At 39.3% G+C, this 288,358-nt stretch overlaps 2 protein-coding genes and 1 long non-coding RNA gene across 7 annotated transcripts; 1 reads left to right on the forward strand and 2 right to left on the reverse strand.

Moving 5' to 3' along the window:
* Positions 1-4,081: 4,081 nt before the first annotated feature.
* On the reverse strand, positions 4,082-111,976 carry LOC124271454 (T-box transcription factor TBX2b-like). 4 transcript variants are annotated; one of them, XM_046706609.1, is made up of 7 exons: positions 111,845-111,976; positions 58,811-59,107; positions 24,916-25,183; positions 12,409-12,576; positions 9,236-9,312; positions 6,392-6,591; positions 4,082-6,158 (listed from the first exon to the last, which is right to left on the reverse strand). In XM_046706609.1, the coding sequence occupies exons 1-7, from the start codon at positions 111,895-111,897 to the stop codon at positions 5,014-5,016; spliced, it is 2,208 nt and encodes a 735-aa protein (XP_046562565.1). In that variant the 5' UTR covers positions 111,898-111,976; the 3' UTR covers positions 4,082-5,013. The 4 variants fall into 4 exon arrangements, with proteins under 4 accessions (XP_046562565.1, XP_046562567.1, XP_046562564.1 ...); XM_046706611.1 differs by lacking the exon at positions 111,845-111,976 and adding an exon at positions 59,524-59,731; XM_046706608.1 differs by lacking the exon at positions 111,845-111,976 and having other exon boundaries at positions 58,811-59,255.
* Positions 111,228-166,604, forward strand: LOC124271455. Of its 2 annotated transcripts, none has more exons than XR_006897041.1 (3): positions 111,228-111,640; positions 162,037-162,067; positions 165,853-166,604. It is a non-coding gene; the product is annotated as an uncharacterized LOC124271455 (long non-coding RNA). The 2 variants fall into 2 exon arrangements; XR_006897042.1 differs by lacking the exon at positions 111,228-111,640 and adding an exon at positions 154,632-154,901.
* Positions 166,605-208,215: 41,611 nt separating this feature from the next.
* On the reverse strand, positions 208,216-214,779 carry LOC124271456 (T-box transcription factor TBX3-like). The gene is made up of 6 exons (XM_046706613.1): positions 214,366-214,779; positions 212,703-212,970; positions 210,478-210,624; positions 209,989-210,065; positions 208,711-209,828; positions 208,216-208,572 (listed from the first exon to the last, which is right to left on the reverse strand). The coding sequence occupies exons 1-5, from the start codon at positions 214,719-214,721 to the stop codon at positions 209,297-209,299; spliced, it is 1,380 nt and encodes a 459-aa protein (XP_046562569.1). The 5' UTR covers positions 214,722-214,779; the 3' UTR covers positions 208,216-208,572; positions 208,711-209,296.
* Between the last annotated feature and the right edge of the window lie 73,579 nt (positions 214,780-288,358).

Below are 288,358 nucleotides of genomic sequence, written 5' to 3' on the forward strand. Positions count from 1 at the left end.
CGAACGCATTAACCACTAGGCTACAACACCATCACTCGTTAAAATGAATACACCCAGCGATTTGGAATTGGGTTATCATAAACTGCGTTATCTTTCTGCTTGGTCAGATCTATGATTTAAATCAATCTCACAATCAATCAGCACACGAGGTACACATAGAAACAATGCTTCAGTTCAACATCACGAGTTAATGACACTCGGCCAAGATCAGATAACGGCATCTGGTTGTAGCAGAGAGGATACGAGTGAATGGATATGGTTTTACGCCGCCTTTTGACATTATTCCATGAGTAGCATGATTGAGGAAACCTGAAATGGGTTTCGCAAAGAATATCCATGTTGGGAATGCAACCAGGACCTTGATGCGAGCGCTCTAACCACTAGGCTACCTAGCACAATACTGAAGTATTACGAAGATGTCGAAACTCGTATCTTATACCTTGTCTGCAGATGGGATTGCTAAAAATTAGGGTGGTTGGGTAGCCTAATGGTTAAAGCGTTCGCTCATCACGCCGAATGCCCGGGTTCGATTCCCCACATGGGTACAATGTGTAACGCCCATTTCTGGTGTCCCCCGCCGTGATATTGCTGGAACATCGCTAAAAGCGGCGTAAACCCATACTCACTCACTCAGTGATAAAATTCATAACTAATGTTCAGGTATCTCAGAGTGACCAACCTCAAAGCTCAAAATGGTCAAAGTCTCAGATGGATACTTCGCTGTGACTTACTTTTCCCTGCCATTATGACTCACATCCATCCGGACCCGTTTAACTGAAGAAGGTACGACTGCAGTATCTAAGAGCACAGTGTTACAGTTTGGCAAGGCCCCGTATAACAATGTCAAGACTTGGGATAGACAGACAAACAGACAATATGTATTCTCCCTTCCACGAACGGTACCATACCACTTTTTGTGGTAACGCAGCAATATCATAATTTAGCTAGACATGAGACTCGGTGATGTACTCGAGTATGGAAATAAATCACCATACATTGGCTATATAATGAATTGGAAGTGAAATCTATTGTGATCTTTGGGTTTTTGGATGTTTAGAAACATTAACTTTCAGCTACATAGCTGAGGCCCATTCATAATCTATTTTAGCCCAGACAATGCAGTGATTGATATCATGAAAACGTTCCACAGAGTTGGGTCGCGATGACGTACAATCAACCAAGCCATCGAGTCTGATCATGGAACCCATTGAGTTGCCCCTAAAGACAAGTTACCCGTGAAGATCCGGGTCTTCAGTAACCCATGCTTGTTGTAAGAGGCGACTAACGGGATCGGGTGGTCAGGCTCACTGACTTGGTTGACGCATGTCGTCGTATCCCAACTGCGTAGATCGATGCTCATGATGTTGATCACTGGATTGCTTGGTCCAGACGCGATTATTTACATACCACCGCCATATATAGCTGGAATATTGCTGAGTGCGGCGTAAAACTAAACTCACTCACTCACTCCTAAAGACAAGTATGGAATGCGCGGGACCACCTTTACCACAGCAGGAAACAGTATTTGACGGGCAGCTACGGGATAAGTGTTGATGTGTGAGTGAGTGAGTTGGGTATAGTGCCGTATTGAGAAGCATTTCAACTATATTGTGGTGTGTTAGTTTGATGTGGGAGAAAAGTCAAACATGGTGCTGAGTGTATTCATGATCAAGCTGTCAAGCATCTGGTTATCATCGGATCCTGGGAGATCCAGGGGACGCAACTTATAGTCGACTGAACAAACCGTGGTGGCATGCTACAAGCAAATACATTGAGTAGGAAAACTATGTCGAATATCAGTACTCCGTTTGTCTCAAAGTGTGGATAACTAGATGTTCCGGAGCAAAATTATATTGTCCCAATATATGTATGTTTTTTCAATCACACACCGTTGACCGGCGATACACGGTTAAAAGTAGACCCCTTTAAACCGGACTGTGAGATAACGAAGTCGTATGCACTGTATGTAATTCAACAAAATAAGTGCTCAAATAGATTTGCAAAGATAATGTCAAATGTCGTTTAGTAAGATAACCTTAGAAATGCCCTTTTCGTCGGTAGTTCGTCTTATAGTGACAGCTTTACGTCTTCATTATCTCAATCTTCTCTTCTGTGTGGAAAGGAATGTTTTTATAACCCTTTAAAACTGGTTGCGGGGACTGCCAGTTCAGCATGTCGGTAATATTACGCGACTGAGTTGTTGCAAGTAACAAGATCATTCTGTACATTGACACCCACAGTCTTTCGGACGCTTTTAGATATGGTACACACTTACAAGTTACCGTGTGTGTTTCGTGAAATTAACGATATTTCAGATCTTTGCTTTCTGAAAGTGAGAATATGTCTTGAATTATCTTACTGATAAAATGCATAACATTTTACATTACGTTGATGATAGTAGGGTATTAGGATTAAGGGTATAAGAATTTTCTTATTTATTTCGTGTTTTCCTTCATGACCATATTCTAGGTCATAAAACCATGTTCCACTTCAGGCCAATGTTAAACTAACGAAATCGTCATTCTAGTGACAAATGACGATGTCAAATCTTCAATTGCAATCGACATGGTTAATCAATTTCACCACGTGTAATGTACACGGGAAGTGTTTACACAGTTCATAGGAAAATATCCCACGGGAGTGAAATTGATCAGGTGTCGGAAAACAATGAATTACTGGCCAGAGCTAATGAAGGATTATGAAGCAAAATATCTGACACCCAATCATGCGAGATTTGACGAGAAAGCTGTTAAATATTGAATAAAAACAGAAAATATCGTATTTGGTTACTCGGTTCGTTTGACTTTAATCAAGATGTACTTTACATTCATTACGATATTTACACACATTCTGCAGTCGAACTACATCATAGAGTTCATTTTGCGGATCCCTTTCGCAGGTTAACCTCGTCCTTAATTTCTTAAGGATAGCACACGCCTTTGTAAATATTTTTCAAATTTGTTAATAGAACCTTTAATTGATTAACAACGCTCAGAACCTTTGTCTTGGCGGTCGGTTCATTAAAAATAATATCATTTACTCATCTGTATTAAAACTTTAGAATTGTCTTAAAAGACGTCATAGTCAAGGGTGTTGCTGTACTTAAGAAAGAGTGGCATTGAAAATAACGGGATCATAGCTATTGGAGATCTTTGAAAACATTATCCATCTTGGGGATCGTGTCATAATTATCATTTTGACAGCTGAAATAATTCCGTTGATACTATGTGCACTCGTAGCCCCGTTTATCTAATTGCTGATATTTCCTTTTGAATAAATACTATTTTAAATATACAGAATACTCTTATGTAGCCAAATCCAGCAAATACCGAAACCGAACATATACCTGATGCATATACCCACAATGAAGCATATACCTGAATAAAGGCAACATTGTTATTTTGTTTGAAATCAAATGTACGTCCATGCTACTGGTTTACGCATAGTTACAATGACAGCAAAGTCTTGCCATACTAGTCTAATATTCAGGGCAAGAGTGCAACGATCAGCCTATGTGGTCAAGTGGTCAGATATTATGACACGACCCCCTAGATTCGAGGGATAGTCATTTTATCAACACATATCTAACAAATAAATATTATCCTTTCATACATATACCTTCCGCCCAACTGGCGGCTCTGGATTCATCAAGTGATGCATCCAACACGGAATTTAGGAAACCAAATACTGCGGGTCATTTTATGGACATTGTAATGACGCTGTAATGACATTATATTGACACGTTTGGGCACCTGAAAACACAGTACTAGAAACATGAAGTATTCAAAATATTTCAACGCAGCTATCCCTAACATTTTCCCCAGTTCTGACCTAAGAAACTACAGTTTCAGATGACTGTGAATATTCGTAAAGAGGACATTTTGAATAAAATACACTCATCTCTTTTTTTTAAATAGGATGCAGAGCAGGAACAATGTTATTGATACGAAACGTTGAGAATATGAGAAGAATAACCAGCCTTACTTGGTCTTTGAGGAAGACACATAGGAATATTTCGGAAAAGACTTCCGCCCGCATCCCCCCGTAAATTTCATTTTGCATGGCTAACCTAACCCGATAATTTAATGTATGTAGGCACAATGTCAATTTTAAACTTATTTTATACCTTCTAGTCAAATCATATTACCTGAAATATATATATCATCATCGTTAAAATTTAGGTGGGATACGAGCAGAAGTCTTACCGTTATTTCTGCCACTGGGAATTTATTCTGGTAATGATGTTGAATAATTATCGCTAATAGCGTTAGATACAGGATGAACCCAACGTGTACTCAATAATTCCTTTTGAAAAAAAAAGATGAAAGTTGATAGAAGCACTTAATGGAACCGTAATAGAAGTACTGCCTTCATTTGATGCTCTCCCCTTTGTATCAGTGTCAAAGTACTTACACAGCACTATGTTTGAGAAAAAAATACGCCAAAGGTACTAACTAACACCATGGCATAGTCTGTTAATGACTATATGTCAACAGAATGGATTCCGTTGCTGCTGTTGGAAACAGTAGGATGTTCTAAACTAAACTACTTTCGGCCACAGAGATCAAAACATTTGTTTGTGATCTGTCCAATGAATTCGGCAATTTCCGTCAATGTCCGGTCATTTCCGCCGTGACCGAGTCGCAAGCATCACAGATTTGTCTTTTGCACATTTGCCCAATCACAAATTGTTCTACAACAGCAAAAACGATTTTCATGTCAAATTTTAAATTGAAGAAAAAAAGAACAGAGTCGTCCGTGTCATAGCGACAGTCCCAAGACGTCATTTCGACAAATCTAAATGTCGACATTCAGCACAATACTACACATGGCAGTGTCACTTTCACTTCACATATAATGATGACGTCATCAGTTCAGGTGCACATATACATACTTTTGGCCATTTCGAGTTTGAGAAGGTCAATCTCATATGTAGATAAACTGTTCACAATTCATGTTGTGTCTACGTTGGCATACCCGTCAATAAAAGTCGCTAGTGATGAACAGGCTGTGTTATTTGTCAAGCCGGAGGTCCGACTCGCGATGCGCCTGCCTTCTGTCGAGACCATTCAACATTTTCTCTATGCTTTTCAGTTCACTGTGAGGGTTGGCATGAGTCACAGCTATGCTTTGGAGTGGACTTTTCCTTGAGGGTGGACTTTGACACATTGATGATACTGAATGGGTGATGCCCCGAGAAGAAGGTTCCCCACCCCCAAGGGGAGCACAGGGTGAGGTGATGGGGGACCCTGCTGAAGCCATTGTGGTCTTGGTCAGGGGTATTGTGTAAGGGTTGAATCTGTGTCCCGCGCTTCGAGAAGCGAAAAGGGAACTGAGATGATGAGATCCTGCGAGGTGCGACAGCGAGGTGCCCGGGAGACCCAAGGAGGGGTACCCTTGGGGGAGGAGATTGGAGTTTTGGAGGAGGCCATGGGATCCCCCCATGTGGCTAGACGACCCCATCCCCGGCCCGTGGAGATGGGAGGATGGAATGGGGGACATATTGTGACCCGTGTGATGGAGAAGTGATACCGGAAGAGACCCGTGGGACAAGGATGATGTGTTGAATAGTACAGGGTTGAGTGGGTAATGCAGCCCTGCTGTCGATGAGGGGTAACCCGATGGGCAGAGATAAGGAAACATAGGATGAGACACAGATGGTTGAATCACTGTCACATTCGGGGGACTAGTGTGCTCTTTGAAGAAGGACTTCTCGCGTTCCACAACCATTTCTTTCACATGTTCACTGTCCGAGTCTGATCTCTCGCCATCTGAGCGCTTTTCTGTGTCAGATGATCGGTAAGCTGGCCTTGAACTCACTTCGTCCTTGACCTCATCATGACCCTCATCGTCCGTCACTGGTTCCGTGCGTAAATGGTCATGGTTTGACGACGTCTCGTCCTCTGAATGTAATACATTGTGATACTGAGCGGAATCTCTATCGTCACTGACATCAATCTCTTCCTCGCCATCGTCATCTGCACATTCGACCTTGACATCAGTGACTGATGTCTCACTATCGTGACGCTGACCTTCAACTCGACGTTCAACTTGAACGTCACCTTCAACTTCAGAATGATCTTTGTCGATGTTTGGGTCGGGTGGATCGTCAACGGATACTGGATTCTTAATGTCCGCTGACTCGGAAGTTTGGGATTCTGAAAATAGGAATGAAATCTTACAGTAACTTCAACAATGAGTTTCCATTATTGGTCTCCGTTGTATGCGAAATACCAACATCAGCATATGCTGACTTATGGTTTCCATACAAACATTTCACAACGATATAAGTCCCTGGCGGCGACTTCACATAAATATATTAAATAAGTTGGCTACGCCCACAACAATAACTCCAATTAACATCGTTAAGTAGACATTACGTCAGTATTACCTGGCAAAGTTTCCGGTGACACACGATCTTCTGTTCCCACCACGGGCGCTGCCACGTCGTCAGTCTCAACTACCACGATAACCTCGTTTTCGGCTTCATCGTCATCACTGCCATTGTGGCTTACTTCCGGTTTCTGCTCGCAGTGCATGCCGGACGTACTTTGTGAACTTCCCAGGAGCAGTCGTCTAGAAATAGAGAAACTGTACACCAACGTGTCAAAATACAAACTATCAAGGAACATCTGAACATCATGTGTCGTTCTTCCCATCGACTATGAGATTGTGGAACAATTTATCTACAGATGTAAGAAATTGTACTTCACTATCAAAGTTTAAATCGAGCATAATAACAACATATAACTCAGCTCCACTGTACTTTTCTTACGGTATTAGAAAATTTAACATATTACATACTCAACTACGTCATGAAGCTAGTAGCTTAAGTTACGATCTGTACAGAGTAGGGCTAATCACTGATCCATCCTGCGCATGTGGAAACCCATGCGAAAATGCTCATCACTATTTCTTAGAATGTTCTTTATACAATCAACATAGAAAGATCATGCTTAAAGCTATTCAAGATGTATGTGGTAGTAATTACTAATAAATTGTGATTACATTGTCTGTTAGTTTAAACGGCATTGCAGATCTGACAAATCATAAAAATGAAATTATATTCAAAAATGTACATCAATATATATGCAAATCTAAACGATTCCAGTAGTCTTCCCTCTATACACCTTTTGTATTATAACATTTCCCCCTGTTATCTTTCAGTCCTTCTCTGTCTCTGTTTCTAATAATTGCTTGTGACGTAATTAGTTATTGTAAATATCTTTGGAGAGGGGTTTAAAGAAAGAGTTGAAAGAGCTTGTCCCCGATCCTTTCCACATTGTGAATAAAATATGTTTAAACTAAACTAACATCTGAGAAAATACCTGATGTTAGCGATTGGCGGGGAGTTCAATCAATCGGTGGTGGGGCTGTTGCATAGCGAAGTTAAGTTGTGATGGTATGAAGGATTAAGGGATGGTTGTGTGGTGGGTTGGATATAAGGTATGCAGTGTGGTGATATTGTCGTATAAGATTTAGGAGTGATTTAAGCCTTGGAGTGAATCCGTGAAAAAAATTTTACGGCGCGTTGGCAATATCGGAGCAGCAAATCAGCATAAATGGGTTTTAAAAAATTGTGGAATCGAACCCAGAACTTCGGCTTGAAAAGATAACGCGTCTACCACCAGGCTATCCCATCACACTTAAGTGATGGAGCTATGGTGGGGTAAAGGTTTGTTGGTGACAATAGTTGGCGGTATGGTTTCATGGTGCTTTGGGGTTTTTGTCATTTGGCCAAGGGGTTTGTTGCCTTGTTAAAGTTTGCTCTTGGGTTGATGGGTTCAGAGGAGTGAAAGTGGCTTCTGTTGGGATGGGATACTCTAAAAGAGGTAACAAACACCATCAAACATAACAAATTGCCACAATCCTTAACGAAACGCCAATTATATTCATTTAACAAACCAGTAGTATCCATCAAAACAAATAATGTACGAAAATAAGTTAATCTTTCGACGATCGTGTTTTAACAGTTTCTTGATGCTTTACTTGAGTGAGTGAGTTTTTCGCCGCTTTTAACAATATTCAAGCAATATCACCGCGGGGCACACATTGTGCCTATGTGGCTAATCGAACCCGGGCCTTCAGCGTAACCAGCGAACGCATTAACCACTAGGCTACCCTACCGTCCCCGCTTAATTTGAACCTGTAAGAATTTAATCAACATCTATGTACTGCAGAAATCATATTTCCAATCACACGCTGACGCATACAGGAAGTAACAGGCTAGGTAATACAATAGTATATTCAGTCAAAACAGAGCAGTAAGAGATAGATGACACTAAAGAGATTTGCCTCCTGTCCGAGGTCGTGGACAATAGGCCTGATTGCAAACTTAATAAATTGCAGTCGGAAAGATCTTCGTTTCACTGTAACCACGAATCTTATTATCCTACTTCGGAACAAAACAGTTTTTGTAAAGCCAACAGAATTACATCCTCCTAACCAAATAGCTCTCCACTCCAGCAATATAGGGGTATTTCCGGACGGGGGTCAAGTCATTGTTAGAGAACAGGAGGAGTGCAATCATCCCACAGAAAATGATAACCTTATAAAATTGTTTAGACAGGTCGCGGCTCTTAGCTATCAACTTCATTTGAAACCTACTGGTGTTGAATTGTCTGCTTTCCCGTGAAGGTTATACTACTAAGGATGCAGTTTGCACGGCCATTCTCAATTTAGATAATTGTTTTAAAGCTCGGATCGTTTTGGTAACGGCCAGCAATTGATCCTTGAGTTTCTATAGTAATCGTCTTATGCTCCTGACACGTTGTAAGAAGATAGCTCGCAATTCATTACGCCTTTTCCGGGCCCCGTGCCCAGTCTGTTAGCAATGAATGGCGTTCATTTGCGCAAATATAACCCCTCTAACACGAACTATAGACGTTGTTGACAATTACGCATCGCGAACCATTCACCAACGATAGAAATTGGGAAATATTATTAGGATTACGGACTAGCTAAATTTTAGAACTTGTGTTTAAATTATCCCCCTCTAATGCGTAAGGTGACACACGCGAGACCTGCGGACCGATCGTAAAATCAAATTAGACTACAACCAGGAGCTAAATCAGAGCCAATTCATACGATGAACGTTTAAACTGAATGATCGCCTTTGCAAGAAAATTACCGCTAATACCAAACCACAAAGATCCACAAGTGAAATTGACAGAAGCAGACTTTTGATTGACAGGGTCACGACAGGGAGACATGCTATGTTCGTTTCATTTCTTACTTTTTTTCTCTTTTTCCTCCTCCTGTGTCTCGAAAGCCTTTAGCGAACGGATTGTGGTCGATCTTCAGCTGTGTTATCTGGAATATAATGTGATTTCTTTTAGTTTGAATCAACTTTGTAAGTGTACGATGACACAGAGGTTCTTTCACACATTGTAAAGTATATGATTAAAACTTTCGTTTGTTTAATTAGATTATCATCCATTTACCAAGGTACATGACATACAATAATATTTGCAATACATTTGCATCGTTTATGATCATATAAGATTACGAATACACGAATGTGACTTTCGTCCCTCGTCTCCAAACGTTGGCCTACTGCTCACAATAACAGGTGTTAAGTGCAGTATAATGTTTGGAAAACGTGGTCTTATTGTATTTCCTATCTCAACTCAGTGTTATCCCGACTGAACAAACGGAATTATAATTTCAGTTCTACATATCAACCTTACGTCCAGCAAATATGATTTCGATGTAATCTCGGCGCGTTCTCGGGAGAATCATTTTATCAACTTTTAAGCATGAGATATAAATATCTGGCTTCTTTTCACAATGTTGTGACATGTGCAGCGAAGTGGAACCCCATTTCTCCTTATTAGGGAGCCTCTTGGCTCCACCATGTGTCAGTAAGTCACTCATGTGTCATCGGAGTGCAGCATAATAATCAGAGCTTAAATGATGCTATCCTTTCATAGAAAGACGGCGTGTCAATAAAACGAGAACAGGATTAACAGCCCTTATAGTAGGAACCATCTTGACGAGTGATAACATTCTCCGAATATTTACGGGTCAAGGCTTCCATAGATCTGTACGGCGAAAGGGTAAAGTGTACGGAGTTCTGTTAAGTACACGGGCGCATTATGCGATTTGTTCAAGTCTTAAGTTATGTATATAAATGGCTTTTCCATTTGAGCCTGGGTAATCACTCAAATATGAATAGTTTTATGGGCATATTTACAAACTGGAAATTTTGAAGAAATTATGATTTACTGTTTTTTTCAGCTGAAAGTCTGTCATGTTGAATAAAGGGGCAGGCGGGTAGAGAATTTAACACCTTAATTTGTTTTTCTCAATAACACCATTATATAATTGGTTCTCACCTACTGTTGCATTATGGGTGTTGCGTAGAAAGATTTTCGAAAATTATGGCTTTTATTGTCTTCCTGGCTTTAGTACCTTAAAAATACCAGACGAGGCGTAGCGCTTTGACACGGTTTTATTACCAGATATTGTTTAGTTGGGGTAATTGAACAATGTCGGGAGGTAATTACCGCGTAGGTTTGGGGTACCTGGTCGTTAGAAAATGTATTTGCGCTAAATCAACCCGCGTTTAACGTTTCCCCTGATGAGTAAATAGAAAGGAGGAGACAGGAATCACGCTCCGAGGACTACGCATTATTATAAAACTTTCGTCAAATGATGACAAGTTGAAATATGTTTAGCTGCGGAGCCATCTGGTGCACATCCGAGCTGGTCATCGATAGAAACTTGGCAATGTCGTCGTTTACAACTGGCAGTAATATTCACGTTGGAAAACAAATACATAAATAGGCTACTTTAATATCGTTAATTACCCCCATCTAATCTAATCCCAACTCGACAACAGGTGGCGCTTTCCTTCGGATAACTTCGTTCATTTCCGATCATTTAAGAATAAACAATTTCGGTGTAATCACTTTTGGCTTTGCGCGAACGAAATGTTCGTAGAGGGTTTTCAAATATCTGATTGATCGCACTGAAGATACGGTTAATTACACGTTCATTTACAATGATGACATCGTCAATTGCATATTTCTTTGCACTGATGATCAATAGACAAAGGGTGATGCCAGTAACACCTGCAACTAGATAGCCGCGTTCCCATGATGAAGAGAATCACAGGTGATAAATTGCACATCAAGGCGAAATTAGCATGATTTGCATCGGAGGTGAGATTTCTGTTATTAACAGCCCCTATGTGTTTTTATGTTCACTAGCAAACTGTATTTGACAAGTAACTTATGACTGATGTCTGTTGCAATAACCGATGATTTCAATACCAATATCAATAAAGTAAAGATCCGTTTTTTTCTGGACATAGGTTAATTATCAACATTAAAAGACACATTCGCGCCAATCAATTGAAATGACACTAACCGAAGATCATAAATCCTCTTTGGACTGAGCGAGGTCAGAGCAAGGGAAAGTTGCACTGGAGAAGGAAGGTGCTACGGCTGTGTAATAGACGCCATATTGCACGTGAAAAGCAACATGACTACACTGTTTAAACTGCAGATTCTTGTGACTGTTGTTGTGTTAATGACATGTTTTTCTAACTAATTTTGGTGCCATGATCATCACCGTTGGCATATACGGCTACATCAACATATATTGTCAGGCCTTCTTCTGTTACGACTATTACATCACCATGTACGATATCCTATATTGCATTTTCTCCTGTTTCTCTGCTGCTGCTGCAACTACTACTACTACTACTACTACTACTACTACTACTACTACTACTACTACTACTACTACTACTACTACTACTGCCACTACTACCACAACAGCAACTAACACTACTACTACTGGTGCTTCTTCTTCTTCTGCTACTACTACTACTACTACTACTACTACTACTACTACTACTACTACTACTACTACTACTACTACTACTACTACTACTACTACTACTACTACTACTACTACTACTATTACTACTACTGCTACTACTTCTTCTGCTACTACTACTACTACTACTACTACTACTACTACCACTACCACTACTACTATTACTACTACTGCTTCTTCTGCTACGACAACGGCAACTACTACTACTTCCACTACTACTACTGCTTCTGCTACTACAACTACAACTACTACCACTACAGCTACTACAACAACAACTACTACAACAACTACTACTACTACTACTGCTGCTGCTGTTGCTGCTACTATAACAACTACTTACACCGCTCCCTTTGATCATGGGTGGAATGGGGTTGAAGTAGGTGGCGCTACGGTTTTTGATAATATACCCCAGACCACCGAGGATGGAAATACTTATCCCCTCATAATGCCAAGTATGATACAGTAAGAAATAATGAACATGCAACTCGGTGACACCAATACCACAATGTATCAGCATATCCCCATGCTCTCAACCATACATAATAACCCTGGTAGGTTTACCTTTTCGTTTTGATAGGCTGTTACGGCTATAAACTCCGTTTCCTTGAACACGTAAGTTCGGAAGGCGCTGTATGGGAGTTTGAGTATGTCGTTGGCTCGGACAAGGTGAAACCGAGGCTGATACTTGTGCATGGAGTTTAGGATCGTTTGGAAGTAGTCCAGCCCAGTCTGAAATGAGGGCAAAACCACATATTAAATCCAAGAATTAACGAATGTGTCTATCGATAATAAAACGTATATAAAGTGATGCATATTCAAGCATCGTGAATTACATTTATACACATGTTAAAGACCTGGTACAGTTTCAAACTATGAACAATATAATAAAACAATATACTAAAAAAGATCACAGATACAAAGTCATGCGCTTGTGAAATACCCATGGCACTGTACTGGGACTTTACACCAAGTATGACGCTGAGCTCACCCATTATACCCATGGCACTGTACTGGGACTTTATATCCAGTATGACGCTGAGCTCATCCTTTATACCTATGACACTGCACTGGGACTTTACACCAAGTATGACGCTGAGCTCACCCTTTATACTCATGGCACTGTACTGGGACTTTATATCCAGTATGACGCTGAGCACATCCTTTATACCTATGACACTGCACTGGGACTTTACACCAAGTATGACGCTGAGCTCACCCTTTATACCCATGGCACTGTACTGGGACTTTATATCCAGTATGTGGCTGAGCTCACCCTTTATACTCATGGCACTGTACTGGGACTTTATATCCAGTATGGGTCTGAGCACATCCTTTATACCCATGGCACTGCACTGGGACTTTATATCCAGTATGACGCTGAGCTCACCCTTTATACCTATGACACTGTACTGGGACTTTATATCCAGTATGTGGCTGAGCTCACCCTTTATACCTATGACACTGCACTGGGACTTTACACCAAGTATGACGCTGAGCTCACCCTTTATACCCATGACACTGTACTGGGACTTTACACCAAGTATGGGGCTGAGCTCACCCTTTATACTCATGGCACTGTACTGGGACTTTATACCAAGTATGGGGCTGAGCTCACCCTTTACACCTATGGCACTGTACTGGGACTTTATACCAAGTATGACGCTGAGCTCATCCTTTATACCTATGGCACTGTACTGGGACTTTATATCCAGTAAGTGGCTGAGCTCATCCTTTATACTCATGGCACTGTACTGGGACTTTATATCCAGTATGACGCTGAGCTCATCCTTTATACCTATGACACTGCACTGGGACTTTACACCAAGTATGACGCTGAGCTCACCCTTTATACTCATGGCACTGTACTGAGACTTTATATCCAGTATGACGCTGAGCTCATCCTTTATACCCATGGCACTGTACTGGGACTTTATATCCAGTATGACGCTGAGCTCATCCTTTATACTCATGGCACTGTACTGGGAGTTTATATCCAGTATGACGCTGAGCTCATCCTTTATACCTATGACACTGCACTGGGACTTTACACCAAGTATGACGCTGAGCTCACCCTTTATACTCATGGCACTGTACTGGGACTTTATATCCAGTATGACGCTGAGCTCATCCTTTATACCCATGGCACTGTACTGGGACTTTATATCCAGTATGACGCTGAGCTCACCCTTTATACCTATGACACTGCACTGGGACTTTACACCAAGTATGACGCTGAGCTCACCCTTTATACTCATGGCACTGTACTGGGACTTTATATCCAGTATGACGCTGAGCTCATCCTTTATACCTATGACACTGCACTGGGACTTTACACCAAGTATGACGCTGAGCTCACCCTTTATACTCATGGCACTGTACTGGGACTTTATATCCAGTATGACGCTGAGCTCATCCTTTATACCTATGGCACTGTACTGGGACTTTATATCCAGTATGTGGCTGAGCTCACCCTTTATACTCATGGCACTGTACTGGGACTTTACACCAAGTATGACGCTGAGCTCACCCTTTATACTCATGACACTGTACTGGGACTTTATATCCAGTATGACGCTGAGCTCGTCCTTTATACTCATGGCACTGTACTGGGACTTTATATCCAGTATGACGCTGAGCTCATCCTTTATACCTATGACACTGCACTGGGACTTTACACCAAGTATGACGCTGAGCTCACCCTTTATACTCATGGCACTGTACTGGGACTTTATATCCAGTATGACGCTGAGCTCATCCTTTATACCTATGACACTGCACTGGGACTTTACACCAAGTATGGGGCTGAGCTCACCCTTTATACCTCATGGCACTGTACTTTCCAGTATGGGGCTGAGCTCACCCTTTATACTCATGGCACTGTACTAGGACTTTATATCCAGTATGGGGCTGAGCACATCCTTTATACTCATGGCACTGTACTGGGACTTTATATCCAGTATGGGGCTGAGCACATCCTTTATACTCATGGCACTGTACTGGGACTTTACACCAAGTATGACGCTGAGCTCACCCTTTATACCCATGGCACTGTACTGGGACTTTATATCCAGTATGTGGCTGAGCTCACCCTTTATACTCATGGCACTGTACTGGGACTTTATATCCAGTATGGGGCTGAGCTCACCCTTTATACTCATGGCACTGTACTGGGACTTTATATCCAGTATGTGGCTGAGCACATCCTTTATACCCATGGCACTGTACTGGGACTTTATATCCAGTATGTGGCTGAGCTCACCCTTTATACTCATGGCACTGTACTAGGACTTTATATCCAGTATGACGCTGAGCTCACCCTTTATACCCATGGCACTGTACTGGGACTTTATATCCAGTATGGGGCTGAGCTCACCCTTTATACCCACAGCACTGTACTGGGACTTTATATCCAGTATGTGGCTGAGCACATCCTTTATACCCATGGCACTGTACTGGGACTTTATATCCAGTATGACGCTGAGCTCACCCTTTATACCCATGGCACTGTACTGGGACTTTATATCCAGTATGACGCTGAGCTCATCCTTTATACCCATGGCACTGTACTGGGACTTTATATCCAGTATGACGCTGAGCTCACCCTTTATACCCATGACACTGTACTGGGACTTTACACCATGTATGGGGCTGAGCTCACCCTTTATACTCATGGCACTGTACTGGGACTTTATATCCAGTATGACGCTGAGCTCACCCTTTATACTCATGGCACTGTACTGGGACTTTACACCAAGTATGGGGCTGAGCTCACCCTTTATACCCATGGCACTGTACTGGGACTTTACACCAAGTATGGGGCTGAGCTCACCCTTTATACTCATGGCACTGTACTGGGACTTTATATCCAGTATGACGCTGAGCTCACCCTTTATACCCATGACACTGTACTGGGACTTTACACCAAGTATGGGGCTGAGCTCACCCTTTATACTCATGGCACTGTACTGGGACTTTATATCCAGTATGACGCTGAGCTCACCCTTTATACTCATGGCACTGTACTGGGACTTTACACCAAGTATGACGCTGAGCTCACCCTTTATACCCATGACACTGTACTGGGACTTTACACCAAGTATGGGGCTGAGCTCACCCTTTATACTCATGGCACTGTACTGGGACTTTATATCCAGTATGGGGCTGAGCTCACCCTTTATACTCATGGCACTGTACTGGGACTTTATATCCAGTATGACGCTGAGCTCACCCTTTATACTCATGGCACTGTACTGGGACTTTATATCCAGTATGTGGCTGAGCTCACCCTTTATACTCATGGCACTGTACTGGGACTTTATATCCAGTATGACGCTTAGCTCACCCTTTATACCCATGACACTGTACTGGGACTTTATATCCAGTATGGGGTTTAGCTCACCCTTTATACCAATGACACCGTACTGGGACTTTATATCCAGTATGACGCCGAGATGAATATTTACACACAGTCAGACGCTATATTGAGCCCTTATATCCTGTATGTGGCTGAACTGAACCTTTACATCCAATTGATATCCAATAAGCCTTTCTACCTTATAGCAGGTTGTTGTGAGCCTTTATACCCAATGGTTCTGAGCTGAGCGTTTACACCCAAAAGGACGTTATGAGACGTGATGACCTATGCATGACGATAGTCTGTCTCACAGTCCCTGAACCACAATGTGTCCCCCCTCCCAACCCTTTCTGCAATACAAAATCTCAAGATGAAGTAAATCTAGATTTAATCAGGTTCTATATCTCTGAGCTCACTGGCACTCTTTTTCAATTTAAATGGAGTTATGCATGTATCAGAATTATCTGTTTAGTGATTAAGCGTGAGTCTATATGGCGCTAGGCCGGTCCTTTCACCCTGAGCCATACACAACAGTATATGAGGCAAATTATTCACATACCCATACACTTATTTCGTCGACAAAAAATACACGAAAGGTTCAAAGGAAGAATTCTGGCAACTGTGAGCTTCAAAATACAAGTAGGTGGATTTATATGAACTTATTAAATGACTTTGGACAAAAACATCCAACACGGGAAGATACGGCTTCCCTGAAGTCCGTGAGAAGATGACGTAAGTCTGATGCTAAATTACAGATGACAGGAGTGTAAACGTCAATAATGTGTTAGGACATTAACACCCCTCTCACACCTACGAGAACAATGCAATCCATTCTGTTTTCTAGCGTTGAGATAGTACCAGGCGAGGTGACATATTTATTTGTTCTAAAACACAAAGGAAATGCTTGGTTTGCTAAGTGCTGATGATAACGCGATTTCTTTAACACCCAGATCGCGTCAAAATCTTCATTCCTCACCTCAGACAGTAGAACAGTGTTCTAGTCTACCATGCAGCTGTTAACGGCACAGCTTCGTTGCGTAAACTTTCGCACATGACGTTGGCAACAGTAAACCAATACCCTGGCCACAAATGAAGTCAGAGTCTCTTAAAACCTCATACAGAGCGCCCTGGTCGGCGAGATACCATATCAAGCCATCATCTACATATTCTAATGTAAAACCATCGCGACATCAGCAATTTCGCGAATGAGGATTTCCGTAGCGATATTTTCAGCACGGTTGTCGATTCATGAGTGCCAAGTTAGCGCTTGACGATGCTATCGCTGCAATCGTAAATCTAGCCGTCCACTCACGTAATAATTCGCCACATAAGCGTAAAAACTCCGCCAAGCCCTTGCAATTACCCCCCTTGCATATCAGTTGTCTTTCTGCTCGTTTGGACAGACGGGCAAACAGATGATGACAGTTGCCAGCGAAAATGGCTGATAGGCGATTAGGGACTAATAAGGTCTTGTCCACCTAATTTGCATAATAAACGGCTGCGTGATTGCTGATTTGTTAAGGTCAACGTTTTGACGGGTGGCATGGCCGTTTGTACGAAACTACGGCAGATGTTGTCTCACCTCGACAAGCAGAGCTGACAAATATGTAACTAACCAATAGAACATAAATTGCGAGCAATCAATTTGTATGGTTGCTTGTCAACAATAAAGATTAAATTAACTTTAAAAATGTCATAACTGCTAAAAGGTTGGCGTAAATTTGGTGTGAACGATTACAAGTTTCTTCAACTTTGATTAATTCGTAATGATCCCGATTTTAACTTTATTGTCGCTGTTACTAATAATCACGCCCTACAGTTAAAACATTTGTCGATTGACTGGTTTAAAATAATCAGCGATACTTTACAAAAGATAACAGAACTCCCCAATAGGATGTTAGCTCACGTAAGCGTACTTCTTTCAACGCGAAAAGGAAAATAGTCCACGTGATATTTACCATATCATAAAGTAGTTCGGACTTTAAGTTTATTAAATACAGCCATCGCATTTGAAAATATACATCTACAAAACTCAAAATATATACATCCAAAATGGAGCTGAGAATAATCCTTAATTTCTGAGTAGTTTTGTTTATTAGTATCCATGACAACTCTGTAAATGACTAGTTTGGTGTTGTTAACCAAACCTCTCTAGATCGTAACAACGAAATAAAGGCTGAAAACCGATACAAATCAAAGAAGCAACATACCAAATAAAATAATTGTAAAGAAACCGACTAAGAAATGGCTCTGGAAAGGAGTTTATCATTTACTTTCACCAATATAAGAAATGGAAACAATGTTGTCTTGCGCTTTGCACATTTCAATATACAATCCAGAAAAATCTGAATATAATTTGACACCGACATTTTATTTGTAAATGACCAACAGCAACGTTTTTGTCCTCGATGACCAGTGGTCAGAGCGAGTAACTAGAAACGTCCATCGCGAATGATCAAACACAATCATATATTAATTACAGCAACCAAGCTTCTTCAACGCTACACAGTACACGTGCGTCAAACTCTCGAATGGAAGTCGCTCGGTTTGTTCTCAAACGCCGGGTACACTTGTTTAACTTAGGCGTCTGCGACTGCAAGTTCACCGCACGAGTTGTCGCCATTCTATCAATAGCTCTAATTATTGTCGACAATAAAGACACAGGCAAGAGCATGAAGAAGTAAGAACGCATTTGAGGGCATATCTTGCGATTCGTCTAGAGATGCTGAGAGAAGATAGCACCTTAAGAGGTGAACTTCTCTCTTTCAATGGCGCCAGCACTGACTATGTTAATTTCATAGAGGCACGATGGAGCTGCACCAAAGATTAAGAAATTTGGCGCCAATTAGCACGCTCACGTGGGTCCGTATTTAACTTGAAGGTGGCGTGGCGGCCATTTTCTGTCGCCATTTCAAACCGCCAAACTTATCGTTTTGGAATCGGTGATGGGTTTCCAGATGGAAAAGACTGCTAGTTCTGACAGTGAGATCTATCAACCGATACCTAGTGTATTCTAGTGCGCTCAATCTCCGAACGCGCAGTTCCCTCCATGAAATCCTAACACATGACTTGCGTGAAGTCCTGTGACAGCGGGTATTACTAAAACCTTCATCTGCCATAGGAATCTGGATACGGACCGAAACTACTGACATCGTGTGGTGGGCGATAAAGGATTGTCGCTGTTTATCAGAATCTGATAGCAAAAACGAAAAGCGAGCACGAGAGGCTTCAGCCACACAGAAAGCAAGGGATCGCTCAAGTACAGACGAAAACGCAAATAGCTAGAGATTTAGGATAACTGCTTGAAGTTAAGTAATGCTGATTGCCTACCCCGACAGACAGATACACACGCCGATTCCCGGCATATATTTCCTAACGTGTTCATTTCACACATAACATGCAATATTGTTACAAATTCGTAACCTCCGTTATCAGATAGCAACAGGTAAGCTTTCAGGCACGTCAACATAATTTCTCCGTACTTAGAAAACGAAAAGTGAGACTCTCCTTGGCGCAGGGTAAGAGAAGATATACACACATAATATGATAGATAGGAATTCGTACACGATGCAAAGAAACGCAGATATAACCTCGATTGCTTACATCTTGAATTTATGCGAACGAGCATTTTACGTAACTGACTACATCAACCCAACATTAAATATATTTATTTCACTGAGAACATTTAGAAACATTTATGGTGGAAGAATTGTTGGTTCTTTAATCCATATTATGTCCTTTTTGAATAAATTGGAATTTGACGAGCATGCATGTCAACCACACAGGTGCCAATGATGCTACTTAATTCCCCAATGGACTGACAGTCATATTTTTATGCCATACAGAGAAAAATTCACACATTGACTACGCTTTCGCCACATGTATGCTTGTATTCACGCGGATTATTTCAATTTGGATGTACTAATTAATTTGTATTGTCATTACAAATTTCACTATTAATAACACACAGAAGGTCAAGGTAAGATTGCTTAAAATTCGTTTCTGGTGAAAATGTAGTTAAATATTTCAGCAGTTTGGCATATAAAAATGCTTCAAAGAAGACCACCTGGTTTTCTCCTAAATAATTCCCATGCTCAGGGTTGGTGTTATCTGCGGAGTTAATGACAGTTACATGTCACATTCCCTTATATATTCAAAGACAGTTCATACATGAATTTCAACGTAGTCCAAAATGACTGACATATATCTGTGATAGACAGTGTGTTGCCCATGAACCAGGTGTTAGGTTAAAAATACAACTCAGGTGTCATATGTCAACAGTTTCACATCAAAGTAAACCGAATTACTTATAAAACCTACAATACGTCTTATTTATTTTTGTATTACTTACTTACTTACTTCAGATCTGTGAATACACAATGCCATTTAGAAAGTGGTCAAATGTAACATATGTCATATTCGGGATTACACTTTCTGCGTAAAGTACATTGTAGTACTTTTGTTGGGTTGACTTCCATCCGTCAGGCTTCCACAAGCCGCGGTGGCTGTGCGGGTTAGGCGTCTGACTTTGTGTGCAGGTATTAGGTGCCTGACTCTGAGGGTGTGTGTTCGAATCCCGAATGGGACTCAACCCAACAAAAGTACTAGAATCTGTACTTTACTAAGAAAGTGTAATCCCAAATATGACATATACTTCATATATGTGGGTTACATCACAAGAAAAAAGTTGAAATGTTTACCCATTGACAAATAATACTCTTAAGTTATAAGTTATACCTCCTGATATAAACTACAAAGCCAGTAACTTTAATCCAAATTTGCCCTTCTTTAAGCAATCCCTTCATGTTTAGAATCAGTCATATGCGTTCTTAGATGTTACTGGGACGCACTACTATCGGCAGTTTTGATTTACATGCACTTTCAAACTAACTTGTAATTTTCTACTGTGCCACACAATATCTTAACTCATTAATAATTCATAGCAAATTGCGTCGTATTGCCAAACACAGCCTATCTATAGTTCTAAAAATGGCAACGGTACCAGTTCTCCATATGAATCAGCCCCATGTTACGTTGACATACGGGCAAATTTCACGGTGTGAGCTCCCGACACGGTATCCCTCCCTGGAACGTCACAGTACGTGCGGTCCCCCCTCTCGCCTCCTCGCTGTCGTAATGCCGCCTATCACTCATGCAGACCTCGGCCTTTGAGGACAGCAAAGATACACAGCCTTAACTGTCTATCTTTCAAACACGATTACTTACTTCCGTCAAAACCACTTCTCCAATGCAGACTCCTGGCGACTCGTTGGATGAAAGTTAAGTGTACAAGCAGCCGTCAGTCGAGGAACACTGGCTCAGAGCCAAACATAGGCAGATTGGATAAGGTGATTTTTTCAGATTCATGAGGTTATATTTCAACGAAATTTGGATCATTTAACCATTTTAAATTAAATTTTAGAGCTATATTCACTTTTTAAATATTTGTGTTTGTTCATTTTCCTTAATTTCGTTTAGCGTTCTTTCTGCTAATGACATCATAAACATTTCGTGTGAAAAAGAAAGAACACTATACTACTGAAAAATACTGAATAATACTTTGAATATTTTGTCTTTGATCAGTAAAACAGAGAAACTCAATTCATAACTATTTCCAGGAAGTATGTTCAAAAGTTGTTTCTTAAAAGTAATCTGCCACCAACGTTTTTAAAGTCTATTGTTGTACTAAAACCTCGAACAAAATATACTTCATTTGCAATAGTTTTAATCTGATTTTAACGTTCACAGAATGTAAATATGAATCTGCATTTATCTGGTGCATTTTGCAAGCATAATTATCATCAATTAAATCAGAAATGACCTCGTCAAGATAATCAAAATCCACCTCATGTACAAATGTATGGAATTAATTTTGATAAAATGTGCACCATCAATCACAGCTCGGAAGACTATGATATGAAACCGCCCACCCAATCCTAAAAGATCCCCGTTCACCTACACAATCAATAAGTCCCCCAGAATTCGATCGGCCATGATCTCGTTGAGAACGAGATATCGCGAGACCCGACCTTCTCATTCAGCCATATTCCTCCATTTGTTGACGATATAATGGATAATAAGACACAAGTTCACGCTTGCGTTGATGTTATAAATATTTCACACTGTCTGGGTCTAGCATTATTTACAAGTGGCTAATTACCGCGAATTGACTTAGAAGGACATACACAGTCATTGTCTAGCTCGATGCGAGGAGCTCTTCGGGTTTAAAATGGTGGGCGTGGTCATTATCGAACGTTGTCGAGAATGCGAGTTGATGAGTACGCTATGTTCGATTTGGCGTCCATTATCAGCCGAGTATAAAATGGCTCATCTTACAACGAGTGTCAAACGGTGTTAAAATACGATGAGAATAAAGACTGGTGCCTTTAAGTAAAATGTCTCTAAAATGTCGAAATGTTGATCAAATTTATAAAGTATGTCCCTGTTTAAATATCACAACCAGGAGATTTGAAGGTGTGAAAACCGTACTTTCACTATCTACCCTTTCATGGAGGATGAGAAAGTGCAATCCCAAATATAACATATGTTGCATTCTAGACTTGAGTTAAGGCTCCTTTTTAATTAATTATCTGTGGTCGGGAAGACCGACTAGGCAGCGTAGACATATGGACATTCAAAGGTTAAAATCCCGATATAGCTCCTTAATGTAACATAACCTTTCTCACAAATTTCGACAGCAATCGACTGATTCGAATGCATCGACATACACTGTGATATATCAAATGCAACTGGAGTGTAACTGAAATCAATTTCAACATCTCTACGCAATCACTGCTGAAAGCAGTCTATTGTACAGTTCCAACTATATCACAAGCATATATTTATGAATTACTATCAAACAATGATGAAGCTAGGTGTCAGCTCCACCAAGTTCAGATGCACTCAGTGTCATGTTTGGTCAAACAGATCACCGTTACAACATGGCGTGTCATAGTCATTGTTGTTCAACGCCGCACCAAGCAATATACAAGCTATATGGCGGCGGCCTGTAAATAAACCAGTCTGGACCAGACAATCCAGTGATCATCAGTTCTACGCAACTGGGATACGGTGACGTGTGTCAACCAAGTCAGGGAGCCTGACCACCAGATCCTGTTAGTCGCCTCATACGACAAGCATCGGCTACTGAAGACCAATTGTAACCCGGATGTTCACGGGTCCATGCGAGAGGGAGGCCAAAACTGACGTCATTGACATTGGCCAGTTTGACGAAAGCAAGGATCTTGATCATGAGTTGAACCCAGAACAGCTAAGGGATTCGATCTCTACAGCAAATTGCGCCCCCTTGACTCTCGGTCCACTCAAACCATCTAATGAAAAACGCACTCCTCAAACAATGCATAATTCAAAGTATAGTAAACCTACGGCTCCTTTTGGTAGAGAAGGTTTCTACCAGCGAGGACTGCTTTCCAACGATTCGTTTGTAGCGTATTTTCACTCCATTCCCTTGGTTGATGGAATTTTCATATTTCATATTAAACAGGGGTACGAGTAAAGATATAGAGGGGGAGGTGAAACAGGGTTAACGTCCCGTACAAGATTACTGTACTTATATAGCGACGCGTGGGTGTGACTGGGTAGCAGCTTGTGCCGGTCCGAACTTGTGCCTGTTTTTGAATACCACCCCACTGAGATAAATGCGTCGTAGTTTCACATGGTTGACCCAGACAAATTATACTGCCTCCAAGCCAAGTCCTTGTTTAACCCCTTCCTGCCCAACACGAGGCAGGGTAACAGTAAATACTCATCTAACGTGTTTTGGTGTGCCACAACCAGAGATTCAAACAAAGAACTTCGGCTCGCCGGACGGATACTCTGTCCACTCGACCACGAAAGCGTCGTAAGATTTTAGATATGCCAATAACGTGAACTCTGCCTTCGATTTTGAATCCAAATTCATATTTCTAAGACTGTTACTTGCGAGACAAAAGCGTCATTAAACTCATTAGGCAAGGGTCGTTAGATGATATTGACACCGTTGGAATGTATCACAGTACAATACACCTGTGAAATCAATACACCTGTGGTCATGCTTCACCTGACATTGATGTTATTGTCGCACTGTGGTAAATCTGACGTTTTACATGTTCATATTTGAAAAGTTGAATACTTTTAATTGCGAAGTATTTATACTTTTTACCAAAATATATCGTATCGGTCATGGTACTTACGCGGTGCCCTGTTACCTTACCAGTCCGAACCACACAACGGTATAACTAGACTGTCATACAGGTCGTTATACAAATATATCCATGAAAGCCCAAGAAAGTCTAGAACATGCGACAAGTCTAGATTTCCACAGTTTCAGGCTGAACATGAAGATAGTCTATGGCCTCCTTTTCATTATATTTTATGATTATTTTTTATGAACAGTTTTTTTCTTTTCTTAAAAAATGTTCATTTCAGAGGCTGGGTCTTAGTCTAAGGTGTAACCAGAAGCTATGAACTTCAGCAGAACTTGACTCGATCGCCACTTTGACCATTGTCACAACGATCTCACGGTGTGCCCCTCAATGTGGGAGGTAGGGTGGGTTTTAAGGACTAGGAATATGGGCGAACGTCATGAGGTTTTGGTATGAAAAGCCACGAATCATTTAAGAGTCGAATCTGGGTTAGGAACACCATTCAGTAGAAGATACGTTTACGAACAACGAGACAAGCTAATTAACAAAAACAGAGAGTACAGTACTCACAAATCCGTGTTTATCGGAAATGTTGTTTGTGAGTTTCAGCTTGTGGAAGGAGACAACTTTCTGCATCCATTGTTCTCCGGTGCTGGGGGAGTCGGGGTGGATGTACATCCTCTTGGGCATCTCGGGGTCAGCTTTGCCGGCCACCATCCATTTGCTGTTGTGGAACTTGTAACGGCAGTCATCGACGGCAACGGTGTCCATTAGTAGTATGTATTTGGCCTTTTTGTCCAACCCGGAGACCTTCACCTTGAACGGTGGGAACATTCGTCTGGAAAAGAAATATCAAGGTCAAAGTCAAGGTTAAATAAATTCGTTGCAGTATACGTATGTACTGAATGCTTCCCACGCCCCTTTAGAAAACTATGAATAAAAAGGTTTATTTGAAGTACACTTCAAGAGAATTTAAATGTGGAGCATGTATATCCCAATTCGCACAAATACCGAATAAACTTTTACAGCGCATGACTATACCGAGTTAAAGTGAATGAACCTGACATTCCTTTCCTAAAACGCGCGATCTTTATTTCTTTCTTTTTTTACTGCTATACAGAGCCTCCGAAAGTCTAGCACGAAAAGCAATAAACCTGTACGAAGTTGTTCTATCAAACTGAAATAAAGTCAAAGTGTTATGCTAACATTGTGGATAATTCTCTGTGTGAGATGAACGACCCTTGTGTGTACCACAGGCAATGTTCTCCTACGGTGGTCCAAGCCACAGCATACAGTCCGTGCGCTGCTTTTTATGTGGTATGACGCTAAGATATGAAAATAATAAACCTTCCCTGAGTTTCAACACCTTTTAAAACAGCTTGAGCTGTATCCAAGGGAGGAATCCACATAAATCCCAATAGCTCTATCACCAAAAGGGTCTTTGTAGGTGCTTGGGGTACTACATTTACTGCACGATGTACCCTCCAGAGGCTAATATGCTATGGAAATCGTACCCCATAAACCAATACGTTCCATTGTCGGGGGGAGAGCTATGAAACATTATTCTACAAAGCAAAATTTACCCGTTACCACACTGAGACGTACAAGCTAAATCCGACTGTCTGGCAGCTTAACAATCCTTTGTAAAAACGCTGCTTTTATTGACTGGTTCATGCTAATAAGGCGAAATAGTAGACTGGTGAATACAAATCCAAGTCAGTGTGAGAGCTCAACAATCGTCAATTTCAAACCAATATGTTTTATGGCTTTGAGCAGTATTGATCAAACAGGTGGATAATTTGAGAAAATAAAACATCGTTTGTGGGGCTTTTGTTCAAAAGAGAGTAGAATTGGTCATATTCAAGCTAATTTCAAACCCAATCGGGTTTTATGGGCCCCAGACACACGGTGAGTGTAGGTATGATCAGACAGTGAAAATTAACATAAAAGAACAATGCAAGGGCAGAGGCTGGAACAACAGATTTCTGTCCACTCTAGCACAAAGCCGACCGAGTAGCCATTAACCGATTCAGTGTTTATGTCCGTGAATATTGTTGACTTGAAACTGTCCAAAAGTTCCGATGTTCAGGACATTTACAGCCTTTAAAAAACTAAAATCCTACATATAATGAGTACATGACTAACGTAATTCGACCGTATCTTTAAATGCTTCGTAAAGTGATAATATGCGTATGTACGTACTTTATTGCGTCGGCTCATCTTAAAGGATAAGCAGGGTGTCGGTGGAAGAGAGACAATTCTTTATTTATTTTTCGGTTAAATACAAAGATAAGTAATTCCACATATTGACTCAAATAGTTCAACATGTATTAGGCTTTAAAGCAGGTAAAGTAATGAATTTAAAAAGTGTTATATGTGTGATATTGTATGTGTAAAGCTTTATTATACAGTTACAACTATAGTTATTGAAGCAGGTTGTGTGATTTGTGTGTGTAAAGCTTTATTATACAGTTACAACTATAGTTATTGAAGCAGGTTGTGTGATTTGTGTGTGTAAAGCTTTATTATACAGTTACAACTATAGTTATTGAAGCAGGTTGTGTGATTTGTGTGTGTAAAGCTTTATTATACAGTTACAACTATAGTTATTGAAGCAGGTTGTGTGATTGTGTGTAAAGCTTTATTATACAGTTACAACTATAGTTATTGAAGCAGGTTGTGTGATTTGTGTGTGTAAAGCTTTATTATACAGTTACAACTATAGTTATTGAAGCAGGTTGTGTGATTTGTGTGTGTAAAGCTTTATTATACAGTTACAACTATAGTTATTGAAGCAGGTTGTGTGATTTGTGTGTGTAAAGCTTTATTATACAGTTACAACTATAGTTATTGAAGCAGGTTGTGTGATTTGTGTGTGTAAAGATTTACAAGCTATTATACAGTTACAATGTTAGTAATTAAAGCAAGTATTGTGATTTGTGTGTGTAAAACTTTCCAAGTTATTATATAGTTACAACTATAGTTATCAAAGTAAGTTGTGCGATTTGTGTGTGCTAAGATTTACAAGCTATTATATAGTTACAATTTTAGTTATTAAAGCAGGTTGTGTGATTTGTGTGTGCAAAACTTTCCAAGTTATCATATAGTTACAACTATAGTTATCAAAGCAAGTTGTGTGATTTTGTTTGTGAAACTTTCCAAGGTATTATAAAGCTACAACTATGGTTATTAAAGCAAGTTGTGTGATTTGTGTGTGTAAATATTTCCAAGTTATTACATAGTTACAACTATAGTTATGGAAGCAAGTTGTGTGATTTTGTGTGTGAAACTTTCCAAGGTATTATAAAGCTACAACTATGGTTATTAAAGCAAGTTGTGTGATATGTGTGTGTAAATATTTCCAAGTTATTACATAGTTACAACTATAGTTATTGACGCAAGTTGTGTGATTTTGTGTGTGAAACTTTCCAAGGTATTATAAAGCTACAACTATGGTTATTAAAGCAAGTTGTGTGATTTGTGTGTGTAAATATTTCCAAGTTATTACATAGTTACAACTATAGTTATTGAAGCAAGTTGTGTGATTTTGTGCGTGAAACTTTCCAAGGTATTATATAGTTACAACTGTAGTTATTAAAGGTAGTTGTTTGATTGTGTAAAGCTTTTCTAAGATATTGTAAGTTACTTTTCTAAGCTGTGTGACTTTGTGTGTAAAGTTTTTCCAAGGTTGTTATATAGTTACTAACTATAGCTGCAGGTTTTGAAGCAAGCTGTGTGACATATCCACGCACTAGTGCATGCTCAAAGTATTTCCAAGGTTGTTATATAGTTACTAACTATAGTTATGAAAGCAGGTTTTTGTGAAATGTGTGTACAAGATTCAGTTCAGTGTGTAAGGTTTTCCAATGTTGTTATATAGTAACTAACTATTGTTATGAAAGCATGTTTTTGTGAAATGTGTGTACAAGATTCAGTTCAGTGTGTGTAAAGGTTTCCAAGGTTGTTATATAGTTACTAACTATAGTTATGAAAACAAGTTTTTGTGAAATGTGTGTACAAGATTTAGTTCAGTGTGTGTAAAGTTTTCCAAGGTTGTTATATAGTTACTAACTATAGTTTTGAAAGCAGGTTTTTGTGAAATGTGTGTACAAGATTCAGTTCAATTCAGTGTGTGTAAAACTCTCCAAGGTTGTTATATAGTTACTAAGTATATTTATGAAATCATGTTTTTGTGAAATGTGTGTAGAAGATTCAGTTCAATTCAGTGTGTATAGGTTTACCAATGTGGTCACATAGGTACTAACAGTAGTTATCAAAGCAGGACTTTCTGAAATTTGTGTACAAGATTCAGTACGATTCAGTTATGGGCAGGCATAAGAAATAATAGCCTGATGTGACATCCCCTCGAACTGAATATATCCCGATGGAGGCTGACTTAAAACACACTGTGTCGTTGTCAATATAAACATGTTTTGCCAAGACAGCAGTGTCATGTATGTAACAATTTAACCTCAAACATTCCAAGAAGAGCATACTACAGCCTTTTTGCTATTTATATTATTTTTGTTACACATTCTCTTTCAACTTGAAAATAACATAGCATAAACATGTCGTAAACTTACATGCTTTGTCAGCGACACACTCAGTCTTGTGTGTGTCTGAATCTCTCTCTCTCTCTCTCTCTCTCTCTCTCTCTCTCCCTCCCTCCCTTTCTCTTTCTCTCTCTCTCTCTCTATCTCTCTCTCTCTCTCTCTCACTCTCTCTCTCCATCATTTAAACTATTAATAATACCTTAGAGATTTGAGCAAGTCTAAGACCATTCGTGAATGAGATTCCCTGTACATGTAGAGGAGTCCCATTGACTGCAGTGTAAAAACCTTCAAGTATTTTTTCTAGTCATGTTATTTTGCAACTCCAGTTATTACCGTCATTCGACCTAGTAAATGCTTCGTCGCCAATACCAGCAGCAAAATAAAGGCTATGTTTCGTGTGTACCAAACCACTCGTATCTTCAACTTGTCGGCAAAACCAACAAGACTTGAAAAAAATCACTTGCAAAATAATCATTGTAAATTTTAAATAAATACATTAAATTGTTTTAACAAGTTTAATTTATTTTCCTTTTTTTAAAAGAATATGCGTGTATATTCATAAAATCTTTGTATAAAGAAGTATTATTTTTTATGTATGATACATTTGTAACTTTTTTGTATTTTTTTGTGTTGTGTCGATGAGTACTGTATTAACTATATGTATAATAACCGATCCATGTATCAAGCCAGGCTAGGTATTCCACAAAACCAATGTACATACCAACTCAAAGTATTACGTATATTATCTCCATAATCAGTATAATTGATAAAGCTAATATTTTACGATAGTGGCTAAAGTTTTCAAAACATGTTCCAAATGTACATATTACAATTACATAATTTATGTAAGAAATTTCGCTCCTCACGCCGAAGACCCGGGTTCGATTACCCACATGGGTGCAATATGTGAATCTAGTGTCCACTGTCGTAATATTGCTGGAATATTGCTAAAAGCGGTGTAAAACCGTACTCACTCACTTATTCGAAGAACGGTAAATGTTAATGTAAATTTTCTGTTCAATAAACAGTATACTTAAAAAAGAATATCATCATACCTACAAACTCCAATTTGGAAATACGACACTTGTGAACACAATATAATCGATTGCAGCTCCTTGTGTCATAACACAATGTTACCTCCTTCAACACATTTACTGGCCAGGACACAAAACAAGGAGATGAAATCAATTAGAGGGTACCGTCAACACAACCGATAAAACGTATGTCAAGGTTTTATTGTGTCATCTTAAGCCTCTAAACATACCATTAGATATCCATTGTCATTTATTGTTTCATGGCATTGTCATTAAATAAGCAATCAATCATCACAGTGCGGCTGAGTGGCGCTTGTAGCCTGACTGTTGACGGAGTTAAAGACACAATACTACATGATATGAATATATCATGCAGCTAACTCGAGTGGTTTCTTGGTGAAACGGCCTGTGATTGGTTGTGTCTTCATGTTTGGAGAAGACGCTGAAGAACGTTATGAATGGGGTATTACTGTGATATACAGATCTGATGAGTTCCTGCTCAGTATAATACATGTATACCATTCAAAAAAGTAGGGGATATTCCATTTTGCGAGCATACCACTAGCCACTGTCGATGCATATGAGAATAAGTAATATATATCCATACAGATGAAACATTTCCAAAGGAATGGAATAAATTGTCACATTTTCACTTACGTTGTCTGTTTCCTCCTTGGCTTTATCATTTGCATTTTATCAATCTTGTAAATCCAATATCCCCTACTTTTTTTGAATGGTATACTACACAACTTTGCTACTTTTTCAAAATCTGTTGACGGTACGTAATACATTTTTATTAACATGATATACGTTACAATAAACTGATTTCTGTGAAATACGAATGTGATTTCTTTTCATTAAAATGTGAAATCATTCAATATTTCATTTCGGGTCTATACACCTAAAACACAAGCACATGTTTTGAAATTAGTCGAACATCTGTGAACTGTCAGTTTTACAGTATCGTATGTAACATATTGCTACATTTTGAGTTTCTAAAAAGAGAGAAAAAAATTCATCGCAACGAGGGAAATATGCTATTAAACATATATTCTTTGCTCTTACCAGTAAAACAAAACTCTCAAAACCTTTATCAATATTCCAATTGCAAGAGCTGCCTCTAAATAAATGCTATTTTGTTGCTAAAGTCGCTCTACATCGACACTATCACAAACGGGTCAACAAATAAGTTCTCAATTGTATAAACCAATTTGGAGACTAAAGACTAATTTTAATTGGACATTTTCTTCGTCTTTAGTTTCACAATGACGAAACATTCTTTGTACAAAACTTTGATCTGCTAAAAACATGTCTGATAATTCAGAAATTTTGGCTTTGCTTCATTGTCTTTTGTTTTCAATAAAACATTTTCCGTACACTAGAAAACGTTCATTCGATGCATCCATATTGTCAGACACCATTGTCAGTTACAGTAGTATAATATATGGCATAAACATGGCTGTCCATTGAACTATGCGAAAGTAATTGTACTTATACAAAATTGTTAAATTTGTGTAATGAATTGTCAGTGATTTATCAATTTCAAAATTATTTCAGGTTCTTCGGATAATATGTCGCGAATTCGATAACAAAACAAATTTTTCTTTTTAACACAATTAATAATCGCATTAGCTTGGTAATATTAGCTGGTTCAATTTTGACATATGCAGACTGCGAACATATATTTCATAGAATTTTAGAACAATTGAATTCTGTGGGAGAGCTAAATCTCTTTTATATAGAGAGATATGTATAGACAGATATATAAGAGTAGTAATGTCCCTACATCTTTATGTACTTTATCATTTGTGCAGGTGCAGTAAATTCCTAATTTTCGAATAAAATCTGTAATTTTCTAGTCCAGTCACCTGCTATCTGGGATAGTATGTTGTAATTAAAACCACCAATGAGTGGCATGTTTGTCTATAATGTTATCGTTACCTAAATATTACCTCGTCATATTCTGTACATGAGGGTTATTATAAACCCGTCCACCATACATAGCCTTCACATGACAAACATCAGCTGTAAACAATTCACCAAACGAAATCCAAATTCTTGACCGTTACATTTATCATACAACCCCATTTAAACACATACATATAATTTTTCGTTCGCTCCAGATCATTGTATTAGAAATTTTTAACATAAGATATGAACAAAACCTCATTTAAACAAATATATTCATTTCTTCGTTCGCTTGACATCATCGTGTGCAAGAAAACCTCAACACAAGATATGAACAAAATCACTTCCACTCATGTCTCGAGGAAAATACCACCTCATCGTATTAGAAAACTTTAACAAAATATATGAACAAAACCTCATTTAAACAAATATATTAATTTCTTCGTTCGCTCCACATCATCGTACTAGAAAGCCTATGTTATAAGATATGAACAAAATCACTCCATGAAAATACCATTTCCGTTATTTGGAAAAATGGGAGACTAAGAGAAGAATTTAATTCATATCAGACAAATTGGATTTGATCTTTTGAAGTCGCTGCCTATCGCCATAAGCCTAATCGCTCATATCACATTATATAATCAAATATCAGACAAAAAAGGACGCTGTCCTCCCTTCGTGCCACTTCTGAGACAATCCCCTCTTACAATTATTATGATATCTGCGAAAACTGACATTTCCTAATTGTAAAATGGATTAAATCCTTACCATTAGCAAATAGGCTCGCACTGAATACTTTTGATGTTTAATTCTAAACTCGTTGGCGGAAACACGGGCAAGTATTAGTGTGACAGGTTCTTCGAAATATGAAGTCAGATTTATATAGAGTCGCTGGGCAGTTGGAAAACACACTACGAAGAAATAAACGTGGTGTCACTTGGTCGAAGCTGATTCCAGGGATAGTAGAAATTAAATAATTTAAAACAAGAAATATAAGCAATGAAGAAATCAATCATTTGAAAGCTTACAGTGTAAGAGAATTTTGAAAACGTGCATAATACGTCTGTGCAAGATTAAACCAAAGCTGGTATTTCAGGGGTTTACTAAACTAAAATTCAATTGTCACATTCTTCGTAAGATTGACAAGCTCTATATAAAATTCATTACAGAGTGATCTGGAATTTATTACGTGAAAGATTCACTTAGAGACAAAAAACCTTCAAATGGCAAAATCCAGATAATTTTTACTAAACTTTTATAGTTTTCGATAGCTACAGATAAAGGAAGACAGAGTCCAGTTACGTTACAAAATTACTATAGTTATGTAAATGATGGTATCTCAGCTCGATGCCCAAAATTCTAATATTCTAATAAATAAGAATAAACTGCGAAAAATATACAAAACATTGTAGTTTTGGAGAAAATTTGTGCATGGACACGTTTTATGGAATATGGTTTCAGTTTAATACAAACGTGACCAGGCGAACAAAAAGTTCTACCTGCAACTATTCTGCGAATAATGGCGAAATTCTATCCATATTTATAAGTATATGAATAACAACCAATAAATTTACATCTGCGCACCACTTCAATATTAAAACAGTTCGCTGTCAGCATGGCAATGTAGTGGATGGGGTCTCTGAGGACATTTCCAGTTTGGATTTGTAACCTGTACGTTTCTGTGTTAGAATATATTCATTCATATCCAAAGAATGCGCCTCGTGTAGTTTCTTTGTTTCTACAATAGCACCGAATCGATAAATTCAAAAATTCTACTGACGAAAAATAACAATGGTTCTAATTACCCGAAACACATGCCATCAAGTCGCGGTGACGTTGGGTTCCAGATATTCGTTATAGTTATAATTAAAGCAGAATTTTCCTTATAGTTCTCATTTTTCAACTCAGTTAATACGAAATAGATTACCAGCAACCGAAAGTATACACCCATGTTTAATTATGCCTGAAGCCGAAACAAACAAGAAATCATTAATCGATGGGGATAGCACAGTTGTGTTTTTGATCTTTAGCCTGCAGTGATTTGGTTCAGTATTGTTTTCGTTTCATGACATATTTTGTTTACTGTTTATAATACTACAGGCAGTAAGTTTGCCGAAACGCTGTAAATTAAGGAGCGTGTGCGACAGGGTCTTGTACCTCTGTGCAATCTATTTCTACGCCTTGTGACGATTGTCACGCCTTGTGCAATGAGGACACTCATTAACTGGAATATTAAGCTGAATAATACATTGCGAGTTAAGTTTAAGTGGGTTTTAATTGATTTGGAAAAAAACAAAACTTGATATTATCACAAACTGGCCCGAGTAGAGACTTCATCAAGACCAGATCAGACACTTTAATCAGAGAATATCAGCAGAGATCTGAGCTGAGACTATAATCAGGCACCTCAACAGAGACCTCAGCAAAGACGATAAGAAGAGTCCTGAGCTGAGACTATAATCAGACACCTCAGCAAAGACGATAAGAAGAGCCCTGAGCTGAGACTATAATCAGACGCCTCAGCAAAGACGATAAGCAGATACATTGAGCTGAAACTATAAACGGAGACCTCAGCAAAGACGATAAGAAGAGCCCTGAGCTGAGACTATAATCAGACACCTCAGCAGAGACCTCAGCAAAGACTATAATCAGACACCTCAGCAAAGACTATAAGCAGAGACATTGAGCTGAGACTATAAACGAAGACCTCAGCAAAGACTACAAGCAGAGACCTGAGCTGAGATTACATTCAGAGACTACCAGCAGAGACCTCAGCAAAGAGTATAAGCGAGACCTGGGCTGAGACTACGAGCAGAGACCTTAGCAAAGACTATGAGCAGAGACATTAGCAGAGACGTGAACAGTCAATAGCAACGGAGACCACAGCGCCCAATAGACAAGCGTCAGCTCATCAAGCCGAAGACGCGGTCCATCCCACGTAGTTGTAATCCGTGAAGGCCGTTCACGGCGTCCCTGCCATACTGTTGTGACATCTTACCTACTCACATACACATACAGTTGTCATGGACGATTGTTTACCTTTTCCAAACCCCGTGGACCCGTGAAGATCTGGGCTAAAATTGGTCTTCAGAAACACATGCTTGTCGTAAGAGGCGACTAACTGTCCTGGGTGGTCAAAATGCTGACTTGGTTACTGAACTGTATCCCAACTAGATCGATGTTCATAACGTCAATCACTGGATTGTCTGGCCAAGACACGATTATTTACAGATCGCCTCATATACCTGGAAAACTGCTGAGTGTGGCGTTAACCAACCTAGGGACACAGGTAACATAATTCATGTTAACGCATCGTCATCATGATAAAACATGAGCATGTAAAGTACAAAATCAAAATCGTGATCCATAAATTAAGAAACAAATATTGACCGCTAACGTTTATGAAAGTTTAAAAGTTGAAAGGCGATAAAATCATCTGGTTGTCATACTAAGCCTTACAAGGTGTAGAGGGAGTAGTGAAAGTACAATACCGATGGCTTGTGACCGTAAGCCAGCACACGACAGTCACCAGCAATCTGACAAACAACAGCTGACACATCGTTTGATATGGAGCGGGTAACGAAACTATGTTTGGAGGACCGACTCCGTGCCCTTAGACTAACGCTGAGTCCCTGAATATATATAAGTTTGATAGTAACAACTACACCCATTTAAATTGAAAATTGAGATGGGCGATTCTGGGGAAATCTAGACTTGTTTCAGTTAGGGCTTTAGCATTGCAAGGAGGGCTAGGCTGTATGGAAAATAGCGTGGTTCAGGGACTGTGAGACAGATTAGGGTAATTAGAAGATATTGACTCCCTGAATATATATGATTATGATAGTAACAAATAAACCCATTCAAATTGAAAAGGAGTCCCAGTGAGTTGAGAGATTCAGGGGAAATCTAGACTTGCTTCATTTAGGGCTTTAGCATTGCAGGGAGGGCTAGGCATTAGGGACAATAATGTGGTTCAGTGACTGTGAGACAGCCTCGGCGTGTTGCGTTGTTGGATATAAAGGTAAGTATGCTTGTGTGAGTGAGTGAGTGAGTGATAATGTATGTTTCGAGTGAGTGGGATTTGTGAGTGTGAGTTAGCGTTGCCACTTGAACCACTTGTCTTCAACATTGCTGTAAGTTTATCGTCGTTTTCAGCTACAATCCAGCTGTATGTTTCGTATGAATGAGTGACAAGCAATTGCCTTAACCTCAAGGATACCCAAACGCCCCATGTGATGACGATGATGCAATATGTTCAATAGTACCGAAAGATATGCTTGCCCTTTTTGATGATCCGTCTTGCTGTAGGTAGACATAAAGTATGGTTTTACTCATTTTTACCAATATCGCAGCACATACACCCGAAAAGGCCTTCACAATATACCAATCTGGGGAATCGAACCCGGGCCTTCGGCACGACAAGCGAACGCTTTAACCATTAGGCCACCCCACCGCCTAAAGTTCAAATGAAGAAAATCTGGTCCCTACATAAAATGTATGACAATATACATATTATGCAATTTACGCAAGTTATATATCATACGTATATATCATAACAATCTATATTTAATAAGGCATTAAATATAAGTTATGATTTTTTACACCATCGTGAAATAATAGTCTCGCTGTCTACTAATATTTGCACGACCGTCAGAAGGGGAACACTTTGAATCCGCAATTTTCACGTGAGCTACGGTACCAACAAGTCGCCAATATGGCGTAACATTAAAACCTCGTCAAAGTCTCGTGACACGGTTTGTCGCCACTGTGGTGCCTCGCTTCCATATATGTTAGCCTCGCTTTGACACTGTCTTTGAAGTCGGGCTATTTTTGCTTAGTCGGATTGCCAACTAATCCGGACTTTACTATACTCTGACAGAGTTCAAGCCCCTTTCTTAGTTATATGTAAGATAGTAAGACTTGGTAAACTGAAGTTCTCATAGGACGTCGCGGCAAGGGTCGTAAAGATTCAAATAAATCACAACAACTTGAATGGACAAGTTTAACGGCTACTTCTAACCATATGGGTTGCTTTCTTAAGTGGAATAAAAGCGTTTTATTCCCTGTGATTATGATAAAAATACAAGAGAACAAATTATTAAGTTGAATGATGTTTATGTTGTAAATGTATCCGGCTACTTGAAACATGTAAATTCTGTTAATACAGATTCGTAATTGTCAAGACAGTCGGATGTACTATAAGATAAGACACTTTTAACCTGGAACATCTAATTTAGTGATGCTGTGTATTGTATATTTTTATTTACAGAGCAACACACTGTTGAAACCGCCAAAGCACATTGTCTATTATTGTAGACCCTTCAGAAAGATAAACCGTTATTTCATATCAATATATTATATACACGCTTTTCAGTTTCAACACATGGTAAACGTTGCCACGGTATTTACGGTATGCAGGGGTTTAGGAATTAGCTGCGACGAATCTCTGGAGTCACAACAAACCCTTGTCAAACAAATTCTAACACTTTTCGGTCAGTAAACTGAATACCGGCTTAAGGAAAATGAACAAAGGGACACAAAAACTCGTCGTTGTATTTCTCCTATCTACGGTACCATCAAAAGACGATGTTCCATCGTGAAAATCAGCCATTGCAACTTGTCGAGGGCCTTGACAAATGATGAACTTGTCAAAATTTAGATTTTAGTTTAATAGCAATAGAAAAGAACAATAAAACAAAGGTAAATTTTACTGTTCGTGTATTACTCATACCAGTCCAAACAGACAAACAAATCAGATATTTCACAATAAAATAATCTCCAGGGTGGCAATAGCTACACAATCCAGATTTCGGTCGGGTGGGTTTCTGTAGCCATTCTCCAAAGCTTTACTGATGTCTATGGAAGTAACGTAATTCTATCCTTACGTTAGGTAAGTCTGAATAAGCGGACAACACGGGGACCCCAGTCTTTTAGGGACAATGTGTTCTTATAAAACACCTAAATTAGAAGATATTATTTCAATTAATTATTACCTTAGAGACTAGTGCAAGTCTAGGTTTTATTAACAAAATACATGTATAACAAAGTCATGGTGCAGAACCACATCCTGTCTAATAAAAGCTGTTATTGCGACATTGTTTGTTTAATGTCTGCGTTGATAAAACAAAATAAGCTGTTCTCGGGTGAATATAATATTTTTTTTGACCTTATGTTCGTAATAATGCCAATAGAGTTTGATTATTGCACATATTTTATTCAAATTCTTTATAAAAAACACGCATGAAAAATTGATACATAACAAAACTGCCACATCTTCATAATCTTCGATTTTTTGTGGTTTTATTACTAATGATATTGGTCCAATAATTATATCTAATTTGAAATATAGTGTGCCTGAGTAAATTTAAATAATATTGCATTTTATGGTCACATATTATTGCAAATCATTGGAAGGTTTTTGTCGACAACGATTGACACATTCAGTTGTTCATATTACATAATGAAGGCATTACAATAAATAGAAAGTGTTATACAAAACATGTACAAACAGTTCATATCAGAACTAATAATAACCTTTCACTTACTTCAAACGAATATACACTTGATTAAACTAGTTATTCAGCATGTCGAATGTAAAAAAGGAATACAATGTACGTTTGAAACAGGAAGCATGGATACAATGTACATACGTCCGCTGCAATTGATATGACAATGATGTCGATTTAAACTGGTGGTGTTTATGTTGAGACATAACGTTTGTCTCGTTTTAACTTTTTTCACAATACTGCTGTTTTAGTACATCCCTTCTCACCATCTGTTGTGAATGATGTGTTTTCGTTTATCTATTGATTTTATTGTAGCCTAGGAGAAAAGGTACGACTACTTTGATGTCAGAATTGGGAGCGTTTCAAAGTATTATCCACCTTAGGCTACCTCAAGGCATTCTATCATAAACTATAATCGGAGCTACTTCAAAGGCGCTGAGACTTTTATGCACTTATATCGAAATTTCCAAATTTATATACATTTATGTGAAAAATGATAAAAAAATATATGAATAGGTATCGAATTGGTCTTGTTCTGATGACAAAATGTATCTGTCATATGTCATATGTTATTAAATTAATGTAAAATGAAAAAATGTTTCATAACAGTGTCAGTTGGAAACTTTACAATTAAAATGTCCCGTTGATATGTGTGTAAAAGAAATGTGTGCCAGTTTTGGAATAGAACGTTATATCCTAAGTTCGTTTTTATCGTGAACACTAAAATATTAGCACTAAGACACTAACACTTAAATTGCCGTTCCCGTGTGGTTGTAACTAGGTTTGTAGCAGACAACGAAGTTGGAGGCACATTATCTTGTCACGTGATATCATCAAGTCCATCGGTCAAGTGAATATGTCCTCGCTGGTCACGTGCTGGCATGACTTGATCTTATTTCGAGTCTGACTGTAACCGCCTGCTTCTACTACAGCTACAAAAACAACAACAACTACCACTACTACTACTACTACTACTACTACTACTGCTACTACTACTGCTACTACTACTACTGCTGCTGCTACTACTGCTACTGCTACTACTACTACGACGACTACTACTACTAATACTGCTACACTACTACTACTACTACTACGACGACTACTACCACTAATACTGCTACACTACTACTACTACTACTACGACGACAACTACTACTACGACGACGACGACGACAACTACTACTACTACAGCCAATGTCACATCTGCTAGCACTACTGCAGCAACTACGAACTACTTTTACTGATATCTACTGATCCCATCACCCCAGAGCCAATATTTAACAAGAGAGTCACCCCAATTCCAATCAAATCCCCTTCAAAACTATAGCAACCTGTAATCAGAACTTTATCAGCTCTGAAACATTGGGGGCGGTGGGGTAGCCTAATGGTTAAAGCGTTGGCTCGTCACGCCGAAGACCCGGGTTCGATTCCCCACATGGGCACAATGTGTTAAGCCCATTTCTGGTGTCCCCCGCCGTGATATTGCTGGAATATTGCTAAAAGCGGCGTAAAACTAAACTCAGTCAGTCAGTCAGTCTGAAACATTGAAATGTGAGCTTTAATTCTCAAAAGTTAAGTAGGTAGAGAACATTTGCACAGATGTACCAAGACCGCAAGTAAACCTTACCTCGAAACATACACTTCAACCAAACACTAATGTCTATATCCTTACCTCCATACATTCACTTCAACCAAACACTAATGTTTATATCCTTACCTCCATATATACACTTCAACCAAACACAGAGGTCTATATCCTTACCTCCATACATACATTTCAACCAAACACTAATGTCTATATCCTTACCTTCATACATACACTTCAACCAAACACTACTGTCTATATCCTTACCTCCATACATACACTTCAACCAAACACTACTGTCTATATCCTTACCTCCATACATACACTTCAACCAAACACTACTGTCTATATCCTTACCTCCATACATTCACTTCAACCAAACACTACTGTCTTTATCCTTACCTCCATACATACATACACTTCAACCAAACACAACTGTCTATATCCTTACCTCCATACAAACACTTCAACCAAACACTACTGTCTATATCCTTACCTCCATACATACACTTCAACCAAACACTACTGTCTATATCCTTACCTCCATACATACACTTCAACTAAACACTACTGTCTATATCCTTACCTCCATACATACACTTCAACCAAACACTACTGTCTATATCCCTACCTCCATACATACACTTCTTTCAACCAAACACTACTGTCTATATCCTTACCTCCATACATACACTTCAACCAAAACACTACTGTCTATATCCCTACCTCCATACATACACTTCAACCAAACACTACTGTCTATATCCTACTTCTTCATACATACACTTCAACCAAACACTATCCTTACTGTCTATATCCACTACCTCCATACATACACTTCAACCAAACACTACTGTCGCATATATCCTTACCTCCATACATACACTTCAATCAAACACTAATGTCTATATCCTTACCTCCATACATACACTTCAACCAAACACTACCGTCTATATCCCTACCTCCATACATACACTTCAACCAAACACTAATGTCTATATCCTTACCTCCATACATACACTTCAACCAAACATTACTGTCTATATCCTTACCTCCATACATACACTTCAACCAAACACTACTGTCTATATCCTTACCTCCATACATACACTTCAACCAAACACAGAGGTCTATATCCCTACCTCCATACATACACTTCAACCAAACACTAATGTCTATATCCTTACCTCCATACATATACTTCAACCAAACACTACTGCCTATATATATCCATACTTACCTCATACATACATATCCTTACTTCAACCAAACAAACACTACTGTCTATATCCCTACCTCCATACATTCATTTCAACCAAACACTACTGCCTTTATCCTTACCTCCATACATACACTTCACTTCAACCAAACACTAATGTCTTTATCCTTACCTCCATACATACCCTTCAACCAAACACAGAGGTCTTTATCCTTACCTCCATACATACACTTCAACCAAAGATAACTGTCTATATCCTTACCTCCATACATACACTTCAACCAAACACTACTGTCTATATCCTTACCTCCATACATTCACTTCAACTAAACACAACTGTCTATATCCTTACCTCCATACATACACTTCAACCAAACACTACTGTCTATATCCCTACCTCCATACATACACTTCAACCAAACACTACTGTCTATATCCTTACCTCCATACATTCACTTCAACTAAACACTAATGTCTATATCCTTACCTCCATATATACACTTTAACCAAACACTGCTGTCTATGTCCTTACCTCCATACATACACTTCAACCAAACAAAACTGTCTATATCATTACCTCCATACATACACTTCAACCAAACACTAATGTCTATATCCTTACCTCCATACATACACTTCAACCAAACACTAATGTCTATATCCTTACCTCCATACATACACTTCAACCAAACACTAATGTCTATATCCTTACCTCCATACATACACTTCAACCAAACACTAATGTCTATATCCTTACCTCCATACATACACTTCAACCAAACACTACTGTCTATGTCCTTACCTCCATACATACACTTCAACCAAACACTAATGTCTACAACCTTACCTCCATACATACACTTCAACCAAACACAACTGTCTATATCCTTACCTCCATACATACACTTCAACCAAACACTACTGTCTATATCCTACCTCCATACATATACACTTCAACCAAACACTACTGTCTATATCCTTACCTCCATACATACACTTCAACCAAACACTACTGTCTATATCCCTACCTCCATACATTCACTTCAACCAAACACTACTGCCTTTATCCTTACCTCCATACATATATTCACTTCAACCAAACACTAATGTCTTTATCCTTACCTCCATACATACACTTCAACCAAACACTACTGTCTATATCCTTACCTCCATACATACACTTCAACCAAACACTAATGTCTATATCCTTACCTCCATACATACACTTCAACCAAACACTAATGTCTATATCCTTACCTCCATACATACACTTCAACCAAACACTAATGTCTATATCCTTACCTCCATACATTCACTTCAACTAAACACAACTGTCTATATCCTTACCTCTATACATACACTTCAACCAAACACTACTGTCTATATCCCTACCTCCATACATACACTTCAACCAAACACTACTGTCTATATCCTTACCTCCATACATTCACTTCAACTAAACACAACTGTCTATATCCTTACCTCCATATATACACTTCAACCAAACACTACTGTCTATGTCCTTACCTCCATACTTACACTTCAACCAAACAAATCTGTCCATATCATTACCTCCATACATACACTTCAACCAAACACTACTGTCTATATCCTTACCTCCATACATACACTTCAACCAAACACTAATGTCTATATCCTTACCTCCATACATACACTTCAACCAAACACTACTGTCTATATCCTTACCTCCATACATACACTTCAACCAAACACTACTGTCTATATCCTTACCTCCATACATACACTTCAACCAAACACAACTGTCTATGTCCCTACCTCCATACATACACTTCAACCAAACACTACTGTCTATATCCTTACCTCCATACATACATACACTTCAACCAAACACTAACTGTCTATATCCTTACCTCCACCCATACACTTCAACCAAACACAACTGTCTATGTCCTTACACTCCATACATACACTTCCAACAACCAAACACTTCAAACTGTCTATATCCTTACCTCCATACATACACTTCAACCAAACACTACTGTCTATATCCTTACCTCCATACATACACTTCCAACCAAAAACATCCCTACCTCCAACTGTCTACCAAACACTACTGTCTATATCCTTACCTCCATACATACACTTCAACCAAACACTAACTGTCTATATCCCTACCTCCATACATACACTTCAACCAAACACTACTGTCTATATCCTTACCTCCATACATACACTTCAACCAAACACTACTGTCTATATCCCTACCTCCATACATACACTTCAACCAAACACTACTGTCTATATCCTTACCTCCATACATACACTTCAACCAAACACTACTGTCTATATCCCTACCTCCATACATACACTTCAACCAAACACTACTGTCTATATCCCTACCTCCATACATACACTTCAACCAAACACAACTGTCTATATCCTTACCTCCATACATACACTTCAACCAAACACTACTGTCTATATCCCTACCTCCATACATACACTTCAACCAAACACAACTGTCTATATCCTTACCTCCATACATACACTTCAACCAAACACAACCGTCTATATCCCTACCTCCATGCATACACTTCAACCAAACACTACTGTCTATATCCTTACCTCCATACATACACTTCAACCAAACACTACTGTCTATATCCCTACCTCCATACATACACTTCAACCAAACACTACTGTCTATATCCTTACCTCCATACATACACTTCAACCAAACACTACTGTCTATATCCCTACCTCCATACATACACTTCAACCAAACACAACTGTATATATCCTTACCTCCATACATACACTTCAACCAAACACAACTGTATATATCCTTACCTCCATACATACACTTCAACCAAACACAACTGTCTAGGTCCCTACCTCCATACATACACTTCAACCAAACACAACCGTCTATATCCTTACATCCATACATACACTTCAACCAAACATCACTACCTATCCGTACATCAGCCACTTGGTACAATGTGTGAAGCCCATTTCTGGTGTTCCCCGCCGTGGTATTGCTGGAATATTGCTAAAAGCGGCGTAAAACCATACTCACTCACTCACCCACTCACTCTAATCAGACAATTTAACCAAATCATCACTACCTACCCTTACCTGTATACAAACACTTCAACCAAACACTACAATCTGTTCCACACACATGACTACATCAACCCGTGAAGATCCGGGTTAGAATTGATCTTCAGCAACCCATGCTTGTCGTAAGAGGCGACTAACGGGATCGGGTGGTCAGGGTCGCTGACTGGATTGAAACATGTCATTGTATCCCAATTGTGTATATTGATGCTCATGCTGTTAATCCCTGTATTGTCTGGTGCAGACTCGATAATTTACAGACCGCCGCCATATAGCTGGAATATTGCTGAGTGCGGCGTAAAACTAAACTAACTCACTCACTTATGACTACGTCACTTTCAAATTACAATCAGGAGAAACGGCGTGTGTCTTTTGTAATTGAGCACATCAGTTCAACAAGGCAATGTCTGAAAACTGACTGACTCAAAGAGCAAGCAACATGTCAGATAGTAATCTCCTTCCACCAATAATGGTAGCAGGTCTCTTAGCATCATGACACAAGTGGAAACAAACACAACAGGTGTCCCCCATCCCACGAACACACAACCAGCAGTCTGCAATACAATCGTACTACTTGATAGTAATTGTCCCAATTCACGAAATATAAAAAAATTAACCTATTGCGGACAGGCAAAACGGAAACGGGAAAGACCAAAATACACCACGGGATTAATCAATACTAGTTTTCTCAAAGGGATTGTCTGTTCTGAACCTCCTCTACTCAGTACATCGTGACTGATGTGTACATTATATATATATACTCAGTAATGATTCACGTCCTGGGAAGTAGAACACAAAACACCGTCATCGCCCGTTTTGGAAATTGGTCATACTCCTGAAATATATTCATTTGGTCTGCAAATATAATTTTCGATGCATGTATGTTTAACAGTTTTAATTATTTTTGTCGTAACTGACTGTTGTACATTAAAGTCGACTAGCGAAGTGGTTAAAGCCCTCGCCTTTCACACAAAAGATCCGGGTTCGCTTCTTAAAATGGGTAGATGCGTCTGTTCTTTGTGCCCAATGAATCGATATTGAAGGAACATGGGTAAAAGCAGGTACACAGTTCATTGGTTCATGTGGGTAGGGAGATGTCCTTATTTGTCAAACGCATGTTAAGCACATTTTACTTATCAGGTTCAGAAATGTGAACTTGTTAATTTCACTGCAATATGCATCCTATGAAACACATCAACCGGACAAGCATCATTCGCAGTGAGTCACAGATCAATCAAACCTGTGGTTCCACCTGTAATATTATCGAGACATGTATTTGTATACGGTGTATTTATATTCCTAAAAAAACATCTGTCAGGGAACCTGGTTCCAGATTAACGTAAATTACTACAGATGTGGTTTTAGTTTGTACATCAGTACGATAATCCTTCTAATCATTTTATTAAAAAAATCAATGAAGATTTTATGAAAGCCTGACAGAAATAATTATCAGAGTTTGGGTTTGGTTGGTTATTGTTTAACGCCGCACTCAGCAATATTCCTGCTATATGGCAACAGTCTGTAAATAATCGAGTCCGGACCAAACAATCCAGTGATCGACAGCATGAGCATCGATCTACGCAAATGAGATACGATGACGTGTGTCAATCAAGTCAGTGAGCCTGACCACCCGATCCCTTTAGTCGCCTCTTACGAGCATGGGTTACTGAAAATCAATTCTAACCCGGATCTTTACGAGTCATTTTCAGTGTTATTTAATTACATGTTGATATCATTACATATAATATCCATATTTTAAGTATCGTCTATTACGAAGGGCCATTGCAACAGATATCACACAACAGTAGGAAGTAACACACTTTCAACTTTCACGTTTTCTTTAAGACTGTTGTAGAAGTACAACATTATGTCCTCCACCCTCCTAATACGTTGCAATGTTTTTACGGTGGATAATCGTCAAGCGTAACAAAAGATAACTATCCACCCTGGGGCTATGTAACGACACTGTGCGGCCCTGTACGAGTATATATGTCATTGTCTGCGGGCAACTTCCGTGTTCCACTTGACGTGGTAACTACGGTATTGAGCTCGTGGCTGACCTCCCACATCAGGCTCAAATGCCCTCGTTACCTAATCCCTTTTACCGGATCACGTGACATATGTCTACATACCTCACTGTCTGTCTGTCTGTTCGTCTGTCGTTACGTCACGGCTATGTTACGGCGTAATAAATAATTACTCGAGTAGCCCCGTTCCCGTCACGGCAAGCACGCGCTGATTAACTTAATAAGTGTCAAAGATTACTGATAACAGATCTTGTGGGGAGTGGGTAACATTATCATAACACCGATACCGATAATAGCTCAAAATGAGTACCAAATGGTGGAGGAGGCGGGATGTACATGTCTTGCTTGTTTATTGCGTGAAAGAAATTGACACTGCTTGTACATTTCACGTGGGTCATGTGGAGAAGCTTAGGGTGTATATGGTCTATTACACACTGGTGGGGTCGGATTTCACTGAGAGGTGATAACGGTTATAGTACACCCTGGCAGGTGCGGTTGTGTTACTGTAGTTACGATCTGTTTGATTGGCATTTAGAACTTGGTGACTAATAAGAAAGTAAGATTGTTTATGGATAACAACTTCTTGTCATCAGCCATGTATATTTTGTTTCTGCCTCTAGGACCATTGGCTTCATCCTATTGTCACTACATTATTACCACCGTGCCTTGTTGTTGTTGTTAATACCCTTGATTCATACCTACATGTTGTTATTACTTAATCCCTGTTCATGTATACAAGTCTGTTCTGTGCTGTAGTACTTCACTCGTGCTTGACAACGGTATAAGAATCCACACCAAAACGTCGCATCATATATAATAAAAGAACTTGTTATCCATAAACAATCTTACTTTCTTATTACTGTAGTGACACTTTCACTTTCAGCTGTACGAATATGCAGGTTTTGAATCGGTGTTTGTTGGAGCTGTAATCAATAGTGTCGATAAGGCAAGTGATACCTGGATGTGAAATGTTGTTGATATGTCAAAGGTCAGTGCAACAGCTATTTCATCGTCACAGTCGATACTATCATCATCAGCCAGGGATGCACTACTGTCATCATCCTGGACTAACGCTCAGTCTCTGAATATATTATAATTTTGATTGTAACAAATAAACCCATTTAAATTGCAAAGCAGTCCCAGGGAGACCAGAGATTCAGATCCTGAACCTGGGGAAATCTAGACTTGCTTCATTTAGAGCTTTAGCACTGCAGGGAGGGGTAGGCTAGGGAAAATAATTTGGTTCAAGGACTGTGAGACAGACTATCATCATCCATGAGTCAACGTTATAGTCAACGCTAAAACAAAGACTGCCATGAACCAAAATCTGTCACTAGGACAAGAACCAGTGCTGCCAACGCCATATGAATTAATACTGAAGCTGCCACTGTATGCATTAATACTGACATCGTCACATGGATTAAAACTGTCACCGCCACCACAAGAACAAACACAGCCATCACACAACATGAATTACTACTGCCACTGTTTGAATTAATACTGTCGCTGCCCGTACATGACTTAATACTGCCACCAAACCACATCAATTAATATGGCTGCATGAAGTAAAACTACCACCGTCACACAACATGAATTAATTCTGCCATTATCGCCTGATGAAACAGTAATATCGTAAATACAAATCATATCATTGTCAAATATATTCAAACTGACATTCTCTCCACACGAATCAATGTAATCAAAAACGCAGAAGTAATATCATTTTGTGAGGCGGAAATAACACATCTAACATACCTGTAACACTACTCTATCTGATATATGTCTGTGATATTGATAATACTGCGTGTGGTATATCAGCACCATCATTACTTGATTATTATCATGGATAATATCATCCTTAATAGTAGTAGTAGTAGTAGTAGTAGTAGTAGTAGTAGTAGTAGTAGTAGTAGTAGTAGTAGTAGTAGTAGTAGTAGTAGTAGTAGTAGTAGTAGTAGTAGTGTAGTAGTAATATTAGTAGTAGTAGTAGTAGTAGTAACAGTAGTACTGGTAGTAGTAGTAGTCGTAGTAGTGGTTGTTGTTGTAGCAGTAATACTGATATTATGTTTTTTACAATTCGTTGAAAATCTTTAGCACCGTTACTTTAGTAGTAGTAGTAGTAGCAGCAGCAGCAGCAGAAGTAGTAGTAGTAGTAGTAGTAGTAGTAGTAGTAGTAGTAGTAGTAGTAGTAGTAGTAGTAGTAGTAGTCATATTATGTTTTCACAATTCCACGAGTATGTTTTCACACAGGTATGCAACATTTACTATCAAGTACCACCACACCAAATATCCCATTCGTCACCCCCACCCCAATCCCCACATCTCCTCCACCCCTCGCCACACGACACATCTCTCACTGTTACAAAGTTTAGCCTTGGACGCAACTTGTCGCGCTAACCTGACATTCCAATGTTGTTGCATATTTGGCGTGGGTTATAGAGGACAATTTATCAGCCTGATTACAGTGGGCTCCTGAAGCGATGATGTCACGTGCGCGCCATCTTACATCGTTGTTTAGTCTGAGAGGGGTCTTGTCATAGCTGCACATGTGGTTATAATCGCTTATGAAAATATTATGACAGTATGTGCATGTAGTGTCTCCCACGCGAGACTTTTAGAGGCCTCCGCGAAAAAGACCCTCGAACAAATCACTCCTTCAAAGTGATATATCGGAAAAACGAATATCTGTTTACAGTTTTCCTGATATAATAATTACAATTTTGCTTGTGTGTCCGAATCACATTTAATTCATTATTTCACTGCATATACGAATTATAAACCTGCAATGCATTTACGGTATATATGTACTATATATAGATAGTTATTTTAGTCGAGCAAGATATATATAACGAGCTGTCACACGTCTTCCAGTAACTTGTCGTCAAACCATTGTTACGGTTAGGCTAGACTGACATATAGTCTCTGAAATGAACATATTTTACAGAAACAATAGTTCCCAAATTATAATAAAAAATATAATGAAAAGAAGACCGGAGCCTATCTTTATTTTCTACTGAAACTGTGGTAATATAGACTTGCCACAGATTCTAGACTTGCATGGGCGAGATTGGTCATATTTGTTTTAGGATCTGATTGGGATTGTAAGATTGTGACTAGTCTGTCTGACAGTCCCTGAACCACATTATTTTCCCTTCAACCCAGCCCTCCCTGCAATGCTAAAGCCCTAAATGAAGCAAGTCTCCCAACTCACAAGGGCTCCTTTTCAATTTACATAGGTCTATTTCTTATCTATATTGTATAGATTCAGGGACTAAGCGTTTGTCTAGATTCTGATGAGTGTGTTCGCTTGCTTTGCATCGGCAATGTACGCTTGTAGCACATGGTAGATAAATGCACTGGACAAAAATAGTTAGGGATATATGTAAATTTTGAAATTACGAACAATGATCTATTTATTCATTGACACACTGATAAAATATCAATCATAAAAATAACAATATTCCTAACTTATTTTGTCCAGTATAGTTCACAGTTTTAGGAGCGTGGCTATATTAAGATAATACACTGACGTAAATCTGCCCTGGTAGTAATAATAACAAGTCTGAGTGAGAGAAGGAAAATGAATTGTATGCTCTGAGTTGTAACGCAGTAACATCAAGGGGCAGGACAGGTGAAGGTAGGGTTAACACCTTATGCACATGTGGGGAGCAGAATCTGGGTCTTAGGCGTGATGCGCTGAAACCTAAACCACTGGGCTACCCCAAATGAAATAATTCTTAGATGTATATTGGCACTGGGACAAAAAACAGATGAGACAAGTCAGCATCAGTAATTGCCATTAAAAGTATCTTTGAAATTATCTAGAAACGATGATCATTTTGGAAAAATGCTCCCACCTTTAGGGGGAAAGATCTCAACTTTGTCTTGATAAATTTCATTGCATATTTATTGCTCTCTACAAAGTGTCTTGTCACATATTTCGAAAATTTGATATATCTGACACCAATTTTGTTATAAATCACAAAGTGGCTGTTGATGCTTCCGTTTTCCATGTCTTGGTGTCCGCCAATAGCTGTTCTCACAAGACTTCCTGGCCAAGGATTAAGTCATATATTGTACTAGACGTTTGACTGGCAGTCGCAGCTGTGACAGCGATGTTAATTGCAACTTGTTTCAATCAATCATAAGCTTATATTGCGACAGGGTAATGATAAAAATATATTCCCATAAACAGCTCCGAGTCAGTGCGAAGTCTCATCGATCAGCAGTAACTATGAAGTAGGACTAGCCTCTATGCCTGTGAGATGTCCCTGCGTGGAGTTTGCAGTCAGGTGTAATCCTGTTGAGAGTGACCTGACGATTACCGCAGTCATACACGCTCTCTCTTCCTCCTCATGCATTGTTTTAGTCATACGCCTATCCATGGTTTCATGCATATGTGCTCACAAAATCCCCTCGCGCTGTCCTTATGCATACGTTTTGTCATGCACTTTCGCATTGTCTGCAACCTTTTGTCCCCATATACTCTCTCCCTATTGTCAGGTACATACTTTTGTCTTACCCATATGGTCAGTATTATACAGACTGGAACATGCATGCGTGCAAATATTATCTTAACGGTCGTGATTGTTGAATACGGGGTTATTTACATATGTTATCATGTCGTAAACTTACGGGGCTTTTCTCTCTCTCTCTCTCTCTCTCTCTCTCTCTCTCTCTCTCTCTCTCTCTCTCTCTCTCTCTCTCTCTCTCTCTCTCTCTCTCTCTCTCTCCTAATTTGGCCCCAATACTTCATCCTCCAACGTCGTAATGCTTCTGTAAGCGGCGTCAAATCCAACTCACTCACTGCACTGCGACCTCATCAACTGAGACGTCAGTCTACTAATTAACCCCACTATGTCCCCGGGTCTCACGGTATTTATAAACACACTGCGTCGGTGATAGAAATGACACATCACTGTAGCGGGGTACATATGCTACAGTAAGTAAAATACGTGGTATTCCGTTTCCGGAATCAATACTTCAACACTCTGTGCACTTGAGTAACGATATAAGTGGGCCACCAGACACACCGAAACAGTGTCATCGACAGTTCGAACTGTGATGTCGTTGTACGCAGATCACATCGATCAGCCGCCCCAGAAACAATGGCGGAGGTTAATCAATAAATATCATCAAAAGAAAGATCACACAGTAGCTCATTAGCAACTTTGGTTGCATAACTCTGTCATCGGTGGCGATAAACTCAACACGTTGACCTGTCTAAACAAAGCACGTTTTGCACGCGTTGAACGTGCAATTAACAAGTATTCTGCCAATCAGATGTCTTGTGTCAGTCACTGGGCTTTCGATGGCTTCACCGATAATTATGACATCAGCTGTAGCAGATGTGTCAATCATAGTTAGCAATGTTGATTTCAGGACCGCGAACGGGTTGTATGAATAAATGCATTAAGTGCGTTTGCTTGTTTAGCCATGCGTTGGCGTTAACTCATACGAATAATTGGTTTTTTTAAAGATTCAAGAATATAAGCGTTTTTTTTATATCATATATGGTGTTGTGTTCATGGTGTGGTAAACAGACGACTGCTTGTTATTTAATTTGCATAATACATGAAGCTGTAAATGGTGAACGAGTATATATGGAGGTAACGAAGGAATGTTAGAGTTTTCAGTTAACAGTTAACCCGACATTATGTGTTTTTTTCTTAATGTCAAAGACTCACAAAATAAAGTTTTTTTTCAGTCTAAAGTTGTCCAACCACCAACTTCAACCATTGTAGTCGGAATCATACAACGGACTCTACCAGCAGAGATTTCGTACGCTTATCAAAATGACCTGTGACACTACTAAATCAACACAGGAACATTTTTTATTCCAATTGCCAACAGTATTTTGTTTTTTAATCCAGCATCTTTGTGTCCTAGACAAAAAAGGCGAGTAACTGATGGTACAACAATAATTTTAAAACTCATTCAATTAAACATTCGAGTTGATAATATCAAAACACCTTGGAAATTGGACGACGAGAAACAAGACAAAGACTACAACAGTTTAAAATATTGGATTTGATATTAAAATTAAGAGCTATCAGAGATATGAGTTAACTTCGTTAAAACCGTTTCCGAAATTATTTGAGAATGCTAGAAGATAAATGAATGTTTGTTGGCAGCATGCATGAATGAACGAAGGAAGTACTAACGAATAAATAAATTCATGAAAAGCTGGTAAGCAATGGAGGCCTGTTCAAACCAACGATATCATTCGACTGTATTTGTCAACCTGGATGTAATAGATATAGTGTCTGAATATCTCAAGCTTTCAGTCTTAATTGTAATTACATGGGGTTTCAAACGTGTGGATCGTACACCAGGATAGCATCAAGGAAAGTAGGATGATCAAAGCTCTGTAGTACCCGAAACCGTTGCTCTTAGATTATGTGACCACGTACTACCCACCATTACTATTCCAGACTTGAACTAATGCAATGTAAGTAACGCTCGGATCAGACAAGATCCTACACTCTTTACTACATGTACTTCTAGTACGATGACGTGTAGTTTTCTAACAACGTCAACAAATCATGGCTGGAAATATGAACAAAGAACCACCACTGCAATGATTATTAAATTAAAATTGAACGAAGTTCGTGGGAGGAACGGGATTAAAGTGTTTTGTATTCTAATGAGATCTCTGTTCACATGAAACTCTCTCTGATATTGTTTTGGCTTGTTTGAACTCAAGAATCAGTTATTCGTGGTGCTCGTCGTGGCCTAAAGTTGCTGAGTTGAACGTACTTTCAGGAAGAAAGTTTAATCTCTAGTTGACAACTTGAATACAGCAAAATCAGGCTAAACATTTAATTACAAATGCTATGCATAAATCTGATGGATCCTTAGTTGGCGTAACCATAGTGACTGTGGAGCGGATTACAGGAGATGTAGGTGGATTCATCCCACTGATGCTACGGAAGATGCCTACATTTCTCACAGCGTCCATGTACGTACTAAAGTATATGTCACGAATCAGTCTAAATACCTCACTTTCCAATCATAGTGTTAGCGCGATACTCTAGGGCCTACTTCTCAACTAGGTCTAGACATTGCAAATAGCTCTGTGCGTGAAACTGGAATTATTTTTTTTTCTAATTAATGCAACCATGTATTTGTAGATATAACTACATGTAGATTATACAAATGTTAACTGGTTCAATAGTTCAATCTTAAACGCTTACTGGAACCGCCGCCAAACCAGATCCAAGCATCAGTTTAAGAGAAGTGTTAAACTAGTCTCATCATAGTCTCCGAATAAACACAATTTTTATAATTAGGATTATAACAAATAAACTCATTTAAATTGAAAAGGAGCCCCAGGGTGAGCAGAGATTCAGAACCTTGGGAAATCTAGACTTGCTTCATTTAGGACTTTAGCATTGCAGGGAAGGCTAGGCTGTAGGGAAAATAATGTGGTTCAGGCACTGTGAGACCAACTGGAGACGTGTCTGTGAAACAGTTGTGGTGCACCAACAGAAACTGACATACAGCAGTAGTCCACTCCCCGCGATGTTACAGATGTACAACATGATGCATTGCAGGCCACTATTTTCGTCGGCTTACAAACGTTAGATCCACGAACAAATCGATTACAAAGACCCCAAAATATAAGTAACGTTTCTGGGATATTGTCAGAAGAAACGGAAATAACCTTTTTGTCAACAACAGAACATGGAAGATCGAAGGGGGGTTGGAAAGGGATGGTGGTGAGTTGGGAATTGGGAGGGACATGAAAAGGAATAATATTCTATGCTGAACGTTCTGACATGGATAGTTACATATTGAGCTTATCGGTGTCGCAGACATTCGTCTTGGAGAAATGGTTAAAGCAGTGTCAATGTGATACCTCCTATCAAGAAATCCTTTCCCATAACTACATCCAAGATAAAGATCTGCAGTTCGGAGAACTTACTGCTAATGTTCGGAGAACCGCCATACTATAGAGGAATTCCCACAACTCATTGTGTTATAGCAAATATTTGTTCTGAACCATATCTTGTACAGTCTTGTCCTGGACTGATAGCAACATATGCACATATAATATGACTGTAGGTGTATTTGCCATTAATAGTTCCATTGAATAGCGTCTCGTGGCACTATACTGCTGCTGAAACAGTGAACATAATGACCTCGTCATCTTTGTCGACTCTGAAGTTTAAGTTAAAGAACCACAAATATTATGCTATACAACGTAAAACAATATACCAGCTATCACTGACATTATGAGAACTGAAATGTTTCAAATTCCTGTCCGACATTATAAAACTGACCTGCCGTCATTATGATAAATTATTTCATTTTTAAATTGATTTTAGTTTTTATCTGGTGCTGATGACTCATCTGTTGTATAATTTGAACGGGAGGGACTGAGTGCGGAATGACTGACTACGAAATGCCTAGGGATACCTTCACGCTTCTGGCTATGTTCATTGTCATCAATAGCACCGGAGTTGTTTCACTAATACTTACATCAAACCGAACTCAAGTTCCGTTAAGTAAAAATTATCAAGCATTACAAGCCATATATTCAAATTTGTGTGGAATTAAACAAAGAAAAATCAATATACCAACGAATTGTGGCTTTATTGTTATGAATATATTTCCTGCTTCACAGATGGAACAGACATCAATTGGTAATATATTTCAAACTAGCGTGTGATGGTTGGAGAAGACTTTCGTTCAAGCATGTCGCCACACGCTTAACACAGGTGTTCATTTCTAACCAGTGCGGCTTTTTCATTTCATCATATTGATTTAAAAAAACCATGTTGTAACCAATTCGTATGAAAATTAATAGTTGGTGGATACAGCAAATCGTGCTAAATCATGAAACGAAGGTGCAATCCGCATTTTGTTTATGAAACTGTGATCCCGAGTTGATAGCTATATTAGGACACGTGTATCATAAGGGTTGTAATCTGCTGAAATATGTCACACGGCGTTGTCCATTTCAGGAAATAGGTGTCCACATATTTCAAATGGACTCCAGTATTATGATGGTATTGAAACATTGTAAATTGGAATTTGTTGTCGTAGGGTTACAAAAGGTTATATAAAAGGTTAACAACTCACTTCGATGTGCTTAAAGCACATGGTAGTTGACATATCGTAACAACTGCTTTAAATACCAGTGCTTCGATTAGAGAGAGAGGGGGGGGGGGAGATAGGGAGAGATACGGGGAGAGAGAGAAAGAACCAGGGAGAGAGAGAAAGTATATATGAACAAAAGAAAGAAGAGGAGAGAAAATGGACGAATTAACTACATAATGATATGCGAAACGAATACGGATTTGTTTAGAGGATTACTCTCGTTAAACCAATCATTGACAACCGGGAATATTGGTTGTTGGTGAATTTGTACTGCAATGGGATAACAATTCAATCGTGAAACAGCTAACAAAAGAAAATATTACAGTATTTGTGTGCCAGAAATTAAGCCGGTTCTGTTTCACCATCACCGTGTGTATTCACAAGTCGTGCACTTGACTTGTAAACGTAGCACCATATCATCTACCTGAGGTTTTATTTCAGTACACTGATTTCAATGTACAGTCTAAATGCACTGCACGGGGATCGGCAAAAAACAACCTATTTTCTTGTATAATACAATGACGTTCTTCATTAAAAATCAATGTAAGGGATGTGGCACATTAATACAAGTGCCAGCAGCTACTATGTACTTGAATCAAATTACTGTACGCTATTGTATACAAAAGGCATTGTGTAAGGTATTTCAGTGTTCTTTATCTGATACAAATATTGACATAAACAGCATTAAAACACTCCATTTCAAACTATTAAACTTAAAACATGTATTCAAGTTATTGTCTTCAAATACCAAATTTGAATTCCATTTTAAGGTATTTTTGTGAATAGTATTGTTAAGCTATTAGTTTTCGATAGTTTCAAGATTATGTATGATGATGATGATAAACATGTTTAAGCAGGTAGAATATTGTTTATGACAAACAATAACAGTCCTAGCGGATATCATACCATTATGATACACATCGATAGTTATCAGAACGCGTACTTCAATAAGAGACACGCTCAACAAGAAGTGTCTTCGATGTGAATGCATTATATTCGAACGTTGCTCCACGCGAGTCTCGTTTAAAACAAGATGCAAGTCTGTTAGACTTGTATAGATTGTTTACACTTATTGACCCGCTCAAAAACAACAACACAAAATAAACACGGGATCCTTTGTATATTTCTTTGTCAAAGTGCCCTTTGTATGAGGTTGTCAATGCCGTTTGTCACATGTAATTTACCGTTAATTATATGTACATATCAGTTCAATAATTTACAAGACAAATAAGCACTTTAAAAATGTTATGATGAGACTGGCGGGTGATTAAGACAGACATATGATGTACCAAGAACGATGAGAAAACAAGAACGCATCATACATGAACTTTTCTACAAAACCAAGGACCAAAAATTCTCAGATAAATGTAAACACGGTATTTGTTATGCTCATGTGGAAATAATTAATATTGTAAATTCACAAGAAAATAATGCTGGTCGACATGTTTCATAGAAACTAGGATGATTTCAGTAGTCAATGGCATGTTTCTGTCTACAACATATATAGAAAATGTTATACATAACACTTGATGAAATCACTAGAAAGTAAATCCAAGTCATTTCATAACCAGTTAAAAAAACCTTCATTGTTGGTTTATGTGATAACTAAATAGAACTTCACACTGTAAGTGTTGACGATTGTTTATCCAAGAAACGAAATGAATGATTAAATATACCAGCATCTCGGGATAGTCAAGACTTGTTTTCTTATTATACAAATCAGGTCAAAGCATTGTTTACACGTAAAGGGTATTTCGTTTGTATAGAATCAATAGCAAAATATTTGACAGGCTTTAATCTATTGCAGTCTGTGATTCCATCTCAGAAATACCTTGATTTGTTCCCTTATACATAGTCATTAATCGGGGATTATAATGTAGGAATGTGATATTGTTCATGCCCATAAATATCTTTGGAAGCATCATATTCGTAAAATATAATATTCGTGGCAACAAAATGGCAAAAGGTTTAAACTGGGACCATACACGGTTAACTGATACCAATGCAAGTCGTTGGATATAGAGCAAATGATATCGCTGCCTTTTAAACTAAACATCAGTTTGTACAAATGTACTTTGTACTATCTATCAAAATAAATGTGCTATTTAGAACAGACATTGATATCGTCCCGTTCACAATTTCAACATAAACCTGTTGAAGTGTTCTTTATAATGTGCTTAAATATTTTAGAAATGTTTAGGGTGCGTTACATTAATTATCCTACATTGAGCCTCAGTGGCTATAAATCATGCAGGCTCCATATCATAAAATTGACACTTGTTCATATCAACCATCAAGTGTGCACTTTTGGGTAAATGTGATGTTCATTTCATACTGATATTGTATAGAGCAAAACACGTCACGCGAAGCCATCCACACCAAATTACTATGTACGAGTTAGTATGCCTGTTTAATTTCAATCTAAACAGATATGTTCTTGTATGTCACTGGGTGACAGACTTCATGTCAATTACACAACAATGAACAAGACAGCGACAGTATGATCGGATATAAATGTTGTCATCCCGCAGAAATCAACACGGTTTGATGTATGTTTCAAGCATGTTAATTACAGTGTTTGTCCCTTTTGAGAGGTTAACTGCCGAAGCACCTGTTCAAATGACGAGCTGTGGAATATTCGTTTCATACAACAAGCATTGCCTGTACGGATGATGATGAAACTAAGAATACATTATCATGATTATACCATATAATGACAAGGGTTTAACATTTTAGGTTGATCACACCGACAGGTTAATTATTTCGTAAAGCGGAAGCTGCTCCACTGTCTCCAAACAATCTCTTTACAAAAAGTTCGCTGCTTTGAAAAGTGGTTCATTATAATGATACCACATTACAATGTAAGCATCAATACTATGTACTTCAAATAATGCACTACAACACTTATATCAGTTATAACCTTTAAAATATTTTTCAATGCAAGATCATCAAAATATATTGGGCGTTTTGCAAATGAACTGTGTCTATTCTGGAAACTATACTGTATTGAAAACTTAGGATAAATAACGGAATGGTACATTGGGGAAGTAATTTTTAATATCACAGCTACAAAGTGGGGTATTTATTTCCACATGTGATATTTCAATTGTTTACTTCCAGGTGAAGTGTTTCACTTAGTTGATATAACAGTGCGTTTTACATTTATCTCTTCCAGATAGTGTTGGACATAATACATCGACGGGGAATCGATATCGCACGTACCGCTGACGAAACACTATACTGAATGATATTATCCCATTTGTTCCATCGTAATTAGTCTTCCCATTGTAGTGTATCCAACGAGATGGAAAGGTATTCTTTATTGGTGTATATGTCAGCAAAATGTGTAAATGTCTTGTCGATTTCATCCTCTGTTCTGCGGGAAATGTGCAGATATGTTGTCAATAGCGGATTAATATCACCTACCTGCCAGATTTTGTTATCACCATCTCCGTGCCGAGTTTGTGGAAGCTCTCCCACAATTCTTTGCTTTCTAGTTCTACTTTGGGGTCATCGTTGACCTCCATGTCGGGGGGTTCCATCCCACGGAGGGGTCTGAAGGGGTCGTGGTGTGGCATCATGTCCGAGGGGGTCATGGGACCACGCCCAAGCCCGTGCTGGAGCTTTGGAAGCAGGGAGGCTGCCAGCCCAGGGTGTTGTATCGTCATTGTTGGGAGGAACGGCGACTGTGAGAGGAGAGAGCCCATCGCGTAATCCATGGGTCTGTGAATTAGAAAGGGATTGTACGCCATGATTGAGCTCTTTGCTGTGTCCGGCAAAATCATGAGCGAGATACTAAACCTACGGCTAAGGCTACATGTAGTGGGTTATGTGATCGTCCCTTGCCTGTGGCCCATCGCCGGTATTACACATGCATTATGCTCGGCATTGTTCCGCGACGAAAGGGCGCCGCCGATTGGCCGCGTTATCTGCCTCTCAACCAATCATTTAACGAGCGGGGCGTGGTTTTGACAAGTACACATGTTACTCGGCTCACAAAGAGGTGTCGCTGCACTCTCCGCTCTCATGTCAAATTGTGCTGTAGGGTGACATGCCAACAGCGGCGGGAACCTTCCCACGGAATAAACGCAGTCAGAAATTTCTGTTTTACAAAATATTGACGCAGAAACTAAGTTTACCGATTCCTTTTGACATACAACGAATGATCCGTCATTTTGAATTCAATGTGGCGTGTATACTGAGAAAAATCGACCGACTTCGTCGGAAGTCAATTTCTCGTGTCAAGCCCCGCCCCCGAGTTTGAGTGACAGGTGGAGGTGTGAATATCGTGGTTAACTGTCAGATATCGATTTCAGTGTATGTGTAGATCTCCTGTCGCCCGCTAATGTTTGGATGTCTCCAGCATAACGCGAATGTACACACAACCCCTTGTTCAGTAGGGTTTCGCTCAACCCGTGGATTCCCTTTCAACCCCCGCCATCAATCGCCGACCGAGGCAGTCGGGCGAGAGAGGGTCCGCGACTCGGTGTAGCATGATTTGCTGTTTTCAAATTCCAGCCTAACTTAGCCTCGTAAGTACGGCTGGCGCCAAGGCTGTGACGTCACGCCCTCCGGCACGCTGTCCCGAAGTTGTTTCGTGGTGTTTATACCGGGCCCGAGTCGCCACAGCGCAAACACGCCGTTCGCCGACATTCTGTTTCCTATATCGTAGGCCAGTCGGCGTTGTTTTAAGGGGGCAATATGTCAGATCTGTGACATATTCATTGAAATATTATATTTATTTGTCCAGTTGTTGACGATAAGAAACTGGGTGGTCATTTAGTCATTTATCAGTCCAATTAGGCTCAAAGCAGGATGTGTATTACGGGAGATTAGTCTTCTGACATGCTAACCGGCGTCGTACTTTATCTAAACTGACATTCCCATCAACGAAATCGACATCCTAAACTGTCATTCGATACCGTAGTCTAACATGCAATACCTGCCTGTCGATTTCACCGACTATAGTCTTCTACATTCACGTTGATCGCCCCCAGATGACTTTATACAGAGCCTGGACAGATTCTCCGATAACTTTGTTTATTTACGAGCGCCAGCTCACAGGCCTATAATAACACTTGAGTGACATTTAACTGAGCGAAACCTACCAAAGACCAATCAGCTATACACACGGCTTGCTCGACAAGTTGCAGTGTAAGAGAAGAGTAATTAATAAGTACCCTCTAAGCGTTCAAGGTGCTAGCCCCATGGTCGCCAGCTAACACGGACCGCTGTAGGCCCAGGTCGAATCTGTCCGGCGCCGCCCGTCTAGGCCTGAATGCACAATTGTCAAGGCCGAAATATGTAGTGGGAATGTAGTGGGATTTAGTGGTATAACGCTCTTTGGCAACTCCGCTACACATGACATCATTTGGAGATAAGCCGGAATGAGGGAGGGATGAGATATAGAGAGATATTTCGGGGAGAGAGTATGTGTAGCAGAAAATGTATTTATGAGAAAATGAAAGTTTCATGACGTAATTTGTACGTGACTAGACAGAGAACGCCAGTTTGAGAGAGGATGTATACGAGAAAAAATGAGTGATGTGATGCATGCATGGGACTAACTGGTGTTGAGATTGTAAGAAGAAATACATGCATAAAGAAAAATTAGGTGAATGAAAATTGCAAGTTTGGGATAAAATATGGAGAGAATGAGAGAAGATGTATCCATGAGGTAACCCAATATGTGAAATGGGGGGGGGTGGTACAAAGAGGGGGAAAAAATTATGACCAGCAGACGAACGTTGGGTGCATAATGGTGTCTAAGAATGAAGCCTACGAGTGTGTAGAGGGTTTATATGCATAAGAAATGGGAATATATATGCATTTGACTGTGCAGAGGGAAATATATATTAGAGACTGTGTAGAATAGGATATATGCATGGGATTGTGTAGATGGGAAAGTATGCATCTGACTGAAGAGGGGAATATGTGTAGGAGAAAATATGCCTGCCAGTGTGTCGAGTAGAATATGTGTAGTGTGTGTAGAATGGAATATATGCACGAGGCAGAACATGATTCTGTCTATACAGCAAGTGGGTGGTTGAGAAATACAACAGTACTTGTAAGTTATTTGTTTCTATGATATGGACTATATGGATATATGGATAAGATATAACGATCGACATTGTGTTAAGGAGAAAACAGTTATTTACAAACCATCATGGAATTCGTTAAAAAAACCAGCATTATGTCTGTACAATACACTGAAACACGTGCTATCAAACAGATGGACAACATCTACTCATTATCCCATTTTTAGTTATTAACAACCCCCGACACGAGTCAAAATAACATCCCACGTGTCTGTCTTATCAGGAATGGTCGTCGAAGGACGCAAAGTGTACATTATCAGGGTTCTGTCAATTTCATATGATAATGAGCGTGACCTAATCATTTGTCAAATCATTTGATATCAGACATAGACGTGTCTATTTCGTTACTTCTGAACATGAGAGCAGGATTCTGATGTGGTTAACAGTTAATGGATTCTTACAGGAAACACATTTTTACATATACACAACATTCATGCTGCCATGAATATATTTGTTAGAGATTTTAATCATAATAATGATATAAGCACGATTGTGGACATTGCGTAAACAATACTGAATCAGAGTTTTGTTCCTTTTTGTTTAAATCGACTTGAAAAGTTGCACCACACATTAGAACTATTAATTAAGGCTAGTAGAGTTCGAATCTTCGTGCACTCATACCGCATTGGACCCAAAGACAGCAGTATTGGTTAGATTAAGGCAAATGCTTAGCATGCAATCAAATATTACTCATAAATCTCTGTAATATCATTTCTTTATTCTTAAGCATTCTGAAGTAGCTGTAAATATCTTTCTCCGAAATGAAATAATACAGTAATCATCGGACTATTCATAAACATTGGCTACTATCTTTGTTAAATTTTATTTCGTTTCAGACAAAATTATACGTTTGGGTTATACTAATTTTTATAGAGCCTGTGAACAAGAAGGCGTTCCCTTTGAAAAGCCAATTCAAACAATGCCAGTAAAAACTGGAATGCTAGAAATGGTCATGATGCGTTTGGGCGGGTGCGACCAGCTTTCTCAAGCACCCTTGAAACAAAAACAAAACACCGTCCCGCACTAAAACGCACGACAATACACACTGAAAACGACTGCCTCTCCCCTCGAGAAGCCCAAACTCTGATCGTGGGGTCGTACAATCCGAGGGTCTCGCGACCACTTAACTGCAGTACTTGCTACTTACAGACAAGTTCGATGGGGGAGAATTTATTATTACTGACAATGTCACTGGCTAGGACCACTTTCACCCATTCCACCATAAATTACTTTGGCGTCAGGGTTTCTCAATGGGGAGGCAGCTCCACCAGGGTCTCACGAAAGTAAATAGCCCCCGTTTCGCTGTCGATTGTCGATGTAAGAAGTGGGATAAGGGCGATAGTGATCGCTAATGAGACGAGTAGGATCCGATGTTACGGGTACGGATATGTTGTTACGGATGTGGATCTGTTGTTGCGAATACAGGTCTCACGGGTAAATATACAGGCTATACATTGTCTTTTTGACTGCATTCTTTCAGCGTTTTGTTTTTATTCATAATATCACAGTAAACTAACATACGTATGAAACATTAAACACTTGTTTTACATCGCAATATTTATTTGTAAAACCGACTTTTGCATGAATATTTTCACAGATAATGATTATGAGTGGATCCGCTATGAATAAAGTCAAATCATTTGCGGAAATAACATTTTCCCGATTACTCAACAGAATGTACTCTCAACAACAAACGTTTAAGATATAGAAAAACAGTAATGATAATCCTCGATTTTTAAAAATGTCCATTACACAAAAAACAGAACAGTAACATCACAGCTTCACGCAGATTGAAGACACACTATAAAACAGAACACAATTCACGTGCACTTTTAAAAATCTACACTTAATCGACCTATGACAAAAAAAAAACAGATCATAATAGATTGTCCAGATAAACACATGCGTTGATTGGTAGACATTGTGGCTCTCATACTTATCAGCATGACTCGATGAAATTCACACTTTTACGGAGAGAAAGCGATTTTTGTTCGTGTCAAATGGTGATATGCACACGGCGCTGAAGGCAGAGAGGGCACAGACACATAGGCACCGATTCGGCATAAGACCTAAATTTCCGCCGCGTTACTAATTTACTTATCTTCAGACTTATTAACGATTATACGGATTATTGAGTACGTACAAGAGCCTGTGATAAACACTCGAGCGCCGCCCTTGTTTGACATCTTGCAAGCAAAATGCATGAATAACAGCGGGCAGAGAGCGTCGCCCTGTCGCACACCTATCGCTAATGATGTGGATGATTAACTCGTTTTAGGAGCTTACGGTGAACTCGTTTGATTTGAATCGATAATCCGCACACCTCGCCTATGTAATGGTTGGTGTGAACTACCGAAGGGATTACGTACTTTGAATATAGCACACTTTGGCAGAAAATTATGATTATTGTTGGTCTGATCATCGTCGCCAGTAGAACAATGATAATACGCCAGTGTTACGCTACGTAAAACAGTAACCGAATTAATCGTAGTGCTATGTACAATGAATAGCGATACTCTAAAAGAGTACCGCTTTCAAAGATGACCTCAAAGTGATAATTGTAAAAATAACTGCAATTAAAACAGAATGATCCATGGTTTGTTGATGTTTTGAAGTGAAAGTTCAAACCCGTAGGACTGTGGAAACATATTCCATTTTTCAACAATATATCGAAAGAATTGAAGAAGGAGAAGTCACTTGAATTAGTGAGTGAGAGTGAGTTTTACGCCGCTTGTGAGCAATGTTCCAGCAAATATCACGGCGGGGGACATCAGAAATGGGCTTCACACATTGTACCCACCCTAACTGCTGGAGTACTACACATGAAGACATCTATCTAAACAAGCAAACTGAGTTTTAATGACGTATATCAACCTGGGTCATCTGCCAACTGGTCCGAGTCCATTTCGTCTTTAAGTGTTACATTCAATAGGACATTTTCCATCTATATGTTTCAACACCTCATTGACAAGTATTTAAGATCGGATCTTGTTTTATTCATTCAGAACATGCACAAAGGGCATAACTGATAATTTCGTTTCGCTCGGATCATTCCAAGAATCGCCGGTTGTTACATTAAGCGCTTAGATGATATTCTACACACAGACAACGTTCCGGGGACATGATACATTGGGATGATAATCTAATATCAAACCCATTTCAACAAGTATGATCCCAGTACAAATACATTCTACACGGGGGTTATCGCTATACATCAAAATATCGCATCTGTTGAGGCTGTGGGAGAAGCAACAAAGAGAAATCTTGTTCATTTCACGCCCATACATTTCAGCATGTCAGTAATAATAGCCCAATCACCGGCATAATATTCTCCATAACATCCAACGAGGACGACAGCGCATGCGCGCGGACGCCCAAATAGCCATTTTTTTGCTTGATGAAATAAGGGAGTGGCGAAATGTCCCTCCGACACGAGATATCTCACCGATGCATGAGACATTTCATCGACCGGAGATTAACTCAACGGTGCTACATTACCGTATTTCCCTAAGGAAAATAACTGCATTGTAAGTGAGGGTTTAAACTGAAGGGCATGTCAATGAACTGGATTAATTAAAATTCTTGTGTTTACATATTAAATGTATTCATAATGTAATAAATAAACACTGAATCACCATTCTTGGGTATCACGGTAATTACTTTTAGCCATTATTTTCCATCTTGTTTTTAGAGTATCTATATTTTATGTCTACCGTTATTTGTTTGCTTCCCAAGTTTCAGTCAATACATCCGCTGGATCGTGTCTCGTATAGCTAATTAGATAAACAAAGTGAGTGAGTCTGAGTGATGCAATGGGTGAGTTGGGTTTTACGCCGCTGTTAGCAATATTCCAGCAATATCACAGCGGGGGACACCAGAAATGGGCGTGACACATTGTACCCATGTTGGGAATCGAACCTAGGCCTTTGGCGTGACGAGCGAACGCTTTAACCACAAGGCTACCCCACTGCCCCGAGTGATGTAATTAGACCCAGCAGCACGGGCATGGTGCTGGCAAACCTAGAAACATAATCGTGTCGAACAGAGATTCGAACTCACTAAACCATGCGTGTCAACCACTATCTATGCACGTCTAAGTGCGTGCATGCACTGGTGATACCAACATAGATCTCGGTACCAGGGCCTCGTTTCACAAAGCACTAAGGTGATCGTAAGTCAATAAAGTAACCTTAGTGCAATGTTACAGAATGGGGGTTAAGGTTAACCTTAGTACAGGTTGCTTCCTGAATGGAACCCCTGGTTATTTGTTATAGGGAGTGATGAGGTATGGTGAACAGGTTTCAGCAATACTTTGTGAATCGAACCCAAATTTTAACATGATCAGCAAATGCTTTAACCCCGATGCGTGAACGTATAATGTGTAGTATATCTCCAAGATACACAGCCTGAAAGCTCAATTCATTTTCATAATTATCATAACACAGTTTGTATAAAAGTAGTTACTCACATAGTGGAGTTATAAGCACTAAATCTATTCTGACAGGTCACACTAGAAACAAAGTACTGAAAGAATGGTCTGAAACGTAATTCTGACTCGTTCATTGAAAATCTCACTTCCTGTATGTATTTCCCCAATACCCTTGTAATCTTGATTATATGATCATATCCGAATTTATATTGTTTGTTTTTAAATTTAAACTAAGATGGCTCGTATTCATAGGCCGTACAACCAGAGACTCCTCCATCCCACCCCGAAGTAATGAATCAGTGTTCCATCTATAAGTGACTTACAGATTTAATACCTGATAATGTCAGAATTAACTGATAAATAAAACGTTCCATTAAGGCTGATCCTTAAAATTAGAAAGATGTAATGTAATTGAAAATATTATTGAAATTGAGTCAAACCCAGCAAATTGACTGTGTCCCCGTATTAGAATAAGTACTCGTACTCACACTATCAACCACTGGTTGTCTGGAGCTAGTTTGAACATTCTTGGTTTCCCCTCGTTTCATTTTACCTGTTAAGTTGTTTATTGTTTAAGTCCAGCTACTGCTTGGCTTTACTTGTTCCACACCCTGAAGGACCACACAACCATTTGTCTACTCCCATTGTTCTCAATAGTAAAGTCGCAAAAATGGTGGTTTAAACAAACCGTAAACATAAGAAACTCAGGTAAATTATAATTTAATGTAATTCCCAGTGATAAGGGTTACAATATTAAAGGGGATTATTATACATTAAAATATTATAAATGAATCACATATTAGTAACGCGAAGAAGAAATTTGTTTTCAAAAGTCAATGTTAATAGCTAAAAAAACTTACAAAACCTCTCATTCCGTTACATAGATAATGTTACATAGATGTTATGACGCAATGGTAAGGATTTAGTTGCTCTACACGCTGGGTTATTTACCAAACATACATGATTATAATATTGATTGACAGTCTTTATACATGGATTGAATGTTGGGATAATATACATATACATGTATACATGCTAACTAAATATTCAGGAAACACTAAATATTGGTTGAAAAGGATAGATGCAGTTGGAAAACAGTTAAAAATTTATGAAAAATATCCCTTTCCGTTGCTGATCTTGCAAACAAACAAAATGCCATCATTCATAAAATTTCACGTTACCAAGTGAAGTTTTACTTAGATACACCGACGGTGATTCAAAGACAGAATTGTAAATTCAAACCGTCTCATGTCCCTTGTAATTAGCAAGGTATGTCCCGAAATCCATCACCATTAGGAACCCATAGCTGTGTAACATAGACCATATACTAGTTAATTAACAGAGATAATAGACATGCAATATACAAGTCGCCGCACTATCTTGTCATATACACTGGCTAAGGTATCAAAGAAACTGACAAGCTTGTGAGTGAAATCGACAACAGCACTGACAATATAACACCTTTATTTGCTACTAACGCAAATGGCGTCAGGGAAATGATACAATGAGTATCAAAGGCGGCTGCCCTTATTGTCAATTTCATCTTCAAAGGGTTGATGGACACCTTGTAAATAAACCTGTCATGTTTGGTACGTGACCGCACATGGACATGAAATCCGCATCATTCCTGTGATTGAATAATACGTTAGTCTCTACACTTCACAGCGAAATCGACAAAGGTTGTAATTTAACATTTTCAGTTTCAAACGAAAAGAACTGACTGAGGAAGGATTATGGGGTACTTCGCGCTAAACAGCACACTTTGTTATTAACGTTGTCGGTTTGCGTTTTGATGTCTTTGAGTTCAATATTATTTTTTAAAAATATTAATGTCAAGCTGTGTTTTAACGTAATTGAGAATTAGATTAAAAAAAAAACCTATTATGGACAGGTTGATTGAAGTGACTTTTTCACTCTTCTTGGCACATATATCAACTATTTTGACACACCAGCCTGCCTTTTTTATTTCTATGTCTTTTAACTGTCCAAGTTTAAAACAAATGAACAGGTGGTTACACGGATTTTTATAAATAATTGGATAGATTTATAGAAAGATCAAAAGGAAACACTACCTTTAGAAAATGGAATCTCACAGTCACGGAAATTTATGTTTCATCTGAGCTGTGTTGTCGATTATACGGATAAATATTTCTAAATTTCTCGTGATTAGGGAATACGAGAAATCGACAATTAGCCCTTTAAATCCCAGGTGCACGGGCTAGCATGCAAACCTTACATAAACGCCTCTTAAATGCCGCATTAAAAAACATCCGGAACGCCAAGGCAACGTTTACGGATATGAACGACTCGTATTTTCGAGGTTATACAAGAAACAAAATAACAAACAGTCTCGCGACTTCCCCTAAACAGTACGCCTGAGTTACATGCTGACTGCGACGGGGAGGGGAGGTTGCAATAGCAAAGTATCAAACTGCCATCATTGAGAACAATTGTTTAGACAAAGGCGATCCGAGATAACAGACTGCGTAAGTATCTGTTAGATGCCCGTGGCTGATCTCTCCGGAAATGGCGGGAAAATGCGCGAGTTTCCCCTACTTGGCGTCATAGCCGATGCCCGGGACGATATAGAAAGGTCACGGGAACTTGGAGCCGGAAGTGGCGGTCACGTGATGAAAACTGATATAAGAGTAACCTCCCTTGAGCTGCATAGCCAGAACGTTCGATCGTTTCATTTCAACACTGACATTGCGCGAAATACCATTTCTATCGAGATTCTAGTTGGTTTTCTATGAAAGTATTCGCGAAATGATAATATGACACAGTTCAAATATACTGAATATAGACATTGATCTTTCCAAACATGTCAATGAAGTTGCAGTTGTGCTTCAACCTGTTAATTAGACTTACTGACGATGCAGTTAGATTTTCCAGCAATGCACCGTCTGTCGGGATTTGATAGAAGTTGGACCAGAGATAAACCGATGGTCAATAGCATGAGCAAACACCTACGTCACCAGGACACGACGAAGACACATGCTTGATGGATTCACAAACATGTCCAACCTTTACGAAATCTTGCATTCGTCCCATGTTAGCTGAATCGCTGTGTAACTGAAATACTTTTCAAAACGACGTTAGAGCAGCCTTATGGGTAAAGCGTTCACTTTCCACACCGAAGGGGTTGATTCCCAAATGTGTACATTTGGTTGGTTGGTTGTTTTTTTGACGGCAGTATTCCAGCTATATGGCGACGGTCTGTAAATGATCGAATCTTGACCAGATAATCCAGTGATCAACAGCATGAGCAAATCGATCTAAGCAATAGGGATACGATGGCATGTGTCAACCAAGTCAGCGAGCCTGACCACCCGATCCCGTTAGTCGCCTTACGACAAGCATGGGTTACTGAAGACCAATTCTAACGCGGACAAATGTGTACAGTGTTTGAATCCCATATATCCCCAACCCCCCACCCCTTCGTGATAATTCTAAAACATTGATAAAGGTAACTTTAAAACATACTACACATTCCTATGTAAGAGATATCTGTTCCACATAATTCACACTTTAATGGACAATATAGTCTGTCTCACAGTCCCTGAACCACATTATTTCCCCTACTGCCAATCCCTATCTGCAGTGCTAAAGCCCCAAATAAAGCAAGTCTAGATTTCCTCAGGTTCTGAATCTCTGGTCTCCCTGGGGCTCCTTTTCAATTTAAATGGGTTTGTTTGTTACTATCAACATGATATATCTTCAAGAGACTAAGCGTTAGTCTATGGACAGTGGTGTGTCGTCATTTGCGCCAGGTACACTACGTCAATCACTGCGCAGCCGGAGATGCGTGAGAAAGTCTCATTTATTACACAATTAATCACTTTAGCGAGATATTAATCCGCGGACACTCTCTGTCAAATTACCAGTCGCATATCTTGATGTATGTTGCGCATCCAACGAGCGCAATGTAAAGCTGCACGCTAATACTGATAACGTTACTACATTTAGTCCGTCTAATGGGACTCAGTATGCATTAATATCAACCGATTATTATCTTAAGGATGAAATATGTGGCCCAAACCCAGTCTGCGCATAGATACAACGAGAGCTTATAACTCGTGGAATCAGGGTGTCAATATCACATGATGTGCCTCGTCATGTTCCTGGCTGGAAACATACACGGTGGGGATGGAACATGGTTTAGCGCAGAAGGTGTATCACTAATGGGACAGTGGATGTGGTTTTGAAATCGATTTCATGTCACTTGACAAATTTTACATGCTTAAGTTTATTTTTTTGGTTTTGGGTTTGTGATGATAAGGGTGTTTAAATTTTAGACCATCTGATTATATGTGTGTAGTTTTAAGATTAAAACGTTTATGTTATGAAATACCATTTTATCTCGTTTATCCAGATGTAATGCCCTTACGATGATGGTGATGGTTATTGTGAAAATTGTGTTACCATCATCATCATCATCACCATTGTCTCCGACGTATATTATGTTTTAGCTGAACGTGTGAAGCCCATTTCTGGTGTCCCCTGCCGTGATATTGCTGGACTATTGTTAAAAGCGGCGTAAAACTAAACTCACTCACTCATTTAGCTGAATCATTAACCCTCAAGGAATGTCCACGGAAGGACATTTTCATCGTTACGACCAATTTATCAAGATGAATTAGAACACACCACATCATCATCATCATCAACATCACCATCATCATCATCGTCATTAAAGACGTCATCCTTCAGATTGAAAGCGACCTTGTACGTACAACCCTTTATAGTCATCATCGCCATTGTCAAGATTTATATAGGGGTACCACAGCACGCCGGGACCTGATGCTCTCCCATCATAGTTCGATAATTACAGCGAACACAAGAACGTTTTAACTTTCCTACACTACACGCGTCTATAAATCTTATTTATAATAGCCTCGTTTTGAACACTGAAGCAAGTGGCGATTTTCTAAAACCAACAATACAAGCAGCGGACATGAAAGAGTCAGCACGGGGAGACTTTCTCTGAGCCTATTTACAAAACGACGTGTAGTCCCCAGAGATCATTATCAGTCTCAAAGAAAATACGACTTCGTTTAGAACAAATAATACCATCATTTCATCGCCTTTTCCTATTTAACAAACTGACGCTATGATTCTGTCGCAAAAATGATGTACTTTGCAGATCCTTTTTATACGCCAAGATCGTATCATGTCTGTTATTGCAACTAATCGAAGTGGCGGACAGTTCGGCAATTTCAAAACGAGGCGCGCCAGGGTTCCATTACGTCTAGATGGACATATAACGATAAACGCCATTTCGTGGCACCTAAATTCAAATTTTCCGTGTTTCGTGTTTGCTGTGTGATGGAATAAGACTTCTTTTATGTCCTTAAGACTTTGTTCATGTCTTCTTGCGGTTCATCGTCTGTGCTCATCACGATCCCCGCATGTTGCTAATACGCTCACTGAGTTATTGTAGCCGAATGCGTCAATGTTCGATACACGAATAAAGTATTAAGGTAATTTGTCCATGACGCTATTTTCAAATCAGGATACATGCTGGTATATATTCTACTCTCCTGATTTATGACATAGACGAGGATAGATTTGTCAATATTCTTTCCTTGCAGCTTCGTCTTAGACTGTAGTAAACTATGGTACTATACACATTAAGTAAAAACTCATTTTGATTCAAATTGGATTATTTAATACTTTTCTGGATGGAGGACTGACTTTTAAATAATCTGAATTTCTTAGATTTAATTTTTTATTTCGAAAAAAGTTAAAACGACATTCCATTAGATTTAAATTTATACTATTACAAGGTTTGGAACGAACAGAACATCGTCTCAATTTAATAGAATACATGGTGGCACTCTGAAATATACCTTTATCAATTTCTGTTTAACAATCTTGGCTGCAGTTAAAGACGTAACGGTTGGACTCCGCGAAGTATGGAGTTAGAAGTGTTAACATTGAATTGCGTTTTTGAATTAAAATGAAAAATTAAATACACTAACAGTGTAACAATTGTTTACGCATTAACGTTTCCTTATTCAAGATGCAGTTCCCACGTCACCTGGCTTCAAAGGCAGTATAAACAAATATAAACAGCAACCATTTAACTGGGGCATATATAAAAGGAGTATATACAAGGAGTATATACAAAGGTAATGATTAATACATCAAACCAACAATCAAAGCCCATCACATGTTTTGTGGAGTGTGCTCGTAAAAGCAGAACTATGGCGATATCGAGGACCAGTGTTTACGTTCACTTGTGAAATTAGCTCGCAGATGCGTCTCATGTGATTAGCAATAGATCATTTTCGAGTGACGTTTATATGATACGCATAATAACGGATAGAGCGGCACGGACGGCCATCACTTGAAATGCCTTTCAGGGAAAGTGTAATTAAATATGGAGTCATAAACCTGTTCATTTTACTTTAGAGCAGAATTTTTCGCAATTGTTGTCGATGGCAGTCAAACAATTATGATGTTGTGAATGCAATCGACATCCGGATAAGTGAAATGAACGAATGATGTGTTACCGACGTTTATCTAATGTATGATTATGCTGTTTTAGGGCCTGTGGAGATATTCAGTAACACTGAACATGTATATTGCTTTGGTTATGCATGGGTTAATAACTGTATGAAAATTTAAGCTTGTTCAATGATAATTGAGCCTTTTCTCCTGACGTGTTGAGCACGAATGAATAAGTAGGTCGATGATTACAGGTGAAGGGGGCTTCATCGGCCAAACATATGGCCAGCAGGACTCGGTGCCGGTAGTAATTATATAACCGAGATTATCGTTTTCCTTTATCCATGGTCCGGGTATAAACGACATGTCAATTAGTCGGGAACATGGATAGTTAAACCGAAAGCCCTTGTGTACCTTACAATAGAACATGTCCAGTGTTACCGACACGGTGCATGAAACGGTTTGTTGATGCCCGGCTCCCGGATCCGGTTTATCTAGATTGTCCGGATTTTACAAATACCGGAAACGTACTCACCCAGCTACTACTGGAGTTGTTGTGTAATCGATGCACACAGATATATACCCTCTCAAGCATATGTGTCACGCTTCTCGACAAGGAAATGATACTGACACGGTCACTTAGGACCGGTTTACAAATCATATCAAACTGAACAAAACTGTTCTCACTTGGGATTGTTTGTTTGTTGTTTAACATCACACTTATTCCAAGAACGCGACGATGTCCTGTAAGTAACAAGGACTTGACAATCTAGTGATTGATATTATGTGTATCGATCCACACAAATCAACAACACGGTCCATGTGGAGAGTGAGTGAGTTTAGTGTCTCGGCGGGGAACACAGCAATTGGCTTCACACATTGTACCCATGTGGTGAATCGAACCCGGGTCTTCGGCGTGACGAGCGAACGCTTTAGCCACTAGGCTACCCAACCGTCCCCGATCCATTCAGTCGTCTATTAAATATTACTACAGAATGTTACTATTAGAAACAAATATACATGACACAGCCCATGACAAATCTATAATCTTTGGCAAGTTTAGATTGCCGCAGGTTCTAATATGAAAGGCAGTCTCTTGCCTCCTTTCTTTATTACTTCATTACGATAATTTAACAAATGGTTTTCCCCATAAATATTATAGTTTCAGAGACTACATGTTACTATAGCCCTGACTTTAGTATGTAAATTTTTACGACACTCTGCTTGTCCCGATCTACGGTTAATACGAATTTGTTTGCCGAGGAAATCCTCTTGATCTATTGACTGTGTGATATCTAACTGGGTCCCCGTATCAGTTATTCAGTTCGGTCCATACCATGTATGCATTAATTATACAGAACTAACACAACCACGATCAAACACCTAATTCCAAAACGACCAGAAATATCTGTCATGCTTAATTCGACTATTTTTTAATTCTGGAATACTTTTAATCTACATGTATTAAAAAGACAATTTAAAAGTGAATATTCTGTCTTGGTTTTTTCCAAACTTTGCTGAAAATGCGTGAATAAATGCTGAATAATTAAAAGGAAAAGTGATTTTTTTCTTCATATATACACACATATATATATATATATACACACACACACGCACACACACACACATATATATATATATATATATATATATATATATATATATATATTGCGTAATCTTTTTTACGGAAAACAAGCTTGTGTGTGGCTAAAATATCCTCAGCCCTTGTTTTCCCCCATCCTACTGAATAGTAAAAATATGTGTCTCTCACAAAAATTAAAAAAGGTAGAAAGGTTGTTTATGGCGATATTTAAACGCCGTTTCCGACGCTGCCTCGGTATATCTTGCCACTGGATGCAGCGCAGCGTCGTTGTACACGACCTCGTCATCTGCATGCACGCCTACAGAATAGGGTACACGACCATGACCAATGAATGAAGGAAATACGCAGTTCAACCCACACCCGTGTCGTGTGTGCCAGGCTAAACATACAAATACAATCTCTTATGTAAACCTTTGAAATATCGATTTCAAACACAGAGAGGCACGTGTCGGACTGCTGTGCTGGAAACAGAAGCTTGTTGTCTCACTCACACCATTCAATATTAAACATAGCTTACATTTGCAGTATTCTAATGTTTCTTTTGTTGACGTTAATCAGTTCCGTTTTAAAATGATACGATAGTGGATCACACTTTTTGAATAACCTCTGGTATAATGGACACACAACATGCATTGTTGTACATGGTAAATGGCTTTAATTAATGGGTTTAAACATAGGATATAGAGTAGGTTTAGTGATATCCCCGGCGAAAGAATATCGCCCAGGTCCTTAACACGCGTAACCTAATATATGTTCAGTCAAAGTGTGTTGAAAACGGACTTCACTTTGCTCGCTGCATTAGTATCAGGTGTCGACAAGGAAACGCGAATATTGAGAGATATTGTATTTTCCAGTAAAATGGTTTTAAATTGGCGTTATGTGTCATTTGTAACTGATAGATCCTAAATAATTTATTGGGTGTTTTCAGAATAATGGGTAGAAATAATAGCTCTACATTTTAGAAGCGAACAAAAAATCGACAACGATATCATTTGGTGAGTCTCAGCTGTTTAGAAAAGATGAATTGCTTTTAAAAATATTAATGTAAAAATTACTGTCGGGCTATGAAGAATGGGATTAGTAATGGAAATAGTTGGAAACTTTTAAGAACAAAGTTTAAATCTTTCGTGTAGTTGAAGTACTTCGTGGTGGCGAATTTACAGAAACTGGCAAAAAATTATAGCAATTTATACAACCGGGACATACGTGTGAAATCTGAAGAGGGTCATTTCAAGAAAAACCTTTTCCAATTATCTAGCGCACTATGTTTCGATACATGGAGCGGGAAGGTGGCAAAGCGAAGCGTTAATTCCGTGACCCTCGACCCCTGGAGACTCGGCAAATGCCGGCCAAGTTGTTTAGCCCCACCCCCTTGGGAAGGTGACGTGTGATGGTAATATTCGGAAAATAACCATCCTGTGCCCTGGGGCAGGCTTGAAAAGATTGCTTTAGCATATGTTTTGTCATTCGGCGATAAGGCTGACTTAATATGGAGCTGATGATGTTGTCAGTGCGATACAGCGGCCACCACCAACGTCAAAATGGCGTCGACTTGCAATCACGTTCAATTTCCGGACTTGTGAGAAAAAAAATTTAAAACGAATAATGCACCGACACTCGCACTTAACCATTTTCATTTGATTCCCAGCTCTCCGGTTTTGCTATACTTGTGAAAGCAGTCCTTTGAAGAGTGTTTATTTCTCCAGGCGAAGAAATGTGACAACTTTAGGGTTAGATGAACCGACAATAGAATAGATGACAGTTGAGCTGGCTTGTAATTTTGTTACCACGACCATCAAAACTACAACAACCAATATAACCACAGAGACTACGTTTATATTACTGACTACTTATATTAGTCTTTCTCTTACTACTGCAACCACTGCAACACTCTCCACAGCTAATGCAACAAAGGATATGTCTCTACTCCATGTATATACTACTGAAGGTCTTGGTATTCCCACCTCTACTACTCCAACTATATCTACCCTCACCTCTACCACTGCAACCATATCTACCCCCACCTCTACTACTGCAACTATATCTACCCTCACCTCTACCACTGCAACCATATCTACCCTCACCTCTACTACTGCAACCATATCTACCCTCACCTCTACCACTGCAACCATATTTAACCTCACCTCTACCACTGTAACCATATCTACCCTCACCTCTACTACTGCAACCATATCTACCCTCACCTCTACCACTGCAACCATATCTACCCTCACCTCTACTACTGCAATCATATCTACCCTCACCTCTACCACTGCAACCATATCTACCCTCACCTCTACTACTGTAACCATATCTACCCTCACCTCTACTACTGCAACTATATCTACCCTCACCTCTACCACTGCAACCATATCTACCCTCACCTCTACCACTGCAACCATATCTACCCTCACCTCTACCACTGCAATCATATCTACCCTCACCTCTACCACTGCAACCATATCTACCCTCACCTCTACTACTGTAACCATATCTACCCTCACCTCTACTACTGCAACTATATCTACCCTCACCTCTACCACTGCAACCATATCTAACCTCACCTCTACTACTGCAACCAGATCTACCCTCTCACCTCTACTACTGCAATCATATCTACACTCGCCTCTACTACTGCAACTATATCTACACCCACCTCTACCACTGCAGCCTAATCTGCCCTCACCTCTACCACTGCAACCATATCTACCCTCACCTCTACCACTGCAACCATATCTACCCTCACCTCTACTACTGTAACCATATCTACCCTCACCTCTACCACTGTAACCAGATCTACCCTCACCTCTACTACTGCAACCATATCTACCCCTCACCTATACCACTGCAACCATAGTTAACCTCACCTCTACTACTGTAAACCATATCTACCCTCACCTCTACTACTGTAAACCACATCTACCCTCACCTCTACTACTGCAATCAGATTCTACCCCTCACCTCTACCACTGCAATCATATCTACCCTCACCTCTACCACTGCAAACCATATCTACCCTCACCTCTACCACTGCAATCATATCTCACCCTCACCTCTACTACTGCAACCATATCTACCTACCCTCACCTCTACTACTGTAACCAGATCTTACCCCTCACCTCTACTACTGCAACCATATTCTACCCAACACCTCTACTACTGCAAACCATAGTTAACCCCACCCCTACTACTACTGCAACCATATCTACTCACCTCAGTGCCTACTACTGCAACCATATCTACCACCAACGCCTCTACTACTGCAACTATATTCTACCCCTCACCTCTACCACTGCAACCTAATCTACCCTCACTTCTACCACTGTAACTATATCTACCCTCACCCTCTACCACTGCAGCCATAGTTAACCTCACCTCTACTACTGTAACCATATCTACCCTCACCTCTACTACTGTAACCAGATTCTACCCCTCACCTCTACTACTGCAACCATAGTTAACCTCACCTCTACTACTGCAACCATATCTACCCCAACAGTGCTACTACTGCAACAACCATATCTACACTCGCCTCTACTAATGCAACTATATCTACCCTCACCTCTACCACTGCAAACCATAGTTAACTTCATCTCTACTACTGCCTATATCTACCCCCACCTCTACTACTGTAACATATATTCCTACCCTCACCTCAGTGCCTCTGCAACCATATATTCTACCCCTCACCTCTACCACTGTAACCATCTCTACCCTCACCTTTACTACTGCAATCATATCTCCTCACCTCTACCACTGCAACATATCTACCCCCACCTCTACTACTGTAACCACATCTATCACCTCTACCACTGCAACTATATCTACCTCACCTCTACCACTGCAACAATATCTACCCCTCACCTGTACTACGCCTATATCTCTACTCGTCTCTACAGTAACAACACCTCTCTCCGCCAACAGTGCCTCTTCGCAACAACTATTCCTACCGCCAACAGTGCCTCTACAGTAACAACTATTCCTACCGCCAACAGTGCCTCTACAGCAACAACTATTCCTACCGCCAACAGTGCCTCTACAGCAACAACTATTCCTACCGCCAACAGTGCCTCTACAGTAACAACTATTCCTACCGCCAACAGTGCCTCTACAGCAACAACTATTCCTACCGCCAACAGTGCCTCTTCAGCAACAACTATTCCTACCGCCAACAGTGCCTCTTCAGCAACAACTATTCCTACCGCCAACAGTGCCTCTTCAGTAACAAAACAACTATTCCTACCGCCAACAGTGCCTCTACAGCAACAACTATTCCTACCACCAACAGTGCCTCTACAGCAACAACTATTCCTACCGCCAACAGTGCCTCTACAGCAACAACTATTCCTACCACCAACAGTGCCTCTACAGTAACAACTATTCCTACCACCAACAGTGCCTCTACAGCAACAACTATTCCTACCACCAACAGTGCCTCTACAGCAACAACTATTCCTACCGCCAACAGTGCCTCTTCAGCAACAACTATTCCTACCACCAACAGTGCCTCTACAGCAACAACTATTCCTACCGCCAACAGTGCCTCTACAGCAACAACTATTCCTACCGCCAACAGTGCCTCTACAGTAACAACTATTCCTACCACCAACAGTGCCTCTACAGTAACAACTATTCCTACCGCCAACAGTGCCTCTACAGTAACAACTATTCCTACCACCAACAGTGCCTCTACAGCAACAACTATTCCTACCGCCAACAGTGCCTCTACAGTAACAACTATTCCTACCGCCAACAGTGCCTCTACAGTAACAACTATTCCTACCGCCAACAGTGCCTCTACAGTAACAACTATTCCTACCGCCAACAGTGCCTCTACAGTAACAACAACTATTCCCTACCGCCAACAGTGCCTCTTCAACAACAACTATTCCTACCGCCAACAGTGCCTCTACAGTAACAACTATTCCTACCGCCAACAGTGCCTCTACAGCAACAACTATTCCTACCACCAACAGTGCCTCTACAGTAACAACTATTCCTACCACCAACAGTGCCTCTACAGTAACAACTATTCCTACCACCAACAGTGCCTCTCTATTCCTACCACCAACAACTATTCCTACCACCAACAGTGCCTCTACAGTAACAACTATTCCTACCACCAACAGTGCCTCTACAGCAACAACTATTCCTACCACCAACAGTGCCTCTACAGCAACAACTATTCCTACCGCCAACAGTGCCTCTTCAGCAACAACTATTCCTACCATCACTACCGCCCCTTCAGCAACAACTATTCCTACCACTGTGAATCCTACTTCACTCGCAGGTAACACTCTCCATCAACTGCTTCGACTGCGACTACTGTATTTAATGACGCAGCCCACCAACACCGCTGCAACTATTCTAAACATGGAAATACATCTCCATTTGTCATGAAATGGGTATCGCACGGAAAACAAGCGCTAACAAGAAAATTATGATTGATGTGAAAAAGACGCGCTTTTTAGATCCACCATTATGGAGAGACGGGACGAGCCAATTATTGAATCATTCTTCATCCCACGCTCCTTAAACATAAAATCATCAACTAATTACCCACTTACTGCTACTGAAGGAAGATGCGTTAGCGATTTCGGGTACTTTACTTCTCGTGAAAAAGTACGGTTTTGAAAATATGCCCGCACAATCGGCGTAACAAATGACTAAATGGTGGAAACGTTATGAATTATGAATAGATGAAAGATACGGAGCCCAGTGTTCAGGAAGCATATAGATTTCAGCATCTTCAAAAAGATATATCTCGCGAGTAATCGACAGTTAACTGCTTTTCTAGAAATTGAGAGTGGAGGCTTTCTAGGTAAACGCGTTAATATCAGGAAAACTAAAATCATGGGAAACGTTATCTTGGCAAGAAAATGGCAATCATTAAACAAAAACAAATAATACTATAAAGATCTACTCAAAAATGGGGAATGGAAATGAAAGTCATCTTAGGAACAAAGTGATTAAAATGTGAATAGAATCACGTGAAACGTTATCTTGGCAAGAAAATTACATTCATTAAACAAAAACAAATAATGCCATAAAGATCTACTCAAAAAATGGGAAATGAAAATTAAAGTCATCTTATGAACATGGTGATTAAAATGTGAATAAATATGACAAACTTTGATATTTCACAAAATGGTGAGACTTAATGTTTTGGTATGCAGTCGATCTGAAATTATTGTAGTTCGGATTACCTGACTATAATTTGTTTAAGGTTATGTTTTATCATCCATTTGTAATGAGTTTGTTTGAAAATGTGTATAAATAATCTACCAAATTTTTTGATGGATTATGCTACATAAGCTTGTAATAATTTATTTTTACAAAGTGTACTGCAAAATGTTATCAGAAATCATTTCTACATTAATATCGACATGTACAGTTTTAATAACTTTCTGTATACTGACATAAGCATCCAAACACTTGGAATCAGACAAGGTGAATCAGGCACATATAGAACTACCTTTCGTATTTTAAGTTTCGTAATTTTGAAAATCGGGTGATCGTGTTTAAAACTATTACAGTTGGAAAATGAATGAAAAAGGTTAGGCAGCTTCACAAATCCACTATCAAATAACTTACAACAACTTCAAGAACTAATTCACAGTTTTTAAAAAAGGTTGACCCAAATTCTGAAGTATGCGTCGGTGTCTCCTTTAACTATGTTCAATTTCTCCCCCGACAGCAATCTACAAGACCCGTCATATGTCAATGTCGAGAGTGGCTACGAAACTGATAATTTGGAATAAAGGCTGGGCGCTGCATTTGCAGCAATGACAAGACCTTGTATTTTTCATGCATGCAAAATTACCAGCGTTGAGAAAAACATGGCTGAAAAAGAAACAATAATTTGTCAAAAATGTAATTGAGTCTACTCATGTCAGAACATCTAAGAAGGACTCTCAGCCTGAGATGCTCAATACACGTGGAATGCATGGACATATACAAAAGGAGAAATCACCGACAACGGACATGATCTTCAACCTGTCTTATATCTTTAATCACATTTGAAAAGACTTTAATTTTCAGAAACGATATTTATTTAATAATCAGCACATAGAGATGTCATATTGCCATGGTTTCCTCACGGTCAACTGTGTAAATGAACATCTTTAGAAATGCATATCATGTAGTCATACATAGACTAAACTAAACAGGCAATAACGCTATCGATTTCAGTCTAGTATTCCATGGAATTTAAATCAGCTAATTGACTTCCTTTGTAAGGTCAAAGGTGTTGATACTAACAACGCTTTTAAAAGGTCAGGTTTGTGCCATACGGGACGTCTGACTTGGGAATACCTCGAAGCGCCTTCTCTACGTTAAAGTGACCAATGTCCATCAAACCGAGACCCATCGTCTTGCCCAGGGGGGTAGGGGTGTTGTGCAAAACCCCATTCCCTACACCTTGGGTAATGCAGGATTCCTGTACCTTTAAACAAGATCCAACACCCACAGATCAGGAAAACAGACAAGCGTATCTCGCCGTCTTTGGTTTGGCCACTGATTGTCTGCCGAGGCGCTAAGCTGTCTGAGTCTACATAACTGGGTGCATTAGAGTCCACGCAATGACCACCCGAGTGACCAATCTGTCCAAAATGACCAGGCAAACAATGACCACAGTAAAGGACAATGACCATTATCAAGTATTTCACGCCCAACAATCATCGAACTGTCAATTGGGTTGTTTCGCGATGGCGCCGTACGATTCAAAATGGCCGCGGGGTGGCAAGGGGCCCGTCTGAAGCATATGATTATCACGATCAATCTGAATTCGTGGACATTCGTCCGTGTAATCGGTCACTTTGGGCTAACGGACTAGACGCTACACGATTTGTCCATTTATGAATGCTAGACATCATCACACCCGAGTCGAATAAAATCGGCGGTACAATGACTTTAGTTAATCTTGGGAATATCATATGAGTGGAAATTGACACCAATCTCTATTTCCACTAGGTCCGACTGTGCCAACTGCTGAAAGCAATTTGACATAGGCATTAACTTCTAATATGAATTTGACTGCGTGAACTTATTGTAATTGAATACTTGGCTATCCTGACAAGATGTCTGTAGTGTTATTGACAACAATGGCGTGTAATTAGCATCAATTTGTAGCCCGTGGTCAACTGAAATCGACAATAGTTGTAATGAAGCTGAAGGCGGTCACTGATGCTGATGGAGCAGATGATGATGGGGACACAGCAGGAGTATTATCAATAATATTTTAAGACACGCACGTGAGAAATAATGTATCTTTAAAAGAAATTACAGAAAAGTAATCAAGCAAATTATTTTCTAGCATGTTTCGATTCTGACCTTTAACGCAAAAATCATTAGGTCACACAAGGTCTGTACTTTTGATGTGACAACATGTATTCAAATACTAAGTGTTTAGCATATGTTCGTTAAGTTTTTACAGCTTCGATGCAGCGCGAATTTTAATATATTCTCTGTAACTTAACTGAAGATTGTTGTACGTGATGGGTAGCCGTGTGGGTGGTGCGTCAGCCCGACAAGCAGAATATTCGGTTCGATCTTTAGATAGCCAAACGAAATCTTTCACCAGCACTACTGTGCACTGTTCAAATCAACCTAACACCCTTATCTCTCTCCGTGAAATAAACTGTGGTGTGGTTCATTGTTTCACAAAGAACATGATAATGCAAGTTAAACCTAAAAGAAATATGTTTCATTTTGTTATGATTGTTCTATTTTGTATCAAGTAATATGAGACCACTTCTCAGTTATTCATCAGTGAAAATACTGTGCACAAGACGACGTTTCCTGTTCAGTTGCAGACAAATCTTTATCTAGCAAACTCAAGGAAATATATTTTTTTAATAGAAAAAGCTGTGGTTGTCCGTACGATTTAACGATCCTTGAGTCCAAGCAAAATGCTCTAATTTGAGGCCAAATCATCAAATATTAAAAATCGTCGTACACATTTTCTGTTATTAATGTGCTGAAATGTGCTTGCATCTTAAGATTTTCATACTAAACATACTATTCCCTTCCATGCAAAACATCCATAGTTCAAGCTGCCCATGTAATCCTACCTTTATTATTAACCACAACTCTTCCACTGTATACCCCTTATTACTTATCCACCCGTGAAGGTCCGGGTTAGAATGAACCCTCAGTAACCCATTCTTGTCGTAAGAGGCGACTAACGGGATCGGGTGGTCAGGCTTGCTGACTAGGTTGACACATGTCATCGGTTCCCAATTGCGCAGATCGATGCTCATGCTGTTGATCACTGGATTGTCTGGTCCAGATTCGATCATTTACAGACCGCCGCCATATAGCTGGAATATTGCTGTGTGCGGCGTAAAACTAAACTCGCTCACTCTCACTTACCCTTTAATCAACCAAACGTACGCCCGTCATCAGCAGCCACCTACATCATAACTACCTAGGACTTACGTTGTTGAACGATATTTAGATAGGCAATTCCCTCGTGTTGATTGTTGTTGTTTATTTGGTTTGTTGAAGACCAATTCTAACCCGGATAATCTCGGGTACCAGTTTTGTTCATCAGCCACCAGCTTTCCAACTTTATTATCCACAACCCATGTCCCACCCCATCATCATCAACCAACTGATCTGCAACACAACTGCAACATAAATCCACCCAACATCCACCATGTAACCATCACACACTCACAACCAATAAGGAGCGAGTAACGGGATCGGGCGGCCAGGCTCTCTGACTTTGACCTTTGACACATCTCATCGTTGCGTACATAGATGCTCATGATGTCAATCACGGGATTATGTGGTTTGGACACGATTATTTACATACAGTAGTCATATAGCTTGAAATTGCTGAGCGTGGTGCTTAACAAGAAGCACCCTCTTCACCCCTCTACCTTGTTACTTTCTCACCGTGCCTCTACCATGCTAGCTAGTAACGTACCGTTAGCAGGCACCTAGACCCCCCTATCAAACAGTCATTTGTAAACCCTATGGCTTCTTATCGGTACCTGATAACCCCAACGGGCACCTCGTCCTAACTTTCACGTCTACACACCCTTCCTTCATACTCTCTGTCGCCAAACATTTTATCCCGGTGACAAAACTAACAAATTAGTTTACCATTTTCCGTATAAGCTTCGTTCATCAAAGAAACGCCGGGCTAGACAAGCAGTTCAAAGCGGAACGACGGCGTTGTACAGCGCGGCTTCGTTTTCTTTTCTGGGAGTTATCTCCTGTGGTTCTGATGAAAGTTTCGTGTGTTTGTCATTTGAAAGGTGGTTTAGAAATCACCAAAGGGTAAGGTCTTTTTACAATACAAGGAATATACGCGATGATTTTATGCCAAAGGTGTTAACATGTTTCAACGTTTTGCACACCTTCTGAAGGTAGTAAGCACGAAGCGGCCTGATAGCAGGTGTCGGTCGAATCCCGATTTTGCCCCCGAGGATAATAGAAAATGCATCCCCACACACACACACACAAAAACAACCCAAAAGAAACAGAACAAAGACAAAACAAAACAAAATAATAAATAATAAAAACCCACAAACAACCCAGAAACAAAAGCACAAAAGCACAAAACAACAACAAACAAAACAAAACCGAACAAACAAACAAAAACAACAACAACCCCACCCCACCCCACCCCCACCCCCAACAAACAAACAAAAAAATAAAATAAATGAATACATTTTTTCATAAATATTGGTAAACGTAATCGAGTACTGTGACATTTAATTGTGCTAACACGTGCTATGAATTGCAAAGCTTGAAATACTCTTTAAAGCGTAGTTGACTTAACTTCAGTGATCTATTCATATATTGAATACTTCCAAATTTCATTATACGCTCGGTGGAATCGTCGGTCATTCTGACGTTTTTTTTCCTATCAAACACTACTTCCTGAAAGATGTATACACACATCGTCGTAATGATGTATATCTATTTGCTGAAGACTATACACATCTAATCTGCATAGGAGCTTTTGCATAAATATATGTTTATATGAAATATCAAATATAAAAGCTGTCAGATGAACATCTACGCACATTAAATCATCCTATATAATCTTAGGGCATTCGAATGTGATGTTTGAGTGCTAATGTCATATATGAGTGCTAATGCCATATTTGAGTGCTGGTGTCATATTTGAGTGCGAATGACTTATTTGAGTGTTAATGTCATATCTAAGTGTTAATGTCATATTTGAGTGCTAATGCCATATGTGAGTGCTGATGTCTTATTGGAGTGCAATTATCGTATCTAAGTGCGAATGCCATATTTGAGTGCTGATGTCATATCTAAGTGCTAATGTCATAATTTGAGTGCCAATGTCATATGTGAGTGCTGATGTCATATTTGAGTGCAAATATCGTATCTAAGTGCGAATGCCATATTTGAGTGCTGATGTCATATCTAAGTGCTAATGTCATAATTTGAGTGTTAATATGATATCTAAGTGCCAATGTCATATCTGAGTAGTGATGTCATATTTGAGTGTTAATGTCATATTTGAGTGTTCAATGTCATATCTAAGTGCGAATGTCATATCTGAGTGCAAATGTCATATCTGAGTGCAAATGTCATATCTGAGTGCTAATGTCATATCTGAGTGCAAATGTCATATCTGAGTGCTAATGTCATAGCTGAGTGCTAATGTCATGTCTGAGTGCTAATGTCATAGCTGAGTGCTAATGTCATATTTGAGTGCAAAGACAGTAGTGCACATTTTGCATCATGTCATGAAATGCATGAAATCATACTAAAGTTTATCAGATTGCAGCACATTATAATATCGTTAACGACCAAACCTTGACCCAAACCTTGACAGATTTGTGCAATTAAATCTCCCTACTACACCACCGTTGTAGCATGATGAGTAATAGGAAGTTTAAACAGCGACTGTCCTGTATCTAAACACATCATATCTTGTGTATTCTAAGAATGATTGCTATGCTAAACAGATCCACGAGGAATGCACGGTGATCAATAATAAATGAAACAGAATGTTAAACACCTTGTTTTCGGTCTACTAATCATTCTGCTATCCGCAGATCATTTCTAAATCTTTACAAAAACATTTGCGACATTGTTATTGTGTTTGGTGTCAGATGTTTTCGTAGCGAGGTATAGAATATGTTACCCCAGCAAAATACAAGCGCTTGAAAAAAAGTTAAAACTGCAAACGAGGTCGTTCTCCATAGACCGGCTTTTGATACTCTTGTCAACAAACATCTGCATTCTTTGTTTTCTTGTTTATTTTAATTAATACTTTAAATTTTCAAACGAAAATATCCAACCTCCTGTTACACAAAATACTTTCCGTTTTGGTTAAACTGATATTCCATGGCGCCATATGTCCATCATATCGAACCATTTAATTTTTTTATTCTTCAAAACTAATTCTCATAATAAATAAATAAAAAACTTACAATGAGACGAAAAAAAGAATTACAACCAATTTTAAAACGGATTATCGCATGGCGATTTCCGGAAAGCATCGTGACAGAAATTTCAGTGTTTTGGGAAATTTTTGTCTTGGAACAGCAGTGATTAAATTATAAACTTGTTGTATATCTCCAGATCTAACTAATAGGTGGTAAATTTTTCAAGAGAATGAGACCAACATGTGTGTTATTAGCAGGGGCCTTTTATACGGAAAGAACAGTAATTGTCCCCTAAAATCGCCAGGAAGACAATGGAGATATGCATGTAAGGACGCAGTTAAACGCAAAAGCGACGAAAATCAGCGCCAGATAATAACCGAGATAAAACGATTTAAATCAGTTCAGCTCCGGAGATCATGTTTTGTTAAACGTCATTTGCAATTCAACAGAATCCACAATTTCTTAATTACTTCGTGAACTGGGGAGAAAATGAAATTGACAAATCTAGATCGTTTGATGTTTGGCTGTAATGCTATTATGACGATTGTTGGTTTGGAAAAAACTACAAAACACATTTTTTGGTAACAAAGACAGTTATGAGAAGCAAAAAAAGACTAATCGCTCATAGAAATATATATCTCTGCGCACGCAGCTGTTGGTTGGACCAATTATACGGATTTGAAAATGAAACGGATAGAAATATTTCCTTCCAAATATTCCCCACGGAAGCCAAATGTTCCTGAATGTGTGTAAACGTTGATAACGAGAGTAGGGTGTAATTTAACACTTAAAGGAGTTAAGTGAAAACTTTAACCTGAGTCCTCAACCGAACTCGGAACAATTACGAGGTGCTAGGTTTTGAATGCGAAATACACACGCGCCACGAACTTGCGCAGAGCTCTTCCACGAACGATAATTTGTTGGTAGCCATTTTACCATGGTAAGCGTTAAAACTAAAGAGAAGAGGCAATATTCGCTTATTGAGCGGACCCTCTCGAGATTTCTTGGCAAAACGTGCCATTTTTCACGTTTAGATAATACCTAATGAGTTTTTCCTGAGGAGAAATGGTTGTTCGTGTTGTTAAGAAACCGCCATAAATGAAAATCTCAAGTTTCTCAACTCGGCCAAAAAAATGATAAGGAATACCCCTAAAGGACTCCTTGAGTGAAGAAATCAATTTGCGCCACAGCAGCAGGAGAAATTTGACTAAACATCGAAATTGCGGAATATGTTTTATCGCGGAACGAAATGTGTGACTGTCATGCGACAAGCCAATCTGTTTCACTCTGCGAGAATCCAGTCCGCTCAAAAACGAAACTCGCTCTCTAACAAGGGACGATTATCCGTGTAACTCAGAGCGTAAATATTCATTGAAAAAGTCACTTTTCTGGTGTGAAAACGATTATCAATAAGATTCTTGATTGCCACCGTCAGCAGAACGCAACGAAGGTTGCTTCGTTTCCGTAAGCTATTCATTGTCCGGAGGAACAGTGTGAAAGAACATATTCAGTTTCAATGTTTATACTCGGCACATTAACACGAGATTGTCTGCTGAAATGTGTTTCGTTAACGTGACGTTCAATTTGCATTACCTCGTCTAAGTCAACGAGGCCATGGACAATTGAATAATTTGCAAGTCCAAGACCGACAGAAAGTAAACAACAATTTGGAACGTATTTTCGAATGATATATGGCCATTTCTCACTAAATGATTGCTTTAAAGAAACACGAAACCACAATGGAGGCTTTTTTTACCCGCCTGCAGCACTCAGAACGATAGTGATTCCATTATAAGAATGACACCTTCTCTATTCTTCTGTATTTATTCCTAACGGTTATTAATGGAAAGCAACGATTCACAGTAGCAAACAGTTAAAAGCTTGCGAGAAACTTCACAAGGGAAATTTTAATCTAAATATATAGCTCCATTTTATCATACAATAAATATACACGCGAAATAGACACTATTAACTTCATTCAAATGCAGTTTCGTTGACCATTCTAGAAGATACCCGGTCTGGAAACCAATTGTCAGTGACGAGTTTCAACGAGCTATACTGATGAGCAAAAGAAACAAAACATCTGAGTTCATTTGGCGAATTTTATGTTGAAAATATCTTAAGTTTGGGATGTTCTATCCAATCAAAGAACTGTCCTGGTGCTTGGCCAGATCTTAAAGAATTTATATTATAAAATGTAATTTGATTTAACACTTTGAAAATTAAAAAACCGGCGCACATTACACAACTAATGATGCGTATATTTATTTTTATTTTTTATCGGCATATATTTCCAACATTTACAAATACAGTAAGTGCCTTGTAGTTGTATATCTACTTCTTACCCATGTATGTATTCAACTGGAATATATTTACATAAAATTACCAAGCTTCGATGCTTGTGATGTCACACTCTTCATTGTCTGGTCCAGAGTCGATTCTTTACAGACCGACGTCATATAGTAAGGATATTGCTGTGTGGCGTTAAACATCAAAGCATCAAACGGCAAACACATATTGTCGCTAGTATGAGTGATGGTTGAATAGACATAAATTAAACAGCAGTTCCCTCGTTTTGCCATTAGGTAAAGTCGGTATGCTTCTATTTGCCCCTCAGTTTCTATGTCATTGTGGTTTTCCCATTATAGTTGTTATGAATTATTTACAAGTGAAATACTTATTTAACCTCACCTCGCCTAAAAACAAGGCTCATCAAAATCGCATTATATATTGGAACGTGACCATAATACAACCCCTTCTCCATATAGTTGAATATCTCCGAATTATCTCCCTTGCCAAAAGACACTAAAGACTCGCGTGACGAGTGAGTATGGTTTTACGCCGCTTTGGCAATATTCCAGCAATGTCACGTCGGAGCACATCAATAATGGGCTTCACATATAGTACCCTGTGGCGAATCGAACCCATGTGTTCTGCGTAACGAGCGAACGCTTTATCCACTAGGCTACCCTGCCGTCCCACTAACAGTGTAATACAAAACAGACACAACTGATTTAAAACAAATTTAATTCCTCCATTTGAGTCAGTTTCATACGAATACAGTGTCATTATGAAAATATGTCAAATAAGTCATACGTTTCTTATCAAAAGTAGACTTTAGTATCTAAGTCACACAGAACTGTTCGCTGCATCCGATTTTATGACTCCCATGGTCATAGCAAATGGTCCAAAATCTTCCCATGATAAAAGGGTGAGTGAGTGAGTTTAATTTTACGCTGCTTTTAGCAATATCCCAGCAATATCACAGCTGGGGACACCAGAAATGGGCTTCACGCATTGTACCCATGTGGGGAATCGAACCCGTGTCTTCGGCGTGACGACTGCACGCTTTAACCACTAGGCTACCCAACAACCCCTTAAACGAAGATCCAGATTTTCAGTTTAAAAAATGATTTCGGGTAGAATGTAAATTTTCGTATTTGAGCTGAAGTGTTAAAATATATTTACTGCAGTTTCAGCCACAACCCAGCTAGAAATAACAACATCTTGATACGAGTGCCCCGAAATTTAATCGCAACGGTTGTAAGATTTATGAAACAAAATATATCTCCAGAATATAATTCTAGGTCATCCCAAACATTAAACGACAATCAATTTGAGTTAACCCAACAGATGTTAGATAGTAACAGAAACCACATACATCAGTGATCAATATATACAGCAGCAGTATCGCGTGAGTGTAACAAGGACAACTTGAGATGATGGAGAAAGACATTTAAATTTTCTTTGAAATCACAGCTTATTTTCTTCTTAAAGAAAAAATACATCGGCCGATAACACACACAGCCGCACACAGGGGCGTCAAACATTAAGCCCTCATAAGTGTTGAAGCTTCTATTATCCTTTCCAGGGGGGTCTGTAGGTCTAAACATTTGTCTCTCTGTGTGAAATATTTTATTACCAGTGAGGTGCTTGAATAGACAATGAAATAACTTAACATTTGCACTTAACACTCTCATTCTTATATCTGAATAAAAAGGAAAGTATTTTGATGATAAAATGTAGTTTAATAATTTCACACTGAGTAATTAAGAGTTTGTTTAGTATGTTTGCATAAAGATTTCTCATCATTTTCAAAAAAGGTGTTGCTTAATGTTCATCGTCTATTGTTGAAAACTGGTTGATGAAAGCGTTGTAGACTGTTGAGGATTCAAAACAATACACACAGTATACGAGTCACAAATATTGATACTTTTTATTGATTCCTTGTACAATGACATCTAAGTTCTGACAATGCCCAGTGGCATTGTTTCAAAAGAAAGGAAACAGCGATTTCATTACCGTAGCCCATGTGTTACACTTTCACAATATATTGCAATACATATTGCAATACGCTAACGCATATCACAATATTTTGCAATACGAAATTTTGGTAATACCCAACCCTATTAATAAATACTCATGATATTGTGGTGTGACTGAATTTTCTGAGCTTTCCCTTCCACGTTAAGTTGACATGCCGAGCCATAACTTGTATACCGTTAAAAGCGCCGTTAAACCCACGTCACTCACTCATCCTATGGCCATGGAAAGGGTTTTGATCTATATAGATTTCATGGTTTTATTGACAACAGGTGTAATGTTAATTCATTTTGTCAAAGTGTGACAAACGACATCTGCTGTAAACCCAGATGTAAAGCGAATGGAACGAATTGTGAAATTTCAAATTGAATTTCAATACAGTATTAATCGGTTTCAGTCACAATACAAGATACAAGAAATGGTTTTGCAAGAATTACAACCAGCGATTCCAAACACAATACCAGTCCAGCTCATTGTCAGGAATGTCCGTGTATGATCTGTTTGCAGTGAAAATGTACCGATGAATTTCACTTTAAACAAACAAGTAAATCGAATAAAGTAAATTAATTTTACCATGCCAATTGAACAATTAAATCTCAGAATTTTATTTAACTTAGGATAAAAGTTGCTTAACAAATGATCAAAGTTTCAAAACGCTATTATTGGTCTGAACATTAAATAAAAAACCGGGAACAAGTAGGGTTGGTCTAAGTTAACGTTCATCACGTACCGCACGTGCATTTGTTTCACTGTTCCAACTACTGCGCTTATCCCCCCTTGAAATACAAACCAATAATAGCGATTTGTTAAACAACTTTTATTCTAAGCTGAATACAATTCTGAGATTGAATGTTCAATTAGCAAGTTAAAATCTTAATTTCACTTTATTTGATTTACTTTATTGTTAAAAGTGAAATTCTTCGGTACGTTTTCACTGCAAAGACACAAAAGAATAAGAACATGTGTTACCTATTGAACGATCCTTGTGTGTAGATATGATGCCAGAGATTATAGACAGATGAAACGTGACTACAGAAATATCTGCTATCGGATACCCGCAGAGTGAAATATACAACAATTAGATGTTGCATATTTCAGGAAAGGAGCCATCGACAACAGTTTTGATAGAAGATTTACACGGCCGCTTGACACGCTGGTATTGTATATTTCACAGAAATATGCAGCCACCATTGAATTTTAACAAGCCTTTCTTCTCAGAAATGAAAGACATTGGCAGGATCGTATATGTGCTGACATTGTACAAGAAGAACTTGAAACCTTTGTTGCGAAACATGGCGCTTTCTGTTCAAGGAAAACACCTTTTGTTAAAGGTGACATTATCACGAGGGACTGGAATGTGACAGGCAGTAAATCTGACATGTTCAGAATCGTACTAACGCAGAACTATCTTAAAACTATATTTTACCCATTCCAGTTTTTGAAGAACGAAATTTAGGCTATAAATCTGATCTGTTAACTTCATTTAGCGCTTAAGATACGTAACGGTGACAATAAAGATATTAGGGTGGCAACAGACTCGAAATGGAATATTCCTATTTATCATTCACCACATTAAGACGATGTTCCTTAATACAGTTCACATATATTGTAAGTACAGTATGCACCGTGAAATATCTAACTTCGTAAAAAGTTATTAGTACAGTATGCACCGTGAAATATCTAACTTCGTAAAAAGTTATTAGTACAGTATGCACCATGAAATATCTAACTTCGTAAAAAGTTATTAGTACAGTATGCACCGTGAAATATCTAACTTCGTAAAAAGTGATCATGTGTTGCCAAATGCACCTATATGCCTTGTACCGAGATAGACAAAAATATGAGCGTTAAATGTCTACTTCTTAGACGAAACATAAATCAGCTTTATGTGGTGATGTCCGTTGCTCGTAACGTGTCAGCTATATAACGTAAAGCTACCTAAACCGCCATCTCCGATTAAAACTTACATGTGTCAATGATAAAACGAAAGCATATGAACAGAATGTACGTCTGATTGTCTTTGCATATACAGCAAAAATTGTCGGAGATGTCAATTCGAAACAAAGGGAGATAAGCGGACAAAAGAGGCCTTTTAAGTGCAAAGGCATTTTCCAAAGTTCATTGAGGTACGTCTTATTGATGGAACGTGGTCTTAAATCCTCCGCAATTACCATATTATTCCTCTAGTTCGTGCTTGTCACGTGGAACAAGCTGAGAACTATTTGTAAGGAAGATAGTACCTATTAAACTTGTCAAAAGAAAAATGGAAGGTTTTTGTCAACCGTTGAAGATTTTCCACCGCAAATGATGTGAGCGGGCGGCAAGCCACAATGGCTTCAAATTATGAAATCACTACGCGTGACTTGACGCTGTCTATTCAGAACGTACCACTACAGCCCATATCATTGCGTTTATTTGCCAGCAGCGTAATACTAGCCATAAAACAGCGGGACACGATCACGTCTTATATGCGGAGCGTCGATGGTGCCCAAACGGCGTGAAAGACAAATTATCATGTACGTAAGCGATAAAAGTTGTCAAGGGAGGCCACTCTGGCGTGAAAGGAGAAAGGAAGCACAGATAGAGAAATTAGGATGAAAGAAAACGACAGAATTTGCACTCAATATGGACAAACTCACAGTGGTTTATGGGTATAAGCGGTAGGAATGGCGTCTCAAGTTATCGTCCCTAAACAACAAATCAAATAAGCTTTTTCAGTTTTTATTACTTTTTTAATTCTTTGTTGTTTGCATTACATCGTTTTATAGTCGATAACTCGGCATAAACATCGCACTCAGTCATGACCTTTTGGATGTATTTGTTATAAATGCGTGCACCCAGTGCTATCAACATGTGGTTGTTATAGGATGTATGGTGAATTATAAGGTCCTTTGTTGAAATAAACATTATCAAGGTACATAGCAGTTAAAATATGTATCTAACCGGGGTGTATATACAAACTCATAAAAAGGAGGGGACAGATGATAGAAAGGAATGGATAGGCCCTGATTGGAACAATATTTCAGTGATATCACAGCGTGTCACATTAACGGTGACAATGTAATTGACATATGGCTGAACACGTGGCTGAAAAGTCACGTTATGTGATAACGTCATTGATTAATTGGAACAAAACAATCATGTATTGAACAGTGATAAAAATGAAATATGATATTTTTCATGTGGTCTCGGGATGCCCACAAAGATGTTTAAATGTATGTAGCAAAATCTTATACATGTAGATTCCGTTTTTAGGTTGGTTTGCTGGTTTGTTTTTAACGCCGCACTCAGCAATATTCCAGCTATATGGCGACCGTCTGTAAATAATCGAGTCTGGACCAGGTAATCCAGTGATCAACATCATGAGCATCGATCTACGTAATTGGGATATGATGACATGTGTCAACCATGTCAGAGTGCATGACCCTCGATCCTGTTTGTCCCCTCTTATGAAAAGCATGTACTGCTGAAGACCAATTCTAACCCGGATCTTCACGTGTACGTTTGTAGGAAGGTAGCTCTCACTTTGTATGTTTCTAGCTGTTGTAATGTAGTTTAATTTAGTTTAGTTTGTCTCTTTACATTATGTAGGTATTAAGAATGTCCCTTCCAACTTCTGTATTCTCTGGTTTAGTTGTTTCGTCATCCTTATTTCTTAATTCATTGCAGGGCGATGGGGTAGCCTAGTGGTTAAAGCGTTCGCTCGTCACGCCAAAGACCCGAGTTCGATTCCCCACATCGGTACAATGAGTGAAGCCCATTTCTGGTGTCCCCCGCCGTGATATTGCTGGAATATTGCTAAAAGCGGCGTAAAACCAAACTCACTCACTCACTAATTCATTGCCAAAGGACATTTATTGGATTGTACAAATATAACCAATGATATAATTCTAACATATGTTCTAACACAGATTCTAGTACTTCTATTAGGTTAGGTCCCATCTGGGATTCAAACCCACACCCTCAGAGCCAGGCCACAAGTGATAAAATCTGGATGGCTGAGTGGGTTAGATGGCTGACTGTATGTGCTGGCGACAAGGATCCTGACTCTGAGAGTGTGGGTTCGAATCCCGGATGGGACTCAACCTAATAAATATACACATGTTCTAAAATCTGTACTTTTCTGAAAGTGTAATCCCCAAATAACATATGTTACATTTGACCACTTTCGAAATGGCATTGTGTTTTCAGTGGTATAATTCAGATTTTTTTTTTCTTAAAAAATATTATTTATAAGTATGCTTCTTGCAGTGGAAACTATTTTAACAGCAACCGTGTCACCTGTGCCAACCTTTAGCTATTGATGGCCATGCACAACCCGTAAGCTATTCTCACATATAGGCTGAACCTCATGACACATGGCTTACATCCTTCTACCACCATTATCATAATGTATTGAAGGGTTAAATGTTAATGGTCTTTGCGTACGTATACACAAAAACTCGTACTCAATCACGTAACCCCGTGAAAACCCCACAGATTTAAGAGTATGTCAATAAGTGAGAAGTACATTCATTGTTCATAGAAAGCTAAATCAAACACATCGATTGCCGTGCAGTTTACGACACATTACAAACTACGTGGCCATAGCGTTGTATATTTCAATGAGATATTGGAACCTGTGACAGGAGTGTTTATGGGAGTTTAATTGTTTGTTTCCTAAAGGATGCGTTTGTTTCCGTCATGGTTGTGCGATTTAGGATTCAAGTGAGGACCCAGTAACGAGAATGAACTACTCGTCATGGGCGTCATTAAAAAGCTCTGGGTCCAGTCGTTAGTGATTCTTGCTTTGTCTGATCCCCGTTCCCCAAAGCGAACGTAGCGCTACGACAGTCGTAACTTCCATAGTTTAACATAGACTTACGACTGGCGTAGCGCTAAGATGATGGTAACTCCCACACTTTGACATAAGCTTACGACTGTCGTAGCGCTAAGAAGATGGTAACTCAGATACTTTAACATAGACTTACGACTGCCGCTTTGAGGAACGGGGCCCTGATAATTAATATACGATCATATTCACATGGACTTTATACATGATAACATGATGCTTTTGTTTGTGAGTGAGTTTAGTTTTACGTCGCACTCAGCAATATTCCAGCTTTATAGCGGACATGATGCTTTAATATCCCGAAGGAAGCTAGTGGTATAATTTGACCGCCCGATGCTTATTAACATCACGATCGAGTGATTAAGTAAGCGGGTATATCTTTAACATTAACTGTTTTAAAACGGCAAAAGGTATAGGAGAACCAGCAGTGTTATCAAGTCGACCACACAGGACACCTTGCTTGGATAGTGTAACGCAATACTCATTAACTCCCTCTCATGTTAGTATTGTAGAATGTTCATTATCTCAGCTTTACAGTATGTTAGTATCTCAGCTTTACAGTATGTTAGTATCTCAGCTTTACAGTATGTTAGTATCTCAGCTTTACAGTATGTTAGTATCTCAGTTTTACAGTATGTTAGTATCTCAGCTTTACAGTATGTTAGTATCTCAGCTTTACAGTATGTTAGTATCTCAGCTTTACAGTATGTTAGTATTTATCTCAGCAATGCAGTATATTAGTATTTATCTCAGCATTACATTATGTTAGAATCTAGCCCAGCATTACAGTCTATTAGCGTATATCTCAGCACTACAGTATATTAGTACATATCTCATCATTACAATATGTTAGTATATATCTCAGCATTACAATATATTTGTATATATCTCAGCATTACAGTCCATTAGAGTATATCTCAGCATTGCAATATATTAGCATATATCTCAGCACTACAGTATATTAGTAAGTATCTCAGCATTGCAATATATTAGCGTATATCTCAGCACTACAGTATATTAGTATATATCTCAGCATTACAATATATTAGTATATATCTCAGCATTACAGTATATTAGTATATATCTCAGCATTGCAATATATTAGCATATATCTCAGCACTACAGTATATTAGTAAGTATCTCAGCATTGCAATATATTAGCATATACCTCAGCACTACAGTATATTAGTATATATCTCAACATTGCAATATATTAGCATATATCTCAGTATTACAGTATATTAGTATATATCTCAGCATTGCAATATATTAGCATATATCTCAGTATTACAGTATATTAGCATATATCTCAGTATTACAGTATATTAGTATATATCTCAGCATTGCAATATATTAGCATATATCTCAGCATTACAGTATATTAGTATATATCTCAGCATTGCAATATATTAGCATATATCTCAGCATTACAGTATATTAGTAAGTATCTCAGCATTGCAATATATTAGCATATATCTCAGCATTACAGTATATTATATTAGTATTAGTATATATCTCAGCATTACAAGTATATTAGCATATATCTCAGCATTACAGTATATTAGTAAGTATCTCAGCATTACAGTATATTAGCATATATCTCAGCATTACAGTATATTAGTAAGTATCTCAGCATTACAGTATATTAGCATATATCTAAGCATTACAATAGTTATAGTACAATAGTAATAGTATTACTCGCCCGTGGAAGATACTGCAGTGTAATATTTTTACGACAATATTACACTAGTGTAATACCGCTAGACGTATGACGTCATAATGTTTTACAGTTATGACGTCACAATGCTAATAGCTCTGTCACAATTGTATTAGACCTTGCTTGACTCGTGGAAAGCTGAGAGTCATCACACTTCGTAGGCAGTTTCTATCAGTTTATGTTGGAGAGTAATAAACAGAATACTAAACTCGCTTCCGTGAAATACCATTTTTATTAATCTCGTGAAAGATTTAGCATCAAACTCGCTCTCGCTCGTTTGATACCAAATCATTAACTCGTTTAATAAAAATGTATTACACGGAAGGTCGTTTAGTATCCCCCATAAGGAGTATACTATGTTAGAATATATCTCATTATTACATTATGTTAATATATATCTCAACATTAAAGTATTTTAGTTTATATCTCAACATTAAAATATGTTAGTTTATATCTCAGCATTACAGTATATTAGTACATATCTCAACCTTAAAACATGTTAGAATCTATCTCAGCATTACAGTATATTAGTACATATCTCAACATTAAAATATGTTAGTTTATATCTCAGCATTACAGTATATTAGAATATATCTCAACATTAAAATATATGTTAGTTTATATCTCAACATTACAGTATATTAGTATATATCTCAACATTAAAATATGTTAGTTTATATCTCAGCATTACAGTATATTAGTATATATCTCAACATTAAAATATGTTAGTTTATATCTCAGCATTACAGTATATTAGTATTTATCTAAGCTTTACAAAATACATCTCAGGGTAGAGATTTATACAAACCGACAAGATATTGGATCTTAGAGTTTACTGCTGATAATGACAAACTGTAGGCTATTTTCCTGCATTAACGTATCCCCTGTTAGATTGTGCCATTAGAAAGATAAGCAATATCATGCACAACCTCGTTATTTCGGACTTTCGAAACTCTAGCAATTTATAACTTCTTCAAAGTGAAAATTAAAAGATCCCCTCTTTTAAAATATAATAAAATGGTATAGATATATTCGGTCACTTCAATGGCCGACACAGTCATGACCCATGCATAAGGTTACGTCATGCTGGAAAACATGTGACAGGAATAACACCAGGTGTTTAACAAATGACCACGACATTCGGATAAAATAATCAAAATAAATTTGGCTTGAAAATTTGATCCAGGTGAGCTAACAAAAAAGTGATGTGCAAACAGTTTTGCTGGTAGAAAGTATCAGCGTATGAACTCGTCACTTTGGCGTCACCCCACCCTTTTTAATTTTTTCCAATATGGATTTCTGTACGAAAAACATATCCGCGCTGTCATTAATGGATCTTTAGTCATATACCCCGCTGTTGATATGTCAAATTACACACAAAGATGCTCGTATTCAGCAGCTATGTGGCGATGCTTAATAAAGCTGGGACGGTCATGTAACACGCCTTGCAATAAGCGTCACGCCCTTGTGGAAGCCATTGATCTTCAGACCACGAACACCAAGATGAAGACGGCCACATTAGCTTGTTGAGGGAGTGTGTTGTCAAAAAAAATTGAGATGATCTAATTTGAAACAAATTTATAAAGACAAACCGAAACATCAATAAAGTCGGTTGACGTCAGGTTCCTAAATTGCACCTTACATATAGGAACTTATACTACAACCCGTTAACACTTATGTCTCGAAGATAACAGCATACAAGATAACATTCCTAGGTTACATCATACAAATTCATGTCAGTTCCTTGACGTCGAAATTCTCGATATCTCAAATTTAAGGCAGGTTTTCAGAGAACATATCACAAATATGTAGCAATTTCTAGATCTCAAAAGCCTCCGTATCTCGAAGCTAAGCCAGGTTTCTAGATATCATAATACATATATGTATCAGTTCCTCGATCTCAAAAGTCTCGAAATCTCGAAGTTGAGCCACGTTCAAATATTACATATCACAAAAACATCTTAACATTTTGTAACCAACGGCCCTGGATCCTACCTTAACATAATAATACCTTTGCGTGAATAAGGTCCTGCCTTAACATAATAATGCCTTTGCTTGAATAAAGTCTGCCTTAATATAATAATGCCTTTGCGTGAATAAGGTCCTGCCGTAACATAATAATGCCTTTGCCTGAATAAGGTCCTGCCATAACATAATAATGCCTTTGCGTGAATAAGGTCATGCCTTAACATAATAATGCCTTTGCGTGAATAAGGTCCTGCCTTAACATAATAATGCCTTTGCGTGAATAAGGTCCTGCCTTAACATAATAATGCCTTTGCGTGAATAAGGTCCTGCCTTAACATAATAATGCCTTTGCGTGAATAAGGTCCTGCCTTAACATAATAATGCCCTTGCGTGGATAGGGTCCTGCCTTAACATAATAATGCCTTTGCGTGGATAAGGTCCTGCCTTAACATAATAACGCCTTTGCGTGGATAGGGTCCTGCCTTAACATAATAATGCTTTTGCGTGGATAGGGTCCTGCCTTAACATAATAATCCCTTTGCGATTATGTGACTTTTCATAGAAGAATGATATCGGGTAAGGTGAGGTGAAATGGGGTTTAACGTCGTACTTTAGAATAGTTCGCTCATATGACGACGTGCATGCGTGTGTATATGTGGCTGCTTATACTAGCCCAGACTGAAGCTGGTTTTATAGTGCTAGCCCACTGAGATACCATGCCGCAGTTAACCATGAATACCCCACTCAGACACATCATACTGACTCCGAGCCGAGCAGTCCTTGTTTTACCCACTAATGCCGAGCACCAGGCAAGGACCAACAAGAACCACATTTTAACGTCTGAGGTCACCGATACACCACATTACTGATACAGTCCTATGAGGTCACACAACATATGTCCAGCATATGACACGCGGTTTGCCAAGTCGACGAAGGCGGTGCAATGACCTGTGCAGAGTTGCGTCCCTTAGGAGAGCCAGAAACCGATCATAGTGGGGTCGAAACAATTTCATCCCATTACGTTTCTAGCTGTGATTCTGTTATAGCTGTGATTGCGGGTTTCACTAAAGGGATACACGTCTCGAGAACATTTGGCTTTATTCACACATTAAGGTGCACAAGAACAGGCATTATTTCCCTGGTGATGTAGAACCTTGGTACATTTATTATCATCGTACATGTATTACCTTGGTACCTTTATTACCTTAGAACATACTTTACTCTAGAACATGTATTACACTGAAACATATATTACCTAGGTAGATGTATGACGCTGGAGTATTACAGCTATTATAACATCTATTACCCTGGAGCATATATTACCCTGGTTCATGTATTGCCCTGGTACATATATTACCCTAGTACATATATTAGCATGGTACCTGGCACATGTGTGATCCTAGTTTATACATAACCCTGTTCATACATTACCGTCCTACATGTATTACCCCGGTACATATATTACCCTGGTACATATATTACCCTGGAAGATGTATTATTACTCTGGAACATATATTACCCTGGAACATATATTACCCTGGTATTACTCTGGTATATATATTACCCTGAAACATATATTACCCTGAACATATATCACTCTGGAACATATATTACCCTGGAACATATATTACCCTGGTTCATGTATTACTCTGGTACATATATTACCCTGGAACATGTATTACCCTGGAACATGTATTAACCTGGAACATTTATTACCCTGGTTCATGTATTACTCTGGTTTATATATCATCCTGAAACATATATTACCCTGGAACATATATTACTCTGGAACATACTCATGCCAATAATGGTTGTCACCCCCTTCAATTTGTTTAATTGGAGAGGGGGGTGGGGTGGGGTGTGGGGGTGGGGTGTGGAGGGGGTGACAACCAGTATTGGCATGAGTATATTATTACTCTGGAACATATATTATCCTGGAACATATATTAGCCTGCTTCATGTATTACTCTGGTTTATATATTACCCTGGAACATGTATTAGCCTGGAACATATATTATCTGAAACATATACTGCCATGGAACATATATTACTCAGGCTGATGTATTACCCTGGAACATATATTACTCTGGAACATATATTACTCTGGAACACATTACCCTGGTTCTTGAGTTACTCTGGTTCATATATTACCCAGGAACATATATTACCCTAGTGCATGTATTACTCCGCCCGGAGAGCGGAAGGTCGCGGGTTCGATCTCCGGCCGCGTCATACCAAAAGACGTTAAAATATGGTACTTTTTGTTCCCTGCCTGACGTTCGGCATTAATGGGTACAAAAACGACTCGGAGTCAGTATATTCACTTAACTGCAGCATAGTATCTGAGTGAGCTAGCACAATAAAACCAGCTTAAGTCTGGGCTAGTACAAGCAGCCACACATACACACGCATGCACGTCGTCACATGAGCGGATTATAGTGCGACGTTACACCCCATTTCACCTCATATATTACACTGTTACATACATTACCTTGGTAAATGTATGACCCCGGGGTATTAGTTATTATTTCCCTTCCATCACTGTACAGTCTGCTCGGATTCCCCACTCCCTGGGGAAACACAACACAACCCAAGATATCAGGCGCAGGAAGGTTCTGCATTGTATACCCGTCGACTAGGACGTATCGCGCTTCATTGCAGTCTCCCGATTAAAACTAACCTACAATGTCAAAGGTTATGTACAATACATTTCGTTAAGTGCACTTTAAATTTTCTTTCAAACACGACAGAATTAAAGAAAAGACTTTCATCGATCCAGGGGTGATTATTACTATCTGTAGGGTTGTTCAGGGTATAAGCATTATGCTTTGGTACCATAATTATTACTTGACGGAAACTGCACTACTGATGCATAGGTCTGTCGCTGCGTTGTGTTCAAGAGAGCATGGGACCGCAATGACGCTGACGTTCCCATCGATGCAAGAAAACTGTTTGGTTTGAACGTAGACATAGCAGAAACAGTGATAATAAGATAAATACATGTTTCAAGCTCGGAAGTATTTCCGACGACATGATGAACAATTAATTCACATTGAAAGCTTGATAATAAATAATTTGTATTCATAGAATTAATTGCTGCCAAAATGTATTTCATATTGTTCCAGTAAAGCATGTAAATACAGCATTAATCATTGTTCCTGTTTTAAGCTTACAGATTATGCATGGGTTTCTACATGTATATGACTTTGCCTTGCAGAATGAGATTCTAATTCAGTAATAGTCACATTATCACCACGTCATGTATAATGCAGCCCGAAGGCCGAGATACGGAGATCAAATATGTCTCTGAAATAACGGCCGTCGCAGCAAGTTTGACTGGAGTCGGTCAGGCACTGTTTGTTTGCTTGCAAACTAAATTTTATTATGTGGAACAACCTGGAGGTTCAAGTTATCCGCACAACGACAATGCTACTATTTTCACCATTCATTGAGTATGCTTTTGGATCGCCTTTTGCAATATTCAAGCAATGTCTTGGCAGAGAAAGCAAGAAAACTTAACACAAGTCTAAACACAATTTATTCACGAACGAAATCGAACCTGGACCTGACTGACGAGCGGGCGCTATAAATTCTCTGCTGACCCACCGCCCTATCAACATCGAAATCTCGGCTTGAAATCACCAGACCCGTGGTTTTCCTTTGAGGCAATCTGTTGAGTGCTGATACAAACAAGCTTAATTCACATTTCAGCTTATTTGTTTATTGTGGATTAATAATTTCATCTCACACATCGTGGGAACAGTCCGGGGCCTCTGTGTCCGGAGTAACAATTTGGACAAGGGCAGAGAATAACAAGTCTCAATTATCCGACAATAGAGAAATAGTTTGCCCAAGTAAGTAACCAAGGTGTGAAAATTATATACTCATGGAAACAAATACGGGAACACGTGAAAGTAAAGTGTTCCTTTATTTATTTCCAGAATTTCACCCACAGTGCAATACATACCTTGTGAAGAAACCTGGAAAAGAATAAAGGAACACTTGTACTTTCATGTGTTCCCTTGTTCGCTTCCATGAGTGTATATGACTGGATAACTGGAAACGGCCTCTCAATAAGGAACTACAGAATGCTAACCAGAATAAAGTAACATGAAAGGGGTGTATTAAAAGTATCAACTGGTGATTCAAGATTTGGTTTTAGAAAATTCTGGAACATATTAAAATATATTAACTGCGTTATTCCTAGCAATGTTTGTAACATTTTAACAGTATGCGGAAATCTTTACATTGTTCGTCTCCCTGAGGCTGCAGAAGACGAGTGAACGTGATGCTAATTCACTATGACGCCAAATGACATTACTTAACGTCATAAAGATAATCTTCAAACGTCATAAGTGTGAAATATGTACACGCAAAACCAGACAGAAGGATTTGCAACCTTCGGTGGTCTTTATAAACATTATTTTAAATGCTAATCAAACCTAGGTTTGGATAGGTAGCCTTTCATATTTGCTCCTGAATGACAAATTTTGGTATTTTCAGTTCATGGTCTTTTTTCGTGTTTCTCACTAAGTGTAATAAATGAGCCGATCAAACTAAAGTAGAACCCGGTAGGCATTTTGTAATTTATGTATACGAACAAAATACATGTCGAGGGGATTTAACTTGTCAACAATGAATATGTACTGGCGGTCTGCGAGTTAAATGAGCCTGTTTGTTGACAGTGATACATTTCACACGCTTCACATACATACGTATACATACGTGTTGGTTAGTTCAAACTTTGCAATCTTGACGAAAGAACACAGGTATGTTTCTATTGGAATTCCCTTTTAATGTCAACATTACGAGGAATTCTAACAGATAAACTAATGACTACGCTGATCAAATCATGAATTCTGTGCTTGACACGTTCTTGTCTTCCATTGTCTGTTCCGTGTTCCGCTGATACATGTTTGACCGAAAACCATCGGAAATATATTTGTGTATTGTTTGTAATTCATGGGATGGATATTGAAATTATTTTAAAAAGCAAAATCAGCTGCATGCATATAAAAAAGGAAACAGAAGAAACGCCAACACTTGATACATCTAGGTAAACTCGGATGTGATGCGTTGTGTAACAATATGCGTACTTGATTCACCATATTGGCTAAGTCTTATCATAATATTATATGGCAGGTATTGTTTAAAATGTCTTTCAAAACGAATCAACATAATCTATTACGTCGTTCTTAAGTGTATATGGGAAAACACCAATTTCTTGAATTGTCTGGTGGAAATTTGGCATTATTCTACTATGTTTAGTGTTTAGCTAAGTAGGTTTGGTTAGTTTATTTTATAGCGCCATTTCGCCGAATTCAGAAGACGAGGAAATCTAAAATGGACTCCGTCATAACCATCTAGTTAGCGGCCACCCATGAGTCAATGTTTCTGGTAACTCTGTAACTCTGTAAGGAAATGCGTGTTGGTATATCAAGTAAGCCAATGTCTCTACTTCAAAATAATACGCACCAGTTTAAAATATCTAATCCGCTTTATCGAAACTAAACATTATTGAGTTCTGCGCATGCATTATTCTTAAGGTAGATGAACTTAATGTTCCCATGTCTCCTACATCCTGCTGGACAATATTGACTGATAAGGAGAACCAAACAAGGTATATCATTTGTTCCTGAGTGTCTTGCGGGTCGATACTTTTCAGCTGACGTGCAGATAACGTGTTACGATACTATATATACAATATCTAATACAACGATGTGTAGTGTGTTTCATCTTGTGACAAATGAAATGTACAAGTAAGTACCATGTGAAGACCAACTGTGTTGAACTTAAACGCTCCTCTTAGATATAGAGACACTTCCTTAAGTCAAAGAAGATTGAATCTATGTTGAGTATTCGGTTATTTCGATACAAGCTATGAACATTTTGCCGCGACAATATAAGATAGGATTTAAGGAAACATTACGTTTTAGGAGTTCGATCAACGTTGTTTCATAACTTTGTACATGTAAACAGTTTGTATCAAACGATATCAGTAACAGTTGTAATCATGGACATGTAAACAAATCCTGTTGTATTGTCAGTTACAATGAGCACAAGACAGTTCCTACAACGTACCTAACAATCACTGATGTTCACGTTAACATTAAATGTAGATTTCATGTACATGTACCAATGTCAACAGGTCACCACCTCCTTCATGTCAATTTCAGAATGACACAATTTACAAATGAACAAGTTAAGTTGCTACATACGAATTTGACTTGTACACTCCCTTTCTGGATAAATGTTAATTTCATATCAGCTCTTGATTGATAGCCGTTGTCTGAAACTAACACACTGACGCGGAAGAAGAATGTCCATTTCATGTTGAGGCCCACATCCTTTGCAAACCCTCTCAATTACGAGTGTCAACGAGGGGCACCTTGGGACTTAATTGCTATTGTAGGGACGCGTGCCTTCTATTACTGCAGTCAACCGGTAGGCCTGGGGGATCACCGGTACTTATCTACATTATTTACATACTTAGAGATCCCCCTATATTAGGGTGTCATTGGATTGCAGCTGTCAAAGTTTGATATACGACAAATTGGAAACAAAGTGGCGACACGCGCGTCAGTAATAGAGAGACTTAGCCTATTATATCGTCGACAATACAAGGTCGGTCACTAAATAATACACTATGTTTAAGATTTCTGTGGTGCTGATACCATGTATATACCCAGGACAATGGCTTCAATGATAAGTGGACAATCTATTTTTTTTCCAGTGATAGTATTTCTCTGTTGTGATGAAAGCAACTCAGGACAGGAAAAATTAACATAGATAGTTTACAATACATTACAGCTACAATATAATAAAGTTTATTTTGAAAGTATAGTCATCTGAATCTTACAACAGATTCTTGTCTGAACAAATCGAACGTGTATTTGCAAACATTTATTCTAAGTTCCTTATTTCAAGCAGTTTAAAGATGGTACTACTTGTTTGAGATGCATTTTAGAAGTTGTGAAGATGAAGGAAAAGCACCGTTATCAAGCAAGTGCTTGTACCTACACCGAAACGTCGCACTCATTGCAATAAAGAAGTTGACTATCCAGAAAACTTGATTTTCCTTAAACAATGGTATTGTATTAATATTTTGAAAGGAGAACGCAAGTTTATATTTCAGTATTAAAATATTTGTTAAAAATAATTAGATTTGCCTCGGTGGGGAAAATGTAAACTATCTCATAATCGAATATGAAATTTAAACCCTTGTCTAATCACCTTGACAGCAGTACGTTGAGCTGACACAGAACAAAAACATTATTTTTATCTCGAACTATGCTTTTTCAGAAATACAATACCAAGTCCATGAACTGACTATATTTAAATACTTCATGTAAAATCCTGAAATACAACTGAAAATGTATGAAAGTATCAGAAACTCAAGGACGTGTGAAATGTAGGTTTCACCACCTTAGTACTAAGATATCACCTATACTACGCATCATAGTCGTGTCGTATTTGGCAACAGAACATGTCACTTCACGTTGGTGCAACTTCACACGTTAAAACTAGCCTCGTCTTGCTGTGTTAACGCTTTGTATGGTACTGTTTCATGGACGTCTTTGTTGTAGGTTTAAAGATGAGGTTCATCTCCGTTCAAACAAATCGATCGATATCTTTAATACCGATATTGGTTACTTGGACCACACAGATGGCAGAGAAGCGTTGTTCAATAGCCTGTTTTTGCCGTTCGACAAAACATTTGAGTACGGTATCATAACAAATGAATAGATATCTTCTTACAGAACCTAATGTGTATTTCCAATTCAATAAAGCCATGTATAGTGGGTGCATAGTAGCATATTTTTGTTTTCAAATAGATGAAGCTATGTAGATAAATGTACAAATATGACAAAAACAAGATCTGAAAAACATTATAAAAATAAAAAGTCGCATCAACAAGTCTCACAGATTTCATATGAATAAACCATAACGTGCACACAGACACAACGGAACGCATTTATTTCAGTAACATAGATGCATCAAGTTGAAACTATTTCGGGCCGAGTGTCAACAAAAAGAATTATTTCACATAAAACTGTGAGTAATAATGGGTAGACGTGTATGATTAATCAAAATTAGAGTGGGGAACGTGATAGCAAAGTATAACAGAGACACGCATTTATACTATCCTTGTAACAAGGCACTGTGCAATGCGATTTTGGGATGGAATAAAACGGAGAAGTGCCACATATTATTTACATCGGAAACTTAAACAAGTGAATTGATTCCATTTAATGTTGAAACTGTAAACGATAGAATGTAACACCAATGTGTAGTTTATTAGCATTTGTTTCACTATTATTACCACATGTTCAAGTAGTTGTTTGTGACTCAATGGATCTACCAAAACTGAACCGAACTGAAACAGAACACGCCTCTCCCAGCGCATTACCAAAACATCCCTACAGTTTCCATGCAAAATGTTAGAAAAATAATGTGTTACATTTGATGAAAGGAACCTTATTCTGTTTATTCGATCACATGATAAATATGCATAAATGTGCGACCCATCACCCCACCACCACCCCCACCCCAATCTGTTGGTTGTATATTTTGCTTCTCCAATCAACATGTTACAATTCGACATGTAGCACGCTAAAACTAACTTGATAAATCTCATCGCACACAAATTATGAAAACTTCCAGGAATCACCAAATCCGTCTGATCCGACGAAACTAATTGCTAATTCTCTCACTGTGAATGATTCAGTAGTTTCCTTGATTAATCCGAAAATGCAATTATCACTTTATTGCCAAGTACTTGAAATGTTTCAGGGAAAACGAATAAAACTAAAACGTAGAGGCATTATGCTGCCACGCTTTTCTTAAATCTTTAACTATGACAAAAGCGTGATAGCTGTTTCACATTAAACAATTACAAGATTCCCTATCAGCGGAAACAATGCCGATTTGTATGACGACCATATTGCATTGTAAAGCAACTTTCATGTGCATGCAGAGAGAGCAAACTTTATCAGAAACCAATTCCCAGCCCAAGGTCTTCTTTTATTATTGTCTTAGTTTGATTTTAAATCTCAAATAACACATACACCTATTCTGAATCAACATTGCCATATTTTGTGTCGCGATAAAGGAAGACAACCGTTAATAGGTGAGGGATGAACAGTGGTTGTCAAGTGCATCACATTTATTTATCTCAGTATTTGACACACTGTAAGCATGGAGGTGATTACTTATTATATATCATTAGACGTGTTTTGTCTGTTTTGTAGGTATATATAATAGTTTATTTTCATATTTCAGTGGTTTGTATTGTGTAATTGTCTGTTTTGTAGGTGTGTGTAACGGTAATTTTCATATGTTAGTGTTTTGTATTCTGTAATTGTCTGTTTTGTAGGCATATATAAAGGTTATTTTCATATGCTAGAGTTTTGTATTGTGTAATTGTCTGTTTTGTAGGTATATATAACGGTTATTTTCATATGTTAGTGTTTTGTATTGTGTAATTGTCTGTTTTGTAGGTATATATAACGGTTATTTTCATATGTTAGTGTTTTGTATTGTGTAATTGTCTGTTTTGTAGGTTTGTGTAACAGTTATTTTCATATGTTAGTGTTTTGTATCATGTAATTGTCTGTTTTGTAGGTTTGTGTAACGGTTATTTTCATATGTTAGTGTTTTGTATTGTGTAATTGTCTGTTTTGTAGGTGTGTTACGGTTATTTTCATATGTTAGTGTTTTGTATCATGTAATTGTCTGTTTTGTAGGTTTGTGTAACAGTTTATTTTCATATGTTAGTGTTTTGTATTGTGTAATTGTCTGTTTTGTAGGTGTGTGTAACGGTTATTTTCATATGTTAGTGTTTTGTATTGTGTAACTGTCTGTTTTGTAGGTATATATAACGGTTATTTTCATATGTTAGTGTTTTGTATCATGTAATTGTCTGTTTTGTAGGTGTGTATAACAGTTTTCGTTCATAGTAATTGTTTTGCACTGTACTATCTATTCTGTTTCTTTCTACGTCGTCATAAGAGCGAAATATTCTCCAGCGCGACGTTAAACCCAATTTCACCTCACCTCACCTCTGTTTCTTTCTCAGGTATGTACCACAGTTGAGTTTCATAGTGTGGGTATTGCACTATCTGGTATTTTGGGAGTATGTATAACTGTTTACTTTCATAGCAGCTGTTTTGCACAATATTTTTGTTGTTTTGTAGGTTTACTTTCACTTCACGCGTTTCGCAGTATCTATTATTTTGTTGTGGAGGTATGAAAACACCGTACCTTCATATTATGTGTTTTAAGTGGTCCAATATTTTGTCACCTTCACTGGGCCTCCATCCCCCTCCCCGGGAATCTGTTTTGCCGGATTCTCGAGACGTTTTGCATCATATTGAACCGTTGAAGTGTTCTGCAACCCAGTAGCTGTATATAATTACAGATTATACATACTAATTGTTAAAATGCCTGACGATGTTAAAATGTACACAAACTTTAACTGTACACTTCAATAATCGGATATCTGAAGGAATGCCCACGACACTTCAATTGATTTTTTCATGCAGAAAATATTTTTCCTACCTGGAAATTTGTGTGTTGAATTAAAAAAAATATGCATAAATCAGAGAATGTCATTTGAAATACCACGACATTATGTAAAGGAGCTGTGTTTGTGTCCATAGCTAAGATGCACACATGGGTATTACATTTTGATGTCGCTATCTTAGTATTTCACGGTGATAGTAGATTTGGATTTGGGTCATAATGAACATCTTCGGGTTTCAAGCATAATTGTTTGTTGCGGTCATGTCCAAAGAAAAGGCCAAGATTTGCCGACATTTACAAAGGCAACATTGTTCCTGGCTGTAACATTGTGAACCCGTAGCGCCCACTGGTCAAGTATTCAGTCAGTGGTCATGTTTAGATAACCACGATTTGACCTGGCAGAATAAAGGAATATGACATAAAAGTATAATCCGGGCTTACTGAACTACTATTTTACCACGATAACAACGAAATGTGTCAATAGGGCATATTAAACTATCCAAGCAACTCGTAATGATATAGGATATATCTACGCCTCTAATAAAATAGTGGAATTGAGACGGTGAGGCATGATAAAATTATTTCCTCTGCAGAAAGACATAAGAAGGAGGTATATCGTTCAGGATGTCTGAATCTTAAATGTAATTTAATTATAAAAAAATATTATAATACAAAAATAATTATTATTATTTAACATAGGTCAGCACGTATAACTTTGAAAAATATATCACTTGGTTATGTTCCAAACAATATGATCAGCATAGCGTCACTGCAGGCGTGAAACACGTCTTCTTTAGAAAAGTATCCCTATTCATAACGAACAGCATCGTTATTCATAACAAACAGCATCCCTATTCACAACAAACAGCAACCAGCTGTGCTCATACAGATTATATCATTTGAAAATTTCAAATGGGAACTTCACCACAAATTGACGACTGCGTCATAGCATGAAGCGTTTAGTAGTGACTATTTTCACGAAAGATTCATTTTGAAAACAATTATAAACATTAAACATAAAATATTTTCGCAGTCCAGAGAAATATACCATCACCAATAAAACAAAGAGTTAAAACAATACGAGTCAATTTAACTGACCAAAATGCCACTAAAATAGTAATCAAAACATTATGAAAAAGAAAAAGTATTATTGAGAACAGAAATCTACTTTAAATGTTCATATTTTGAACAGTGCAGAATCCAATCACCTCGCATCAAACCAATGAAATTGACAACTATATAAAATATTTAGCTATTCAGGACGCATGATTAGCAAAGACATTATCACATATGACTGCACAGTAACAACATGTTGTGCTCATTTCAACACAAACATGCAAATTATGCACGAATGCTTGTCAAAACTACATCCTTTTTATAAACGCATTTCGTTATCTTTCAGAGCGATTATTTCGCAATTACTGTTCCACGAGGGAAATGTACTAGATCTACCTATAGGAACAGACAGTGGTATAATTGTGCACGGATTCTATCAAATTTATACCTATCTACTCGAGTGTGACTGGGGAACACAGTGCAGTCTATTTCAAATCAGTCTTACGTCAATTTCAAATCTACGACTCGTGGCATAGCTATATCAAAGTCGACGATGTCAATTTCACTGATATGTATCATGTATATTTCACATTAGTTTCACGAGCTAACATGCTCATTGTTTTTCTTTCATGATGTACATAGCAAAAAATATGACTTATTCCTTGTTGCAAATTCTTCCTTTGACTGAACACGATAATGGAAACATATGAATGTTTTCGACAGGTGCTGTCGCTTACCAGGACCTTTTTGTGTGTTTATAAAAACCATGAATTGCATTGTTATAGAAAACGAAGTTTGTTGTAAACATTTCGCCTCAGCGGATCGCTACAGTGATAGGACTTGCTATGGATTAACAAGACCCCCTTCCAGTTTGTTCGTGGTAAGTATGCATTTTATTGTATAAAACACCACATCTTTTAAATTGACATCAACGATAATTTTGTTACAACAAATCGACCAGGAACTGCGACATATTTCAAACATACTGTTGTAATGATTGCATAACTTCATCAATAAAGATACATCATTAAGTTGTTTGTATATTGTACTACATAAAAACACATTATTAACAAGATCTACTGACCGGTACCATGGAAGATTGCGGAGCCCATTCGGCCAGTCAAGCGACCAATCCATTCTCAGTTGTCGTCTGCTCGCAAAGATCTCGTCTGCTTCAGCGCGTGCGCTCGTGCCGCGTGATACCAGCGTCTAACCTCACGCGCTAACCTGTTCCATTGATGACGTAGAGGCATTGAATCGGGCCAATAAAAAGCAAGTTTTCTTGGATTACATTTGCCCGAAATTCGAAAGTGATTCCTCAAGACTGTAAAAGAGTCGCCACATGAGACTTTAAGGGGCGTAGGAGACAGACTTATTGAGAAAGGCAACAAAGAAAGGTTTACCGATAACAAGACAATATATCACAGAGCGGAGCTTTATTCGTGACGGAGAACATTCCATTCTGCTTTGAAGTTTGTATTGCCATCATTACAGGTATAATTCGACTCCCAATTATCGTAGTAGGTACACACTTGGGTCATTTTAATTAGAAATTTTCGACTCCGTTTGTTCCAATAATTACTCTTTTAAGCCTCGTAGTATGTGACTTGTCTAACACTTGATGTACAAGACAACGGAAGGATTTGTAACAGATGATAAACTGATCAGGTAGCTTTCATCTGAATGCATCGTTAAAATCGAAATTGATTCACTGTATCTTTAAAAGAAGGTATATCATCATTCAGTTTTTTAACCATTGGCATCACGAGCACACGAATTTTATTAACATAGTATGGTGCCGTGTCGTTTTTTGTGCTTTAAGTGATTTAAATACATGCTTTTAACATTAGTATAACAATAATAGTATATGTTAATTACAAAGTTGCAAGTTCAAATAAGAGTTATTTCCCTTGATGTAAGCTGTACTAAGTCGTCATCAGTTGCCTTCACTGAAGACATAGTTGTGCACATGTATTGGTCTACAAATGATGTCAATTTATGCAACAAAATTTAACATTAGATTGGATCGAAAATGAACATAGCTTATCTATGAAAAAAGAGTGAGTGAGTATGGTTTTCAGCCGCTTTTAGCAATATTCCAGCAATATGGGCTTCACACATTGTACCCGTGTGGGGAATCGAACCTGGGTCTTCGGCGTGACGAGCGAACGCTTTAACCACAAGGCTACCTACCCCACCGCCCCTATGAAACGAAGATCACTGTTAATCCGCACAATAGTTTTTCAATTCAACAGTCGGGATTAACAAAGTTCCGTTTAATTATTTGCAACTGTATTTCCCTAGGAAATCGTCGGAATTTCAAGATTTCCACTAAACGGAGTCCGTACAAATAGGGTGTTGTATTTGTATATTTCAGCTTACTGTGTGATTGTTTATACCTGAACTGATATGTCATCAATTTTATGACACATCATTGGCAGTGAATTACATGTCATTGAAAAAAAGACATATCTGTGGAGTCAGCATAAATGAGCAAGCGTATTGAACTTACCACACGGAGAGAGATTGACTGAAGCATGAAAGAAGGATTCTCTGAAGACAAGTTAAAGAGAGTGAAAAAAACAATTACATTATTAATTAAATGATAATACTGAAAATCACCGTGTCAGTAGTTCAATTAAAACACAAGGTTTTTATTTTGCCAATAGATATATTTCACACTGACATAGTACATCACTGAGAACTATAACTATCTGTAACCTAATCCAAACAAATATAACTAGAAGACAATCTAATCTATTACTGCCAAGTTACAGATTTAAATAGCCTTGACCTTGAAACCAGCAGGAGTCCTCGATATTGTTTCAGGATCTGCAGAATATACGTTGCTATTATTGTTATTATACTTCTTATATCTATAATAACATCAGCAACATGTATACATATGAAAGTGGAAACAATTGTTTCTTTCTGCCATTATAATTAAGTTTAATCTTAAGACATATATACTATTTTTAGAATGAACACATAAACAAGAAATGTGTAACTTTCGTAGTGTTCTAAGTTAACCACAATGAGCCCAATCGAACTTGGTCATTTTAATATCAATCACGGTCTTGAAATTGTAAATGCTACGAGAGCATTCATACATGCATTTGACGTTAATCTCTCGGCGTTGGCATTGTTGGTAATGTATTCAGTCTTCAGTGTACATCGCAACCCTATTTCCTTGTTAAGACCTTTGATAAAAGTAATTATCACCGGACATTAAAGGACAAGCAACAAAAAGTTGGCGTGGAGAAATAAGAACGAAACTGACCACCACCATCCTCCATATTTTGCCGGTTACATATTTAAACCTACAACACCCAGTCTCATCATTTCTATATCTTGTCAAGTCCCTGGTTTGAAGTGACCAGGTTGGACATTGACAAACTTGTGGTCAAGACCACTAATTCTACCTTTGACGAAGCCATATTCAAAGTGATGTCAGGTCGAGATGGGATCAAGTAGATTAATAGGTACAAAGTGCCAAAGTCTGTTATTTTCAGTGATGAAAATATTCAATAACTCCCCTAAGAGTGTGATCTTTCCATTGTTTCTAAATATTTTGCGAAAGGAACATCTATAGACTGATAATTTCTGTTGCCTTTGGGTATTTTGGGTGTTTTTTTTCCATACATTTGAGCTGATCTTAAATAACCATCTATGTTTATCCAAAGACTTCTTAGGTTTATCATGATACCACTATCATGGATCCATTTAACACGATCAGTATCCATTCCGTTTGTTGTTCAGTTTAATCCGTCTATACGTTTTTGTTGCTTGTTTTTTTACCAACCATCCCCCAGTTGTGAATTCACGGGAGCTTAATAACTTGTGTTGTGAGAGTTGCACGCAAGGTCTAAGAATGACTCGCCTCTGTGGGTCGCCCATCCGCCATGTTTATTGTTAATGGATTACAAAGTTCGCATACAAGTTATCTTAAAACAGACGTCGTATTGTGTTCAACCCAATTCCGAGCAACACTAATTGCTCAAGCTGGGGACAGGATAGAGACAAATGTTCTCAGTGCCGTCTGTTTCATCTGCGACGCACTCAAAGCGAGGCTGAGCCACCATCCGGGCAACCTTGCTCAACAGACGTGAGAACCGGCCACAGCAAGCCGCCATTTTGTCAACAGCCGGGGGCACTTATTGACAATGTTTCCTAAACATACTATCCAAATTGTTTCTTTTCTCAAGGTATTCGCCGATCCTTCACGTGTCTGAAGGGTACCAAAGCCAGTCGGTCGGTTGGCAATACCGCTCAGGCACCAAGATTACCTCGAACGTTGACGATTTATTGATTAACCGCCTTGAAGCCGTTATTGATGTTTATCCAATAGTGGACTCGAAGAACATTATCAATTATGTTGCACGCGCGCTGTTCGGGTGTGTGTAAAAGTGCAATGATAGCGGAAAATAAATGGTCGCAAATGAAAATCAGCGGCTGATCCCCTTTGACGCCGAAAGACTTCGGTGATATTGAAAAGCTGGATTAAGAATATAATGGAAAGGAATTTGATGACTTTCACAATTGTTCTGGTGATATTGGGTTTAAGTCAGTGCTTTGAAATCTGTTACTAGAAAGGTATGAGGGTTTCACTGAGTAACACTAATCTGAATGCGGATGTTCAGGTATATCATTTCAACGAAGATGATTTGAGGGAAAAGAGCTTTTGAGAAAAAATGAAATAACTTTTGAAAACAAGATTTAATCTCCTTGAAACATCATGACTAGGGCCTGACTACTTGCAATGGAAATGCAGTTAACTGTTCTCACTAAGTTTGTCGTGGTGAGGCCGATTTCGACCTTCTTTGAGCCATCAAGCATATGTAGATTTGTTGTTCATAGTTCGAGACAAAATAGTGTTAATTGTAGGTCCTGCTGATAACGGTTGAGACGGGGTGGTGCCTTAAAGGATTTCGTTACATAGCAATGTTTCACTGTGAAGATAAACTATACTTTGACTCCTTGGATCATGTTTTTTAAAGGGAACCATTGAGCGATATGCAAATGTTGACAGACCTACAGTATCACGTGATCTACATAATTGATCAGATATCTAATTCTGCACAGCATACTAATTCTGAATTAGGGAACAACCCCGATATTCCGTGAGGTGTATGAGGTGGGGTATTTTTTGTGTGTTTGTTTTTATTTGTTTTGTATTTGTATTATTGTTGTTTTGGTTTTAGGGGTGCTTTTGGGGGAGGGTGAAGGGTATTGGTGGAGCCCCGCCAGGTTCGGACTAACGCATGGAAATTCTCGATAGTCAGTACATATTCGTAGTCGGACCATACAATCAAGTGGATGGCAGCATGAGAAGTGAGCTAGTGAATCGAGCAGAACTAGAATGTTTAATTGGGAGCTATTGTATGATAGTTTGACATATACCATGAATCATATGTAGGACAAGCAATAAATTCTTGAAAAGCACTTAACAGAAGGTCATCCGAACGATTCCTTTTTCTGTATACATGTATGTTCGAAATTCTTCTTACATGAGACGTAGAAACGAAACGTAATGTCTTACATATTGACGGGTAAATTCCAATAACTGTGACACAATGACAACATTGGATGGCGCATACAGCGTGTACAGCACAAGCTGAAAACAAACCAACTACACGGAAAGGGCAACAGAGTTCCAAAATAATTTAATTAATACGTCCAGCTAGACAAACAGAAGACTGGACGCCTGGACGTTCGTGTTAGCGATGCTTGAAACATCCCTTTAATAGTTTAATGGACATAACTTAATTAAGGAAAACAGACAAATCTCAACGGAATTTAATGTGAGGATGTAAGGGTGTATGTGTGTTAACAACGCACGTTATGTCTGGGATTAGACTAACAACTCGTTCTGAAATGAACATATTTTACAGAAAAAAGGCTTAAAGTGAAAAAAAACCCAACCAAATATAATAAAATGGAGCCCTGAGACTTTCTTCATTTTCAGAAATCTTGCCACATTTTCTAGACTTGCGTGGGATTTCTTGAATATATTTGCTTCAGGGTCTGTATGACAGACTATGTCTGGGATGTGAGGGGGTACATAGATGTGTTGCTTACAAGCATCCCCATATAACACAGGCACGTATTTTCATCGCACCTATATTATGCTAAACAGAATGAGATTGTGAAAAACAGTGTTGTGATATATGACATACATTATTGTGTTCCTATTATTTCATTACGATGTAAAGCGTTAACCCTTGTTTTGTTTAGATCAATAATTCGTTACTAAACTTATACCATTGCTTTGTTTTCATCTATATTGCTGTATTGGATATAAAACTGTTGTTTTGTTTTCGTATATATTACGCTATTTAACATAAACTTTTGTTTTGTTTTGGTCTACAATAATCTATTGACCATAAACCTTTGTTTGGCTTCCATCTATATAACTATGTACATGTATAGCATAAACTCTTGCTTTGCTTGCAGCTGTATAACTATGTATAGCATAAACTCTTGCTTTGCTTGCAGCTTTATAACTATGTATAGCATAAACTCTTGTTTTGCTTGCATCTGTATAACTATGTATAGCATGAACTCTTGTTTTGCTTGCATCTGTATAACTATGTATAGCATGAACTCTTGTTTTGCTTGCATCTGTATAACTATGTATAGCATAAACTCTTGTTTTGCTTGCATCTGTATAACTATGTAACTATGTATAGCATGTAAACTCTTGTAAAATCTTGTTTTTGCATCTGTATAACTCTGTATAGCAAAGCCTCTTGCTTTACTTGCATCTATATAACAATGTATAGATTAAACTCTTGTTTTGCTTGCAGCAGTATAACTATGTATAGCATAAACTCTTGCTTTGCTTGCATCTGTATAACTATGTATAGTATGAACTCTTGTTTTGCTTGCAGCAGTATAACTATGTATAGCATAAACTCATGCTTTACTTGCATCTGTATAACTATGTGTAGCATAAACTCTTGCTTTGCTTGCATCTGTATAACTATGTGTAGCATAAACTCTTGTTTTGCTTGCATCTGTATAACTATGTATAGCATAAACTCATGCTTTGCTTGCAGCTGTATAACTACGTATAGCATACACTCTTGCTTTGCTTGCAGCTGTATAACTATGTATAGCATAAAATCTTGTTTTGCTTGCATCTGTATAACTCTGTATAGCAAAGCCTCTTGCTTTACTTGCATCTATATAACAATGTATAGATTAAACTCTTGTTTTGCTTGCAGCAGTATAACTATGTATAGCATAAACTCTTGCTTTGCTTGCATCTGTATAACTATGTATAGTATGAACTCTTGTTTTGCTTGCAGCAGTATAACTATGTATAGCATAAACTCATGCTTTACTTGCATCTGTATAACTATGTGTAGCATAAACTCTTGCTTTGCTTGCAGCTGTATAACTATGTGTAGCATAAACTCTTGTTTTGCTTGCATCTGTATAACACTATGTATAGCATACGCTCTTGCTTTGCTTGCAGCTGTATAACTACGTATAGCATAAACTCTTGCTTTGCTTGCAGCTGTATAACTATGTATAGCATAAACTCTTGCTTTGCTTGCAGCTGTATAACTATGTATAGCATAAACTCTTGCTTTACTTGCATCTGTATAACTATGTATAGCATACACTCTTGTTTTGCTTGCATCTGTATAACTATGTATAGCATACACTCTTGATTTGCTTGCAGCTGTATAACTATGTATGGCATAAACTCTTGCTTTGCTTGCAGCTGTATAACTCTGTATAGCAAAGCCTCTTGCTTTACTTGCATCTATATAACTATGTATAGCATACACTCTTGTTTTGCTTGCAGCTGTATAACTATGTATAGCATAAAGTCTTGTTTACTTGCAGCTTTATAACTATATATAGCATAAACTCTTGCTTTGATTGCAGCTGTATAAGTATGTATAGCATAAACTCTTGCTTTGCTTGCAGCTGTATAACTATGTATAACATACACTCTTGCTTTGCTTGCAGCTGTATAACTATGTATAGCATACACTCTTGCTTTGCTTGCAGCTGTATAACTATGTATAGCATAAACTCTTGCTTTGCTTGCAGCTGTATAACTATGTATAGCATAAACTCTTGCTTTACTTGCAGCTGTATAACTATGTATAGCATAAACCGTTGTTTCGGTTTCATCTCCATTACTATATATAACATTAACTATATACGATATATGACATAAACCTTCGTTTTGTTTTCAACTATATTAGTATGTTTAAACCACCACTTTGTCTTGTTCATTTATATTACGACATGTAACATAACTCCTTGTTTTGTTTGCATGAATACTTCAATATATAACAAAAAAAACCTCTAGCTTTGTCTCACTATATATTACGATATGTCACACATGAGCGTTCGTTTGTGAGAGATTCATCTACATGACGATATATGTAGCTTTAAATCTTCTTTTGTTTTCAATTACGATATGTAACTAAAACCTCTGTTTTGGTTTCAACTATATTATGCAGTTGAACATAAACCTTTGTTTTGTTTTCTCCTATATTAAGGTGTTTGTAGCTTAAACCTTTCTTTTCATTTCATTTATATTCCGATATGTAGCATAAACCTTTGGTTTGTTTTCACTGCATTATGATGTCTAACAAAAACATGTTTTGCTTTCGTTCATATTACCATGCATAAGAATAAATAGAAGTTATGTTGTTTATGTTGTCAAATAACATGTATTTTCATCGAGTGGTCTGACAAAGTTGATATGTTTACGAGTGTTCACGAGTGAACATATCAACTTTGTCAGACCACGAGTTTATAAATGATCGAGACATCGATTAAGTCTGCATAACTCTTTAATCAGAAAGTAGTTGAAGGCAAAAGTGATATTCTACTCAGTGAAAATACCATTTTTATTTTCACCAATATTTACAGTATTTTACCCTTAAGAGTATAATAAAACGTGTTTACTTTCATCTATATCAGGATATCAACGTAATCCCCTGTTATATTTTCTTTTCATTACGATTACATATGTTACAATGTATAACAAAACACCTTGTTTGGCTTTCACAAATATTACGATATGTAACACAAACCTTTGTTTGCTTACATCCTTTTTTCCATATGTAACATAAGCCGTCGTTCTGTTTTCATCTACATTACGACATATAACACGAACCGTTCTTTCCTTCACACCACTGTGACAAATTACAACACGTGATACTTAATATTTAAATTACGATATATAATATGAATTTATGTCTTTACTGCATCTATCTTGTTACGTGGTCTTGCATTCATATTTCGGTACATAATGTGAAGATGTGTTTCCCTTGTGTCGACAGTACCATATGTATGGCACAATGTTGTGTTTCCTTTATACTGTATTCATGAACAGGTGGTTCCTTGATATCTATATTACTAGATTTGCAATGAAAAGGTGGTTCCTTGATTCTAGGATCTATATTACCAGATTTGCCATGAACAGGTGTTTCTTTGATATCTGTATTACTAGATTTGCCGTGAACAGGTGGGTTTTTTATACTAGTATCTGTATTACTAGATTTGCCATGAACAGGTGTTTCTTTGATCTGTATTACTAGATTTGCAATGAACAGGTGGTTCCTTGATTCTAGTATCTATATTACCAGATTTGCCATGAACAGGTGTTTCTTTGATATCTGTATTACTAGATTTGCCGTGAACAGGTGGGTTTTTTATACTAGTATCTATATTACAAGATTTGCCATGAACAGGTGTTTCTTTGATCTGTATTACTAGATTTGCAATGAACAGGTGGTTCCTTGATTCTAGTATCTATATTACCAGATTTGCCATGAACAGGTGTTTCTTTGATATCTGTATTACTAGATTTGCCATGAACAGGTGGGTTTTTTATACTAGTATCTATATTACAAGATTTCCCATGAACAGGTGTTTCTTTGATATCTGTATTACTAGATTTGCCATGAACAAGTGTTTCTTTGATAGTAGTATCTATATTACTAGATTTGCCATGAACAGGAGTTTCTTTGATATCTGTATTACTAGATTTGCCATGAACAGGTGTTTCTTTGATAGTAGTATCTATATTACTAGATTTGCCATGAACAGGAGCTTCTTTGATATCTGTATTACTAGATTTGCCATGAACAGGTGTTTCCTTGATAGTAGTATCTATATTACTAGATTTGCCATGAACAGGTGTTTCCTTGATAGTAGTATCTATATTACTAGATTTGCCATGAACAGGTGTTTCCTTGATAGTAGTATCTATAGTACTAGATTTGCCATGAACAGGTGTTTCTTTGATATCTATATTACTAGATTTGCCATGACCAGGTGTTTCCTTGATATCTATATTTCAAGATTTGCCATGACCAGGTGTTTCCTTGATATCTGTATTTATTGCTAGATTTGCCATGAACAGGTGTTTCCTTGATATCTATATTTATTACTAGATTTGCCATGAACAGGTGTTTCCTTGATATCTGTATTACTAGATTTGCCATAAACAGGTGTTTCCTTGATATCTACATTACTAGATTTGCCATGATCAGATGTTTCCGGTGTGTCGTCAATACGACAGACTGGACGAAGAGGTGTTTCTTCACATCTTTGTTACGATGCTAGTGTATGACGTTTACAGGATGTCCTTTGTTACGACTTATAACATGAGCTCCTGTTTCCCTTGCAACTATACTATGATATATAACTTCAGTGTCAGTGAGCAAACCACTCTTGTACATCAGCAGAAACAGATAGCACAGAACGCAAAATATGAATGTATCACTGAAATCAGTGATGATACCAGGCGTTCGCATGCTTTCTTGTTATATCTGCGCCTATATTACGATATGACACACGCACTTTTATTTCCATTACACCTATATGAAACACGAACTCTAATTTCAGTTGCATCTTTATGCAAAAATATGAAACATAAAGTTTAATTTCAATTGCACTTATATGAAACACGAAGTCTAATTTCTATTGCACCTATATGAAACACGAACTCTTAATTTCTATTGCACCTATGTAAACAATATGAAACATGAACTCTTATTTCCATTGCAGCTATATCCAAAATATGAAACGCGATCTCTTATTTCCAACTCTTGTTTACATTTCATCTATATGCAAAATGTGAAACACGAACTTATTTCCACTATACCTGTATAAAAAAGTATGAAACATGCACTTTTATTTCCATTACAGCTATATGAAACACAAACTCTTATTTTCACGGCATCTATATTTAAATCATGAAATACGAACTCTTGTCTCCATTGCATCAATATGGAAAATAAGAAACAAGAACTCCATTGCACCTGTAAAATATATATATATATAAACCTATGAAACACGTACTCTTATGTTCATTGCACCTGTGCTATATGTACTCTTATTTACTTTGAATCTCTTTTATGTCATGAACGCTTTTTGTCAGTGGTAACGATACTTCCCCATGGTCTGCATATTAATACTCCTGCAAGGATATATACGTACGATCTGAGGCATACTTCTCGAGCGTCTTGTACAAATGCATGAATACTGCATTTGTACTGCTTGTTAGAGTTTTCAACATAGGAAAGAGATTCGGATCTACGTGCGTGACAGTGTCTATCAATGCTCAGTCAGTATGTCATTCCGATCTGAGCTATGAGTATTCCAAAAGACACAATACGTAAGTATTACATAATAATTATCAAAGCAGATTCGCCAGCGTGGAACACAGTGTCACTACGATCGAACATTCCCGGCATAGTTTCGCTTATGGACATCTTGGTGTTTAAATGATCACTATAGGGATACGCCTGAGCATATTAATGTCTTTAAATGATTAATCATTTCTTTGATATGAGATGCTTATAGCGTTTCACTGAACAGCCGTCATCCCTCGAAAACCAATCTTCGAGTGCTCACTTGTATAGCATTAGCTCTAAATGTGATACGTCGTGTTTTGAAAGTTACCCACACTGACTTTTGAGTGAACCTTAAATACGCCTTTACCTTGATTGTTTGCATGCAATATTCATATTTGTCTTTCAAATATTATTATTCAGTTGGGAAAGTGACTGAGCATTAGGTTAAACATATCTCAAATGAGACGATGAATATTTCATAACATTATTTAAAGAGGCATCAGAGATAATGTATTCGTGCAATTAGTGGCACAATAATATTCTTGACATATTTCGCATTTTCTCATTTGTCTTGTTAACAAAACGTACGTGAAACGCAATACTTCAGATGTTGCCAGCAGTCGCAAATGCGATGCAATTTCGGTCTGCCTGCTGAAAAGGATACACGTTAACTTGACAAATTGGAAACGTAATTAGCCGGGGTAGTCATCCGTCTTTGCAATAATTGCAAATCCCATCTCACCTGACTGTTTCCTCAGCCACCAAAACATCAAAATGCCAAATGTATCAGAGTTCAAAATTAATTATTTAAATCAGTTTTCCCTCAAATGTATGTGTACAGACTTTTTCTTTAAGGAGGATATTTCCGTATTTTTGTTTTTAATTATAACAAAGTTTTCCGCTTGGTTCGTATGATTTATATATCATGTCCTTTTTGTCCTGGAAACTTTCGTATGCATTCACGGCGAACACTTGATATCCCTGTTCAGTTGTTTTTCATCTAATTTCCTATCATTACAACATTATCATTACGCTATATCAATATTACAATTCTGCTGACATTCAAACAGTTTTCCTTTCTATGGAAACTCTCTATTGTTCAGTTTTATATATGTGTGGTTAAACATACGATTATTTATGCTGATCAATTTTGATTCCTTCTTCTGAGACAATTCTGAACTGCATTTGCGAAAAACCTTCTCGTGGCTTAATCCATATCACTTTGATAAATGAGCATCTAAACTAGGTGTTATTTGACAGATATTATTGTAAAACCATTATAAATCGAGTACATATTTGAGATAGACAGTACAAGAACTTGATATAATGTTGCGGTAATGTACCGTATTTCTCTCTTCTTTCAGAAATAAACACGCTTTCAGCACATCGCCCTGGCGAACGCCTGCGTTGCTCGCATTGATTGCTAACCACAACATCATGATTTACATTTATTAGGAAGATGATAAAAGGCATGTTTTATTTACTTTTAAAACAACAATTTTGTTAGGGGAATAACGATCGCCGTGAATGCATAATCAATTCATTATAATGTATCATTACTCAATGGCGATACTGGAGAGATAAGAGAATCACAATTTCCGCAGATTACGTTTTACAGTGTTTCTTCAACATGGGCACTTAGTAAACTTTTGTGTGGATGTATTTTATGAGCCAATAAATTGATCGTGTCTTCCAGGTCTTAATTTACAAGCCCAACTCTTATAGGCCAATCTGACAGCAAATTCAATTTATACTGGAAACTGACGTCGGAACCTTGTTGCGGAGTATCTTCGACGACGCAACAGAAACCGTAGATTAGTCCTGGATTAAAAGACAAGTCGAAGTAAATGAACTGTAATTGATAAAGTGCATGGACTTAGGATAGAAGGGGCCTGTATCGAAAAGGGTTTGAACATTTTCTAAAGCCCAATTTCAAGAACTGTCCAGTATCCAAAGCAACGACAGTGAAGCCTCCGCCATATTGAAAGGCTTGATCGCTTGACAAACAAGGGTTTGTGGAAGCCAGGGGACCGTTGGCGCGGGGACGGAGACGGCCTTTGAAACATCGGCAGTTCGTAGACGCCGTCGTGAAAAGGGAGGATAAGACGTGGCGTGAAAACTGGCGTTTACGGCGGGTCGGGTGCAATATGGACGACGTTTACGCGTCTCCAAGATTCCAAACGTGTGCAGATGGGGCTGGTCGTGAAAGGGGTATCTTTCGTTGCTGATCTTTACCATTATATGCAATAATCCCCCGCCAAGTATTTACCATACCCGACATCCCTCACGCGTCTTGTTGCCCAGTCCCCTCCCGAAAGCTCTCTTCCCCCACCCACAGGTGCAACAACAAAGGTTCTCATAACCGGGATTGTGAAAATATAAAGTCACACAGTTGATATAACCAAATGACATTATTTTTAATACGTTTTAAGGAATACTTAATTTTTAAACCTGATGATGAACTATTTGCGGACATGCATTCAAATATAAGTCAAGGAGTTAGGTGAGGATTGTTAACTTTTTCATTTTTGTTTTCAAAAAGTACACATTACATAGAATATCATAATTCCTGTCATGCTACCTGTCATTCAACTAAGCCGGAAATAGCAATCAGCTGTGCACAGATCGATGTTTTGGTCCAATGTACCGGTGATTAAGTTAAAAAACTATCCGAAAATATAACATCAAAGAATTTCTGTACCATTATCAGAATAATTTATATGTCAAGCAGTTATTCTAACTGAGATCTTATATATTGCTATCGTATAAGTATAATGCATCTTTCTAAACATATTTAGCATAATAATTAGCATTGCTAAGCACTTTGGGTTACCTGGCTGGATACATTTTACGTAGGAGACAGTTTGACAAGTCACCGCTGACTTCCCGCGGTACGTGCCACTTTGATTGTAAAAGCAAAATGTTGACAATTAATTGTAAAATATGACTTCAATGAGTCAATAACGCGGGTCTCGGGGTCAGTGGATGACAAGGCTGTAATCTGTTCGTGATTGCTGAGAAAAAATGTGAAATTGGTGCTATCGCGGTAGGCGCGAAAAACGGACCCTCACGAATGTGGTAAGCGGACGTTGTATGGAATGAGGTAATGCCATTTCACACACGGTTTCTCCGTTGTTATTGTAAACAGCTTTAATGAATGAAAATGGGATTGAATTTAATCAAATAAAATGTGTTTTCTGACATCATACATTCTCGGATGGCGGTGTTTATCCGCGCAATTACGCGGTGTGTTGCATCATAGCAAACGTTGTAAGTACTCGGCTGATGATCGACATGTCTTTATGATAAAGTTATAACGATGTTTCGCTGTTCATCTATTATTATTGAAGAAAACCCTGCATGTTTTAAACATCTGAAAAAACATGGATATGTACGATAAACACTGTTAATTGCAATCCGCACTGAATTTCACTCGTTTACAACGTGATTAACCAGATCTCAACAGCGGATTTTTTTATGTGCTATTTTCGATGACGTGAATATGTGTGATGACTGGACAACTCTTTTTATGGGAGCCACGGATTACCCCGCGGTTTAACCGAATCCGTGGTATCGCGAAGAGCGTTATTGCGAGGGATGACTGTTCATCAAAACCAAACTATTAGCTCGAAAACAGAAGCGTTCATCAAGTGCATTATATTTTTGTATTGGTGATTTTTACTTTAAAACTCTTTATTGTTTGTACATGATATTTGATGAAAAGTCAAATCGACTTTGTCCGAAAAGACTCTGGTAGACTAGATGTCGTCATTACTCGTCTCAAAAGGCTTATAAAACAAAATTTAGTATCATTTTGGTCGAAGGCAGTTATTATCCATCCCTTAATAATACCGATACCGAACATTCCTAAACGAATTTGTTTACATAGCATCGTTACACATCTATAAAAGCCATACATTTGTAAACTGAGTGTTCCTTCCCAGTCTTTGAAGTCACCGGATTCTTAATTTGTGAGGCCGCTCGAGATACATAGTGGCTTCATATCGGATAAATTAACCAAACCTGAAGCGTATGATCCACGCACAACAATCCTGCATCTAGTAAATAGCATAGTTAAATCCTGTAAGAACTGTTTCCCAGTCCAAAGGCACTTCAAAGTCTGTTTAATGCCCAATAATAGTTCTTTTGCTGTTTTAAGCTTCCGATAGTTTATTAAGTATGCTGGAGGTTAAGAACATATTAGCATAGTTAAATGGCGCAGGCTGGGCGTCTATTTCAAATTAGTCACATAAATCAATTTCAGTCAAATCAAATATTTTAAGATGACAGCTGAGGCATAGAATCCGTTGCAATGCTCGTCACGTTTATCTCATATTATTCCATTGACAACGAATTGCGTTTTGTTAACATGTCAAACAAAACATTAATTTTCATCACATAATTGTGGTTTTATTGTTGTCATTTCTTACAAGTCAAGGGTCTCTATATTTGTAATGTTTGACGTTTCAATACTGCTGAACCATAAATATGTTTATCATCTGGATATGTATAGTGTATATATATTTACATACAGTGTATATAGGAGGTTTACTAATATACTGTTACAAACGTACTGTCCTTGCCTTGAACTTTATATGCTGTTGTAAAGGATTGAAGTAAGTCAATACAGCCAATTATGCCTACTTACGTGGCGTGCTTGTCTGTGTGGAGATATGTATATTTCAATAAGTACGGATATCATTACAATGAACACATTCACGAAATGCATTCATTTCTGACCCCAAACTTCTTGGGACGCCGTATGTGAATATTTCTATGATTCCAATAATACTGAATTGCCCTCAAAGATAATCAACATATGCTGTAAAGTGTAGGCGTCCTTGCTGTCATCGGAATCCAGATAACACCTTTTGGTTTAATCAAACCCTTCTTTCTTTTGAGGCATCCAAAACAGTAATCCGCACAACTGCCACGTTGTTACAAACTTTCAAAATTAAAAGTTCTCAATATTGAGGCTTTCCGCGCTATTGAAGTTAGCCCCAACAGCTGCTCAGCAACACATCAAAGGAAGTTCGTCCAATTCAGCTTCACCAGGGACGTGCAAAAGACCGACTTCGGCCCAAAATTTGGTATTAGTGGCGTCTGCAGTAAGTCCTAGTATTCTTCCCAAATCCTTTGTCAGTGGCATTCAATTCTACCCCTCGGCAATCTACAAAAACATGACTCTAATATTTGAGGTTCTTGCTCTGCAAACAAAATGGCGGCATGTTACGGGTAGATTGTCGGATTTGGGCCCCGAACACTCACCGGTGTATCAACGTGAGTAAATGAAGAGATAAAGAGTTGCGACCAGTCGGCATGATGACTTGATGTGATGTTTGCAAGCATGTTTACCTTATTTGCCACACAACAAGTGACTTTTCAGATATCTGACATCGTTATGCTTTGATGGTGTTGCAGTTTTGGTAGGATTAAAATTCTAGCATGTATCTTACTTTGGTTTTCTTGGGTTAAAAATACCTTGGCTTCGTGGATTTGTTCCAGCTGTTTGTAAACTAAGATGTGTGTGTTTCGTTATGTGACCCTGTGTCATCATTAGTAGATTTATGCTGCCAATGATTGTCACTCCACTCTCTCGTCAACCATCCTTTAAAGATTGCCACAAAGACCTTTGATGTTCCGTGCATGACCCCATGTCGGATTCTGGTGGTAAATAAGAGTACAGAACACCTACATATACTAGTACATGTATTGGGCAAATATTCAAAAGGTCATGATGGCGTCATTCAATCCCTGCACTATTTCTATAAATATTTCAATGTCCAATACGGACGGAATGAAACTGTTGGGCAAACAAATGAACCATTGAGAACAGGATTTATTTCAAAATTACAATAGTTATCATAACGTTTCTTGGCTTCAAACAAATGCCGAAACACTACACCAGAAAACACAACCATACCCTATCAAATTTATCACCGTTAAAGGGCAATTTCGTGTTTGTTTTATTTTAGCCATGATTTGCACACAAGTTTGTTTACATTATAACCAGGTGGGATTATCTATTCTTTTCTGACATATGTAAAATGTTTTACCCCCTGCACTTCTTTTCTTGAAACAAAAACTATTCATGCTTTCATAAACGCTGTTTTTTTCTGCTCTATAAACCATGCCTCTTGTCATTACAAAAAGATAGTGAAGAGGTTAAAGGATATTATTGATATTTTTGGCAACATTTCACACATAAATGACGTCTAATACGACCAGTATATGTTCAGCTAGCAGCGTATATCTTTCAGTTCAGAAACTCATATGAAAATAATTCATCTTATACGCTTAATAATTGTAATGCATCTACCGTTGCAAACCAATTTCAAGATGACATATTCATGCCAAGCATCAAATCACCAACGGTGTATCCAATTCAATTAACATGCATGCTTATCCAAGCTATTTCTATACAGTATCCATTTTTCTTTGAACGCAATATTTTACCATCTTGGTTTATCTATTTAAGAATTCAGTCTTAGCACAATATGGTACACTGCTATTGGCTGCCACACCGTGCGCCCTATGCACACGTGTCCTTCGTTCTTAATGTAATGAGTTAGTATTAGTATGGAAAATAATTAACGAAGGTGCATTCGACACAACAAAATATCTTTTACAATAAAAGATTTCATATTAAATTTATTTGTTGCAATTAGTCATTATGAAATTTTATTCCTAGTTAAATTGGTTTGTGACAAATTAAATAACTAAAAATATTTTAATAGTTTTTCAACTCGATTTTTCGTTTTGGTCTTATTGAAAAGTGTGTGTGGTAAATGTATCCCTTATGTGTGGACATTATAACCCCCGAAAAAAAATAATCTGACAGCTAATTTCTTAATGTATGTACATGTAACGCAAGATGTAGAATGTAATGTGAATTATTAAATTCCATTTTAACTTCGTGGAAGAAGTGGATACAAATACAAGTCACGGCAGAGAAAGGCCGAAACCCGAACCAAGGAAAACTCTTTCACAAATCGTTACAAAATCACGAACATTCAGGACTTATAAAAACAACAAACAGCCTTCATGGCCAAAGCCCAAAATATGGCGCTTGCGGTCTGACGTCATCGCGGCTCCCCAAAGACGGCGTTCAGCACCGAACGCCAAAACTCGCCAACGATTTTCAGTGCCTGTTTTCACTTTGGCATGCACGGTACATTTTCGTGTGTAAAATCAAACATCCCTGTACCCCAGTTCCCCAAGAATTCACACATATGCCCAAGATAACTCCCAGGATCGATCACACCCGAACGGAACCTTAGGGGATAGGATCGTTGAGAACAGCGGCGCTGCTCTAAGGGACACTGCGATCAATTCAAGTCTGCCTCACCTAAACAGTGTTACCTTCGAGTGCAAATAAACCGTCGTGTGCCGGTCAATAATCGTCACTGTTCTCTACCAACTTTGGGTCACGTTTTAGCAAATATACGACAATGCCACAGCATCCGCTACAACGTGCTCAGAGATAAAGGACGCTGTCAGATTAGCGAGACTTTGCCATGTAACGAATTCCGACCTCTTCTATTGATACGTCTTTTGTTAGAGCAGTCTGTTTGACTTTACCCGTATGCATCCATTTCTTCATCAACGATACCTGCTTGACAGGTTGCTATAGACACATCACGCTCTTCCATTACACCCGTGTAATTCAGGGTGTTTAAGAAGCGCCCCACGAGACCCCTTGTATATGGGCTAGATCGGGGTAGCCTTTGAGTCTCCCTGCAAATCCAGCACCAAATCACTTTGGGTCAAAGTCTAAGACTCTTCTATTGTTGCGACCTGAAAAGTTTCCAAAACAGCGAGAGTTTTCAAGACTTTCTGGCGATGCTGGGACAATGGTGTAGATCCAGCCCCAACCTGGAGCAGTTTCACATGGGAACGACACATTTCAATATGTTTGCGAAGTGACGTGTAACGAACATATCAACATATACCTGAACAGACACAGATTACACGTTTGGTAGAGAGACAAGGAGAATATTCAGAAGGGATAGTTAATGTTGATATATATTGTCTTTGAATGGCATTTAAAGTGATAAACATAAAGAGAAGAGTTTTATGGATGTCAACTTCTTTATTATGAGGAACACAGCGTTTTCGGAGTATATCCTTACATCCTTCACCATTCACCTGATGAAGGAGTGAGGAAAAACTCAATTTCGTTTGGAAAGAAACATCCACATTTTGAACCTCCAAATAAATTTCAAAGACAGATCCTACCAAATGAATATCAACAGAGATTAAAACCGCCGCCAAATGCAAACCTGTTCACAATGTCCCTTCTACCACCTGATCATCACCTGATGAAGGAGTAAGGATATACTCCGAAACGTTGTGTTCCTCATAAAAAAGAAGTTGACATCCATAAAACTCTCTTCCTTATGTGTATCACTTCTAAATGCCATTCAAAGACAAGATATATCTCTTCCTTGATACATCTTACAGAATCACAACTTCGAAAGTTGGATCATTTAGAATTAGGAACTAAGAAACTCTTTTTCACTCGTATGACACTAAATATATTTCGAGCTATCAATGGTTCCAGACAAGATGAGAACAGATAATCACCGACCGACAAGATTCTGCTCTGCCTTAATTTTACTTAAATCTACCACGAGCTAGCTAAAATTTAATTTATAATAATGTATAAATATTAATGGGGGGAATTTATATGAATTTACAAGGAAAATGTTATTATGTCGTGACGAGCGAAACCGAGTTCTTCTTAGCACGTTTCAATGTCTTGGCTGTCTCAGCGGACATTAACGTAGACGGTGGGCAAGGCAAAACTGATTTTTAGTGATTATATAATTTCCATTGCTAATTTGAGATTGTATGCCACGGATTCTCTTTCGGCGGATCATCGCGACTGGTTATATTCCCTGGCGTTGACATTTCATAGTTGATGCTACCGGTTATGAAACAAACTAACGCTCATGAAAGACACCGCGTTGAGGAAGAAACATCCACATTCTGAACCTCCAAATAAATTTCAAAGAAAGTTCCAACCAAACGAATATCAACAGAGCTTAAAACCGCCGCCCAAATGCAAACCTGCTCACGCTTACACAATGTCCGCTCTACCACCCTCCCTCCCAACCCGCCTCCTTTTCCCCTCCCCCTGCCCTGTCCCCCAACAATACATATGTTTGTCCACCTCTGGTATTGCCTTCATGAAGCCGTCGGTGGCGTTTTCAGCTAACGATCTTTACGAACAATTACAGAACGGTGGATTAAACGAAACATGATATTTCCTGTAACCGGGGATTGTTGTTATACAGGTGAGTTGTATGTCGTACAGTTTGAGGAAGTAATTGTTCATGATTTAGTGTTATTGTGTTTGATCAATTTGACCAAATAAGAACAAAGTCGATTGTTTCGCAGATGTTGTTTTATTGTGCGTTCATCTAAACAAATTGTGGAGACGTCGATGGTTATTATTTAAAACCAACCTAACAATTTTACCTGATATTACTGAATATCATTGAATTCAGTGGTCCGTTAATATTATGCTTTAATTCTTATCATTCTTAATAATTCCTCAATTAAGATTTATGTTTTTATAATATATGACGCCAGATATACAAACAAGAGAACACTACGCATGAAATATAATTTACGCTTGTATTTCAAGTTAAGAAACATCGTATTTACGTCAGACCAAATTAGCAATGAATTTCTATTATATTTTAGGTACTAACCGCCAGTTCATAAAAATGAGAATTTCGAAGTAATTACTGAAAACATAACTGATCACAGTGAAAAGCTATTTCGTGGATTATTGAAACTCATTTTCCTCAGGAACAGCTATACCATTGTACAAAGAATTAACTTTAACGAGTACATTTAGTTTATCCATGCAAGACTAACATAATTTATCTGAAGAAGTTATTATTTCGAAATTCTGTAACATTGTTTACATAATCAGCATATAAATTACATAATAACTAATTTTTAAATCTACTTTCATTTATATTTTATTTCAGAATTTTGCAACCAAGTTTTGCTTAAAACCCAACATGTACATTATATTATGTTATATATACATGAAAATATTTCATATGTCCTTGATAAGTTGCATATAGTACATGATCGTTAAATTATATTGCAAGTTATATAACAACGATTTTATCTAAACTTAGAAATTAAATATTGTATTGATAATAAGTAAAGTAAGAGACAGTTTAGGGCAACGTGTCTTATTAGAAAAGGGCAGATATCATAATGATCCACGAGAAAATAGAGTGTGTATGTTTGTGATTTAGGGGTGATAGAAGATGAGTATCATTTTATATTAATCTGTCCGTATTTTCACAATTTAAGAATGTTATATATCTCCCCCACCCCACCCCATTTTACCGCATCAATCACTGTGAATATGAATTAAGGTTATTGTTGAAAAGCAACAAATCTACAAATTGTTAAAAGCTATCATTATACATCTATCATGGGTTCAACAATAGAAAGTTTGTTTTAAATACCATGTGACTGTACACACTTGTATTGTACTATATGCCTGTGGCCTCTTCAGTACCCTGAATAAACAAAATTGAAATAATAAGTAAAGTAAGAGACAGTCTACGGTAACATGTCTTATTAGCAGTTTTTATTCAAATGTCAATTCCAAGATAATTGTATTACTCGTCAGTCGCAGTGCATCAGTTGACTTAATTCTGTTTGCAATTGATTGTATACACCGTATTTTCAATGTTGGTTATAAAATCTTAAAAGAACTTAACTAATATTTGAAATTACAAGCGACGGAAACCCTTTCTTTTGTCACAAGATATCTCAGCTAGACGCATAGTTGATTGCACGGTTCCGACTGTTTTATGAGCATGTGTTTTGGAAGCACTATCAAATTGCGATGATACAATAAAAACGTAAATGTATCCGGAATTTCGACAAAATTTCTTCTACAGATTCAATGTACTTTAAATGTGTAATTAGTGGTAAGGCGCGATTTGTAGTTGATTTGAATACAGTTGAAGATGAAGAAACAATGATGTCGAGAAACTTCTGGCTAATTTTTATCACCACATTTTACGCAAAATACAATAGTTTATACATGTGTCTCATGAATGGGTCTACTTACTTGGTTTTAGGCAAAACCTTAAAACAGTAACAACAATAAGGAATATGGATGGATGGAAAACTTATCACTTACATGTTCTGCATTAAAATAACGAATTGTTGTGTATGGTACTACAAGCATATTTATTATTTTGTGAAAATGTTTTGAGTCGCGCGGTTATGAAGTTCTTCCCGTGGGGGGCACAAAAATAATCATAGTAATAATGATCATCTATTTGCCACGTTGGTATTTCATTGTTACATATGTTTTAGACTCTAGATCGTTGCGGGTATTCTGTGAATCAAACGCGCTAACTGGTACGATTCAATTCACTTTTACTTTCACAATGAAACTACTTTAAAATTGAGACATAAAAGTGGCACATTTATTTTGAACGATTTTCTCAAGATGCGCAACTCCAAAAACATTGTTTCAATGTAAAACTGGTGTTGTAAATTTTGTTTGATGAGAAAATAGTGAAAGTTTTCTTGTGCCACGCTCTAGTCGTGTACTACAAAACCAGGATGGAAGTGTTGGTTCAATAGAGCAAATTTCGGTGTCATTTGAACACATAGCCAACGAACAAGGGCGATGTCGTAATTCTCAAAAATATTACGGCTTAAAAACAACGTTTACAGCACATAGTGGGTATGAGCACACCGCTGTTTATAGTCACATCTGTGGTGACAGAGATCACATTGGTCTGTTTCATACATTTCCTGACACCTATAGAGTTAATGAAAACGAAAGTTGCCTTGCAGTAACATCAGTGACGACATTTTCTTATTCTTTCATCGGCAATGACTTCTGACAAATTGTGTAATATGAGTAAACATCAATTAAGCCAACAATTTACCAACAAAACACGTGGATGAGCGATTCTAAATGTCAATGCCACGTTTCTCTACACATTACCCACACTAAATGACTTTGATGCAGGTTACCGTCACACACTTTTAGGATATAAATGGTCGTTACGAAACTCAAGCACTAGATTAAAAACGACTAATTATCCACTTTAATCACCTTTCTTTGAGGAAGACAGAGTTGAATAAAAAAAATTCGAAATAAGCGTATTGATTATTATTGAAACAACGCAGAAACACCATGTGGTGTGTCTCACATTATCCATATCTCCATTGCACATTAAGCAGATATTTGTGTAGATCTAATCAATTATACCACTGGCTTTCGTGAGCATCTGACGTACAAGTGACAGCGAGAGTGAAACTAACATTATTGCTAGCAGGCACCTGTCATCCCGGGCCAAAAACCTCACTCCAAGCTCGTTTTATCACACGCTAAATGACGTTCCTACTTTTCGAATCTACTCTGACGTCGGCCTTGACGTTGGCAGTTCTCGTTAACGCGTGCGTTTAGTCTCGCGAGAGCGACGGTTCTCGCGAACAGAACCATTATACCGATGAACCAGTGGAGCCTCCTCGTTACCTTATGAACGACGGTAATTATTTAATTAAGGCGAGGTTGTTTCTATATCGCATTGCCAACTCACAGCATGCCACGACATACCAGAAATTTATGATGCAATTTCGGGATATATTCACGTTCGATAATGACAACATCAAAAGGGTAGCTCACCAGGCACCTGCGATCGCTAATGCATCGGCGGAGCAGTAATTAGCTGCTGATGGCGAATTGTAGCGACAAACAGCGAAACTTAACGAAGATGGGGTGCTTTGCGTCGTGTCTCCACCAATGTACAATTTGCTGGGCTGGCTGAGTTAAGATGGTGATTCGTCCAGCTGTAATTAAAGTTCGAAATATTGTTCATTAAGGCTGGGAGGGACAAGGAAAGCTTTATACAACAGATCATTAGCAGCCCACCACGATCCGGGTATGACAAGCTTTTCTCGGTATCTACAGGTGCCTTCATAAATAAAATGGAATTCTTGTTTACGAGAACAGAACAGGTGTTTAAAGCACAACCCAACGCCGATTCCTAGTTTTTCCTTCTGAGAACTTTAAAATGGGATCATTTGCGTCAGGTTGGATTTAACATGTTTATGGCTTTTCTTAATAACAATATGAAGTTCTACGAGAAGAGGCTGCCATTTGTCATTTTATGTGGCTTATTTATGGCTATGTCGTAAAAACGTGCATAATCGTCTCTGAAAGTCCCCTACAAGGCATTAGTACGTGAACTTTAATTACCAAGAAAGCAAAAGTTCAGAATGATAGTTTTCAGTCAGTGACAAGGTTTCAACAAACACTGTAAGGACATTAATAGTTATCGTTGGTAGAAGTGTTCATGAATTCATAATCACGTCAAATTTTTCGAAGAATAATTGTCTGATATTTTGAAAACATTTGTCTCCAATTCCGGGTAACTTCATATGAAATAACTGTATCGCTTGTGATTAGTGCAAAATAAAAACACAAGAGTTTTCATCAACCGTTTGAATAATTGTTACATATCAACAGAATTGTAAATTAAAAGCAACTAATTGATATATACGTCATGGAATATAACAAGTGTTTTCTTGACTCGCTGTTTTTTGACAAACTGATTCTTTTGATACAGTCACGGCTGTACATTTTTAATGGCAATAACTTTGTTGCTTTTATTTAGAAGGTTTCTTAATAACTGATATTTGACTTCATTTAGACGGACAGCATCACCCATCTAGATAGTCGAAAGTTCCGCTACGAATGTTCCAAGGCATGCTCTATGGCCAACAACCATGACAGATGATAAGAACACGAAACACTTAAATATGAACGTCCATTGAATAAATGTATGTATGTGCATCCTTGACCTATCATGTCAACGCATGAGCAATCCGTACTTATCAACAACATGTGGTAGTGTTGTATGTTTCAATGACTATGTCATTCTTTAGGGATTCAGGCAAAGTTGGCGGGGTTGGAAGATGGAGTAATGATGAAGTATGAAGCTCTAACTCGAAATTGTCAAAACGAGTAAGGCTTTCTCTTCACATTGATAATACAACATTGACTACTTACATGTCATTAAAATGCTATAAACCGCTATACTGCGGTTTGGAACTACGATAATATACGGTTTTGAAAAATGAGATCCAAACACCATTCATTCAAAGCTGAAATCTATCAGAATAATACAGTCTATTGTAAATGTTGTTCCTGTTCTCTTTACGGAGGTTGCTGTGATCATCATCACAGATATTCAGAAGCAAGAGTCTCTCTTGCAACACAACTTTGATTCGTAATGTATCTGATATAATCTTTGACAACTGACATTGCTTTCTGTCTCGTCCTCATCATCATCATCGTCATCATCATCATCATCATCATCATCATCATCATCATCATCATCATGGGCATTTGTTCATTTGATCTCAAGGAAACATGGACGTAACCACATCGGATGTTGTACATATCACGCAATGTGTACGTTTAACAAGCCATGCATGAAATAGACACCATGTCTGTCATGTACATATCATTACTGTCAGTCGTCTTTAACTATTTGATGTGACGTCATCACAGCGATTTCCCATATAGTACTACCATGTTGACATTAAAGTTCAGTTGTTAACGAGTCTGACCACTTCATATCAAAAGGGGTCGTCATTATGAAATTAATATCCTGTCAAATGCGTCCTCGTTAGTGCCTTTGGAGCATGCCTTTGGTGTAATCGTCTTTTGATGAGACATGTTGATTAATTTCGTTTCGGTATTAATACTTGGCGTCTTTTAGGTACTACACATGTAACATCGTTCACATATACGCCCGAACATATCCCTTCTCAGACCGGTTAAGTTGAAAAGCTGAACAGTATGTCGGATCAGGAATGATATGTACATAACTCAGAGGTTTATGATTGACAGTTGCAATTAATCATGATCAGTTTCACGGTACACTGACGACTGTCGCCTGTTACGCGAAAGAGGATTATTTCATTTGTCGATTTCGCTTAGAGATTATGTTACACAGAAATATATCGCCGTAATACATGCAAACCAAATAGTTATAAAACAATAAGATGTCAATATACGACATTACGATTCGGGATTTCTTTTCACAAAAACAGCGTCTTAAACAATTAAGTCTTACACTAAGATACAACAAGAAATTATTACATTACTTGATTACTTTCGCTAATTTTGCACATTTCAAAGTGCGTCTCGCTTAACCTTCTTGGAGACTGGCTAGCATCTGTTTATAGTAAATTAATTAAATGAAGAAAGGACATTGGCGAGACAAACTCTCAGGAAGAAATTACATCATTTCGAAACAAGAAACAGACTAATAAGTCCTCGTCATTTATTATTTCTCTGTTTAAGGACCAAAACAATGTCCTTATCTCACAAGTCATCAAAAGCACAGAGTGCGGTCAAGCTGAATTAATTTTCACTGCGCATGCGCAAGGGTGTAGATGTGTATTAATTTGATTACGCTGGAGACTTCCGACCGTTTATGAATTTACGCTGTATGAAGGCAGTAGGCTATTGGCAGGAAAAAACATTGTGGTCAACAATATCGCGTATTATTTGGAAATTACAAAGTCATGATGCAAATAATTCATATTAATTCACCCACATGCGTACTTTAGAAAGCAGTGCGCGCACTTGCAGGTTAAAACCAAAGAAAGAAAGAAAATGTAAAAAAAAGATAAAATGTAACATATTACATACTCAACTACGTCATGAAGCCAGAAGATTAAGTTACGATCTGTACATGGTAGGGCTATTCACTGATCCATCCTGCGCATGTGGAAACCCGTGCGAAAATGCTCATCACTATTTCTTAGAATGTTCTTTATACAATCAACATAGAAAGATCATGCTTAAAGCTATTCAAGATGTATATGGTAGTGATTCTGCGATTATATTATCTGTTATTTTAAACGGCATTGCAGATCTGACAAATCATAAAATGAAATTATATTAAAAAATGTACATCAATATATATGCAAATCTAAACGATTCAAGTAGTCTTCTCTCTATACACCATTTCCCCCTAGCTGTTATCTTTCAGTCTTTCTCTGTCTCTGTTTCTAATAATTGCTTGTGATATAATTAGTTATTTAAATATCTTTGGAGAGGGGTTTAATAAGTTAAAGGAACTTGTCCCCGATCCTTTTCACATTGTGAATAAAATATGTTTAAACTAAAACTAACAAAAAAACAACCCCAAAACGTTGTAACTCTAACCAAAATGTAAAGCATGAAAATGTATGGTACCTTTTGTAGTTTAATGCCACATGCAGAATTGTTTCAGATGCATGACGGTGGCATATACAGAATCAAGTCTGGACAAGACAATCCGGTGATTGATCTTGTGAGCATATATTTCGTTCGTAGGGACATAAACTATGAAATACGTAAGAAGTAAATAGAAAGGGTCTCCGTACCTCGTTTGAGAAACATAGCTGGAGAGTGTCACGTTTGCTCCACGCCATCGTTAATACTTCATTAATAAATACTTCCTTCATCTGCACCTAACAAAACGTGTTTAATCTGAGCTAAGCTAGGCACCTCAGTCACTCAACGTTCAGATCACCGCAAGGAATTAAGTGGTTTATTTCTAGTAATCTAGCCGCTAAACTCTCAACGCGGATAACAAATATGTTAATCGGTTATCGCAAATCCACTTGTCGAAACATCTTTGGATGAATAACCTCGAGTAATATTGCAGCCGACATCTGGAAAACGTGCATATTCTAATACCCCGTTTGAGATTTTGCCTGAGGACATGTGCCAAAAACCTATGAATGTCGTAAAAACCGACGAAAGAGTATCGGGTGGTCGAAATTGGGGAGTTTATGGATCGTTGTTCAAGTCGAGTTTTTGTCCGCTTTGTCCAACAGCTAGCTAGCATATTCATAACTGCGCGGTGAAACAAATTCAGTCACTTTTATTTCTTTATCTGTGATACCCATCAAGATCCGGGGTAGAATGTATCTTCAGTAACCCATGCTTGTCGTAAGAGGCGACATACGGGATCGGGTGGTCAGGCTCGCTGACTTCGTTGACATATGTCATCGGTTCCCAGTTGTGTAGATCGATGCTCATGATGTTGATCACTGGATTGTCTGGTACAGACTTGAGTATTTACAGACCACCGCCATATAGGTGGAATATTGCTGAGTGCGGAGTAAAACTAAACTCACTCACTCTTTATCTATGAGATAACATTCTTCCAGCACTACGTGCATTGTCATCAAACCTTCCATCAACTCGAACCAACCATTTGGCGCCTTCACGAAAATTCGTCATATGTGTTATATATTTGATTGTTCCGTACAGGAAGGCCCTGTCATCATATCTGTTCATACATTGTTATATCACAAAGTTAAATTCCAAATATTACATTCCTCACGTGTCACCGAAGCCGTCCTTAACACCTGTGGCATCCGATACAACTAAACGCTTGTATATTGACACGCGGACGTGTTACGACGAGGTTCAAAGTGTCACAAGAGTTGGCATAAACAAGGGAGGTCACTCTAATCCTGCCACTCGTCATGTCAAATGCCTGTGATTAATTTCAAATGCCATATTAATAAGTTAGGTAACGTTATGATAAAGTTGTTCACTTTTGGTAGCACTGGGTTTGAAGGGAAGTAGAGAGCTCGTTTGCACGTTTATGATGACCAAACACTAACAGTTAGAAAATAAGCTGGAATATTTAATTGTAAATAACCGGAAAAGTCAGCCTCTTTGAGTTCTTTAAGTTTACTTTATAAATACTCACTGTTGATATATATACACAAAACGTTTTGAAAAAAATGAAAGTAAGCACAGCAATTAGATATCATATAAATATTTTCTAGTCTGTCAGCTTTAACGCTAAAACATTTACCTTCTGTTAAATGTCGACCCGCATATAAATATGAATATAAATGTATTGACATAATATTAACATTCATTGTATATTACCTTGCATCCACATCTATACTTGCTGGTAAGTGCAGGACCTAGTATGTGATTCATTTGGTAAATTCTTTTGATTTTGCCATTACATTACAATATAATTAAATTAAAAGAAAATGGTTTACTTGTTAATTTTTGTCTTCCCATGAAATAAAAATGATTACTAAATAAACATTACAGAAGCAAATACATTCAAATCTTTCCTGTTTCTTCAAGACTATTGTGAGGTACGAACTGTTGGACATCCAGGAAATGGTATGGGTTATGTTTTATCTCGACGACCCTGTCAGCTGCAACGCAAGATATTTGTGAATGAAATACACAACTTTATGGATGACAACTTCTTGTTTATTGCATAGAGCGACGTTTCGATGTAGATTCTTACATGGTTATCAAGCTAAACGTGGATTCCAATCAAGCAATAAGATATTTGTGTTAAGTAAACATGCCTTTAAAAAAATATATAAACATCATATTTCGTAGCAGATATGTATTTGTTCCAACAGTCTAAAAGTATATTTAAGTTTATCAAGAATTTCCTGGCACAATATATGCATGTCGATAAAATCCCAGACATTTTATTCATGGTCAGAAATTTATATTGAAACGTGGGCGGTCATGGAGCCTCGTCCCTCTGGAAGAGTGAATGAGTTTAGTTTTACGCCGCTTTTAGCAATATTCCAGCAATATCACAGCTGGGGAAACCAGAAATGGGCTTCACACTTTGTGCCCATGTAGAAATCGAACCAGGTCTTCGGCATACCAGCGAACGCTTTAACCACTAGGCTACCCCACCGCCCCCTCCTCTGGAACAAATGGATAATACTAAAATCAAGAAATGAACAAAATTTACCCTATCTAAATTACCACCTTTTCAAGCCGACATCACATCTCTACCGACCACCGACATCTGAACGGGAATTTTACCGAGATATGTGTTGTATCAGTTAAAAGCAATAAAAGCGAAAAACCACTTGTACACCCAGAGGATATCTCTGCAGATTCCTTTGTACCATTTCTAGTTTATCATGAGCATGCGTTTATGACCTATCATTATCACAAAGTAATGCAATATGTCTTAATGAGCTATAAGTCACTATACGTAGTATTAATTACCCATCTACATGGGCCCATTTTGAATTTAAAACGCCTCATGTTATCCCATTGCAAAGAAACATTCGTAACACATTGGCGGGTAAGTGGAAGGTCACAGGTCATGATCAGTACATCACGTCACAAGGACCTCTGACTTTCACCTTGAGTGGCACTGACACTTACAACATTGGGTCCTTGTAAAACCATCCTTCCCACATACATCATCTGAAACGAACGATGATTCAGGAGCTGGACGTCCACTTAGGAACACAATGACAGATATTAATGCAATCACCTCCACAAAGAGAAGGGGTTGTCCTACAAACTTTCCGCTCATGGACAGACAAAAGAACAACCCTTTTGCCCGAGGGCTTATGACCATACGTTCGAAAAGTTGAATGAAAATCGCTACCGTATTTGACACATCGTGCGAAAACAAGATCCGAGAAGCAGAGACCCAGCTTAATACACTCAATGTTTAAGTGGAAACCGGTCTATCCTTGTGATCCTGAGTCACTCAAAAACCGTCCCCGGATACGTTTGGCTTTACGCTGATTTAACACAACTCTAGCAATGCAGAGGGTGTCGCCACCAACAAAACACTGGCCATATTACAAGCTGGGTAGTCCCGCTCACAGTCCCTCAACCATATTATTTTCCCTACAGCCCTGCCTTCCCTGCAATGCTTAGCATTACATGTAGACTAAGGCTTAGTCTCTGAATATATATAATTTTGATAGTAACAAACAAACCCATTTAAATTGAAAAGGAGCCCTAGAGAGACCAGAAATTCAGATATATAATTTTGACTGTAACAAATAGACCCATTTCAGGAGCCCAGGGAGATTCAGAACCTGGGGAAATCTACACTTGCTTCGTTTAGGGCTTTAGCACTACAGGGAAGGCTAGGCTGTAGGGAAAATAATGTGGTTCAGGGACTGTGAGACAGACTACATTACAGGAAGCAAGTGTAGATCTCCCCAGGTTCTGAATCTCCCTGGGCTCCTGAAATGGGTCTACTTGTTACAGTCAAAATTATATATTCTACAAGCTGAGGCAAGTCCAACTAGATGTGCTTGAATGAGTGAGTGGTTTGATGTAAACGTCGACATAAACAGTATTTAGTATAATGAAACATGGATAACAACTTCTTGCTTGACAAAACTTTGTGGATGATCAACTTCATTATATTCACAATAGCGACGTGTCGGTATAGCTTCTTGTACCGTTTTCAAGCATATGATAATTCATAACGTTTTGTCATCTCTTTACCCCCAACTTCTAGAAAGCCACTCAAACAAATCAACTTCTTGCTTATTGCATAGAGCGACGTTTCGGTGTAAATCCATACACCGCCATCAAACGACAAGTGACTACAACAAAGTGATGAGACGTATATTTGTTGTAGTCCCTTTTACTTTGATAATGGAGTAGGAAACGTACGTAATAAACAGGACGTTGTTATCCTTTAAGTCGTATGCTTCATTACTGACGCACCAACTTCTAGAATGCCGATCAAACAGTTAGCATTCAGTGTCACTAATATCGCGAGCATGGGTAAGATGATTTAATGCGAACCAAGAATTTCAATCAGTGCGAGTCTGGTATCTCTGGACTCTGACGTTTTCGAGGGAGACAGTTTATTTACAGAGAATTGGGCATATTTAAATAAGCACGTGAGTTAAGTAGAAGCTTTCCTAACAGTAACACTCTATTTTTGTCACGTTCTTGATAAGTATGTTCACAATGTGTATACGATATGTTGTCTTCAACCTTTCAGTGACTTCGACAAATCTAGTCGACTGCAAATATGACTTCACATAGCGTTTTGAAGAAACCACCACATAGCTAAAAAACGCGTTGCTATTCACCGGTGCCGTTTACTAAATTTCATTGTGGTTACGCTATATTTCGCTACCTATTTGTGTTTGACAAAAAAGACTCTTACATGAATGTGAATAAACATATCCCACCCAAAACCGATCTCTCAGCACAAGTGCAAGTGTTCAAATATTTTTTGTTTTTATTGAAGGCCTTTATGATTTGCTTTCGTACATTTTTCCGCAGTGAATTTACATGTCAGAATCTGACAACCGTTATGAGATAGTGCTGATTCAGTAAAACAGACAAATACCTATCTTTTGTGGTTACTACCCAGTGTTTGTATATTCTTAATATTACTATTTATTTGGTAAAATGATTACTAAGAGACCATGCAAAATAATGCTCATTACCGTCCACAAAATAACCCTATGTGCAACGGAAACTACATGTATTCCATTTAGAAACAAATTTCAGTATCTACACGAACACCACAACGAATCTTTACTTTATAATGTCAATACACTCGCTTTTAATTCTTTTGCAATAAATATGTACCATAGTGTTGTATGTAATGTACATGATATATGTCTTACCTTTCTTTGACATTACTCGTTTATTTTCTAAAGTTGTCTTGGGGAATTAGCCATTGAAAAATAGCGATAATTTCATTTTATCTACAGTGCTATTATAACAGTTTATCTAAAGCCCCATGCAGTTTATTACACACTTTATCAACCAGACGGCATCGGGAACGAACAACGCAGTCGAAGTGTTGGCTCTTGTGTCTCCTGTAGGTCGACACTTTCCCTTTAAAAGGTCAAGCCCCGTCCCCATCAGGCTGCCGATCCAACTTTTAGATGATCTTTGATATGACCGGAAGTTGGGAAGGCCAGTTCCGCAGCAAAAGGCGTCTGCCCTAACAAAACAACTACTGCGGTGTCGCGAGAAATTTTAAACAGTCTCATAGTAGAGAAGAAGGATTGTTTCTGAAGCCTTGGAACAGTTAAATCGACAGCCAAAATATTTAGCGGTTGTGCGTCTCCTCAGGGTAGAACTGGCGACGAGGGGGATTAAAGTTTAGACGGGATCTTGATAAGGTCGAGATTTTGAGTACACACGTGATTTAACGAGAATCACATCGAATAATGGATAGCATAGCTTGCTTGGCGAGTCGGGCTGTCAAGAAGTCAAATCAGCATGTAGTATAAATCTTTGAGACTAGTTTATTATGAAGCTGATATTGGCTCACTGTTACTCCTTAAATCGAGATAGCAAAGGGTATGATTTATGTACAGGTTTGTATGGAGGGTCCGGTTTGACTAATGGTGTTATTTCGACTCTAATCATTGGGGTTTATGAATCTCTTCACATGAGCGAATTGTTCGTAGTCAGGTGCGCTGTTTTGGTCTGTAGGTTGTATTATTCCGTCATATTTCTTTCTGAGAGTTCGGAAAGATGAAGATAACTTATACCAGGACAATATTTATCCAGAAACCTGGGAATTAAAACAATGTTGCTACTCCTCAGGGCAAAGATGCATAAAAGCTTGAAACTAGTGTTTATGGAAGCCGATTGTATGTCTTCTTGAGGTCATATTTTAAAGGGAATTTGTACATCTTTCATTAATTCTATTAACTTCGCTACAACAAATAAAAGGTTTAAACAACGTATTTCGTTTCCTAGAAAGTCGAAATTTGAATCTGACATTAATCAATTTCCAAACATGAAAAATCTGCGTAAGATCCAACACTCATTACATCAAATCTCACAAGATTGCCTCTGATGCCATTGGACTTTGTCGACCAAATTGGGGCCTTAAGACTGCTTTTCCTCCTTGCGGAACGGTCCCTCAGAAGTTTAAACAACAAAGAACCCGATGCCAAAGTCAATGGTGATAAAACAATGGCGGATGACTGTTAATGTATTAATGAAGGCCATGGCTTCGGAGAATCAATGTTAGCAAGCAAACTTAAGACTGTCTCTCTCAACACTTAAAATGATCACGACTCGACGGACGTGTACATACGGGCAACTTATACGGAATGCACGTGCGAGGACAGCAGTTTGGCCAATGGTCAACAGACCAGATCACGCGAGCGTTTGTCAACCGTATTGTTTCAATCGCCAAGTCGTCATGATCGTGGGGTTCTTTATTCATTCTCTTGCCAACTTTCACAATGATTTCAAGGACAGTCGCTTCAAAGGCTCCAGTGTCCACATTCGTCCACAACTTAATCGCTGACCAATCGAACATCGAAGTGGACAAGATGGAACGTGCTTCACATTGTTTGGAACACGGATCGAAGCCTTTTGTTTACGTAGACAGAGACTGCAGTTCCTGCGCTTGATTGTATCACTGGTCGTTCATTGGCCCTGAAGACAGCTTCTCGATGGTGAGGGCGGTCGGGTAGCCTTGTGGGTAAAGAGTTCGCTCGAAAACCCGGGTTCGTTTTCCCATATGGGTGAAGACAATTTCTGGTGTCCTCCGCCGTGATATTGCTGGAGTACTGCTAAAAACGGCGTAAAACTACACTCGCTCACTCTCGACGGTGAATCAAGAACTGAAACATATCACAAGAACTCAACGATAAATCACAATAACAATACACATGTATGGCCTGTGTTTCTGCAGAACGGATATGTATTAAAGAAGACTATGAACTAGATGAAGAATATATTTTCCATATTTGTTTTTCGAGTCCAGAGATGAGAGAGCAACATGGTAGCCCAGTGGTTTATGCGTTCCTTAAACTTAGACCGGGTTCAGGTCCCAGCGTGCGGCGTTCATCCACCGTTGCATGGTTACAAGCGCCGTAAACACAAACTCAGTCAGCCAGTCAGTCAGTATATCAGAGACATCAATTGTATAGTGATCTGAAGAATATACTTACAGTTTTCGTAACATGTCATGTTTTACGCCAAGTTTACGTATTGCCGTAACGAAAGCGTGGTCAGATTTCAATCAATAATCCTTTCAATTATCATTTCCACAAGGACCAATGACGTAGAGTAGCCACGAAAACTATAGGAGTTGTTCTCGGTTAACCTGCCATCTCTAGGTGTTATTACAAAACGGTCATTCCTTTACATATACAACATACATATCTTTTGATATATCAGTACAGGACAAGCCTATTCGATAGTATATCTGGTGTCGACCCGATACCGCGAAAGTCTCATATTATAGAGAACCGAAACCGCGAAAAAAAGATTGTATAATCCCGTTAGGTTGGGACCGATCGCGCGAAACTCTGAACTATAATATAATAATCACTGAACTATGAACTAAGCTAGGCTGCGTTAATCCGGACACGTATCTCTCCCCATGGAGTAGATTATGTAACTCTGATACTGGAGAAGACGGGTTTCATCAGATGTTTGTCAGCAGCAAAGGCAACTTGTTTGTCAACATTTGGTTAAAAGTTTCATGTTACCTGTCAAGGGCTCTCTGGGGACGTTAACCCTGGGTATAATGTGTTGGCTTCTCGCTAAATAATTTGTCGGGTGGGGAAACACTTGAAACGCGTCACCTGTAACCACGGCTTTGGGGACGACCATTTGCTGTTCTGGGAGGGGGGCTGCTCAGTTCTCTGGGACTGTTTGAAAAAAGTATTCCCAAAGGTGGTGAAAATAGTATGTTGTTAAGATTTACAAAACAATCGTAAACCGGACATACAGAATGTTAAAATAAGTATGTGCTTGTGGCCAACTTGTTTGATTCCCCTTTCCAGGAACAATGATTGAGGGAAAGAATAGTCTTAAAACATAGAAGGAAAACACAAATACACACATACAGTTACACACAGACGCAGAGAGAGAGACACTCTCTCTCTCTCTCTCTCTCTCTCTCGTATACACACACGCACGCGCACACACACATACATGGTACAAGCTCCAAAACAAAAAACCCATGATACTGTATACATATCACCATCGAATAACCATTTCTTACATTTGTCAACTTTACCAACATCAAAATGGGTGTATGCTCTCTGTGTCCGGCATTTTATTTCTTAGAGCATACATTGGGGTATATCTCCCCACATGTTGTTTATCTGGTGGTCCTTCTGGGCGGTTAACGGTTACTGGCGGTTAGCGGTTTTATGATCGTTTTGTCAACCGACTGAAGACCCCTACAGACAGGGGCAAAGAGGCTCGCCTTGACACCACCCTGAACACTTATGTATTTGTAGGGGAATATTTGTGTGTCAGAAGTTCTTGAGGACGATGATTTACACCGTCTAGACGCTGTTGCATGATTGGATGTTGTATACGTATGTTTTCCTGTCCGGAAAGTTGCCGAGTCTTTGCTATGGGCGTCGACACGTTGCAATACATTCTTGTCGTGTCGATGTGTATCTAGCAATTGACCGGTATTGGCGTGAACATGAGTTGGGTGGCTCCGACGGACGGTAAGATATACAATGTCCCAGCGGGCAAACATAGGTCTTGGACCTGGTTCTAAATCAGTCAGGTTAGTGAAAACTGTTGAAAAGAAGTAAGTTTGCTTTGGATATTTCATTGGCATTTTTAAAACAACATGCACTCGTCACTGACATGCTACTTCAAATTTGTTTCGGCTCCAGGAACAATTACACTTCCTTGGCGTAGTGCCTCCCAATGGGTAGTTTTAGACTGCTTGGTCTGTTCTTAGGTCAGTCAGCGAATGAAAATTGTGGAATGCGAATGCGTTTATAGTCAGCTTTCGAAAATATATAATATCCTACCGAATTCATGTAGTGAAACCCACTTAATCAGGATGATAGAGTTCCTAGTGAAATGGCGAAGATTAAGAAGTTTCCAGATTAGCAGTTTCCTAGATTAACGAATGTCCATATTAGCTAGTCCTAGGAGATGAGTTCATTCGAAGAGACACTGACCCCAGTAATATCACAGGAAGGCGGGTTTCTCAATTAAAACAGGTCTGAGTTAACGACGTTCCAGTTTTGATTATTTTCTAGGTATTATACAATGCTGAAAATGCAACCCTCTCAGAAAACGTCCAGAACAACACAACTGAATCATGCCATTCCGACGTAATGTTTTTATATTATGTGTAATAATATGTGAGTAGGTCCGTTGAGCATGGTTGTGTGTTCCAGAAACCAGTGATTGCTGGTTCGAAACCCAGTCAGCTCAGATTATATTGTGGGGTTGTCCGCACCATGCCCGAACTCGTCGAGTCGAGTGTCGTCGTCAAATGCCAAACTGACGACTTGCACAACGTTCCTTCAACATCCCAATGAGATAACTGAAATACTGTTGATTGTGAGGATAAATGACACTGGCTCGCCCAAGCAGGAGAGTTTGTATTTGGAGGTATTTGGAACTGTTGATAAAGAGTACGTATGGAAACATAAACATCTGTTGGATATTATACAAGTGAAATGTGGATCCTTACAATAAACAATAATCAGTGTTTGTGTACTCATTTCGTGCACTGTTACAAATGAACACCTTGCAAGCGCATGATCTCACGAACCATACATCAACTAGAACCGAATAGTTTACCTTGGATTTGTTTCATTGAGTCAGATATGTTATTTGAAGGTTTTCCCGTAATATTATAATGAACCTACAAAATGGAAATGAACATATCAAAAGGGTAAAAAGAAAATTTGGGTCATAAAGTGTATGAGTCTGAAAGGCTCCATATAAGGCCTGGTGTGACGTCATTAAAGGACATCATATATCGTCGTGAGTTATGACCGGTAAAGAGTTATGGCGTCTAGACCCTCAAATAAGATCTTGCAAGTGCTCAGACCAGAGGTTAAATAAAAACTTCCAAGTTGAAACTTCTGGCCGTCATGTCGTCTGCTCGCCCTGCCTGTCGTCTGCTCCTTCGGCTGTCGTCTGCTGACCAAACTTCGGCGGGTGGAGCTATATGTGACGGAAATGGCCGAATTGCACCGACGGTTGTTTGGTCGAAGTACAGAGACCCTCGCACTCCGTGGCATCAATACATAATGACGACGGGGAAATCCACCCAAATGGTGCCGCCTACCAGACCAAGAGGCGGGAATAGAAAACAGGTGACACTGGTTGGTTGAATCTGGACAACTTCAAGGCTGAAATATGTTAGGATTAGCTTCTGTCAACACTGGCAACAAACGTGATTCTTTACTCTTGTTGTCCTAGAGTTTCTGCCCTTCCTTTCGTCTCTGGCGACCTCGAACCAACACACCCGCCATCTTGTTTTTCCAAAAGTCACACAGGCGGGATTGACGGAAACGAAAAAAGAGATTAATTTGTGGTTTTGGGGCTTGGGGAGCAACCATCACTAATCCGGGTGGTAGGCTTAGAAGAAAGGTGTGCATGATGCTCGTATGGATAACGAAGAGTTAGGTTCGTCCGAATTTCAAACAGTATGGCTCTTTAAACCCACTGTTTGGCACCTTTGGCTTCGAGCCAGAATTTGTAGCTATGAGAATTTTCGGGCTTGACGTCTAGCATAATCTCAAAATTCACTTCCACTCGACGTCACTGGCAAAGTTTAGTCTTGTGGTTCCAAAGAAAATATTTGGTTCTCGCAAGCCGTGTAGGAAACGAAAATTGGACAGAAAGTACGATTATTGACAAGACTGAAACTGAAGCCTCAACTCTCTTGCCAGAGGAAGAGGTGTACCTTTTTTAATAAAATGTAGTTTCAGCGGATAAAGCGACAAAAACAATTCATTTTTAATCCTGTGTATATGATACCTGTTGTGGTAACATATATTATATTTGGGATTACACTTTTTAAGTAATATAACACATTCTCTCATTTGGGGTTACACTTTCTGAGTAATATAACATATGTTACAATTGCCTACTTTCTAAAATAGCATTGTGTATTTCATACCTGTTGCGGTGTCATTTGATGTTGTTGTTTCAATCGTTAATGCTGATGTTGTTATTATTAATTACTATTCTTCAACACTAATGAACTTTAATTATTTGGTGTAATTTGTGGTTTAAGATCTTTTATCTATTTATTATGGTGCTTCAGTAGAAATAGAAAAAGATATCCCGCGAAACTAAAATGTCAGATTTGTTCTTTTTGAAATAAAATAGCTTTGCACTCAGTCTTGAAACATTTTTTCAAATATGTGCTTTGATGCCATTTAAAAGAAACTGTTCCAACCTTTGTTAGAAGAATCACATGAGAATGTGCGTGCTTTGCAGCAGTGTGTCTGGTAAACTATTCCATGCATTTCCTTTGGCTGAAATCGAGGGTACATACGTATCTAGGCACATACATATTTTATACCCTGACGCAATTAACACACGTTTGTAAAAAAGATAGCCCATTATGTGACAGAATTAATCAATAACGGTTACAAGGTTGACCTATTGTTTTTAAAATTCCTATTTGAAAGATAGTCGTGTAGTGTTTGAATAATTGAACACCCATGAGATCTGGGGTGGGGGTCCCTGTCTTTGAGTACCCGGAATACTGTACCTTTCAAATGAAAAATTCCACGACCCTAAACGGCCTCGATTTGGAAGAAGAAATAAGATGCCGAGTAAGATAAAATGGAACGTTATCGTAAGCGGAGTTGTTTTAAGGCCCCAGTGTCGTAATCCTGAAGAATATATGTCACCAATCTTAGAAAAATAGGTATTTTAATTACAAGGGATGTATATGATGTCCTCGTTGTATTATCTTAAAAGTCTGTATTCCACAGGAACCTGGTATGCGTCGTCCTGTCCTGCCTCTTATTTAGTACCTGAAATCGCTTAATTTTGGTACAATTCCCATGCCTATTTGTAACTTAATTTTTCACCTTCGTTATTTTTATTTTTTTTAAATTGACATTTGTGAGTATAAGTATTTTAAATGATTATTATTATATTTCCTTTTATCTTCACACACACTCAAACGCTTTCACGGGATATGTAAAATATTGTTTTTGATCATATGATACATAGCACTTACAGTGTACGCGATATCAAGACATCTTCAATAAATGTCTTTCTTATGATTCTACCGTCTGGCCATTTATTTATTTATTGTCAAAAGCAGCTGAAGGTGTTCGTTTGATACTTATCATAAATTTAATCGATTAATTTCTGAAGAGCGAAACGCTTTGGTACGTGTAGCATACCTTTGTGACAATTATGAAATAAATCATACGAGGACGCAACACTTAACTTGTCATTATGCTATGTACAGCGTTATCACTGCCACCAAACATACCGCTATCTTGACACATTTTGAAATGTACATAAATACATTTCCCCATTGCAAATTACACACAGGCGACACATAAATATCCTCAGTTTGTTCATAGAGCCAAATGTATATTATACCGCGGACAGTGGATTAAAATCTACTTGAAAATCCAGGCAACGACAGAGCTAGACAACGCCGACTATACCGTTTGCTGTCTAATCCGTCTAGCAATTTAACAGTCTTATTGAAATGAATCCCGTCTTCGCTGAATAAATCTTTTAATCCTCGCAGCCTAACTGGATTTGCGGAAATGTAGATGTAATTTATACAAATCGTAGATTTATGGCTTTGGGCGACGACGGTCGGGGGTGCGGCGAGGGGGTGTGGGGGGTAGCGGCGTAAACAGGACCCTGTTGTCTTTGTTAGAGGTTCGAACGGCGCCTGGGGAGCAGGGGTCGAGGACTGGCTTTGTTACAGATTTCAGGCACCGCTTTTTCTGATACTATCGTGCTTGTAGCTCCTTATGTCTTCCTATACCACTTATTTCCCCGTCATAGAAACTGAGGTGACTTTCCGTATTTAAGTAGTCCGGTGTTATATTTTATACAGTGGGAGCGTGTCACTGCCTCTCCTTTTTCAATCATTAACATAGAAACTATTTTACTCTGTTCAATTTTCATTCGACCAATTTAGGATTACGGGCGATGATATTTTACTGATAAGTGAATTTATTTCAGTTTACATTTCGCAACCGTGTTACCAAGATTTTCGTGCTTTTATCTTTTATATCTCCATTGTTCTAAGAAATATGTTATATGTATAAAACGTTTAGAATTAGCGTTCGATAAAAAACTTGATATAGCTGACCATGAAACATGTACAGAAACTGCAAACTGCAAATGCATTAATCGTACAATGTGTACAGCAGAATAGTTCCATTAACAAACAAAATTCTGTTCATGTCAAAATTGAAAGAACAAACAAACTTGAGTCATATGCATTGTCGAAAAAGAATTCAAACACATACTTTTCTCAGAAATTTGTTAAATAGACATTTGATTAAAAGGTCACGTGTAATAGAAGCATACAACTGCGTTAGGTTGCATGTTTTTAGAGAGAAAAATACAAATAGCATGTGCGTGTGTGTGTGTGTTTGTGTGTGTGCGTGCGTGCGCGTGTGCGTGCGTCTTAAACCCCTACAGACAATATATGCGAGTGGCTTGTTCACTCCCCTCCAGTACTGGTGTGAATTAATCGACTTTTCACGTAGTTTCATCTTGACTTGGACTCGGTGAAATGTATGAACGAGACGTTATTAAATCTTTATCAACAGGACGCTCATAGAAGATAATTCAATACTTATCACTCAAATAACAAAGACTTTGAGTTCTCTCCCTTATCGATGCCATGAGCGTTTATTTGTTTTGTATGTCGCGACAGTGTTTAATTTATAGTTTTTATTTGGCCTATACAAGCTCTAATGACACTGTTTATTATATCCATATAACACGGCGACGCCTTCACTACGAATGGTGATAGCTGTCTCGAGTTGTTGACGCCGGAAAATCTATCTTTCTTTTGTAACTTGAAACATTCAATATTAACTTTTCTCCGTTTCATGTGGCTATTTTCACCCTTTATGATAACGAATGTTTGCTTGATCTAATTTAAATATAAGATAAAACAGAACCGATACATTAATTTGAGAACCTTAAAGGATACCATATGGGATTTGGATAAAACATAGTTACTTCCATTTTTTTAAAATGCCTCACACAGAAAGCTTAAACTGTTCATGCTTATAGGAGTTCGTAAGTGAATCTGTTTCATTTACATTAATAAGCTTTTTATTTTATATATATGTTAACGAAAAAGCATTTGTAAAGAGTTGTACACGCTCAATCGTATATATTTTAACTTAAATCAATTTAACCTTTTAATATTTTTTAAGCGTTTTAAAAAACTATTTTTCTTTTCGTTTTTTAATATGAATATTTGTGCATCCAACAAAGGAAGCAGCATCCATAATGCTGTTAGCATCACATATAATTTTTTTAATTTTACATTTAAATTTTACATTAAAGTTCTTTTGAAAATGTAAGCAAAATGTAATCCGCAATATGGAAAGCAACGGAAGTTATCTACGCGCGTCTCGCTGAACTCCGCGCAAGTTCTGTCAATTAAAACTGCCCTTTTGTCAAAGGTCGGGCCTGAGATATAAAATAAGAGGTCTGTAGAGGAAGGGAGCAAGTCACATAGCCAACGGCTATGTCCCCGGCATGGTTCCCTGCACGTATACATCGTGCAACCTTTGCTGGAAAATATGACTACTGTGCTCTCTCTAAACGCCCGTAGCTCTTCTGTGTCTTACCGACGAAATTGTGAAAACTATCATTCTTTATAGGTGATTCCCCAAACGATTGTAAAAAAAGTCAGCGGTTTTATTCTTCCATGGATGGTCGGTGACATTCTTTTTGTGAATGCGTTTTGTCTAATTACGATAATTGTGAACCTAATATATATATGGGGCTTTGAAATAAGTTCTTCATGACTGGATCTATTGCGATGAAATATAAAAACATGCTGTGTCCTTTTGTTTCAGTAGCTCTTGATGAATGCTGTTTGAACACATTAAATCGCTATGAGTTTATTGGCAATCGATTATTCCTGTGTAAATAAAATGACATTTTAAATTTTCATACCATTATGACACTATACGCCTGGTATGTTGTTTTACTCTGGTACACTTCATCCAAATACGTCAACTGTGTTTAAACCCAAAAATAAACCACGATGCTTTGCACTGAAAATATGTTATATTATCAACCTGTTATGAGTCGCACACGAAATAATCTTTGCAACTGGTTATCATGAATGGATAAGAAACTAAGAAAGGACCTTGTTACAACAGACGCAATCGTTCAAGAGGAAAATACATCATATAGCATTTGTGCTCCTCCGATTTCATAATACAGATATTCACCAAACAAATCCATTAAAGTTTGCACTAAATTCAAGCTTTTCATGTCCAATTAAAACCAGACTTCATTAAATTTAGTTTCTTTAACTGAAACGAAAGAACGCTGATTCGAATGAATGATTTTTTCAAATGGAATCGACATCGCCGACAGGTGAAATTGAGTACTTAAATGGGTGTAGTATTTTTCATTCATCCATGGTTTCACTTTGAAGGGGTAGTTTGGTACTCCGGTCCACTGTACCCAGAAGTTCGGTGTGTCAGCCTTGCTCTGAATGCTATAGATAATACACAGTACTCTGCTATTGACAAAGCATGTGTGGAATTGATGACACAGATGCTCACGGGTTTTATGTAGATGTTTTGGATATTGACATGGCATGTGTCACTCTTACAGTGAAACACGCATAGCTTAGTGACTCTTTGAATGAAACTGACTAGATTTTGATCAAGATTGAACGACGTGAAGCCGGCATTTGGCGCCAAGGTAACTCTACCACTACTGTGAGTACATATTCATGACCCGTTTCCTAAAAAAATAGATTTATTATATCAAAATATGGATTAAAGGAAAATGTTCGAAATTATTGAGATATTTATTTACATATTTAGTGTAAAGTTTTTGTTGTAACGACAATATTTTTGTTTGGTAAGACATTGAGAGCTGCGTTATTTTATTACATAATAACTCATTTAATATTCGATATAAACAACCACTCATTTACTTGATTGTATGTGACACTAAATCCTTACGATAAATAATGGAAGCAATCTATTGAACGGGATCAATTTCATATTGTTGAAAACAACATAACCTAAATGAGTATGTTTCTATTGTGCATCGGGCATGCTATTAGGGGATTGTATTGACTCAAATTCAATTATTTTACATTTAAACAAGGCATGTTGATTTTAATAAAATAAATTCTAAAGAATACATATCACAGTATTTAGTACATTCTAAACATTTATTTTATAAATGTAACAAATATTGTGTTGTAAGTATTTTCGATTTTAAAAAAACAGCGAGAACACTCAAAGTTCCGTTATCAGTCTATATGTCATACACCTCAATGTGATTCAGTAAGCCATGTTAGCTCATGAAAACAAATCTTTAATGTAGTTATAAGGATGGTTTGGGGCAATATTCCTCATATTTCACGGACAACATGAAGCAAGCAGAATATTCATACCACACTGGGATGATAAGGGTCTTATAGTAATACGACAATGTTAATCCAATCCCACACAAAGATAAGATAAATGGAAAAAAATCAATTTAAAAATACATGTTTTGAGTAAAAGAAACACTAAATGTATAGATAATGCTAAAACGTGTCGAAATGACCGTGTTGAGATGTTTTCATGAAGAATTTTGAAGCTGATGTAAATGAAGATATTAATGGTTTGAACACGTGGTTTTGAATTCACCTTTGTTCTCCGGTTTGCTAATCATTAGATTTTATCTGTAAGTTCGAAAAATGGGCTTCATGCACTCGTATTAACCATATTAACGGAATTGGTCATATGTCAGGGGTCCATTAGACATGCATGTGTGGGAAAGAGAACATTACTGTAATTTTGAAATATCCATTGATAGAGACACAAAACGATCTATTCTTCCTCTTCGTCAGTTCCAAAAATATTAAATTGTAAAATTTCCGCATGATGATATAGTCACTGTATCACTATTTGAAACTCGCCCCTGCTAGCACAGACACACACACAGATAGAGAAACAGAAAGACAGACAGAAACAGAGAGAGAGAGAGAGGAGAAAGACAGAAACACAGAGAGAGAAAGAAAGAGAGAGAGAAGAGAGAGAGAAAGAAAGAAAGAGAGAGAGACACACACATTCAATGCCATTTTCCTTATCGGGATAAAACAATAACCATCAAGCAAAGTCTCAAAATGATTGATGGCTTTGATTTCAATATGTCAGCTTTGACTGATAGCTGGCTCTGATTTCACAGCTTTATCCTGTCATGTATAGTCGTATTCATCGGTGGATGTAAACATGGAAATGTTGCCTTCCGTTTTGATATTTTAGGCGAACAAAAGCTCACCCCGGGTGGCTTTCAGTCTTTACAAATATATTTCAATGTTTCATCATTTTAGACTTATTGTCAATTTAATCTCCGTTTCATATGAATCTACTGAAGTCCACGCGATTATATTCCATACCCTTTCCATCTGTAATACGTTTAAACAGCTTAGGATAAAACGTTCAGAATGTTTAGATACACTGAAACGATCAAGAATATGTAGTACAAAACATGTAATATGAATCAAAATGGAAACGAACAAGAATAGACACAACTACTAATAGGAGTTATTATACATCATTCGTCAAGCCGTCATTTGCGAATCAACAAGAATTTAAACTTCACAAAGACAAATTTATCATTGTTCTAAATTTATTATAACGAGTTAATTATTCAAATTTAAAAGAGGATAAAGTTTTGTTACAATCGGTATGAAACGAAAATTAGTGTTTTTGTTTCAGATAATTTGTATTAAATCATTTTTTTTCGTTTGTAGTTTAACCTACTCAATATACTTTTATCGTTGATGTCACACATTATCCTTCAAAATATTCACTAAATACTAGTAAATGCATTTAAAGCCCATTTTCAATATTTAATACCACTATAATTCCAAGTGAAACCAAGATTCCATAGATAATAAAACTTTAATCAAACAACGCGAGAGGGTAATTTAAACAATCTTAATGTTTGAAAGGATTCATGAATAATTTTAAACGCCATATCCACCGCCTTAATTGCACTTGCCGTTTAAAACGATTGAACGTGCTCTATTATATGCCTTGTATACGCAAGAGAAATACAAAACGACTGTTTCGACAGATCACTCAAAACAATCTGCTTGTGAAAGACAAGTCGAGAGTAATTAACAAGAAGCGATTGGATATCCTATTTCATTGTATTCAGACAATAATTATGAATTCTTTGCATACCACGAACATTTACTTGAAGCATTCCTTCGTATATGTCTCCACAAAAGTGCTGATGTAGCGAATTTGGAAACAGATACTGTTAGAGTATATTCGTTTATGCGCCAGTTGCCATGCTGCAACAAAGCCGATACTACATTTCTAACATTTCTGCCATCGAGTGTCAAAATGATTTTATTTAAGGCGCTATCAAGAAGGGGCTCTAATGTTTCTGATTCAATATTTATCTGGTTTTTGGAAGACAAGACGTACATTACAAATGACATACGCGTCTGTATAAATGTTTAACTAATTCTATACGAAATCCACATTCCTGAAATTGTTCCCGAATGCTGGGATGTTCTTACTTAAGTGAGGTGTACATTTACATCGTTTTATGTTGCCCAAATTATTTTTTTCCTCGATGCAACAATACCTCGAAACAATACCAGAATAACTTATAACATACCATGGAATAACTATGAACACCCAACATCTATCAGAAAAATACCTGCAGACAGTATTCAACTTCAATTACAGAAATTTCAACTTCAATTCAACTTCAATTAAAGATAAATGAACTTTGAAACTTCATAACCAAATCTGTTAAAATATTTTGTTTCATAACCCTGAGTGTTAACGATGGCCTCCAATACGACGACGTCAAAACCTTCTCTATTGTGGTGTAAATTACGGTTTTCCTTTCCTTGAGAATTATAATTTAATTAGGGTCAGTGAAACGAAAACTACAAGAATATATTTTGTCATATAAACATGTCAGCCTTTGTCATTTGAATTTTAGAGTTGTTATTTAAATTTGAAATTAAACGAAAACTAATTCAGCGTTGTTTTAAACAACTTCCAAAACTTCTCATCACAAAATGTCTTCAGCTTCGAATAAGGTGGACCCACACTGTACATCTTTTACCATGGTACATCTTGGTACCAAGTACTGTCGCTGACTATTGCGAAGCGTAGTGAAGTACGTGTCTGTTGTTGTTTACTTAATAACCAATGTTTCATGCAAAATCTAGATATACTTTTAGCACGAAATTGTTTCACCTGTAAATAGTAAAGGTAAGTTACCTGATGATCGGGGTTTTAACTTTTAACGCCGTTAGGTGAAAAAAACACACGAATATACACCCACTTATATTTTTTAATGTACTGTGCAATACATGAAAGTATATATTTCAGTATGAGGATAATTGTATTTGCATTATGGGATGCTCTTACCAAAAGGATGTCAATGGTTTGTTTTGAGATGGTGTATTCTGTTCTAATCATGTTAGAAACGTACTTGTTTAATACATATTAAGCGAAATGAAGCGGTATTCGATTATAATCATATTAATAGTGATACTTACAATGCATTTATGGTCGATCGATCAGATTACGTAATGCGAAAATATGAATTTATCAAATTTCAGTACAACTACATCGTCATACTTTGTATATGTATCACTTCTATTGATGATTATCCTAACAGATAGGATTTGGGGAACACATGCGAGCATGCTTACCATTAATTAATTGCAATGTGTTCACGACTGATGATATTATCACAATTTAGGGTCGTTAATGTGCAACACATGCCAGTCATTTACAAAATTGAAATCGACATCTGATACATAGCAGTTCACTGGCCTGTTGTGTTGGATGAGTGCATGTGGACAGATCGTTTTAATTGTTCACTAATATCACAACATATTGAGCCAGGACTTCTTCAAACATTACCCAAGTTAAATGCCGCAGTAGCAATTTCCCATGCCTATTAAATACATTGTCATCCAACCGTGGCGAAAAATACCGCCCCAATATATATATTCTCCTAAATAGGTAAATTAAAATCCTTTGTCCTTCTTTACTATTTGCCAGAATTAGTGATCTGTAAAATATCGATTTTAAATAATGGATGAAATTCGTCTGTTTGTTAGCCACACTGGACTTCGCTGTGCAGCTTAATGGAATCGGTCGTAGAGCGGAAAGTGTAGCTATTGTGCTCAGATCACTATGAATAACTGTGATATTTTTTCAAAAGTTTTCTATTGACCAACATGATTTTTCGAAAAAACTCATAGGTGTATTTTTTACGTTCTGAGTGGCTGTTCAATTAGGTAGTCTATTTTTCATTTTTTATATGTCTCCTTTTGCTATAATACTTGAATGCAGTGATGCTAGTTTCATCAACGGAAACAACAAACAGGCTTTGTTTGTCTCATAAAAGCGCCTCGTGTTTCGACCATATTTGATTTCATACCAAACGTCAACCATTCCTCGCTGAATGTGCTCCCATTGCGCACGCGCGTGAGAGAGTTCGTGTCATTTGGCACATAAACCTTCCAGAGGGTGCTCATTGGTGGATCGAACCAACACGATTAGTTCAAATTTGCATAAACTGTTTTCCTCCGGACTTGGAACATTGGTGGTGTATATTTACTTGCTTTGTTTAAATACTTCAAAGAAACAGGTCTGGTCTTGTAACAACACTTAGTGTCTGTTTCCGTGGATGTTACCATGGCGATATACATTTCAAGTGAGCCGTTCCTCTTTGCTGTGTGATCTTTACGGCGTTTGTGCCCGTTGTACAAAAGCGTATCTGGTTAATGCGCGCATATTTGTCGAAGATTCATTAAGATTTTCATATATTTCGTTGGATCCCGAAGGAAATGTCCAATGTCTTCAGGCACTGAGTTCAATCAAAGTTAGGGGTATTCAGAGACACAAAACCAGCCAATGGTGTTTGCTTCAACAGATCGTTTATAAAGCGCCGAAATGGCCATAAACATGCCGTGTTATCCAGCTCATTGCGTAAGCCTGTCTCGACAAGAAGGCTCCTTTACAGCGAAGTAAAAAAATTCAAAAGTAAAGAATTGTTTGATGTTTTTACCAAAACTTTCAAAACATGTCTCTATGGTCACATAACTGAACTTTGTAAAAAAATACTTTATTCTTTCTTAAAAGTCTAATACCCACTGGAGAGTTCATAGACAATTTCATGACTAAGAATATATTTAGAACCTTCGAACTTGCAAGAAGAGTCTCATGCAACAGAAATATGAAATGGCATATTTTTAGGTAGTGTTATTCATAATGTCATTTAGAGAGATCTTTTCATTACAGATAAATACGCTTCGTGTGTGTACATACAACAGGAAACCCTCAAAGGTGAGGGGACAAAACCATTTGCGGGTAATTAGCTAAATATTCATTTTGAGCTTGAACTGAAATAAGATGCTCACGTTATCGTGTTCAGGTCCAGGCACCAGCGCTGAGTTTCATTATTAAGTCTAACACATAGTTTACTTATTATAATAGTCAACAAAAGAAATAGATTGACAAAAGTGCAGTTTCAAGTTTTTATCCAACACATGCAACGTTCTCTCCTTGTGTGGTCTCAAACCCGGGCGGAACTAGTTTATCCTCAAATCGTATCACCATTTTCACGGTGATGAAAACATCCGCTATATTTGTAAATGAAACATCTAATATCCGACAAAATAAAGGATATATTAACAAATTTTAAAATAAACTATATTAATATTTTACTATTTTAACGCATTTGAACAATCATACAGAATGACACGCTACTCATAAACACTGTAAGATTACAACTTTTAAATAATAAAGTGTACCAACAGGACACAGAAGCCAGAAAATGTGCATCGGACTGATTTAAACTCACAACAACTTGGCATAAAATACAGGAATGTCATGCAGACCCTATTAACATGAGTAGCACGCATTTGGTTTGATGCGGTCTTGTCAAGTTTTAATAATTACGATGTTCACGAAGATTTTGTCTTGTTTGTTTGTTCAGATGGTATTTCGGTTTAGAGTAAGTTCATATTTCATTGTTGATATGATCTCTGCTTGAGTACATTGCCGACATGTTCTATCAATATATCTATAGGAAAACATTTCTCATGTTTTGTGTATTTATCCAATGTATTACATGTTTCATGCATAAAAGAAACACTGTAACAATGAAAAACATTTGCATAATGGCTTATAGTATCACCGTAAGTAATGAAATAATTCAATTACTGTGAATTGAATCACCTGCCCAATAGAAATCCAGAATAGTTACATCGATATACCATTTTGAAAACAGAAAGCAACACAACTCATTTCTGTAAAACTGTTTAACTTCAGCTGCGCGATACATGGTAACGTGATAGCTGAATATAAAATGGCCCCGAAATTTATTCTTTTGCGAACAGGCAAATGTATATTTCACTTTCTATAGTCGGTATTACAATGATGTATGGAATTGTATGTATATAACGATGTGGTTTAAATGTTCATTCTAAAAGTTTGACAAAGCACGAAGGTACAAATTAATAGCACAGAACAGGGGGACTGAAGTGCTTTTTATTGAAAGGTTTATGGAATGCTGTAGTTGTGTTTGAACCGATGTTGTAATGACAACGGCATACGTCCTTAAAAGGTTCCTATATTGTTTGAAATATTGTTGTTTTTAAAACGTATTCAAATATACAAAGGAGTGATTGTTTAAAGAACACTGATGCCTGGCAAGGTTATTGCAGTGGTATTGTGTACACATTTCAACCGAAACCGTTGCCTTCTGTGAAATATACACATGTGTATTTATGTCAAAATCCTGTATAAATCTGTGAACGTTTGACTGATTGATATAAATGATGTCCTTTTGTTACCGTTTCAGGTTCAGAGCGGACCGAAATATCCTTATTCAGGTATACAAACAAGTATAATAAACTCTTGTCTTGTATGTTTCACTACATGTCAGTCACGTCAACAGCTGATGATGTGATGAAATTGACAATCGAACCGTTGGTATGACACCTGGAATTCACATCACACATTCTTGTTGATTTCAATAAATCATACAAACGTGTTTTCGAATACAGGATTCGCTTTGGTAATCCAGGCTTCGTAAATATTCAATGTAGTATTATTTCAATCACGCAATGTAAAACACGTCCACAAATCCAGTTTTTCATATAAATATATAGATGCAGATCTTGGTCTGTTGAAATATATGTTGATATATATATATATATATATATATATATATATATATATATATATATGTGTGTGTGTGTGTGTGTGTGTGTGTGTGTATTCATAACGTTAAGAAAAAAACTTCGCCAAATATCAGATACTTGATTAATAACCGTTGCCATGGCAACGAGTGAAGACAAATAGTGATCTCAGACTGTCGTCATCACATATGAAACCACTTCCACTCACTCACCCACTTCCACCTATGACCCGAGTATTATGCGAAGTTGCCTTCATTATAATACAGTAATTGAAAGCTCACCTTCCGAGGAATATAGAAGAATACACCGTCTTCAGACTTCATGGACCATCTGAAATGAACTCGATAAGAATTGTTAAACGCTTGCAAGAGAGCAATATATCCTCCGCCCTCTAATCCCCACCCCCACCTCCACCCCGATATCGTCAGAATGTCACCAATAACACGTAATATTTTACGATACATGATACACGATCACCAGTCTCACAACTATGACGTAATTAAGCTGAACTCAGCATTTTAAAATATAGCGTCATGACATTATGACGTTCAAAATCACGTCATCAGGAAAAACAATACCGCTAGGGGTAGATGCCCCGTAAAATATTGTATCGCCAGACTCGTTACATGTCTCCAGGGAGAAAGTGGAATCAGATTTGTGTCATCAAGTTGACAACTAAAATTTAGCCAAGTGGACAAGCTGGATGAGAAAATAATGTGTTGTGATTCTCAAAGAATTTGTTCGTCTCCACGTCTCACTTCAAACGATAATGCCAATTAAAATATCACATGCTTGGCCCCAGTTATGGATTTGTAAACAAGGACTGGTGCGTGTGCGTGCGAGCTTCTGGAACGGGATCGGGTGGTCAGACTTGCTGGCTTGGTTGACACATGCCATCGGTTCCCAATTGCGCAGATCGATGCTCATGCTGTTGATCACTGGATTGTCTGGTCCAGACTCGATTATTTACAGACCGCCGCCATATAGCTGGAATATTGCTGAGTGCGGCGTAAAACTACACTTACTCACTCATTGTTCGGAATTTGGCAGGCTTTATGGTGCTAGCCCACTGAGATGCCATGCAAAAGTAAAATATTCATATCCTTGCTTTTTCAACTTAACTCAGGGTACCAATATGCGCCGGTATGACGCAGCCAAAGGCTCGAACCACCGAACCCCCGCATTCACTCCATCCACCAAACCACACTCCTTCAATTGTTACATTGTTTGTTTGTTGTTTAACGCTGCACTCAGCAATATTCCACCTATATGGCGGCGATCTGTAAATAATCGAATCTGGACCAGACAATCCAGTGATCAACAACATGAGTATCGATCTACGCAATAAGGATGCGATGACATGTGTCAGCAAAGTCAGCGAGACTGACCACCCGATCCCGTTAGTCGCCTCTTACGACAAACATGGGTTGGTGAAGACCAATTCTAACCCGAATCTTCATGGGTTCATAAGTTTAGGCATCGGAGAGCACACCAGGTCAGAACAGACCCCCAGTATCCTATGGCTGTCATGAAGTGCGGCTAGGCCATGGAGAATTGCAGCCAAAGATTCAAGTCTTTGTTTGTCTGCTAGTCAGACTCTTAACATGATCAATCCAGCGGTAAAGATCGCCCAAGTTACCTGGAGGCAATGTCTCATCCCCAGACATGACAATCATTGTCACGTCTAGACCTCCCACTTGAAATGGACACCATGCCTTGGAGCAGAGACTTCCTGAGGGAGCGGACTTTCACACGTACCGTCCATTACAAACTGAAACCTGAACTATTGTGGGTCATTTTACCCCTACGGCCAGGAGTATTCATGACATCATCCACTGGTTAGTTTCCCCTTATTAGTAAGTCGCCAAACATGACTTAATTAAGAGGCACTTCGTTCCACAAAACGGCCGTAGCGCAACGACTGCGATGTTATCGTACGGAGATTACGATTGTCTTTGCGCTACGAAGTCTTTGTGGAACGGGGCAGTGGTTCAGTAACGTCGAAATATGATTATCTTTAATTACAAGACAACTCACCTATTTTAAAGCATGAAAAAAAACCCAAGAAAATAATTCATATTTTGGTCATAAAATATTTTGCAAACGTATACAATATTTACATATGCATGCATATACAACATCCAATCCTCTGATCCAGCAGCTCAGTTCAAGTCACCCATGGTACTGGAGACGTGACGTGTAATGTCCAAAATACAAGGAACTAAATATCCTGGGCCAATTCGTTTCTCTTTTCACGCTCCAGGTGAGCTTCGCGACAGGCCCGTCTGGGTGCGATAGGCGAAGTAAATTAGGCGTTAGGAAAACCGTCTGTCGTTGTTTAGGAGAGGACGGTGTCGCCAGATGGAAGAAACGTCCCAATCAGAACGCGACCCCCTCATCAAATTAACACTAACTGCTATGTAAGGCCGCGGAGCCAACACGAAATGTAAGGCCTGCATGCCGGAGGTGTCTTAAGCCAGGACGAGAGACGGCTTCAACAAGAGGGGAACAAAAACGCATTGAGACCCATATTTTCTTTAATCTACTCGCGATGAAGTCGAAGTGTGCCCAAACATCTACTTGACGAATGGCCATTCTTCTCTAAACCCTCGCCCCGTACCCGTTTGTGCATCGTCGAATAGCATAACCATTAGTGCTTCACTTCCGGTTGAATAGAGGATGGTTTGGGCAGTGCTGCGTGGGGAACGAAATGTCATCCTCGCGTTGTATGGGGGTAGAAGGAGGCAGGGTGTCCCTCTGTCAACAGCAGGTGAAAACGCCCGCCCCTCCTCCCTCCTTCCCACCCCCTCTCAAAGGTACATGGTCTTAATAGGTAGAGTCTGATTTGGCTGCATCCAAATTGTCGCCTCACTCGCTCCGTTTTAAATCTCGCTTTACATTTGAAGTATCCTGTCACCTGACCGAGCTCAGATGCGCACGCGCGAGTCAGTATATCCTATGGCACGTGCTCATAATGACAAGCATGGTCGCTTGTTCAAATAGACGAGTGGTCCGCCACCTTTGTTTCTCTCGGGTAAGACCCTTTGTTATATTCATTTTACTCATGTTTGGGATCATTACCCTTTCGCTTCTGCTCCGGGTCACGCGATCGCCTAAGGCTACTGCTTTTGTTTACAATATGGCTCGCTGTCGGGGGAGATTCAATAGCGTATTTCTTTTATTAAAACACCCCTCCTTAACTTACAATGAACACGCTCCCAGAGTAACAGGTATGCGTGAAACCTAAGATTTTAAAAATCCAAGATGGCGGCGACATCACGGAAACACCGTCTCCAAGAGTCTTCCCCAAACCCTTTCTTACTTTTACAAAGAATATAACTTCTTCCTTCTGGCGAAAGCTTCAGAAAGATGACGAAATACAATACCAATTACAATAAGCGTCAACAAAAGAATCTTTGAACCTGTTTCAATTTCTGTTGGGGACAACTTTCCGAAGCAACCATTTTTTGTTTTAGCACATACATCCAGGACAACCCAGAAATCAGGAAGAAGGTCAGTGATGGTCAAGGTGGTCAACAGTGTAACCCATGGGACCACGTGGGAAAAGACTTCCACGCTACCCACGAAACCAGTGTTGCCCTTAACCCTGAAAAGCTGCAGGCCCTAAGGACCCAGAACCATAAAAAGTTGTGGGTCCTGATCAGAAAGTGTTGGCCTTATATTTTAGTATGGAAATAATACTTTTAGTTATTGGGGATGAAAAAGCTGTCGGCCATAAGGACCTGCAGAAAACAAAAGCTGTGGGTCCGAGAGGTTTTCAGTCGTCTTCGGACCTAAGGACCGACGTTAATTTCGAACGCTGCACGAAACAGTTCCAAATCGAAGGATATTTTAAACAAACATAAACTGCCTGTAAAGAAAGTTTAAACCTATGTTTGATCGTAGCTAAAATGCAACACATCGGAAATGGTTATTCGATGATGATGTATTTAACTTTGAGAGGCATTTAGAAGTTGGAGCAGTAAGGAAGGATAACAGTATATGGTTGAACACCTTCTTTACTACAGCGAGAGCGACGTTTTTGTGCAGGTTATACTTGCTTGATAATGGTGTTAGAACCTACACAGAGACGTCGCTGTAATAAAGACGTTGTTCATCCATATATTGTTATCCTTTCTTGGCGATGTATTTGATACGGTATCGCGGTGTTTTGGACCTTACGTTTGGAATGTCTTGGAGACTAATGTTTTGGTAAAGTTTGCAATTTATTGTCAATCGAACTGTAAGTTTCTTCAATCGTATACCCGGCGGTTCAGCTGAAACAAACACAGTCCTTTCCTAAAGGATCTATATGCGCGCTTGCAACAGCATAAACATAAAAGCTTGTAAAAGTCATCCTTGTGAGAACGTGAACGAGCGAATTGGGTAATCACGACGCCCAAAATAATAAGAATATAGCAGTCATAATTTCGTACTACCACAGCTGTATGTAGGAGGAAGTGATTGAAATGTTAGACCCGTTTCACTCGCCATATGTGCGAATGAATGTTACTGACATACCAATACAAATAATTAGCACGAACATGAGATTCGAACACGCAATCACAAGGTGCTCGTTCGCCCAAGGTACGCAGCTCTGCAGAAGCTGTTTAGAATGTTCATGATTCATGGGGGCGGTGGGGTAGCCTAGTGGTTAAAGCGTTGGCTCGTCACGCCGAAGACCCGGGCTCGAATCCCCACAAGGGTACAATGTGTGAAGCCGTGATGTTGCTGGAATATTGCTAAAAGCGGCGTAAAACCAAACTCAGTCAGTCAGTCAGTCATGATTCATGGAAGTAGCCATACTTACCAATGCCGATATTCTTAACTTCTCCTCCGCATGTTTGGGATGGGGTTTAGAGTGAGTGAGTATAGTTTTACGCCGCTTTTAGCAGTATTCGAGCAATATCGCGGCAGGAGACACCAGAAATGGGTATCACAAATTGTATCCATGTGGGGAATCGAACCCCGGGCTACCCGACAGCACGGTGAGGTTTAGAACCGTACTCTGAATATCTAGGTACACTCCCAAAGTGACATCACCTCAACCTTTAGAAAAAGACAAAACATATTTCAACATTTCTCGTAAACTGTCGACCTGGGTCATGGATATATGGTGTTATATAAAAATTAAGTAAAATACATCATTGCGGAACGTGACGAATCTACGATGACGTTTACTTTGCCTCGTAGGTCATCTCAACCAGTGTTCGAAATAGTTTCCAAATTTTGCTAGTCGGGCTTGCTATGCCTGAGAGTTACTAAAGTTACAAAATATTTCACTAGCCCGAAATTTGAATGTAGACACGGGTTTCATCATTAAGCTGCTAATATGATGAACATTTTTATCAGGCCATAATCTTGCATGATTTAAAAGTGTATTATAAAACTTAACAGGTAGGAGAGAGTGATATATTCTTCTCATCAAAAGTTTAGACTCACTTATGGAAATATACTCACTTACTTCAGGCAACTGTTCTACACTAAATTTTGCAAAATATGCTATACTGTTCAAAGGTACCGTTTACACATGAACTGATGTATTGTAAAACAAATTCGTAACGTTGAAAAGATTATTGTCATGAGTTCAGTAAATGATGAAAATCAGTGAAAATTGGCGAATTCCTAGCAAAAGTTTACACCATAACGCAGCTGTTCATATGCACGATATTTGCACATGCTTTTCAGCAATTTGATGCATGATCCATCACTGTGGAGATTTACTGGCCCGACTGGATTTTTACTAGCCACGGGCTTGCGGGCCAGTTGATATTTCGCTCACTGATCTCAACCATGGAGACAAAGGATGAGAAGAAGAAGAAGACGAAGTGAAAGAGGAAGAAGAACAAGACAGAAGAGCTGAGAAAAAAAGACAAAAATATAGTTGACTGTAAAAACCACACCAGTTAAAAACGAACAAAAATCCATACCAGATTCCAATCAGTTGTCTCAAATCACTGCCTACAAAAACCATATACTACGTTTAGGAAGCAATGATTTGCTCGGTCTATCAGCCTTGGGTCTAGACCGGCCGTAATAGTTGGAACACGACTAATCCCATGTCCCTCGAGGGGTTGAAACACGTATATTTTCTTTCATGATAATAATCCACGCCATGGGCTATATTTTATGCTGTGCCACCCTCGGTGAGGATGCCTGACGCGGCATGGAGCTCAAAAAACGACAATTTGTCTGTGCTGTGTGGTGAAAACCATGTTAGGAGTCCGATATGATCTGAACCGCTGGGGGATGTATGGGATACAGCGATATCGTTCTGTGGGAGGTAGAGGTGCTGACAATGTGACCCGTTTGTCGTACAGAGGTGTTGAGCTTTTTCTAAATGATTGAATTATTGGAAACATTTTGGGCGTTTTATTAATAATGGCTGGTAAATATGGGTCATCTCAGTGATGATATTTAAGGAGGTTATTTTTACATCAATCAAATTAATTTCCCAATAAAATGACCATATAAAGACGTTTCGCGTCAGAGACAGAGATAATTGGGTAGACATATTCTGTTTTTAATAGGTTTAGTGAACTCATGGTCTGAAAACCGTTCAGAATTGTAGATTATTCAAAACTTCATTTTAGGGATTTAGCCTTTCTCCAAGGCTGTCATGAATACTAAGCCCATGGATGTATCGTAATTCTATCCTGAAAGAGGCAAGTCTAGATAAGCGGACAGAACTAAGCTGAGTGAGTGGGTTTAGTTTTACGCCGCACTCAGCAATATTCCAGCTATATGGCGGCGGTCTGTAAATAATCGAGTCTGGACCATACAATCCAATGATCAACAGCATGAGCATCGGTCTACGCAACTGAGATACGATGACATGTGTCAACCAAGTCAGGTACAGTCCGCTGCCATATAGCTGGGATATTGCGGAGTGCGGCGTAAAACTAAACTCACTCACTGGTATTGCTGAAATATTGCTGAAACCAGCGTAAAACCCAACTCTCTCACTCACTCACACACACACACACTCGTAGCGCTAAGATCGCTTTGTGCAAGTGCTCCCAGGACAATTATTATTGAAAACGTTTGAACTATACAGATTCGATATACTAATGGTACGTTTGTCCACACTATGGAACTGATTATAGAGGTTCCAATGAACTTATAACATTATTTACCACCAAAGTTATTCTGTGAATGTGTGTTAGTAATCTGACATCTTTCATTTGTCAATTCTAATCTATAAAGACAAGATGCCTATTCTTTCCGCCACGCCATGATCGTGTTTAGATTCTATGGGGCGGGGACGCTTAATATATTACCCCCAAATCATACCCCACAGCTCGAACTATGAATACCCACGTACTAATTAATATGGATGATTGGGTCCAAACCCCGGTCCCACCCCTTGTTACCTGCCTGACCCCCGAGGCTAATCGGGCTGGTCTCTGATCATCGGTTATAATTACAGACAATGTCAGGTCCGCTTGTACCCGTCCGTGTTCTGCTGTCGCGATGGTCTATACGTTCCTTTGATGTATTTCAAGGTGATTAACACGCGCCACGTAATATCCGTGCAGTTGTCATGAAGAGCGACACGGTTTTCACGTGCAAGGTGATGAGCACGAGCAGATGGAGAAGCTATTGAAGCTGGATCGCCTGATGACGATCTGATAAAGACATGATTAAGACACGACTTCGGATTGAGACAGTAGCTCTTAGAAATCGCCTGCATTCCTCGCCCGTCCGCCAAAGGGAAAGCGACAGTTGGGAATATGTCCGATCGTTGCCGGACATTACCGAAGATAATGTGATGACATCACGTTCAACTGATAGTAACATATCTGTGTTATCCGAGATATGCGAGCGACAACAGAGCGGTGGCGATGTTGTCCGAATGTGACGTAATGACATCACGGTCGGGAAATTCCGAGTGAATGTTGTGGCGAAGCGATGCGTTGATTTCAAAAGAGTGTGTGGTAATCAGATCTGCGAACGCACGACCGAGATTTAGAAAGGGGTGATGGTATTTTGAGCCTACTTCCGAATGTGTTTAGATGAAAATAGTTCTGACTGTGTCCTGGATGACTTGGAGACAGGTATTTCTGACATGGCAATCGTTTCTGATCAAAGTGAAATTGGCTCTGACACATATGGAATTGTTGGTGTTTGGCGGGCATTCAAAGACTTGAAACCTTGATGCCGACAGGCTTTCGTGGAACAGAATTTACCATACTTTAGGATATATCGTCAACTGTATGTCTCAAGAACGGTTTTAGTCTTGACTTGCGATGACCAGATAAATAACTGAACTATTTAATACGTATAAAACGGAATGATGATGATGATGATGATGATGATGATGGTGATATGAACCACTGTCATAGCGCACATAATCTTTCCAATTAGCTGGTTGTCGAAAAAGTTTCCATTCACATTTACATTCTCAACTTCCTGGGGAGTATCTGTTACAGGAAATATATTTAACCATTTAGACATTTTGGTGTTTATTATATTTCCCTCCTAGTCACAAACTAAATCCACCATTATACTAAATGAATATATTCATATGAAGAAATATAGAGAACCAAACTTTGGTGAAACCTGCATTATGCATCATGAATATCATAATGGGTTAGAAAAGAAGTGAAACTAACACGAAAAACAAATCCAGAACCATATTTGGCGAGCACAAAAATATAAAACAAAACAAGACAAAAGTCCTTTCGTGTGGTTACAGACATCCGTTATATTGCTGGAATATTGCTGAGTGGTTACAGACATCCGTTATATTGCTGGAATATTGCTGAGTGGTTACAGACATCCGTTATATTGCTGGAATATTGCTGAGTGCGACATTAAACAAACAAACAAACAACAACAACGAACGTCTATGTGAAATGAGACTTGAGTTTCATGTGGCTTTATTAAGCTCTCTGGAACAAACTTGGCACAAGAGTACCATTTTACTCAGAATTTGATTCCAGCAAATATATTTGATATAAGTGGCTGGGAAATCTTTAACAGAAAATGAAATTTCTGTTGGCGATAGAGAATTAGTATGTGTTTAGTGGGGAACAATTATATAATAGAATCATATTTCATTGCAGGGCATTGTGCATAAATAAATGATCCATATTTCAGTACACATGTTTGAATCCCTTAAATTTACATGCATGTTTTTGGTATATTCCCTAAGTAAATGATATATTAAACATTCCTGTATCAGTGAAAATTGTATATTCTGTAACACATGACGTTAAAGACACACACACACCCCACACCCCACCTTTGTCCTGAACGTTTATTAAATGACCTTTGAAAGTCTCGTGAAAATGAAGTGTGCACCCCTTCTTTTTCCAGAGAGTCCACCCCCCATTTCTCAAAAGCTGTATCCGCCCCTGCAAGACAACACACATGAATCACATGAATGGTACACAATGATTTATAAAAATGTTCTGCTCTTAATTCTAATTTGTACATTATATAAGAATAAAGAAACATTCTTAATCATATCGACATTTGCAGATTGCATAATATGGAATTTTAAAAATATATAAGGGACCGTTCCAGATATATGGCTATGGGGGTGATGATGATTTTTATGGAGAAGCATGGAGAATGTAAATCGACATCAACACGTCCCTCTCACTAGCCATAGCCATAGATTATGAACGGTAAAATAAAATACTAACTTAGCGTAATTAATAAAAATAACTTAACGCCTTTAAACCTGAATCCTAATTGACATTACGTAATATGGTTGGTTTCTTTACAAGAGGACGTCAAATATTAAAGCCAGCTTTTTCGAAAAGCTTACACATTGTCAAAATGTCTTAGCGTTCAAATCGCTAGAAGCGAAAATTCTTTACTCTTACGTATAACAGAGACTGTATCGTTGTCAAGTTAAGTGTCTCCTTCAAGTCGATGATAGGCAAGATTACTGTCTCTCTTGAGTGGCCCAGTTACCGGATGTGACGTCATTTGATGTCAAATGATTGACGTATGTTTCTTCAAATGCACACCTTACACCACCAGCAAAGAAAGTAAGATCTCGAGTGGATGAAGTGATACATATGAAAGGTATTGATAGCACTATCCATGTGTTACGTTTGAATAGATGCGATTACGCAAACATGAACACATGTATTGTTCGACCGCCTCTGTGGTGTAGTGGTTAGAGCGTCCGCCCGGAGAGCGGAAGGTTGCGGGTTCGATCCCCAACCGCGTCATACCAAAAGACGTTAAAATATAGTACTTGTTGGTACCTGCCTGGCGCTCGGCATTAATGGGTACAACAAGGACTGGTCGGCTCGGAGTCAGTATAATGTGTCTGAGTGGGGTATTCATGCTTCACTGCGGCATGGTATCTCAGTGGGCTAGCACTATAAAACCAGCTTCAGTCTGGGCTAGTACAAGCAGCCACACACACATACACACGCATGCACGTCGTCATATGAGCGAAATATTCTCTAGCACGAGGTAAAACCCAATTTCACCTCACCTCACCTCACCTCATCCCACCTCACCTCACATGTATTGTTTATGGTTGGTTGTTGTTTACCGCCGCAATGTTCCAGCCATATCCATATAACGCTGGTCTGTAAATAATCCAGTCAGGAATAGACAATCCAGTGATCAACATCATGAGCATCGATCTACGCAGTTGGGATAAAATGACATGTGTCGACCAAGTCAACGAGCCTGACCACCCGATCCCGTTAATTACCTCTTACGACAAGCGTGGGTTACTGCAGATCAATTCTAACCCGTATCACAGGTATTTTAACCTAAAACAAACGTGGCCGTGGATACGTCAATAACAGGACTTAAGTGGACGTAATTTCTTACCCTCTTCTAGAACACCTGGTGTCCTCTCTCTGCGATCCATTGATATAATTGTCACAGTAATGTTGCACGGGTGTATGTGTTGAACAATGCTGACTGGTTGTACGTGTTGTCTTAATTCCTTCAGAGTGACTGAATAGTCTTTTGCGCCGCCGACAGCAGAAATGGGCATCGAACGTTCTACCTTTTAAGGGAATCGAACCCGAGTCTTCGGAATGAAGAGCTAACGCTTCAACCACTAGGCTACCCCACCCACCTCGTTCCTTCAGCAGACTACCATCTGCAGTGAGTGAGTGTGATATCGTGATTTACGCCATGATTGCGACAGTTATGTCTAGGGGATATGTCAGGTATTGTGTCCGGACCAGACAAACCACTCGTAACAAATATGAATGAGTGAGTGAGTTTAATATTACGCCGCCTTCAGCAATATTCCAGCAATATCACGGCGGGGGACACCAGAAATGGGCGTCACACATTGTACCCATGTGGGGAATCGAACCCGGGTCTTCAGCCTGACGAGCGAACGCTTTAACTGCTAGGCTACCAAACCGCCCCTTACAAATATGAAATGAAATCCTCTCTTTAGTGGGATCTATCCAGCCCTGGGACTACAATACAAATGTGAGGGGGTGAATGAGCTAAATTCCATTAGTCAGCATTTTGTACACACAGCAAACCACGTGACTAATGAACGAACATGCTTATACCGAAGTGACGGATATAAAGACCTGTTTCTTTGACCCGACACCTTGCTGTATGTTTCAGTTTAAATACGTATTACGAAATACGGATATAACGAAACTAGAATTATAGGTCCCTTTGAGTTCGTTATAACCGTAGTATCTTTTTTCGCCGCTTTGAAAGCATTTCGGATATCATGTCACTTCAGTGTTGGAGGAATACTTGAAGATACCCATGGATTATAGGTTTGTAGTTATGGGAATTGCGCTGACAAATCGAGAGTTATTATCAGAGGTTTTCTGGGGTTTGAATCCAAGAACTCCACAGTGAGTGAGTCAGTTGAGCTGACAGTCAGTCTGCGACTGAGTACAGGGTTTAAGCCTCAGTTAGCAATAATACCGCCAGGAGGCAAGTTATGGGCTTCATGTACGGATTAATGGAATCGAACCCCAGACTTCGGAGTGACCATCGAGTCACAAACTCCGGAAGCTGTCGTGCTGAACGCATCACTAAAACCTGTCACTAAAACCAGATACAACGCAGCAACGGCCACCTCCCAGCTGAGACCTAGTCTTTCTCAGTCCCTGAACCACATTATTTTGCCTACTGCATAGCCCTTCTTGTAATGTTAAAGTGAGTGAGTGAATTTAGTTTTACGCCGCACTCAGCAATATTCCAGCTATATGGCGGCGGTCTGTAAATAATCGAGTCTGGATCAGTCAATCCAATGATCAACAACATGAGCGTCGACCTGCGCAATTGGGAACCGATGACATGTGTCAACCAAGCCAGCGAGGCTGACCACCCGATCCCGTTAGTCGCCTCTTACGACAAGCATGGGTTACAGAAGGTTCTCTCTAACCCGGACCTTCACGAGTTGCAATGTTAAAACCCTAAATGGAGCAAGTCTAGATTTCCTTAGGGTCTGAACGAAACCACGAATTAATTGCACATTTGTTTCCAGGAACTGTGATCAAGACATCAAAGACCTTGACTCACGCTAATTCACAGAGCTTGGCAACCAAAGTCAGCAGTAGATGGGTACCCGACAGGAACTGATTGCAATAAAATTATCGGCGCTTACTGCCTTCAGTATTGACAGTGGGATGTATATTGTCCCTTCGCAAGAGGAACCTCTATTAGATTAAGCTGTTTAAGCGCTTGGTTTACAGAGAAAAGGCAGACTTTTCAGATAAATGTTTACTTCAAGCGACCATTTTGATATATTGTATTAATGAAGCCATCAGTACGAAGTACAGAATGTACATGTCTTCTGTTGAATATGTACGTTTGAGCTTCTGTAAAAAATACGTTCTGGCCGAAAGTTGATGATTTGTTTCTTAAATAACGCGGGTCTGTCAAGCCTTTCTAAATACATCATGACTCAAAGACTTCTCACGAGCCGAGGCCCTGACTGTGTTACAACACAACGATCTGACAGTGCTACACTTCGACGTCCTCCCCATATCACGATTATTTGACTCCTTGACTAGCTGACAACACAGCATCCTGAATGTGTGACAACATGACGCCCCGAAATGTGATACCCAAGCGCCCTGACTACCTCACAATATGATTACTTGATTACTGTCAACATGACGCCCAAAAATGTGATACCACAACGCCCTGACTAACTCACAATATGATTACTTGACTACTGTCAACATGACGCCCCGAAATGTGATACCACAGCGCCCTGACTAACTCACATTATGATTACTTGATTACTGTCAACATGACGCCCGAAATATGATACCACAACGCCCTGACTAACTCACATTATGATTACTTGACTACTGTCAACATGACGCCCCGAAATGTGATACCACAGCGCCCTGACTAACTCACATTATGATTACTTGATTACTGTCAACATGACGCCCAAAAATGTGATACCACAACGCCCTGACTAACTCACATTATGAGTACTTGACTACTGTCAACATGACGCCCCGAAATGTGATACCACAACGCCCTGACTAACTCACATTATGAGTACTTGACTACTGTCAGCATGACGCCCGAAATATGATACCACAACGCCTGACTAACTCACATTATGATTACTTGACTACTGTCAACATGACGCCCCGAAATGTGATACCACAACGCCCTGACTAACTCACATTATGATTACTTGATTACTGTCAACATGACGCCCGAAATGTGATACCACAACGCCCTGACTAACTCACATTATGAGTACTTGATTACTGTCAACATGACGCCCCGAAATGTGATACCACAACGCCCTGACTAACTCACATTATGAGTACTTGACTACTGTCAGCATGACGCTCCGAAATATGATACCACAACGCCCTGACTAACTCACATTATGATTACTTGACTACTGTCAACATGACGCCCCGAAATATGATACCACAACGCCCTGACTAACTCACATTATGATTACTTGATTACTGTCAACATGACGCCCCGAAATGTGATACCACAACGCCCTGACTAACTCACATTATGATTACTTGATTACTGTCAACATGACGCCCCGAAATGTGATACCACAGCGCCCTGACTACATCACATTATGATTACTTGATTACTGTCAACATGACGCCCCGAAATGTGATACCACAGCGCCCTGACTACATCACATTATGATTACTTGACTACTGTCAGCTTGACGCCCCGAAATGTGATACCACAACGCCCTGACTAACTCACATTATGATTACTTGATTACTGTCAACATGACGCCCCGAAATGTGATACCACAGCGCCCTGACTACATCACATTATGATTACTTGATTACTGTCAACATGACGCCCAAAAATGAGATACCACAACGCCCTGACTAACTCACATTATGATTACTTGATTACTGTCAACATGACGCCCCGAAATGTGATACCACAGCGCCCTGACTAACTCACATTATGATTACTTGACTAATGTCAACATGACGCCCCGAAATGTGATACCACATCGCCCTGACTAACTCACATTATGATTACTTGATTACTGTCAACATGACGCCCCGAAATCTGATACCACAGCGCCCTGACTACATCACATTATGATTACTTGACTACTGTCAGCTTGACGCCCCGAAATGTGATACCACAACGCCCTGACTAACTCACATTATGAGAACTTGATTACTGTCAACATGACGCCCAAAAATGTGATACCACAACGCCCTGACTAACTCACATTATGAGTACTTGATTACTGTCAACATGACGCCCTCGAAATGAAATGTGATACCACAGCGCCCTGACTAACTCACATTATGACTTACATTTGATTATGTAATGTCAACATGACGCCCCGAAATGTGATACCACATCGCCCTGACTAACTCACATTATGATTACTTGATTACTGTCAACATGACGCCCCGAAATGTGATACCACAGCGCCCTGACTACATCACATTATGATTATGATTACTTGACTACGCCCTGTCAGCTGTCAACATGACGCCCCGAAATGTGATACCACAACGCCCTGACTAACTCACATTATGATTACTTGATTACTGTCAACATGACGCCCAAAAATGTGATACCACAACGCCCTGACTAACTCACATTATGATTACTTGATTACTGTCAACATGACGCCCCGAAATGTGATACCACAGCGCCCTGACTAACTCACATTATGATTACTTGATTACTGTCAACATGACGCCCCGAAATGTGATACCCAAGCGCCCTGACTAACTCACAGTATGATTACTTGATTACTGTCAACATGACGCTCCGAAATGTGATACCACAACGCCCTGACTAACTCACATTATGATTACTTGACTACTGTCAACATGACGCCCCGAAATGTGATACCACAACGCCCTGACTAACTCACATTATGATTACTTGATTACTGTCAACATGACGCCCCGAAATGTGATACCACAACGCCCTGACTAACTCACATTATGATTACTTGACTACTGTGAACACGACGCCCCGAAATGTGATACCACAGCGCCCTGACTAACTCACATTATGATTACTTGATTACTGTCAACATGACGCCCCGAAATGTGATACCACAACGCCCTGACTAACTCACATTATGATTACTTGATTACTGTCAACATGACGCCCCGAAATGTGATACCACAACGCCCTGACTAACTCACATCATGATTACTTGACTACTGTCAACATGACGCCCAAAAATGTGATACCACAACGCCCTGACTAACTCACATTATGATTACTTGATTACTGTCAACATGACGCCCCGAAATGTGATACCACAACGCCCTGACTAACTCACATTATGATTACTTGACTACTGTCAACATGACGCCCCGAAATGTGATACCACAACGCCCTGACTAACTCACATTATGATTACTTGAATACTGTCAACATGACGCCCCGAAGTGTGATACCATAGTGGTCTGGGTACCTCAAAATTTTATTTTCGACAACACGACGCCCTAACTGTGTGACACCAAGGCGCATTGACTATGTGACAGTGACTCTGACACCGCAACACCCTGACTGTGTGACTCCACTACGCCCTGACTGCCAGACATCACGATTCTTTGACTCCCTCACATGAGTAACAACCCGACATCCGAACAATCTGACACTACCACTCCGTGACCCTCTGTCTGCACCACGACCACTTCTGTAGGCTGACACCACGACACTTTCTGCGTGACACCACGAAGCTTTGACTGTGTGAGACCATGACTACTTGACATGACAGCTGCTGGACTGTCTTTAACACCGAGGCCCTTATTACCATGTTGCCAGGCATCTTTCCCACTCGACTCCATTGCTCCTTGGCTAGCTGGACCAACGCCACTGTGAGTAGTTGACAACACGACACGACTCCTGACACCTAGAAGTCCTCTGCTACCTGACACCTTTACTCTACTACCTGAATTCCTCTCTACCAACTGAGACCAGGAGGACCATTGTATTGCCTGACACCAGGAAAAACATTCTACTACTTGACACCAGGAGGTTCACTCTACTACCTGTAACCATAGCTTCTTGACAGCGTGACACCGGGAACCGTGACTGCATTAAAGACCAAGACTGTCAGTCTTGAGAACTTGAAACAATGGTTCTTTTATTTCCTTCCAACCTACATTTATATGAGGCCAGGACCACTTCTCTACCTGACACCGTGACTCCTTCACTACCTGATCACGTACCTGATACCGTGACTCCTTTACAACCAAGACCACTCCACTACCGTGAATCCTTTACAACCTGACAGTGGGACTCCTTTACTATCTGATACCGTGAATCCTTCACTACCTGAAACCGTGACTACTTTACTATCTGACACAAAGACCACTTCACTACCAGATACCGTGACTCCTTTACTGACACAAAGACCACTTCAGTACATCACACCATGCCTCCTTTACTATCTAACACCAGACCTTCTCAGTACCACCCTGACTCCTTTACTGTCTGACGCAAGACCACCTCACTACCACCGTGATACCGTGACTCCTTTATTATCTGACACAAGACCTTCTCAATGACTCCTTTACTATCTTCAGACTACTTGTACCACCGTGACTCCTTTACTGTCTGACGCAAGACCACCTCACTACCACCGTGATACCGTGACTCCTTTATTATCTGACACAAGACCTTCTCAGTACCACCGTGACTCCTTTACTATCTGACACAAAGACCACTTCAGTACCAGATACGGTGACTCCTTTTCTGTCTGACACCAGACCTTCTCAGTACCACCGTACCACCGTGACTCCTTTACTCCTGTCTGACACAAAGACCACTTCACTACCAGATACCGTGACTCCTTTACTATCTGACACCAGACCTTCTCAGTACCACCGTGACTCCTTTACTATCTGATACCAGACCTTCTCGGTACCACCGTGACTCCTTTACTTTCTGACACAAAGACCACTTCACCACCAGATACCGTGACTCCTTTACTATCTGACACCAGACCTTCTCAGTACCACCGTGACTCCTTTACTATCTGACACCAGACCTTCTCAGTACCACCGTGACTCCTTTACTTTCTGACACAAAGACCACTTCACTACCAGATACCGTGACTCCTTTACTGTCTGACACCAGACCTTCTCAGTACCACCGTGACTCCTTTACTATCTGACACCAGACCTTCTCAGTACCACCGTGACTCCTTTACTGTCTGACACAAAGACCACTTCACTACCAGATACCGTGACTCCTTTACTGTCTGACACCAGACCTTCTCAGTACCACCGTGACTCCTTTACTACCTGACACAAGACCTTCTCAGTACCACCGTGACTCCTTTACTATCTGACACCAGACCTTTTCAGTACCACCGTGACTCCTTTACTGTCTAACGCAAGACCACCTCACTACCACCGTGATACCGTGACTCCTTTACTATCTGACACAAGACCTTCTCCCTACCACCGTGACTCCTTTACTATCTGACACCAGACCTTCTCAGTACCACCGTGACTCCTTTACTGTCTGACACAAAGACCACTTCACTACCAGATACCGTGACTCCTTTACAGTCTGACACCAGACCTTCTCAGTATCACCGTGACTCCTTTACTATCTGACACCAGACCTTCTCAGTACCACCGTGACTCCTTTACTGTCTGACACAAAGACCACTTCACTACCAGATACCGTGACTCCTTTACTGTCTGACGCAAGACCTTCTCAGTACCACCGTGACTCCTTTACTATCTGACACCAGACCTTCTCAGTACCACCGTGACTCCTTTACTGTCTGACACAAAGACCACTTCACTACCAGATACCGTGACTCCTTTACTGTCTGACACCAGACCTTCTCAGTATCACCGTGACTCCTTTACTATCTGACACCAGACCTTCTCAGTACCACCGTGACTCCTTTACTGTCTGACACAAAGACCACTTCACTACCAGATACCGTGACTCCTTTACTGTCTGACACCAGACCTTCTCAGTACCACCGTGACTCCTTTACTATCTGACACACAAGACCTTTTCAGTACCACCGTGACTCCTTTACTATCTGACACCAGACCTTTACCAGATACCGTGACCACCGACACCAGACCACCTCACTACCACCTGTCTGACCTTTTACAAGACCACCCTCACTACCACCGTGATACCGTGACTCCTTTACTATCTGACACAAAGACCACTTCACTACCAGATACCGTGACTCCTTTACTATCTGACACCAGACCTTCTCAGTACCACCGTGACTCCTTTACTGTCTGACACAAAGACCACTTCACTACCAGATACCGTGACTCCTTTACAGTCTGACACCAGACCTTCTCAGTATCACCGTGACTCCTTTACTATCTGACACCAGACCTTCTCAGTACCACCGTGACTCCTTTACTGTCTGACAAAGACCACTTCACTACCAGATACCGTGACTCCTTTACTGTCTGACGCCAGACCTTCTCAGTACCACCGTGACTCCTTTACTATCTGACACCAGACCTTCTCAGTACCACCGTGACTCCTTTACTGTCTGACACAAAGACCACTTCACTACCAGATACCGTGACTCCTTTACTGTCTGACACCAGACCTTCTCAGTATCACCGTGACTCCTTTACTATCTGACACCAGACCTTCTCAGTACCACCGTGACTCCTTTACTGTCTGACACAAAGACCACTTCACTACCAGATACCGTGACTCCTTTACTGTCTGACACCAGACCTTCTCAGTACCACCGTGACTCCTTTACTATCTGACACCAGACCTTTTCAGTACCACCGTGACTCCTTTACTGTCTGACACAAAGACCACTTCACTACCAGATACCGTGACTCCTTTACTATCTGACACCAGACCACCTCACTACCACCGTGATACCGTGACTCCTTTACTATCTGACACCAGACCTTCTCAGTACCACCGTGACTCCTTTACTATCTGACACAAAGACCACTTCACTACCAGATACCGTGACTCCTTTGCTGACACAAAGACCACTTCACTACCAGATACCGTGACTCCTTTACTATCTAACACCAGACCTTCTCAGTACCACCGTGACTCCTTTACTATCTGACACCAGACCTTCTCAGTACCACCGTGACTCCTTTACTATCTGACACAAGACCACCTCACTACCACCGTGATACTGTGACTCCTTTACTATCTGACACAAATACCACATCACTACTTGACACCGTGCCCCCTTTACCATCTGACACCAACACCACTTTACTACCTGACACCATGATTCCTTTACTCTCTGAAACCAATATCATTTTATCAACTGACACTACGACGCCCAGTACCACCATACCCTGGCAACAGTCTGATCACATGACTGCCTGCAACCACTATCCTTGACAGTCTATCCTTGGTTGTCTGACACCACTATCCTTGACTGTCTGATCACCACTATCCTTGACTGCCTGACACACTATCCTTCACAGTCTGACATCACTATCCTTGACAGTCTGACATCACTACCCTTCACTGTCTGACACCACTATCCATCACTATCTGAACACCATTATCCTTGACTGCCTTACACCACTGTACTTGGCAGTCTGACATCACCATCCTTGACAGTCTGACACCACTATGCTTCACTGTTTGACACAACTATCCTTCACTGTCTGAACACCACTATTCTTGTCTGCCTGACACCACTGTACTTGACTGACTGACACCACTAACCTTGACTGACTGACACCACTATCCTTCACTGTCTGAACACCACTATACTTTAACTGCCTGAAACCACTGTACTTGACAGTCTGACACCACTATCCTTGACAGTCTGACACCACTATCCTTAACCGTCTGACACTTCTATCCTTGACAGTCTGACACCACTATCCTTGACTGTCTGACACCACTATCCTTGACTCTATGACACCACTGTCCTCGGCTGTTTGACGCCACTATACTTGCCAGTCTGACACCACTATCCTTGACTGCCTGACACCACTATCCTTGACTGTCTGGCACCACTGTACTTGACAGTTTGACACCACTATCCTTGACAGTCTGACACCACTATGCTTGGCAGTCTGACACCACTATCCTTAACAGTCTGACACCACTGTACTTGACAGTTTGACACCACTATCCTTGGCAGTCTGACGCCACTATCCTTAACAGTTTGACACCAATGTCCTTGACAGTCTGACACCACTATCCTTGACTGTCTGACACCACTGTACTTGACAGTCTGTCTTCAATACTCTTGATAGTCTGACACCACTATCCTTAACAGTCTGACACCACTATCCTTAACAGTTTGACACCACTATCCTGACTGTCTGCCACCACTATCTTTCACTGTCTGAACACCACTTTCCTTGACTTCCTGTCACCACTGTACTTTACAGTCTGACATCACTATCCTTGACAGTCTGACACCACTATACTTGGCAGTCTGACACCACTATCCTTAACAGTTTGACACCACTGTCCTTGACAGTCTGACACGACTATCCTTGACTGTCTGACACCACTGTACTTGACAGTCTGTCTTCAATATCTTTGACAGTCTGACACCACTATCCTTAACAGTCTGACACCACTATCCTTGACAGACTGACACCACTATCCTAGACTGTATGACACCACTATCCTTGACAGTCTGACATCACTATCCTTGACAGTCTGACACCACTATCCTTAACAGTCTGACACCACTATCCTTAACAGTTTGACACCACTATCCTTGACAGTCTGACATCACTATCCTTGACAGTCTGACACCACTATCCTTAACAGTCTGACACCACTATCCTTAACAGTTTGACACCACTATCCTGACTGTCTGACACCACTATCCTTGACTGTATGACACCACTATCCTTCACTGTCTGAACACTACTTTCCTTGACTTCCTGTCACCACTGTATTTTACAGTCTGTCACCACTATCCTTGACAGACTGACACCACTATCCTTGACTGTATGACACCACTATCCTTGACAGTCTGACATCACTATCCTTGACAGTCTGACACCACTATCCTTGACTGCCTGACACCACGTCGTCATGACTACCTCAAACCGAGTACGTTCCTTATACCATTACGACTCGATTTCTTGAGAACCTCCTGACACCAATCGCTTTCATAATCGTTAACCATTATTAACCACGATTCTTTCACGGCCTGGATATCGTGACTCTTTGACAACCTGACACCACCATACATTGACGCCTTGACAACCTGCTGACACCAGGAGTTCTGACTACCTGACACCACGACACAACTTCACCACTCTACAGATTGACTTCTTCACTGCAAAATACAATACTCACTGACTAATTGACGCCATGACACCTTGGCTATGAGACAGCAGGACCCATTGACAACCTTTCGCAAATTACAATACTACCTGACTCACCGATGCCTTCGTTTACTATATAGTAAGAGGCGACTAACTTGATCGGGTGGTCAGGCTCGCTGACCTGGTTGACACATGTCATCGTATCCCAGTTGCATAGATCTATTCTCATGCTATTGATCACTGGATTGTCTGGTCCAGACTCGATTACTTGCAGACTGCCGCCATATAGCTGGAATACTGCTGAGTGCGGCGTAAAACTAAACTCACTCAGTCCTTGACCATACTTCCTTGGTCATCTGAAACCGTGATCTCTTAAGTCCCTGCTGCCATGACACTACGACGATCTGACACCAGGTGTCCTACACCACGTCTCCATGACAACCTGATACCATATCTCCATGACTACCAGACACTATTATTCCACGACTTAGCACCCATCTCACAACAGCACTCACTCCCCACGTCTGGCCCTGCCAGATAGCTAACATTCCGTGTACACATCTACATGGCGACTGCTATTCCATAATCATTTCCGGACATCTCCGAGATCGCATTCCACCGTGGAGTCTCGAGTCAAGAGTTTGGCTGGAAGCTACCTCCACAACAGCTCGTGCCATATCGAAACACTTTCGTGTCGTCTGCTCCTACGAGGTGTAGCGGGGCCCCTGCGTCGCCACTGTGTCGTCCACGACGTGCCCCCGGGCCGGTTTAGATGGTAGCCCGTCATTGTCAATCTGAGCGTAATCAGGGAGAAGTGACACGAGCGAGCTAATACTCTCTCGCCCTTCTACCTACCTCAAGTTCCAGCTTCATCTCGATGGGGGGTAGCTTCAAGTATGATGCCAACGCCTCGGCGCCATATCACCCAAACTTGTTATAGCAGATCAACTTCTTCAGGTTTGGTGCAGACTCGTACACACGATACACCAGCCTTCTACCCTCAATTATGACACCAGCTTTCGCAGTGGATTAGCATTGTCGCGCCTCTCGTCTTTACTACTTATTTGTGTGTTGGCAAAGAACCCCTCTGAAAGAAAGGCGTGTAAACGTCCTGTGCAAGACGAGCTTACCTCGTAATGTTATGTTTACGGGCTATGGAAATAATGACCCTGGAATATTAACAGCGACGCTTGGTAAGAAGGTGTTTTTAAGATGGTGTTATTCTACTTGTTAAAGATGAAACGATGTTTTCATATCATACATACTTTTTACGTTTAGTTGCTTGATAAGGTTAACAGGTACGATATGCACGTACAATTCAGTAATATCTTGTTTACATTTTAGTATTTTTACATCAACCCTGAAAACTGTTAGCTGCAATGCTCAACAATGACTATATGGGGGAAGTACCTTAAAATTGAATTAAACATGGTGATTGTACACAGACGGCGGTGAGTATTGGTAACTGAGCAGGCCAGGGTGGTGCTGGTGAGTAAGATGTTACTGTAGATGAAGGTGGTGCTGGTGAGTAAGATGTTACTGTGGATGAAGGCGGTATTGATGAGTAAGATGTTGCTGTAGATGAAGGAGTATTGATGAGTAAGATGTTGCTGTAGATGAAGATGAGATGGTAGATGGTATTGATGCAAGTAAGATGTTACTGTAAGATGTTAAGATGTTGCTGTAGATGAAGGTGGTATTGATGAGTAAGATGTTGCTGTAGATGAATGGATTGATAAGATGTTACTGTAGATGAAGGTGGTATTGATGAGTAAGATGTTACTGTAGATGAAGGAGGTATTGATGAGTAAGATGTTGCTGTAGATGAAGGTGGTATTGATTAGATGTGGTATTGATGAAGAAGGTGGTATTGATGATATAAGATGTTACTGTGGATGAAGGTGGTATTGATAGGTAAGATGTGATGACTGTAGATGAAGGTGGTATTGATGAGTAAGATGTTACTGTAGATGAAGGTGGTATTGATGAGTAAGAGACTGTAGATGAAGGTGGTATTGATAGATAGATGAAGGATGGTATTGATGAGTAAGATGTTACTGTAGATGAAGGTGGTATTGATGAGTAAGATGTTACTGTAGATGAAGGTGGTATTGATGAGTAAGATGTTACTGTAGATGAAGAAGGTTACCGTTGATGAGATGACAAGATGTTACTGTAGATGAAGGTGATGTTATTGATGGCAGATAAGATGTTACTGTGGATGAAGGTGGTATTGATGAGTAAGATGTTACTGTAGATGAAGGTGGTATTGATGAGTAAGATGTTACTGTAGGTGGTTTTTGATGAAGGTGGTATTGATGAGTAAGATGTTACTGTAGATGAAGGTGGTATTGATGAGTAAGATGTTACTGTAGATGAAGGTGGTATTGATGAGTAAGATGTTACTGTAGATGAAGGTGGTATTGATGAGTAAGATGTTACTGTAGATGAAGGTGGTATTGATGAGTAAGATGTTACTGTAGATGAAGGTGGTATTGATGAGTAAGATGTTACTGTAGATGAAGGTGGTATTGATGAGTAAGATGTTACTGTGGATGAAGGTGGTATTGATGAGTAAGATGTTACTGTAGATGAAGGTGGTATTGATGAGTAAGATGTTACTGTAGATGAAGGTGGTATTGATGAGTAAGATGTTACTGTAGATGAAGGTGGTATTGATGAGTAAGATGTTACTGTAGATGAAGGTGGTATTGATGAGTAAGATGTTACTGTAGATGAAGGTGGTATTGATGAGTAAGATGTTACTGTAGATGAAGGTGGTATTGATGAGCAAGATGTTACTGTAGATGAAGGTGGTATTGATGAGTAAGATGTTACTGTAGATGAAGGTGGGCATTGATGAGTAAGATGTTACTGCAGATGAAGGTGGTATTGATGAGTAAGATGTTACTGTGGATGAAGGTGGTATTGATGAGTAAGATATTGATGAAAGGTATTGATGAGTAAGATGTTACTGTAGATGAAGGAGGTATTGATGAGTAAGATGTTCACTGTAGATGAAGGTGGTATTGATGAGTAAGATGTTACCGTGGATGAAGGTGGTATTGATGAGCAAGATGTTACTGTAGATGAAGGAGGTATTGATGTTACTGTAGATGTGGCATTGATGAGATGTTACTGCATTAGATGAAGGAGGAGGCATTGATGAGTAAGATGTTACTGTAGATGAAGGTGGGTATTGATGAGTAAGATGTTACTGTAGATGAAGGTGGTATTGATGAGTAAGATGTTACTGTGGATGAAGGAGGCATTGATGAGTAAGATGTTACTGTAGATGAAGGTGGTATTGATGAGTAAGATGTTACTGTAGATGAAGGTGGCATTGATGAGTAAGATGTTACTGTAGATGAAGGTGGTATTGATGAGCAAGATGTTACCTGTAGATGAAAGTGTGATTGAGTAGACATGTTACTGTAGATGAAGGTAATTGATGAGTAAGATGTTACCAGACGAAGATGGTATTGACGAGCAAGATGACTGTGGATAGAAGTAGGCATTGATGAGTAAGATTACACCAGATAGATGAAGGAGGCATTGATGAGCAAGATGTTACTGCAGATGAAGGTGGCATTGATGAGCAAGATGTTACTGTAGATGAAGCGAGGTATTGATGAGTAAGATGTTACAGGATGAAGGAGGTATTGATGAGCAAGATGTTACCTGTAGATGAAGGTGGCATTGATGAGTAAGATGTTACCAGACGAAGGTGAGTAATTGATGAGCAAGATGTTCACCGTAGATGAAGGTGGCATTGATGAGCAAGATGTTACCACCAGACGAAGGAGGCATTGATGATAAGATGTTACTGTAGACGAATAGAGGCATTGATGAGACAAGATGTCACCAGACGAATGGCATTGATGAGCAAGATGTCACTGTGGACGAAGGAGGCATTGATGAGCAAGACACCAGATGAAGGAGGCATTGATGAGCAAGACACACCAGACGAATAGGCACTTGATGAGCAAGATGTCACTGTAGACGAAGGAGGCATTGATGAGCAAGATGTTCACCAGACGAAGGAGGTGATTGACGAGCAAGATGTCACCGTAGACGAAGGAGGCACTGACGACAAGACAAGCCACCAGACGAAGGCATTGATGAGCAAGACTGTCACTGACACACTGGATGAGCACAGATGTTACAAAGACGAAACACTGTGGACGAGGCTGAGGCACATGCACACAAAGACACAGACAACACACGAGACACTGATGGACACACGACACAGACACAGACACACACACACACATGACACAGACACACAGACACAAGGACACACACACAGACACACAGACAGACGAAGGACACAGACAGACACACAGACACAGACACAAGACACAGACACACATAACACATGGACACACAGACACACAGGACAGACATGACAGACGACACAGACACACAGACACAGACACACACAGACACAGACACACAGGACACAGGACAGACACACAGACACACACACAGACACACAGATGGACACAGACAGACACAGGAAGACACACATCACAGACACAGACACACACAGACACATGAGGCAGACACACACACTGGACACACAGGACACACACACTGACAGACATGACAGCCAGGCACAGACACTGGACAAACACATGGACAGAACACACAGACACACAGACAGACACAGACACAGAGACACAGACACACACGAAGGAGGCACTCGAGACAAGACAAAACACAGACCAGCACATGAGGCACACACACACGGACAAGACACACACAAGAAGACACACACACAGGAGGAAGGACGACACAGACACACACACACAGAACACACAGACACAGAATGACAAACACGAACACAGACACACACACACAGGACACAGACACACACACAGAAAGACACACAGAAGGAGGCACATGACATGGACACACAGACACAGACAGACACAGAGGAACACAGACATGGATGCAGACACAGGACAAGACACATGGAGCATGCAAACACACAGGAATGATGAAAAGATAAACACAGAGGTGAAGATGGTATGCAGATGACAGCACAGAAAGACACAGGCAGGCAGACAAACACAGAAGGTATGGATGGACAAACACAGGAAGGAAGGATGGAAGACAAACACAGATGGATGGAGGAAGATAAACACAGATGAAGGCATGGATGAAGGTGAAACACAGATGAATACTGGATGCAGACACACATTGATGAAGGAAAGACACACAGGATGAAGGAGGAATGGACAGACACAGCACAGATGAAGGAGAAGGATGGAAAAGATAAACACAGATGAAGGTGAAAAGACACTATGGAATGGAGGCATGGACAGAAACACAGATGAAGGAAGATGAGTAAGATAAACACAGAAGATGAAGGTATGGATAAAAAGACAAACAATGTGGATGAAAGGCATGGATGGAGTGATAAACACAGAATGGATGGAAGATGCAAAGACAAATGACAGAAAAGAGGAAGATGGACATTAATGAGGAAGATGATGGAGGAAAAGATACAATGTAGATGAAGGAGGTATTGATGAAAAGATAAACACTGTGGATGAAGGTATGGAAGGTAAAGATTGATAGTATGAAAGACAAAACATGAGTAAGATGGAAGGAGGTGATTGAGGAAACACAGGATAGATGAAGGTATGGATGAAAAAGATAAACACAGAAGATGAATAGAAGAGGAGTATGGATGAAAGAATGGATAAACACAGAAGGATTGAGTAAAAGATGAAGAAGGAAGATGAAGGTATGAAGATAAAGATAGATGAAGGAAGATGAGGAAAAGATGAAGGTGAGGAAAGGATACATGTAGATGAAGGAAGGAGGAAATGGATAAAACACAGTAGATGAAGGATGGAAGATGAGTAGAGACAAGGATGAAGACATGAAGATGAAGTATGGATGAAAAGACAGTAGATGAAGGTGGTATGGATGGAGCATGGATAAAGAAAGATGGAAGATGAAGGAGGTATTGATGATGGAACATGGATGAAGGAAAGGATGGAAAAAGATAAAGAAAGGTAGATGAAGGAAGGATAAAGCATGGAAGGTGTATTGGAAGGAAAGAACATTGTAGATGAAAGTGGTATGGATGAAGGAAGACAAACATAAAGAATGAAGGAAGGATGAGTAATGATAAAGAAAAGATGAAGGACAGTAGATGAAAAGATAATGGATGAAGGAGGATAATGAATGGATGAAGGGAGATGAAGGTAGTGAGAAGATAAAACACAGATGGATGAAAAGATACAGTAGATGGAGGAAAAGATAGTATTGATGAGTAAGATGTTACTGTAGATGAAGAAGGATGTGAGTATGTACTGTAGATGAAGGTGGTATTGATGAGTAAGATGTTACTGTAGATGAAAGGTGGTATTGATGAGTAAGATGTTACTGTAGATGAAGGTGGTATTGATGAGTAAGATGTTACTGTAGATGAAGGTGGTATTGATGAGTAAGATGTTACTGTAGATGAAGGTGGTATTGATGAGTAAGATGTTACTGTAGATGAAGGTGGTATTGATGAGTAAGATGTTACTGTAGATGAAGGTGGTATTGATGAGTAAGATGTTACTGTAGATGAAGGTGGTATTGATGAGTAAGATGTTACTGTAGATGAAGGTGGTATTGATGAGTAAGATGACTGTGAGATGAAGGATGTATTACTGAGTAAGATGTTACTGTAGATGAAGGTGGTATTGATGAGTAAGATGTTACTGTAGATGAAGATGAAAGGTATTGATGAGTAAGATGTTACTGTAGATGAAGGTGGTATTGATGAGTAAGATGTTACTGTAGATGAAGGTGGTATTGATTGAGTAAGATGTTACTGTAGATGAAGGTGGTATTGATGAGTGAAAAGATGTTACTGTAGATGAAGGTGGTATTGATGAGTAAGATGTTACTGTAGATGAAGGTGGTATTGATGAGTAAGATGTTACTGTAGATGAAGGTGGTATTGATGAGTAAGATGTTACTGTAGATGAAGGTGGTATTGATGAGTAAGATGTTACTGTAGATGAAGGTGGTATTGATGAGTAAGATGTTACTGTAGATGAAGGTGGTATTGATGAGTAAGATGTTACTGTAGATGAAGGTGGTATTGATGAGTAAGATGTTACTGTAGATGAAGGTGGTATTGATGAGTAAGATGTTACTGTAGATGAAGGTGGTATTGATGAGTAAGATGTTACTGTAGATGAAGGTGGTATTGATGAGTAAGATGTTACTGTAGATGAAGGTGGTATTGATGAGTAAGATGTTACTGTAGATGAAGGTGGTATTGATGAGTAAGATGTTACTGTAGATGAAGGTGGTATTGATTGAGTAAGATGTTACTGTAGATGAAGGTGGTATTGATGAGTAAGATGTTACTGTAGATGAAGGTGGTATTGATGAGTAAGATGTTACTGTAGATGAAGGTATTGTGATTGAGATGTTACTGTAGAGTAAGATGTTGATGTAGATGAAGTAGATGATTGGTAATGATGTAAGATGTTACTGTAGATGAAGGTGGTATTGATGAGTAAGATGTTACTGTAGATGAAGGTGGTATTGATGAGTAAGATGTTACTGTAGATGAAGGTGGTATTGATGAGTAAGATGTTACTGTAGATGAAGGTGGTATTGATGAGTAAGATGTTACTGTAGATGAAGGTGGTATTGATGAGTAAGATGTTACTGTAGATGAAGGTGGTATTGATGAGTAAGATGTTACTGTAGATGAAGGTGGTATTGATGAGTAAGATGTTACTGTAGATGAAGGTGGTATTGATGAGTAAGATGTTACTGTAGATGAAGGTGGTATTGATGAGTAAGATGTTACTGTAGATGAAGGTGGTATTGATGAGTAAGATGTTACTGTAGATGAAGGTGGTATTGATGAGTAAGATGTTACTGTAGATGAAGGTGGTATTGATGAGTAAGATGTTACTGTAGATGAAGGTGGTATTGATGAGTAAGATGTTACTGTAGATGAAGGTGGTATTGATGAGTAAGATGTTACTGTAGATGAAGGTGGTATTGATGAGTAAGATGTTACTGTAGATGAAGGTGGTATTGATGAGTAAGATGTTACTGTAGATGAAGGTGGTATTGATGAGTAAGATGTTACTGTAGATGAAGGTGGTATTGATGAGTAAGATGTTGCTGTAGATGAAGGTGGTGCTGATGAGTAAGATGTTGCTGTAGATGAAGGTGGTATTGATGAGTAAGATGTTACTGTAGATGAAGGTTGTATTGATGAGTAAGATGTTGCTGTAGATGAAGGTGGTATTGATGAGTAAGATGTTACTGTAGATGAAGGTGGTATTGATGAGTAAGATGTTGCTGTAGATGAAGGTGGTATTGATGAGTAAGATGTTGCTGTAGATGAAGGTGGTATTGATGAGTAAGATGTTACTGTAGATGAAGGTGGTGCTGATGAGTAAGATGTTGCTGTAGATGAAGGTGGTATTGATGAGCTGACAGTTTGGAAATGATTCTTGTATTCATGACTGAAGTGGGATTGTAGATATGATTTGAACTGATGAGTGAGGCGTCACGTTTTATGTATTGATGACTCAGATGTTATTGTAGACCATGATGGTGTCGATGATGGCGATGACGTTGTAGTTGAGGGTAGTATTGTTGAATGAAATGACTTTGTAGATGAGTATGGCATTGTTAAACGAAGTGACTTTGTAGATGAATATGATATTGTTGAATGACGTTACTTTGTATACTTCCCATCAAAAGTTTAGACTCACTAGCGTAAATGTAGCCACTTACTACAGGCAACTGTTCTAAACTATTTTTTGCAAAATATTCCATACTGTCTAAGGGTACTGTTTACACATGAACTGATGCATTGTAAAACAAATTCGTAACGTTGAAAAGATTATTGTCATAAGTTCAAGAAATAATAAAACTCAGTGAAAATTGGCGAATTCATAACAAAACTTTACACCAAAACGCAGCTGTTCACATGCGTGATATTTGCACATGCTTTTTTCAGCAATTTGATGCATGATCCTCGTGCAATTCATCTGCATTAGGTGTGCAGTTGGTTTCCCCAAGATAGTGTAACCATATATACTCTCCCAAAAAACGCCTATAGGAATTTCAACTGTATTTTTATGTTTATTTTGAAACATTTTGTAGGCTTTATGAGGCAATGAAATATAGCGGAATTGCACACTGGGAATGCAGACTTATCCGTCTTTGGCACCAACTCGAGGAAAGTCAGTTTGAGTGTCACATGTAGACGTGTGGTGGCGCTGAAGTCAATACCTCGTGTGACCACCGTGAGCCTCCAGAACTGCACGGCATCGCCTCGGCATCGAACGAATAAGTCTCAGAATCTCGTGTTGCCCAATCGCAGCCCACTCTGCCTGTAGTGCCTGTGCGAGTTGCTGAAGTGTCTGGGGCTGAGGGTTACGGTGTCGCACCCGTCTGTCCAGGGCATCCCACAGATGTTCCATCGGGTTTAAGTCCAGTGATCTTGAGGGCCAGGGGAGCACATTGATGTTGTGGTTCTGGAGGAAGTCTCTAGTGTGACGTGCTGTGTGGGGCCTGGCATTGTCCTGTTGAAACAATTCCCTATGGCGATCAATGATTGGAAGGAGGTGTGGGCGTAGGGTTTCGTCACAGTACCGTTGAGCTGTCAGGTTGCCCTGGATCATCACCAAATATATTCTCCTACGGCAGGTGATCGCTCCCCACATCATAACACTGTCCCGGCCGAATCTGTCGACCTGGGGAACGCAAGCGTCGGCGAAACGTTCACGTCGACGTCTGTACACCCTCATTCTTCCATCGCGTCGTTCCAGTAAAAATCGTGATTCATCACTGAACCAGATTCTACGCCAATTCGGTAGGTTCCAGGCCTGAACGTTGGTGCACCATTGAACTCGATGTCGACGATGTTGTTGTCGAAGCACAGGGCCAAAATAAGGTCTTCTGGCACGTAAACCAGCCTCTCTCAACCTGTTCCTGACGGTCTGTGCAGAAAGCCTCCTCAATCCGGGTATTTGTCGAGCGGTATTGGTCGCCGTAGCTGTTCGATGACGCAGGTGATGTACCCGGATGTAGCAATCCTGCGCCGCAGTGGTCGCTCGAGGTCGCCCACTACGAGGGGCATCTGCTACCGGATTCTGCCGGCGATATCTCTCCCAGAGCCGTGAAATGGTGCTTTGGTGAACATTCATGCGTCGGGCAACTGCACGTTGAGACTGGCCAGCTTCAAGCAAACCATTGGCGATATGACGGTTGGCTTCACTTAGACGTGGCATTTTGCGTTCGTCAACAATATTCCAAATACAGTGAATAATCGACAGAGAGCGACAACCTTTTATACCCATCATTGAGACTATCTGATCCCCAACTTTCACGTGCATTGCATGTGAATTGCGTATTCTGTGACACTACACGCCGAAATTGAAAATAAGGGTATTTTATGGATGGTGCGTTTTGTTGTGATGTTTCAAAACATAAACACCATAGGACTCATAAACAGAGCAAAACCTTTTGTAAAATGAATCACGTTTTAATTCATTGCTACATGAAATTGCTTATTTCATGATGCGTTTCTTTTTTGGGAGAGTATATATATATAAACTTTTGATGGGAAGTATATATGAGGATGATATTGTTGAATGAAGTAACCTGGTAGATGAGGATGATATAGTTGAATGAAGTGACTTTGTAGATGAGGATGATATTGCTGAATGACGTTACTTTGTAGATGAGGATGATATTGTTGAATGAAGTGACTTTGTAGATGAGGATGATATTGTTGAATGAAGTGACTTTGTAGATGAGGATGATATTGTTGAATGAAGTGACTTTGTAGATGAGGATGATATTGTTGAATGAAGTGACTTTGTAGATGAGGATTATATTGTTGAATGAAGTGACTTTGTAGATGAGGATGATATTGTTGAATGAAGTGACTTTGTAGATGAGGATGATATTGTTGAATGACGTTACTTTGTAGATGAGGATTATATTGTTGAATGAAGTGACTTTGTAGATGAGGATGATATTGTTGAATGAAGTGACTTTATAGATGAGGATGATATTGTTGAATGAAGTGACTTTGTAGATGAGGATGATATTGTTGAATGAAGTGACTTTGTACATGAAAATATTATTGTTAAATGACGTTACTTTATAGATGAGGATGGTATTATTGAATGAAATGATTTTTTTGTAGATGATGTGGCCTTCGTAGATTAGGATGGCATTGGTAAATGAAGTGTTTTTGTAGATGACGAGGCATTGGTAGATTAGGATGACATTGGTAAATGAAGTGTTTTTGTAGATGATGTGGCATTGGTAGATTAGGATGGCATTGGTAAATGAAGTGTTTTTGTAGATGATGTGGCCTTCGTAGATTAGGATGACATTGGTAAATGAAGTGTTTTTGTAGATGATGTGGCATTGGTAGATTAGGATGGCATTGGTAAATGAAGTGTTTTTGTAGATGATGTGGCCTTCGTAGATTAGGATGACACTGGTAAATAAGTGTTTTTGTAGATGATGTGGCATTGGTAGATTAGGATGGCATTGGTAAATGAAGTGTTTTTGTAGATGAACTGGCCTTCGTAGATTAGGATGGCACTGGTAAATGGAGTGTTTTTGTAGATGATGTGGCCTTCGTAGATTAGGATGACACTGGTAAATGAAGTGTTTTTGTAGATGATGTGGCCTTCGTAGATTATGATGACATTGGTAAATGAAGTGTTTTGCGAGGATGACGAAGGTATTAAAGATTGAGATTTGGACGAAGAAAAGGAGGTGAAATTGTTGTCAAAGATGGGACTTTTTCGTTAAAAACAATAACGAAGGTTTGTGAATTATGAATAAGGAATGAAACTAAGCTGCACAAAATATGACTACAAGTTGAAGTTTAACATATTAGCTTGTAAGTCTGAACATGGACGAACCGCACCACCAATTACTTAACTTATAGGCACAGAGAGCTTCGTGCATTGATGGGAATCGAACTCGTGCTTTCGTAAATGCGAACGAAATCATTTACCACCAGACCCCCAAGCACCAATTCTCTGAAAAGGCCATTCAAAACTCCTGAACAGCCATTTCGACGAACACATCTTGATAAATAGTTTTATAAATTTATTATAAAAATCATCATATTTTATATAATACTGCTTTTTGTTCCTCTTTTGTCACAAGCGCGAACAGGACATTCAATATGAATATCATGTATTGAAAGAATTAAATTCTCGAGAGTGTTCTCAGAAGTATCTCGTTATATTTGTGGCTCCACGTTTTCAGATTCGACATACAGTCGCCATATGACACAACAATAAGTCTAGTCCTATAAAACAAACCTTTGAAGCAGTTCACTCAACCCAAATGAAATTCACCTAGATGCACTAGGCCAATCTCTCCAGGCAATTTGTGAGGTAAATGATTTAGTGGTCTGCTCGTTTCTCCAACCTCGAGAAAACGGTCGAAAAATAGCTAGGTAAGCGCCGATTACAATACATTGTACATATACATTCTGTCAAGTTGAAAGGGGCCCGATAACATTCTTATCAATAAATTATCTTTTATATGATTACGTTTAATAGCCTCCATCCCTCAATCTGGTCACGCGTCCCCTGGGATGAACGTGTGATGTCTTGATAACCCCTCACAACATGACGCCATTCTTGTCAGCACTTCAAAGATTAAGCTATCGATAATAAAAAAATTAAAAAATGATTCAGTAAGGTATAGAAAGGTATGACGATTTTTGAGCACGTGATATGTATACGTGTGGGTGACACACACAAATGATGTATCATTCTTTTCTGTGAGTGCCCCAGATAACCAGATAGGACATATTCCTTTGGGTTTTTAATGTACATTTACTTTCGCGCAATGAGAAAGCTTGTAGGAGAGATTTTGAAAGCAGGTATTTTATGTGTCTTTGAAAAAGGGGATTCTTCTGGCATATTTAAAACAAGCAAACTCAGTTGAAAAATCAGGTTTTAGCCAATGACGACTTTCTTTTTTTGATGTTGTAACACTTTATGATATATATTATGTGAACAGGTAAACTACATTTGTTCCTTTGTGAAATTAATCATTAGGATGCATCATATATATCAAGGTAAAGTAGCATTATTGTCAGTCTGTCTCACAGTCCCTGAACCATATTGTTTTCCCTACAGCCTAGCCCTCTCTGCAGTGCTAAAGCCCTAAATGAAGCAAGTCTGGGGCTCCTTTTCAGTTTAAATGGGTTTGTTTGTTACAATCAAAATTGTAATATATATATATATATATGTGTGTGTGTGTGTGTGTGTGTGTGTGTGTGTGTGTGTGTGAGTGTGTGTGTGTATGTATATATTATATACGCTCGGTATTCTCATCACTTTCTTTATATATATATATATATATATATATTTAGAGACTAAGCGTTAGTCTACACTGTGTACATGAACGTGTTGTTTCCTAAATTGTAAAAAGCACATGTTCCATGTACACCAAAACTAACTGTTCGTGTAAACTGTTTGACGATGGGTGTTCGACTGTGATACAGGACATGCTTGCCCATTTCGCGAACACCTGGTGACGTCATTGATTGTCAGGATCTATTCATATCATATTCATATCAATCTTGCCTTTTACGCCGATAGGAAGATGAAATCGGCAGATGATCGATAATTCTTTTGATTTACGTTTTTATATTCCAATTTCAGTTCATATAGATCACGCAGTTCATTACATATAAGTCTTTAGAGATGGAGAATAATCAAATGACATCTGAATTATTTTAAACTAGTTCGTTTTTCAGTGGACACTGTGATATAAATACCTTATTTTCCACTACGCAATTTAAATATACTTTACATGTTTTTAAAAGAACTGACAAAAGAATATAACATACTGGTCCTTTTGTTAAGGATATTTTGAGAGAGTGAGTTTAGTTTTACGCCGAACTCACAGCAATATTCCAGCTATATGGCGGCGGTCTGTAAATAATAAAGTCTGACCAGACAATCCAGTGATCAACAGAATCTACGCTATTGGGATACGATGTGTCAACCAAGTCAGCGAGCCCGTTAGTCGCCTTATACCACAAGCATGGGTAACTGAAGATCAATTCTAACCCGGATCTTCACGGGTGGTTATTTTGTAAATTAACTATTTGTTTATGAAAATCGCGTGTGCTGATGGGGAATGAGGGAGCATGGGCACGTGTGGAAACATCGCAGCAAATAGGTAGCGTTGTCATTGTTCACCACAATCAACGTGATGACTGTATGTTGACAAACTTCGGAAGTTTTACCCTGGTGTGGTGTTCTTCAAGCCCTGCTAAAATATAGACATCCTCATTCAGACCCGGGCCACTGTTGTCCATCTACGTAGAGTAAATACTCGAATTTTGACCTGGCAAGTGTTCATATAGCGAATGTCAGGTTAAAGAGTAGCTTAAACTGGTCGTTATAAGCGGCGTTGAGATTTTATATTTAGCATCATGATACCCGAATTATCATGGTTCAACTCTTACTGTAAAATTACTATAGTTCGACTCATCCGATTCAAATGGTTAGTCCTGAAAGTGAAAAGGTAGTGTCACATAGATGTCAAGACAAATTGCCAAGTGAATTTTTAATTTCCATTAAATACTTTCCAAACCATGGTTATTGCCTTAATGTTTATTTTACCACTTCGACAAACTTTCCGTAGTCGTATTTTTTTTAAATAAATGACAGTAGAATCAATTGTGCGTTTTAATTCCATGATGCCAAAATGGTCACATTTTCACTTCAGCTTGTGTACAAGCCTCGGTGTTCTGAATACACGGACTGTCGTTAATCTGGACACGTCAAAGGTGCCGGTTGACGTTTTGACACTGGTCACTTGTTCTTCATCAATGCCAGTGCATGTAGCGGTAAATACCCCCTTTTTACCCATTCCCCAACATGTATATTTCACACATACCTACACATTGCTTAGTTGTCAGTCATGAAATAGACAATAATCAATTTCCACATCAAGTTTATGAGAACAGTCAAGCCAAGTACTTAAATGGTGACTTTAAACACCGTCTGCATTGACAACTCCTTGCCAGCAACACATTCCATCATATTCCCACACTACGCGAGATCCCGCGAGCAGGTCACGTGAATATCCAAGGGAGATAATTGCCTACTTAGCGACTCCATGCTCCCTCCCCCATGTCAAACGTGAAAGGGGTCAAATGAATAATGAAAAGGATTTTAGTCTTTTCGTGACACCTTGTCAGAACGCTACGGGGGATGATCGGAGAGGCAGTAATTTTGTCTACAATTTCCTAAAGTGTCATTTTTGTATGTTATTGTAAACACTTTATTGTGCTCGCAAACCGCTGTTCCGTGTATACCACCAAACTGTGGATGCCATCACATGCCAGCCAGACAGGTGACGAAATCGCCATATTGTACCTTGTTGCTCTTCCCGTAGACTTACATCTAGTATCTGAAATGAACATATTTTACAGAAAAAAATGTTTTGAATTAAATAAAATACAATAAAAAGGAGCCCAGATATTTTCTGTGGTAATCTAGACTTGCCACACATTCTAGACTTGCATGGGTTTATTTGTTATATTTGTTTAAGGGTCTGTATGACGAACTATTGTTCCCGTTGGACATAGATTCTCCCTGTTGCCATCTCTGAAAGGAACATCCAGATGACACGTTCAATTCCACCCAACCTGTCACGTCCATCGCAAATTAGAACACATTTGAAAATAGAACAGATTTGAAGAAGAACACATGTGGAAGGAGAACATACGTCCCAGCAGAACGCCTGCAAAAGCAGAAAGATTTGAAAAGAATACATGTTTATTAGAACCCAATGTCGAGCAAAGCACACTTAATACAGAACCTGAATTATAACAGAACACAAATTTAAAGGAGGAACACACTTGAAAGATCAATACATCTAAGGGATGAACACATCTGAAAGAAGAACTCAACTGAAAGAATAAAATATATTTCCATTATGCTCATATGGGAAACTAACCCACATCTTAGGCGTGGCGAAGTAAGGCGTAAATCCACTGGGCTAAGTACTCTTCCATGGTATCTTTGGGAAATTTTAGATTTTGTTTATCAATACAGAGAGATACCAACCCACCTTAGCATCAACCAGTTTATAAAACATTTGAATTCAGAACACTCATGAAAACAGAACATACTTGAAAGAAAACAAGTCTGAGCAGAGAAACACATAACAGAATTACAAAGGAGAACACGTTTCAATGCGAAAGTTATTTGAATGCAGAATACATTTGAAAAGATATACATTGTACCCATATACAAAACAAACCCGGATAGTCGCCGTTGCGAAATGACGAGTTCACCACTGCACTACCCTTCACCCATGACAACAAGGACGTTTCGATTATTGGAATAGATAAACTGCATTAACATGCTGGAGTGCAAGGAACCGTTGGATATTATAAAACGTACAGTAAAAGTTGGATTAATTGAGTTCCATTGTATGTTAATATGGTCTTGATAATCAACGTTTCAGTATCACAATCATGACGTCACATTTTAACATTCAAATGACGTCCTGCCAGCTGAACCTTTCGATGACAATAAAAAAGTTCATGATTTATTGCTTCACCAGATAGGTAATGACAGTGAGCTGGGCCGTACGCCTCTTTACACAACAATCTAGTGATGTCATAGAATGTCAGCTTAATGTTTGAGCGACCCCCGAAATGATGCAGGTGTCAGACAGTATAAAGCGCGTGAGTGAGTGAGTGAGTTTAGTTTTACGCCGCACTCAGCAATATTCCAGCTATATGGCAACGGTCTGTAAATAATCGAGTCTGGATCAGACAACCCAGTGATCAACGGCATGAGCATCGATCAACGCAGTTGGGATACGATGACATGTGTCAACCAAGTCAGCGAACCTAACCACCCGATCCCGCTATTCGCACTCACATCAATATTCCAGCTATATGGCGGCGGTCTGTAAATAATCGAGTATGGACCAGACAAGCCAGTGATCAACAGCATGAACATCGATGTACGCAGTTAGGATACGATGAGTTAGTAGCCTCTTACGACAAGCATGGGTCACTGAAGATCAGTTCTAACCCGAATCTTCACGGGTCTCAGACAATTTACAACTACTGTGAAACCCGAGCGATTGTCTGGTACAGACTCTCGTGTGTGTGTGTGTGTGTGTGTGTGTGAGATTCAGTTCAAAATGAACATGTTACAATGGCAACGAAAAAATAAAAAGCATATAATATAATAAGGGTGTACTTTTCACAAATAGATGTGTATCCACAAACGTAACTTTGAAACCCCTTCAGAATCAAATGAACTCGGCCTAACGGTACCGGCTTACGGTCACGTGATTATAATAGGAACACATGATACGTATAGGCGCGATCAAGCCATCAGATTTATCTCCAGACCAACCGTATGTCCATATCACAAACCCCAGGAGACCCGAGGCGATCAGTAATTTGTCGAACGTGGGGAGGCTGTAAATTGCTGCTTGTCGAGTTTCGCTTGACGTCGTTGTCAATTGCAACTCCGATGTACATTTCAATGGAAGAATATACATCTGTGAATGGCGTCATTATTTCTCTTTACACATTTAGCGATACGATCTCCGCCAAGCTGGCGGTTGGTGTGTCCATTTTGTTAGTGTAGCTTGCCTCGGATTTCATACGCTTTTAAACAGGAGATGTCAATTTCTGTCTCAGCGGTTTCGATTTCATGCTGAAATGGCTACTTTTGGTGTCGATTGCTTCCAGGGTACGGATTATGATAAGATCTGTCCATTATTTATATCTGCATATGATTGACAGGGCAATATAGAAGTGCATTCTCACATCTAATCCATATTCCCACGACTTGGTTCTTTTCAACCGATTCCTGATTTTGCTAGGAACCTATTTGCAATACAATAGCCATTTTGTCTCATTAATATATACATATTGTATGATAGAAGCTTTTTCTCCAGCACGACACTTTAACGATGGGTTATTTTTATCACTATTTAAATCTAAACACAGTTAATCCCTTGCTCACATAATTTTCAAATGGTTAGGGAATTCACGTCAAATGTGTACGTGAAGATCAACTTTTATCATCACTATAGACTAACATCTAGTCTCTGAAATGAACATATTTTCTAGAAAACAAAATGTTCATAAAAATATAATCATAAAACACAATGAAAATGAGCCAGGGACTTTCTTCATTTTCAGATTCGTATTCTAGACTGCATGAGCTTTCATCGATATATTTCTTTCACAGTCTGTATGACAGACTATCATTTCTAATTCATGCTCAGAATTCAAAATACGTATGTTGGGAATTCAACTAATAGCTACCAACAGGTATTAATCTTCCGAGCAAATGTACAGGAATGTTGTTTGGATTAACGAGGTTTTAGTGTTTGGACCCAACAAACATGCTGTGATTGTGATGTACGGCAATGCACTTACTTCCCTGCCTCCGTACCACTGTTGATGTTAATGGGGATCCTTGTTCACACGGCCCTCGGTATTCCACATCCAGAAACGCCATGAAAAGTAATGTATACGACTGTTCCTGTCAGACGCTATGTCCCCATTCTCCTTCTACACGTATACCCTCCACTCAAACATTCCAAACAAGTAGGTCATCTGCTATTTACATTCTACCAATGACACATTGGCAATCTCAACATTTAACCATCAAAATCAACAATTCCATCCAATATAGCTCAACACCAAGAAACACCTTTACAAAATCTCTACCGTTATCTTGTCACCCACCCAATGCCTACACCCTGTAAACTCACCCATTCCATGAGCCGTGTGTGATAGTATAATACGTGTGACCGGCAAAACCTCGTCATCCCGGACCCTTTTATCTGATAACCACACTTCCAGACCGAAAGATATACTAACGCTTAGTCTCTGAATATATATTTTGATAGTAACAAATAAACCCATTTAAATTAAAAAGGACCCTAGTGAGATGGGAAATTCAGAACCTGAGGGAATCTAGACTTACTTCATTTAAGGCTTTAGCATTGCAGGGATGGCTAGGCAGTAGGGGAAATAATGTGGTTCAGGGACTGTGAGGCAGACTAGACGAAAACCAAATAACCCTGCTAATGCGGACCGTCATTGATCAAGACGGTTTTGCGGAAGCTCTCCGGTCCGGATTTACGAGGTTTCATTGTATACGACTTTAACTATTTTATACCCAGGGACGACGATTATTTGGGTTTTTAAAAACATTAAATGATATCATTAATATAAAGCAACCTAACGTATAAACCTGTGGTACACAGGGATAGTACAAGTATATGCATGATATCATATTGATATCATGTTTACAAATCAATTCAGTGACTACTTTTTAAAAATCCAAACATCATTAAAACCATGCATAACTCGCTGAAAATGCTTTGTAAACTAATTCGTCACTCCGAAGTATTGAGTTCAGTGAAATGTGTAAGACGGTAAGCCCGTATTCACATGTTATTGATTTAAAGGGGTTCTTGTTTATAGGTTTCATTGTACTTGTACTGCTAACAAGAAACATAACTTACCGGTATACATTAACGAGCCCCGTCTTTTATGGGAACTGCTCAATTTCAGTCAGCGCCTTCGGGTCTACGAGCCAACAGCTAGTGGCACTGTAGCCTGCAGTAGCATGCACAAGCGGTATGCTTGTCCCGGGAGGTACACGTTAATTATAAGCGATATTCTGGAACCTTCAAACAAGGTACAAATCAACAAAAAACAGTCAACCTATTTGCCCATAATGTCGCTGAGATCTCTTTCCAATTCGATAAATATTTATTTTTAGTTGCAATTAACAAAAAAAATCTTGCTTCCAAACAACGCATACCAACACGTAGTATGGTTGCCATCCAAGAGTGGATGAGGTACAATGACTCAACAGTTTCATTTTTTGTATACGTTGTTTATGTTTCATATCATTACATTCCTTGTTTCCACATGCAGTAAGTGTCAACTGATTATTCTCTCTTAATTCTATTGCCTAAAAATCCAACTCTACAGAAATATGTGCTCAAATGTGCTGGCACAGCACGCAGCTTATTCCATAATGTTCAAGAGTGTAAAGTTATTTAAATACATTCTTAAAAGCTAGAAAATAAAATTTAAATAAATTTGAACCGGACCAAAAAGACAATGCCTCGACAATGCCTATCCTAATACACAAGACAAATTATATTTTTACTGCTGAAGAACAATAAAAGATATTATCTCAAAATATAATACCAACGCTCATTCAGTGAGGAAAACACATTAATAAACAGTGTGTCCACTTTAGCCCTACTCTGTGTAATCGTCCGGATTATAAGGAAATCCAGTTAACGAATCACAGACACACGGAAATGTCATTTTGGTTTTCTTTTACGGTTCCAAATAATATTTATTTCGTTATGATTTAGTATATCATAAATAAGAATTTCCGTATTATCAAGGTTTCAGTGTAGGCTGAATATTGTGGTCATTAGTTTGTTCCTTCGTGAAAATAGTGTACTCATGCAAGATTCAGATCAATTCAAAGATTCAGTTCAGTTTGGTGCCTTGTGAATTTGACTTCATTACATTGTAAATTTGCCAAGAGGGGCTTATGAAAGTTTAGTAAATACTGTATCTAGTAAAAATATCAGCATAGTGATCCTATGACGTCATATGCATAATTTTGCATCTAATACCTGTAAAGTGTAAACATAGTGATCCTATGACTTCATATGCATAATTTTGCATCTAATACCTGTAAAGTGTAAACATAGTGATCCTATGACTTCTTATGCATTATTTTGCATCTAATACCTGTAAAGTGTAAACATAGTGATCCTATGACTTCATATGCATAATTTTGCATCTAATACCTGTAAAATGTAAACATAGTGATCCTATGACGTCATATGCATAATTTTGCATCTAATACCTGTAAAGTGTAAACATAGTGATCCTATGACTTCATATGCATAATTTTGCATCTAATACCTGTAAAGTGTAAACATAGTGATCCTATGACTTCTTATGCATTATTTTGCATCTAATACCTGTAAAGTGTAAACATAGTGATCCTATGACTTCATATGCATAGTTTTGCATCTAATACCTGTAAAATGTAAACATAGTGATCCTATGACTTCATATGCATAATTTTGCATCTAATACCTGTAAAGTGTAAACATAGTGATCCTATGACTTCATATGCATAATTTTGCATCTAATACCTGTAAAGTGTAAACATAGTGATCCTATGACTTCATATGCATAATTTTGCATCTAATACCTGTAAAGTGTAAACATAGTGATCCTATGACTTCATATGCATAATTTTGCATCTAATATCTCTAATATCTGTAAAGTGTAAACATAGTGATCCTATGACTTATATGCATAATTTTGCATCTAATATCTGTAAAGTGTAAACATAGTGATCCTAAGACTTATATGCATAATTTTGCATCTAATATCTGTAACGTGTAAACGAGCCATTCCGCCAATAATAAATCGTACTTACAGTAATAAAAGGGTTTGCACAGTGCACTTTTTAAGAAATATCCATTTCGCTTGCGGTAAACAGCATCATTGAGGTTTGATCACGTGACCACTATCCGGGTTAGTTCGGGGGTCAGGTGACTATATTTAGGCTTTATTTAGCAGTGTGCATAGTATACGTACGTTAACAACACGAACTGAAAGATAAAAGCCATATAGATATTCAAGTTAAAGTGCTGATGACATTCACTGCTAAATATAACCAGCTCTTTGTAGTCACATGACTGCCAATTATTACCCAAATTGTAACCACGTGGTCACAATTAAATGATGACGTGTATTTCTAACGAATGCAGTTTCGTCACTCTAAGTAATATTCCTTATCTACAGAGTGCTTTGTTTTCACTTTACAAAATATTGGCACACGGGCATATATCTTTGTTAATTAATCATCGCCATATTTCGTGATTCTATTTCAAGGGGCAACGATAATAACATTGAGTATATATACAGAGTATACAATTTGTCAACATTCCAGCAGTTTGTATACATACTTCAAATAATGTTCACTCTTTGAGTAAAGTTGAAACTGCTTTTCAAAATTCTAAAAATGTTTTAATAAAACCCTAATAACTGTTTGTATTTATATTATTACAATTTCCACATCATAATAATAGAAAACAATGTTTTACGTTTATTTTGAAACTGGTATATAAACAACATCTTTATATTTTAAAACACATGTTTAAAAATCCTTTTAAGTCGATTTTGCCATATCACTTGAGTGGTATGCGGGACATTTTAATAATTGTTTTATTAAAACAATATACTGTTGCCTCTAGAAATAATAGTGATCAAATATTGCGTGTGGGAACCTTGAAAGAAGTCCAAAACGTGTGAGCAAAATCTAATAAATGACAGAAAAAACGAAACACCTGATAATCAAAAAAAATCATTACAGGAAATTACCGTTATAATACAACAAACATATTTATCAGGTCCATAAGAATAAACTGTTGGATCCTCAAAGATGCTCGCGAGTGATAACTGAATCATGCTTGCTTTATCTCAGCTTCCATGAACACTATATGTTGCATGTTTGTTAAAAGGCGATACACACAGCATGGCTTCCGAATTAATAACCAGGGCTAAGACAGCGCTTGGGTCTTCCGGAAGTGCAAGATTACATTTTCGGACATTTGTCGTAAAATAGAATGAAACTTACTAACATGTAACTGTCATAGTCACAACTTAATCCTTCATTTGTGTTTACTGTTGATCTACTGATATTAAAAAATTACTGAAACGTAATAACGCTGATCAAGAAAATGTAAGAAATTGTAATTTATTGATAACTGTGTCAAACTGTTGAGGCAGTTGTCTGAAATATGTATATTTAGACTCAGTAGAGTGTAATATTACAGTAATTGCGAGTGTCTTTCAAATGTCAGTTCTGTTTCGGGGCTGTCGATTACATTTCACAATTTGCCTTATTTAATTCACTCTTTCCAACACCAGTGATCTTGACTAGGTCATGTTTTATTTATACAAATACATTTCTAACAAACGAAATAGATAATAATAGCTGCAGTTGAGTGTTTGAGTGGTACCAAGAATAATATGATTGAGGACCCATTGGGACGATACTGATGCTTTACTCGATCTGTCAATACATCCCGGTCTAAATGGCATTGTGTAGTCATATTGTTGTGTATTTATTGCAGTCGACCGTGTTTCCACTGTGGATGCGGTCCTGTCCTGATTCAGACTGGAGATTTGGTTTTTAGGACCAATAATTCATGTCTCGAACTTGAAGAATGATGATGATTTTATGGATATACAACTTCTTTATTCTGTGAAATATCCATAAAATTATCATCATTCTTCATCACTTCAACTTCTACAATGCCCATCAAGAAAATGTGTACTTATGATCCTACAATGTTTCCTTAGATGTATGTTTAGATATAACATTAGCCGGGTCTATACAACTGACATAGCCAGCTGGGTGGTAACAATGTAATCGAATGACCCGTTAGAACGTTAGGATTTCATGGTGTGTTATCAGTTTCCATCTTATATATTCATAACAATATGTATCTGTGCAACACAAATTATACAATGTTATTCCTATATTAATGTTGACGCTTAATGACGTAATATTTTCGTTACGTATTTATGAACGTTTGTTTGTTTTCTAAAAACAATACATGCAGTAGAAGCATCAGCTCAGCATCCGGCTACGATGTTCAATGGGGAACTGAAGGCACATTCCGTTACATATTTAGCATTCCTTCAAAACACTGTTTCCCATTCTTCATGCCTGGCCAATGTTATCGGGGAAATCTCAGCATGAATTATTATAGTCGAATGTTTTCCAACAGGAGCCGATGACTGGAGAACAATACTACAAATGAATTATTCACTCATGTAATATTTCTTTCTCCAAACATCAGAAGCGAGCCGTCAGTGGTCCCCCGCTTGAAATATGCACCCAAGAACACGGCCCCACGTCGAACCACAGGCAAAGCATTCATTCTTTACCAGTAACAATTACTATAATTTCCATCGGGTCAAAGATCAACATTTAATCAGACATCAAAGCAGTGAGACAAATCAACCACAAACCAGTGTAATACATATCCTGTGACATTTATTCAGTCAAGTCAGAAAAAAATACTCTTTGTGCATTCGTCATCAATATACATTAATTAAATTACTGTAACAATAACAACATATTTAATATCCTATTGCACGCACTATTTCGCGCCATAGTCTTCAGACTGTTGGCTCCAAGGGATCAAAGGTCGTTAATTTGGACCAAAGACGGATAATGAGAACTTGGTGGTCTTATTTTGAACACCCGTAATCTAAAGCACCAATTTTCAGTTCATCTAGCGCCAGCGCTTGATTTTCGGAAGTTCGACAGACCACGTGACACACGGAATTGGAAACGCCTATCTCCCTTGACTAGGAATACTGTGGTGAAACATCTGAAAAAACAAAAATAGGATAATAAGAAATATTGTTAAATAATATTCATATGAAATATGTTAAACATTATTAATGTTCCATTTTCAATAATAAATAATCTCGCTTATTGCTAATGTAAATAATGTTTGCTTGCATACCTATTAGTAGTTTCGACATCGCCGTTGTTGATCGTCCATTACATAACATCGGTGTAGACTCGGACATCGGACATCCAGGAAGGGATTGAGAGCCGTTGACGCCATCGATTAACAAACACAGGGAGAATGTTCCACAGTGAACCACTCACACAAGTACACTGAGCACTAAGAACACATCTTAAACGTTAATCTCATGCAGAGAGGTGATCGGGGGAGAGGGAGTGACCTCTCGTGAAATCTCGCATAGGAACGGGACTGATGACGGAGCCGGGTGAGGTGCTTCCGGCTGGAGAGAGACTAGGAGACGATGAATGGTTCGAGTTTGGACTTGATGGACTTCTGCCAAAGTTTGGTGGTGTCATGGGCGACATATTGTAGGGTTGAAATCTCGAGTTGGACGAGTGTGACGAGAATACGGGACCCATGTTTCCGGCCATACCGGAAGAGAATGAGTATCGCTGCGCAAGCGCAAGCTGGGACAAGGCAAGCTGCTGTGCGAAGAGCGGATGAGACGATGATGAGGATGGCACTCCATACGCCGACGTCGACAGAAGCGGATTTCTCAACTGCGCATGCGCGGCAGAGTTCAGGAAGATGGAGCTGAGTGGATGATGGAATGCTGAACTGTTTGATGGATAAAGAGAGGATGGGTGGACGGGGAAAAATGGATTGTTCGTGGATCGTTGACACACTGTAACATTGGGTGGGCTTTTAATGTCTTTAACTGGTGTGTAAGTTTGTTTGGACTCGCTGGGTTTGAGCAGACTGGCAACAGAATGGTCTTTGACATTTTCTTTTGTCTCCTCAAGTCTTTGTCTCTTTGGGGACTTTCTTTCACAACACTGTCTTTTTCAGATTCACTGTCACTGACGTCGCACTTGCTGACGTCACTTGATCCGATGTCGCATGACGTGTCCTGCTCACTCTTTCTTGTGTCAGCAAGTCTGTCGTCCTCAGACTCTTCCCGCTTCTCACTCACGATGCTGTCCTCTGCTTCCGACACGCTCTTGCTGGGGGACAGATCGTCAGCGTCATCAACGCATATCTCGTCATCATCGTCGGTGTGGCTTCCTTCGAGTGATGAAGTCTCATGCTCGGACTTTGAGGAATCCAAGGGCCTAAAAAACAAAGCATCAATAATTAAGCTGTTTTTCAACATATTTATTTATTACATGCTTTAAATAGTTTAAAATTACATTGTTTAATTATCTCGATTTGTAAGATCAATACACCAAAATATTATTACGTTTACTTTAGGATGTTGATTTCAATACATACCGTTTGACCTTGCTACCGCCGCCATTTTCCCGGAAGCCTTTTGCAAAGGGATTGTTGTCAATCTTGAGCTTGGTGATCTGGAATGTCAAGTAGTGAATATATGAGTCCTCGAGGTAGACTGGCGCCAGTCTGATTATCATCTAATCTCACCCTTCAAAGAGGCCAGCCTTAACACCTTACAGATCTTATAATATTTCCTCTCATGTTCAAATACCCGGGGGCGTCCGGTCTACATATTATATGAGCGTTTTGACACGGATAAATATGCTAGTAAGTAATCATACGGATAGGTTTAAGTAACAAATTCACACTAAGACCTCTTAAAAAATGAAGTGTAATTGATTGTTTGGAGAAAGAAGAAATAGTTTTGAAAAAAACAGTGTCAGATAATCCGTCTTTGATTTCAAAAATATTTAAGTTTTTACAAATATTTTTTATTTGTTTCTTTATCTTGAGAAACTAAATAAATAATTTCACATTTTTATTTACCTTTTCATTTTGATAGGCAGTGACTGCAATGAACTGAGTTTCGGGGAACACAAAGGTCTTGCTGGAGCTGTAGGGGAGACGGAGGAGATCACTTGCACGGACCAGGTGGAAACGAGGCTGGTACTTGTGCATCGAGTTGAGAATTGTCTGAAATAATAAAATATTCATCTGATTAGGCAATTGGACAAGTACTGGCGATGTTAATCCGGTGCGGAGGTTCAATCAATATCCACATCGTGTCTCGGTTGATCCGCACGCTTCCCATTATAGAGCATTGGAAGGTGTCAAGTAAGGGCATAGATATAGCATTTATCGATCGTCCACACTGGTCTGTTAGCACTCATATATACAGGAAACACGGGGATAGGTCGCATATGGCATTATGACACTGATTGTTGTCAATATCATGTCGATTTCAAAGTGTTATGACAATGGCAATGTGACAAATTTAAACAAATTGTCGATTTCATGTCACTGTGGTTTTGTTGCACATATGGAATATATTTCCTTTAAAAAGTCGGTGTATGTTGGTGTATTTTGCTCAAGGGCTTTGCTCTTTTTGAAATCTCACACGACAAATGCTATTATAAACAGAGACAGCTATCGAGACATCAGCTTGTTCATTTCAAAGTGTTATGTGTACATTTCACTCCGCGCTCGGTGTATATCGGTATTCGAGGAAGCTTGGGGATGATATACTGCATCTAAGGAAACATCTATTGCCCGATACAAGCTGTTATTTCCGTCAAAATGCTCTTAGTTCTAAGAAGGCTACGAGGACCGCTTACGACCGCGTCTACGCGTCGCCACAATGAGCGATATAGGTTGAATACGAGGGCGAAAAAGTTCCGCTCAAACCCTTGTTATCTATCAACAGCAGCAGAAAGCAAGGGCGATATATATCTGTGATCTACATCTCCAAGCCTTGCCTACACGTGTAGACAACGTGACAATGTATACAATAATTATTCACAAATAAACCCGTTGAAAACGACCGTGTGAAAGTACATTGTGGAAGACTGGTCCCTGTAGCGTGGCGAGAAAATTAATTAAGGATCGCAGTGCTAAATGCCCGTTGGATATACGCAATGACAGAATGTTTTGTTCATAGTGTCAAAGTTTTCACGGTTTGTGGTCGAAAACTATGAGACTAGCAACCCGTTCACATTCCCCGATGCAGCGAGTGTAACAAAACACGTACACCTTTTGTCTTCGAGTGCAAGCACGTGTCAACGAGTTCGTTGAGGTATACCTACATCTAATGAACATTGCACGAACTGCCCTCTCATTCCAACCCGACAATATCAATCTATGACAGGCGAAATAGACAATCGCATGTATTTTAACACACGAGTGAGCAAAGGGTCAAAACATCTTCTATGGCGACAAATATCACCACTCGTTCACTGAACCTGCTGCACTGTTGTTCTCCTTATGTTAATATGTAACATTTATGTCTAATCAATGATGCACTCTCTAAGGGATATTATCATTACCACACACTATATCATAGCGTACGTCTGGTGTACATTTCAACTATTATGAAATCGACAACTTTCAATCTGAAATCGACATGTTATCATACGAAATCGACAACTTATCATACGAAATTAACAAATTGATGTGTTATTACAGGAAATTAGTAATTTAGATAATTGCAATATCATTTGGACAAATGCTCCTGTAGTTCCGCTATTTATAAAGTGTCAATCATGACGTCACCATTTTTTGCAGCGTTAATTGTCATGGCACTTTCTGCGAACGATGTAATGTAAGTTACAAAGACAAATTAATATCAAATAATTACGGCTTATTGACAAGCCAAGTCATGTTTAACGAAGCATGGCAGAACACAAAGAAATCTTCCTAGACTCTCGTACTAAGTGACTTGACCGATGATTCGCTGTTCTAAACCCTGCCTCAGTCATTATGAAGCCAACAGCTAGTTTGTTAGTAATAATTGACGTGAGCCACAGAAGAGGTCTGTTAACAAGTTAACTAACTCCGAACGAAGATATTTGATCATGTTTCCTAAGTGTAATGCCATGCTTTACTGACGAAAAACAATAATGAGTTTCCAAATAGCTTTGTCTGATCACAAAGTGCACTTAAAATTAAATATCATTCGATGCATTTCGTTGATCAGATTTTTTTCTATTGCGACTTGTATTTCTAGGAACAGTCATTATTAAAATAAAAAGTATTCCATAACTAGTTTCACTTACAAATCCGTGTTTGTCCGAGATGTTGTTAGTGAGTTTCAGCTTGTGGAAAGATATAGTCTTCTGCATCCATTGTTCCCCGGTGCTGGGGGAGTCGGGGTGGATGTACATCCTCTTGGGCATCTCGGGGTCAGCTTTACCGGCCACTGTCCATTTACCGTTGTGGAACTTGTAACGGCAGTCGTCGACGGGAACGACATCCATCAGCAGTATGTATTTGGACTTTTTGTCCAAACCAGTCAATTTCACGCGAAATCCAGGAAACAAGCGCCTGAAATTAGAAAAAAAAAATGTTTAAATTAAAAACAAAGAAGTAATGTTTATAATAAATAACATTCGCATTGAGGGTGAATTTCGAAGTATTTCTCTTTCGATTTTACTATATTTATCGCCATGGGTTCTTATCAAAATCCCAAAGCTACGTCTTACATCTACGGTTTCTCCTCACGACAGAATAATATCTCGTTAGAAGCGATATCAATAATCTAGTCCTAACAAAACGACAAGAGTCTCCTGTTAACAGATTCGTTTAGATGACAAGGACAATTAGTTGGCTACAAAATTACAAAGATAGTAGCCACACCGGTCGCATGGGACGTGAAACATTATAGGTACACCCTCCATTTGGCTGGCGCTTTGGGTCTGATAAATTTCAATGTTTCGCTGATGAGCTTGATAAGCGGTTTGTATCGAGAAAGGACCTTTAATATTCTCCCTAATCGCCCAAACCAGATAGAGCAGTTAGCGTCCCGACAAGATCCATTCTTTATCACAACTTCCCGACTTTGTGACGCGTTCATGTCGCGAACTTACATTGCTCGTTTCACAACATAAACTGAACGGCGATTTCGGCCCGCTGCTTGGACCTACGCTTGCTTCAATGAAAAAGATGGTGTTGATATACTAGACCCTGCTGTGAATTCGCAGCTCCTTTGGTTGAAAACACGGCGATGTTACATCGAAACTACGCTAGATTTAGCGAGATATATTTTCGCCAGGCGCCACGCTTTATGGGACTCGCCACTTTATTGGTAAGCTGTCTCAATAATGTGGCTTTTTTCGGCATAGAGGAATACTCGGAGAGAAAGATTTATTTGACGATTCGTTTCGACTTCGTCTCAAGGACTACCACCCACAATGATTATGATTTAAAAGTTTACACTTATACGACTTGCAGACATAATGTTTGTCGTGCTTTTTGCAAAACTAGAAATGTTGTTTACATTGTATTCTCAGTAATTATGGGAAATGGTAAAATATAAAAAGTCCATTGATATCTCATCTATGTATATGAAGGCTAATTATAAAAAATATAATTCATGTTCTGCAAAACAATCTTTAACACTATCTGTATAAATGTATTGTTACATCTGAATCTAAAAACACTTCGTGAAGATTTGGTTCACTTGCAAAGACAAATGTAAACATTTAATTCAATTCAAAAGACAAATGTTCCCATAATAAAATTATCAATACATTATGTGTATAATATCCAGGCATTATTTGTGAGAATTATCAAGTCAAGTAAATAGAATTTAGGTGCCAATGATAGTATTTCCACCACACACACCCAGTAGAAACAGTGATTCACATTGACATGCAGCGTATGTATATTTCGCCGTCACATTTCGTAAACACGTTCAGTCACAACATACGGGACACCTACCTTCCAGATTTTGTGATAACCATTTCCGTTCCGTGTTTGTTAAACTGGGTCCAGAGATCCATAGCCTCCAACTCGACGTTCGGATCATCCTGCACGTCAACGTCCTGGACGGGCTCGACTCCTCTCAATGATCTGTACGGATCATGATGAGCGAGCAGGTCTGCTGGACTTATCCCCGACCGTCCGAACTGCTTGCCCAGCATAGAGGCCGCGAGGCCAGGGTGGGGCAGAGTCATGTGGGGGGAGAGATACTGTGGCTGGTGGAGCATTGAGCTGACACCATACTCCACAGGTCGATGCATAAGGAAAGGATTGTAAGCCATGTTGGTATTATCCGGTTGTGTTTGAACCAACATGTGCTGTGCTGCGCTTGAAAGCGAGAGAGCAACTGATTGCTGAACGCTGGAGTCCAGCCGCTATATATCCAGCCTGTCAAAGCCGACGCCACACGGGTTCATTACTGTCGCCATCGTATGAACAGCTCTCCACACGCTAATCTCATCACACATTGATTGGCTTAGGCGTTGCGCCTGACCAATGAGAGCGCGAGGGGGCGTGGTTTATTCCGGGCGTGATCGACAGGCTAGACTGTCTGTCTGCAATCCCTGAGTTCTTTATCAAGCCTGACAGTATGTCAACACTTGGGTTTGACACTCCTTCAGAGCGTCTCGCAGTAATGTATTAATTAACCCATCGACAATATGGCTTATCGGCCCCAGTACTCGAAGTCCCGATAGATAGAGAAAGATTTTGGCGAGACATTTTTAAACAAAGCATTCACTCACAAACGTATGGATTTTTTTCCGAGCATGTTTTATCTGGAGCTGTTTGAAGACTATCAAGCCCAACCCCTCACAATTTGATTGACATTTTTATGTGCAGCTATCGACTCTGAAAACAAGCGTAGCACTGTTTACATTTGGGTTTAATCCCGTCGAAACGGAGCAGGTTGAGATATCTTACGACATTTAGACAGTCGCGGGTTTTATTAAGACTTTAATGCAGGAAAGACCAAACCAGGGAACGAGAAAACCCCGGAATATTACGATTTCTACTGTATATAGAGCGCTTCATACAAGCCTCCTACCATGTCGCGTGCATTTGTGAGTAGCCCGGCGCCAGTCTGTGAAATATCGCTACTCATAAATAATCAGATAGCGCCGGGCCCCTCATGTGTATATTAATCAACATAGTAGAGAGCCTACAGTCCACGAGCGGCTCCTTTTGAATCAGAAATGACTAAATATCGAGATATTATTTTTCACGTCAATATCAACAGATTTATTGTCACAAATAGGAAATAGTGATTAGATTGATTTTGATTTTTACACAATAGTATATGTTTGGGGTTAAACTTTTTCGTTTTGTGGCGTTTTGGTTGTGGTGTTTCGGGTGTAAGTTCTACTCTCTCTTAGTCTGTGTGATTTCAGCCATCAGACATGTTGCGAAAGGGTTCAGCCACTGTGGCGTCAGTTTGTGAGTTCAATAAACTGGATTGCTGAGCGATTTCGTCTCACACATATATTGAGACAAACAAACGAGATAAGTAATTAGCGGCTGTGTCACGGTTCGGCAAGGATTTTCTTTTGTCACGACCCTAATCGCTGTTGATCATTTCAACATTCGCGTAATTAGTACTTTATGGCTAAAACACCGTAGGTGTGACTTTTCTTTATAAGTTTCAAAACCATGAATAGACGGGTGCTTGCTCACAATCTTTCTGGCGCCGGTCTGAGCTGGGCGAATGAGCAATTTGTTCAATGCCCGTTCAAGTAAGAAACAAGCTATTCTCCCCCCCTATTTGTTTTTATACCTATGTCGCCACCGAGGTCCCTACACAACCTAAGCCCTTAATAGCTGGCTGGATAATGTCAGTTATACACACTGGCCGCCCGTTAGGAGCGAGAAAGTTGCGGATTTAGACCCCAAAGCCTCGAATAATGACCTATCGATGAGAATAAAAGACTGAAAGGTGCATGAAAGGGGTGTTGTGTTGAATAAATTATCTATCAACACCTACAACAAAACGAAAGTGTTTGTTTTTTCAGTTCCTTCAATCATTGGATGAACCTGAGTAAAAGGTATCGCAATAGTTTCATTTTTCTTTTTTTAAGACAGGTTTATTGTCGCATTTTCAAAACATTTCATCAATGTGATTATGTGCAGTTAGATATTTGTGTTTTTTAATGTTCGTAGGTTAAGACTTGAAACGCCAGTGTGCATTTAACAAATGTACCTAAAAGTTTATACTAAGTGCGTATTAATAAAATGTGCCAACACCATCATGATTGGCATTTGGCGTAGTTCAGTGATTTGGTACCTATTTCTCCCGAGATGTCGTGTAATCTAGTTCAGATTATTGGTAAAATTATGTGATAAAGTTAATCAAAATCCGCTCATTTAGTAATGAATTTGGGATAGCACACATTTAGGGAACAGCCGTTGTCACTAATGACACTAGACTTTCATTAATCGCGCTAGACAATAGCGTAATGAGTCATTGCCTCAAGTCCTGCATTGACTGTAAGGGATTTCATCCATTGTCGTAAACATGTCATTTCCCCCTACTGTCAATCAACGGCACATCCGATCAACGTGCAAAGCCATTGACAATTCACTGTTTCACATACACAGTGACATCACGGATAAAATTAAACATTTGCAATTCATGACACTGTAACATTGACAATACATGTACTCTCGGTATCTCTAAGTAAAGAAATATACAACAGTTCCATCATAATGGCTCTGAATTCATCCGGGACAAGATTAGCAGTTCTGGAGAAGAATCAATACTTTCGGAAATTTTATCAAATTAAAATATTTTAATCTGTCATTCAAAACAGCATGAATAATATTTGTTACATAAAATGTTTTACAAAAGATAGGTATATTTGTGCCTTAAATGTCGTTTTGAAAACGAATTTTTCTATCTTGCTCATCAAATACACTGATTTTGCAGTCTAAGATCGCCTGTTGGCAGATCCAATTTTTTTCAAAAACAAAAATAACGAAAATGAAGTAAGTTTAGAAATCCTTCCTATAAAATAATTAAAGTAAAAATACAGAAAGCATTTAAGTCCTGTTGCAACAAGAAATTCCAAACAATACTGCAACATCGCCTTGAAGTACATGTAAAACGCGCACGTATAAGTCTTTGATATGTATTTAGAGGATGGGAGAGAGTGAAAATGTTCTGTGGATAACAACTTCTTTAGTAAATTATTCAAAACATTTTAGATTGCTTCATAAGCCTATTCTATTCCATGTCTTGCACACCATTATTTCTTAAACTTTTTGGCCTATATGAATTTTAGTCATTAATAAAATTGTATTAAATATTTTAAAGAAAATGAAAAAGATATCAGTTTAATTAGACGCAATGTTTGAATACCAGTAAATGTAAATTTGTGTTTTTGGGGCGTATAGTGAACTGTCGTTTTTAACTGTTTTGAGTTTCGTGTTTAATCAGTAAGCGGACTGTATCTGAGCAATTTACACGAGTGCGCATTTCCTTTCGAAGCGGATGAATTACACCAATAACACTGGATTTAAACTGGCGCCTTCTCACTTGAAATTAACATACTGTCTCGGTCAACTTGCACAATCAGTCTATCACATTTATCGCCCGTTTGATAGACTTGTTTTGACAGTGAGGGAAACTGATTGACTAATTTTCACTTCAGTCGATTCCATTGTGTGTTTTCCTTGCAATCGACATTGTTTCTGGAGCAAACTTCAAAGCCCCGCGCCACTCCGTCGCGCAATGTATCTGGGTTTGTTTGTTTCTGACAATAGGTTGTAAATTACAGATTGGGGTGAAAATGCTAATTTGGCTAATTTCACAACCACCACTGAAAACTACTCACGATCAGGAACCTGGATGTTTTCACTTACAAAATCTTGTCTATATCTTTTCTTTGCCAATCAAGCCAAGCCTTGTCGTTGACCCCTCGTTGACGTGTGTTTGTCAACAAGACACACACACAGAGTAGGGATTACTTCGGTGAATCTTCGGTCGTAATTGGATTAGCAATAACCACCTAATTATCTTCTTTGAGAAATATTGTTTTATTTAGAACAGATAGCGTAATTACGATATATTTTGAGAGTTTTGCCAAGATGATTTGTCACAAGGTAGACCCTAATGTCAACATATCACACGGTCATGACATGTTGTTGGAGTTGCTATGCAACATTCATTATGAATTTTTGTTTCCAAAGTGCAGTTTTTAAAAACCTTGCTGTCAAAAAACATTGCGAATGTACACATCACCTTTTAAAAAAGTCTGAAAAATTCAATATTATTGCATTCACCAAATCAAATCAATATGTGCTGTAAAAATCATATTTAGATAGTCATTTTTTCAGGAGTCACACACGACCAATCAACAATATATACATACACAAGAAGAAAACTCGAGTTGGGGATTTTTCTGTTTTGGGTTTGTTTATTTTGGTAAAATGTATTTTCAAATTTTCTTAGTATAATTTACATCCGCTCTGGTTCATATTATATGTTTATTCCTGAAGGGGGTGTACTCTTTATAAAATATGTAAAACTAGGAAAAATATATTTAAACCCATAGCTAGAAAAAGAAATATGTGATTTTGCATTCGTTTGATCAGTATCGTTTCACTATCAAAAGCCACATGGCCGACCATTAGCATATACCAGGTACCCAAGAACTGTTTACAAGTCGAGTATCTCCCGAATCACTGCAGCGCACAAAGCTACCGGTTACTTCCCAGGTAACAGTGCCTTGCAACAGCATGGGCGGTTAATCAACGAGCTCCCTGCTGTGGGCTAGGTATCTCGCCACACGACTATAGAAAGTGCTACAGAAGGGAGTCATTACAACCATGTTGAACAGACCTGCAGGTGGGGGTCGAGTTTAAGACCCCAGGGGGCCCGTGTGAAGGAGGGGAGGTTTTGCGGCATACGCGCTGATATTTGATAGGGATTAACCCTAAAACCTAAGCAAAAGGAGTCGGGGAGTCGGGATAAGACCTATGTAGGTCCAGATAAAGGATCGATAAGGTCCAGATAAAGGATCGATAAGGTCCAGATAAAGGATCGATAAGATCAAGATAAAGGATCGATCAGGTATATAAAATACGAAAAGAAATGATTAACTCCACTAATTTGCATGACGACTGTGATATGTTTCTTCAAAATACCTAAACTGGTAAAATGCAAACTGTCTCAAATACCGTATCAACAGGGCTGGAGATGTGAAAGCATTGTCAAATATATTACGTGTCTGTCAAATGTAATACATTTAGAATATATATATATTCATCATTTATTATCACAAGCTATTGTACCGGCGTGATTGATTTATGTGAATCAACTTGTTGATAGGGATTTTTTAATTCTCATATATGTAATATAAACCATGTGATGTGCTTTCGTTTCCACGTGTGCTGTAAACATTTGACAAAAACGTCAGTGAATTTTATTCTTACCATGTTGATGGACAAAACTACATTCGCTTATGCACAGTTTTCTAAAAAGCTACTCACAGAAGGTGTGTATTACAATTTAAGAATCAATTGACTTCTTGCCATGAAATATACAAGCAATATCAATTTCGGCAAACGATAACGTGTAGTATCCCAGCTTCTTCATTTGAAATATACACCGCAACTTTAATGTACATAACAGAAAAGGTCACGCAAGATGAGCGATTTGTAAGAAGGACAGTGTATCAATAACACAGCGGAATGAAATTAACCACTTGCCCTGTCAGCGTTTCTTTGCGTAACAGTTTATTTGATGTACAACCACCGAATACATCGTCGCATGGGGTCGCAACAGCGGAACAGTGCTATCAAGCTCAGAGTAAACTTTAAGGGCCGTAAAATCGCAGGGCCCCCATGTCTGGTTTGAGGGGGAGCTTTCGTAACGCTGGGGCGAGAAAGGGGGGATTACGAACACCATGGGGTGGCAGATCATTATATTGGAATCGTTTGCTAAGGTCATCTAGCTAATACAGCTGGGACTGGCTACATTCTGCTGTTAATCTCTCTGTAAATCTTCACAAATTGATGATGATATTTTTCTGACACGAATAACGAAACTGGCATGTTTATATCTTGGTGGTTAAGGACAAAATATGTTTTAGCGTTGAAGTGTGATTTTCAGAAGGATTAATCGGTCATTAAGTGTTTTAAAATTGATTTGATATGAATTAGGACGTGTGGTCAATTAGTGTCAGGGACTGAAATGTATTGAAATCAACATGGTTTTGTCACGTAGTATACACGGTTGATATTGCTATGTATTACATGTGTCATTATATGATGGCGACATTAGGAGACGCTGATATTACATGCCAACATAATAACGGTATTTTAAAATATATATGTCGAAAACAAGCGCAAGAGTCCCAAACTCCGAAACCGTGGAATATATAAGCAGATACCGTATGTTTTAAGTAAAATTATTATCTTTGGAAAAAGTAAAATAATTTTCATTGGAATAAGTTTAATTCAATGCATAAGTCATTTTATACATAGTTTATATATTAGGATTAACTTTGCCTCGTGTATTACATGAGTAGATGTGCATCACTCAATGCATCCTCAAGGCCACAAGGCCACAAGGCCACAAGGCGCAAAACTGCGATATTGCAGATGGCACCTGATGGATGTTTTAGAGTTTTTGTTGTTGTTTTGAATTATTATTATTTTCATTTTTATTTCATTATTTTATTTTATTTTATTATTTTTCTTATTAATGCTTTGTTGTTTTGTTTTTTGTGTGTGTGTGTTTTTTGTGTGTGTGTGTGTGTGTGTGTGTGTGTGTGTGTGTGTGTGTGTGTGTGTGTGTGTGTGTGTGTGTGTGTGTCAGTGCATGTTGTATAGTAAAACAAAATCCATACAGATATTGTCGCGGGCAGGAATGGATTCAGGACTGGACAAAGAATATCGATTATACAGAGACTCTTAGGCATTATGAGACAAGAATTACCCATTACAATACCCGGAGTGGTAGAATTCTCCACAATGACATTTCAGTGTGACATGGAACATTGAATATATTCATAATAATTTATGTACACCATCTTTACAATTTGACAAACTGTAGAAGCATGAATATTAAAATTCGTCATTGCTTGTCAAGTTCCCTAAAATGTCGCCAGTTGGAAGCTGCCAAAGATGAAAACGGATTCTGATTTTCTTGAACATAAAATGCATCAACTGGTTGAGTCGCTTTCCTCCATACACTGCCCACTGAAAGATGGAAAGGATTAAAAATCCATAAAAGATCCCAACAACATGGTATTATGTAGTCAGTCCAATGTCCTCTAATAAAAATCTGTTTCATTTAGCGTCTGTATTCGTTTTCAGTATCCCCATATAACTAGTGGTAAACGAATCCAAGGCCAAATTAATTACTACACAAAAGTTTCGTGGTGACGCGTTCTTATTCTATCCTACAAACAACAAAAACAACAGAAACCAAGAAAGTGATGTGTGTGTGTGAGTGAGTTTAGTTTTACGCCGCCCTCAGCAATATTCCAGCTATATAGCGGCGGTCTGTAAACAATCGAGTCCGGACCAAACAATCCAGTGATCAAGCAGCATGGGCATCGGACTGCGCAATTGGGAACCGATGACATGTGTCAAGCAAGTCAGAGTTGTGTGTATGAGAGACTTTTAGTGGCGAATTTGTGGCGTGTGGTCCTGTGCATAGAGCTCACGTCACAATAAGATGAAGATAAGCAACGTCGGGGCGGAGAGTCCTTGGATGGGTGACCATGCTTGACAGCTTGACTCCTGAAGCACATGAGACATGTGGTCTCGGCTTAGGCAAGTGAGTTTGCTGAAAATTGCCTCTGTTCACCCAGCAGAAAATGGGTACCCGGTGGGATAAGTCATGTAACCACTAACCTAATAGCGCCCCACAGACAGCTTGGGTTATCCGGAGTAACAATAATCAGATTGTTTTGGCGCTTCGTGCATGCATTGTGCATGGAGAAATGCGCATGATAAATTGACTAATAATATAATATTATAAATACCAATACCTCGCAGGCATGTATTGGTGTTCATGGTATCGACCAAAGGTTTCTACACAGACCGTCGTGACCGAACTGGAGTGTTTTCAACCGAACAATTTAAAATGACACACGCGTACAGATGTGTGAATTGGTCATGTGTCGGCGCACCTAGACTACAAAAAGGTGTTAATACACCACCTAGAATACAAATGGAATGTTTAAAAAATGCTGTGATATATAACAGCTATTGCTAACTGTCATGTAAAATAATGTCCTGCTATTTTCAGAGCTGTTTTGATATTGTGGAAAATGATTCATGTGAATGCTGTACGGACAAATCTGTCACAGCACGACTGACTGACTGGGTATGGTTTTACGCCGCTTTTAGCAATATTTCTGCGGGGGACACCAGAAATGGGCTTTACACATTGCACCCATGTGGGGAATTGAACCAGGGTATTCGGCGTGACGAGCGAACGCTTTAACCACTAGGCTACCCCACCGCCCCTCACTGTACGAAAGGGGAAGCGAAATTGTGTAACGTGTAGAATAAGTTCACATAAATGAGTAATAATCTATATTTACAAATCTCGGTTTCAACCACAAATGAAACCTGTAAATTGACTCGCTATCGTTATATGAGAAATATAACTAACCGATTTGTCCTCTATTTTGGGTTGATAAATCTAAAACATAAACAATGGGGATGACAAGTAACGGATGTTATCTGGAGATGGCTTAACAAACCACTAAAACAAATTACAACACCAGGTGTTCGCGAAAATAATAATGGTAAATAAATCATGGAAATGTCCCCAAGAAACGCATCACCATGAGACTTGGCTACATGATACAAATTTCACGCTAAACACAATCATATTAAAGAACAATAAACATCACGCAACTAACAGGCGAACGCTGAAATTTCGTCGAGACTTTGAAGATTAGAAAACAAAGCCCCGGCAAGTCTAGATAAGCTCGCCACGCGAGGTCTGATTGAAGCACTTGAATGTCAAGCACTGTGTGCCTCGCTGAAGTGCTCGTCTAGTATCCCTAGTCTAAATATCTCAATGAGAGCAAGGCGGCGCTGATGCCGTGTGTTAACAACGGGGTAAACCAAGAGACAAGAGGAATGTGGGGTTCAGCAGGGCGGTGTGCTTCCCCCGTGTGTTTCTAGTGGCGACTGCGCTTGGTCTCGTAATATGGACATAGGTACGATTCTACACTCACAGGAAGAGGGTTTTATTTGTTTTCAAGGAGCTGCAAAATTATTTTCATTCATTCAAAATTAGACCTGTATTATTTGTTTAATTTAATAATTTTGTTTCCCGGATATGAAAGAGAGAGAGACATACGGACAGAACACTCGTCTAAATTTCGAAGGAGCTGAGAATTTTCGTTGATTGCTGGACTTTAGATGTTCCTATTCTATGCAAATATGTCTCCGAAAACGGGATCCTTATTCGTCTTCGACTAGATGCGGAATTACCTCTTTTAATCGTTTAGCTTCAGTGGCAATTAAATATCCATGAAAAATTACGACTATGATTATTTGTTTTAATGCGACACAGCTATTTACTACAGCTGCATGGAATCTTTAAGCATAACGTGCTCAAAGTGTTCATTTAGTTGGTTTGGTAAAGTTTGTAACCATACATTTTGACTGCATGTTTGTTTGGTGCGGAGTGAAGAGAAACAATACTGGTGTTTTGGGATTATTTGAAAAGTGTTGTGATTTTCACTGGCAACTTCGCAATTCGGCACGATATCTGTGATGTTTTGGCAACATATTAGGAAAGTCTGTGCCTTATATATCACTGTAAAACCTCTTTTCAAAACATTTACGTCGCTCTTTGGAAAGTAATCCAAAAGCACCAGGTGTGTACTTTCTTTTGTACGTCAGTTTAGTTGTGCAACATCGCTGACATTTTGTGAATCACGTGAATTCATGTGAACGTTGTCAAGACAGCCACTTAAACACTGCAACGTAGGTTCCAGAACACAATTGCGATATCCATTTCAAATTCATCACCACCGAATAACCACACCCAGGAGCCCATTTGTGTACAATTTGCGAAATCAGCTTGATACACGTTTGTGTAATAATGTCTTATTAACCACCAATAATTACCCTTTTACACCCTTCCTGAAAAACAAATCACTGATCACGAGAGTCGTCTTAGAAAATCACAATTGTGAATGACGACAACAATTTCTAGAGTAAGGTCATAGCGATCTAACGTCATAGACAACATTTGAATGACGTTCATTTTCAGAAAGTGCAACACAAATTACTACATGGGTACTACACACGTTACTACATAGGGTACTATAAACACATTACTACAGAGTTAATGCACACATTACTACAGGAGATACTACACACATTACTACAGAGTACAACATACATTACTACAGGAGATACTACACAAATTACTACATTGTCACTAAATACATTACCTCAGGAGTACTACACACATTACCACATGCGTTATTACACACATATTACTACAGGAGATTATACACAATTTACTACAGGAGTACTACATACATTACTACAGCAGATACTACACACACCTTACTAGAGGAGTACTACATACATTACTACAGCAGATACTACACACATTACTAGAGGAGTACTACATACATTACTACGGGAGATACTACACACATTACTACAGGAGTACTACATACATTACTACAGGAGATTCTACAGACATTACTCCAGGAGATACTACACACACCTTACTAGAGGAGTACTACACACATTATCACATGGGTTATTACATACATAATACTACATAGGTACTACACACATTACTACAGGAGATACTACACACATTACTACATGAGTACTACACACATTACTACAGGATATACTACACACATTACTACAGGAGTACTACATACATTACTACATGAGTATTACACACATTACTACAGGAGATACTACACACATTACTACATGAGTACTACACACATTACTACAGGAGATACTACACACATTACTACAGGAGATACTACACACATTACTACATGAGTACTACACACACCTTACTAGAGGAGTACTACATGCATTACTACAGGAGACACTACATACATTACTACAGGAATACTACATACATTACTACAGGAGATACTACAGACATTACTACAGGAGTACTACATACATTACTACAGGAGACACTACAGACATTACTACAGGAGACACTACATACATTATTACAGGAGACACTACACACATTACTACAGGAGTACTACATACATTACTACATGAGTACTACACACATTACTACAGGAGATACTACACACATTACTACATGAGTACTACACACATTACTAGAGGAGTACTACATACATTACTACAGGAGACACTACATACATTACTACAGGAGTACTACATACATTACTACAGGAGTACTACATACATTACTACAGGAGATACTACATACATTACTACAAGAGTACTACATACATTACGACAGGAGATACTACAGACATTACTACAGGAGTACTACATACATTACTACAGGAGACACTACAGACATTACTACAGGAGACACTACATACATTATTACAGGAGACACTACATACATTACTACAGGAGTACTACATACATTACTACAGGAGTACTACATACATTACTACAGGAGATACTACAGACATTACTACAGGAGTACTACATACATTACTACAGGAGATACTACACACATTACTACAGGAGTACTACACACATTACTACAGGAGATACTACACACATTACTACATGAGTACTACACACATTACTACAGAGATACTACACACATTACTACAGGATACATACATTACTACTACAGGAGTATTACTACACACATTACTACAGGAGATTACTACACATTACTACATGAGTATTACACACATTACTACATGAGTATTACACACATTACTACAGGAGATACTACACACACACACATTACTACTACACACATTACTACATGAGTACTACACACATTACTACAGCTAGATACTACTACATTGCTACATTACATACTACACACACAGGAGTACTACACACATTACTACACACATTACTACAGGAGACTATTACACACATTACTACTACATGAGTATTACACACATTACCACATGGGTTACTACACACATTACTACATAGGGTACTACACACATTACTACAGGAGATACTATTACACATTACACATTACTACATGAGTACTACACACATTACTACACACGAGTACTACATGCATTACTACAGGAGACACTACAGACATTACTACAGGAGTACTACATACATTACTACAGGAGTACTACATACATTACGACAGGAGATACTACAGACATTACTACAGGAGTACTACATACATTACTACAGGAGATACTACATACATTACTACAGGAGACACTACAGAGGTACATTACTACAGGAGACACTACACACTTTACTACACACACAGATACACACATTACACTACACACATTACTACAGGAGTACTACATACATTACTACATACTACTACATACACAGTACTACACACATTACTACACGAGTACTACACACATTACTACAGGAGATACTACAGAACATTACTACAGGAGTACTACTACACACATTACTACAGGAGATACTACAGACATTACTACAGGAGTACTACATGTACATTACTACAGGAGACCACACTACATACATTACTACAGGAGACACTACAGACATTACTACAGGAGACTACTACACTACACATTACTACAGGGACACTACAGACATTACTACATACCACATACATTACTACAGGAGATACGACAGGAGATACTACACACATTACTACAGGAGTACTACAGACATTACTACAGGAGACACTACATACATTATTACAGGAGACACTACATACATTATTACAGGAGACACTACATACATTATTACAGGAGACACTACACACATTACTACAGGAATACTACATACATTACTACAGGTGACACTACAGACATTACTACAGGAGACAATACATACATTACTACAGGAGACACTACAGACATTACTACAGGAGTACTACATACATTACTACAGGAGATACTACAGACATTACTACAGGAGTACTACACACACCTTACTAGAGGAGTACTACATACATTACTACATAGGTACTACACACATTACTAGGTACTACACACATTGGACAAGATACTTAGATCCACATTGTCTCAGTTCACCCAGCTGTAAAATGGGTACCCGTGAGCATGTGCTGGCAATGTGAGTGTTAATTGCGCCTAACAGGCAGCATGGTTGTATGATCCCTAGGGAGTTGAAAAAATATCAGAAAGTGTCCTATGACCAGGGATAGTAATGTACATAGCGCCATGAGCAGGCAATGTGCCTGGATATGAGCGCCATATAAGCGGACTATTACTATTGCTACATGGGTTACTACAGTCTCATTGCTACATGGTTACAACAGACGCATTACTACATGGGTTACTACAGACGCATTACTAAAGTGGTTACTGCTGCAGTTCACGACAATGATCACTGCACTCATTTTCCAGAACCTTCAGCGCACTGCGGACACCAGCGTTACGACACTGGCCCTTCGGCCTCATGGTCCATCTAACGTCTTCATCACCATTATAATTGCCAGCCCCAGTTATCGCTAGCGAGATATTTAACGCTCGAGTCATCAAATGCTGAAAGACCCATCTATGGAAGATCATACTCCGTTATTCATCATTTGGTAGCATGAAATATTAATTTCATTTGAATTCTGTATCCTCTGGCGAAATAAGTGACAGATTTACTGCTATGATTTCAACATTAACAGTAGATGATTGTGAAATAACAGTCTGTCAATCATTTTAGGTAATTATATTTTCCTAACGGCTATATCTAATACAATGAAAAAACTCCTGTTGATGTCGTGTTGCATGCTGGGGTTGAGGTAACGGGAGTATAAGGTTTAAAATGATGATATAAAATGTAATTTCATTTAACGTCGAATGGCTTTGTGAACCATTTCGACCGGAGATTCGTTTAAGAGAAACGTTTCAAGATATTAAAATGATATGGTCATGTTTCAAATAACTTCTGACGGTGTAGTGCTAGCAAATAGTTATCATTTACAGGTCCTCTCAAAGGTTATTTGACTTTATATATCTTGCATGGTCTATAGTGTTGATAGGATATCAACCTTGCTATCATACAATCCGTTCATTTGTTTAATTTTAAACCTTTTAGATTTAACATTTTAAAAATATCTTCTTTACAATTACATAATTTTATAATCGTATTTCAATAGGCTGGAGAAATATGTCTACAATGGAATATCTGTGTGTGTGTGGTTTGAATACATATTGTTTTGAATCAGAATCAGGTTAGCTAGCGAGTGAATAACGTTTTACTCCGCTTTTGACGATCTCCCAGCAATGTCACGGTGGGGGGACACCAGAAATGGACTTCACACATTGTACCCATGTGGGGAATCGAACCCGGGTGTTCGGCGTGACGAGCAAACGCTTGAACCACCAGGCTATCCCACCGCCCCTAAATCATAATTATGGACTGAGTCTCTATTGTTGCATGCTGCAGACAGTTAGAAACCTTACACCCAAACAACCTTTTCATTTTTCTTTCACTTTTTGGGGGTTAATGAAAAACAAGAAGACCTGTGACTTATGTATAAGTAAACCACCGTCCTGACACTTCACTTGTCTGATCAAAAAGGAAGGCTATTTTATTTCTGACATGAAATTTCGGAAACTTTACAAAAAGGAATTGCCAGGAAACGTCATTTTGACTGTGAAGGCCTATTTCAACGTTTCAAAACTTTCAATAACAACGTAACTGGAATATCTATAAGAAAACGTATCACCAGTTAATCTGCAATTTCATTAACTCTGTAGGCACACATACCTGTAGCTGACCAATTACTTATATCTGTATTCACTGGATAGATTTAGATAAAACTACAAATGCACATCACGCTTATTGATTATCATCATACTTTTGCATTTCGGTCAAACGTGCAGTTGTTATAGCAATGTTACAGTATAGTTCTGACGTTACAGTTTGTATAATATATTATGCTGTATGGGAACGGAGTTAAAACTAACAGCTTGATCTCCAGTCTCTGTTCAAATATTGAATAAATTATGCATAAATCACTTTTACTAACATGTCAGGACAGAAAACGGAAACGTTTTCCGCAATAAAAGTTATTTCAGAATTGCGAAAAAACATAATATAACAGTGTTTCATCGAAATGAGAAGACCTATTCCCGTGACACTGTTTCACAAGCATAGGAAGACCTGTTTGGGAGAATAAATTGCAACTTGCTAAAAAATGCTGAAAGGTACGTCTTACTCCATAGATTAGAAAAGGTGGTTAAAAAATCAAATTCTTGAAATTATTATCAAAATTTATAAAACACAAGATATCTACATTATTTATAGAACGGCTTCCTATTTCTAACGTCCGAATGTTCAACGAATATGAATACATAAATACTAGTCGTGTCTACAGCCACCAATTACGGCAAATGTTTTCTCCAGAGCATTAGATTCGTGTATGTCAATTACGGGAACCATGTAGATAAACAGATAGCCTGATTGTTTCACTGGCTATTGTTCGCGAACATACCGACTAATTGTTTACAAATCCGGCCAAATACGCCGAGGGCTAGTGCCATACTGCCGCCCATGGACAATATGACACCGGAATTCGATGTCATGTCGCTGAAGTTATACGGCGACACGAATTTCCCCTTCTAATCGTCTTATCTATATCGCCCCTCCCCTCAACACTTAGCCCCGAGACATCCCCGCGCGGCCGAAGGGCGATGGTCACTAAAATATGCTGGACATGGTCTCGGTCGCCGTCCGCCATTTGCAATTTAGAGCCGTCGGCGCCATTTTTAGTATGAGCTACCGGAAATAAGTCGCTATCAATTAAGTTGACATTGTCGTAAAAGCGATGACACCTACTGAAAGCGCTCATCGCTTATCATGTGAATATAGCATCAAGCCTATCAAGTTTAAACGAAGACGAAAGACAAAGGGCGATTCTTAAACAGATTTGACATATTCAAGTGGATTAAGTTTGATTGACTCATATATCTAATGGACTGCGGAGTATGTTTCGGATGTCGATGTAGACAAATTGTAATTTTGGTACCGCTCACAGGCATTTGTGTCAGACTGGTTGTCAGAAGTACTGGACGGAAATCATGGATTAATTTATAACGATTGGTAACAATTAAGTTGAAATTAGCGGCTTATCATTTTGACAGTTGAATGATTTCAACAGAATGAAATCTCTCAGTCCATCTCGTGGTATCGCACATGAGGTCATAAACCTGACGACTTCTGTTTGAAACTTCTAACCTAATTATGAAGACCAATTATGTCTAATTTCTTTGATACCATAAATGTGAAGCTGATTTTACCTAGCAATCGTTTATTCCTTTTGCAGATGTGACCTTTGGGGACCTGTTTGTTGAAGGTACTTTGAACACACACTAAGTAGTACATTATGAATAACAAAATCTTAATGGTTCCAATGCTTTTTCATAAGCAGTACACATTTACGTCAATACGTATTGTATCGTCGTTTATTCTTACAATTCCTATAAAAAGCTATTTTTAATTATGTCGTGACGTTATTAATAACCTTAGATACATGACAATAAGTTTTACTGTCATCATCTACATAAAACACTACAGATGCCTCATTTTTGTAAACAATTTGAAAACATCAACATATCTTTCTTGATCATTCTTGATCACTTTATTCAGAATTGAAGGCCATGTGGCCACGAGTACTACAGGTATTACAACATTGTCATGGTGTGTAGAGTTGAAATATAATTCATAATACAATTATTTTAAAGTAGGTTTTGCTTCAGGAATATACATATTCCTTTAAGAACAGTGACACTGTGTATCTTCATACGGGCTCGGAATTTGAATATCATTTTATGCAATTACTGGAATATGGTTGAATGCCTGCTGAAGTTATGGAATCGCGTTTTTAATGCACATTTTTTTTATTATCACTTTATAAACAAACATATTTGTGTGTTTAGACACTGTACTTCTTCGTGTGTCAGACACTGCACACGCCATTTTTGTCTTTGCTGGTTTAATCAGCATTATCGTACTTCTTCGTTAATAGATTGTCTTCGTGTGTTTAGACACTGTACACGCCATTTTTATATTTGTTGGTTTAATGAGCATTGTCAATTTCTTCGTTGATAGAACGTCTTCGTGTGTTTAGACACTGTACACGCCATATTTATATGTGTTAGTTTATTGTGCATTATTATACCATTTCACTAACATAACGTCTTCATAACGTAATAGATTCTGTACATTTCACTGTTTATTTGTATAATACATATTGTAGTCGGTTCCCAATTGCACAGATGGATGCACATGCTGTTGATCACTGGATTGTCTGGTCCAGACTCGATTATTTACAGACCGCCGCCATATAGCTGGGATATTGCTGAGTGCGGCGTAAACTAAACTCACGTTACAACTATATTTTGTTAATATAACGTCTTCATATGTTTGAGCACTGTACACGCCATTCAAATATTTATGGGTTTAATTCATTTATGCTGTACTGGTAAAACCACCAACCTTTTATTTGGGTTGTACACAAGCCCTTTTCATATCTGTAGACCACAATTCATATTTTGATACTGTTTTACTGATTACACTTTCTTCCTGAACCACCTATCTGTAAGCTCAATACACACGCGTGCCTTGAGTGGTCAACGTGTCTTTATTCACATATCCGGACTTATGCCTGACGTAAGGGAAACAATTCACACGGTCTGCTAATATTTACGTCACAAGTGTTGAATCGTGACGTTATTATTTGTCCCACTTCTCCCATACAGCATCATCTCTCGACACTTCATTAGCTCATTTCACTACAAATATTGTCTTTATGTTTCTATGTAGCCTTACACGTTCTTACCCAACACTAAGACCCGTGATAAAGGACTCACAGTCTTCAACAATATGATACGTCGACGTCAACGACGCTGACCGTGGGGGAGTGATAAAGTGCTATAATTGAATGTAAACAACGTCTACGAAGGCGACGGTAGAGAGTACGTCGTCAAAACATCGGCGGGAAGGAAATAAAGCCCTGAAAATCAGTTTTCACATTTCTTTACATTTATTGACATAAGGGTGATCGAAGTTTGCTTACGTCTGACGTCGTGTTTGCATCACAGTTGTACGGTCACTAATCCTTATAACAATCGATAGACTGGTGGCGCCAGGCCTTTTGACACTCGCCCGTGGTCAGTCTGTCCGCTGTCCACTTTCCGCCCAAAGCATGCTAGTATATCGCACATCATCTTCGCTAACAAAGGAAATCACTTATGTTGTAATGGACGTGTTTTGTTTGCTTTTCACACAAAAGAGGGACACGGAGGGGCGATAATCCATGGAAAACCCAACTACTCGAGATTGGTCGGGCATTATGTTCGTTTCTATTTTATTAGATCTAGTGGCAGATTTAGAGCGGATTAAGTCATCAGTGTGTTTTAGATGAATTTATAAGATTTTAATTAATTGGGGATTATAATGAACACATTCTGTAGCAAGATATGACAAGATATTTCCCAGGGCTACATAGTAGAGACATCAACATGAACTTTATTTGTAGGTAGGTAGAGGTAGGTAGGTAGGTAGGTAGGTAGGCAGGTGGGCAGGCAGGTAGGTGGCAGGTAGGTGGTGGGGCAGGTGGCAGTGGGCAGGTGGGTGGGTAGGTGGGTGGGTGGGTGGGTGGGTGGGCAGGTGGGTGGGCAGGTGGCAGGGTGGGTGGGTGGGTGGGTGGGTGGGCAGGCAGGTAGGTGGGTGGGTGGGTGGGTGGGTGGGTGGGTGGGTGGGTGGGTGGGTGGGTGGGTGGGTGGGTGGGTGGGTGGGTGGGTGGGTGGGTGGGTGGGTGGGTGGGTGGGTGGGTGGGTGGGTGGGTGGGTGGGTGGGTGGGTGGGTAGGTAGGTAGGTGGGTGGGTAGGTAGGTAGGTAGGTAGGTAGGTAGGTAGGCCTCCTCATGTGAATCACTTCTAAATGCCATTCAAAGACCTGATCTTGCAGGATCTTAAAATAGCACATTCATTATAAGATAAAATAAATCGGATCTCATCACACTCGTTAGCTTGGCTACAAGCTTGCCATAGAAATTTACATTTATCAAATAAAACTTTTCTTACATCATTGTAAAGTGGATAATGGACACAAATTAAAAAGATCTTCGTTTGTCACCAACAAACGCCAAAAATTAAATTCTCCCCACAGAACTTAGCATTCGCAGGCTCACATCATTTGGTTCTATCGTTTGCATAATAGCGCAGTAGGGGGTCCGACCAAAATAGTCGTTCTTACGCGAGATACGATAATATTAGATAATATACAATAATTTGATGGTTGGTGATAGTTGAGGTCATTATGAGGTCAGAATTGTCTCATTAATGTGATTATCATGAGCAAACCGACGGAGACGAACTATATAATTTTCTAACCGTGTATGACGACGTTATTAGTACAACAAAATTTAAAATACCCACTGAAGAATCCAGGCAACGTACACACACAGGTAGAGTTTAGTTGAGTTTGGGGTTTTACAAAGGACGTGTGTTATTTATAACTGAACAGAAAAACGCTGTTTTTTCTGGTATAAAACAGATATATAAATATTTGGCTTGCTGAGAAAGTAAATTGACGTACATCAGATCGTAGTTACTTAAATGGTCTGAACTCTCGACAGTGTAATAATTCACCCGACGAAGGGGCAAGGAAAAAGCACAGGAACGTTGTGTATAGAATAAAGAAAAGGTTGACATCCATATTTTTTTGTCTTATACTTGAATACCAACTTCTGTATGTCTTCAAGAACCTCAGAGTAATTATCATTCCCTTTCCTTGCTACAGTTCTTAATTGAAGTGTCGTAACTGACTTATGTACTGTTATGGAATAAACATATTATTGAAAATATATTTTTGGAAACGTTTCCCCTGTTAGTCCCACCGTGCTAACCAGTACTCATAATGAATGACATTACTGTAGTAAATACTCCTATTTAGCCACTACCTAAATGAACTTTAGCATTCGTAAACGTGTATTTATATGCTCAGACAAAAAACGAAGATGAACATATCGGGCTACATGTATATCTATTTGAGACTTTCCAAATTTAGCTGAACTGGAAGCGTATCTTGTGATATGAAGATGTTTGGCTAACCAAAACTTGATATAAAATGATTTGCACACATACTGGCCCCGCCAGACAGATCGCGCCACAGTTGCTACAGCTGTAATTGAAATGCACCGAAAGTGAAATTAACATCTTTATTAATGCTGGCATATGTCTGTCAAGTACTCGAGTACAGCTCGAAAGATTTCACGGTTTAAGAAACGCAACAGCCGTATGTTGACTGCACGGCGCCATTAGTCTAACGTTTGTCTAAACATCCAGGTAAGTATTTCTACCTGTTGTTTACACACCAATACGTTTATTTCACCTGTCGCTCCCTAATATCAATGTTAAGAAAAATAATTAACACATTTGAAATGTTGTTGAAAAATAAAGGTGGCAGACAAGGAGATATTTTTGTCTCGTTTTGTTTGCTTTTTCTCTTCGTAACAGTCTGTGCAAGATATTAAACGTATCTGTCAATCAAATGAAATGAATACAATTTTGCACAAAGGCTACGACACCCTCAGTGTAACTATATACGTATGTTGACATGGCGCATGTGTGGTCCGGTGTGTGCCAACCCCACCCGTGCGGCCGATGTGTAATATATATGTTGATATAAGACTTATCGTGTTATAGTAGACATTAGATAAGCTATCATCATCCTCGAAGAGGTCAGTAATCATCATCGTCGTCGTCATCATCGTCATCATCATCATCATCAACATAATCAACAACAACAAAAATGTTGTCATCGTTATCATCACCATCATTCACCATCGTTGTCGTCATCATCATCATCTACAACAACAATAACGTTGTTGTTACTGTCGTAGTCGTTATCATCAGTATAACAATCGTCGTTGTCGATATCATTGATATCATTATTTGAGTATCTTACACTGCAGGCTCGGGAATATACACATCAGTTACTAGTATTGCTAACCATCCCTTATCCCTTTGAGAATTAAGTGTTATTTTTTTAGCACATGTCATGCATGTAACTGCGGGGAGCAGGACAATTCCCACCCGGACAATTCCCACCTAGGACCATTCCCACCTTGGACAATTCCCACCCAGTTATTTTCACTATAATGATGAGGACAATTCCCACCCAGGCTTTGAAATATTGACTTTGGTGGGAATTGTCCTAGACCCGTAACTGCGTATTTGTATATGTAGGACAGTTATATATAGACAGATAATGACATAAAATCTAGTGGTATATTTCATAGTTGTAAAAGAAAAATCGAATTATAAATAACAATTAAACTCGACCAATATACACAGTTTATTTACGAAATATAAACTGAGGGGCAAAAGAAACGCTGGCTTCTAATTTTCTCATCCAATAAAAACATATGACAAGGTATGGCAACAGATATCATTTTATTTCACAGACACAACAATTAACATCAGGTTGACCGACTTTAACAACCACACGATGACATTGTAAAGAATAGTGAGCGCTCTTGTAACAGGTGTTGAATTGTCCATAATTCGATCACATTCCATTTCATGTTATCATTACACAAATGAGTTAAAAGTCACATTCCGTCATCAATAGCGAGTGTGTCCACCTCTAGCAAGTAGTCCCTGACACGACGTCGTACAGACGTTACCAGTCTCCTCACAATGGTTGGATTGATGTGACGCCACTCTGTCTGTCATGTGGACGTTGCTGACGTTGCCGAATCCGCCTCCCAAGATGGTCCCAGAGGTGTTCTATGGGATTCATGTCAGAGGATCTGGCTGGCCACGGAAGAACTTGTATGTTGTTGACATTGAAATATTCTCTGGTAACACGTGCAATATGTGGAGTGGCGTTATCCGATTGGAACAGCGTTCTTGGGTTATTCTGCAGGAATGGAAGCACGACTGGTGTCAATACTTGGTTGATGTAGCGGTCAGCGTTGAGGGTACCATTTATAACCACCAGGTCGGTCTTAGTGTCACCACAAATGCCACCCCAGATCATCACACCACCGCCGCCATGTGGATGCACTTCTTGGACGCAGCAACGTGACGTTCGTTCGCCTCTACGCCGGTAAACTCGCACTCGGCCGTCAGCACTGTAAAGCTGGAACCTGCTTTCATCCCAAAGCAGCACTCTGTCCCAATGTCGTCTTTGTCAGCGTTGCACAATACGAGCCCACCTCAATCTGTTGAACCGATGTTGCCGGGTCAAGGTCATTCCTCTAAAGGGCCGGTAAGCTCTCAAGCTCTCAAACCAAAATGGCGGAGACGTCGGGCTACAGTCCTCCTGCTGACGGGGTGTTGTAAAGAATCACGTGCTGATGACGTCACAGTGAGGAACCTGTTACGTTGGTGCAGCAGACGAAGATGGCGGTCTTCGTTGGCCGCGGTCACCCGTGGTCTTCCACTTCGTGGTCTGTCTGATGTCCGACCAGTATCTCTGAGACGTTTCACCAGCCTAGTCGTTTTGTGGCAACCCATGATTTGTGCAACTCTGGCCTGAGTTGCCCCCATCTGCAACCTCCCTATCGCTCTCTCCTCTCTCTCTCTCTCTCTCGCTCTCTCCCTCGCTGCTCTGACGTCAAACGTGGCATTCTTGTTGGTGAAATCTAAACGAGTCAATGCCAAGGAAGGATTCTTGGCATGATTTATACCCGATCCTTGCACAGAATTTTCCTTATGCATTTTCTCAAAAAAAACCGAACAACCCATATTTCACAGAAAAATCGTGATGCAGATTCACCACGAGGCCAAAGCAATGACTATTGCGTTTGGGAGAATGTTTTTATAATGGTTTTAGGTGTGGATTAAAATTGTGTCAACGTTATAAAACCAGCGTTTCTTTTGTCCCTGAGTTTACTACCCTCGGCGATTCAAGTTCACTGGATGCCACATCGGTTTCTTTTCTCCAGTCCTATTTCTGGATGTAGAATTAACACCCCGATTATTCGGTATCTATCGATATACTAAAACATGAATAAACAAAGTCAAACTGTACATCATTCGGAGAGATACGTGGATTTGGGTACATGCTAAGGAAATGTTCCAGAAACAAAGTTCTACTGTATGTCATTCAAACGGTTGTAGGTAATGAAGTTATAGGAAAAAAGTCATGGAAAAAAGTCATAGATTTGGGTAGGAAAAAAAGTCATAGATTTGGGTATGAAAAAAAGTCATAGATTTGGGTAGGAAAAAAGTAATAGATTTGGGTAGGAAAAAAAGTCATAGGAAAAAGTCATAAACTCAAAAAAGGTCAGTATTGATAATGTATTTATTTAACAAGTCATAACAATATTATCATCAACAGCACTACCACATTTGGACCTTACTTATAAAATTAATGTAATCATTCAAGAAACATATTTCTTAGTTTCTTTTGGAGCTGAACTAGACAAATAATAATATGTTCATTTCTCCTGTTTTGATAAGATCCAATTGCTTACAGCGTCACACTAAAGGAATAATTAACTTGAAAGTGAAATTGTATAAGCAAAGTAAATGGAGAACAGAACGTTTTTATAACATTTGTTGTTGAATTAGTTTTTTGCAAATAACTGGAGAACAGGATGTTTTTATTATTGATGATGAAAGTGAAATATATACAATACAGTATAAACAAAGTAAATAACTTGAGAACAGGATGTTTTATAATAGTTATTTTTCCATGACTTTTTTTCCTATGACTTTTTCCGTCCACCATTCAAACAGATATGTGGATTTGAATACATGCTAAGGAAACACGTCTATGTAGCCCCAAACAGAGTTAAACTGTACATCAATCGAACAGTTACATGGATTTGGGTACATGCAAGGAAACACGTCTGTATAACCACAAAGTTCAACTGTATGTCATTCGAACAGATACGTAGATTCGGGTACATACTTATGAAACAGTTTCCAGTCAGATTCACAGTACATAACGTTCTGTCATACAAGACAGAGAACAACAACGGAAGGTGAGCACAGAATTAACGGATCGCACAGAAAACACTTTTGAAGAAACATCGATATTGTATTACTTCCACTGAACGTTGTTCATTTGGCGGATCTCTTTGATCGTAAAGTTCAACTCTTTCTGGTGTATTGGTTTTCTATTACATCCGTTTAAAAAAAGGAAATGTCAATTATATAATTCAGAATAATTGATATAATAACTGACAATTCAACGCAACCTAAAAGATGTTCATTCATGATTAATATTGGCTGATTGTTGGAATCAAGGGAAGTTCAGGGAGGTATTCAACCTCAAGTGGGATCGTGTTTCGCTGTTTCTAAAACTTCTCAAATATACGAATGATATTTTCAGGCATGACATTTGAGGCCATGTTACAAATAATCTCAATTCTGATATATACTTGAGTTTGGTCAGAACACATGCGCTGTCTTATTCCGCCCATCTGTTTTCAAAATGAATTAAAGGTGGTGTTTGTTTTCCCACAGTATACCAGCACTGCTGATGTGACCTTTGAGGAAAGTCTGAAGTGATGGACAGCAGTGATGCAGGTCTCAGATGACCTCACAGGACAAGGAGAAAGTCACGACCGGTGGTGGTATGGTGGAGGGGGTGATGGTGATGTGATGGTGATGGTGATGGTGATGGTGATGGTGATGGTGATGGTGATGGTAGTGGTATGGTGATGGTACTGGTGATGGTGATAGTACTGGTGATGGTGATAGTACTGGTGATGGTGATGGTACTGGTGATGGTGATAGTACTGGTGATGGTGATGGTACTGGTGACGATACTGGAGATTATAACGGTGATGGTGATTGGTACTTAGTAACTGGGCAGTTGGGAAATTAATGTGGTTCAGATACTGTGAGACAGACTACTGGTGATGATACTGGTGATGATAACGGAGATGATACTGGTGATGATACTGGGATGATAGTGGTGATGGTACTGGTGATGATACTGGTGACGATACTGGAGATTATAACGGTGATGATACTGGTGATGGTGATGGTACTGGTGACGGCACTGGAGATTATAACGGTGATGATACTGGTGATGATGATGTAGACTAAGGCTTAGTCTCTGAATATATATAATTTGATAATAACAAACAAGCCCATTTATATTGAAAAGGAGCCCTAGGGAGACCAGAGATTCAGAACCTGAGGAAATCTAGACTTGCTTTATTTAGGGCTTTAGCACTGCAGAGAGAGCTTGGCAGTTGGGAAATTAATGTGGTTCAGGGACTGTGAGACAGACTACTGGTGATGGTACTGGTTATGATACTGGTGATGATACTGGAGATTATAACGGTGATGATACTGGTGATGGTAGTGGTGATGGTACTGGTGATGATACTGGTGACGATACTGGAGATTATAACGGTGATGATACTGGTGATGGTGATGGTACTGGTGACGGCACTGGAGATTATAACGGTGATGATACTGATGATGTAGACTAAGGCTTAGTCTCTGAATATATATAATTTGATAGTAACAAACAAGCCCATTTATATTGAAAAGGAGCCCTAGGGAGACCAGAGATTCAGAACCTGAGGAAATCTAGACTTGCTTTATTTAGGGCTTTAGCACTGCAGAGAGAGCTTGGCAGTTGGGAAATTAATGTGGTTCAGGGACTGTGAGACAGACTACTGGTGATGGTACTGGTGATGATACTGGAGATTATAACGGTGATGATACTGGTGATGGTAGTGGTGATGGTACTGGTGATGGTGATGATACTTGTGACGGTACTGGAGATTATAACGGTGGTGATACTGGTGATGGTACTGGTGATGATACTGGTAACGATACTGGAGATTATAAGGGTGATGATACTTGTGATGGTACTGGTGATGGTACTGGAGATTATAAGGGTGATGATACTGGTGATGGTACTGGTGATGATACTGGTGACGGTACTGGAGATTATAAGGGTGATGATACTGGTGATGGTACTGGTGATGATACTGGTGACGGTACTGGAGATTATAACGGTGATGATACTGGTGATGGTACTGGTGATGATACTGGTGACGATACTGGAGATAATATCGGTGATGATACTGGTGATGATACAGGTGATGGTGACAGTAATTAAGTTTTGTTCTCTAAATAATCAAGCATGATTGACATCAAGACCATTGATCTTCGTAACTGGGATACCACGACATGTATCAGCCGTGTCAGCGAGCCAAACCACCCGATCCCGTTAGTCCTCTTTTACGACGAACATGGCTTACCGATGGACCAATTCTGAAGTAGGATCTTGGCGAACTGGAAGCGGCAGTGACCACTAAAATATAAAAAGAATTTATATTTTATATATAAAAGTAAAGTTATTGAAGGTTTGGCTCAAATAGCACATATTCGACTATTTAACCGTGACAAAAACATGTGCATCAATATAATTCATTTTTGTGGTCTTATTTACAATACTAAAACTATGCAATTTCATGTTTTATCAAATTATAAAACATATAACTGCCAGAAGAAAGTGAGGATGATGATTTGGACATTTTACGCAGTCCATCATCTGTGTCGAGTTCAATTTTATGCCTGGTATATGTAACAACGCAGTCAATTAAATTTCAAAACAGCGTTTAAGTACCATTATTTCACGCGAGATCCATACTGCTAGGTCGACAAGTATTTGTTGTCGTACTGGCGCCGAATGTCTAACACCCCAAAAACAACACCCATTTCAATATTGTTCTTCTCTTTAGGCCCTGTTACACACTAGACGTTGATACGACGCGAGTGACATTGATTGAAATTAACATGTGTAATGAACAAGGGTAGATAGGGGATGTTTTGATGCTGATTTGACAGGCTTTCAGCAAATGTTCCGAGAAATGGGGCGGAATGTATGTCTGGCTGGCTGGTTGGTGAAGGTGGTTTAAATGTTTAAATGTTCGAATAACAAGGTTCGACGCTTTTAATCACGAGTGAATGCTGTATTACGTTATATTCAGCCATATTGCATATACTCCCTATCTAGTTTTAACAACATCAAGAAGAATCTCAAACTTATGTTTCAGTTTAAATTTGGTAAGTCGTTTCTGCAAAATTATCCATTCTCGACTACAGCTCGTGAAGTGAACGCCTAGAAAGTGAAATATACGTCTTGCAGAATCCATACTGCTCCTGTGGTCATCAGTATGAAATTTGCTTTAATTTTTATTTTCTAAAATCCGCAATATAATTTAGTGTACTTCTGTTATGAAGGTTTTACATTAGATTCTGTTCTTTTGGCAACAAACGTGTCCTAATTAAGGATAACAAATTTAGACATCCTATTTTCTGTCCACGGGAATTAAGGGGCAGATTCAAGAACATCTGAAAGCGACCATAACTTATTTGGTGACGAAAAACATATAGTTTATTCACGAAGAAGATGTATTATTTAAGTGTGACGCTTTGTACAGCATAGATGTTACTGCAATATCCGACCGTTACTGCCGATGAGACACTAAAGACTTGAAAAAGTATTAAAAATATTTTGGTAGAAACAGAACACAAAAACTCTAGCAAAAAATTAAAAAAGAATTTGATAAGAACACCCAACCACAAGTCTGCATGCCTTCCAATGTATTAAACATATTCATCATTATGCCAGCTTGTTCCGTCCCATGGTATCTTGAGCCTCGGCACGTATTCCTGCTCTTTGTCACATACATACACAACCCTGGTTACATTTCACCTTGTACGGTGGAATTATAACAACAAATAAGAGTGATCAACCATTTCAGCTACAACAAAACAATATAAAGTATGCATAAAAAACAGCTTTCAGCTAAAAATATACATCAAATATCCATTCATCAAATATTTCCGAAGATTATAAGATATATTTGTTGTCCTTTCTGACAAAACGTTTAAGTTGGGACTGGCAATGTAGCGTCTAATATTCTTCATCATCGTCACTACCATCATCATCATTATCATCATCGTCACTACCATCATCATCATTATCATCATCGTCACTACCATCATCACCATTATCATCATCATTACTATCATCATTATCATCACCAATCCAGTCCGTGTATCCTCGCCAGAGAACGAAAGGTCTTGATTGTCCGCCGATACAGACTCCATCAAACGTAAAGGGCGAAATGGCGGCGACAATTGTGTAATGGATCACTGAAAATCAGAGATGAAGCCAGCTGTACGCGAGATTCTAGACATGAAAAAACCCAAATCTGTACATCTTCAAAAATCATCAGCATTTCAACATAATTCCTCACATTCAGTTAAAAGATTTAATCGATTTTCAGATAAACGTGGGCAATAAAGTGACTTAAGGCATTTGTTCCTAATTTGATCTTGGTAATAAAATCAATTCTTTCATCCACAGATGTGCTAGTATATCATCCTGAATCGATACGTACTAGCCATCCCTCATCTGAAACTCGTCAGGGCATGGCCCAGGCACTGGGTCTGACCACCTGATGCCCGTTTAACTTGGTTCTTGCGGCGGTTCACGTTCCTGAAACAAGAACGATAACCAAGCATCATCTGTCATCAAAGTTCTGGGGAAAATGAAACTGATTGGCTTCTGTAAAGGCTGTAGTGTTATAGAAGGACAAAGGTATCCCGGGAAGCGGGGAATAATCAAGAAGATGAGTAGTGCCGCATCATCATCATCATCATCATCATCACCATCACCATCACCATCACCATCACCATCACCATCACCATCACCATCACCATCACCATCACCATCATCGCATCACCACCACCACCATCATCATCATCATCATCATAATCACCACCACCACCATCATCATCATTATCAACATCATCATCATCATCATCATCTGTATAAAAATAAGAACTATTCCTGTATGATAGCGGGTACATTAATGTCTGTGCCCTTTAATAAGTCACATTATACAACGTTCGTCTATTGATGTTCATATCATCATGGTATCATATTTTTAAAAAGCAGTCGTAAACAATTTAAATAACTATTTGATTCGTAAACAACAAAAACACACTTATGGCACATTTCCATTCGACTTCACACGCCAAGTTTGACACTTTTATTTTACACAGTACGTCAATAACACATCTTTCTCTTTGGTAGCAAAAACAGGAAACGGTCCGTGGATCTGAAGCAGACAAGCTGTCACTGGCAGGCAGGACGTGGAGACAATATCCATGGCAATAGCTAGGACATAACCACGCTTGTTCAAAACATATTTATGTATTTGTATTTTATTAATCGTTTCACACATGGTCATGATACAAAACACATGCACTTCTTCTGGACATAGGTTATCCTGTGAGTCAGTGAGTGATGAGTGAGTGAGTGGGTGGGTGAGTGGGTGGGTGAGTGAGTGAGTGAGTGAGTGAGTGAGTGAGTGAGTGAGTGAGTGAGTGAGTGAGTGAGTGAGTGAGTGAGTGAGTGAGTGAGTGAGTGAGTGCAACAATACTAAAAAAACAGTGGGTGAGTTAAGTTTTACGCCGCACTCAGCAATATTCCAGCTGTATGGCGGCGGTCTGTAAATAATCGGACCAGACAATCCAGTGATCAACAGCATCCACACAAACAGTATTTATGTATTTGTATTTTATTAATCGTTTCACGATACAAAACACATGCACTTCTTCTGGACATAGGTTATCCTGTGAGTGAGTGAGTGAGTGAGTGAGTGCAACCATACTAAAAAAACAGTGGGTGAGTTAAGTTTTACGCCGCACTCAGCAATATTCCAGCTGTATGGCGGCGGTCTGTAAATAATCGGACCAGACAATCCAGTGATCAACAGCATCCACACAAACAGTATTTATGTATTTGTATTTTATTAATCGTTTCACACATGGTCATGATACAAAACACATGCACTTCTTCTGGACATAGGTTATCCTGTGAGTGAGTGAGTGAGTGAGTGAGAGCAACTATACTAAAAAAAACAGTGGGTGAGTTAAGTTTTACGCCGCACTCAGCAATATTCCAGCTATATGGCGGCGGTCTGTAAATAATCGGACCAGACAATCCAGTGATCAACAGCATCCACACAAACAGTATTTCAGTTACAAATGTATATCACAGGGCGTCAAATAGCGAAATAGCTAATATCGAAATATAACATCTGTTTCAATGTTTCCTGAAAATATGTGTTTGATGCATCAGGATGCTAATCCAACATGTTTGCGCTCACAGCAGGACATAATACTGATATAACCTATGTTAGCAACTTTTAGCTGGCGCAGTCTAAACAATCATTAATCATGCGTAGACTGCATGTAATACTTTTATATAACATGTGTGAAAAATGCACATGACCCAGTACTTATGTAGCCAAACACGTTTTCTTCCTATGTATATTACAGCCCCCTGCTAATACAACATACGGTTGTTCTCCACGATGCATTAGTGTCATGCGCCCCGTGCGCGTGCAAACCATGTTGTCGATTTCTTGCATAAGCGAAATGCGTCTCACGTGTTGCTGCGCGAGCCCCGCGACTTAATGGTGTACATTTCACGCGAGAAATGATCTAGTGACGCTTCGGGGTAACGTTACGGCCTGTCATGAGCCCTCATCATCAGGTAGGCTGAAATGTGCTTCTGTCCGTGATGGTGTTATGACTTGGTGAAATGTACAACGTGTTGTATATTGCATACGGTCTGTAATGTACAATAACAACACTGTCAGATCAGTCCCACACGTCCTGGCTTCTGTAAAGCAGATATGAGTAAACACCTGTTGCGAACAGCTAACGAAGTATTTATGCTATAATTTTCGCCCATAATCGATATTTAACAAAGGTTATCGATTTTCTTTCACAGACTCACTCAGAAAATACCTCGTAAATAATTCTTGTACAAGTCGAGTCCCAAATCGTTTTAAAGTTTTATCAATGCTGATAACAGGCGACTTTGAGGGAATTCTGCGGCTGGTGTCCCCACCGTGCTATTGCTGGAATATTGCTAAAAGCGACGTAAAACTAAACTCACTCACTCACTCTTCATGACGTAACATTAACCACGGGTTAGTTCAGATCAGATACAGTTGATTATAACGGTGCAATGGCGCTGAATATGTCATTTAACAACATTTATTTTCTTTGATGTTTAAATATTGAAAAAACAATCTACTAATTTATTTCTGTTGTTTCAGCGTCAGCTGTCGACCATTTCGTTGTGCCTGTAGGCCCAACTGATATTGCCCTCTGTTCACTATAGGATATTTTGGCCACGACAATCGCACGCCTTTGTTCATTTATTGAACTACTATATCGATAAAACAATGATGCAAACTAATTGTAATGCAAGGTTCAAACCGAAATTCACGCCCTGTTCCATGCCATTATCTAAGGGCAGCAGTTTAATGTGTTTCACGCAGCCACCGCGATCTAAAAACATTTACAAAAACATCTGTTATTTTGATTCTGTGTTTGGAAAGAACAAAAGACTTGTCTAAAATACCTAATTTATTCTGTTTTCTTTGTTATACAAGAAATGAGAAATATATACAGCGAGATCATTTGTTGCTAAATTCGTAGATTTTGAATCCATAGCATAGACTCCACTGCACGAAAAAGTGACAGAAAACATCAAAATAAATTGAATCCGACGTTGCTGTGCAGGGTGCGCACTATTGAAAAAGGGGGGTGCACGCTTCATTTTCACCCGTTTTCACGGGTCATTTAATAAACTTTCAGGACAAAAGGAGTGTGCGTACCTCTGCAACCCCCTCTGGATCCGCCTATGCTGTGACAACGTAAACACCTCGATCACTAAAAATATTTTTATTCTTTAATCCATGATAGCGTATTAATAAATGAAATGTAAGAAAGAAGATTGTTAATGCCTAGCACTTAGCTTTCTTGTTAATAATTATTTACACTTGTCTTCTACCTACAGCCTCCGCCCCAGCACTGCCACAGGCAGGAAGCCATTGAATGAGCCGCCGGTAGGTCCTGAGTTCGAGTTTGCGGAAATATATAAAGTTTTATATTATCGTATCGGCGGCCATAGGCGATATGAAATACAGAAATAAAAAGTATTGTCCAAAACTGTACTATCAAGAATAAAGAAAGTCGAGGTATTAATTCAAAATCATGAGCAATATAAATAGCTCTCGATTATCCGATCTATCTCCTTTCTACTATTCTCTACAGGGCAGTGGGTAGCTACGTTTCACCTATACCTAAATATAGACATGTAAAAATCAATATGATGAACAACTGAAACGATCAATATTAATTTGTTCAGCATTCATTACTAATTAAACTGTGACAATGCTGATGTCGCGTCTACCACATGGACCCGTGAAGGTCCGGGTTAGAATGAACCTTCAGTAACCCATACTTGTCTACCCGTGAAGGTCCGGGTTAGAATGAACCTTCAGTAACCCATGCTTGTCTCCCGTGGAGATCCGGGTTAGAATTAACCTTCAGTAACCCATGCTTGTCTACCCGTGAAGATCTTGGTTAGAATTGATATTCAGTAACCCATGCTTGTCGTAAGAGGCGACTAACGGGATCGGGTGGTCAGGCTCGCTGACTTGGTCATCGGTTCCCATGTCATCGGTTCCCAATTGCGTAGATTGATGCATATGCTGTTGATTTGGATTGTCTGGTCCAGACTCGATTATTTACACACGGCCGCCATATAGCTGGAATATTGCTGAGTGCGGCTTAAAACTAAAGTCACTCACTCACTCTACCACATGGTCACCGGACCTCCCCACTCGAGTATAATAATACACCAAGGGATGTCCAGGTTGATCACCTCGGGGCACAGGTGTATCAACTGTTGGTGCTGTCTGTTGATATCTTTCAGCCTGAAACGGAACCTCGTTAACTCGAAATCGGTATTAAGATTAAAGTTAGGTGTTCCGCTATTCGGTCAGAACAGTTCGGGACAAGCAGAAATGGGATATCAAAACATAAAACTTCCTGGCAGTCTTCACAGAAAAAATCGGTATTCCGTCTACATCTAGTTTGTCTCACAGTCCCTGAACCACATTATTTTCCCTTCTGCCTAGCCCACCCTGTAATGCTAAAGCCCTAAATGAAGCAAGTCTAGATTTTCTCAGGTTCATCTCCCAACTCCCTAGGGCTCCTTTTCAATTTAAAGGGGATTATTTGTTACAATCAAGATTATATACATTCAGAGACCAAAGGTTAGGTTTTAGTTAGTTAGTTGGCATTACGTGGTACCATAGTTTCTCTGATTACGGTAAAACACCCAGTTGGCCTTGAAAAAATAGAACATATGAACCAAGACAATAAAACTCTCTTATTAATCCAATCAACTTTATTTTATCACATATCCACAGTATATGTTTCTTTTTAATTTGGTTTTAAAATTCGACTGCTCGAATAACGTTACTTGTTTTACGTTGAAATTAACATGTGTTTATGACTAATGTAGTGATTCAATGAGAACAACAAGTGTCGTTATAACCTCATGAATGAAGTGTCACGATGGTAGTGTTAGCATCCCTTAACCATTTTATTTTCCCTTCAGCCCGATTGTAGGAAAAAAGTCATCGTAATAGATTTGTAGGAAAAGGGAAAAAGTCATAAGAATAAAATGGGAAAAAAGTCATAGATGTAGGTAGAAAATGGGAAAAAAGTCATAGATTTGGGTAGGAAAATAAGTCATAAGAATAAAGTCATGGGAAAAAGTCATAGATTTGGGTAGGAAAATAAGTCCAAAGAATAAAGTCATGGGAAAAAAGTCATAGATTTGGGTAGGAAAATAAGTCGTAAGAATAAAGTCATGGGAAAAAAGTCATAGATTTGGGTAGGAAAATAAGTCATAAGAATAAATTCATGGGAAAAATGTCATAGATTTGGGTAGGAAAATAAGTCATAAGAATGAAGTCATGGGAAAAAGTAATAGATTTGGGTAGGAAAATAAGTCATAAGAATGAAGTCATGAACTCAATAAAGTCAGTATTAATACTGCATTCATTCAACAAGTCATAACAACATTATCATCAATAGCACTACATTAATGTCTGTGAACCACATACAGTGTAAACAAAGTACATGTAAATAACTGGAGAACAGGATGCTTTATTACAATGGTGGGAGATGTTTGAAGTACAGGACGTTATCCCCGATCACCGCCAGCCTACCACTGTCGTAATAGAAAGGCTGTAAATAAAGCAAGTTAGATTTCTTCAGTTTCATGTGTCGAAACCTCCTATCTCACTCGAGTTACCTTTCAATATCAATGGAGTGTGTTAGTTTCTCGTGGGTCAGATATTTTCAGAGACTCAGGATAGTCTTTAACAATGGCGATTCATCGTTATATTTTACCTCACCCGAGCTCTAGCCACTGGCGCCTTATTGAAGACACCCAAGCATTCCTTGCTATCGGCGGAACTCTAGATCTGTAGTGTAAGGGGCGGCGGGGTAGCCTAGTGGTTAAAGCTGACGCTCGTCACGCCCAAGACCCGGGTTCGATTCCCCACATGGGTACAATGTGTGAAGCCTATTTCTGGTATCCCCCGCTGTGATATTGCTGGAATATTGCTAAAACCATACTCACTCACTTACTGTACGTGTAATTTGGAGAGACTGACTCTTTGGTTTCTATCTCCAGCACGGCAAGGTTTGATTTCCTGACATTAAGGGTTGTTCCAGGCTTTTATTTAGGATTTGATGTTTCTGGGACTAAATGCCAGTCTGTATATGGTTTAATGTATTCTTGACCCTTTATCAAGTCAACTCTTTTTATTGTCTACAGGCCACAGGCCCGTATACAACATATATACAAGTTTTACATACATTTACACATGTCTACAATAACAAAGGTTGAGTTTACAACACATATATATAATGACATAGTACATGGGGAAATCCTACAAAAATATATATCTTACTGAATTGGGAGGTATTTTGATTCTCTAAGTTCATATGCATGGTATAAATATGTGCATAATTTTCTAGAAGTGTTTCGTTATTAGTAGTTAATAGGGATTTCAACTTATGATAATTAGGTTTTGACAATATACAGATGGTAAATATTTTGATCTAAGAGCATTATAGACATTACAAACAAACATAAAGTGGTACTCATCGTCTACTCCAAAATTGCACAATGGACAGTTGCGTTCCGTTACATTAATATTTTGCCATCTACCTTCATTATACTTTAATCTTAGCAATCCACATCTAAATTTAATCAATATTTTACGGAGTTTTCTGTCGACAATACATGATAAACATTTTCGGGAGATAAAATACTTTAAAAATTCTCTATACATACAATATCGTGAGCTGTTATTTAATATACACGTCCATGACTGGAAAAACAAATTGATTGCAACTGATTTGAATTCATTTATAAAAGAAACTTTATCACCAACCGTCTGCGAAATCCAGACATAACCAAAACCATGTGAAAAAATACTATTTTATGTTAACATATAGTCGCCGGAATAGAGTCATGCGTGAATTTACTATAAAAATAATTATATATTTTATTTCCTATAGCTAAAAAGGGATGTGTGGGGCCTGCTGCAGCTGAGAAGATGGGGTGGGGGATGATGTATTTAATAAGTTCCGATGGATCTGCAAGAGAGCAAAGTGTCACTGTCTTGACCCACCACTCAAGTCTGTCTCACAGCCCTTGAACCGCATTTTTCCCCTTCTGCCTAGCCCTCCCTGCAATGCTAAAAAAGACATAAGTGAAGCAAGTCTAGATTTCCCCAGGTTCAGGAATTTCCGAACTTACTGGGGCTCCTTTTCAATTTAAATGGGTTTATTTGTTACTGTCAAAATTATAAGCATTTAGGGAATAAGCGTTATTCTAAAAAGGGATGGGGTGGGGGTGCTGATGGGGTGGGGGTAGGGGCCTGGTGTGATAATAATAGGGTAGGGATAATTTATGTGATAAGTTCTGAAGGATCTGCAAGAGAGTAGTCTCACTGTCTTGACCCATCACCCCCACATTCCCCTGTCCCTCCCGAGCTGTCTCAGTCACACTGTTAATGGTGGGAGCAAGCAGTTTAATTCCAATTCTCCGTCAACAGCGATAAGAGGGATTTCAGGCGTGTCATTAGCAGTTTGTTTTACGTAAGTGATCCCGGTATCGCTTGACCACTGAAATTTACATTTAATGATATTTGATAAAGGCACTGGACGTTGTCCACTCTGTACGTCTGGTGTTGAAGTGTTATCTCCTCCCGATTACCCTCCATACATCAGTCCTCTCTTCCCTCCCTACAAACAACGCGCTAGGGGCCAGGCCGCCATTACTTGACCACATGGACGTAATGACCGGCTAATTGTCATTAAATGGTCGCGGGATGGGTACACAGATTCCGTTTCATCACAAGTTTATCAAACCGTGGTCACTGTAAACGTCTTTGAAGTGACCAACCACTACCGGTGGCTGATGATGCCTGGGAACACTGGTCAAGATTTGAAAGTGACCAGAGGACGATGATGGCACGTTTTGTCATATCCTGTCAGAGATCTAAAGAGTTTTATGAAACTGAGGACGTCGTTAGATAAATGACGCCGTTTTCGTGAGAACGGGACGGTGTGTGGTAATCACCTCCCTTCAGACCAATCGCTGACGTCATCTTACGAAAATTGTTTTGACAGTTTGGCTAATATTTCCTGAAATGTAGTAAATTGTCATAACAATGACATGTATTTTTATGTTTTTCGCAGCCAATTATGTATTGTCAAATGTTAAATGGCTCCCGTTGAATCGTTGTCGATTTCCTGTGTATCCTGTCACCTGTGACAAATGATGTGGTGAAATAGACTTCGCGTGTCCGTCCAAATAGGGGTGAAATTTACACCCATGTCAATTGTCACGTCATAAAGAACCGACAATTTGCTGACGGACAGGTGTAGTTTTCATCCCGACAAAATCACATGTACCCGAAAATCGCAGCCTTTGTGCGAATGCTTAATTTTATTGCCTGCTTACTATCAACCATCCAGTGTCTCCTACCAGGATGCCTTATCAGAAGAACCCGGATTGGGTTACGCCTGCCTCTCAGATGTTTATAACTTAAGATGGCGTGATTACGAATTAATCGTGTTTGCACCATCTTAAGAGGTCGGTAATCATACCAAGACGCTCGATAGTAGGTGCATGTTCACCCTTAACCCTTGACCTATGGTCAATTTAACACTGTCCAGTTTGGTCAGCAAACTAAACGTGCCATACGCACCACTCCAATAAAATAATTAACACCTCGTTTACACTTCTAAAGTGGGACTAAAGGTTCTCTTGTCAAATTGTACACAAAATCATCCCCGAGTTACATCATGTCTTTGTGTCACGATGTTTGGAAATAATAAATTCCTGACCTTTAAGTTTCAGTATCAAATACATCAACAGCTGGATACCAAAAGTTTTAAATAGTAAATCTGCCTGTTGTGTTGGTGAAGTTATATATACTAAGGAATTTAATTTGCATTACAACGTTTACAGGTAGTGTGTGTGGGCATGTATGTTTGCATGTTTGTGTGTGCATGCGTGTGTGTGAATGTTTATTCAAAGGGTTCATGAGAATCGAACTCGGTTATTTCGAATACAGTGATAAGGCGAACCTACTTGTCTGTTAGCATTATGCTACTCTACACGTTTCTATTTAGAGAAGGACGCCTATTTCATATTCGTGATCATGATATACATGTATACCGATTTTCAAACCCGTGCGACGGTAAGTTTACACAATCAGGTCGATGTTGAGTAGGAGTACACGGTATTACCGGTATACCTCACACGCTTTTCATACGATACCTATTGCAATATTTTTTCTGAGAACCGGTATATTGGGAAAAGAACATATATGAAGTTTTTGTGATTATCTTTATAGTTTAAGTTTAAATCTACATATACTTTCAGTAACAACAAATGTTTTCCTTCATTATTCAGTGACAAAACTGCCTACTGTAATGCTATACATTGTATAAAAAAAAAAATGGTATCCCTGACTATGAAACCTAATTGTGAGATTGCTGTTGTCAGAACCATACGATATATGCTTAGGGATTTATAATGTAGAAAACAGGATTGACATGTACAATTAGTGTCACTCACTGTCAACACTTTGTTCCCGATATATCGCAATACGTATCGCAGTACAGGTACCTGAATCGTAATACATTGCAATATAATTTATTTGCCAATACACAGCCCTGATGATGAGTTCAAATACTGAGCACCCATGGACCACTTACAGTGGGTATCTGAACATGATGTATGACTTTATGGTTATATATATATATTATATTGTGAGTTAAGAAAAAACCTGTCCCAACATATTATTCTGTATATCCCGATAGGGTGAAATTTTCTTTGTTATTGAGTACTGATGACAATGTTCTTATCCGTAAGTTGTCAACCTTTATCTGTCAGGCATTGACAAAGTATGTGTAATGCGATGTTATATGATGTGATACATTTTGATGCGATATGACATATTGTGATTTGACTATTTTTATTCTTTTCGATGATATTGTGTACTATGTTCTTGTATACTATGGGCCTGTGGCCTTCAGTATGAATAAAGATTGATTGATTGACTTTATGGTTAAAGGGTTGGCTGGCTCCGACAGTCCAGGTTTGATTCCCAACACCGGTATATTGCGTGAAGCTCATTTCTTATGTCCTGTCCGTTTTATGGAATTCGGTAAGAGCGGCGTAAAACCATACCCACTCTCTCACTTTAAAACGGTTGTGTTTAACCAATGGCTTGGCATGGAGATTTAACTGGTTCGATTCCAAATATGATATTCATTTACTCAATAATTGCATCTAAAATCGGCACAAAACAATACTCAATTAATAGTCTTGTACTTGCTTTTAGTGATTTCGACTTTACTATTTGCGGATTATTTCGGAATTCTGATACATACTGTGACATCGTGGTTAGGTCGACCCGTTTACCTCGAATGTTCGAATAACTCGAAGTCAACACCGTCCCGCTCTGGTTCGGGATATGTTCGATTGTATGTGAAAGATCTCGGCCTGAGATAAATGAGGATCTGTTCAGTCATGCTTTTGTTGAACAAAAATAGATGAAATTGATCAGATACTTTGCGTGCTTTGTACATTCACCGCTTGTGGATTTCAGATGTAAATCTTGTCAATGATATTTGAGACATAGCGTAATCTTGATAATTACCTAACCTCTTTGTTATACGATGTTCAACTACCCTGTTGCATGATATACAAATATCTACATGTATCCGTGGGTTTGTTAATTTCACCCAAGATCATGTGACCGAGGAGTGTCTTGCCTAGATGTCAGCCATGTTAATGTTGAAGATTTACACCTCTCTATACTGAGCAAAACAAGTAAGGGAACATGAATATTTTTGGACAATTCTTAATATTGAAATTGAAAACTGAGCATTTAACTTAAAAATGCTTGCACAAAACACAAGTCACAAACAAAGTTAGTTTCTTCCGTTATGTTTTTAGATTTCACCATTTCACAGTTGTCAACTAAATATTTAACCTTATTATGATATTTCATTGGGTTTTCTTTTAGGAATGTGGTTTTGCAAGGAAGAACAGGTTTGTCAGTCTGCATGCAGTCAAGGGTTTTCCATTGGTGGATTTTCTGAAAGGTCACGATTTAAAAAGAATAATAATAATTGGTAGGTTGGTCGAGAAGTGCCATGTTGTGGTTAGTTTCCGGTACTAGGAAATGTCATGGGGATCTAGCTATATTGTGTGATTTTATACAGTTGTAAGACAAAACTGCACACAGATACCTGAGCTGTCGATTAAATGCCTACCCTTTACAAAAACCCACATTATATACAAACTATGGGAAAGCATATATTTTAAGGTCCACCCGGAGATCCGTGATAAGGGGCGGTGGGGTAGCCTAGTGGTTAAAGCGTTGACTCGTCACGCCAAAGACCCGGGTTTGATTCCCCACATGGGTACAATGTGTGAAGCCCATTTCTGGTGTTCCCTGCTGTGATGTTGCTGGAATATTGCTAAAAGCGGCGTAAAACTAAAACTCAGTTAGTCAGTCATATCCGTCATAAATATTTCCTAAAGATGGCGTCTGGTAATGACCTCCCTTGAATGTTCTACTACTGAAGTCATCCTTCGTGAAATATTCCGCTGCAGTCTCCTACCCAGAGTTCCATGCGACCATGTTATGCTGAGTCATCACTGCGCCGGAGTGTCGTTCCGCAGTTGAGATGCGAAAACATTAAAAGCTTGACATTTGTGTTTGGTAAAACAAATGCAGACGAAATACGTTCGATATCTTCGCGCTTATAGTGATCCCAATAGTAGCCAAGAGCACCGACAAATATAGAAATAGAAACATGTCACACGTGATTTAGTATCTTTTACATACTAAAACAATCAAAGTGAACTAACGTTTCTTAAACTGTATGGGGCGGTGGGGTAGCCTTGTGGTTAAAGCGTTCGCTCGTCACGCCGAAGACCCGGGTTCGATTCCCCACATGGGTACAATGTGTGAAGCCAAATTCTGGTGTCCCCCGCCGTACTATTGCTACAATATTGCTAAAAGCGGCGTAACACCTTATTCACTCACTCACTCACTCACTCACTCACTCACTTAGACTGTATGACCGATTGTTCGCTGTATATTGTCTGTGACATCAGGAATGTTAAAACGTCATTGATTTCCCTACTTACAGATTTAATTATAAACATTCTTTTGAATACCTTATGGTCAGATTACATAAAAGAGTGAACGAGTGAGTTAGTTTTAAGCCGCACTCAGCAATATTCCAGCTATATGGCGGCGGTCTGTAAATAATCGAGGCTGGACCAGACAATCCAGTGATCAACTGCATGAGCATCGATCTGCGCCACTGGGAACCGATGACATGTGTCAACCAAACCAGCGAACCTGTCCACCCGATCCCGTTAGTCGCCTCTTACGACAAGCATGGGTTACTGAAGGTTCATTCTAATCCGGATCTTCACGGGTCCCATAGATTAATGTCCATATGCGTATATGAATTAGATATGAAATGTATACTGCAATACAAAAACACATGGTACGACCCAAAAGGAATAACATTGAAATCTATAATAAATCCCACCCATCAATCTAAAACTCAGAACTGACAAAAAAAACACGAAAGAGACTAAAATCGAAAGAGACGAATCGACATTGCGTGTGTGTTCATTTCAATACTCGTCAATCACCGACCAGGCAGGTTGTCAATGGTGGTCTCTATCGGGTCGGGTGGATCTTCACCTTGCTCAGCTTTCATTCGTGTCTCGAGGGTGAATGTCGGAAGGTCACCCATATAACGGGTGAAGTGTTAGATTTTCACCGTTATGCATAACATCTCTGATACGCGAGATAACTCCGCGACGTTTGTTCTCTTAAAAGACCCGTAAACATATAGCGAGACACCCCTAAAGAAGACCACACAATTGTTGGCAAGACGCCCATCAGATCTCGAAAGGTCTTTTATTCTACTCTGAAAGGAAAGTGAAATTGGCCTGATTATGCGATTATGCAAAGTGGGAAAACTGGCTCCATTACTGCTAAAGTTACCCCCTGCAAGAGAGCGGTTTGATACGGACGTAAACAGGAATATAGATAACAAGTTTAGTTATCTTGTCCCCGGATTAATACAATAGAGAGGGAGCCCTGCTGCAGTCCGTCGCGACAATTGGGGTATCGAGTAAAGCCGCGATGTCGCGATTACCCCTCTACCTCCGACAGAAATTAGTTCCTCTTATCGCCACTAGAGGGGTTTAATCCGTAACAGTTGTTAGGGGAATGTTATTACCCGTCGCAGCGCTCCCTGGTGGTGGAATGTAGAATCATAAACTGATACACACATCGGGATATTTGTGATGGCAATTGCCTCGGAACATACTGTAGGACACATTAATGTTCACAGTTTTTGGTTTTAGGTACTGACGAGGTAATGATAAAGATTCAGTCGGAAACAAAATCGTTTACCGTCTGAAGGACAGGATATGTCTACATGTTAAAAAGAAGAAGAAGAAGAAGAAGAAGAAGAAGAAGAAGAAGAAGAAAAAAGAAGAAAGAAGAAAAAAACTTTATTACCCTGAATGGGAATTTGCGGTACATCATCACAGAGCACACACATGAGTATATTGTAAAATAAGATAAATAACACGTTAAAAAACGTAATATGAGTCTCAGAGAGAATGGATGGCCCCACTGTCCCCGCTAATTTTGTGAGCAAAAATTTTGATAATTCACATTGGGGCAACATTGCACTTTGACTGCCATCAAGTCGAAATGTCAACGTACACACACGCGCGTGCGCGCGCAAACACAAGCACGCACGCATGCGCGCACACACACAAACAAACACACACGCGCGCGCACACAGGCACAGGCACATAACCACTCACACACAGACGCACACTCTCACGCCCGCGCACTCTCACACACCTACACACACGTATGCACATACACGCAAATGCACGCACACACGTTCCTGTATTATTCCTGCGCGACATTGAAGTTCTTAATAACGAAAACTAAACAACTAACTAACTAAATCTAAACGTAGCAAACTAAACCTAAAGCACTGACACCCATATATGAAAAGATACCCACAGCCAACTAAATCCCCGTCCAAGACCATATTTCCTCCAGCTCACAGCTGAGAATCCACCCCCAACCCCACACCCCCTACCCTGCTCGTGTCATTTATTCATATTCTTCATAATTCTAAATGCCTATCAAAGACTTCATTCAACATCAGCACGGATGCAGGGTGCCAGAATACCCTCACAAGCACCTGCATCAAAAAGTTATACATTAACGAAGTGTCGTGTAGTCGCGTTCCTCCAATATCTGAATACCTACCATACCCCACAGCATACAGGGGCTCCCTTTTCGCAACACGTGAATTCTCAGGGCCACGTCCACTTTCGACAAATTCGATAGTATATAATGAAAGACAGCTGTGGAAGACATTTTCAAGTAACAATGGGAGATAACACGAACAATACCGACTTATATCACAGCCCTGGCACCGACTGGAGTCAGACGTATTCCTGAGCTGTAGATTGTCAACATCCATTTCAAGGGCTGTATATACCGACTTGGGTTATCTACCGGAATCGTCTTGAGCGTGATGCCAGCATTTTTGTCCCTCTGCGTCGCGACATACGATTGCCCTGTGCGTCCAGAATAAGTTACTGTCGAGGAGGTATGTGTTCGTGCGTACGTTGGTGGAGGCAGTGGAGAGAGAGAGAGAGAGAGAGAGAGAGAGAGAGAGAGAGAGAGACAGAGAGAGAGAGAGAGAGAGAGAGAGAGAGAGAGAGAGAGAGCGAGAGGAGAGAGGAGAGAGAGAGAGAGTAGAGAGGCGAGAGACAGGTGAGAGAGAGAGAGAGGGGTGAGAGAGAGGGAGAGCGAGAGAGAGGGGGGAGACAGAGAGAGAGAGCGAGAGAGGAGAGGAGAGAGGAGGCGAGAGAGGAGAGAGAGAGAGAGGTGAGAGAGAGAGAGAGAGAGGTGCGAGAGGGGAGCGAGAGAGTGAGGAAGCGCGAGAGAGGGAGACAGGTGAGAGAGAGAGGTGAGACAGGTGAGAGAGAGAGAGGGGCGAGACAGAGTGAGAGCAAAGAGAGAGAGGCGAGACAGAGGAGAGAGAGAGAGAGAGACGAGAGAGGTGAGAGAGAGAGAGAGAGGTGAGACAGAGACAGAGAGAGAGGCGAGACAGAGAGAGAGAGAGCAGTGAGAGAGAGAGGAGGTGAGACAGCGCGAGAGGAGAGGTGAGACAGAGCGAGAGGGAGAGAGAGAGGTGAGGCAGCGAGAGAGAAAGAGAGAGAGATGGGGCCGGGGTTGATAAGAATCAATGTATAAGTGACTGGAGTGATTGATAAAGAAAGAAGATGCCAATAACTTTCCTCCAGCCTTCCAAACAAAAGCAGGTTATGAAATCATTAGAATTCATTTCGTGGAGGACGGCACCTGGTCGTAAGCCTTGATTCCCATACAAACCCCAGCTTTCAACATTTACAATAAATTAAGAAGCTTCTATTTAGCATATCTCCTTTACAACTCTGGGGTAAGGATGAACACATGATGAAAGTAGGAAGTGACGTGACTGCTGGCAAGACGTTTCTTCATTCATGAGTAATCTACTTCTCACAATCAACTTTTTTTAAAGCGCAAAAATAACTGTAGAAGATACGAAGTAGGACTGAATAACCAGCAATGCGTGGGTGAAGTTTATCCATTAGGCTGCTGAGATTGTGTCCTGTTATACAGACTTGCAGTGGCGTCCCACCGCCTGCCTGAGCCCAGGGACCTCGTGCCTGGACGGGTGGTCTGCCCTTGGGCAGGTACAAAACTATCAACAGGATTAAAGCGATGGCGGAATCTTGTAAATCACAGTTCAGGGAAAGTCTGCGGCACAATGGTTGAGTGTGTCTACAAAGAGAAAGTTATTGTTGTTGAAGCACAAGATGGAAGTCATAAATATCACAATTACTGAGATTTTGAGCTTTGAATGTAAAAAATCCAATGATTTGATCGTCGGATTCCGTTAAACACATGTAGATAATAGTCACACATTCAACAAACAAAGGCCTCCTCAACGAATACCACATTAACACTGACTGCAAACACATTAAGCACACAGGTTGCCATGGAAACAACGATGTATCAGACAAACTATGAATTAATCAAAACTTATTCATAATCCCACTTTTACAAAAAAAACGAAAATATTCTGACGTTTTAACAGAATAGTGTTAACATAATAAGTAATTCAATATCAATTTCAGTGGCTTTCCCATACTCTTGGATAGACATCATTCTGCTTTCCGCTAGGGGGAGTAGCTGGAAGCAACAAAAAAAAATCATGATTTTATAAAATAAACACACGATCACACACAGCGGCCTCGTCGCCGAGAGGTTAAACCAGCCCAGTCTGAAGCGCCTCCGTCTCGGGCCTGGCGCGTTATTTGATGGAGATCGTAAGAAAATTAGATTTGGTGGCTTAATGATCTATAGGCAACAGTTAAAAGAGCCACGAGGAGGACTCGCGGCTCACAAAAATCACCACCAATTAAGCAGATAAGCTCCAGAAACAAGTAATTGCTCTCTTCTGACCCTAGCTTGTAGACGAGGGTTAGGAAGCAGCCATGCAGATGCTCTATGGATTGATGAAGGGGGAGAGCGCTCGCGACACGGGCTGCGGGGCAGATACTATCTTTTCGCGGATGGTGATGAAGTCATGATAGGAAAATATATAACTAATGAGCCGGAAGTGACATCACACAGAGCATCATGGGAGTTGTAGATGAAGCTACTGACTGAAACGGCCTGTTTATAGTCAGTCGGACTGAACGGTACTTGTAAAATTATTGAAAACAATTATTGCAGTTATGAACCTAGAAGACTCTTAAAGACGCAATGGAGAGAGAGAGAGAGAGGGGGCAGCGAGAGAGAGGGAAGGGGCAGAGGTGTAATTATGAACTAAAAAGACTCTAAAAACGCAATGGAGTGGGGGGGAGAGAAGATAGAGAGAGGGAATGAGAGAGGTATTGATCCAAAGTGTTTCACAACAAGAATTCATAACTGCATGGAAACCAGTTAAGCTGCTTAACCAAGTGAATTCACTTTTGTGAATTCATGGGGGGAAATGATGAATTATATTGTTTATCATCCATTTGGTGTTTTTTTAAAAATTATTCCATGGCAAAGGCGCGTTATACTGACTCATTGCAAACTCGTCTGTGACGTCATAAACATTAGAAGACGTCATCTCCAGGTCGTCGCAAACATTCTCCAGTCAGACTGTATGTGGCTAATATCGCGGTGGTCAGCACAGACAAAATCACAAAAAACTGGGGGAAATTGCGTCGATCAATAGGCAAACTTCCTTAACTCGAAGTGGTCAACAAATAATGCCAAACTAATAGTAGTTCGACACAGACAGAGTGTAATATTCACAGTTATGAATTATTAATTCCGTCATATCCGAAATATCGAGATTACAGTGGTCGATATGAGGATGGTTTTCTTAGTGATTAAAAAAAGAATCAGAAAATTCTAAAAATTCAACAGAGATGTTCTATAGTACATTTGTTTTTCACAGTGAAGAGAATTTTTACATCGGATGTTGAGGTACATTGTATTTATGAACGAATATTTGAGAGCATTTCTTTGTCTATAGCAGTCCTTTGTTCCACAAGCACAAGAGCCACGAGACTGTTAGCATGACATTAATGTCGTATTACACTGGTCACGGGTTTGCACGGGAGACACTGGTAATCCGCCTCGACTCCTGTATTGCTATATGAATGTATAGACTATAACGGTCTAGTGACTAGTTGAAAAACTCGCGTGTTATTGACATCGGTATTAATTTTATCACAGGGTTGTCTTCACTCGGGTTATTAAACTAACTGTTACATCTTTATCGTCAAAAATTGTGCAGAATCTTAAAACTATAAGAAAAGTATTAAGCATTTTCAAGATTGAGAATCAGATAAATCTCCTTGATATTACCGACGTCTTTCTTAAAAAGGAGCAGTCAGCATCAATCACAGCTTAATTTACTGATACAGAGATTGACATTAAACAATTCAGAATACAGATGTAATTTTAGAAGCCAGCATACGACTCGATGAACCAAGTAGGGTCGTTATATTCGAATCTTTTTGCCTTTTTAACTTGCAATGCCAAAGGTTTGTTATGACTGAAATTTCGACAGTTCCATCTCCGCTGTTTTATACTGAGAATACTCTATGTCATCTTGACCATCACATGTTAATAAGGGGTATATGTATTTTTCGCAGCCAAGATCCTGAGATAATCAAATTAATTTGTTACGAAAACATCATTAGTCAACACGATTGTCGAATTAGTTATCATGCATTATAGAAAGACACACACAGTCGCAATGATCACATTTTTACACAAAATAGCAAAGTAATTGAAAAAGCAAAGACATACAACATCACCTCGTTATAAAGGATATTAGTCAGAAAATATTTGTTGTTGTCAAATTAAAGACAAAGGGCCTACAATGGATGCTTGAAAAAATAGAATTACAAAATAGCGAAAACAATATGAAAAAGAAAGGACCTACACTCTCCCCCTGTCGAACACACACTGTCAGTCAAGGTCCTACATCCTTGTCTCACACCTCGACTTGCATTGTTTCTATGACTATATATGAGATTTGATAACTTTATAACCGTTTGTACTCTGTCCCTGTAGATGCCCATGTACAATATACTAAAAAGGTCATCGTCTTCTTCTCCATTTCTTCTCTTATAATGTGGTATTGGGCAAGGGCTTACACTAACATCTTTCTGGATACAAACTTAGTCAGGGGCCTACAGCACAGCGTTGTATGGGGAATGTAAAGGGAAAATGTATAAAATATCCGGGACCTACACCATCTCCTTGCCTGAGGTATATTAACACGTTGCTGTTGATTCCGACATCTGATAACGTGTCTTCTCTTCTGTTTTACCTGGAGCTTGTGGGTTACGTTTCAAAGCGTGGGTGGCGAAGTGCCGTCTTGGCGTATTCCTCGACAGTTTCTATCACATCCGCGTCCCTTCCGTATGATAACATTAGCTATCCCTCAGGCTATGTATTGTCTTCAGTCGTTGTGGCGTGCCCGATAAGCTTTTCGCTTCAGATCGGTGGCGCTTTTTCACAGACGCCGTTGGAACATATCGATGTACAGATTTCTGAAAATGACACCTATATGTTCGGGAAAGAAAGCTAGTGTTAGCATTATTAATTACAAGTTTTGAATACTAGGGCTTTGATATGTGATAAAAGAATGTGAGTGTGGATCGCGGGTCAACAACATGACAATTGGGGCGATGAAGGTGGTTGCGCGAGATTTGTGGACAAGGGGAGATAATTTAGAAAGTAGGTCCCAAATAATTTAAAAGCTGTCATGCTTTCTGGTTTGCATAGAAATATTCAGCTGCATATAATCTATATTTTATTGTCACACTGTGTTTTGTCCGTGTTGAGTTGGCGCAAAGGAACACTCACATGTGTATATAATCGGGTGAGATCTGCATCGTATACGGGTGGTATTTGTGCCCAGATTATTGGCAGATATAGGACTGTGATGTGATATAGGGGTAGGGGTGGCACGACCGATACCATCTATGAGGTAAAGGTGGCTTTAGCGGTGTGATCGACAATGTAGGGATACAATCTTCCTAATACGTGTGGGTGAAGGCGGCTGTGATGAGGGGTAGCTGTGAGTCCCCCAGTTATCAGGGGTGATTCGGGTGGGGGTGTATAGTTGGTCTGTGGAGGGTTATGACAGAGATGAATATGTTATAAATATGCTTTGCTTGAACCTAAATTTCCACAGTTTTCTAATACGTTGTACATATTTTCATTGGTTAGCTAGGTAGCTTGTGTTTATGGGGGATATGGTGACACGTAGTTGTGATTTCAGTAAGTATGTTGAGATACATACTGAAATCGCCAACTACGTGTCACCCCCATATCATCGTATCTTTACCGTAACCCCACTACATTCCATGCTGAGTATGTTGAGATACATAGATGTATGGTAGTGTGGTTACGGTAAAGATACATAGATGGATGGTAGTGTGGTTACGGTAAAGCTACATATATGGATGGTAGTGTGGTTACGGTAAAGATACATATATTCATGGTAGTGTGGTTACGGTAAAGATACATAGATGGATGGTAGTGTAGTTACGGTTAAGATGCATAGATGGATGGTAGTGTGGTAACGATAAAGATACATAGATGGATGGTAGTGTAGTTACGGTAAAGATACATAGATGGATGGTAGCTTGGTTACGGTAAAGATACATATATGGATGGTAGTGTGGTTAGGGTAAAGATACATAGATGGATGGTAGTGTAGTTACGGTAAAGATACATAGATGGATGGTAGTGTGGTTACGGTAAAGATACATAGGTGGATGGTAGTGTAGTTACGGTAAAGAAACATAGATGGATGGTAGTGTAGTTACGGTAAAGATACATAGATGGATGGTAGTGTGGTTAGGGTAAAGATACATACTAGTAGATGGATGGTAGTGTGGTTAGGGTAAAGATACATACTAGTAGATGGATGGTAGTGTGGTTAGGGTAAAGATACATACTAGTAGATGGATGGTAGTGTGGTTAGGGTAAAGATACATACTAGTAGATGGATGGTAGTGTAGTTACGGTAAAGATACATAGATGGATGGTAGTGTAGTTACGGTAAAGATACGTAGATGGATGGTAGTGTGGTTACGGTAAAGATACGTAGATGGATGGTAGTGTAGTTACGGTAAAGATACATAGATGGATGGTAGTGTGGTTACGGTAAAGATACATAGCTGTTTTCAAGTGGGGTTGCAAAAGAGATACGTATCTGGTGGGGTCACGGTGGAGATACATACCTGATAGTGAGATTACGATCGTGATACATACCTGATTGATAGTGGGGTTACGGTAGAAATACATAACTTGTTGGCTGGTCGCGGTTGAGGTAACTAAGCAGTTACGATAGCCATACATAACTGGTGGGTGATAGGATTACGATAGCCATTCGGTGGGTGGTGGGGCTCCGATAGCCTTACATATCTGGTGGGTGGTGGGGCCACGATAGCCGTACATATCTGGTGGGTGGTGGGGCTCCGATAGCCTTACATATCTGGTGGGTGGTGGGGCTCCGATAGCGATACATATCTGGTGGGTGGTGGGGCTACGATGGCGATACATATCTGGTGGGTGGTGGGGCCACGATAGCCATACATATCTGGTGGGTGGTGGGGCCACGATAGCCATACATATCTGGTGGGTGGTGGGGCCACGGTAGAGATACATATATGGTGGGTGGTGGGGCTACGATAGCGATACATATATGGTGGGTGGTGGGGCCACGGTAGAGATACATATCTGGTGGGTGGTGGGGCCACGGTAGAGATACATATCTGGTGGGTGGTGAGGCTACGATAGCCATACATATCTGTTTGGTAGTGGGGTTACCACAGCCATAAATATCTGGTGGGTAGTGGGGATAGTAAACGCATAGTCACCATCAAACAAAATTATTCCATGGTTACAAACTACAAAATATTTAAAACATGTTTACAAGTCAAAAACGCTCAAAGATTGGGCAGAGTCAATTACTGTTAAAACATACTCCCATGCAGTGAAGCCCCACATAGGTACAATGAGTGAAGCCCGATTCGGGTGTCCCCCGCCGTGATATTGCTGGAATATTGCTTAAAGAGGCTGAAAACTAAACTCACTCACTCACTCACAATGAAGCATTGTTTAAACCTGGTAACAAGTAAGCATAGGCAGGCACATAATCAAGCACATGAAAGAAGCACAGTGTAGTCTTATATCCTTTCTTAGCAAACATAATTCTCACGCTAGCCCAAATGAGTAGCTGAGCTATTTGAAACAACCATTAAAGATATAAATCACTTGACACTTTAAGTAGAAACGTTTGGAAACGTTGAGACAATTAGAACAAACAAAGCGTCACATTCATCACGTTGCATGGCTTTTGTTGTTTTGATATATCACTAGGTAAAATGCGATTGTGGCAACGTTTCCGTTCCTGTGTACTACTTTACAGTGACCTCTGTTTTGTTTTTCTTATTGTTTAATGAAACATGATATGCACCCCATTTCCCTACACACAACTACTCTCCATGAGTTTAGTCCTCTGAGAACATACCAAAACTTTCATTACGGTTCCTTACTTTAAACTTCCTTGTTAGTACACGGATCTTGAACATCTGAAATTCTTCTCAAGGAAATATTTGATTAATGTGATCTATCTATAGCCATGCCTCTGAAAGGGACCCCGATGTTTGAAGTTAGTTAAAAAGATATTTGCCTTTCTGTATCTCCGAGGTTTCACTGGTCAACTACTTGTTCTGAGCACATTTTCTGCGTTTGAAGAATTGGTACAGTCGCTTGTATTTTCCGCGTGGTATGATCAAAACCTGAACATTTACAATGCACAAAGATCACTATGTACTGGAGCTGTTAAGTTAATGAAGATAAGTAGATATAGAGAGACATCCCATCGCACAACACATTAGGCAGCGTCGGTTAAATACTTCAAACACACGCAAGGACCTTTAAACGCGAGAATCCTGAACGAAAATTGCGGGAAGGGGGTCTACATGATGGATGAATAGCTCCCACAGACCCGTGAAGAGAATACACATGCATCAGCTCACTATATGGGCACAAGGCAAGGAGGCTGAACAACGGCGAACGATTCCACGGTACATTAGTAGCATACTTGCACATTAGCTAAAACAAAATGCGAGAGAGAGACGCTCCCTGCCGCAGACCTGACACGAGACTTGAGAAATTGATGCGAACATTTGAGCAGCGAGTTACACGTCTTGTAATTATGCTCACTGGGGTTATAAGTAATGCTGGCTCCGACTCGCATGTTTTCGGTACGAAGCACTTGCGCGAACAACGGCGTCGTCGCCGTGTTACCTCCCCGTTGTCATCAATTCAAACGCAGATAAAACTTCTCAACTTCCCTACGCTTTGGTATGGCTTTGTACCTCCTTACTAAGAATGACTCTTTTCATGTCTTTGAAATTGATTGATTGGGGCTTTGTGGCGGGTATGTTCCCGAGATACACTGCCATGGATTTATAACCAATTTTTCATTCAAGAGTTTAAACTTTTCTGATCGAAATTGATAGTTTAATTTTCACAGAGATTGTTTGCGTGAGCTATATATACCATTCGAAACCACTCTTTTTGTATAAATAAAATACTTCGCAATATATACTACTCAAAGCCAGATAAAGAGTGAGTGAGTGAGTTTAGTTTTAGCAATATTCCAGTAATATACACCAGAAATGGGCTTTGCACATTGTGCCCATGTGGGGAATTGAACCCGGATCTTCGGCGTGACGAGCGAACGCTTTACACTCTACGCTACCCACCGCCCCACAAGTTCAAGAAAACCAGAGCTTTTATATTACTACAGATGATCTGTCATGAAATATTAATTATAGTACTATAAGATATCGGGTGTTCTTAACATTTGTAGAGTAGTACATATACAACTTTGTTAAAACATCTTGTGGCGTTCGGTTTTCGCAGTCAATTACATCATTGTCTTGAAATTCATAGTCTAACATCTAGAAAAAAAAGTTCTTTAAGTAATGTTGAGAAAATACAACAAACGGAACCCAGAGGCTTTCTTGGACTTGACACACAGTCTTGACCTGCATGCGCTTACCTGGGTATATTTGTTTCAGTGTAGGGCGGTGGGGTAGCCTAATGGTTAAAGACCCAGGTTCGATTCCCCACATGGGTACAATGTGTGAAGCCCATTTCTGGTGTCCCCGGCCGTTATATTGCTGGAATATTGCTAACAACGGCGTAAAACTAAACTCACTTACTGTTTCACGGTCTGTATGACAGAATACTAAATTCCTTATCTCGACGTAACGTTTAATAGGCTACTGTTTGGTTCGACGAAATACATACAGCCACTGTGATCTAATATAGAAACTCCGCTTCTTTCGAGCTCAGCATGACTCGATCTAGCACGGTTGTTGAAATGTGAACAGTTAGTTGTGAAATCCTTGGATGGTAGCGTCAACTGTGGCAGCATCTACAGAGCAACTGAAACACTGTCTTACTGTCTAGTTTTACACCAATGGTCAGTACATTTAAGTCCCCTTACGTCGGCATCAAGTCCGTATCAACAAGGATTCGTTGCATCAAGGCTGGGTTACATTCACCGAAGTCTGTGACGGGGCGAACCAGTACCATTTGGTTTATAAAGGACGTGTATTTCCAATGTTGTTGCTGGTTTTGGTAAACTACTGTTTTTCTGTGTCACGTTGGCACTGATGACAACAAATGCATTCTCGAAGAACCATCAGGCATGTTTTATCTCTCTGTTGTTGAAAACAAGTTTGATATATATGTCACATTTGGACATTCTTCTTTCAACATCTTTACTTAATTATGGAAATGCATGCAACATTCTTAAAGCGGAAGCCAACTTGAATGCAGGTCGATTATAACAATATGGATGCTCAGTGACTTCACATGAGCACCATATATATCACCAAAAAATTCAAAATAAATTGCAAAGCTAGTTTTAAAAACGCAGTACAGACCAAGGTCAAGGTCTGTTAACTAACCGCCTTAACCCATTTTGAAAGTATCCCTCGATTCAAAAACCCACAGGACCACCACTGTCTTTGAAAACAGCCCTGTCCGGTTTTCATCACAACCGAGTCCGGCTTTTAGCACAACTCTGTTTAAACATTCCACTCACAAACACTCAAGTATATCTCTAGACCTTACGCGTTCCGACGTCGAGTGACGGTGCGGCGGTTGGCACGTGATGAGACGCACGGGGTCGGCTACTACAAGGCACAATGAGTGATCCGGTTTTCGGTTTGTCCGACACCCTCGTCTGATAGGATGGGAGGAGAGACGAGAGGACGGGTCGCCACATTCTTAAACACCCTCTTTCTGATGTAGACAGACGCAGGCGACACGAGTAGACATATTAGTCTCATTGAGGAAGTCGCGATGGCCATAATGGTTTCATCAAAGAGATGTGTGGTTGCTGGATACACTTCAGGCCCGTTTACACGCTGTGAGGCCGTTCAAGGTTTGGATGAATGAGATACTCGGAAAGGTACTTCTTTTGGGATACGACGTAGGGGAAGACACACGACACTTATGCTACTGCTACTACTACTACTACTACTACTGCTGCTACTACTACTACTACCTGCTACCACTACACTACTACCACTACTACTACTACACTACTACTACTACTACTACTACTACTACTACTACCACTACCACTACTACCACTTTCACCACTACTACCTGCACTACTGCTACTACTACTACCACTGCTGCTGCTACTACTCACTACTACTGCCAGCTGCTGCTACTACTACTACCACTACTACTACCACTACTACCACTACTACCACTACTGCTACCACTACCACACTCACTACTACTACCTACTACTACTGCTGCTACCACTACTACTCACTACTACTACTGCTACTACCTATTACTACTGCTGCTGCCACTACTACCACTACTACTCACTACTACACTGCTACTGCTACTACTACTACTGCTGCTGCTACTGCTACTTTCACTACTACTGCTGCTGCTGCTACCACTGCCCTACTACCACTGCTGCTGCCACTACCATTACCACTGCTACTCACTGCTGCCACTACTACTCACTACCGCCGCTGCCAACCACCACCACCACCGCTGCCACTATACCACAATACACTACCACCACTGCTACCACTACCGCTGCTGCTACTACTCACTACCGCCGCTGCTGCTACTCACTACTACTACCACTGGCTGCCGCCACTACTGCTACCACCACCACTGCTGCTGCTCACTACTCACTGCTGCTGCCACTACCACTACTACTACTACCACTGCCACTGCTGCTGCTACCACCACTACTGCTGCCACCACTACTCACTACTACTGCTCACACTGTCGCTGCCGCTGCCGCTACTACTACTCACTGCCGCCACTACTCACTTCACTACTGCCGCTGCTGCCACGCCACTACTACTACTACTGCTGCTACTACTACCACCACTACTACTCACTGCTTACTACCACTACTACTACCTGCTACCACTACCACTACTACTACTACTACTGCTACCACTGCCTGCTACTACCACTACTGCTACCACTACTACTACCGCTTCTGCTGCTGATGCTACTACTACTGCTGCTGCTACTACTACTACTACTGCTCCTACTACTGCTGCTGCTACTACTACTACTACTACTACTGCTGCTGCTACTACTACTACTACTGCTGCTGCTGCTGTAACTACTGCTGATGTTACTACTACTGCTGCTGCTACTACTACTAACAACACCACTACTCCAACTACGCATTTATTACTATTGCTGATGCTGATGTTACTACTACTACTACTACTCTTTTCATTGCAACTACCTTTACTGCTGATATTGTTACTACTGCTACTACCTCTACTGCTCGTACGACTGCTCCTCCTCCTCCTCCTTCTACTCGTACTACTTACTACTACTACTACTACTACTACTGCTGCTGCTGCTGCTGCTGCTGCTACTACTGCTGCTGCTACCACCACTACTGTGACGACACGTGAAGCTACCGCGATTACTACAAGGACATCTGGAACTGCAACTACTATGAAAGTGACGAATGGAGATGTTGTTAGTGCCATAGACTGACAAGTAGACTCTGAAATGAACATATTTAGCACAAAGTACTAGAACAAAAGTACAGTTCATAACACACACAAAAATATAATGAGAAGGAGCCCTGGAATCTAGACTTACCACATATTTTAGACTTGCATAGGTTTTCTATATTTATTTCAGGGCTATATGTGTTTCAGGGTCTGTACGACAGGCTAATAGTACCACTACATCTGTAGCTTCGAATCACACATTCAGGTTAGAATTGATCTTCAGCAACCCATGCTTGTCGAAAGAGGCGACTAACGGGATTGGGTGGTCAGGCCTGCTGACTTGGTTGACCAACACATCAGCACATCCCAATTGAGTAGATCGATTCTCATGCTGTTAATCACTGGATTGTCTGGTCCAGACTCGATTATTTACAGACCGTCGCCATATAGCTGGAATATTGCTATATTGTTTGTGAAACAACAAACAAACAAACAAACTACATGTGTAGTATTACTACGGCGACGGCGGTGTTCTAAGCTCCAACTACTGATACGTCAACACCCGTAGCTACTATAACCACGACACCAAAAACTGCTCCCAATACATCTTCAGTTACTACTACGACATCCGTAAATACTGCTGCTACTACTACCACTATTCCTCCTCCTACTCCTACTAGTACTACTATTACAACCACTACTACTCCCACAACTACTACTACTACTACCACTACCACTACCACTACCACTACCGCTACTACCACCACCACCACCACTACTACTACTACGACGACGACAACGACAACGACTACGACGGCATCCGTTCCTTCCGATATATGTAGCTACTACTTCGACGGCGGCATCCGTATCTACTACTACCACAACGGCACTACCACTGTTGCGACATTTGTGACGCTTCTACCACCGAGACGACAGCCGTAGCTTCTACTATTCCTAATAAGATGACCTCTGTCGCTCGAGCTTTGAACTGTGTCTTCAACTAGAGTGTCTAAGGCTACCACAGATTAAATACTGTCCAGTGTACCAGTTCACATATTGTTTTAGAAATTATCATATATACTATTAATTTTTACCTTTCTTACTTGTGCAAATCTACAGTTCACATAAAGAGTCGCAAATTCAACCGGATTAATCCGGGGTGATTAAATCGGTTCAACACGTCTCATAGTGTAAAAGGGGCTTCTCGTTACTCGGAGCCTGCTTTGTTGCCTTCAGATAACCCTGTTGATGAAATCGTTTTCCGCGCGACGTTTCTTTGGTGTGTCTTGACCTTTGACCATGTAAACGACACAATTTTGTTTTAACAAGATAGCTGTGATGGAGAGGCGCGTTTTAGTTGGTGGAGTATATTTCATTCTGTAAAAACTTGCTTCATGAGGAAAATACGTTTCTCGGTCAAGAGAAAAATGTTGATTTTTTTTCTGTTTTACGTTTTTATTTTAGTTTAATTTATAATATTTTTGGAGGGGCCAGACAATCCAGAGACTTTAGGTGCCACGTCCTACGCCGTTGGTATAGATACGGCATGATAAAAATATACGGATTCTAAAAACAAAGTTGACAAGCATAGGTTGTTGGGAACCGATTCTAACCCGAAAATTAACTTGGCTATCATACCCGGTTTTATAGCGTCCTAATGCTTGGTTGTTTGATTCTTGTTTAACGCCGCAGTCAGCAACCTTCCACGGCGGGTCTACTAATGCATTTGTATATGAACCAACTTCCAAAAGAAAGTAAAGCGTGACTTTGAGAGAGGGTTTGAAGAAGGTGCAGCATGTTGGATGTTAAAATATATCTATACTTCCTTTCAAAAGTTCAGACTCACTTAAACACTCACTATATATTGTTATGTACATATGTATGTTTACATCGAAGATTGATTTCTCCACTAACTTGGGGGAACCAACTGCAAACCTTATGCAGATGAATTGCACGAGGATCATCAAACTGCTGAAAAGTATGTGCAAATATCGTGCATGTGAACAACAGTTCCTTTTTGGTGTAGCGTTTTGTTGAGAATTCGCCAAATTTCATTGATTTTTATCATTTATTGAACCCATGACAATAATCTTTTAAACGTTACGAATTTGTTTTACAATACATCAGTTCATGTGTAAACAGTACCTTTGAACAGTATTGAATATTTTGCAAAATTTAGTTTAGAACAGTTGCCTGAAATAAGTGGCTATACTTACACTAGTGAGTCTAAACTTTTAAAATACATATATATTTAATATGTGAGTAGCGGATTTAGCATCACGGGAACAATTGTTGTATAGGGGGCTCCCTATACAACAAACAATTTGCATACATAAAAGAATAAACATTACGAGTACAAACATACGAGGATGATTAATACAGTCATGGTCAAAATACGCGTGACAACATACTGGAACAAAGTCATAAATCATCGATGTTGACATTAAGTTTGTCAGACTTTTGCACCAATGCAGGCAACGACACGCCACCGTACGTATCACGTCAACGCCTGATGACGTTGTGGGCAGCCGTTGCCATCTTCCGATGAGACGGTTGACTTGCGGTCCTGGTCGCCCTCTGACGTGTCGGCCAAATTAATCCTCTAAATACTCCGCGGGGTTCGGGTGGTCATGGTCGCTGACTCGATTATTTACAGACACATGTCATCGTATCCCAATTGCGTAGATTGATGCTCGTGCTATTGGTCACTGGGTTGTCTGGTCCTGACTCGATTATTTACAGACCGCCGCCATATAGCTGGAATATTGTTGAGTGTGGCGTAAACCTAAACTCACTCACTCACTCACATAGCCATAACTAAAACTACCGTTCCCAGGTATAAAATTCCATGTCCACATCTCTAGTTCAATCACACACCCCAAATCCCACCCCAGCATTCTTATTTTCCAAACCCCACAATCACCCACCACCACCCTGGTCCAATTTCCATCAGACCTCTCCCAATTCCGTCCCTACTTGTCTAATTCCACAGCCACCACTACACCCCTAAATATCCATCCCCACAATGCAACTCCCTCAGACCCATCCAACTGCGCACATCGATGCTCATGCTGTTGATCACCGGATTGTCTGGCCCAGACTCGATTATTACACACCGCCGCCATATAGCTGAAATATTGTTGAGTGCGGCGTAAAACTAAACGCACTCATTCACTCCACTCCAGTGTTTCATGACGTGTTTTATCTGCAACAAGACTTATTAATTCGTATTTTCTCTTCCTTTTTTGGGTCGGTGGGGTAGCCTAGTGGTTAAAGCGTTGGCTCGTCACGCCGAAGACCCGGGTTCGATTCCCCACATGGGCACAATGTGTGAAGCCCATTTATGGTGTCCCCCCGCCGTGATATTGCTGGAATATTGCTAAAAGCGGCGTAAAACTAAACTCACTCACTCACTCCACTCCAGTGTTTCATGACGTGTTTTATCTGCATCAAGACATTAATTCGTATGTTCTCTTCTTTTAAAGGGGCGGTGGGGTAGCCTAATGGTTAAAGCGTTCGCTCGTCACGCCGAATACCCGGGGTACAATGTGTGAAGCCCATTTCTGGTATCCCCCGCCGTGATATTGCTGGAATATTGCTAAAAGTGGCGTAAAACTCAACTCACTCACTCACTCTTCCTTTGGAAAACTAAAACGGCCATGGGAGATAACTCCATTAAAAGGTTGCACTAATTGAACAGCCACTACCGAGGCGTCCCTCTCTGATATAAATCATGCAGACGATGACATGCGCCATGACGATAATGGATTTGCCTCTTTCTTCATAATGCACTTGTAAATTGAGACAAAAATGAGATTTGATTTATATGAGCATAAATGGAATTCTTTTGCAGTTTCTTGCAAAACCAAAAAATGGAATATATGCGCGTGCCATTGCTAAGTACCTGTGATAATTTAACAATCTAAACAAAGTAAAATTAAAAGAGAGACGGAACTGAGCAGAAGGGTTGAATATGATAAAACTTGATTGAAGCTTTAGACGGAATTACTGTTTTTGTCGATTCCGGTAACAGTGTATTACAGTTTGAGTGACTTAGTTAATTGGGTTTTACGCCGCTTTTAGCAATATTCCAGCAACATCACGGCGGGGGACACCAGAAATGGGTTTCATACATTGTACCCATCGGAATCGAATCCGGGTCTTCGGCGAAACGAGTGAAAGCTTTAACCACAAGGCTACCCAACCGCCCTTTATAGTTTCAGACTGGATAACGGTTGGCTGGCCCAGTGGTTACAGCGTTGGTACGTCAAGCCGAAGACACAGGTTTGATTCTGCACATCGGTACACTGTGTCACCATATTATTTGTTGGAGTGGTGTCAAAAACAAAGTAAATTGTACTAAACCAGGCTTATTCTTTGGTTCTACCAATCTGCTAAATGGGGCTAATGGTCTTAATTTCTTTCAATTTGCCTAACGCCTTCAGCAGGAAGCAATGTTACCGCTGATGTGCCAATTGATGATTTTCTGTTGGATTAGCGAGTGTCCGTTGCGTCAGTGATTAACCCCGAAGTTGGCGTATTTCAAATATGACAGGGCGGTAGGGTAGCCTAGTGGTTAAAACGTCCGCTCTTCGCGCTGAAGACCCGGGTTCGATACTCCACATGGGTATAATGTGTAAGGCCCATTTCTGGTGTTCCCCGCCGTGATATTGCTGGAATATTGCTGGAATATTGCTAAAAGAGGCAACAAACCATACTCACACACTCACTCAAGTTTGACATTCATGCGATTGCGCATTTGATGACGGTTTAACTCCTCAGTGACTGTGGTCAGATATTGGGTGAATATTGCGACAGTGAACATTATTTTTCATGAGCCGACAAAGGCGTTGGTTTTGGCGACATCGCAGTTACGAACCTTCTGCCACTCCAGAATGAGTTACGTTCCTTTATTATGGTGAAATGCGCTGCTTCTATGGTATAATTTCCAAATCCTTTCATTCATTATTTTTCAGTCAACATGGTGACTCAATACCAAATCTTTGGTTCCAAGAACGAGAACAATAACTTGCGTGGCAAGGCTTTTTATTATATTTCATTGGTAGTTTATAGCATGATTAAGCAGTGTTATATATATTATGTCCATAGACGTGTATGTTATAACCAATATCACACAATGTCCATTTGAATGACAATCCCGTGAGTCCAGTAATTGCATACCCTCGTTAATTACCTGTTCATTCTACTATCAGCCCCGATAATGTATTAACAAAATGTAAGTACGTCTACAATGTTCACCATTACCCAACCATTCTCCACTTTCGCTGACAATTAAATGAGAATGGAGTTCTTTTCAATGTGATTACAGAATATTAAACCCAGTTTCTAACATTGATATTAAATATTTCAAGAGAAATGGACCCAATTTTTTCTTTTAATAGGAGTGATCATCCCTTAGTGTTAATTCCCGTCAAGTCTAATGGGAGGTATTACTATCCTTATTGGTTAGCCGGTAAGTAATAGATCTTCAAAGACAAAAGATATATACAATAGATGAGGATCTCAAGCACTACACATTATCCACTTTTCGGTGGAAATTTGAATCTTAATGTCTTCTTTTAATGAAGTCAGACGCATTAAGCCATTAATATTTTTCCAATTATGCCATTGTGAGGACAAGACGCCTGGCAACACACTAACCAATGTCTCAGTAGTAAAAGCTGTTTAGTGCTAATGTTATGTTTCAATATTGCGCAAATGGCTTGATATTTTACGCGTGGAAACTGTCATTTCTTTTCTTCAAAGAATCGATTTGAGGTTTGATTACGTTTAAGTCATTTGGACGATTTGTTGTGTTTACTTATTTCCAAGACGTGTAACTATGTTGTCTTTGGTTGGTTTGGTATTTTGTTGTATTAACTCGCGTGAGAATCAGATTTGATTTTTGTACTTCCCAGACAGTTGAACCCCACCAACAACAGTTCCGTAGTAGTACACACGACACGAAGTGGTCGGAGACGTAGTTGTGGATATTTCCAGCAACAGAAGTAGTTGCAGTAGCTATAGTAGTAGCAGCAGCAGTAGTAAAATGAGTATATGAAACTAAAACAGTGGTAGTTAAGTATAGTAGTAGTAGTAGTGGTGGTGGTGGTGGTGGTGGGACTACGCCGTATTACTGGTAAACCGGTATAGCCTACCGAACGATATTTAATTTCATTATTTTTCTAAGGTTTTCTATTGGGTAGAAAGGTGTAGAGGCTTTGTGAATAATTCAAAAAGTCTATTTTTGAAAAAATCCCCGACTATATTATAGACATATTTCTTTTAGAAAAATAAAACGACAAAAGATGCTATAAAGTGTTTACAAAATAATAAAATAAAATCATCCCTAACGTAAGTTTGGGCCAGCTCAGATCCAATTATTTGATATAGGGCCTAAATGTGCAGAAAATAGGATCTGCATGTACAATCTGTGTCACTGGCCAAAAACAACATTCGTCACTGGATTATAAATGTTATGGCACAGAAGTTGAACTCGTTTGTGTGAGTTTAGTTTTACACCGCTTTCAGCAATATTTGAGCAATATCACGGCGGGGCACACCATAAATGGGCTTCACACATTGTACCCATGAACTCGTTTGAAACCTCTGGCAACAGTAACAAAGACTTTCAAAGAAGGTACATGCGTCATTATAATTCACATTTCTCCTATCGAAAGTGCCACGAAATTGTCTAACACATGACGCTCAGTGTACTGCTCCGCACAACACAAGTGCGCATCATTTTGGTATGTAATAAACGCTTCACATCACACTGCCTCGATGGTCCTGTACGGTACCACACACCATCGCAGAACACCAGACTGCAACGCGACGCTACACAACGCCCCGAACTGCAAAGCACCACACCGCACCGCACCGCAACGCAACGCAACGCAACGGAACGCACCGAACCGAAGAACACCGCACCGCAACGTAACGCAACGCGACGCAACGCACCGAAACGTACAACATCGCATCGCAACGCAACGCAACCCACAAAACCACAGAACACCCCACGACACGGCACCGCACCGAACGTCAACGCAACGCAACGCAACGCAACGCAACGCAACATGACGCACCACATCACACAGCAGAGCAAATCAGAATTTCAAACAGAAAGCAAGACAAGCAAGGGAACGCAGCGCATCACCAAACACTGCACCGCGTCACACACCACGCTCTGAAGCTCTCCGCTGCATGTATCACAGTACATGCCCCTCAGCCACCCGAATCTACATCTATTCCCCTACTCCACCATTGATCTTCCGTGGCCACCACTCAACTGCCGTCTTCAACACCAGCGCGCTACATCCTCTCACACTCATAAAGTAAGCCTAAAAATTGACGCAAAATATGACACAATCATGTTTTCCAAGAGGAAGCATCTCGAATCCCTGTAGCACTTACAAAAACTAGGCGCCAGTAATGAACATAAGTATAGGCGTAGTCCTGTTTTCGTCAATACGATTTTTAAGATTTCCTCTGAATTCTTGCAATTTTGGGCTGAAAACTTACTCAGATCTTGTAAATGATTACCCTGTAAAATATATCTAATTTTACAACCAGTCACCGAAGTAGCAATTTAGGGGCAATTCGTGTAACAGTCTTCAAACCCATTTGGCGGTCTCAATGAGAAATCTGCCTTCTGAGGAGGTAGTTATAAGACGAAAGTTTAATTGCTCTTTATATAATAGATGAGTAATTATGTAGGTAAGTGCTCAGATCAGGACCGTGGGACCACTCAGGTCTTGGATGCACGACTTGCAGACACGATTGACGTTAAACCTCGGGAGTATTTAACAAAGTCATATCTAAAATTTCGTAATTTTAGGTTATGATGTTTCGTTATGACAAACGCAGTCTACTTGACCGTTTAACAAATGTTGTAAAAATGAAGATAAGCACGTTTGGCAATCTCTCAATTGGACAATTTCAATTTTACGATCCATGAAGGATCTGAAATGATCACGACTCGATCTATGATGATAATGAAATTTAGGTTTGACTGTGAAAACATAATTGTCTATTTTGTGAGAGTATTTTTCTGGAATAAAGATTTTCATTATTTCATGTCTAAAATCTAAGCAAACACGATCTTCTCTCTCAACGTTATTTTACCTCCGCAAATTAGTACGGGTCTCGAAATGATAAGATAAAAATATGGACTCCAGTGGCATGAAACATTCACTAGTAATACTTTTGTTACGTGGTTACCATCTACTAACTCGCTACACCCCCAACTCTCTTTCTCCCCTCCTCACCATGTTATTTACATCCAAGTTGAAAACTACACAGTTTACGCTTCCTTCAGGGGCTTGGTTTCTCAAAGTGATGGTAGCGCTAAGCCCGTCTTAATCCCCTGTGTTTTAAGCAGACTTACTGAGGGCGTAGGTCTGTCTCTCGTTTGAGCCTAATGTTGCAAACCAAATATACGACACATTAGACATACGATACTCTCACGAAGGTAACGTATCCATTAGCAAATGCGTCTCCACGACTTGTAAATGCGCACGAAAAACCTCAAGCTCATTAAAAGACGTGCAAACGACACATAACTATCGGCGTCCGTCTCGTGTGATGCGTCGATTCGTAACAGCCAGCATAAAAGCACCGGAAAAGACAGAAGAATGCAAGCTGATAGATCGAAACGTTTAGTGGCGGCAACCCGTGCTTTTCATGCTGACTACCCCATTCGTTGCGTTCTGACATCGCGTGATGCTAAATTGCTTGGCACGTGCGCACGCAGCATTTACACTCGCCGCCATCTTTGTTCCCGGCACTCATCTACTTACTCAGGAGCGACGTGGTCCATGCGGGTGATGACGTACCTGTCGCTGGCTGTCAGTGCTGTAAAGATTCTAAAGTGGGTTCTAGAGTGAGCCTTCATTAGCGCCACAGCTCACTGATGATGGAAAGCGGTTGTGTGATCAGGGCATCAGGTTGCAAATTGTCGGTGGCCATTTTGTTGAATTTCTGTTCTGATGTTGTAACGTCAATGTATAATCTGGTCAACAGAGGTAAAAGTGGGGGTTTCGGGAGGGTTGATCAGCTGTTCTTTCTTTGTGTGTTTGACGCCGCCAAGGTGTTCATGATCAGAGTGTTCATGATCACACATGTTCATGATCAACAACGGGAAAGATTTCCGCCCGTAACCCTCGTATTTATTTTAATCATTCTATGTCTAAGAGAGAGTTGAGTTTTACGCCGCACTCAGCAATATTCCAGCTATATGGCGGTCTATGCCTAAGAATATAGGCCTATGTTTATTATAAAAAGTCTAAACCTAACCCTAAACCCTAACCATTACCCTAAACCCTCGAAATAGTCCTATTAAATAGAATTCATTTCAAGCGGGGTTCGGAACTGCGCAGATTCTACTTACAGCAACTTCCCAGCTACATAACGGTGGTCTGAAAATAATCGAGTCTGGACCAGACAATCCAGTGACCGACTTCATGAGCATCGATCTAAGCAATTGGGATATGAAAAGGCATCCTGACCACCCAAATATTTTAGTCGCCTCTAACGACAAGCATAGGTTTCTGAAGACCAGCTGTGACTGAAGTATCAGAAGCTGGTAACTAAATCACCGGACGTTTGTTTTGTTTGTTGTTTACGCTGTACTCAGCAATATTCCAGCAATATGACGTCGGTCTGTAAATAATCAAGTTCGGGTCAGACAATCCAGTGATCAACAATATGCGCAACGGTCTACGCAATTGGGATGCGACGGCATGTGTCACTCAAGTCAGCGAGCTTGACCACCCAATCCCGTTAGTCACCTCTTACTACAAGCATGGGTTGCCAATTCTAACCCGGATCTTCACGGGTGCAATGGGGGTAGTAGTAGTAGTAGTCGTAGCTGTTGTAAGAGTGGTATTAAACGCGGTAGAAACAGTATCAGAAGTAGTTGTACCAGTAGTAGTACCAATAAGAATCTGAGCAGTAGTGGCAGTAACAGAAGAAGTAGTAGCAGTTACATAGCAATAGTAGCAGTAACAGAATCAACAGCCGCAGTAACAGAAACGATAGTAGCAGCTATCTAAGACATAGTAGCAGTAACAGAAGCATTATTAGCAGCTATCTAAGACATACAGTACAACCAGAAATTATTGAGAATTTAAGATTGTAATTGTTTTGTTTTTTTCACTCATTACTCACGTATTAAATGTGAATATTAGCAGAACATAACTCCAGATTCAAAGACAGGTGAACAGTTAGTATTTTGTCAAGTCACCATGGGCAGCAATGCAGGCTTCAATGCGGCGGGGCATACTACTGATCAAAGAAGTTAGAAAGTCGTGGTCCATGCTGTCCCAATATCGGACCACCTCTTCTTTCATTTCAGTAATATTTGTCAGATTATTCTTATTGACACTTTCCTTCATAAGTCCCCAAACATTTTCTATTGGATTTAGGTCAGGGCTATAGCTTGGCCAATCTAATAATGCATATTTTGGGTCCGAAACCAGGCTTGTGAATGCTTTGAACGATGTTTTGGGTCGTTGTCCCTCGAGAATATCTGTGTACCGCTCACTGTTCATATTCCCTTCAAATACACAGAGGGGCGTTGCCCCTAACACAGATATGCCACCCAAAACGTTAAATTCCGGACTGTACTTTGGGCGCTGATACAAAGGCTTTTCAGTTTGTTTGGTCCAGAATCTCAGTGTATTAGGAAACAGCCACACACAACTTTCATCTTTGAAAATCACATTGTCCCAGTTAAAATTTCTATGCTGTAAGCACCAGTTCAACCTTCGCTCCTTTTGTTCAGGTTTCATGATCGGTGATGGAATTCCTCGACTTTTCTGCCAACCCATTGCATGCAGCTCAGTTCTAATTGTCTCCTTACAGACAGCCACAGTTCCTCTATCAATCATATTCAGCCTTAAGTTTTCTAAACTCCTTCGTTTGTTTTTAGAAACAAGAATACCAAGCCACCACCTGTCACCTACAGTCAATTTTCAGGGCCTACCTGAGCCTCCCTGGTGCTCAATGCCATATCCATTTGCAATATTTTTCAAAACACGATAAACAGTGGACAAAGGGATGCCTGTTCTACTTGAAATCACTTTAGCTGATCTGGTGTCCTTGTTATAATACTCTAAAATCTTCCTCTTCTCTAAATCATCCATACTGAGGATCACTGAAAATGTCGTCTGCTAGCAAGTAAACAAAAGGGGATAACTCCTCACAAACTAATGAAAAAGGATTAACGGAGTTGTCTCTCTTGAATGAAACCAAGCACTTGATAACTGTGTTTTTATACTAGAAATCCAATTAAACATATTCCTTAAATTCTCAAAAATTTCTGGTCATACTATAGTAACAGTAACAGAAGCAATGGTAGTAGCTATCTAAGACACAGTAGGAGTAATAGAAGCAATTATAGTAGTAGCGTTTTAAGCAATAGTAGCAGTAACAGAAGAAGTAGACGCGGTATCAGAAGCAAATGTAGCAGTTTCAGAGGCAACACAAGCAGTAATAGAAGTAGCTTGAACAGTATGAAGATAATCAAAGTACATGTAGCAGCCGACATCGTTGAAGTGATGGTAGGTGAAGCACTGGTGTGACTGGCTGGATGCCAGAAGCACTGGTTTCTGGACTAAACGGGGGGAGACGATGTCTTTTTGATTTGCTAAGTAATTCGGGCAATGCAGAACCACGAAGACTTCTGTAAATTACTGGAGTAATAGCCCGGCGACAGCGCTGTGAATAGAAAAAACCTGTCTGGGACTGTGTTTTTTATGGCACAGTTCTTGTCTTTTTTGACACGGTAGCATTTTCAGTATTTTACGACCATGTCGTGTAGTTTGGCGCCTAAGTCTTGATCGTCTCGCCGCTCCGCGTTAAAGTTTCGTGATGGACTCTAGCACTTAGGGAAAATGGCTGTAATTAACGCATATAATACTCTCGACCACGACAAACTATTTAATTACCCATGTTTACGGAGGGACCCGAGCAAGCGCAATATCAACGCTCCCTCCTTTAACGGATAATAGGCCCCTCTCTTTAAACCATCATTGTAGGTCTGGAAGCTCATATGATTCTGTGTTTTTTTCGATCGAGCTGACATTACCCCGAAAGTGTCTTCGTGCTTGAGGCGCACAGATTGACAGCTTTTGAAATGGATTGACAGCTAATGACAACTTTCAATCGCCTCTGCACGCATGTTGCCGGTACTTCAAAACCAAGCACTTTCATCTCGCAATGAAATAAGAGGCGTTTTGATTCAACAGAATTGAAATAGATTTTCCTTAAACGTCTCCTAATGATGCGTTCTGGCCAAATACCAGGGTTTGGAAATGGTTTTGTGTAATTGCTGCCCAAGGTGAAATATCTGACCTTAGGAGAAGTGTGATGTGACCTTCAAGAACAGGCTTCATGCTTGAGCTTTGTGTAACCATCCCGTGTTGCACATCCATGAGCATGCGCACCTACAATGTTGTCTATGAATATCGAGAATATCTATACAGAATACTATGTTGAGATCTGGGCCCCGTTTCACAAAGCAATCGTAGCGCTAAGGTGATCGTAAATCCCATACTTCAACATAGACTTACGACAGTCGTAGCGCTAAGATGATCGTAAATCCCATACTTTAACATAGACTTACGACAGTCGTAGCGCTAAGATGATCGTAAATCCCATACTTTAACATAGACTTACGACAGTCGTAGCGCTAAGATGATCGTAAATCCCATACTTTAACATAGACTTACGACAGTCGTAGCGCTAAGATGATCGTAAATCCCATACTTTAACATAGACTTACGACAGTCGTAGCACTAATGTGATCGTAAATCCCATACTTTAACATAGACTTACGACAGTCGTAGCGCTAAGATGATCGTAAATCCCATACTTTAACATAGACTTACGACAGTCGTAGCGCTAAGATGATCGTAAATCCCATACTTTAACATAGACTTACGACAGTCGTAGCGCTAATGTGATCGTAAATCCCATACTTTAACATAGACTTACGACAGTCGTAGCGCTAAGATGATCGTAACTCCCATACTTTAACATAGACTTACGACAGTCGTAGCGCTAATGTGATCGTAAATCCCATACTTTAACATAGACTTACGACAGTCGTAACGTTACGATCGCTTTGTGAAACGGGACCCAGGTACAGAAGCTATTTCAGTTGAACAGACACATGTTTTATGTTTCATAATTGACAGCGTGTCCATTTTGTTACATTTTCAGAATGTATACAACACTACTACCGTCGTCCATGCATGTCCAGATACGAATTGGATGGATGTACGAGTGTGCGTTTACTGATTAAAGGGTGGAGAGGGTAGCCCAGTAGATGTAAAGGCACCTTCCGTTAGACATCATACCAATGTTTGATTCTCCAAAAGGTGCAATTCTTTCAGCCATGCGTTTGTACCGTTTGGAGTGAGTGAGTTTAGTTTTACGCCGCACTCAGTAATATTCCAGCTATATCGCGGCGGTCTGTAAATTATCGAGTCTGGACCGGACAAATTGATCAACAGCATCGATCTGCGATACGATGGCGTGTGTCGACCAAGTCAGTTAGCTACTGAAGATCAACTCTAACCCGGATGTTCACGGGTATGGGCATGAACGTATACTACGAATGTTCTCGTTCCTCGCACCAACACAAACTGTTTCGTTTGCTGATCAAACTTAAGAAAATAGTCTTATTAGTTTGGATTTGAGTCAAAGCAATGCGACTATATTGTCATTAAAATCAAACTGCCTGGCAAAGAAAATATACACCCATGTCTGATGATGGCTAACATGACGTGAGGTGAGGTGAAATTGGGTTTAACGTCGTACGTGAGAATATTTCGCTCATATGACGACGTGCACGCGTGTGTGTGTATGTGCAGCTGCTTGTACTAGCCCAGACTGAAGCTGGTTGTATAGTGCTAGCCCACTTAGATACCATGCCGCAGTGAAGCATGAATACCCCACTCATACACATTATACTGACTCCGAGCCGACCAGTCCTTGTTGTACCCACTAATGCCGAGCGATAGGCAGGGACCAACAAGTACCATATTTTAACGTCTTTTGGTATGACGCGGTCGGGGATCGATCCCGCGACCTTCCGCTCTCCGGGCGGACGCTCTAACCACCACACTACGGAGGCGGTTGATGGCTAACTTGAAACAAACAAGAAACGGGTATCAGATGATTTTGTTTCTACTACGGGTGTCGTATTTGTGGTTTGGTTCTTATGTTTGCAGACTTTCGGGAACTGTATTCTGTCTGGTATCTTTTGAAGGGGTTTGCAATTATTCTCAAGGAAACAAATAACGGAACACATTAAAGTACAATTGTTCCTACATTCTTTTCCACGTTTCGTCGCTAGCTTTGTATTGCATTATGGGTGAACACCTGGAAAGACATAAAGGAACACTGCAATGAAGTGATGTACCCTTATTTGTTTCTGTCAGTATATTTCATTGTGTTTGTTTTTTTCAAGTGTATGCTTTCTTTTTCCCGGCAGATCTTTTCAGAAATGCTTTTGAATGACGTTGAGGGTGCCCCCTTCGGAGCTGTAAATATTGAGAAACTGTTTCCAGGTATACTGTTGCCTTCTCTTTCTGTATTTTGTAAATTGGCACCAATCTTTCATAACCTTGGTGGCTCGTTGACAAAATAAAATATGATCGTGCCTTCATTATTTGTCTATAGACGATCAACGATCTAAGTGGTGGGGACAAGATAACACACATTCATGGAGCTGAATCCTTCCTTCATTGTTAAAATTTTCCATACAAGATTTCCATATTTTGGATCTATTTTGTCAAAAACTCACAGAAGGATTATGATCATTCATGCAACAACAGAAATGAAATATACTATAAAGTTGTTCTTTATTATCAGTTCCATACATTATAGTAGCCACATGCATCTGTTTTCATATTGGTGTTCCAAAAACAATCGCCACGAATCTCGAAACCAATTTAACAGAAAATGTTTCAAAATACTGTATAGATAGTAGCCACATGCATCGGTTTTCATATTGGTGTTCCAAAAACAATCGCCACGAATCTCGAAACCATCTTAACAGAAAATGTTTCAAAATACTGTATAGATAGTAGCCACATGCATCTGTTTTCATATTGGTGTTCCAAAACAATCGCCACGAATCTCGAAATCAATTTAACAGAAAATGTTTCAAAATACTGTATAGATAGTAGCCACATGCATCTGTTTTCATATTGGTGTTCCAAAAACAATCGCCACGAATCTCGAAACCAATTTAACAGAAAATGTTTCAAAATACTGTATAGATAGTAGCCACATGCATCGGTTTTCATATTGGTGTTCCAAAAACAATCGCCACGCATCTCGAAACCATCTTAACAGAAAATGTTTCAAAATACTGTATAGATAGTAGCCACATGCATCGGTTTTCATATTGGTGTTCCAAAAACAATCGCCACGCATCTCGAAACCATCTTAACAGAAAATGTTTCAAAATACTGTATAGATAGTAGCCACATGCATCGGTTTTCATATTGGTGTTCCAAAAACAATCGCCACGCATCTCGAAACCAATTTAACAGAAAATGTTTCAAAATACTCTCTCCATAAGGAACTATATTACAGGAAATGTGTCGGAGCGCGCAAAGAGGGCGTCGAGGCGGAGTGATTCGTCCTGTTTCCGTTTTGAATTGGATCTGTCCGCAGCAAAGGAGGTGAGGACGGTTTCTGGAGGAGAACCAAAATCATCATGTCAAGGGGATTGGGTCTTGTGATGTCCCGCAATTTACGATGACAACTTGCCCGTCAGCTTTGATTATATTTCCCTCGATTACGTCCCCCAAGCTTCCAAACAACTTTGTCTGCCGTGCTGGGTAAATAGAGATCGTTACGCGATGAGGGCGCTATTTCCTATCGCGGAGTAAACAATTTGAGACTCATTTCACTCACTCCCCGTGACTTGTCACAAGAAATGGTCTTCCAATTGACTCCGGGTAATATGGAAGCCGGTGTCACGACTGAGTGACCAGACGGGGTATTAGAACAACGACTTACAGGATTCGAGGGAAACGAGAGCTGACAGTTTGTGTTTACCCCTGTCGGGGCCCGGAAGACGTGCCGGGAAGTTCGGAAACACGGAATGGAGAATAAACGTAATGGCAGAGTCCGGAGAGTAAATAAAAACGGAAAATGATCGGTGGAAAGGAAGGCTTGGTAATAACTGTTGATTTTAGCTTTAGGTTGAAGGTATTATTTCTCGTTGGCAGATGATTAAATGGCTTTGGTCTATTAAGAGCATAGGGGTTTGTCGTATTACCAGTGAAACAATACCCATTATTTCAAGCAATTTCCCCGTAGGTGTTCTAAAGCGTTTTTGTTGAAATGGAAAGCCTTGTTGGATCACATTGCTTAACCAGAGAATCTCCGAAACAAGTGGCAAAGAATGTATTTCTCCACACAATGATGATGCATCTTCATCATGTGTCAAGTAAATTATAAATTTAAAACTGAAACCTTCAGTTTGACTTTGAATAAATTAAATACAGCTAAAGTATGGCTGTTAACGTTATCCATCATTTTCTGTACTGAATAGCCCAATTAATAGTCATTGTAACGTATTTAAGTCTCAATAATTATTTTTTGAGAAGAAAAACGAAAAAAGTATAATTTTACATTTTACTGATCTGTGATGATGAATTACAAATGTAGGTACTTGTAAATTTCAGGCAATGTCCAAGCAAAGGTTGCTTTTGTAGGTCGTTGTGAAAGAGGCAAATGTTGCCTCCCTTTGACGTGACAGACGCCTGTGACAATGGGTTTAAATCCCGGTACTCGTCGTTGTCTATCATATGTACCATAACTGTTTCATCTGCAATACAGCTCATCCATGTAGTTTGTCTGATGGGTAAAATAGATTTCCGTCAGATTGACTGAATGATTGATTGATTTCGACTGTGATGTAGACCTGTAATCAAACCTAAGTATTGGAACCGCCTGTTACTTAATCTTCTCAGCTTTATGTTTATGACGTGTATTTCAACGAAGAGAACCAGAATACGTATTTACGTATTTCAGTTGTTAACCAGCTGGGATCACAAATTAATGTAAAAGTTCGAACTTTGAAAACCATCTTATCAATGGAATGATTTGGGGAGGGATTGGAGGATGTTAGTCTACGTGTGTGTGCGTGCACGTGCGTGTGTGTGTGTGTGTGGGGGCTCCTGTGTGATATAACCGTGCACCAGTCGTCCTGATAACTCGAATTCGGGTATGGAGCAGTGGCATCAAACCAACTATTCTCTTGTCTGTTAATTCAATTTCGATATTGAGGTATGTATAAGCCATGATTGCTTGGGATTTCTTTTTAGTTCTCGAAATAGTTCTCCAAATGTGGAGATGGAGCAAGGTATTCATGTCGAATCGTGAATCCGAATACAATTTTAGCAGATTCTTCCAGTTAAGGAAAACAGCCCTTTACCTGGGTAGTAGACACGTTCTTTCAGACATATACTGTTCACACAGTGTGACAATTAACTATACAATATGTTAGCATTTACTAGAAAAGAACTGAACATTCCACCAGCTACTGAACAATGTTTTTGCACTATATGTAATTGCGTCCCTTGAGCATGGCAGGATCCGCTTATCCTGTTTTCATTGACATGGTTATCAGCAACAACCCGCGTCACTTCGGGTCTAATTACATATATGTAATTATGAATAAACGGAAAGACATCACGTATTTGTTAGTTTGTTGTTTAACGCCACGGTCAGTAAATATTCGAATCTTTGGCAGACAATTTGTGACAGAGCAGCGATCCACGCCGTCGGGGTTCGAAGACACACTTTCATATAGTTTGTCCTCTTCCCCACATGGGTACAGTGTGTGAAGCCCATTTCTGGTGTCCCATGCCGTGATATTGCTGGAATATTGCTGAAAGTGGCGTAAAATTAAACTCACTCACTCAGCAATATTCCAGCTAAAAGATGGTGGTCAGTAAATAATCGAGTCTTGAGCCGACATCCCAGGGACTGATATTATGAGCATCTGTCTCATCGGTCTACGTAATTGGGCTTGACCGGGCTTGTCCACCCGATCCACGAAGTCCACCCGATCCCATCCGACAGAGGAAGGCTGCTGCGGACCAGCCCTAACCCAGAATCCCCGCAGTCGCGACAGTAAACAAAACAATAAATGTATAGCGTGTCGATTTTAACGAATCCCACCGTGTTTAAAAATCTCAAAGTGTTGCATTCTTGTAATCTCTCTCCCCTTTTAAGAGCTAACGCGTTGTTTTTGCGATAAGATGGGCAAACATTAGCAAGCATTTCTTGATAATAGAGTCAGGTGCGACTTTCTACGCAGGCCCTGCGAACATCGCATAAAGAGCCCGGATCGGCGTTCGCGACGTCCCGCTGCGTGTTCGTCCACACAAGCGCTGTGGTCGACGACAGCACGACACAACCTCCCTCACGCCGCCAGTGAAGCAGCACAAAGCAGGATTGCACGCGACTGTCGAGCTAATTCGCCGATGGAAAATTGACATGACACTGTGCCAGGATTCGCTAGTATGGAACAGTGGAAGATTTCCTTGTTAATGTTAGAGAACGATGTCGACACAGCTCTGCAGTTTTTGTTGTTCATGTTGAATGGCTAGCGAAGCAGGAAAATGATTCTGGCTTGAACATGGCTTCATTTCAAATATAAAATTCT

The sequence above is a fragment of the Haliotis rubra genome, unplaced genomic scaffold (assembly GCF_003918875.1).
Source record: "Haliotis rubra isolate DU_JTF1 unplaced genomic scaffold, ASM391887v1 Scf160, whole genome shotgun sequence".
Classification (NCBI taxonomy): Eukaryota; Metazoa; Mollusca; class Gastropoda; order Lepetellida; family Haliotidae; genus Haliotis; species Haliotis rubra.

Coding starts and splice junctions, on each gene's coding strand:
- LOC124271454 (XM_046706608.1), bottom strand. CDS start 59,169: ATGATTTTGCCGGACACAGCAAAGAGCTCAATCATGGCGTACAATCCC. Junction 25,184..58,810: donor GTGATAACAAAATCTGGCAG/GTAGGTGATATT, acceptor TTTCTTTTCCAG/ACGAATGTTCCCACCGTTCA. Junction 9,313..12,408: donor CAGCCTATCAAAACGAAAAG/GTAAACCTACCA, acceptor ATTATATTCCAG/ATAACACAGCTGAAGATCGA.
- LOC124271456 (XM_046706613.1), bottom strand. CDS start 214,721: ATGTTGGTTCAAACACAACCGGATAATACCAACATGGCTTACAATCCT. Junction 212,971..214,365: donor GTTATCACAAAATCTGGAAG/GTAGGTGTCCCG, acceptor TTCTAATTTCAG/GCGCTTGTTTCCTGGATTTC. Junction 210,625..212,702: donor TCTCGGACAAACACGGATTT/GTAAGTGAAACT, acceptor TTATTATTTCAG/ACAATTCTCAACTCGATGCA.